The sequence below is a fragment of the Macaca mulatta genome, chromosome 1 (genome assembly GCF_049350105.2).
Source record: "Macaca mulatta isolate MMU2019108-1 chromosome 1, T2T-MMU8v2.0, whole genome shotgun sequence".
NCBI lineage: Eukaryota > Metazoa > Chordata > Mammalia > Primates > Cercopithecidae > Macaca > Macaca mulatta.
The window spans coordinates 35,272,644-35,523,200 of NC_133406.1; the positions used below are offsets into that span (position 1 = coordinate 35,272,644).

General features: G+C 42.3%; 2 protein-coding genes and 5 long non-coding RNA genes across 25 annotated transcripts; 1 reads left to right on the forward strand and 6 right to left on the reverse strand.

Moving 5' to 3' along the window:
• Window positions 1–14,531: 14,531 nt before the first annotated feature.
• On the reverse strand, window positions 14,532–20,154 carry LOC106994714 (uncharacterized). The gene is made up of 3 exons (XR_013416654.1): window positions 20,026–20,154; window positions 19,244–19,288; window positions 14,532–14,953 (listed from the first exon to the last, which is right to left on the reverse strand). It is a non-coding gene; the product is annotated as an uncharacterized LOC106994714 (long non-coding RNA).
• A 2,112-nt stretch (window positions 20,155–22,266) lies between these two features.
• Window positions 22,267–26,352, reverse strand: LOC144340478 (uncharacterized). 2 transcript variants are annotated; one of them, XR_013416650.1, is made up of 4 exons: window positions 26,243–26,352; window positions 25,874–25,960; window positions 22,772–22,832; window positions 22,267–22,477 (listed from the first exon to the last, which is right to left on the reverse strand). It is a non-coding gene; the product is annotated as an uncharacterized LOC144340478 (long non-coding RNA). The 2 variants fall into 2 exon arrangements; XR_013416648.1 differs by lacking the exon at window positions 26,243–26,352 and having other exon boundaries at window positions 25,874–26,008.
• A 19,972-nt stretch (window positions 26,353–46,324) lies between these two features.
• Window positions 46,325–53,511, reverse strand: LOC144340477 (uncharacterized). Its single transcript, XR_013416643.1, has 2 exons — window positions 53,371–53,511; window positions 46,325–48,348 (listed from the first exon to the last, which is right to left on the reverse strand). It is a non-coding gene; the product is annotated as an uncharacterized LOC144340477 (long non-coding RNA).
• Window positions 53,512–81,406: 27,895 nt separating this feature from the next.
• On the reverse strand, window positions 81,407–83,285 carry LOC144340516 (uncharacterized). The gene is made up of 2 exons (XR_013416713.1): window positions 83,146–83,285; window positions 81,407–81,616 (listed from the first exon to the last, which is right to left on the reverse strand). It is a non-coding gene; the product is annotated as an uncharacterized LOC144340516 (long non-coding RNA).
• A 7,749-nt stretch (window positions 83,286–91,034) lies between these two features.
• On the reverse strand, window positions 91,035–152,616 carry SEC16B (SEC16 homolog B, endoplasmic reticulum export factor). 18 transcript variants are annotated; one of them, XM_078000562.1, is made up of 27 exons: window positions 138,559–138,701; window positions 137,493–137,647; window positions 135,549–135,902; window positions 133,754–133,866; window positions 132,874–132,994; window positions 131,997–132,105; window positions 129,395–129,539; window positions 128,596–128,747; window positions 128,150–128,211; window positions 126,660–126,795; window positions 125,956–126,186; window positions 122,156–122,253; window positions 119,826–119,907; window positions 115,790–115,907; window positions 114,093–114,204; window positions 112,272–112,377; window positions 109,546–109,686; window positions 108,265–108,369; window positions 107,339–107,414; window positions 104,881–105,180; window positions 103,963–104,030; window positions 95,739–95,891; window positions 95,468–95,566; window positions 94,952–95,063; window positions 94,744–94,823; window positions 92,793–92,891; window positions 91,035–92,170 (listed from the first exon to the last, which is right to left on the reverse strand). In XM_078000562.1, the coding sequence occupies exons 3-27, from the start codon at window positions 135,842–135,844 to the stop codon at window positions 92,099–92,101; spliced, it is 3,186 nt and encodes a 1,061-aa protein (XP_077856688.1). In that variant the 5' UTR covers window positions 135,845–135,902; window positions 137,493–137,647; window positions 138,559–138,701; the 3' UTR covers window positions 91,035–92,098. The 18 variants fall into 18 exon arrangements, with proteins under 18 accessions (XP_077856688.1, XP_077856746.1, XP_014978603.3 ...); XM_078000620.1 differs by having other exon boundaries at window positions 132,874–133,001; XM_015123117.3 differs by having other exon boundaries at window positions 138,413–138,701.
• A 21,438-nt stretch (window positions 152,617–174,054) lies between these two features.
• On the reverse strand, window positions 174,055–204,977 carry LOC100426576 (uncharacterized; the record flags this gene model as incomplete). Its single annotated transcript, XM_077982095.1, has 5 exons — window positions 174,055–175,306; window positions 189,660–189,917; window positions 193,123–193,306; window positions 204,479–204,583; window positions 204,679–204,977. Coding segments are annotated over 3 exons (408 nt in total), but the record flags the coding sequence as incomplete, so codon positions are not given.
• A 27,155-nt stretch (window positions 204,978–232,132) lies between these two features.
• On the forward strand, window positions 232,133–249,037 carry LOC106994474 (uncharacterized). The gene is made up of 4 exons (XR_013416744.1): window positions 232,133–232,341; window positions 247,497–247,620; window positions 248,336–248,590; window positions 248,909–249,037. It is a non-coding gene; the product is annotated as an uncharacterized LOC106994474 (long non-coding RNA).
• The last annotated feature ends 1,520 nt before the right edge of the window (window positions 249,038–250,557 follow it).

Consider the following 250,557-nt stretch of genomic DNA (forward strand, 5'->3'; position numbering starts at 1 on the left):
AGTCACACTGCTTCCCAACAAACAGAAGTTTTCCTAACAGATTTAGACCAAGCTAAAATGTAGCATGCAGTGTAGAAATACCAACCACTCTCCTGGAAAGTATATGGCTTGGAATTTCAAAGGGCCAGAGCAGGGACACCTGAGGGTTATGGGCTGTGAGGTACCACAGGCCCGTGTTCTGCCGCTTCCCACCTCCACATCAACCCAAAAGGGCTTCAGGAAGAGGTAGCCAGGAATGCAACAGGCTTGTTCTAGGTGCCTCTATCCCTGGGGCTCTTCATGGACAGCAGTTGTCAAGGCCAAAGCTCTGGTACACGTCCTTCCTTCCCTAGGCTGTTCTCAGGTATCCTGATGACATCTCTGCTTGGAAGAGTGGACTGATGAGATCACAAAGCAAGCCCATAGTTGAAGGAAGACTGAGATGAGATCTTGATTCTCTGATTCCTGGCTCAGCAGCCTGCCCCTCATATGCAGCCACTAGCTGCCTGGTGGTACTCAACATCCAGGGCATTGAACAGGGCATTGAACCACTGGGCTGGGAAACATCGCCCAGAAAGTCTATCACTTGCAATGTCCTAAAAAGTAAAGGATCTCTCCCCAGAATGAATAGAAAGAATGCCACTTATTCTCATGAGAATATGCCAATTCAGTCATGCTGGAACTTGATGCTAGATCTTTCAAATGACTTTAATATGACCCATCAATTAATCAAAGAATACGTTTTGGGAACCATTTTTCTAAACTCCTTACCAATACATATTTTTTTCTTTTTTTATATTGTGCATCCTTTATTTTACACTTACTAAAATCCTTTATAATTATTTTTTTTCATTAGCCCCAAGGGAGCTGTTAAAGGGAGGAAACAGTATAATCTTGCTTCTATAAGAAACTGGTTATTGGGTAATACCATTCTCATGATGTTGAGGACATTGAGGTTGTCTGCAAATGTTTATAACATATCCTTTTAAGACATACACTCTCCAAAACGATGTTGGTGTGAGTGCCCACTACCTGCCAGGTAGTCGACCTACCAAGGCCCATCAAGTAAGTAAATGAGAAAGTGATTCTGTCCTTCCTTCTGCTGATCCCTGGCCCTGTTGACCTGGGCTGTAAGTGAAGGGCTGCCAAAGTGTACACCTACTTTGTGAGTTTCAGGCCTGAAATTCAGCCTACAGATCAGTGGTGCACTTGAGTTTCACTAGTTACTGAACTGGAAAGAAATATGATGTGACAAGGAAAAATGCCTATGCACAAAAGCATAAAGCTAGCATATATACAAAAAAAATATTGCTTTTGAAAGAACAGTAGCAATTTCACCCTAACCAGAAAACCTCAATAAAAGGCACAGCAGACAAATGCAATAGCCACTTGGAGCCTCTGACCAGTGAAACAACCAGGATGCAAATGGAGAAGGCTCACTTTTGAAAGGGAGCTGATGTCACCTGAACCAGAGAAGGTCAGGTTTGCCTAGAGGATTTAATTCCCAGGCCCTGTAGAGCTTACCCAGTCCTTGGTTGTTCTTGCCCAAGGAGGGAAAAGGTGCTGGAACAGAGAGAACATTGGACTTAGAGAAGGAGATCTGGGTTTCATGTTCCAGATCTACCACGAAGCCACAAACTTTCCAAGCCTTAATTTATTTATCAATAAAATGGAATCCATAATATCTTTCCCACAGGCCTGAGAGGACTGTGTGAGATTCGCATTAGAATTATAATTTGCAAATTGTAAAACTTTGTAAACCCATAGGAAGTAACTTTCCTTCATTGCAACTGGAGAACAATATAATAGCTTTTAGGTTTGAGGGCAGATACAGGGCAGTTTACATAGGCATAAACCAATGCATGTCTCTGCTCTCCAGGATGTAAGTTACAGTGAGCTTGTAGAGGGCTCACCCTAATGTCTGACGACATTTATATGGAGTGTGTAAGGTACTACACTGGACAAATGCAGATCTTTGAAGGGAGGACAGAGCGTGACCTAGGAGATGGTGGGAACATGTCAATGCTTCATATGGACATAGAGTGTTGTAGATGTGGTTTTGACTATTTTAGTTTGGATTTTGTAGGAGACAGGGGAGGCAGGGATGGAAGCAGGCAAAGAGGGAGAAAATAGAAACAGGAACAACCAGGACACACTCTTAAAGTCTTCAAGGTACATTCTGTTAGGCTAGATGTCTCACGGATCCTTCCAACATAGCATGTCCTAAGCCAAACTCACCATTGTCCCCACCCCGACCTCCTCATCCTCCTATATTCCTTCTATCAGACAATGGCTCCACCAGCCACCCACTGCTTAAAATCTTGGCATCACCCTGAACTCCCCCACTGCTCCACCCAGTTCATTCAAGTCCAGTAGACAGAACATTCTTAAAACATCCTCTTTCCAGTCCTATGACTACTATTGGGGTCAAGGCCCTCATCACTGCTGGCCTGATTACTGCAATCATCTCCTATAGTCCTCCTGCCTGTCTTCCCGCTTGAATTAATTCTCCATACTGCTGATTTCTAAGCCACTTCCCTCGGCCCCTTTCTTCCTCTGCGAGCTCATTTCTTGCCTTTCTGTCACACAGTCTGGCCCTTTACTCTGTCGGAATACTTCCAGGCCTTTGTAAATGCTGTTCCCTCTTCATGTAATGCCTTTCCCAGCTTCTCTTAGGTAATTCCTTCTTATCCTGAAGATTTCCAGATTTCCCCAACCCCAAAGGTTACATTTTGTGTCCCTCTTCAGTGCTTCCTGAGCACACCTTCTTTCACATGATGATAGTATTTAGCCCACTCAATGGCAAGAATTGATCTATTGACTTATTTCAAGACTGTAATACCTCTGAAGAAAGACCTACCTTTATTTTAGCTTCGTGTGTCCAGCACTCACAACAGTGACAGGAGCCTAGGAGTTACTCAATCACTATTTGTTGATTTGAGTGATGCTGAACTAAAGGGAACCTGGCTCAGTCAGTCTGGTGAGTTTGTCTGAAGAAATTCAGCGAGGTTTAGTCCTCAATACATTCCAGTCCAGTGGACACTCCTGCGTTCCCCAGCCCAGCAAGTTGGTAACTGACAGCAGCTTTCCCAAAAGTCAGACTACTGCCAGGAGTCACCAAACTCACTCCAAAGCTGACCCAAATCTGTTGTTTGCCCCATAGTGAAGTTGGCTTCTTCTGCTACCCAGCATAACCCATCTTCAGAGGTGGATGTTCTTGAGCTTAGACCCAGCAAGGGCCTTGACAATCATCCTGAGATCATCACTTCCACCTCTTGCCAGGCACACTGAATGCAGATTTCTCAAGTTAATTAATGAATTAATGTGAGTCAAGCTTTGACACGGGCCCTGCATGTTCTGCAGCATGAAGAACAACACTGCTCACGTCCTTCCAAGCTCTATTCCTTACCACCTGACTGAGGCCTGTGGGGAGCGAGCACGCCTCTGCTATGAGTAAAGTACATGGGCTTCGTGATAGTTATTTGCTTGGATTCAAAAACCTTTTCACGCAACTAGCATTCTATATATGGTCAAGCTTGTCAGAAGTTAGACCATATGTTGTTAAATGAAGCACAATCATTAAGGTTTTTTGGGTTTTAGAAGTGTCACTTCTCTTTTCTTACCTGAGTTATCCATAAGCCTTAGGAGGTGGCATAATGTAGTAGGTTGCAAAAATGACCACAAGGCTTCATTCCTGGCTTTATATGAGCACTTTTTGATGTGACTTTCAACTCCTCCCATCAAAAGGCAGAGTCTACTCCACTCCTCTTGAATCTGGGTTGGTCGTGTTATTTGCTTTGCACAACAGAATGCAATAGAAGTAACAGTGTGCTAGTTTTGAGCCTAGGCCTCAAGAGACCTTTTGTGTTTTCACTCTCTCTTTCTCTCTCTCTCTCTCTCTCTCTCCCTCCCTCCCTCTTTCCCCATCTCCCTCTCTCCCTCTGCCGCTCAGAACCTGCTAGCTACCATGCAAACAAACCTGGTCTAGCAGGCTGAATGATATGAGACACATGGACAAACTATCCTCTATTTCAGTTCTCTATTGTTGCATAACCATCCACCTCAAATGCAGCAACTCAAGACAACAATTATTTATTCAGCCTACAAATCAGCACTTTGGGCAGGGTCTGGCACGGACAGCTCACCTCTGCTCCATGTGGCATCCACTGGGAAACCTCAAAGGCTGGGGGTGACTCAGTGTCTGGGAGTCATTCAGCCTCTTGGAGCTGGAGTCATCTGCAGGCTCGCTCACTCACTCATTCACTTACATGTCTGTTGGTTGATGCTGCTGCCCACCAGGACCTCAGCAGGGACTGGTGGTGAGACATGCATACCTGACCTCTTCATGTGGCTGCTCCACTGCCACACAGCATTGTAGGAGAGTTCCAAGAGCAACGTTGCACAAGGAAGGAAGTGGAAACTGCCAGTTTCTCAAGGCGGAAGCCTGGAAGTTGGCCTGCCATTAAACCCACCACATTCTGTTGGTCAAGGCGGTCACAAAGTTCTGCCCAGATTCAAAGGAGAGGAACACAGAGACAAAGAAACTATCAATGTCACATTGTAAAAAGAGATATATATTGTAGTGGCCATCTTTCATAGCCCCATCACTGTAGCCAACAGTCAGCCAACTGCCAAACACATGAGTAAGGCCATCCTAACAAAGTCACACATACATACACACACATACACACACACACACACACACACACACACACACACCAGCCAACCAGCCAATGCGCTGCAAGTGCCTGAGCAAGCCCAACCAAAATTAGCCAAGCCTCACCCAGATCAACAGAACATCCCAGCCAACCAGTCAACTGATGCTGGCTACAGACTGTGAGCAATAATAGATGGTTATTGTCTTAAGTGGTTACATTTGGGAGTAACCTGGCTCCACCACCCACTAATGAAGTAACCACTTGAGCTTCAGTTTCCTTGCCTATAAATATAGTAATCATAATACCCATGTCACAGGATTATAAATTATTAGGATTCAATGGCATAACAGGCCTTTGGTGCCTAGTAAAGTGTTGGCACTGAGTTGATAAATGATCCTTCCCTCCCCTTCCTCACACATTCAAAGCTGTAATGAAGGTCACATTCTCATCATTCTCTGTGCTACATAAACAAAGGTCACAGCATCTTGACTGGGTGTCAATCTCAGTTCTGCTTTGCAGAAGGTGACTTTCAAAAATAACTCTCCTTACTAATCAATTAAACTAGTGAGAATTTTCAAAATCACTCAACTATTCCAGCAGAAAGGATAAAGGGCAGGACAAGAGGTGAACTGTGTGATCCTCCTAATGAAAATTTCAAGGAGACTTGGTTTATAAACACTGCAAAAATCCATTCTAAACAAAAACATCAGCTTTTCACTGTGACTTGGATATTAGCCAGCAATGAAGGAGAGATTGACCTGATTTAGGGTTGGTTGCACAATATGAAAAGTGATTTTTTTTTTCCCTTTCCCTGGACCTAGAGCTAATAGCTTTGTTTGTGTCCCTGATGAACAGAAGAGAACACTCAGCTTGTCGCCTTTAAAATCTGTAAGTGCACAAATGAAACCTTGCTATGGTTAACTCCACAAGCACTTTGGAGCTGCTGCAGTTGACATAAGCTCCATTAAAGTAGGGGGTGCAGAATAAACACATCACACTCTGATACTCCATGCCTAAGCTCCCAAGAGGAAAGAGACCTGAGACATTTTCAAGAAGATGTAAAAGCAGAAGATGGTTGTCAGTCTATGTTTTAGTTGCCCCTGACAATAACAACATAAGCTGATGTTGGCAGAGGAATTTTCATCCGGCAAAGGGCTTTGGAGCACATGCTTTACTTTTAACCTGTGCAACAGTTCTGTGTGGCAGAGTAAAGGTTGATCGTCTCCTTGTACAGGCAGGGAAAATTCTGTGATTTGTCCAACTTCTTTAATGGTTGCCACACTTTTAGTGAGCTCTCAAACTGGGTAGTTGGTCCAATATTCAGAGTATTTAATTCTATCCTGGAAAATTGACCATAGAAATTAACCAATCATAGTCAGATTGATTGATTTCTGAGTGGGGCCCAGAAATCTGTATTTTTAACAACATCCTAAGCGGTCCTTTGATAACATTGCCCCAGTCTGATACTCTACCTTGCAAAATCAAAAGATATCTATAAAACTTGTACATACAAATAAATCCTATTTTTTCATAGTTTGTTACTCTTAAGAATTTGGAAATACCAGGAGTAGCATTATACCCTCTTAAAACATAGTATTACCTTCAGTGAAAGCCTCATGGAGCACAGTTAATGTGCTAGGTTGGTGCTCGACTGACTGCCAACACTATAGTATTTAGCTTTGGAATGCAGATTTTTTTTCCAGCAGATTTGTCTTTCTAATTACGTCTGACTTCAGATCATATTGAAATTAAATTGCTTTTCCCTTTTCTTGGGCCCACAGCAGAGAACGGGGTGGGGAAGAAGAAGAAATGGGCAGAGACATTCCTTAAGTGTGCTGGGTGGCAGAAAGAGCAAAGGACAGACTCTGAAAGCTGAAATGAATGACAGTGATCATCTGATCCAGCTTATCAATGCCGGAAATTGGGAGACAAAGGAACAGAGATGTTGAGGGTCACAGACAATCCAGCCTTGACCAAAATAGTACCAAGCCATGCATCACACAGCCCATTTGGCATTCAAAAACTCTGTGAGGGCAGACTTGAGTTCTTCCTCTCAAAGTTGATGCACGGTTTACCATATTTGCCCATTCTCTCATGGGGCTGATTACTCAAATGAGGAGCTGGCAGGCATGTAGGATAACGTTTACTTGAGAACATTGTGTTGTGCTTCTACAAATTGCTCTTATTGAACGAATTTTTCATGAGCTGAAAGTTTCTACCTTGTTGTAAAGCCATCTTACTATCTATAAATATAGCCAAAATGATTCTTATTGTAGTGTCATAAGAGAACTTCAGTAACTAATGTCTGAATCCATGCATCATGGTAGGGCAAAGGCCATTTTGATTTTCCAGACTTAGATGGGAAAATGGAAGCATGTTAAGGGAAATTATATCAGGATAACTCAAGTTAAATTAGAACAACGAGTGAAAGGGGCTTCAACGAGTGAAAGGGGCTTCAGTGTTCTCTGGGATGTATCAGGAAGAGCCCTGATGTTATGGGGATATCAAGTAAGCATAACATTACTGCCATTTCCTCAGCAACTTGACCTAAGGAAACAAAAACGTGTTCTACCTTCCCACTAGATCAGGTGCCGTTCTACTCAAATAGGTTCTCCCTACTTTGCAGATTAATGCACAGATTCACATTTTGAAGTTTAAAGTTTTTGCCTTAATCTAAGAGCCAAGGTCTGCCAACACAGCCTGCTGCAACCATTCTGTAAAGCCTTACTCAATACAAAAACTCTTCTTCAATTCAGCATCAACAACAGTCAAGCGGCAGACTAATTAAATGCTCTCCAGCCTCTCTTTCCCACCCTGGGGAGGCAAAAAACCTACGCTTCCTATCTTTCCTTGCAGCTTTTTGAGGGCCATGTGATCAGGTTCTGGCCAAAGAAATATGGGAAGGAATGATGACTGCCACCTCCAAGCTGCATATAAAACATCCCACACAATCATTTTCATTCTATACCTTTACTCATCAGCCGGAGAAAGCTAAAGATTCATGGAAGAACACCAAAGAGGCTCTAGGAAACAGGAGAGCCACAGTATAAAATGGGTCTAGGTCTCCATATCAACACTGGAGGAGAGCCCTTCAGAGGAACTGCCTGCTCTCCAGAAGGCTGTGGCATGGGTGAGAAGTAAATCTCTGTTAATAGAATCCAGTGGCCTTTAGGGTTTGTTGGTTCCTGCATGTGGTCTGTTCTAAATAACAAGGATCACATCCCCATAACCAAAGAGTGAGTCTATAATAGGTGTACCTATAAACCAATATGAAAGAACATGCTCAGATAGTGAAATAACCTTTATGGAATTGTTTTTCTCTCGTCTGGAAGTAGACTAAACACACACACACACACTCACACAAACCACAGCAAAATAACTGTCAAATTAAACACTTTTTTGGTGCACTTTTTCTCTTTTATGACTAAAACAGAGTCAACTATTTATCTTTGTGATTATGTAATCAAATTAATATCAGTATAAAATCTAAACTACTTTCTTACTGGTAACCACTTGAATTCAGTGTTTTGTCTTACAACCTCTCTTTATTTGAAAGGTTCATCTTTGTATGAGATACATGGTGTTTCTAGGGGGAAAATCAAGATTTAGTAATAGCTAATATTTATTGAGCACTTACTATGTACCAAAAACACTGCTAGCATTCTCATGACCACCTTGTAAGATAGGTACCAATTTACAGGTGAGAAAATTGAGGCCAAAAATCCTCTACATGCATCCTAAGGCCACCCAGGTCACAAATTATTTAGCCAGAATTCAATTCTCCACTGTCATTCTAAAATCTGCTTTCTTAACCACCTCACATCTCTTTTGTGACTTCTTTCCTTCTCTGACTTATCTGTGAATATCTTATAGTAACCATTTTCCTAGAGACAGAATTCCAAATTGGCTATGAGTGCAGTTACTTGACTTATTCTCTGGTCACCTTCCTAAGTGGACCTCTGAGTTTGCTCTGATTTTATTACTGTAAGGTCTACATATTTATAAATGTAACCCAAGTTCTCTGACTTATGAATTCTTCGAACTTCTAACTTTTTTTCAGAGGCTTATGGCTCCTAACACTCCTTAACGACTTAAAGGGACATTTTCTTTCCATTTCAAATTTCAAGCCTGCTTACCTTTTAAATATTCAATATTTAGGTATTATAAAAGCAATAGGATTATTTGATGTCCTAATTGACTCAGGCCTTCTTTTAAATGCTGTTGTAGCAAACAGTGATGCCAGCAGTAGCATTCATCCTTCCTACTGCTCCACTTAAAAAGCATCCAGACAGCCCATCGGATGTGAGACCCATCGGATATGAGACCCAGCACTGAACCCAGAGGACTGTTAGGGCTCAGACTAAACCACCCTCCGGGAGAATCATACTCTGCCCCCTCTCCACACCACCTCTGAGCACATGCACGCACACACACACCCCTGCTGGTAAGATGAGGTCACAATGAACATCCAGAAGAGAATTAAGAGAAAAAGAAGATATAGAAGGAAATGTGAGGTACAATCCCCCAACTTACTTTCTCCTTGTTATTGGGAGTTCCAGGGACTGATGAGATTTATAGATGAATGCAAACTCTTATGTTTACCTGTGGTGTGGGTGTGTGTGTGTGTGTGTGTGTGTGTGTGTGTACAAAATGTTAAAATGGACTTTAGGCTAAAGTCATGAAGCATAGATATCATTTGGCCATGGTGGCACAATTTCAAAGGAGGTTCAATTCTTAATCCTCTCACTCATGTCCAGGGTATAAGGTTTAGACATTAAGAGATAACTAAGAGATTTTTAGTTGGGTTTTTTGTTGTTCTCGTTTTGGGTGGCGGGGGGGTGGGGTGGGTGGTAGAGATTGTTTGATTATGGAAAGGGCCTGTGGTGAGAGTTTATATTCTGAGCTTCCTCCCACCAAGTCATGTCTAAAGGTGGGGTTCTGCCCTCACCTCACTTCTAAAGGAAAAGATGTCAAAAGAACTCCTCAGAGAGCCTAAGGCCTAATGTGTGGTTCTTGTGCACACACCTGACTCCTGCCTGCAAAATCTGAAAGGCAAGTGTATTAGTCTGTTCCCATGCTGCTAACAAAGACATAACCAAGACTGGGTAATTTATAATGGAAAGACATTTAATGGACTCACAGTTCAGCATGGCTGAGGAGGTCTCATAATCATGGCATAAGGCAAAGGAGAAGCAAAGGCACATCTTACATGGCAGCAGGCAAGGCAGCTTAGGCAGGGAACTCCCCTTTATAAAACCATCAGCTCTCATGAGACTGATTCACTACCATGAGAACAGTAGGTGGGAAACTGCCCCCATGATTCAATTATCTCCATTTGGCCCCGCCCTTGACATGTGGGGATTATTACAATTCAAGGTGAGATTTGAGTGGGGACACAGAGCCAAACCATATCAGCAAGACATGGGCTTACTGGCCAGTTTGATGGCAGAGTGAAAGAGAATTCATGACACTGAGGGTGAGTCTCTGGGCTATGAGAATAAAGATGTTTTTGCCCTGTCGCGAGCCAAAAACAGAGATCACCAGTGTCAGAGAAGGAGGTGTAAAATCTCCAGAGAATCCCCCAAAAATGCCCTTCAGAGCAAGAGTCAGGTTTAAGCATCTGCCAAGTCCCAAGAGTGTCAATTCTGTGTATCTTGAGGTATCCTTTAAGGGAGACATTTCCTGCTCTCCTCATCTTCTCTCCCTCCCTGCACCCACTTGGGAGGGGTCAGAACTAACTAGGGTGGCACATAGTTTACATACAGAAAGTCTTCTGAAAGGGAAATGGTGTGATGGTTCTTTTCATGTGTCAACTTGGCCAGGTTCTGGTGCCCAGCTGTGTGTCCAACACTAGATGTTACTGTGAATGCATTTTGTTCATGTGATTAACACTTACAATCAGTTGACTTTAAGGAGAACACTCACTGACCCAAAGGGGAACTATTAATAACTAGACCCAGGCAGAAGCAACTGAGACTACTCTGAGCTAACCAGTTAACCAGTTAGAACCCAAGAGTTAGTGGGATGTAGAAGTCAGTGGACTGTGGAGCATGGCATTGGTGGCATGTGGAAGTAGGGTTAGAAGTGCTGGGTGAGGAGAGAGGAGAGGCTGACTGCACTCTCTTTTCTGGACTGTGGCCTCCTACCTGGAATAAGCCTGAACTGAGAGAAAGAAAGAATTTGTTACTCTAGAGTTTCAACTATAACATGGGACAAGACGTACTAATTACCGTGCTAAGACTGCGTTGTGTGACTTCATGTGATGGGAGACTATTCTGTGTGGCTTGAAGTGACTGATGTGTGTGCTCCTCTGGGGTGGACAGAAAAGTCATAGGGCATGTCTGTGTTTCATTTGGAGAAAGAGGAAAAATTAGTTCTACAGAGATAGAAAGGTAGTTGGAGACAAAATACAGCTCTTATCTGACTCCACTCCATGGTTATATATGGATAGACATCCTTCTTCTTGATCGGAGGCCTGCTTGAGTTACAACCAGCTACCAGTGTCTGCAGCATGGAGGACCAGCCCTGGGCCTGGGGCAAGGGCCTCAGTTGTTCATAGGGGCAGCTCTGATGGGCCCATAAACTGGCATGAGCTCAATATTTTGGCACAGAGCACCTCTTTCTACCTCTAGTCACATTTTAGTTAACATGACTAGCCCACCAGAGCATATGGTAACTATGAAAGCTGTTTAACACAATCCATAAATAGTTTCCACATTAAGTACCTATTTACTGAGCATCTACCCTGTGCCTAATATTGCTGGATAGAAGTATAGATATAGAACCTCTGAGGCCAGGTACGGTGGTTCATGCCTGTAATCCCAGCACTTTGGGAGGTCGAGGCGGGCAGATCACCTGAGGTCAGGAGTCCGAGACCAGCCTGCCAACATGGCAAAACCCTGTCCCCACTAAAAATACAAAAATTAGCCTGGCATGGTGGCAGGCACCTGTAATCCCAGCTACTCAGGAGGCTGAGGCAGGAGAATCACTTAAACCCAGGAGGCAGAGGTTGCAATGAGCAGAGATCACGCCATTGCACTCCAACCTAGACAACAAGAACGAAACTCCATCTCAAAAAAATAAATTAATTAATAAAATAAAATAGATATAGAACCGCTAGCTTCAGGAAATTTATGATCACAGGTAAGTTTTGGTATACCAATCTTCTTGCATTCTGTTTTAATATTGTTATGTATCTATTCTGAGTCAACCTAGCTTTTAAATTCTGAGAGCTCTGAATTTGATTTACTTGTTTTTCCAAACTTACCCCTGTGAGTTGTGCTTCTGGTGATAAAAATCAAAGCAAAAATTAGTTTTGTAGATTTAGTGAGAGGCTCAAAACTAAAGATTCTGACCTTTAGACTGGGAAGAATTTTTCTCTTACTGGAAAATTAGAGTGTATGCAAAACCCTTTTATTGTGCATACAACACACAGAGACACATACACACATACGTATTATTTTTTAGATTTTTTAGATTCCATTCACCTGATCTTGTTTTTTTTTAATATATATTTTTTAATGCTGAAAGAGGGCCCACGGATTAAAATAAACAGCTCTTCCTGAGATATAGGAGGAACACAGAAGACATGCTCTTCTGCAAAGCAGAAGGCCGATTCTTTGAAAACACTTAATTGCACAAGAGATAGTTCATGAAATGGCTTCAGATTTTCTCTCAGGAAGTGAGAGTTATAAAGTCTGGTGGTCAGAACAAGATCCATTCCCTGATGACAAGAACCGACCATGTGGCCAAAGCTTTATTCTGAAGTGCAAAGTCCAGGTGTTGGTCAATAACGAAAGGATCAGAGCAGATGCGGTGGTCCCCAAGAATTGATAAAAGATCAGAATGAGACCTTGTGTGGCTAAGTTTGGCAGAAGGGTCATTGCCATAAGTGTGGTGAAGACTCTTAGCACTCACTGACTTATTTTCATGAAAAAATGATCTGCTGATGCACCTAGCTCCCAGGCCACCTGCCACCTGCCATTTCCATGAAGCTATATTTATTTCTCGTTTTTAGTCAAAGCCAGCTTGTCACTTAAGCCTCACTCTGCTCCAGTATTTCCAGAACTAAATCAGAAACCATTCAAAAAGATCCATCTCATAAAGGAGATGGGGGCGGGGGGAGTGCCATTATTTTATCTAAGACCAAATGTATTTCTTTGCTCCCACTCTGGTAGTAGATTGTTGTCCATAAAAACAAGCAAGGTTTCTGGAACAAATCTTGACTTGTTTGCTGTGAAGAGCCATGACACCTGCCTCATTTAAACTAATTTATCCTTAAGCAGCTCTAATGCCTGGAGCAGCCTCCCTTCCCCATCACCATATCTCATGAGAGTTGCCCAGCCTGGATAAGGCTTACTTCCCTTGGAATTCGGTTAATTCACCTTTTCCCCTCAAGGATACACATGGTTTCCACTTCACAGAGTATCCCTGGCACATCACTGGCCCACTCCTGCTTCGCACCACCAGAATCCCCTGAACTTTATCAGAGATGATACAGATGTAATTAAACCTGAATTCTAGTCTCTCCTTGTGACAACTCAGCGGACAATTAATGATGATAAAAGAGCCTGCCAGCTGCTGCCTGACACACCAATGTGAGCTTCCAACTTCGAGGAAGATGGAGGGTGAAGGGCAGGTCCCTCTGGCTCCATTTCAATCTGTCTTTTATCTCACACTAGCTAAAAAGTAACACTTACTTTGGGGAAATTTAGATTCTTTCTTCTCCTCTCTTAAAAGCACCAAACAGACAGTCAGGGGTAATGCAAGGTCTATGAAATAAATAAGAACGCTTCCGGGAAGAGTAATTGAAGCTTCATCACCAGGGACCACAGAGTCAGGCCTAAAGCCAGAGGAGCAGGCTGTGCTCCCAATCCTGACTTCAAGCAGGGGATATGCCCACCGCCTCTTTGCCACAGGGACCCATCAGTTGGTAGGGAGGGGCTTCGTAAGGGAGGCACTCAATGGATTTTTCCACAACAATGCTGTTCACTCCAAACTGACTTCGATCACATTTGTCCTTTTCTCTCTAAATTCTAGGTTGAGCCATGACTACAGTCCAGTGCAATAAAATGCTTGGAGGGAGTCCAAGGCTTGAGGGAGACATGGGCTGTGGAGGGATACAGCTGGAGAGAAAAGAATCAAAACAATGCAGACGAGAAGGAGTTAGAGGAACCTGTTCAATGCTCACACTTCAGAAGCTCGTGCAGAGGCTCCGTGGCAACAGTACTGCCAGCTTCCTGTGTGGCTTTCCGTTTATTAGCTTGGTGTTTGGGGGGTATGAGAATCCATTTAGATAATTCCCACAAGAAAAAAGTGCAAATGACTCATAAACATATGAAATAAATGTTCAACAACACTTGTAATCAAAGAAATGCAAATATAAAACAACAAGATAGCATTTTCACCTATCAAATTAACAAAGATTAAAAGGAATTCTAATACCCCACAGAATGGTGAGATGGCCCATGTCACACAGCCAACATGTTAATTGGGACAACCTTTCTCCTGGCAATAGGTAGCAAAAATCTTAAAAGTATGCATACTCCTTGACCTAGTCGTTCCCCTTCTAGGGATCTACCCCAAGGACAGCAATAGCAATTTCAGCAAAGACTTAGGCGCAAAGGTTTCATTGGGATATTATTTACAACAAGAAAAAGTACAAAAATAAAATATGACTCATAAATTAAATAGTATAAATATAAAACATATAAATATAAAAATAGATTATAACACATCCTCATCAATTAATAATATGCAGCAAATTCATGTATTTTAAGAGTACATATGAAGTGAAGAAATCAATATTGTATATATATATTAGGATCTCAGTTTTTTAAATTGAGAGAGGGAGACAATACATCAAAATATTAACAGAGACTATTTCTATATAAGTGATTTCAAGGGATTTTTTTAATATTTTTTGAAATTCTCCACAATGAACATATGGTAATCAGAAAATGCAAGCCATATTTTAAAGCATGTAAATAAAGGACTAATAGTATATTTGTCATGGTGGGCTGTATAACAAACTTCGAAGCTTGGAGGCTTAAAACAATAAAGGTTTGTTTCTCACTCATATTGGAAGTCAGCTAGGGACTCATACCTACATCACTTTACTCAGGAACAAAAACTAATAGAGCCTCCATCACCAATCACCACGGCAGACAGAACGAAATGTAGCAAATCATACACTGGATCCTAATGACTCGTCCAGAGGTGATACAGGCTATTTTCATCTACATTTCACTGGCCACAGCCAGTCAGATGACCCATCTTATGTAATGCAAACAGGGAAGTTCAACCCTACAATGTGCCTAGAGGAAAGAAAACAAGAAAAAAAATGTGAATAGAACCAATGTTACTACCAAAAAAGCATTGATCATCTAAATGTCAAACTGAAGGTCTTTCCTCTGTGCTTTGTAAGATGTGGCATTCATACGACCCTAAACAATTTGATTCTGCTTCTCAATTCACAGTTTCAAACCCAAGATATTCAGGAGATGCCATTAATGCTGGGAAGAGGCTACTTTAAAAGGCAAAAGGGTGTGCACATACCACAGCCACATTAAAGAAATATACTTACTTTTCAGAGTCCTGGGACTATTCAGAGAAATTCCAGCATTTCTTAGTCCCATTCTAAACATACAAAAATCCAAATAAGCAATATTGGAAATTTCTCCCACCTTTTCCCAATGTTGGAGAACAAGGCCCAATCTATACAAGGTCCTCAAACCACCTGCTAGGAACACTTTTCTAGTCAGTATAATCTGTTTTCTTTTTAATTCTGTACTCCGTATATAAAAGATTAGAATACACCAATCCCAAAATATGACTATTAGTGTTTAAAAAATAACATCGTAATCCTCTGCACATTCAAACAATTCGTCGTGCTTACTCAAGTAAATACCATTTTAAAGTATTTTTGTATTAATAAAAAAACTAATATGGCTTTATGAACGACAAAAATAGAAGGCAACATTGGGCATTAAATCAATTCACTTTTCTCCGTTAAAATATATCTTGAACAGTGTTAAAAATAAAAGCTAATTACATGGAATGTTGCCTTGTAGCTTGCACTGATAGATCTCTCTAAGGGATACAGGTAATTATAGACAATCTGACCCAAGACAGAACTCTCAGGATTATCACTGAATATTTTTCATCATCCACTATATCTAATTGGTCATCAAATCTTATTGATTCTAAACTTCCTAAATACCCATTTAATTTGATTCTTCCCTCCATTCCTAGTTGCTATGTTCAGGGCTTCATCATCTGTCACTGAGGCTATTGCAATCAGCTATTCTCTTGTCTTATTCCATCGGACTCCCCTCTCCAAGCCACTTTCCATACTGCCACCAAAATATGTAAATCCTGTTACTTCTCTTAAAATCCATCTGTGAACAGAAAACCAAAAATCGCATGTTCTCACTCATAAGTGGGAGTTGAACAATGAGAACACATGGACACAGGGAGGGGAACATCATACACCAGGGGGCCTGTTGGGGGGTGGGGGGCTAGGGGAGGGATAGCATTAGGAGAAACACCTACCACAACAGGCAATATCACCCCTCTCTTCAAAACCCTGCAATGGCTTCCCCTTTTTACTCAGATGAAATCCAGAGTTCATACCTACAACCCCAAATGATTGCTCTTCTATGACTTCTCCACCTACGTCTCCCATCTTCACCTCCCTCCCTTCCTGGGCTGAAAATACACTGGGCCTCGTGCTGTTCCTCTAAACATGGAATATTCACAGCTCCTTCTTTCCTGATTTCTCTTTAGTCAGAGATCCACCCACCTCACTCCTTCTCTTCTTTCAGGTCTTTACTCAAATGCAACCTTTTGGTGAGAACTTCCTTGACCTCTTATTCAAAATTCCCATACTCCACTCCCCAGCACTTCCAATAAAAACTTTCTGACTTCTTTCCTCCATGGCACTTAATGCCCCTCTGTAAAACACTGCCCAGTTCAAGTTCTTACTTTGTTTATGGCCTGTGTCTCACAGTAGAATGTAAGCTCCAGGAGGGCAAGAACAATGACCTATGCTGTTCACTGCCATCTTTCAGTGTTGAGAACAATGTATGGCAAATAGTAGACATTTAAAATATACTTGTTAAATAATAGGATGAGTAAATAATGAATGAATAGAAAAGAGTAAATCGCATTTCCCAAAATAATTCTAGCACAGATTCCTTTTTGTGGGACATTTCACAGGAACAGTTCTGAACAAGTGTTCCCACCCTTTCTGTCCTCCCTGTCTGTTAAAGAGGGCCGTGACTTTGCCCACTTGGCCTTTTCTCTCTCCTGGTCTCTGGGAAGCATTCTTCCTTTGACAGTTATTGAGATCTATTAATGCAGATTGAGGACAATGGGCCTATCTTACCTTATAGATACTTACAAATAAAAGATGAAAAATATTTCACTAGACCTTTCTTAACGTAGAGGTTTTCACCAAATCCACTTTATTAGAAAAGTATTCACTAAATATTAGCTATGTTCCAGATAATATGCTAATCCCCTGGGGCTAAAATGACTAATAGGACACAGTATTTGACCTCTATGGAAACAGACATATAACCATATACTTGGAGAATTGCAGTAAGCAGTAGGACAGACATATGACGTAGTGTTATGGAGATTCAGAAGATGTTTTTATAGTCTAAAAAAGCAAATAAATGCTTTCCAAAAAAAAGTGGCCTTTGAGCTAAATTTTAAAGAATAAGTAGAAACTTTAGATTAAAAACTAGACCATTCCAATTAGAGGGAAAGGCAGTGCAAAGGCATGGAAGTGTGAGAAGAAACTAATAACAGGTTGGATCAGTTGGAGGAAGGTGGAAGAGTTCTGGGAGAGGAGACAGAGATAGTAGTCAGGGCCCAGGTCAAGGAAGGCCCATAAACCCCACTCTAGACCTTGCTCAATGATAGATAAAGCTTTTCTTTGTTCAGAGACTCAGTGGAGGAGTGAATTCCTCAAGAGAGGTTACAATGGAGCAAGAACTCTAGGACAGGCGAGAGAGTGGCATTACTTATGTAAATGGCTCTTTAGCACCCACTGTCCAAGGAAGGTGGGCCGCCCTATAGGCATATTCAGGCTCAAATAGTACTCCTATGTATGGCACAACCGTCTGTTGTGTTTATTAAGTGTTTATTAATGAAAGAGGCCTTGCTGGATGCTCTGTCAGTGTATCACTCCTGATTACTCTGCTCTCCTACTGTGCTGCAAGTAAAGTCACCTACTGTGGTTCTAGGATTGCTCAGAGTATGAGCAGGAGAGGAAGATGTCAATGAGGCTCCGGCTGCATCCCTTTCTGTACAACCCTTCCAGACCCCTCCATTCTAATTATATCACCTTCTCCAAATCATGCATACCCCACATATGCAGTGTCTACCATACGCCAGGCACTGAGCTAATGACTGGTCCAGTAGTAAAGTCCTAATTCTCCTTGGCCATGCCTCTGCCCATATAGCACTTAAAATTCCTTGGAATTGCAGAACTCCATGAAGTCAGATTCCTTTCTATTTATTTGTATAAAAGTCTGTCTCCTGTACCAGGTCATAAGTTTCTTGAAATCACAAACCTTGTTTTAGACATCTCTGCATCTATCGAGTTCCTTGCACAATGTCTGGCACATCATAGGTGTTTGACAAATGTTTGCTGAGTTTTAAATAATTGTGCAAGAATGTTCAACCAGAGGAACCATTGAGAAATGACTTCACTGCAACCGTTCAATGTTATACGTGAGCCTGCTACCTGAGCTGGACTGTGATTTCAAAATGGAGCACTGAATCCAAAGGAAATTAGGATTCCCAGATTTCCAGTAGAGGGCAGTACCATTATAATATCAAGATATAATCTGATGTCTAATCACCATTCTGTGATAGTAGAAAATGTGCCCCAGCCCAATAGACAGAAGGAAAACTGCAAAGAAAGCATTTATGACTATAAACAATTTTTCTTTATTCCTCATCTGGGTCCTGAGGCCTGTGATTAGGCTCCAATTTTTCATTTGTGGTTGTTTGGTTCAGATAATAAAACTGTTCCTTTAAAATAATGGTGACTATATTGAATCTAAAAATAAATATCAAAAGATCAAAGTCCCTGAGTGGGAACAATTATTGCAAAAAGACCAGCCAAGCTCAAAGCAACTGTTAAGGGATCCTGGCCCAAGCAAGAGGAGCCTGGCCTCCTTGGCTGATCTGGAATCACATGGGCAGGCTGACAAACCAAAATTGAGAAACTTCTAAAATATGGAAAACACACATGGCAATATGAATGACCCTATGAAAATTGCTCTTATTTGATTGTTATTTGTCACTAACGACTTGCAGTATCGTTAAGACACTTCACAAAATGGACAGAAAATGAGCATTCAGTGTGTGAGGAAAAAAAACCAGAAGGAAGAGCTCCTTGTGAATTTGCAAGAGAAATAACACTAGGGTTCAGTTTTGCTGTTAGATATAATAAGCTCCAATAAGGAAGCAAATGAGAGGTAAGCCAAGATGATGTGGCTTTATTTCAATACTCTCTTTGTTTGTTCCCTAACGCATTCAGAGAAAAAAAGTGTCAAAATCATTCAGTGAATTCCAAGTACAATACTTACCGGGAGTTGCAGCTGTTTAAGAAGTGCCTTCCTCAAGATCCAGGCCTGGACAATTCACAAACACAATGTTTATTTATTTTTCAAGAAGCCTTCTGTGTAAAGACAATTGTCAGGAATCGCAGTACTGATATGCACAGATTTTCCTCTCACTGAGTATCTCAATATTTGTATCGTTTAAGGGATACATTCCAACCAGTAATTATTTGATCAAAAATTTTAAGTATAATAAATGTTCCCATCATTAAGTTATTCAATAAGCATTTCTTGAGCATGTACTATGTACCAGACACTCTACTAAATGATACAGAAATGTCAGTTTCTGTACTCAAAAAGCGCAATCTGGTGGAAGAGTGATAGGGAAATGGACAGCTGAACAAGGAATGTTCTATGATGCTGTAACACAGAGGACTGGCACTGAATCCAGCCTGGTGGGCAAGGGCTGGGGTCAGAAAGACTTTCTGGAGAGAGCTGACAGTGAGTAGTAAAGGAAGAGGCATCCCTTAGCCAGGTGAATTTGCTAGAACCTGTGAAAAAACCAAGATACTTATTGTCATCTGCTTACCAATAACAAAAATAGAAACTAATATTGATCAAGCACTTACTCTATGCCAGGCATTGAGCTAAGTACTTGGAACTTTAGTTCTTGTTGAAGAGACATTGTTAATAATATGAGAACATCAGTTATCAACATATGGTTGTGGTAGAAAAAATCATCCCACTCCACCCCACCCCCAGCCAAAGATGTTCACATTCTTATCCCCTGGAACTTGTGAAGGTGTTACCTTGGCACGATATGGTTACGTGGCTTTGCAGATGAAGTTCAGGTTAGAAAACTTAAAATAGAGCCCTGGATTATCCACATGAACACAACGTAATCATGGGGCCCGTAAAGGGGTAGAGGAGACGAAGAGTCAGCTGCAGCAGAAGAGGGAAACAAAGGAGACATTCCAATAATGAAGACAAGACCCACCATTGCTGGCTTTGAAGAAGGGTGAAGAGACCACAAGCCAAGCAGTGTGGGTGGTCTCTATAAACAGAAAACAATCACCAGCCACCAGCTGGTAGACCTCAATTCTACAATCACATGGAACTCCACTCTACCAATGCCTTGAATAAGTCTGAAAGTAGATAATCCCCTGGACCTGCCAACACCTTGATTTCAACTTTGTGAGACCTGGCCAGAGAAACCAGCCAAGCCCACTGGACTTCTGACCTATAAATACATGATGATAAATTTGTATTGTTTTAAGTGGCTAAGTGTGTGATAGTTTATGGCAATAACAGAAAACTAATACGATGGCACCCTCTGATTAAGTGACAACTAAAATTAGCGGCAAAAAAGTTACCACTGCACCTACTATGTGCCAAGAACTTTCCAAATATTATTCCCTTTGACTCTCATAATCATGCAAGGCTGGTATTATTCTCCCCATTTTACAGATGATAAAACAAATGACAAAAAAATCAAAGAGATTTATAGATAACTAAAGTCACAGCAAGGCAAGTAGAATTGGAATTTAAGCTCAGGTCTATCAGATACCAGCACTCCTGTTCCTGCCATGTTGCTCCAGGGTAATTACTCTTTACATGTGTAAATTCTGGGTCCGAAGCACTTCTCTGTGCATTAACTTAATTGAACCTTGCAATAGTAGGTGAGGCAAACAGGGCAGAAATCATTTACTCCTTCTTACAAATGGGATACCCAATCTCAACATAAATTATGAGCTGCCTGTGGGCCAAGGCAAGCACATAGGCCTTCCAACTCCCAACCTGCTTTGCTCTTACCACCTTTGCTATACCACTCAGAGAGTATCCGTGAAGTACCCACCCCACTGTGAGCTCTGTACAGTCAAGTTCGCCTTGAATACGTGGCCTGTTTCCACAAAGCAATGTGAGCAGGCCACTGTTACCAAAAAAAAAAAAAAAAAAAAAAAAGATGATGGCTCCCTGGGTAGAAAGTCAATACTTTAAGTGAAAATAAAACCTATAGCTATGCTGCAAGAGATGTATGAGGGTTATTTGCTCCACTTAGGATAATTATCAATGAATTTAGTATATGACTTTGGTACAGAGAGCCACGTCTTCAGTGGCCTCCATACCTGTGCTAGAGACCAGCTGTGATGCTTTAAGTGCCTCATTTGTACTCAGTTATTTAATGTACAAGTTCCTAGAGGCATTTTTCACCTAGGGCTTATTTTTTTTTAATGAAATCTAATTTCTGAGAAGACCCCAGAAAAATCTGCTTTATATACAGCACAATCCAATTTACCAGAAGTCTTTCTCAAATGCCTCTCTGGGCCATTGCTAGGCACTGGCAATGCAGCACTAAAAAAGACAACACAGGTCCCTGCCTTCATGGGGCTTACACTCTAGTGGTAAGCAAATGAATATGATAACTGCGTTTGAAAGATACCAGGAAGGCAACAAACAGCACCTGAAATAGAGTGAGAAGTGCCTATTTTAAGGGTGCCTGGGGACACAGGTTCTGACCATGGGGATTAGGAAGTTTGGCACAATGAGGCTTCTGCTTTGCCTAACTCAGACCGCTTTCACGCCTAATCATCCATGTAAGCTGGTCCCTGTCAGTGCCACGTTCTTAACCTATGGACAGATCCTCAATGGGGAGAGCCTGGTGTTTCAGGGAGGTAGGGGAAGACAGTGTAATTCGGTTCCTACAAAATACACCTGATCTGCCCCTCTGCCCCTTCCTATGTGCATTGGGACTGTTTACTTTACCTCTCTGTGGCTTAGCTTCTTCATAGGATTGTGTTGACACATTAAATTACTAAATGGTGTTTAGCACATAATAAGTGATCAATAAACATGAATAGTTCCTGAGACATAGTTATGACTTCATATTAGCTTTCTTGAGGATGTGTCTGCCCTGAAAAAAAAAGAAGTGTCTATTCCCTTTACTAGGTCTGCACTGTACATATACATCTCTATCATTACTGCCCCATCAAATAATGCATACTGTTATGGGTTGAACAATGTGTGTCCCCCAAAAATGATACAACCCCCAGTACCTCAGAATGTGGCTTTATTTGGAAATAGGATCAGTACAGATGTAATTCAGTAAGTTAAGGTCAGAAGTAGGCTGGGCTCCTAATCCGATATGACTGGTGTCCTTATAAAAAAGTGGGAATTTAGACACAGACAAAGAAATGCATAGAGGGCAGCTGATGTGAAGAGACATGGGGAGAAGATGGTCATCAACAAGCCCAGGAGAGGAACCTGAAACAGATTTTTATCTTTTTTTAATACAGTGGATTATATTATTAATTTATTCTATGCTTTCATTTTATATATATAATTTCAACTTCTTAGATTCAGGGAGTACGTGTACAGGTTTGTTACATGCATATACTGTGTGACACCGAGGATAACCAATAGGCAGTTTTTGAACCCTTGTCCTTGTCCTGCTCCTCCCTCCTCCCTCCCTCTAGTAGTCCCCAGTGTCTGTTGCCATCTTTATGTCCATATGCACCCATTGTTTAGCTCCCACTTATTAATGAGAACATGCCGTACTTGGTCTTCTGTTCCTTCATTAATTTGCTTAGGATAATGGTCTCCAGCTGCATCCATGTTGCTGCAAAGAACAGGATTTTACTTTTTTATGGCTGCATAGTATTCTGTGGGGTATATGTACCACATTTTCTTTAGCCAATCCCCCACTGATAGGCATCTAGGTTGATTCCATGTCTTTGCTCTTGTGAATAGTGCTGTGATTAACATATGTTGTTTTTGGTAGAACATAGGTACATCATATGTTCTATATCATATGCACATGTGTCTTTTTGGTAGAACAATTTATTTTCTTTGGGTTATATACCCAGCAATGGGATTTCTGGACTGAATGGTAGTTCTATTTTAAGTCCTTTGAGTAATCTCCAAACTGATTTCCATGGTGGTTAGCTCTAATTTATATTTCCATCAACAGTATATAAGCATTCCCTTTTCTCCAGAGCCTTGTCAGCATCTGTTTGTTTTGTTTTGTTTTGTTTTTACTTTTTAATACTAGCCATCTGACTGATGTGAGATGGTGTCTCATTGTGGTTTTGATTTGCGCTTCCCTAATGATTAGTGATGCTGAGCATTTTTTTAAGTTTGTTGGCCACTTGTATGTCTTCTTTTGAGACATGTCTGTTCATGTCTTTTGCCCACTTTTTAATGGGGTTGTTTTTTGCTTGTTGCATTAAGTTCCTTATAGATTCTGGATATTAGACCTTTGTCAGATGCATAGTTTCCAAGTATTTTCTCCCTTTCTATAGGTTGTCTGTTTACTCTGTTGATAATTTATTTTGCTATGCAGCTCTTTAGTTTAACTAGTCTGCATTTGTCAATTGTTTTTGTTGCAATCACTGTTGAAGACTTAGTCATAAATTCTTTCCTAAGACTAATGTCCAGAATGGTATTTCCTAGGTTTTCTTCTAGGATTATTATAGTTTGAGGTCTTACATTTAAATCTTTAATCCATCTTGAGTGAATTTTTATAAATGGTGAAAGGTAGTGTTCCAATCTGAAACAGATTCTTCCTCACAGACCTCAGAAGGAAGGAACCCTGTGAATACCTTGATTTTGGCTGACAATGAGAATCATCCAAATATGGGACTGGCTATCTATCTGTAATCAACATTCAGACAAGTGTTTGCCACTATGGTGAAGAGGAAGTCCTTGGAGTCCCCATTGGCAGGAGGTACAGCCATACTCAGAAGGCCTACTGGCACCCATATCTGTGACTTCTGTGTCTGGGGGCAGGTGCTCTCATCATACTGGACTAGGGTCAGACTCACTTCGTGGTGAGGGAAGCTGGCAAGAATAAGTAGTGGTCCCATAGGTGAATGGATCTGGGTAGCCAATGGGGTGTGCAAAGAGAATCTCAGAATAGCAACATGGAAGGCCAAGGGGATGTGGCTCAGGACCTCAGGCACAGGCTTTCTGAAGGTACACTGACACCTGGGAAATGATGTGAGAGTTCAGGGATCAGCATAACACAAGGTTCCCCATCTTAAGCCCATCCAATAGGGAGAGGAGGAATCCGCGGCCTCTCCCTGAAAAGGAATGAAGATGAGGGCTAGGCCGGCAGAGGAGCCAGGGCCATCCACTAGAGAGGGGTCTGGGGCCAACAGAAGCAGAAGGATGAGAAAGGAGGCCTCAACCCAGGGTGGGTGGATGAGCAAGAGTTAAGGTGATAATTCTACAGAGGAAAAGAAGAAGGGAGAAAAAAGGATTTTCATAATTGAACTATTCTAATTGACTGCTGACTCCACACTGTTCAGATCCACCAGGTAATTGCTCAAGTCTCCATTTCATTTCATCTGTGTAGCTGTAGCTATAGCAGTTAGTTGGGGGTGGGGAGGGAAGGTTTAAGAAGTGATTAGGGGAAATCACTCCTTGCAGGCCTTAGGTTATTCTTGTTAAAAATGATGCCAGGAAAATCATAATTAAAATGGGAACATGGTGAATAACAAGAGCCCCTTTCCTTGAATGTGAAATAAATTTTAACAGCTACCTTAGCTAAAGAACCCAACACATTCGACCTTCCAATAAGGGTTAGCAGAGTTTTCTATCAGAGAGAAATAGAAACTATAAATCAAATGTTTCATATCTAAAGTCCAAGCCAGCTCCCGTGAGTAAAATTCCACTCTCCAACAGTCTTGTGTTTTTTCACTGACTATCAGGCTTCCTTGACTCTGGAACTATATGGATACTGTTTCTTCATCTTAAATCTATGAAACTACCTTCAAAAGCTATAGTCTTGACTACTCATGACATACTATCCAAGATAAAGAAGCTGGTCAATAATAAATGTGCCTGTGTGTGAGATTCTATCAGGTGCATGTGGTTGAAATGGAGTTGTCAGAAGGAAAGAGAGTGGGGGTGGGGGATGGGGGCAGAGTAAAGGAAAAATTCTATAGAAAGAGGGCAGGTGGCAGGAAGCATGTTTAAATGTTGGTTTAAATGCATTTTAAAGAAGGGTTGATGTTGATCATCAGATTCTCCTGATTCAAGTACAATGAAAATTTGCCTCTCCTGAGCCTGGATTTTCCCTGGTCTCCCCAAATTTACTATGGGGCCCAACAACATCCTTCACTGAGAGACAGCTTTGGTCTCGAAGGAGACAGGCTGCTTATAGAAACTTCAGGTCTATTTTTCTGGGATGCTGTGAGCTAACTAGAAGTGTGCTCAGAGCTATTTGGCTGACTGATACCCTCTTCCTGTTGAAAATGTAAGAGAATTCTTCCTCAGCAGTTTGGTTCAAGGCAAAATAAAATATGCTCCCGTGGCCACAGTCACACTCCACAAACTCCCCAGAGACTCTTTGATTATCTTAATGGTCCTTCTGTAGACTGGCAGTGAGATCTCAGGGTGCAGTGCAGTCAGTGCCTCTGTGGGGAGCCAGATCAGATCTCTGGAGAGCACTGAGGACTCTACAGCAGGCAATTGAGTCCTGCTGACCCAGCCCAGCACCTTCCATGAGATAAGGCCTAGGGACCCCAGGATCCCTCAGTACCCTCCCCTTCTCTCACACCCTTCTGTGGGTACCTAGTTTCAGGCTATGGGAAACTTCCAAATCATAGCAATTAGGTAGATGAAAGCGCAGCATCTATTTCGGTTATTAAGGCTTACCTCCTTCCCAGGCAGCCACCCTTCCAGCTGCCATCGCTGGCCCTGTGCTGGGCTATCTTCAGTCCAAGCTCACATGACCTTGGAAATCTGAAAAGATGACTGACACATTTCCACATTCTGGCCAGACCTGAGGTTTATCTCTGGCTAAGTACACGTCAAGTCTTCTGTCAGATGCCACCAATCTCCCCATCTACAAATGCCTTACCCCAGTGATTCTCCCTCCTAGATTCCATTAGAATCACCTGGGGAGTGTTTAAAAGGATAATTACCAACACCCAGGCCCCACCCCAAAGATTCTGATTCGATTGGTCTGGAGTGAGGTCCAGCCTGGCAGCCTCATGTTTCACAAGCTCCCCAGGTGATTCTCACGTGCCGCCAAGGTAGACTATCAGGTCCTAATCCAAGTCCTCTGGGTTATTCTCCACAAGGATAGATGACGGCTCCGAGTTAACACCTTATGACGTTGGTCTCACTTATTACTTGTTTATCTGATAAATTCTCAGAGGGGTTACCTAAGTTCAGAATCTAAAGGTTATTAGAGGTTATCTTCAATGTACCAACTAGAATAAACACTGTCTATTGAGCAATTATTTGCTGAATGCCTATTACGGACCAGACACTGTGCTGGGAACTAAGACATGTACATCAAACAGTTCCTCCACGTGTTTTGTGCTCCCTTCTGCCCCTTCAGATTTGGAAACCTGGTTTTCTGTTTCAAATTCAATCTCTCTCTCTCTCCCTCTTTTTTTCCCTCTCTCTGCTCCCATCTCCTCTCAACTTTTATATATGATGCACGTACCCAAATACATTTACTTATAAATCTTACAGCTCATGTGCAGCAGTAGCTAATCTCCGACACATTCCTAAGGCTCAGTGTAATTAGAATATGAGAAAGCACCCATCCTGGGTAGGAACACACCTCATGCTGTCTTCTTTCATGACTTTTTATCTCCTGATCAAGTTGCTATTATATTTGCCTCAGGACTTAACTACCGTTAAATATTCAAGAAGCCCAAATAAAAAACTTTTTCTACTCTCTGCTCTGTCCTTTCAAGTGTTTAATTTTGACCCAACTGTCAGGAAAAACACAATCCTGAAACGCCACAACCAGATTTAATCATTCTTGTGTACGCCTGAACCCTTGAGGGAAAGGGAAGAAAATCCTGCCACAGCAAACCAGAGCCTGAAAGACCAAAGATCTAGGACCACAGGAGTGGCCCTAATTCATCATTAGTCACCCCGCCTCTGTGCTACTCCGCCTCCTGCCTGCCCTCCCCGTGGCTCCCTATTTCAATGATGTCTCCATCTGTCTTCCTGCTTGACTGCAGCTGATTACAGTCTGTGACTCATTCATTCCTGTACTCCCATCCTCCAACAGAGACGGTAATAACAGCTCACAGCTGTTGAGCACTTGCTGTATGTGCCAGGCACTGTTCTAGATGCTTTCCACGTGTTATCTCTGAATTTCACTCAACTCTGTGAGTTTAATGCCTTTATTATCCCATTATACAGATGACAAAACTGGAGTACAGAGTTTGAGCAATTTGCTCACATTTACACAAGGCTGATGAAGCAGAATCCTGATTCAAAGCCAGGCCGTCTAGCCATAGATCCTGTTCTCTTAGCCACTACTATATGATGCTGAGACTTAGACAAATAAACACATCTGTTTCCAAGGTTTTTATTCGGTAGAAGACCTACTAGCTATGTGACCTTAAAAAAATTGTTAAATGCTCTAAACCTCTTCTAGATCTAAAACTCTTCTAGAAAAAAAGAGTAAGAGCAATGATGATTACGTTAGATGATGTCTGTAAAGTGCATGGCACAGTGCCGGGCATTTACTAAATGCTTTACAAAAGTTAGATGCTGCTGCTGCTGCTATTTGGTAGGTGGGTACATTAGAAGCATCCCAAATTACTCCCCAGTCGAAGTGTCCACTGCCTCCCTGTATAAGAGCAGTGGGTAGCAGCCATGAAATTCTTTTATAATTTTATTTAGATATAATTCACATACCATAGCATTCACCCATTACAAATGTACAATGAATGTTTTTTAGTATATTCAGAGCTGTACAATCAATTTTAGAACCAATTTAGTATCAGTTTAGAACCAAACTTAGAATCAACTGTGGGAGATGTTATTATCACCCAAAAAAGAAACCCCATAGCCATTACTCCCCATTTGCCCCAAGCTGTCCTCCCATCCACGCCCCTGGCAATCACTACTCTATTTTCTGTGTGCTCTGAACATTTCATATAAGTGGAACCATACAATAAGTGGTCTTTGTGAGTGACTTATTTTACTTAGCATGATGGTTTCAAAGTTCATCCAAGCTTAGCATGTGCCAATACTTCATTTCTTGTTATTGCTGAATAATATTCCATGGTATGGATAGCCTTATTTTATTTGGCCTTTTACTCGTTGATGAATATTTGAGTTGTTTCTCCTTTTTGGCTATTATTAATAATTCTGCATGCCTACAATCCCAGTGCCTTGGGAGGCCAAGGCAGGAGGATCACATGAGGCCAAGAATTAGAGACCAGCCCGGGCAGCATAGCAACACCCCATCTCCACAAAAAAATACAAAAATCAGCTGAGCATGGTGGCAGATGTCTGTAGTCCTAGCTACTCACGAGGCTGAGGTGGCAGGATCCTGTGAGCCCAAGAGCTTGAGGCTACAGTGAGCTATGATTGCATCACTGCACTCCAGCCTGGGCAACAGAGCGAGACCTTGTCTTAAAATAAATAATGCCTCTATGAACATCTGTGTACAAATCTTTGTGTGGACCTATGTTTTTCTCTTGGGTATATATATGGGAGTAGAATTGCTAGGTCATCTTGTGACTCTGTTTCACCTTTTGAGGAGTTTTCAAATTGTTTTCCAAAGCTAATAGCTACTAATCTTGCACTTTCTTCTGAGTGACCTAGAACAAAAGTCACTTAACCTCACTGAGCCTCAGTTTCCTCATCTGCAAAATGAGGATATTACGTACCAAAGGAGATACTTTCAGTACAGTGCCATCGACTGCCTGACACCAGCGAGTGCTTAAACAAGTAGTAGGTACTCTGTTGCCCCTGGCAGATGGTGCTCTGCCCTTTCCTTCCTGTCCAGTTTGGATCAGAAATGAAAGGACGGTACCACGGAAGGCTTGAGCACAGCCTAATGCAGATGTTAGAGTGCATCACAGTGCAAACTCACACTACCCTTCTGGGCCATGGCACCAGTCTCTAAAATCAAGAAAAAATAAAATAAACTACTCTCAGCTCAGTTGTGTGTATATTCTCTTTCCTTCTCTAAACTGGACTTTTGCCCAGAAATCACAAGTAAAGAAAGAATCAATAATCCAAGTTTTATATGCTAATGTAATTTGGTAGAAAATGCACTACATCTATCAGAACTCCATTCTCTTGATTGCCAGAGTTTCTTACAGGCCACATCTCCAGAAGGGCTTGCGAAAACAAGAGTCAGCGAAACCGTCATCCCCATGAGCCTAAACAAAGTGTAGAAGTGTGAACCCCCAGTGCCACCCTGCTGAAGGCCCCGATTAGCATTTCTGTTTCTGGCAGAAACCACTGACAGTCCATCAGTCCCAAATAACAATAATAAAGCTCTGCAAATGGAAAGTGTTCCATTCTTAGGGGACTTATTATTATTGAGGGTAAAAAATATTCCTTGGGCAGATTCATTTCACTGCAAAAGCTGGTTTCAGAGTTACTTTGTTAAACCTTGGTGGGGGCAGAGGGAGACAAAGAGAACCAGAAAAAGTTGTGCATGCTGTATTTCATATCGTAAGGAATATTTTTGCTTTAGGAACAATAGGTAGGATGCTTGGAGAGACCTGTCCTAGCATATGGGAAAATATAAGAATTTCTATCTTTAGTGCAAAGATAGTAATATGACAGACCTGAAGATTCAAGCCAAGCAAGGCTGCCCTACCACCCTGGCTCAGTTCAGGTCACACGTGAGCATGAAGCCATTGTCCCAGGCCTTCTTCCATAGGCTCCAGCTTCTGCCTCCCTCTGCAGTAATGCTAATTATGGGATACAAAAACCTAATCTCTTCCTTTTCTAAAGAATTAATCCAATCTATCAAAGAAGCACAAAAAAAAAAAAAAAAAAAAGGAAGAAAAACTTTCAACTTGGGATTGCAGTGAAAGATTCCAGAGAAAAAATACACACAGAATTTGCTTACTATTAGCCACCAGAAAGTTAAGAAAAAACATGATAATTAAGTGACTAAAAGCCACTTGGGATGTTCTTTATTTGAAAAATCATATAAACTGAGACTCACAGCCTACCCCATTGTCTAAGTACCTCCTCATCACTGAGTAAAGATAGATGCCAGATAAAGACACTGGCAGTTCCCAGATATAATAGTACTTGTTTTGAGGCTGAATTCTAGATGAAGCAAATGTGGCATAGAGCTCTTCAGTTACTAAAGTACTAAAATGGCCTCATTATAGAAATCATCACCTGGGCAGTGGGGAGGAGGCTGCACCCCAGCAAACACTACCAGCAGGGGCAGGAGAGGAGATCTAATCTTAGAACCAGAGAATATGTGCAGTGGCATATGTGCAGTGATATGGTCTGGCTGTGTCCCCACCCAAATCTCATCTTGAATTATAGCTCCCATAATTCCCTCATGTTGTGGGAGGGACCCAGTGGGAGGTAATTGGATCATGGGAGCAGTTCCCCTATACTGTTCTCATGGTAGTAGTGAATAAGGCTCATGAGATCTGATGGTTTTTTTTTTTGTGTGTGAGAAAAAAGTGGTATATTGTATTTTTTCCTAACATAAAAACCATTCCTTTAAGTAGTTCTCATTTAAGTTACAATAAATATTTTTCATGTAGAATATATAGATGACAATTGTGCGGTTAATATAATGTCATTTTCAGTTAAAATATGAAATTTGGAAAATATTATTTTCCTTATATCTGAGAAGAAAAATAAATTCTAGGTTCCTTGAATTAAGATATATTCATATGGCTGGGGAGGCCTCACAATCATGGCAGGAGGCGAAAGGCATCAGATCATGATGGTTTTATAAAGGGAAACCCCTTTTGCTTGTCTCTGATTCTCTTCTCTTGTCTGCCGCCATGTGAGATATGCCTTTCGCCTCCTGCCATGATTGTGAGGCCTCCCCAGCCATATGAAACTGAATCCATTAAACTGCTTTCTTTCATAAATTGCCCAGTATCAGGTATGTCTTTATCAGGAGCATGAAAACGGACCAATACACCAGGGTATGGGGAGGGATGAAATTTTTTCTGGAATATTCCAGCTCTAAATCAGAAGAAAAAACACTAAAGTCATTCTCTACATCTAAAATGCTTTCTATAGCCTCTGAGGCTTTGTAGCCTCTGCGCTATCCTGGCTTTCTCCAGGCTAGCCTACTCCTCCTTTAGCCTCTGCACAGGCCACCTCCTTAGCCTGCGTTCCCCAGCTCCCAAGGCTGTGTTATGTGACCCTATGTGCTTATGCTGCTCCCTGTGATCACCACTTAATGAAAATTGTCTGTTTACTCCTTCATCTCTGCTGCTAGACCATAAGCTCCTGGAAGGAAAGGGAAAGGATTTTCCTGTTCTCAGGATTTTCCTGTCCTCAGCACCAGCACAATGTGGGAACCCAGTAACTGTGCTGACTTGGTTTAAGTCTCTAGCTGGATAGGGAAAAAAAATGGACCATCTGAAACCAGGAGCAGAAACCCTGAAACAGCACACCAATTAAGGTAAACCAGGTCAAGTACTGGGGGAAGAACGGGGCCTAGAAGAACAGTCCTGGAGAAAAACCTCTCAAGGACAAGATTTTACCCCTCACCAGTCAATGACCATTGGCATTTTCTTTTCAAAATCTGTAACTTCTTCTTACTCTATCTTAGAGCGAAGAAGTCTTTTGTCTGCTATATTTTAAAAGTCAAAAGTCTTTTATAATGATAAAGTATTACATGAGAAGCATAGATTCTGAATACAGATTAACAGAAAAACAGAAACAGACTGACCTGAGTTCAAATCCTGACTTTGCTACCAACTAGGCAAGAGGTCAGTCACTTAATCTCTTCTGTACCTCAGTTTTCTTATCTGCAAAATGGTGATAATAATAGCTGCCATTTTCAGAGTTTTTGTGTGATTAGATAGCAATGTAAGTCATATATCTTTGCACTCTGTGTAGTGATATTTCTTAGTGATAGATGTGTGTGCAACAATGTGTTTCAGTAACATTTAGAGTTATGATTCTCAAATATTTACTAAATTTATTCCTGTTGTGAGGAGAGGGGAAAAATAGGCTTTTTTTTTTTTTCTTGAGATGGAGTCTCTCTGTGTTGCCCAGGCTGGAGTGCAGTGGCACAATCTCAGCTCACTGCAAACTCCACCTCCCGGGTTCGAGCAATTCTCCTGCCTCAGCCTTCTGAGTAACTGGGATTACAGGCGCCCACCACCACGCCCAGCTAATTTTTGTATTTTTAGTAGAGACAGAGTTTCGCCATGTTGGCCAGGCTGGTCTTGAACTCCCGACCTCAAGTGTTCCTCCCGCCTCAGCCTCCCAAAGTGCTGGGATTACAGGCATGAGCCACCATGCCCAGCCAAAATAGGCATTTCTTTAGCTGCTATGCTCCTTCTGTAGAAAGTAAATAAACTAAAATAATAATAATAATACTGTCATCAGATGATGAATAAGGTATTTCCTACTAAGACTGCATCTAGGGTTATTACAAAAAGAAAAAAAGAGACAATAGTAAGTTCTAACAGTGTTGTCCCAGAAGTCACTCAGAGCAGAAAACTAGGACCAATGAAGACCAACAAGCTATTGTTTAGCAGGAAAAAGAAATGAAGGTGAGTTTCCATTTTTTTCCTATGCTTCAACGACTCCCCTTTCCAGAGCTGCCTGTTGCAAAATTCTTTTACTCTCTGACAGGGAAAACATTATGTGTTAAAGGAACAAAATCATTTATTGAAAATACACCTCCAGCTTCAAACTGCCAGCCACTCAAAAGACTAGATCCTGACAACGGAGGTTTCCCTGTTTAATGGGTAAAGTGGGGTGTTTAGATATGGGTTTGGGGGCAATACATTGCTCTGCATAAGAAAGGAAAAACTATGGAGAGGTACCTTAAGAAAAGATCTCAGCCTAAATTTATCTTAATAAATACATACTGAGCATCTACTCCATATTAGGCATTGACTAGATGGGATTTACATACGTTCCTTCAATGCAAGTCACAAAGTAGACATCACGGCTGGTTTTTGTTTTAAATGAGAAAGCAGCCTTGGGAAGTGAAATGATTTCCTGAAGGTGAAACGACCATCCGTAGAGGCAATAGTGGAAATTTGTTTATATGAAGTTTATGCTTTTTAGGGTGACAAAGTTTATGTATAAGAGCTGAGCAGAAACAGGAACAGAAATCGACTTGTTTTGAGGAAGAACGGGGAGGGAATGGGAGAAGGTCGTGGAGTATTCCTGAGAGGGCAAGGCCTTAGAGTTACGAATGAACTGTATAAGAGCCCAGCCAAGAGAGAGGGGAGACTGCTGGGGAGATAGAGGGCAGGAAGGACGTCTGGGCCTACAACAGAATTTTACCAAAGTGTAATTTGGGTGAGAGAGAAGTGACTGGAATCAGAGGATCTGTGCTTTAATCCCAACTCTGGTACGTGCTGGCTTTAGGCTTCGTTGGAGCGGTCTCCAAATCTCCCTGAGTTTTGCCATTTACTCACTGCAAAATGGGCAACATGTGCTTCACAGCAAGAATGAATTCATATCCTTGAAAGTGGCTCGAAAACTTCACAGGGACCTCAGGAGCTCGGTCTGCGGCAAAACTTCCCAATTGTTTCTCAACCCCCATCTCCACTTTGTCTGAAGCCCCACCCTCTTTAGAAGACATGATTGATACAGGGTTTGGTGGCCAGGGTCCGATTATTGCATCTCCGTATTTAGGATCCTTTCAAAACCAGACTTGACCATATCTATTTCCTTTCCTAGATAATAGAGACACCAGGTAAAGAGGAGACCAAGCACTCACACTGCAGAACTAATTGTCAAGTACCTTTTTCCTAGCCCTGCTTTTGTGAGTAATTGTCTCATTTTGATTGAGCTTCTTTACTCTTAATTGAGAGGGTTGGAACTGATGATCTCTACGGTCTCTTAGAAGACCCCTTGTGAGGTTGTCCCAACAGCCCATTGTTCCAGTACTTTCTATTGCCCAATTAGCAGCATTTATCCAACTTTTTTCTGTCAGGTATGTGCTTCTATTCCAGGCATTCTGAGCCAATTCTGCAAATCAAACTTCTTGGAAGACTCAAATGTTTTAACAATCTTCAAACATACGACATCAAGCATACCATTTTCCTTTATCTACCAACTTTGTACTTTTACTGCAAAAAAGAAAGGTACTGAGTCCATCTGGCGTGATTTGCTTTGAATAAAAGCCCATCTGCTTATTATTTCTAATTTCATTGTCCTCTAGAATGTTTACAGAGCTTCTTTCAATATTTATTGCGCTGTGTTTCTAATTACTGATCCAGACCGTCCACACAGACTCGGGGGGGCACTGGGCTAGGATTTAGGTGTCTGTCTTTTTTTCATCTCCACAATTCTTTACTCTGGAGGCACAATGTGGCCCTCGGCCGTCATTACAGAGCCCTGGTGTGATGCTGCAGAGGCAGATTCTGACAATCAACCTCTTTATCGTGAGTCTCCCGGGGGACTTGCAAAGCTGCCTCTGATGAATTTTTGCCTGCCTCGACACCATTATTGTCATAGAAAGGATGGAAATAATTACCTGATTTATTATCTTGAGGCTGGCTTCATCCCGGGGCCCTGTGATCACTGGGAACAGAAGGCTCATCTCTGTCTCTGGGAGTCCTGAAAAGATGGTAAAAGATTCACATTTCCTACATGATGGTGTCTCTGAAAGGCAAGGGATGGGATGGTCTCTGCAGCAAAAACAATTCCCATTTAGGCCTTTTCAAAATATGCCCCCAAAATCCAAGATGCTAAAACTGTTTAAAAAATTAAAATCTTTTTCTCCCCAAATAAGTTCCCATTTCTGATTCCCCCAGTTCTACTAGGATGCTTTATTTTCCTCCTCTTATGGCACTTTTTGTCATTCTTCACAATCAAGTAAGCCTCGTTACTCCCTTTGTAGCATCTTAATGCCTTTCCCATCTGTCCCTGGCTTCCATTCTCACTCCATTGTCTAATTTCAGCCCCATATCACATTGTCTCTATTCCTGCAATACCTCCTATCCTTCAGTCTCTCCCCCACCCCACCCACCATACACATGCCTGCAGAATAATCCACCTAAACCATCTTGATTTCATCACATCCCTCCTCAATAATGCTCCATGAGTGCCCTTTGCCTACAGGATTAGTCTGCAAACCCTCACTGAAGGGAAGGGTCTCCAGGGCCCGGCCTCACAGCCCCACAGGTGGCTGTGCACCCCGCCCTGCCCTGAATCCTCCTTCCAGCCCTGCAGGGGGCACTCTGGGCCTTGGACTCTGTTTTTGCTCACAATGACTTCCTAAGCATGTGAAAAAGTTGAAAAGGGAAGAAAGAATCTGAGATGAATTCTTAGCGCAGACACCAAGGGATTAAAATTTCATTCTACACTGCTTTTTTATGGGGAATGTCACAATCCACCTGATTCTCACACCCTCCTCAGATTCTGGAAAACTAGGCCCACTGTGTAATCCACAAGTCAGGACTCAGCTCGCCCTGAGAAATTCAGAAGGAAGTTCTATTCAAAAAAATAAAATAAAACAGAAAAGCAACAAACATTATATAGGAGGGGCAAAGGGTACAGGTTAAAAAGATAGGCTTTGGAGTAAGTAGACTGGATTCCAGAGACTTACTAATGCTGTAACTTGGGCATGCTACTTAGCCTTTCTGATACTGCTTTCTTATCAGTAAAATAGGGCAAATATCCACCTTGCATGGTTGATCTAAGAATTATAGTCAACATATGTAGAGTTTCATCACAGACCCCGGCACTTAGCCTCTCAGTCTTGCTGTATTACTCCACTACCACCTCCAGCCCCAGTAGGTTCCATTCGACTCCAAGGGTTCTCACAGGGTTGGTCCACTCTCTGCTGACTAGCAGAGTTACTCTACCAGCCTTCTGCAATACTGTTCCGACTTCTAACCTGGGCTAGAGAGTGCAAAGGGAGCCTGCTGTCTGGTCAGTGACTACAGTGATTACAGCTCTTCCTCCAAGGATCACAGGTCTGCAGGTGTTCCCCATGGCTGCCCCAGTACCCAGAGACCCCCAGGTGTGGGGCTTCACTTCTCCTCAAAGAGTAACACCTCCTTACCATTCTTAGTGACCAGGTGCCGTCTTAAGGTCCCAGAGATTGAGAAGCACTGACTCAGGACCATGTCAGTACATGAGAGGCAGGAAAGAATGATGGTTATGGCAGTTTAATCTTAACCTGGGCTCTTGAGTCAGACTGCCTGGAATTGTTCTTCCCTTTGCCATTTCTTATCTGGGTGATCTTGTGCACACTGCTTACCTTCTCTGTGTCTTGGTTTCCTCATCTATAATATGAAGACAATAACAGTACCTGCCCCTCATGGGGTTTTTGCAAAGATCAAATGGGTTAATGCACACAAAACACTTAGAATACTGCTTGGCACATAGTAGGTACTCAGTAAGTGTTTGCTGTCATCATTAATGAGTCAAGTCCTCAGTTATTTAGGTCCCAGGCACATTACAATCAGAATGATTGATTGAGACTGCTCTCTGCCCAGGGACTGTTTCAACACCCTGCTTGTTGTTACCACCACTGTGTGCACTTGTACACACATACACACACACACACACACACACATACACACACACGACCCTCAGCAGTACCTCACGTCAAGAGAAGAATCATTTCCAGGAGGCTTCAACAGCACCAATGCTCACCACCTCTTAATGAAACAAAGTCCTCAGCAGTATCCTAGACATGCTTTCCTCAGGGAATTGCCTTCAATTCTCTCTACTGAGCAGGGGGGAGATCAGAGGGCCAGTAGAATCTTTTGGTCTAATCCTCTGTTGAGAGACCATTAAAAATGTGTCTTTGGGTCTAAAATGTCTGAAATATCCATGCTAACACAAATTACCAGATATTTCTCAACCTTATGGCCTCTCTCATTCATAAAGTTTACAAGTTTTAATACAACCTTTCAGGAAACATTTATTGAGCATCAGTTTTATGTCAGGCACTGTTCTGGTGGCTGCAGGTGTAAGGATGAATCAGAGACAGGCTTTGGTTTCTAGGTCACAGGCAAGAGGGATAAACAGGCAGGTGGACAGATCACTTCAATGCAGTGTGATGAGGCTAAGTCAGAGAAATGCAAAGGGAGCTTGTAGAGAACAGAGAAGGGGCATCCATCCCAGATGGGTAGATCAGGAAAGATTGCCAGGAAGAGGTGACCTCAGAGATAGGTCTTAAAGGATGGGTAGTCATTCACAAAGGAATAGCATTGAAAAGCATACAGGCATGAAAAAATACATGAAAAAATACATGAAAAAAACATGATTTTGGAGCGATGGTCATTTGGCAGCACTAGAGGGAACAGAGTAAGGAGGAGGGATGGGAATGAGAATGGAAAGATAAGCAGGTACCAGACCTTGAAAGGACTTCACGCTTCTCCAAGTCTTTTTTATCTTACCATGGGATGAAAGGAGAAACAAAGAAGTGTTCTAAGCAAGGAAGTAACATGATAAAATTTGCGTTTCGGTAGAAGAGGGTTTTCCGGTGGAGGGGAGAACTGTCCGGAAGCAGAGATCATTTGGTGATAAACCTGGATTTGTAACAATCCAAGTAAGAGATGGTAAGAACCTACATTAAGATTAAACTAAGAACTTAAACTAAGTAGGATTAAAAGAAATGAAGACATTTCAGAACTATTTACGAGGTTAGATCATCAGAATGTGGAGACTAGTTAGGGAAAGGAGACAGAGATGAATGAATCCCAGATTTCCACCACGAATAGAAAGTCAAGCTTCAATTTACGACTTAGAAATCCTAACAGTATTTAGATTTATACATTTTCTGTGTAATATTTTAGGTGTTTTTTTCATTTTAAGACAATACTAACTAGAATTTTAATCATACCAACTGGATAACAAAGAAAGACCCTGAAATCTCTGATGGACAAATTTTTTAAGCAGCAACAGATCTTGAATTCAATTAAGAATCTACTACAGCCAGGCGCAGTGGCTCACGCCTGTAATCCCAGCACTTTGGGAGCCTGAGGTGGGTGGATCACGAGGTCAGGAGATCGAGACCATCCTGGCTAACATGGTGAAACCCCGTCTTTACTAAAAACATACAAAAAATTAGCCAGGCGTGGTGGTGGGCGCCTGTAGTCCCAGCTACTCGGGAGGCTGAGGCAGGAGAATGGCATGAACCAGGAACTTGCAGTAAGCTGAGATCATGCCACAGCACTCCAGCCTGGGTGACAGAGCAAGACTCAGTCTCAAAAGAAAGAAGAAAAAAAAAAGAATCTACTACTGCTTTCAGTCTCCTTGCATTGACAACTCATGCAAAGAAGACTAGGTGGAAGGAATAGAGAAACAGACAGAAACAAAGACTTTTAGGTACAGAACAATTAGGTACAGAATGTGGACTGCTGCTCTAGGAGTACCCCCAAGTGCCAGCATCAGAACAACAAAGACTATGCCTTGGAATTGACCTCATTTGAAACTCTTTATAGTCTTCAATTATAAATAATTCAACATTGTCTTCATTTCCAATGTTTGTCATTCTAGATCGTTGGAGGTTCTTTTATTAGTCATCATTAACTGGAACCAGAAGTCTATAGAAGAAAATGGAAGATGGAGGGGTCAGAAATGAGTTTTGGTGGGAAGATAAATGTAGTCTGCATTCGTAAGCAATGGGGAGTCATTGAAGGCTTTTGAGCAGAGCCATATAAGATGAAACAAATGTTCAAGAAGAATCTAATGACCTTGTACAAAATGAATCAATTTGGCTAAAATCTACTCAATACTAAAGTATTACAGTCATTCTAATTAGACTTTGCGCTTTCCCCTATTGTTGCATCATCATACTCACTCACTCTAAATCCCTGGCAAATTGTTTGCTAAAGGCTTCTAGCTTTCTGTCTCAGTGATTTTCAACCAGAGGAGGCACAGGGTTTGGAAATGAGTTAGCATTTCTTATTGGGGTTCTTGCTGTTTTCACAAGTTGGGGAAGAGTGGGTACTGGCATTTAGTCCCACAGGGGCCAGTGATGCCAAATAGTCTCAACACACTGGGCAGTCCTGTACAACAAAGGCTCATCCGGCCCAAAATGCCAGCAGTGCCCCTGTTAGGAAACATGGCATCTGATCTCTTTTGCTGCCCCACCTCTGTCTTCTATAAATTTTCTTCTTCTATTTATCACCAGGCATCCCGCCAGTCACCTGATTAGCAGGTTAAATGGTCATTCAACTGTCATCAAACTCCTTCTCCCTTTCAGAAGCAACTGGAAGAAAGCCAGCATTCATTATTGACCCAGTTCCATAGCACTTAAGATTTCCATAGTGCTTTGCAATGGTTTCTATTAACTAATTCTCATGTCAACATATGAATTGAGTTAGTTTTGTTATTAGTGGTTTGCAAGCGGAGAGACTCAAGTACGGAAGATTTGGCAACTTGTTCATGTCTCTTACATTTAATTCATGGAGTCACACTTTGGGAAGCTATTTTCAAACTCACAATAATTCTTTCAAATCTCTAGAAAATTCACTTAGTAGGGTACTATTTGTGGCTGAATTTCAATATAAACATTGCTTACTTTTGGAATTTAAATACTTTGGTGGCCTACTTATGAAAAGAGAATCTCCTTCTCCCCTGGTTTTCATTATATTATTGAAGATATATATATTCATATTTTCAAAAATCTTTTAAAAGAACTGAATGTTTTATTGCCATCTCTATGGGCTGCATTTTGGTGTCTGTTACATTTTATTACTTGTATCACTGGCCTTCTTTGGGGGAATATCATATCTTTCTAATAGATGGAAAGTATCTTGAAGCAAACTGTCTTATTCTTTGTATTCCTCCAGGCACGAGGACAGTGCTTGGCCTGTGGTAATTACTTAGTAAACACTTACTGATGAATTGGTGATCAAGTTGGTAGTTAGTTCCACAGTATTCAAAGTTGTACTTGTTGGAAATTGTAGTCTCCACCCAGTGGTTTACTATTTTTAAAAAAATCTTCCCAAAACATTATTGTACTTTGCAGTATTCAGCCTCTGTGATACTCCTGCTGCAATTAGCTTCCTTCCACCAATGCCCATGTCTAAGCCATGGATATTTCTTTCATGACTGAGGAGTCCCTAACTCCACACCTGCCACTCCCTTCATCTCTCTTCCATCCAGAAATTTACTATGTTAAATAGAGCTGATTACTTACACAATGGGAATGTGGTACATTGACTATAATAATTGTCATAATTCTTCACTCCTCTCTATGACCCTGACCTTTGCAGTGCAACTTTGATTCTCCTCCCAATCAAGATGTGGAGTCTATTTTCCCCTCCCCTTGAATCTAGTATTGTGAGTTACCTTGGTCAGTAGAATATATCAGATGTGACCATGTGCCTGTTCCAAAGACAGGCTTCAAGGGAAGCTGGATGTTGTTATTTATTCTCATGAAACTTGCCCAGCAGAGAAAGGGTAAAACAAGCCCATTAGCCAGCTGGATGATGAGCTTCACATGACCTAATCCTCCCTAACACCTCAGCCAACAGCAATCAACTGCCAGATATGGGAATGAGGCATACTAGACCAGGCAATCCCTCGTGAACCTGCACAAGCAGGCCCAGCCAAGATCAACCAAGTTTGCCCCAGAACAGCAGAGTCACCCAGCTGCCTACAGACTCATGAGTATTGTTTTAAGGCACTAAGTTTTGGGATGGTTTGCTACACTGCATTATTTAAGTGCTAAATGTCTTTAAAGAGGTCTTTTTAATCATAGTCAAATTTAATGGAAAACTACCTTAATTTAAACCCTTTAGACATTGTCAAGAAATCTGTTCTCTTTTTTTATTCATTTACCAAGAATAAGCTAAAATATATAACTAATTTTTCAGATAATTGATGTTTACTTCTTTACATATAAAACCTTTTATTTAATATAACCATTTTTATAGTAATTGTTCTAAACTCTATTATACATACATTTATGCTGTAACATCAACATAATATTTGGGGTTTTTTCCTCTTATTTTTCATTGACATACAATAATTGTACATACTTATGGGATACAGCATGATGTTTTTATTCATGTATAATGTGTAATGATCAAATCAAGGTAATTAGCATTCAAGCATTCACCTTCACCTCAAACATTTGTCATTTCTTTCCGTTGAAAACATTTAAAATCTTTTCTTCTAGCTTCTTAAAAATATACAGTAAATTATGGTTAACAATATTCATCTTCCAGTGCTGTGAAACAGTAGAACTTATTCCACCTATCTAGCTATAAGAGTCTAATCATTAACCAACTCTGTGTCCTCCCCTCCCCATGGCCCTTCCTGTTCTGTAAGAACCAAATTCTACACTCTGCTTCTAGGAGCTCAGCTTTTTAAATTTCCCATATATAAGGGAGAACATGTAGTATTTATCTTTCTATACCTGACTTATTTCACTTAACATAATGTCCTCCAGTTTCATCCCCTGTTACTTCAAATGACAGAATTTCATTCTACTTTATGGCTGAATAGTATGACACTGTGCACACATACATTTCCTTTATTCATTCATCTGCATCAACATAATATTTGAATTCTGTATTTAACTTTCCCTTGATGGAATTATTAATAAAAATGCTATCCTAAAGTACTATACAGTAATGACCTGAGGGAGTACCAAAAACTACTGGACAATTTACATTGGGTGGTCCCAGGCCATTTTGCTTGTTGTACTCATATCTGTTGATGCACACATTTTTGGGACCCGCCACCCTTTAAGATGTCATCTATCATTTCTTGCTACCATAGAATGTGCTTATCCCTGGCAGCTACCTCTCTTTTAATTTGTTTCTTCCTATCGACTGTGGACCATCAAGCCATATAACCATACAACCATATTGGTAAATTTTTTAAGTTCCCCAAATTAAAGAAATTCTGAGTGACTGTATCACCAGAACCATTCTACCCTGAGGCAATACATACACAAAGAGGGAATACAGATTTATTTCCTCTTTACAGAGACACATTATCACCTAAGATGAATAATCACCCCAGGAGAATATAAGTGTTAGGTAAAATTAACAAGATATCAGAAAAGTAAAACAACTATAAAAGAAATACATTGAACTGATCAACCTACGAGATATAATATGGGATTAATGGGTCGTCTAAATAGAGACAGTCCCCAACTTAATGATGTCCCGACTTGATTTTTCAACTTTACAAAGGTGTGAAAATGATATGCATTTAGTAGAAACTGTACTTTGAATTTTGAACTTTGATATTTTCCTGGGCTAAGAAGAATTGGTGATCCTGCCACTGTAGCATCACCATCACCTGGCAATTAATTGTAGTTCAATGCTTCAAACATTATTCAGGCCCAGTGTGCATTCAACTGTGTACACTAATGACACGTATCCATACAACAGTTCTGTTTTTCACTTTTAGTACAATATTTAATGAATTACATGAATAAGTTCAACACTTTATTGTAAAATACACTTTGTGTTAGATGATTTGCCCAACTGTGGGCTCAGGTAAATGAGTGTTCTGAGCACATTTAAAGTAGGTTAAGCTAAGTTATGATGTTCAGTAAGGTAGGGGTACTAAATGTATTTTCAACTTATGATATTTTCAGTTAACGCTGAGATTATCAGGCTATAACCTCACTGTAAGTCAAGAAGCATCTGTATACATATGTATATAAAAACACTATAGAGATAAAACTACATAGAGTTACAATTATAGGGCATATGTGTATGTGTCTCTCTATAGAGCCTATATTTATTTAAAAGATATGGAGGCTAGGCATAGACATTCATATCACTGGAATTTATATTACTGGACTCTCCAATGGAGAGAAAATATATGCAGAGAGGTGAATGTATTTAGCAAAATAATGACTATAATTTTCCAAGAATTAAAGATATAAGCCATGAAATTAAAGGTTTTATATATTAACAAATGAATTAGATTTTAAAAATCTAAACCTATTATAGTAAATTGTGATTCATAAAGTCAAAAAGAAAATTTCAAAGGCTTTCAGAGAGAAACAAAAGGAAAACACCTACAAGGAAACAAAGACAAAATTGGCATCTAACTTCTGAACATCAATACTGAAGACAAGAATTCAATAGATAACTATTTTTTTAGTGTTGTAGAAAAATTAATTCAAACCTGGATTTTCATAGCTAACTAAACTGTTATTTAAATGAGAAAATAAAATAAAGATACTCTTGCTTGTATACGGCCTCAGAACGCTTCCTATGCTATTAAAAACATTCCCTAACTCCCGAAGAAAAGATATTAGTCAACATGGATACCATGAAATATGCAAAAAGTGATTAAAGGTCTTAGTAAGTATCCAGTGAAAAGTAGAAAGTATGGGGGGCGGGGGGGGAACAAAAATATGATACATGGAAAACAAAAATTAAGTTGGTAAAAATAATTCCTAATGTATCAGTAATTTTAAAATGTAAATGAACTGAATTCACTGATTAAAGGAAGAGACTCTTAGATTGGATGAGAACATAATCACCACAAAATAAGATACTTCTAAGAACCACATTTTAAACACAAGTTTTCTGAAAGTTGAAAGGATGTAAAAAACATATTTATGCTAGTCAATTATAAACCAAAGAGAACTGGAGTAGCAATCTACATTTCAGACAAATTAGAAATCAAAGTGCAAGAAACAACAAGGAACAGAGACATTATATATTGATAAAAGAAGTAATGGATCCAAAATATATATTATTTTAAAAAGTAGTATTAACATTTATTGAGGACTAAGCACCATTCTGAATCCTAATCTAAGATCTTTTCGGGTATTAGCTCATTTAATCTTCACAATAAGCCCATGACATAAGTTATATTGTCATCTCCATTTTACACATGAGGCAACTGAGGTACAAATATAAGTAATAACCAAAAATACAAATGCATCTAACAATAAAGTTCTGAAATACAAGGCAATAACTAACAAAAATAAAGGGAGAAAAAAACAATAATTATAGTTAAAATTTTTAGATGCATCTTCTAAAATCTATTAAATCAAGCACACATGAAAGAAATCCTTGAATCTACAGTCATATCCAAAAAAGAGGGAAAGAGTGCTCATTTACAGAGCAACTAATAAATGTAGAGGACACAGTAGCAGAAGAAAATCACCAACTGTAACTAACAATGTAAATCTTGATTCAGGCAAGAATCATTAATGTATGATAAAGCCATTGGGCAAAAGATTATTGAAAACACAATATTTACACAATCTTAATATATCATCCCATGGACTACTTATTGATTCCACAGAGAAAAAAATATATATACATTTACAACAAAGAGATCTAATACACACCACCTAAACCAAGTTACCAATAACGGAACAAGCTGACATTATGTGCCTCTTCATGTAATACAATGGGAACAACATAACTTTGCGTCAAAGAACAAAAAAAAAAAATCAGAAAAATCCATATTGTAAAACATTAGGACAATTGGATTGGACTTGTAAAAAACAAGTCGAAGACAACCAAATGCAAAATATGATCCCTGATATCCAACTGACCCTGGATCAAAATTTAAAATAAGATGAAAAATTAGCAACTTCAATTACATCAAAATTAAGGATTTATTCTTCCTAGAGAAATTCCAAATAATATATATAAAAATATATTTTTTAATATTATATTAAATATATATAAATGCTTCTTCATCAAAAAGGTGAAGCTTAATTCCCCTCCTTTTGACTGTGGGCTGAACCTAGCGACTCATATCCAAAAAACAGAATATGAAAAAGAAAAAAATGTAACTTCTCAGTGGAGAAACTAGCAGACACCACCTTAACCAAGCATTCAAAGTTAGTATCACCAGAGATAAGTTATATTAATATTATGTACCCTTTGATGTGGTGTGATAAAAAGAGCACTTTACTTCTGTGATCTTCAAAAAAATTCATAAGCCCAGTTTAATCCTAAGAAAACATCACACACTTATTTTTTTCCCAAGATGGTGGATTAGAGGCTTTTAACATTGCTTGGCCACTTGGAAATAGCAACCTAGTGCATAAAGACCAACTCTGTGGCTGGGTACGGTGGCTCATCACGCCTGTAATCCCAATGCTTTGGGAGGCTGAGGCGGTGGATCACATGAGGTCAGGAGTTAGAGAGACCAGCCTAGCCAATATGGTGAAACCTCATTTCTATTAAAAACACAAAAATTAGCCAGGCATGGTTGTAGGCACCTGTAATCCCAGCTACTCAGAAGGCTGAGGCAGGAGAATCACTTGAACCCAGGAGGCAGAGGTTGCAGTGAGCCAAGATCATGCCACTGCACTCCAACCTGGGTGACAGAGTGAGACCCTGTCTCAAAAAAAAAAAAAAAAAAGAAAAAGAAAAATAGATCAACTCTGTGAGCTTTAATTCAAGAAGGAAAATGGGAATCGACTATAATCATGAAGGACACCCCAGATCCTAAGGAGGAGAACACAGGCAAACAGCTCCCGTGAAGGTGACCGGCTGATAAAAGCGAGTGAAGCCCCAGTACGTGAGAGGACAAGGCAGCCTTCCTTGTAACTCACCTAGTAACCCAGGACAGGGGAGAGCACTTTGTTTTTCCCAACCTCTGGAGCTAACTTGAGGAAAAGCTTGGAGGCACCGAGAGAAAGACACTGGGAAAAGCTGCAGGCATTTTCCCAGACTGGTATTGAGAGCAGGACGCCATTTTTAATCCAGTCACAAACAAAGTCAGTCATTCTTTGGCAGCCTAGCAGTGTGACCACACAGGTATTTTAATCTTGGGCCAGATATTGGAGCACTTGCTCTGGAGCAGGGTAGGGGCCTCCACAGTCAGAACTATGGAAAGCACCTCAGTAGTAAGTGCTGGAACTGTGCTCTCCCACGTCACAGGCCTGGAGCAGGAAGAGAGCTGCTACAGCTGCAGTTTCTCCTGAACAATAAGACTTGCAGCCCAGAGCCCGCTTGGCAACCTGGAATCACTTTGCTTGTGTTGTTTCTGGGTGCCCCAGCCTGCTCCCCTGAGATCATAGTGAAGCGGAGCCCTCTCCACTCCACCCCCAGGCAGAACTTCAAGAATTCAGAGTACACGCTTGCCTAGACCAGCAGCCTGAGCCACCTAGACCTCCCTAAGCATAGATCATGGTGCGGTAGGGCCCTCTCCATTCCACACCAGGCAGATCACCAGGCATCCAGTGTTGGGGTCCATGCCGGGGGTGGTGGAGAATGAAAGAACACACAAAAGACAAAGACACACAGAGAACATGGCGGCCGCACTCAGAGCCTCCGCCTCACTTTATTTATACTCCATAAACCCCACGTCAGCAGAAAGAATGCAATGCAAAACAAACTTTCTTTTCCCACATGTAACCTTCTACTCGGTTCCTTGTTTCTATGCTCTTCCTTATCTGCCCGCCTTCTTGGCACCTACGGGAGTTCATTAAAAGTTCAATTGGAGATACTGTCCTTGAGCCCTATCTATTCTCAGCATACTGTTTTCAAAGGCCCCTGCATTTCCCCCTTTTTGTTTTGTTTTGCCTCAATCCTAAAAAGGTAGCCTATATTTGTTCCTGTGTTTTCTTTTGTTTTGGAGGCGACGGAGGGAGCATCGGATCACCAAAAGAAGTAGACCCAATTCGAGTGCCCAAAACAATATACTTCCGGAGATTGTAGAAATCCATGTTTTCATCTGGGTCCATGGGTTAAAGGCAGCAAGGCGCTGACCCATCTCTTGCAGGGTTACGGTTCCGGACAACACATGTAATTGTTGTCGAAATGCTTCGGAAATGTTCTGAGTGAGCTTTTGGATGTCCAAACTAATATTTTTATGGCCTACTAATAATTTTCAGATTACGGTCCAATTTTGAGAGATGTTAAAAGGCACAGGTGTTACAAAAAATTGAGTGGAGTTCCAACCACATTGTAATGTTATCCGAGTACTGAGTACAGTGAGCTGATCTCCAAGCCGTGTCAATGCTTGCTCCATGTTGTCCAATCTTTCAGCAAGTTGAGAATAAATGTTTCGTTGTTGAAGCCATAACTGGTGAGATTGCTCGTGCCATTGCTGCATAAATTCAGCATTTTGTATGCTTTGATGAAGAGCGAGTCCTGCTACGGTCGCAGTGGAGGCGATGGCAACAAGACTCATCACCGAGGCAATTATAAGTCCAAGGGCATGGCAGGTTCACTGGAGAGAAGTCCAAATATAAGTTTCAAGAGGTGATGCCCCCCATGGTCGCGTAAGGGTAACAGGTAGCCAAATTTCCTTACGAGCCCTGAGGATATAAATATCCCCAGTAAAGTTGTGCCACCAGGAATGATTGAGGCAAGACAAAAATGTACACATATCTGTACAATTAACAATCCCCGTATCATTATCCCATGTCAAATTCCCTGCTAATAATAGGTAGGGCTTACGGACACAAGCAATAATATATCAGGAGGTATTTCGATATAACTGAATATGAAAGGAGTTAGTTGGGTTAGAAAGATTAAGGGACATATTCCCCACAAAAGTGCTAATGGCATTGCCTGCAGCTAACAACTTCCAAAGATGACTCTGTACTTCAGGCCTCCTTCATGCCATACCAAGGTTTCATTACTGTTAGCAGCAATACTTTTATTTACCCAGTGTCATTTCAAAGGTATGTGACTAAATTTTATTTGAAAATCACCGTGCACACTCCAATCAGTTATTTACATTCCATTGTATTCTAATAAAATCCGGGGTTTAGTTCCCCGACATTGTTGTCACTCCAGCACCTCAATATTAGGAGAAACCTCTAGAATAGGACAAAAAAGTAAAGAACTAGGAATAGTTTCATTACTATATACAGTATGATTATATTAAAAACTTCTAGTTACAATAATAACAGTATTAGCAGCCACATGACTATGATTATAACGAACAGCCCAGGCTTCATGCGATTTTCGGAGACAATGAGAACTATTTCCCATACATATTGGAACTCCTTCCACTCCAAATTGATATGTGTTGTTTATAATTCCCGTTTCCCGTTCTATATTGTCCTTGTCTATATAGGGGGACGGCATCCAAGTAGTGTCATTGGTGAAAACCTTAATTTCCGCCTCCTCCCAGGCGACTCCCTGATACAAGGGTGGAAAGGGAATATAAGTCCAATATTCATACAAAGCCTCACTAAGAGAAATAAGTCCCCCGCCGAGGCACATCCAACAAAGGAAGAAATGCATGCTGAATCCAGTTTTCTTTTCAACAGGGTTTCAATCATCTTGTAGGAAACCACTCAGGTCCGCTCCCTGTAAGGACAAGAGCATAGCCCCGTCCCTGTTTTAGAACTTGCCCTTGAACATACTTACCTTCTTCATTAGGATACCAAACCTTTAAACTGTCAGCGGGGACTATCACCGAGGGAGGTGAGGAAAGATGGGTTACGGCAGCGGAATCTTGCAATCGTCTCCATTGATTCAAAAAAATTAAGGTAAAAAGAACCTTCAAAATCTGGTTTCAAAATCTGGTTTCTGGGGGGCTCATTTCCCCCTTTTTGTTTTGTTTTAATAGTTAAGTTTTTAAAGTTAAATTTGCATGCTCAATGATGGCTTGACCTTGACTGTTGCCCGGGATACCGATGATATGTTGAATATTGTATTGCTGTAAGAAAACTTGAAATTTACGAGAGACATAGGCAGGGGCATGATTAGTTTTAATTATAAGAGGAATGCCCATGATGGCGAAACAAGTTAAGAGATGAGTAATAACAGAAATGAGAAAAGGTATCAATGGTATGATGAACATACTTTAATCATCCAAAAGAAGGGACACCTTGTGGATTAACCCCAGGATGGAAGGATGGAATGCTCAAAGGAGCACAGGAAGGACAAGCTCAAATAAGAGAACAAGCTTGTTTATAAGTTAAATGAAACCGTCGTTGAAGGCCAGAACTATTAGTGTGATGTAGAGTATATTTTTGTTCTGCAGCATGTAGGTGGCCTATTAAAAGTGAATCAATCTGAGTATTACCATGAACTAATGGTCCAGGAAGTTGAGAATGAGAACAAAGATGAGTGATGAATAAAGGAGCTCGACGTTGGCTCAAAGTAGAAGATAACAAGGAAAAGAGTTTTTGAAGAGAAGAAGTAGCACAAAGAGGTAAAGTGGCCTGAGAAATGTAAGAAGTAGCATAAACGGCGTATTGAGAATCACTAACAATGTTACAACCAGTAGTAGGGAAATCAAGTAAGACCATGAGAATAGCAAACAGTTCTCCCTGTTGCACTGAGGGATAAGGATAAACTGTAACTCGAGATTGATGAACACTCCAATATCCAGCCTTATCATTGCTACTAGCATCAGTAAAAAAGGTAGGACCTTGAACAGGAAATACAGAAATTGGTGAGAAAGGCAACACAGAATGTTGCCTAAAAAATGAAAAGATCGGAGACTTAGGATATTGGGTAGAAAATTGTCCAACAAAAGAAGTGCAAGCAACTTGCCAAGAATCAGAAGTTGCAAGAAGATAAGTGATCTGATTATGAGTGAATTGAGAGATAATTAAGGAAGGATCTCCTCCCCAAAGTTGTCGACAGTGATGCCGTCCTTTGATGATCAGTTCAGCTAAACAATCGATATAAGTAGCCAAGCGTTTAGATATTTTATTGGACAAAAAGATCCATTTTAGTGGTCGACTAGTTTGATGAATCATTCCTGTGGGAGAAGGTAAAGTATGAAATAAACAAAAGGAAGGGCCTTTTGAAGTTGCTCTTCAACAAGCTGGAGTTCCTGTAAAGCCAAAGGAGTTAAATGGCGTGAGTTGTCCAAGTGACTGTCTCCTTCTAGAATAGAAAAAAGATGTTATAACTGATATGTTGGTATTCCTAAAACAGGACACATCCAATTAATGTCTCCTAGAAGCTTTTGAAAATCATTTAATGTTTTTAAATGATCATGTCGAATTTGAATTTTTTGGGGTCGAATATTTTGTGCCCCCAAGGTATAACCTAAATATTGAATAAGAAAATCCAGTTAAATTTTTTCTGTGGCAATATTAAGTGAGTAGAAAGAAAGCTGAGTTTGTAATGATACAAAAGCATCTTGCTGCTTTTCTCTGGTTTTAACTTTGTGGGATAAGGGCAGGATTAGGATGACCGGGCTGTAAACTTTCCCTAGGTTGAATGTAAACATTTATAGTTTTAAGAACAAGACAAAGACGGGAATTCCATGCAGAAGTACGTGGCTTTAGATTCCTCTCGGCCATTTGTTTTTTGACTTACTCTTTTAAAATCCTAAGTATTTCTTTAGATAATGGCCACTGTTTCACCTAAAGAGGAGTGGTCGTTTTACACTTTAATTATAAAACTTGAGGCTGGTGAACAGTGGCTATGAGTTTAAAGGATTGTAGCCCATTTTGAACATCATATTTTTGACAGCTGAGGAAATATGAAGAATGTTTAAAAAAGCACCAAATTGTTATGAAAGATTTTGTCCCCAAAGATTAATATTGATAGGAATAATATAAAAAAACACTTGACCTTGTTGACCTTTAGGACCGACACAGGTTAAAGGTTCTACGTTTTGATAAACCACAGAAGCAGCACCCAAGCCAGTGAGTATAACTGAAACTTGTCTTTTTTCCCATTGTATAGGCCAATAATTTAAACAAATGATAGACATATTTACCCCCGTATCAATTAACTCTTTTAAAACTATTCCATTAATGTGCAATGAACATAAGGGCTTTTGATTAGAAACTAAAGTTTCCCAAAAAACAGTTTTTTCTGTGCTACCAAACCCTCTCTATTGAGAATACGTTCCCCTGCCTCTAGGCGTATAAATTGTGAAACTTGTACCAAAATAAGAATTTTATTAGTAATATCATGTCCTTTTGGCAAAGGGCCACACACTCTAATAGCTAATTTATATACTCCTCTATTAGGAGACAAAGTATAAGGCTGAGTAATAGCTAAGTCAGCAGCGGCGCTCTGCTTAGTTGCCGCATAAAGCGAGAAACTGGGGTAAGGTGTGGGATCCTTAAGGAGGACTTGAATTTATTCCTTAATGTTGTAGGCCATTGCTCACTGAATATTGTAGTAGACTTGTATTGTAATTGTTGGGGCCCCAAGCCTGTGGGCCCTGGCTCCCGTTTCCCAGGAGAGGAGACAGTAAATTTCCACTTTTATCAGTTTTGGAATGACATTTATTTGTCCAATGTCGACCTTTACCACAACATTTGTACACCTCTGAAGGCAGCTTTCTGCCTTGAGGGATAAAAGTGTTCAATTTTTATGACATTCTTTTTTGAAATGTCTAGGTTTACCACACTGAAAGCAAACACCTTGTTTGTTATTTCCTTTTAAGGCTTTAGACAAAGCTCCAGCAAATAATTGAGCATTATAAATAGCCCCTCCAACACTAACACAAGTTTTAATATATTTATCTAAATTGGCCTCATTGGCCTTTAACAATTTTAACAATTTTTAACAGTCAGCATAAGCATTTTTAAAAGACAATGTTTGTAACAAAATTTTTGAAGCAAGGCCAGCACCCACAATTTTGAAGACAGCATCCTGAAGACGGGCTACGAAATCTGGATATAGTTCATTTGTGCCCTGTAAAATCTTCACAGAGGAAAGGGAACATTTTCCTGTTATCTCTACCTTATTTCAGGCCCTTAAAAACGAAGTCTTGATTTGAGTAAGGGCAACATCATCTAAACCAGCCTGAGCATTAAGAGTAGCATATTGGCCCGTGCCTGTGAGTTGTTCCTCAGTGGGTTCAGGGGGATAACACATAACATTTTTCCTAGCCTGTACATGTGCCTTGTTCATTTACCAGCTGTGCAATTGTAACCACTGAGAATGATCAAGAAAAGCCTTCCCCAAAGTCTTCCAGTCTATAGGAATTATCAAATTTTCTGATGAAAAAATATCAAGAAGACCAAGGATAAAAGGAGATTGAGGTCCATAGTTAGAAATGGCAGCTTTCATTTCTTTTTAAAAATTTAATTTGTAAGGCATTAAATTGGACATTATTGCCACCATTTGAAAACTGAGCATTAGGAGCAAAAGAAGCACAAATAATTGGAAACAGATCCAGCTCCTTAAATTTTTTTTTAATTAAAAGTATATATAATATATAATAATACTCATATCCCCAAATATAAAGAATCTCAACATATTAATAAGAAAAGGTAAATAACCCAACCAAAAGTAGCAGAACAAAGAAATGACAATAAACCTATATGTCTAACATCATTACTCACTAGGAAATATGTATTAATACCAAATTGAGAATCATTACATACACAATACAATGGTTAAAATTTAAAAACACAGAAAATATCAAGAGGTAGTTAATGTGTTAAGCAGCTCGAATACTCAACTTCTGTTTGGAGTGTAAATTGGTGGAACCTATGCACCCCTATAACATAATAATTTCCTAGCTGGGGTTATTAATACTATATTAATATTAATAGTTAATATTAATGTGCTTATTTATTGACTATTGAAATACTCATATTTTAACAAACAACAAGATATACATATACACTGGTTTTGACATATTAAACAGGTGTTTAGTATAAATTTAAAGTATGTCTGATGTGAACAGGGCTTCAACTTTGCCAAACAAAGGTAAAGATAAGGAAGCCGGGGGGTTGGAGGCTCTGGAAAATCCTCTTTTAACAGGGCAGAAGGAAAAGAAACAGGGAAAGCTCGCAAAGGTGAATTAGAAGAATATATCTGTAATATTTGTTGAAGCATTTCCATAATACACTGCATGTCAGAATTTCCCTTAGAAGAAGGAAGAGCTGGCTTTTTCTCTTCTCCCCCTTTTGCTACCCCCCCCCCCATCCTCTGTTATCCTGGCACAAATGGGCTCCATTTCAGATTTTTTTTTTTTCCCAAATCCTCAGATACCTTTCCTCCTGTGGCTACATTACCACACTCTGAATCAGTCTCAAGTAACTCTAATGTCTGAGTGATAGAGTCACACAAGGTCCACAATTTTAGAGGCATAATATCCCCTAACTGGAGATCTCTAAGCAGAGTTTTTACTACCTGTAACCATTCTCTGCGATTCAGCTGCACTTTAGTCTGATACTGAAACCAGTAACAATGTTGTTCAACATGGGCAAACAATCACTTCAAAGTCTTTTTCTTTCACTTCTACTCCTATAGACAGCAACAGTCCTTGAAACAGCCATAAATACTCTGAGGCCAGAGAGATGGAATTCCCCATAATGAAAGCTTAAGAAGGTTCCCCTTAACAATATCTGGGCCTTACCCGCCCCTAGGGGGTTCCCCTTCTTGTTCTCCCCTACTCACCCGTGCTGACCCTGCTCGCTGCGCCACTTGTTGGGGTCCGTGCCGGGGGTGGTGGAGAATGAAAGAACACACAAAAGACAAAGACACACAGAGAACATGGCGGCCGCACTCAGAGCCTCCGCCTCACTTTATTTATACTCCATAAACTCCACGTCAGCAGAAAGAATGCAATGCAAAACAAACTTTCTTTTCCCACATGTAACCTTCTACTCAGTTCCTTGTTTCTATGCTCTTCCTTATCTGCCCGCCTTCTTGGTGCCTACGGGAGTTCATTAAAAGTTCAATTGGAGATACTGTCCTTGAGCCCTATCTATTCTCAGCATACTGTTTTCAAAGGCCCCTGCAATCCAGAGTTCTCCCTCACCTAGATGAGCAGCCTGAGCTGCCCCACTCTTCCTGTGCAGAGATCTTGTTGCAGGGGAGCCCTTTCCACTTCACTCCCAGGCAGATCTCCAGGCACCTGGAGCACTGGCTCACCTGATTCAGCAGCCTGAGCCACCCAACCCTTCCCAGGCATAGATTGTGGTTCTATGGGGCCCTCTTTGCTCCATGCCCAGGCAGATCTCCAGGTATGTAAAGCACCTGCTCACATAGATTGGCAGCCTGAACCATGCCCCTCTTCCTATGCAGAGTTTGTGGTTCAGCAGGGCCTTCTCTGCTTATGCCCAGGCAGATCTTCTGACATCTGAAGCACCCACTCTTCTGCAACAGGAGTTTAGAAATTGTGCACCTAAAGATTAAATGCTATTCCTACTAATGTCATAAACTACTGTCATTTTTCAAAGAATTAGAAAAAACTATTATAAAATGCATATTGAACCAATATGAGTTGGTTCAATACAGAGCCTGAATAGCCAAAGCAACCGTAAGCAAAAGGAAAAAAGCCAGAGGCAGTATATTACCCAATTGCAAACTATACTACAAGGCTACGGTAACCTAAACAGCATGGTACTGGTACAAAAACAGATACATACACCAACCGAACAGAATAGAGAATCCAGAAAAAAGGCTGTATACTCACAGTCATCTAATTTAAAGTCAACAAAAATGAGCAATGGGGAAAGACTCCTTAGTCAATAAATGGTGCTGGGAATAGCTGGCTAACTGTATGCAGAAGAATGAAACTGGACCCCAACCTTTCACCATATATAAAACAATTCACTCAAGATGGATTAAATATTTAAATGTAAGACCTCAAACCATAAGAATCCTAGAAGAAAACCTAGGAAATACCATTCTGGACATCAGCCTTGAGAAAGAATTTATAACTAAGTCCTCAAAAGCAATGGCAACAAAAACAAAAATTGATAAGTGGGACCTAATTAAACTAAACAGCTTCTGCACAGCAAAAGAAAATATCAACAGAGAGAACAGGCAACCTACAAGATGAAAGAAAACTATGCATCAGACAGGGTCTAATATCCAGAATCTATAAGAAATTTAAACAATTCAACAAGCAAAAGCAAAATAACCCCATTAAAAAGTGGACAAATTCGTGACTATCCTGGCCAACATGGCAAACCTCCATCTCTATTAAAAATACAAAAATTAGCCAGGCATGGTGACATGTGCCTGTAATCCCAGCTATTTGGGAGCCTGAGGCAGGAGAATTGCTGGAATCTAGGAGGCAGAAGTTGCAGTGAGCCAATATCACACCACTGCACTCCAGCCTGGGCAACAGAGTGAGACTCTGTCTCAAAAAAATAAGTGGGCAAAAGACATGAACAGACACTTCTCAGAAGAAGACATACAAGTAGCCAACAAACATTTAAAAATGCTCAACATCACTAATCATCAGAGAAACGCAAATCAAGGCCACGATGAGACAACATCTCACACCAGTTAGAATGGCTGTTACTGAAAAGTCAAAAAACAGATGCTGGCAAGGCTGTGGAGAAAAGGGAATGCTTACACACTGTTGGGAACGTAAATTAGTTCAGCCACTGTGGAAAGCAGTTTGGAGATTTCTCAAATAACTTAAAATTGAGCTACCATTTGACCCAGCAATCCCATTGCTAGGTATATATTTAAAAGAAAATAAATAGCTCTACCCAAAAGACACTTGTACTCATATGTTCATCATGGCACTACTCACTACAGCAAAGACATGGAATCAACCTAGGTGCCCATCAGTTACAGACTGGATAAAGACAATGTGGTACATATGCACCGTGGAATACTACACAGCCATAAAAAAGAATAAAATCACATCATTTGCAGCAACATGGCTGGAGCTGGAGGCCATTATCCTAAGCAAATTAATGTAAAAACAGAAAACCAAATACCACATTTTCACTTATAAGTGGGAGCTAAACATTGGGTATTCATGGACATAAAGATGGCAACAACAGACATTGGGGACTACTTGAAGGGGGAGGGAGGGAAGGGACAAGGGTTGAAAAACTACCTCTTGGGCACTACGCTCACTACCTGGGTGGTGGAATCATTCATATCCCAAACCTCAGCATCACACAATACACCCATTTAACAAACCTACACACGTGCCCCTAGAATCTAAAATAAAAATTGAAATTATTTTGTTAAAAAAAGAAAATATCAGACAAACCCAAATTGAGGGACATTCCACAAAATGCTTGACCAGTACTCCTCAAACTGAGACCATCATAAAAACTAAGGAAAAAAGAGAGTAACTTTCACAGCTCAAAAGACTAAAGAGATACAGCAACCAAATGCAATGTAGCATCCTGGATTGGATCTTGGAACAGTAAAAGGATATCAATGTGAAAACTGGTAAAATCTGAATAATCTGTGGTTTGGTTAATAGTATTAAACCAATGTTAATTTGTTAGTTTTTAAAAATGTGCCAAGTTAAATCAGACATTAACATTAAGGGAACCTTGGTGAAGAGAAAACTCTCTGTAGTATCTTTACAACTTTTCTGTAAATCTAAAATTATTTCAAAATAAAACATTTGCCATATATAAAAGAATTTCTCTTTAACAAAAAAATACAGGAAGAAACTTGCACCAACAAAAATTGTGAAAAATAAATGTCTGAAATATACATGGAATTCCAATAAATTAATGAGAAAGACAAGAAAGTCAACTGTAAAATGGACAAGGCAATGAATAGGCAATTCCCAGGAAGAGAAATCCAAAAGACTAATAAATATATAAAGAGATGTTCTACCTCACAAATAACAGTAAAAATGTGCTAAGTAAAATCAAGAAGTATATTTCCATGACTCAGTCTGAGGAAAAAAAAATATGATGAAATAGAAAACCTGTATCACTCCTGATAGGAGAGGAAAGTGGAACAGGCACTCTGGAGAGTACCTTGGCAGTACTACCCATTAAGCATGGGATCACCCCCCAACCTGTAATCCTACTCTAGAGCTAACACTCCAGAAACACTCGCCCATGATGGTACAGGGGCATGGATAAAATGGTCCTCACAGCGTTGTTTGTAGCAGCAAAGCCTTGAGCCAACAATGGTGTCTGTAACTGGCGTTGTAAGCATCACATGGTGGATACACTCTGGACACGATACAACAGAAGAATTAGCCAGATGCACATTCACCACATGGATAAATCCTAGAAAATTAGGCCAAATGGAAATAGTAAAAAGCAAATATATATGCACATATATATTTATATATTTTTTTACTGAAATACCATTTATATAAATTTAAATGTCATACATTTTAATGGCATATTCTCAACACATTAGTATGCCTGTTTATAATATATCAAGGGAGAGAATAGGCATTGGGATGGGGCATGAAAAGGGAAAATGTGAAAATGAACTAACACATGGGCAAGACCATGAGCAGGTAGATGCCAAGAGCTCCTTAGGATGATGACTTCAATTTGCACCTGAGATCCACACTAAAGGAAAAAGGGAGAGAGTGGCTCTGGATGAAAGTTTGAGGAGATCACCTTGGAGTTAAGAGCTTGAATTTTCGTGTGGATAAATGTGGAAACATCTATATTGTCTGTTCAGCAGCCCTTTTTCTTTACATACTGATTACAAAATAAGTAATCTCTTAATGGCCAGTAAGTCATGCTCACACAAGCAAAGCAATGCTGTACTGAGTTTCATTATAATAAGATATACCTACAGTACAGCCTGACACTCAAGAGTAATTTTTTCCAAGACCTTTATGAATCCCTCCAATTCACAAATTACCACTATGGCACATAATTTCCCCCATAATATGCATATACAATGAATGAAAACAACATTTTTTCTTTGGGTGCCTGGGGGCAAGATGCCTGACTCATTTACTAGCTGTGCAATACCACTACACTTGCATCCCAGCCGGCAAGTGAAATTCTAATTCATGCTTCAGCAAAAATACAAATTATAATATATTTTAAACATGGAGGGTCATTTGCAAATAATGAGAAATGCAAATTCTAAATCAATGAAAGTCCAGAGAGTACTGTACCCTGATGACCACTCTGCTGCCCTGGAAGAGTTACTGCAGCTTTTGAAGTGTTTAATATAATCTCTGAAACAACGGAGGTCATGAGCAAACCCCGCTCATTTTGATTGACAATTTGGCCTGTGGCTCAGACCACTGACTCTAAGCAAATCATAGAAGATTGAAATTCTAAAAGAAGATGTTGATTTCAAAGCTTTTAATGATTCAAATTTTCAATCAGCAGTTTTTAGTTTTCTTTTTTCCAGCTCATTACCCACAGACTCTGTGGATCAACCAATGTGTGCAGCCTATCTCCTCCTAATTCCTCTAGTAATACAATCCTGTCCATCATTTTACCTAGCCTTGGAAAACAAAGCCAAAGTATACATGTTCATTTCACCTTCATTTACCTTGTCAGGATTCCAAAAGCTCGGGAAACAACATTAAAAAAAAAAAAAAAAAAAAAAAAAAAAAACCGCATATCAGAAAGCTTCTAAAATGAAGCTGATCAAGCCAATGATTTCTTTACACAACTGAACTGATGGGACATTGAATGCAGGCTGGCAGCTCTGGCTATGACAAAAAAGAGTTGCTTGTGAAAACGGGGAGGAAGAGGAGAGTGTTCAGCCTCACATCGGAGTTGTGTCCCTCTCAGTGTCATTCCACCTCGGAGTCTGGAGATGAAAATAACGTGACTTTGAAACATATGCCTGCTATTCAGAAAAGCAGCCGATAGTTACAAGTATGAAGTGGGATATGGGAATAGCTTCCTACTGTGTAAAATTGCATGTTATTGAATTGATTGACTTGTCATTCAGAAAAGGTGATTTTCGAAATGAAGCTGGTGGGGAAATAGAGCAGAAATTCAGATCAAATTCATTCAAGTATTGCGACAGATACCTGTGAAACTAAAGGATTGCAGCTTGGGAAGGTAATGTCATTAAACAACAACACTGAAGGTCATTCTTTGTTACCCTTTTATATAAATGATCCCACCTCTTCTTTGGCTCATTGACTGTCACTCAGCAGAGTCACTTGCTCACTGACTCACCTGGAGCCAGGGCCAGTCAGGCCTTGGTAACATTCAGAAATCCCCGGCCGGGCGCGGTGGCTCAAGCCTGTAATCCCAGCACTTTGGGAGGCCGAGACGGGCGGATCACGAGGTCAGGAGATCGAGACCATCCTGGCTAACACGGTGAAACCCCGTCTCTACTAAAAAATACAAAAAAACTAGCCGGGCAAGGTGGTGGGCGCCTGTAGTCCCAGCTACTCGGGAGGCTGAGGCAGGAGAATGGCGTGAACCCAGGAGGCGGAGCTTGCAGTGAGCCGAGATCAGGCCACTGCACTCCAGCATGGGCAAGAGTGCCAGACTCCGCCTCAAAAAAAAAAAAAAAAAAGAAATCCCCATGTTGTCTTAAAAGTCTCCTAGAACCCATTTCCCATGTTCTATTCCCAACCGTGACCCACCCTTACCTCTGGTGTCTCCCCTAAGCTACCATTTACTGTGTGTTTACCAGCTGTGGGACACGTAGAGAACCAAAGCCCAACTTTAAAGCCTCCTGTGAGATAGACCACAGTAACACAAAGTAGAACTTCTATAGGTGTGTGGCAAACTGGTTCCATTAGGGTGACCTTGAGAGCCAAGGGGGTCAATCCTGGATTGTGTCTTATATATAGTAGATGTTCAATAAAAATGCATATAATGATAGAAATAAAAATGAACAAACGGCAGTTCTCTGAAATAGCAGGAGACCAAGGAAAAAAAAAAACAGCAATCAGCATTCAGTTCTGGCAGGTCTGTCCACAGGAACAAAACCCCAGCTGGGAAAGGGAGCATGGGGGACAGAGCTCAGCTTCCTGGAGGACAGGGCTGGCAAGGAAGTAGCAGGTTTCCAGGACTTCAGCCAAGGAGGCTGGGGATCGGAATGGGGTTTCAATCACAGCAGGGAATGCAAGTGTCGAATGGGGCCAACTACGTAAGCTTAGAGGAAACATGTGCAGGCTCATCAGAACAACACAGCCCTGGGCAGGATCAACCAGGAGTGAGTAGGGAGCACTGCAGAGAAGGAGCCCTCAGGGCCTGCCCCAACTGGGGAGTGCTGATGCCCCTCTCCAGTTCGCATCTACTGCCTTTCAAAACTGGCTCCTGTATGGCAGTTAATGCAAGCCCCCACCCTTGTGGAAAGATCACTGACAAGGAGGCCTCAGCAGAAGCACCAGACTCCAGTCCCAGCCCTGCTATGCCCAGAATGCACCCTCAGGCAAGGCATTTAACTCCTTCAAGTCACAGATCCCTCCTCATAATTGGGAGCAATAGTTAAATTTATTGGAGCATTTGAGGATAAAGAAGATTACACATATGGAAGCACTCTGTAAAGAATGTAACCCTGTAAATGTTGACTATTTGTGCATTAAGCAGTATTCCATGTTGAATCCAATGTTGAAATTGTCAAATTGAATTTTCTGGAATTATGGAAATAAAGCTTTAGTTTCTCATTCAAAAAATTTTAGGCATCAGGCAGGCAAACTGAGCTTTGCACAGAGCAAGAGAAGCCTTCCCTGGGCCCCTGAAAGCACGCTGCAGTTGGCATCTAACCGATGCATTGCCACTTTGCTGAGCTCTGCTTACAGCTGGGTTCGGCAGCCTCCGTATGAAGCACATCTAAGTATCTACTTCAGGGCATGTAAATAAAACTTCACTAAGGTAAACAGTTGTTCAGTTTTACAGCCTATTCACACATAACTTTTATGCTCCATTATGATATATGGCTTCTATATGTTTGGAAGTCCTAGAACATCATTCTGTGCAGTGTCCTCTAAGTGACTGGTTGATAAACGGTTATTTACTCACTAGCTTTCACGGCCCATGAAAGTCTTTAAACTGGAACGCTGTCCCTAACTACCCATTAGTGATCATGGTAATTCTTCCTAATGGGATGCGAGCCAGTTATCTTGACAGGCTTAGTGGTGTGGGGAGGCAGGTTGGGCAGGATAAGAAGGAGCCCATGCCCAACCCAGAGTGTTCTACTGCACTGTCTGAATCAAAGGCCATGCGTACCATTGGGACATAACATGGCATGCACTCTCAGCACATAGTCCGTGTCACACATACCAAGAGGATCCAGGGAAGTACTTGTGTGCTATAAACAGCATCTGTTACTTAATCAAGTGATTGAGCTTCCAGCGCCTGCCTTCTGCTGGTTTCACACCAACATGACTGTGCTCACCTGCTTGACACACTCTTACGGCACAGATAAGGGAATCAAGTATGTTTGCTCCATTTCCTGGTGGCACCTGTGAACTCTTCTGTAATGTAAGGCAAATCACTTTTCCACTCTGGGAAGGAAAAGCAGTCCACAGCTTGCTAACAGAATGGGTTCAGATTTTGCTTATAAGATTGTTGGTTGGCATTCACAAAGCATTTTTAATAGAAATTATAAATAGTAGTCTGAAAATGTTTAATGGTTATTATAATAACAATAGTATTAAGTATTAATAGTATGAAGTATTGAGTGCTTATTTCTTGCCAGAAACAGTAGTAAGCATTTTATAGGTAATTTTCATGATATTTATAGTAAGCCCATGAGATGGGGTTTATCTTTTCCATTTCACAGATGAGAATACTGAGGCTCAGAGAGGGTAAGTAACCTGCCCAAGGTTACAAGGCAACAAAGCTGAGGTTCGAAGCCTGTGCTCTTGACCACTCCTCCATAGTCAGCAGTGACCCTTGTGTCCTTTATACTTTCCATATTTCCCAAATTTGAAAATGAATTGTTTTAATTGTACAATCAGGAGGACATTTTTGGTTAGCTTTCTAAGTTAGCCATCAAAAATTGTTAGCTATACACAGTTGATGTATGAGAACATGAGTCTGATCAGGGCGCCAGGCGAAAGACGAGAAAGAACACAGAAAATGAGGAGCCAGGAATAGAGGAAGAAGTCAGAGATGGAGGAGGAAGAGTGAAAGCAAGCAGAAATGGAGAAAAAGACATCTTCATGAAAGAGAATATGAAAAGGAACAGTGCAAGGAGGTTGGGGTAAGATGGTGAAAGTCTTTGAATACGTCAAAGAACTTTGAACTCTATTCCATCTCTGAAACCAGTGCCACTTTTTACCTCATGTGGATTTCATAACACAAAGATGTAATGAATGTAAAACAGCTGTCAACTGGAAAAAGGAGGAAGTAAGTGTTGGCACCTACAAAGACCAATTTTTTTTTAAGCATAAGATTACTTAAGTGTCATATTTGTAGTCAGAATCACCTTATCCTTCGAAGTGATGAAACAAGATGATTTTCACTTTTCGAAATACTAATGAAAACCCATCACACTTAATTATTGCAAATGCTTAGATGCATGTGATCAGGGCTCATGTCTTCTAGTGTATTTTTTTTAATAGCAAATGCTGTTGTATACCATCCTCAATAGCATCTGACACTGTGTCTACACTCAGCAGGTACTCCATAAACATCAGTGGCTAGGGTTTCCAGGCACAACTCCAGCCTTATCAGGTCACTGAAATATTAAGCAGAGAAACTGAGGCAGAAGTCCAACTGTGAACCAGCCCAATGGCTGTAATCCTAGTACTTTGGGAGGCCAAAGTGGGCGGATCACGAGGTCAGGAGATTGAGACCATCCTGGCTAACACGGTGAAACCCCGTCTCTACTAAAAATACAAAAAATTAGCCGGGCACGGTGGCGGGCGCCTATAGTCCCAGCTACTCAGGAGGCTGAGGCAGGAGAATGGCGTGAACCCAGGAGGCGGAGCTTGCAGTGAGCCAAGATCGTGCCACTCCACTCCAGCCTGGGTGACAGAGCAAGACTCTGTCTCAAAAAAAAAAAAAAGAATACCTTTTGGAGCCTCCTCAGGTATTTAGGGCTCAGCCCATCACAAGAAAAAATTGAATACCAGGTACTTCCCCTGGCACAGTGGAGTTGTGCACTCACTGAGCACCCTGGGTGCCAGGCACTGTGTTGATGCTACAGAAACAGAGACAAAGAAGGCAGACTCCTGTCCTCAAGGACTTGCAGGGACTGGTGGGACAGAGCTTGTAGATGCAGGGTGTCCATGGGTCCTGCGCTGAAGGCTGATTGCATAGAGGTGAGATGACAGGTACAGGGAGCAGGGCAGGGCCCTCTTAGTAAGGATGCACATGGTCTACACTATCCCTGTACAACTGTGCAAGAAGGGAGCCTGCTTTCCTGCATAAAGTGGGACAGGAGAGAGGATATTTGCTTTAGCTTCGATTTGTCTTGACCATTGAGCCCAGCAGACACTTAATTACTTTTCCACTTTATGTGGAAAGTGGTCACTTTCCAGCCCAGAAGGGCCAGCCCTAGCTCTTGGACTTCAGCCCCATTCCTACTGCAGCCCTCTTGGACATGTTTTAGCTCCTCAAAGGTGTCATATTCTCTCCACTCTGGACTTTTGCACTGTGTCTTCCTTCTGATGGGTAGATTCATCTCCCCTCACTCCCCTCTCCCCCTTCACCTGGATAACTCCATTCTGCATTTCAGTGTCGGCTTAAGCATCACGTCTGAAAAGAACTCTGTCTCTCCCAGACCAGGTTGAATGCCTTGCTATCTGCCCCTTAGCACACTGTTGTTCCTTTTTCATAACTCTTGTCACACTGGTAATTATGTGTTTCTTGTCTCCTGCCCCTCTAGACCATGACCTTTATAAAGGCAGGGCTTTATCCGCCTTGTGGCCCATTGTATTCTTAGCATCAAGAGCAGGACTGGGCACAGAACAGATGTTCAATAGGTCCTTGTTGAATGAGTGAGTCACAAGGCACATCTCCATGGAAGAACAACTTTCTGGCAACTGGTATAAGTCCCTTGTGAATTCCCAGAGGCTGGGACCAAGCCTGACTCATCTTTGTAACTGTGGTGCCTTGCATTGTGCTGAAACGCTATAGTCAGTGAACTCACAGGTGGGGTGCAGAGGAAGGGAGAGCGTGAGGTGGGATTTCCCAACACCAGGCCCTCCCCACTACCCAATCCCAGAAGACCAGATAAATTTCACCTACTGCAGGACATCTTTCCTCGCCAGTGCAGCCCCAAATCTGCTTCCTCTTCTCGACTCCTACAGGCCTTAATGTGTGTGCTTTTCAGTGAGCCCTTTTCACACCCTGTCTTTTCATGTCCCTCATGAGCTCCTTGAAAACAGAAGCTGCAGCTCCTTTTCTTTATTCTCTTAGCTCCTAATTCCTTGTGCAGAGCCAGTGCTCAATCTATGTTGATTGAGGGCTGACAAGAAATTGAATTTGTTTCCAAAAAGATTTGATAAGCTCCTTCCCTGGTGGACTTTGAAATATGGGTAGATTTTCAGGTGTGCGGAAAGCAGAGTAAGAACCTTTCTGGAAACAAAAAGGTAAATCGCATGAGTCCCTGTCCAAGCCTTTGACTATATGAAAACAAGTGCCTTACTGACACTGTAAAAATGAGAAAACACTCTTTTCGGCTTCCTTCATTTGAGACAAAGCCTGGCTTTTTCGCATACGCTCCAGTTTCAGAGGGCTCTGGCGTCATAGGCAGCATTCTCCACTCTGACTTAAAGTAAACACAGACAGGCTCTCATCCCACTGAGGGCAGAATGAGCTGCTCACTCCGGAAAGCTGAGGACACATTGCCAGCATCAGCACAGAAAGGATCAGCTGCACCACAGAGGTGACCCTGTTACTTCATGCACAGAGCCGGGCTTCCATCAAGGTCCTTCCATAAGGTCCTTGTCCCCACACTTACTGGCGCATTGCCGTGACCCACAGATAATGTACAAAATCTTGCCTTGCCTTTGCATGGCATTTTGCCTTGCAGGATCTCTGCTAAGCCTCTCGCCACCTTCCCTCGTGGGCAGAGAGAGGAAAGGCCCCCTTAGAGGGACCCCTGGGTGTGTCACTAATCCATCCGCCTGCTTCTATGTCACATTTAATTACTCACTCAATACAGAATTATCTGTACCAAGACTCCAGACTAATGAGATGCTGCGAAGCCTTCAAATTGGGGATTACAAACTGCAGCATGTTGTACCAAGGTCGGTTTGAATTGTTCTAAAGCTCTGATTACTACATGATCACCTTCTTTTTAACCTGAAACCCTTTAATTTTCATTTTTCAGTAGCAAAAAATTTTAGAGTGCTTTGGAGGAGGCAAAGGGTGCTGCTTGGTTGTTTGTTTTAACTACATGAAAGCTTTAGTGATCAATATCTAAATCCTCAGCACTGCACTGAAGCCAACTCCCTCACAGTAATCTTCCCAATGGGGTATTTGACCTTTGCCTCAAGGGAATAAGAAACTACATAGATCCTCTTGGTGGCATTTTGTGGAGAAATAATGCAAAGGTTAAATAGATATTGTTTTAAATGTATCTGTATTCTTATCTAGTTTAATAATCAGAGAGTCTCCATGCAATCCTTTTATCCCGATTCCTTATCATGTGGGTCTCTCAAAGGTAAAGACTTTGTATCCATATTTGGATACAAATATTTGCTGTGGACACCATATTTGCTGTGCCCAGGAAATATGGGGGGCACAGAGAGCTTTCTGGACATTAACTATACACTCCATACTCCTGTCTAATACAGTAGCTGATAGCCACATGTGGCAATTGAACAGCTGAAATATGGCTAGCCTGAATGAAGATACATTATAAGTGTAAAATAACCATGAGACCTTAAATTTTTAAATGTAAAAAAACAGATTATCAATTTTTTCTCTATTTGATTACATATTGAAATGATGTTTTGAATGTATTGGGTTAAATCAGAGTTTCTCAACCTCAGCACTGTTGATTGACATCTGGGCCAGATATTGCTTTGTTATGGGAGGCTGTCCTCCAATGCATTGTAGGGTGTTGACCAGCATCCCATCCACTAAATGCCACTAATGCCCTCCTAGTTGTGACAATCAGAAATTGCCCAGTGACATTGCCAAGTGACATTTTTAGATATCACCAAATGATTCCTGGGGAGCAATATCTCCCCTGGTTGAGAACCACCAGGATAAAAATATATATGCTATTAAGATTAGCATTACTATTTCATTTTACTTTTTCAATGTAGTTACTGGAGAACCTAAAATTACACATGTAGCTTGTCTTTGTGGCCTGTATTGTATTTCTATCAGACAGTGCTACCCTAACCTGTGAGCATCTTGGGATTGAGGTTCATGCCTTTTCATTGTTGCATAACTAATATTGAGAAGAGAGCTCCTGGGGACCTTGTACTGGGGACAGAGTCAGTGAGTAATGCTTACAAGTGGAGTTGGTTGGCACTGGCCCATTGAAGACACTCAGGAGCATAGGAACATAGGACAAACACTAGAAAGTCACAGATCAGGCCCACGGGCGATAGAGGAACACACTTACAACAAGTCACGGAGTTTGAGTATAAGTAAATTCTTAGTAATTGTTATGAAATCACAGGCTGTCCCTAATAGCATATATACCACTGGATAGAGACCACCTCAGGACCCCATGTTGTCTTTTAACTGAGAAAAGCTTTACTGGAGTCAAATCCAGTTTTTTCTTTACTGTATCATTTGAGGGCATCACGTCTCCATCAGCACACAGGTCCCCAGGTCCCTTTGCTACTACTTTTTCTACTTTTCAGTCTGTTCTTTCCTCTTTTGGGTTTACTTTCACACCCATCATGTCCCACTCATACCATAAAATCCTCAAAAGTTTACTGTTCTTAAATCACCCAACATACCTTTCCATTCACCCAGGTGCTCCCAACCTCTTCCACTGTGGTCACGTCTCCCAGGTCGTGAACTCTTTACTCATACCCCAACCCTCCACCTCCAGCTCTTTCTAAAATTAGTCCCTTCCTGGTTCTTCTCCTGATAGACCTTAACTTAGGTGCATAGTTTACGGCTAAGGGCAATCTCTAGCACCAGGTATCTCCCATTTCCTCTATAAGGCTGAGGGCTCCTGTCACGTACCCTACCTCCATGTCCCCATGAAGGAAAAGGAATTTTTACCATGCCATTTTATCTATTAGGTTCCCTTTGACTGGAAGTAACAGAGAACTCCAACTCCAAATGCCTCATAAATAAGAGGTGGCCAGCACCACGGTTAACTTGGCAACTCAGTGACATAATCAAGAACCTAAATGCTTTTTATCCTTTTTGTCTGATCATTATTAATGCATCCACTTTGCCCTTAGGATTGCTCCCTTCATAGTCCCAAAATATCTGCAACAGTTCCAGGAGGCCCATTCAGAGATAATGTCAAGAAGCAGAAAGGGAACGCTCTTCTCCCTGGGTCTCTGTGGAAGAGTGGGACAACATTTCTCACAAGCCCTCAGCATATTGATCACATCTCAGGGGCCAGAACTGCATCATGTATCTATATCTAAACAATAACTGGCAATACAAATGGGACCACTATGATTAGCTTAGATTGGTGATGCTCAAAGCATGGTCCTCGGACCAGCAGTATCAGCATCACCTAGGAAGTTAGAAATGCAGATTCTCTGACTCCATCTCGATCTCCTAACTCAGAAATTACTGGTGGGTCCCAGTAAGTGTTGGTTGATTCCAAGGTGATTGACTCCAAGGCACATTAAAGTTGGGGAACCACTGGGTTAAACCAATCAAGACCTGCTTCTGGGTGAAAGCCTGCCTCCCTTGAAACATGTGGTCATGATAAAGGAGGGTGGATGAACAACACCAGGGTTGTTTTATGAAAGAGAAAGGAGTGATGGAAAAACAGGTGTTGAATAGATAGCCAATATTATCTATTAGAATCACCGTGTAATTTTTCCCTTTTTTAAGACCCAGCCTTCTGGTATTACAAGCTTTTGTTGAACAATTCAGTAACCAATAACTGGCAAGGATATTTTCAAAGAACATTTCTGATATGCTTAGAAAAAGTTTCTATTTCTATACAACATGCAACAAAAACAACAACTCTTCAGCAATGCACACACAGTCTTTAAAATTATTTCCCATAAAGGGTTTTATGTTATCCTTAGGGCAATTCTGCACAGTAGAAAGAGCAGTTATTATTTTTATTTTCATTTTAGTGGTGGGAACACCGAAGCTCAGAAAGGGCAGAATCATACAGCTCAAGGCCAGGATTCACTTCACAGGTCTTCCAGCTGCAGATCTGCTGGAACATCCTCCAACAGAACTCTGTGGGGGGTGACCTCCTGCAAAAAAAAAGTCTTACATGGAGAAAGCCGTGAATGTTTCAATGACTTTCATCTGCATGGCCTTCTCTAATGCAAGACATTGGAATTCCAACTACAAGAAAATCTGACAACTAGAACAAATGGCACAGATTTCCCCTCCACTGTCAATTGTACAACAGAGGGATTTTGCATGCTGCTGCCCAAGAAAATGAGCGTTTTTATTCCCCACTATAGCTTTAATGAATGAACTAAAGTTGAGCAAAAGAGATGCTACCTTGATCACATTGAAATTACCCAAGAAGATGTTTTTCTCTAGAAAATCCAAATTTTTAATTCTACTTTTGTGAGCTAGAGATATGGATGTTTTTAAAATTCTAAATAGGAAAAAAAAGTGGAAAAAGCATGTACACTACACATTTTTTAAAAATGCCAATGGCCGGGCGCGGTGGCTCAAGCCTGTAATGCCAGCACTTTGGGAGGCCGAGACGGGCGGATCACGAGGTCAGGAGATCGAGACCATCCTGGCTAACACGGTGAAACCCCGTCTCTACTAAAAAATACAAAAAACTAGCCGGGCGAGGTGGCGGGCGCCTGTAGTCCCAGCTACTAGGGAGGCTGAGGCAGGGGAATGGCGTGAACCCGGGAGGCGGAGCTTGCAGTGAGCTGAGATCGCGCCACTGCACTCCAGCCTGGGAGACAGAGCGAGACTCCATCTCAAAAAAAAAAAAAAAAAAAAAAAAAAAAAAAAAAAAAAAAAAAATGCCAACAATGACTTTTCAGCTAGAGGACCCAAGCTATTATGTTCTTAAAGAGCCATCAGACCAGGAGCTCAACCCTCAAAGATCGCCTGGGAATCCTGGAGCAACAGAACCCAAGAGACAGGGCCGACATGTTTCTCAACCTCAGAGGCTCCAATCCCCTTGTATTCTATCCATTCTGCAGGCCTGCCAGGAATGCCCTTCAGATCCTGGGAGCACTTTTTACTAGAGCAGTACTGCCTAAGATGGAAATTCTATGAGCCTCCCAACCTCTGTCCCAGCCTGGGTCTACCCTGTGAGATTCTGGGGCCCAGGAGACACAGCATGTCATATAATGGGAGATTTTCAGAAGAAAACAATTTTCAACAAGATGAATATGTCAACAGATTTCAATGGAAATCCTGAATAAAGGACAAGGGCAACATTATCCTAATGTCCTTGCCCTAGGGCTTTCTAAGATAAACAATCATTTCCAGATTCTCTACTCCTGGCCCTGCTGCTGATTTGCTACTACTTTTCTTCCTTTTACGGACTCAGTTTACCCAAAATGCTGATCTCTGAGCCCTGAGGTTGTATGGTTCTGTGCTGGACCAGCTCTCCATGTATAGGCTCCAGCATCTCTCCAATATGTTAGCCTAGATCTAATGCTGATCACCAAGATGCTGTCACCAAGGATCACTTTCTTTTTGATAAAGAGATGTCCCTACTCCCGTTCCACTGGATCCTGGCACATCTGCCAGGTCCTGTCCCTGACCAAAATCATACGTCTTCCTGCGAGAACCCAGGTGGAGGAGAGCACATTCCCATCTCAGCCCTGCAGGAGCACAAGAGTTCAAAGCCCCGGGAAGAGCTCCGCCTAAGCTGAGTTCATGAATGCTTTATTATTGTTCTGCTGAGCAGTTACCCCCATGCCAGGCAAGTCAGAACAAGACTTCTAAGCTATGGTGATGGATGTTTGCAGGGAACCCACGGGAGTTATTAATATTCATGTTCCTGTCACACTTTTGCAAGTAATGGAAGCTTGTTTTCTGTAACATATCATTAGGTGAGGAAGACAAGTGACCTCCTAGAGTTTTGAAGCACAAAGTGTGGTCACCCAAGACCCAGAAGGGACTGAGGGAGGAACAGACAAGGTGAAAGGGTTGAAGGTGTCATATTTTCTCCTTTTGGAGGCTCGCAAGAGATCCTTTCAGTGAATGCAGACCTTCATGGGCCCCTACAGAGTGAGTAGTTGTGGAGCCTGGGAGCTGTTCACTGTCTCTCCCCTCTCACTGAGGACAGCAGGACTCAACATGGGGTGTCTGAGACCACAGGTTTGAGGGAGGGAAGCGGGGAATTTGGATGCCTGAGTTGAGCCATCCTGCCTGCTATAGAACACTGGAGGGACCTGCGGACCCAGGACCAAAATGTCAAGTAGTCATGTGGTCCAGAGCGAGAGCTCACCCACTGCCACTTTGAGTTCAGAGGACACCAGGTCCAGAGCAGCAAAGGATTGGAGGGAGGGAGGGTAGACATGTGCAGTAGCTAAAACAGCTGGTCAATGGGGTGTGGGCAGGACAGCAATGAGTTCAAACAGGCCTCTCGAAGCTGCCACTTCCTCTCCCTGCTCTAAGGAATAGTACCCAGCCAAAACAGAAGCTGCTTTCATGCACTCCAACACTGCTCGCATTGTATTGCGTCTAGGTGTGTAGCCTCTCTGCCTCTGGGCGTGTTTCCTCATCTACAAAATGGGCATAAGAGTAATATCTCATTTTGTTGTGAAAGTTGAGAGTTAATATACATAAACATGCTTAGAACAGCACCTAACATGCAGTACACCCCATTAAATGTGAGCTATCGTTACAACTACTGTGAGTATTACGTGTGTCTATTTTCCTCCTTAGACTGAGTTCTCTAGAAGCAGGAACTGTGTCTCATTATATTTAGTACCCCAAAGCCCAGCACTGTGCCAGACACAATTTGGCTGCATAATAAATACCTAATAAGTTAATAACTCGATGAATAAGGGTACATCCTCTAGTCCTACCATCCTCAGGCTACACGGAGTCATCTCTTCCTAACAGCATCAGATCATTAATTACTTCGACAAATATTTCTTGATCACCTGCTCTGGGCCAGGTACTGTTTTGAGTGCTCAAGGAGCAGGGGAGGCTCAGTTACAAATAGAGTGGTGAGGGACAACCTGCCTAAGAAGGTGATATTTGCAGGAAGCCCAAAGAAGTGACAGAGCCAGCCACGTGGCTGTAGGGAGAAGAGCCTTCCAGTTAGAGGAAAGAGAAAGTGCCAGGATCAGCTTGTTTTTACTGCAGTGCCTCGGGGGCATCTGTCACAGCCATACTGAAATGGATAGCGTTTCCTTCAGCACCTGGGTGGTAGAAGTCACTTCAGGGTGCATTCTTCCACAGAATCAAAGCAGTCAAGGAGTACCAGCCCTTCATTAACTAAGCTGTGTCTGTGGGATGAAACTGGATTTCTCAGCCTGATGAGGAAGAACACTTCTGAAAATTCCAGATCTGTTTCTGTCTTACGTCACAAACCTCTTGTTTCCCTGAGTATATCAATTAAATGAGATATCTGGAAAATGCCTACCCTATTTCCTGGCACATCATAACGGTTTGTAATGGTTATTACTGTTATTTCAGTCTTCCTTCACTGTCCCTCAAACCCACCCTTCCAAAATGCTACAGAGGAGGAAAAATACTGGAGGGGCTTTTTGCTACATCACTATTTGGGGAGCGTGGGCGGAGATGGGGAGGAAAGAGACAACTGGCTGTTAATATGTATGTTCTGCACCAGACTGTGAGCAGCTTGAGAGTAGCAATCTCTAACTCTGTGACTATGCACACTGCCCAGCAGAGCACCTGGCACATAGTAGATATTCAGTAAATGGTTGATGAAGGAAGAAATGAAAAATAGAGTACAGTACCATACACTGGAGGCTGAGGCTGTGATGTTCTCGCTTCCAGGAGCCCTGCCATGCCTCTCAGCCAGCAGGAGCTGGTGACACCCAGGGAGAGAGGCTTGACCCACACTTCACATCTCAGGAGTTTAACTCTCCTACTGTTTCTTGTGCACACTCCCTCAAATGCCACCTGGTGCTTTAGGTTGCCTGTGAGTGGCAGCCCACAAAGGGGCTTTGGGTGATTTTCCTACAGTTTAGCTTTGTTGGCATTTAGATCAATCATCCCTTTCTGTAATATTAAACTTTAGTCCAGTGTTCTCAGAGAAGATATAAATTATTAAACAAAGGAAAGCAACTCTGGTTTCAGATCAGATGGTAATTAGCATCACCTAGCACTGAGACAAGTCCCTTCATGTGGTCCATGTGTCAGCATAAGGAGTTGAGGATTTGGCAACGATGCTCAAGTTCTAACTGATATTAATCTCAGTTGTGCCTGGACCCCAAAAGGACTAATTGAAAAAATTCAGGCATTCACCATCACTGCAAGAGGGAGGGAAGGGAAAAGAAGGAGAGGGGAGGGGAGGGGAGGGGAAGGGAGGAGATGGGTGGGAAAGAAAAAGTAAATTTTGATATAATAACAAAGAGAATTTACAATGACTGCCCATCTTCTATGTACCATGTATGGTACATATGATCCATGGCATTCTATGTACCATGTAGGGTACATGGTAACATATGATTTCATTTTAATTTATACATCATGAAGTATGTGCTACACTCTCTATTTTGCAAATGATGAAATCACTGTTCAAAGAAGTTAAGTGACTACCCAAACACACGCAGCAAGCAGAGGAGCTGATATTGGAACCTGGGTGATATAATTTGACTGTGTCCCCACCCAAATCTTCTGTTGACTTGTAACTCCCGCAATTCCCACATGTTGTAGCAGAAACCTGGTGGGAGGTAATTGAATCATGGGGGCAGTTCTTTCCTGTGCTGTTCGCCTGATAGTGAATAAGTCTCACAAGATCCAATGGTTTTAAAAAAAGGAGTTTCCCTGCACAAGCTCTCTCTCTCTGTTTGCCTGCTGCCATCCGTGTAAGATTTGACTTGCTCTGCCTTGCCTTCCACCATGATTGTGAGGCCTCCCCAGCCTTGTGGAACTGTGTAAGTCCATTAAACCTCTTTTTCTTCCCAGTCTTGGGTATGTCTTTATCAGCAGTGTGAAAACAGACTAATACACTGAGTCTACCTCATACTAAGCTGCCCGTTCTCAGAAGATGGCACAGGACCCTGCTGATGGCCACAGAGTCCATGCCAAAAGGCTCCATGGGCAATGAGCAACAGTGCCCTGGGAAAAGCTTAACTGTGGGCTATGCCCTTGGAATGAGAACACTGAGAGGGAAGAAGGAATCTTTACACATTTCAATGGCATCAAAATGTTCTTTACTGTGGAAAGAGGAACAAAGTCTTTCTTTATAGCAAATTGAGTGAAAGTCATGTAGTCCTAGAGCAGTTTCTCAACTTTTTCTTCACTATGGTCCCCCTAAAGCAGCCTTTTTAGATACTTTTTTCCGAATCATGAAATTTTAATACCACGTACATACTGTATAATGTATATATGTGGATATATCTGTGCTTTATATATGAAAAGAATAAGATTTTTGGCTGCCCTTCCCTCCCCCCATCCCAGAAAGCATGAACTTGGGTTCTACTGAGAACGCATGTCCTACAGCAAGTCAGGGTAGCAGTTCTTTCATTCATTCCACAGAATTTGTTGTGGGCTTCATACATGGGCTTCAGACCAGAGCACCTCACAGTCATTTTCCCTCCTGAAAAGTGGTGGGACTTAAATTGTCTCATCAAAGAGAAGGGAAAGCTCAACTGAAGTCAAGAAACACAGGAAGCCAGGAGCGAGGTAGAGTACAAATAGCCTTATTTGTGGCAGAGGTTCTGTGGGATGTGGACTCCAGCTGAAGCTGGCTCAACCCATTCAAGTCTGGCAGGACCCCACCTCCACATTAGTGTCCATAATGCCCCTACCCTAAGGTACAAGACTCCCAGGAAGGCAGGCCTCACATGCCCCTCCAAGAGCATGCTGAGGCATGGCCACGCTCACATCAAAAAACCCAGGGAATTAGGACAGGGAAGATCCTCAATTCTCCTCTAACTAACTGTCCTGTTTTACAAAGAGGGAAGTGGAGTACAGAGGGAAGTGACTCAGCCAACATCAGAGTGGCCTTGTTAATGGCAAATGGACAAGAAGGCAGGTTCTGATACCCTTTCCAGGGCATTCAGTCAAATCTAGCCCTGGCACATCTCAGCAAAAGATGCTGATCAAGATCCAGCCCAGTGCCCTGTTCAAAACAGGCTCCATAGCAGGTTAGAAACACGCAGAAGTTCCCCAACCACACGTGTGGCAATAACAAATGGCTTGGAGCAGTGGTGCCTGAAATGCCTGTGCCCAGGAAAAGTGGGGCAGAGAGACAACCATGCAAATCAACACCAACACACTCGACTCCATTCGGGAAGCTTGCACTGGTGTTACTCACAAAACAGCAAGAAGAAGCACCCGCAGTAGTCCGAGGCATTATTTGGGGAACGTTGATGTCTGAAGCAGCTCGTTTGCATTCTTAGAACCAGAGAAGCTGTAAGAAGACTTATCATTCAAGCCACAACTGTAATACCACCTCTTCCAGGAAGCCCTCACCAACCCTTCCCTTCATTCAATCAGAAGTCAACCCTCCCACCTCTCAAAACACTCTAGTTGTATCATGTTTGTGGCACTATACTGCCTTGTATCACAATCACTGTTGCATTCACTTTTGCTTATGGTGTGTCTCCCTTTCTAGATTATAATCTATATTTTAGGTGTAGATATAGAGTAGAGGCTGGGCACGGTGGCTCATACCTGTAATCCCAACACTTAGTGAGGCCAAAGTGGGTGGATTACTTGAGGTCAGGAGTTTGAGACCAGCCTGACCAACCTGGTGAAACCCCATCTTTACTAAAAACACAAAAATTAGTGTGGCATGGTGGCAGGTGCCTGTAATCCCAGCTACTCAGGTGACTGAGGCACAAGACTCACTTGAACCTGGGAGGCAGAGTGCAGTTAGCCGAGATTGTACCACTGCACTCCAGCATGGGCAACAGAGTGAAACTCTGTCAAAAAAGAATAAGAGGAAGAAGAGGAAGAGGAGGAGGAGGAGGAGGAGGAGGAGGAGGAGGAAGAAGAAGAAGAAGAAGAAGAAGAAGAAGAAGAAGAAGAAGAAGAAGAAGAAGAAGAAGAAGAAGAAGAAGAAGAAGAAGAAGAGGAGGAGGAGGAGGAGGAGGAGGAGGAGGAAGGAGAAGAAGAAGAAGAAGAAGAAGAAGAAGAAGAAGAAGAAGAAGAAGAAGAAGAAGAAGAAGAAGAAGAAGAAGAAGAAGAAGAAGAAGGAGTGAGGAGTAGGAGGAAGAGGAGGAGGAGGGGAAGAGGAGGAAGAGGAGAAGGAGGAGGAGGAGGAGAAGAGAAGAAGAAGAAGAGGAAGAAGAAGGAGGAGGTGGAGGAGGGGGAGGAGGAAACAAAAAGATACAGATCTAGAGATGTATATATTTTACATTCCCTTTCAATGTCTAGAACTGGTCCTTGCCCCCAACATATACTTAGTAAGTATTTGTTGACTGAATACTCTTATGTAAAATCTATCAGGGCAATAAAAGATTACAAATGATTCCAGAAAATAGAATTCAAAGAAGAGAAGCCTTAAAGCATTGGTATTTTTTCCTAATTCCAAAAGCAAATCCTTCTCTTGGAATTCAGAAAGCGACAAGAGTTGTTGACACAGGAATATGGGGGAAGAGGCAGTTAAATCAATCAGGGATCAAAACAAAAATCTTTATTTTCCCAAGAGTCCCTTGGCCTCTGCCATATGCTTTTTAGGACGAAGAGATTTCACTTCTCAGGGATGACCCCCATGGAAATGGGGGTGAAATTCAGTTGAAAAGGTAAATAAAAATAAAAGAGTTAAAAGAACACCATCAAAAGGCACGTAGAACTCCCAAGTCAGAGTTCTAATTGGTCAGACAAAATAGGATTGTGAATAGAGCAGAAGGCCGCACTGCAAAAGACCCTCAAACTGCCAACAGAAATCTGAAATCCTGAAAAAATGAACATCAGGCAGGTTTGGAAGAAAATGCTACTTCAAAGATTCCTAGTAAGACCTTTTTACCCATCTGGAGAGACCACGCACACACACACACACACACACACACACACTCACACTTATGCACATAACTGATGAGAATGTTCCCAGGCCTTGGTAACCTTCCAACAACCATTGTTGCCAACTGCTGTGCCCTTTGGTCCCAAACCACCTGCTTGGTGCAACACAAGCCAGAAATTCCAGCTGAGCATCCCAGGACCGTCAAAGTTCACACTAGCCAGGTGACTTTCAAGCCTGAGGGAACAGCCAGCTCAAACATTTCACTTGGGATCATGCCAAAAAGCAGCTGCCTGAATAACAGGACCATAACCAGCTCCACTAAGATTTCCCCTCTGGATAAGAAGGGCCACTGGTGCAGCCAGGATATGGGCTGCGAGGTGGGAAGAAATATTCAGGTGAAAGAAGCAGAGAATGTGATAAAGTCTATGTATTTCTTTCCAGGGAATTTCAAACCTTCTTGGACACAAAGACCTAGGCATGACCACTGACATAATAGCTTCTCTTTGCCACTCTATAACTATCCTAATTCATAAAAGAGCTAGAACTTATCCAAGATCACACAGCTCTGGAACTCTCACTCTTAAGCATATACTATACCATGTCTTGTGTTAAGATCCCAGGGAAATCCTCGTAGTGTGTACCTCACATGCTCTCACTCACAGAGTAACCCCTCAATCTCTCCATTGGGATATATGCATGTTCCTGAGTATTTATCCAATTTAGTAAATTAAATGAAGCTTTATTCAGCACATGCTAGGTGAAAATCAGGACTAGATGCAGGGCCAGCTCCATCTGGTGGCAGGAGTCAGGGCTCTCCTCATAGCAGCTCACCCCCAAGGAGAAGGTGCTTGGGACACCACTGGTCATAATGCCGGGTGGGATGTTCTGTGCAATGAGAAAGAAGTTAAATCCTGTTGCATCCTTGATCTGCTCTCTGCCTGCCTTGTTTAGTCGCTGCCTTCATTTCCAGATCATGTCCTCATATTTGGTTAGTGTGGTAAATTAAGCCTTCAGCTCCCTACCAACCCCTACATCCCCACGCCTCAGGGGTATAACTTAGGCCAATTGTGCTCTAGTCTACACTTCCCTAGACTAACTCCCTGTTAGATTCAGTTGTCGTCATCATTCCTACCACCAGAGTGATCAAGACCTGGGGACAGGCCTCAGAAAAAAAGACAAAGGAAGCCAGTTTTTAGCCCAGTTCTTGAACTCCTCAGGATGCAAAGAGGATGCTGTGACTCACACATGGTGAAGCCAGCTCGCCCAGGCTATGAGTTCTACGTGGGGCTTTTAGCCAATATTCTGTAGTAATAAATAGCTTGCAATTGTCTGACCTCGTCTTCATGCATTTTCACCTCAAAACCAGTAGTGGTAAACTGGGACTAACTGAGGAGTCTGGTTTTCAGGATCTCACCCATGTGTATCTCCGTGTTAAAGATACAAAGATCAATGAACCATGGTCCTTCCCTTCCTTTGATGAGCATACAATTTTGTGGAGACGTAGATTCTGACAAGTAGTCAGAAAAAAGGTAGTCCATGCCCTGGGAACACAAAAGAAGTCATGATGGATTTCAACGAAAACATTAGAAGAGGTTTTACAGGCCTTGAAGGATGAACTGGATTCTGATGGCAAGGAAGGGAAGTGCAGTCCAGGTCAAGGGAAAACGTGAGTAGAGACTTTGAAGCATGAAAGGGCGTGCAGTTTTGACTTGGACGGATATCAGTGGTTGACACACTGGGTGTAGGAAAGCCTCCATGTTACATGACTCGGCTTTTGTACTTTAACAAGTAAGCAGATACCATAGGTTTGCAGTATTTATTTTCTGAAAACTTTTCCCTACCTCTCCTTTGAACTCTGGACTAGTAAGTCCAGCTCATGGGCTTGGCATGCCTCTACTTGTCGTGGACACATACATATCAAACTTAATGTGTCCAAACCAAACTCTTGCTTGTCGCTCCAAATCTACTCTTCCTGAAGTCTTCCCCATCTTTCTGCTACTTGAGCCAGAAACCTAGGAGTCAGGTTATATTCTTTTCTTTCTCTCAGATTCCATAGCCAATTTATCAGCAAATTCTAATAGTTTTACCCTGAAAATATATGCAGAATTCAATCACTTTCTATAACCATCCCCATGGTTACCACCTCGATCCAATCACCATTATCTACTGGCTGATTTTGTTTATTTGTTCGTTTGTTTTTCAGATGGAGTCTCCCTCTGTCGCCAGGCTGGAGTGCAGTGGTATAATCTTGGCTCACTGCAACCTCCACCTCCTGAGTTCAAGTGATTCTTCTGCCTCAGCCTCCCAAGTAGCTGGGATTACAGGTGCCCACAACCATGCCCAGCTAATTTTTTGTATTTTTACAAATACATGTAAATTACAAATACATGTTGGCCAGGCTGATCTCAAACTCCTGACCTCGTGATTCACCCACCTCAGCCTCTCAAAGTGCTGGGATTACAGGTCTGAGTTACCCCGCCCAGCCTGAGTTATTACAAGAGCTTCGTGTCTACCACCCAGAGTCTAACCTCTACTCAGAAGCCGGAGTGATACTTGAAAAATGTAAGTTAAATCATGTCACAGTCACTTCTTTGCTCAAAACCCTTCAGTGGCTTCCCCTAACTCAAAGTAATGGCCAAAGTCCTTACTTTGGCCTCTGTGTCCAACAAGACCTGTCCCTACCATCCTCTCTGAGCTCTTCTCCTACTACTCCCTCCCTCCTGCCTCACCCCCACATGCTGGCCTCCTTGCTCTTACTCATTCACCAAGCATGCTCTGCCTCAGGGCCTTTACACGTGCTGCTCCCTTGGCCTGGCTGGTTGCTCTCAGGTACCTGCACACTTCACTCTGTCACTTCAACCAGGGCTCTACTCAATCACCTCCTTGTCAAAGAGACCATTCCCTGACCTTCACATGTGAAAAACAAACTCCTACAGCAATCACTCTCTTCCCCTTACCTTGCTTTATTTTTCTTTGTAACATTTATTGCCACCTGATGTATTATACTTTGCTTTTCATATATCTCCTTCCACTAGAATGTAAGCTCTATGACAGCAAAGACTGTTGTATTCACAGATGTATCTCTGTGACTAGCAAGGTGGCTGGCACATAGTAAGTGCTCAATAAATATGTATGGTGACTAAGCATAGAAGTACACACAGAAGTACACTATTTTGTAATGTCTAGATCAAGAAGGTACATGTCCAGAGTCAGAGACATCATCGAAGATCACCAAAGAGGTTCTTATAATGATTCAAGACAGTCAAGGATGAGGTCCAGAGCTAGGGCAGATCCGGGGCTTGCATATGTTTATATACACACTTATGTTATTGGAAGCATAAATAAATAGTGGGTCTCTGGTCATGTCTAGTAGCTTCAAGTCACAGCAAACCCAACTCAAAGGGACTAGAACATTAAAGTGGTTCTTTGTGTACACCAACAAGCATACAGAGAAAGGTTCCAGAGACAGCTAATTTAGCAGCTCACTGATAACACTGTGGACCCAGTTTTTTCTATCTTTCTGTTCAGACATTCTCAGCATTTTTTGTTTTGTCCTGAGACCTGTCCCCTTATGGTCACAAGATAGCTATGGCAGCTTCAAGCATTACCTTCTCAACTAGCAATCCCCATCATCCAGAGACTATTTAAGAGACAGCATTCCTTTCCTAGCACCACTTTAAGAGTGAGGGGAGCTCTCCAGAAATCACAGAGCAGATTTCTCCTTCCGTACCATTGGCAGAGATGAATCCCATGCCCATTCCTAACCAGTGCCTGGCAAGGGAATGGGAGAGATGTGACAACCTTGGCTTAATCAAGATTTATACGAGGGCTGGCAAGGACCACTGTCCCCTGAAACCAGTGTCTTAGGATGCCTGAACCAAATCAGGGTTCTGTTAGGAAGGAAGAAGGGAAGAAGAGCTATTGCCTGTTTGTGACAGAATGATTAACAGCCTGGGAGGCATCCAGTTCCTCATCCCTGGGGCCTACAAATGTTGCTTTATGTAGCAAAAGGACTTTACAGATGTGACTGAATCAAGGATCTTGAGATGGAGAGATAAACCTGGATTTTCCAGGCACAGCCAATGTAATCAAAAGCCTTCTTAAAAGAGGGAAACAAAGGGAAATGTGAAAGAGAAGAGAATAAGGCCATGTGATGAAGGAAGTGGAGATTAGAGTGGTGTGGCCACGAGCCACCAGAAGGTGGAGGAAGCAGGGAACGGATTCTCCCCGGGAGCCTCCAGTGGGAACCAGTACTGCAGACACCTGGATCTTACCCCTGCAAGACTCGTTTCAGACTTCTGGCCTCCAGAACTGTAAGGTAATAAATGCATGTTGCGTAAACTCAGTAAGTGTGGCAATTTGCTACAGCAGCCATAGGAAGCTTTTATAGCTGGGAAACCAATTATGTCCATCACAAGTAGAAAAGCACTTTTCTGGAAAAGGCCTGTTGGATCTTAGGAAGACTTTCACTCAACTTTTAATAAACAGGGGCTTTAATAAAAATTCATCACAGCCCCACCTGCTTCTGGCTTCTTCCATAGCAAGATGTTGGAGGCTGAGGCCAGCCCTGGGCCAGTTCTCTTCCACTTGGCTTGGTCTCTGACATAGCAGTAGCTTTAGGAAATACTATTTTCAGACCTGACATAGAGAAATCATCTTATTTTTTAAGAGCATTTGCTTCCCTAGCTTTTTCTCTCTTTACTTTTTTCCCCAGTGGGAGGAGGAGAAAGAGAAGACTTCATGCCCTGAAGTAGAGATAATTCCCTTCTGGATTTTAAGACCACATTCCCACTGCTTATGCCATTCTGATCAAAGCCAATCACTAATGAAGAACAAACTGGGGCCCTCTATTCACTATTTCTTTAAATAATCTTTCTTCCTCTCCTCTTTGAGGAAAACAAAATTTTAATCCAAAGACTGCTATTAACCATAATGATCATGTTTCACGTTTATATTCTCAAAGAACATCAGCATCATTAGGCAGTTAATGCATCTGCCACTTCTCTTGGTGAGGCAGGTCAGTACCATTCTTCTCTCTGAACAACAGTCATCCAGGTGCCGTGAGATTCAGCATTCACTCATCTACTTGTCATCCATCAGTCACAGAGTCAGGGCTGGAAACCAGGTCTGCAGAACCGCAGATCTTTCCAACATACATAGGACCAGTCCAGAGAAGATTGAGTTACAAAAGAAAAAGTTTATCAATTAATAACAGGATTTAAAAGAATTGTTCCCATTCTTTAGGAGAGATAAGATTTGTGACTAATAAACAGAGAACAGAAGACAATGTAAAATCCAAGAGCTACATTATATGGCATAGACAACAGAGCTGCAGCAATTCAGAGAAAGGAGAGGTGATTAAGGAGGTGTGTCCCCGTGGAGTTCTCTTTTTCTCATGGTTTATATCAAGTAGAATTGTCATTCTCAGAGAGGTGCTCTGTATTACACAGAGCACATATATGTTCTACCTAAAGACAAAACAGCGACTATACCCACAGCAAAAGAAAGCACATTAGATGTTGGTAAATTGGGCCTCTGTGCCCCTGTTATTGACTGACCTGGATTTAAGAAATCTCCTATGTCTTAGTTATGGCATTGCTACAAGCCTGTGACCCAGCCTGGATCCCTGCTCTGAAGAGACAACACAGAGAGGAACTTGTACGACTTGAAGCATCTTATCATTTACTGAAATGTGCTATTTCTTTTAAGGAGCCCAGTGTCTCACTTAAGGCCAACAGGAGATGTCAGCGAGTTTTTTTCAGATGAGACAGAGATGAGTTGTCAGTGGTTCCAGACTTTGGGATTTTATGGACTCATGAAACATCCTCTCCTCTCCCTCTCAAAAAAATGTGGGTGATTCAGGAATCTGCAAAACAAATTAGGAATTTGTTGTTTTACCAAATAAAGGGACTTAAGAGAGAAAAAAAGTAGCAGCTATTATCTACTATTACCTCTCTTTTTTTTTTAGAGAGGAAACTTTAACACCAAATATAGTAAAAGGACCTAATCTTAGAATTCTAACAGATAATACATTTGGCTCTATGAAAAGCTCACTCTATTGTTTTTATTTTTTCAGCTCATTGCAGACGGGTGAAAATTTTGCAGTGTTCTGGCACCAACTGCACACCTGCATTTGGAAACCACCGGGGTGGGTGCTTCCTGAGGTCTCTTACAGCCCTTATTCTATAAGATTCTATTTGCCATTTTACCTTTTCATGCAAATTCAAGGAAAGCCATGCCACATATCTATCTTGTTCCTTTAAGCCACAGTGAGTGCAGATTGTGCCTGCAGAGGACAGTTCTTGAGGGAACACTTTTATCCATCCACCTATCTACTCATTCATTCATTCATTCAACATTTAATAAGTACCTACTGACTATCAAGGACTATATTGGGAAATGGAGAAGCAAAAAGGAATTTCAAGTCCTACTGACACACAAATCATGAAACAAGGAGACAAAGTTGCAGGAAGACCTACAAAAGCAGTGCCGGAGCCCATCCAGGTATGATGGTTGGAAGGCGAGGGGGTTTGGGGCATAAGGAAGGTGGGGTAGCATGTACATGCTGCCCCCACCAAAAAGTACATCTTTCATTGTACATACCCTGGTAATGATGCTGAGCTGACAGCAGGCATATCTTCAGATAAGCAGACAATGATACATCCCACTGTTCTAATTCTGGAACTGCTATGCCACCTCATTAATATGTGAAAATGTGTTAAAAAGCTGCTGATAAACAGCTGCACAGAGGCAGAAATAGTGGCTCCCATCACATTTGCAAGTTTTATTGGCTCTCCAACATGGCGTAAGAAAGGAAGCTTTGCCTGCATGTATAAACTGGGTAATTTGCTATAATGCTCCACTTTATTGGTAGACATTTTGCCATATCACATCTCCCCAACCACAGTTTAAGGACCCTTCTGTTTTACACAGCTCTGTAAACTGCCTCTTTCTTAGGAAGAACTGTCATGTTGACTAGCAACGTTGCTTTAAAGTTCCAATTTATCAATAAAACAGAAGATTGACTAGCTTCCGTGCATTGCACAGTTTCTAACAACTGAATTTCTACTTACTCAGAGAGCATCTGATTAAGAAATTAAATACTAGTTATGTATGAATCAATGCAAGCCCTGAGTTGACTGAGGCCATGGAAAGTACAGTTCTTAGGCAAGGGGAGTAAAATTTTATCCTAATCCAAGACCAGCCCAAAAGTTAGAAAACAGCCTTATCTGAAATGTTACAGCCAGAGCAGATTTTCAAACCTCAAGAGCGCTACTTTCCAGCTCCAGGACCAAAAGTCCCAATTTACTTGACCTCAGGGATGGCTCTGCTTCATATTTCTCCAGCTACGCTTCCAGCTAGAGAAAAAGTCCCACTGAAGCACAATCCAATTACCTCCTTTCTCCCGCCACCTCTCCCCTTTCCAGTGACAGATTGATGGACTCCTCAGGTGCCTCCTGAGTGTGTCCTGAGACAGGAAACAGAAACATTGAGTTCACTGAATTGATTTCCACCTGCTACCTATTTAGACCAGGCCTATGGAGGTGATTTTCATCACTGACCTCCCCTTGACCCCTCACCCCCTGCCCCACCCAATAGAGGAATTACAGCCTGTTGGGGGAACCCTCTGCTCTGGATAAATATTATACTGTTTGCTGTTTGGTACCAGGTGGCAGTTGCTCCCTTCCTTCTGGGTTGGGGATTATGTATTTGTATAATTTTTATGTTTGTTTTCTTAGTGGATGGTTATCTCATTATTGGGGTGGCATGCTGGAGAGAGGAAGGGTGTAACTCTAGGGGTATGGTCTGCTTGATAAAAGGCAGATAATAAAAAGTGGGTTTTTTTAACACAGAGAGAGCAGAACTATATAATTTAACCAAATGCAAAGAGCCTTGCATCCTGCAATTATCCAAGCAATACTTGGAGCAGGATAACTTCGAGACTGAATTTTCTTTTTAGAAGCATTTAGATGATTCTCCTGGCACACACATCTCCTTTGGCCTAGTTCCCCTGGACCCCTATTCCCATCCTACCCCCTTAGAAGAGTGCCCAAATGGGCTTATCAGGGTGTCTCCATCTCTAAAAAAATGTGAGTGCTTCCTGGCAGTGCTGAGAGAAGGGGGCCTTAGAATTGCAAATACAGCATTAACTTAAAGCCCTTGGTATAAAATTTGACCTAATTAAGACACTAGCGGGGCAAAGCATTCCAATAGCAATTACACAGGTTGTAAAGGGGTGAATTACCTTTTAAAACCAAGAAATGCTTTTGCCAGACATAAGCGCCCCTGAGGGTCAAACGAGGAGTTGTAGATACAGGACATCACTTGCCTTGACCTCAAGTAGGGCGCTTCCCTTCCCTCAGCTGCCACAAATGTCGCTGGCCTGGGGACGAAGCACTAGACTCCCTCTTCCGTAGACCTCCATCATCTCTTTCACGGACAGTTTCTCAGAAGCTGTGATGATCCTTTCATTTTGCCCGCCCTTACTAAGCCACTCATCCCTTCACAGATTTTGTTTGAGCACTTACCACATGCCAATACCTGTATCAGCTTCTAAAGATGCAGAAAAGGATCAAACTCTAACAAGAGAATGACTTCACATGATAATCTCTAGACCAAATATAATTTGTGGACATTTTTTGCAAGTTCTCCTGAAGTTCTCACGGTGGGAAATTATTCACCCAGTTCTGTTTTGAATATTGAGCCCTTGTTAGGCATGGGTACTGTGCAAGGTGCCAGAAATACAAAAATAAGTAAGTTATAATATCATCCCAGTCCCTGAAAGTCATAAGTCTAGTGGAAAAAAATAGGCATACACATAAACGCTGGAGACAACAAATAATATCCCTTGGTTGTACTTGGGAAAGAGAGGCACACAGAATCACCCTAGCTAAGACAGCACGAGACTCGAATAAAGGTCAGTGGTCCTACTTGGTATTGCAGTACAGGTCCACCCACTTTAAATTAAGTGAACAAGAGATAAGGGTACAGGCCAGACTGCAGAAGTTCAAATACCAGGTCCTCCACTTTCTATGTGTGGTTCTGGGGTAGTTACTTACATTTTCTGCACCTCCATTTCCTGATCTATAAAGTGAGCTAATCAAACCCCCCTCTGAGTTGTTTTAAGGATTAAAGACAACATATGTAAAGTACCTGCCTCGATGCTCTCCCAGTTCCATCATTAGCTGTGTAACGTCGGATGAGTTATTTGAACTCTGTGCCTTAGCATCTTCCAAATATCTACTTCCTAGGGCCATTAAGAGAATTTAATGAATAAACACATGTAACCTCTTACATAAAATGCCTGGCACAAAATCTCAGTTATTATATTGATGTTTTTATTAACCACAAATGTACCCTCAATGTAATAATTAAAAAGCTTTACATTTTAAATTACGGTCTCCTATTTGAAGAAAAAGACCATCAGCCTGGAAATCAGAACTTTAAGAGGATTTAGGAAAATTGATTAACCTCTCTGGACCATGGTTTTTTCACTGATAGAGCCCCCTCCTTCCGAGCCTTCCTGACAACCTCCTTCCGTGGTAGGCAGAGTGGGGCAACATGACACACCAAGGGCGCCCGGAGAAACGACTATCCTGGGTTTCCCTGAATCACTTATTAGTTTCCTAATTCATCTGTGAGCCCTTTGAAGGCTAGGACTTTGATCTCACCTATGTATCCCATAGAAGATCCTAAATAAATGTTTGTTGATTGAGCAAGTGCCAAATTTTTAGCTGAGATGTTTGGGGGCACTGAGAGATTCAATGGACATACTTTTAAAGTCAACCATCTAGCTAGCAGAAAATGTGAGCCTGGAACTGAAAGTCTTCTCATTCTTAATACAATGTCTTCCCCCAATACTACAAAGTCAGCATCTACGAAGTGAGAAAATGGGAACAATTGTTTTCTTTATAAATAACTCTTTATTTCAGGGGTTTAACATCAATTACCTTTAAATTGCAAGCTACTCCAGTGCATTTAAAAATTAATTTGATTTAGAAAATGTCAATGTATCTGCAACTCATCAGGAATATACCTGTTGCTCAAAGCAAATGAGGCTGGATCCCAACTCACAGTTTTAACTGATGTGTATTATTAGGATGACTAACGCCATCTGTGGGCTTGGGGTTGGTTTGTTGTTGTTTGCAAAGAGAAGCAGCTGAAAAATTAAATAAAGAAATCATGACTGTAAGTCTCTCATTGGTTCTTACTTAATTCATGGGCATTTATCCAAATACTCAAAGAAGTGGAATGAAATCTTGACGCACAAAACTCAAATTATTTTCACTCCAGGACAGTGAGGTTTTCACATGACCCCAAATCATGATCGTAGAACATTAAAATAATGAAAAACAGTGATTATCTTTTACATTCCAAAATGAGCCCTTAAAACTCAGAGACAAGTTTTAAAAGTCAAGGTCTTGGATTTCTAAGAACCAGTTTGGGGAAACATAAAACTAGCTAAAATTTGCTAGCCAAAAGTCTGGATGTATTGACACAATCCTGTGCTGGTAAGTGGGACTTCACAGAGTCTTCGTAGTATCAGCCACTCGGAAGATGCTTTATGGAGAGGCTGTCTTCTGGGTAATCCTCCCTTGGAAATAAAGAGTAATTGCGAGGAAGGGGAAGTGAAAGAGGCTAGGAGTGGAGATTAGGTGAAAAGAGACATTCCGAAAGGAGCCTCATGGATGGCACCCACGCGTGTGCACACACATGAAACCATATACACTCCTCACCAGGGCTCTTGCCTTCAAATGTGTTCCATTGCAACATTCACAGTCCTTTCCTGCCTCCAAACCAACAGCATGGAGAAGCGGGAAGAATTTCTGCAGTAGCAATTTGGCAAGTCTAAATCAGATCATCCTCCTTTCATAGATCATGGTGGTATTTGTGATCACAGTACACTATTACCCTTGTTCATCCAGACTTTGTCTGCATCCACCACATCTTAAAGCCACTTTAAACCTGGCCAACAGATATGCTACTCTACATAGCTAGCAGTGAACTTCACCTCCATCTTAACCTATAGGGATGATATAATTTGAATATATTACATATTTCCCTCAAAATTATATAAATATGTGAAATTCATATATGATTAAGGGATTGAAGCTACAAAGTTATTTGTACATATATTTAGAACAGCTCTCACATTATGCAGAAATTTCTGTGTTTACATGTCTGTCTCTCCCACTAGACTGTAAGTATTTAAGTGTCAGAACCATTTTTGTTGGGAAAACAGCAATGCCTGACATGCTATTCAATTAATATTTGATAAATCAGTGAACGAAAGTACACATGTCCAGGGACAATGTGGCTAAAAGCCCAGATTCTGAGATCAGACCACCTGGATTCTAATTCCAGCTCCATCCTTACTAGCTGTGTATGTTTGGACAAGTTACCTTACCTCTCTATTCAGTTTTTTTGTTCCTAATATATGTTGAAATCACAATACTATATACTGCATAGAAAGTATACACACATAGAATGCAAGTGTCTGACACAAAATACTCAATAAATGTTATACTATTATTGTTGAAATTCAGGATGTCTGAACACTGGAGCTACCAAAAGACTCCTAGCATTTATCTGGTTTAATCTCCAATTCTACTGAAGAAAACCCCATTTTGTAAGACTTCATTTCATAAGCTGAGGCATGACTCAATGACCTTCCAAAATGTGAACGAGTTCCCAGGCACAGGTGGTGGTGAGCAGCTGTTTTCCATCTCTGCTGAGGACCAGTTAAGAGTCTTAAAGAGTCACAGGAGTGATTGGAGTAGAAAGTATTAGAAATAGCTTCCTAATGTTTGAGGAACCATGGGCTGAAACCTCAAAGGAAGCCATGGAATCCCACTCTGTTAAGAATTCTTTAAAAATTGGGTAGGTTAACTGGCTCTCTCTAAGATAGGTAAGGGCCAGGAAAACATCTCACAGTAAAATAACAAACAGTTGGCAAAGGTCATTTGAGTTTGACCTAAACTGCTGTTGACCCTGATTATCTGGAAACAGGAATATACAAAAAGGAAGAAAGCATAGGAAGAAGATTTCTCTACCTAGCACAATTGTAATGAAAACATTTTCATATGCTGTTAATCCTTGTTCAGAGTAACTTTAAATCTCATTAAGAAACCATTTCTAAAGGACCTGAATGAATGATGCCTGGTATAAGTATGGCCAATTAATGAAATGAAAACAGGCTGTTGTTGAGGCCACATTTTGGGACAACCTCAGTTAAGTACCTAACATTCTGTTGCTTGCAGATCATGCTTCATGCAATTTCCAGCTTAAGGCAGCAAATAGAAGAGGAGAAAAGTCACTTCCATTCCACTCTCTGGTGGAAAAAGTGAGAGAGAAACTCACGTGATTGGAGAGACCCAAATTACATATCTATTATTCTTTTCAAGCAGAAAGAGGGTTTTGCACATTCCGTCTTGGGTAGAAAGTCTTCTGATTTTAGTGAAGAAGTAGATGCAGTCTCCCGCTCCTTTTCTTGGTTACTCAGAGGAAGATACCAAAAAGAAAGAGACTTTCTAGGGTAAAACAAAGCTAGCAGAGGCTTTGATCCTGAGCAACCTGAAGCCTGTGAGAAGGCTGAACAGAGAGGACACACAGGTGACTGAGGACTCGCGGCTCATTTACAGCTCTATAGCCACATGAGGGGATTAGACAGAGGGCTGGAATGGTAACATGTGATACAGACCCTGAAATGAAATTTAGTGGTTAGTTCACTTTCAAATTATAGAACATTACACTTAAATGTTTTCATATAAATATTGAATTATGTGTGTATGGCAGAATCAAAAATTTGCCCACTACTACTCAGCTTTTCAAGGAAACTATGGTTTATTTCGTATGACTGACCTATTCTTCCTCCAAGCTTGGACTCTGTTGAGAAGCAGGTGAAAAAACAAACTTGCCAATTAATAATATCTTAGGCTCTTCCCTTTCATACCATGTCTTTTGATAACTCATTTTTTGAGAGAGAAAGAGAATTCTGTTCATTCTCTCTCCCCAAACAGCTCACGGTGACGGAAAAGAGGGCTATGACCTTCACAGTGTGACCTATTCATTGCTGGTGGCTTGTCTGGCCCACTCCTGACCTTTTGCCTTTTGGGAGACTACTTGTCCCATCTGACCTTTGGGGTCATTATGCAATTATTCCCTGCTACAGTCTACCCTACAGCAGGCTTCAGGGAGCTCAGAGCTCTGCCTCAGATCCCCAAAGCCAAGCTGCTATGGCTCCCCAGACACATTGGACACGTTGCCAAGCCAAAGCCGGCTTCTCCTCAAGTCTTGCAGCCTCCCTTCCCAAGGTTACCAGGGGAGCTAGAGGAAAGGGCCACTAGCCCAGTGTGCTCCCTTTCATAGCAGTGTATATCTGTCACAACCTACTCTATTTCCCAAGCCTCCACCTTATAAAAGGAGAAAACAATATTTTCTTCTGACAGCTGCACTTGTTTCACCAAAACAGATTTTAACCAGTTGAAGTTGTAAAATAACCATGACCTTTAGCAATACCACCACCACTACCCAAACAGCACAGATGAGCAACTAAGAACTGGGAGTGACCCCAGCTCCTCAGACCCTTACTGGACCTAACCTAACCAATGAGCAACTGGGCTTGTTTTAACCAAGCATATACAGATTAATAGACACATTCTGACTTTGCCAGAGTAAAACCTTTAAATTATGAATTACCATAAACACCAAGAACCTCCTCCCTTTCTAGTGCATAGAAACCCTTACTCTTCCTCTTCACAAAGTATATTCATTGCTCTGTATTCCTTTGGCTGGGAGGTAACTAAACTCAGTGCTTGCTTTGTTGAGCATAACAGTAGCCACTGGTATTCCATGAATTCTCTTAACAGGAGGAGGACGAGAGGACACAGGCATCCGATGCCTGCGCCTTCCTCTTTGGTCTGCACTCTCTCCTCCCTAAAGTGCTTTATTTCTTGGACAGGACCTCCCCTACACCATTGTTCCCTTGGGCACAAAGCCTCATGGCCTAACGTTGGTGTTAGAAGGGATGCAGGAAGAGAAACTGACTTGGCAATGACACATATTGAGAAGTATGTTTTAATCATCATCCCTGTCCTATACAGATATCAAGAACAAAAAATCTATAGTCAGATCTGGTAGGCCCCAAAAAACAGTCAAGATCTTATTAGATTGCAAATTAATAATAAAAGACACCATAATAAAGTCCAGTTGAGCTTTGAACAATGCGGACATGATGGGCACTGAGCCCTGCAAAGTCAAAAATCCACATATGATTTTTGACTCCCCAAAAACTCAACTACTGATAGCCCACTGTTGACTGGTAGCCTTACGGATAACATAAACAGTGTATTAACACATATTGTATATGTTATATGTATTATATACTGTATTCTTCAAGTAAGCTAGAGAAAAACACATGATTAAGAAAATCATAAGAAAGAGAAAATATATGGGCTCTCCACTGAGTGAAAGTGGATCATCATAAAGGTCTTCATCCTCATAGTCTTCACATTCAGTAGGCTAAGGAGGAGGAAGAAGAGGGGTTGGTCTTACTGTCTTGGACAGGCAGAGGCAGAATAAAATCCAAGTACAAGTGGACCCACACAGTTCAAACTCAGTTTGTTCAAGGGCCAACCGTACTTAGCATATACCAGGCCCATTTCTAAGGGCCTAACTCATTTAATTTTTGCAATGTCCCTATAAGGCAGGTACTATGATTATTATCATCTTAATTTTATAGATGAGAAAACTGAAATACAAGACAGTGAGGTAACCTTGCCCAAGGTTACAGGGTGAGCTACAGATGAGCCAGCATGCAAGACTAGGCAGTGTGGCTCCTGTGAAACTCACACACTAATGCCACAGCACCACCACTGGATGTCAGCATACCAAATTGAAGGAGTAGCAGCCTTTTAAGGAAAAAAGGGGAATAGCATTTACTGAGGGCCCTCCAGGTGCGAAACATTTATGCATACATTTTCTAATTTAATCTAAGAGGTTAAAACAACTTTTTATGGAACAAAATACACAACATTTAGTTTAGTTAGTAAAGTGACTGACTTGCATCAGAGGAGCTTTTTGTTCATATTTTTTAAATTGGAAAAAGAATAACATTAAAGTAGACTTAGAAGTTAAGAGGATCTGTCCCTAGATTCTTCATTAACAAAGGGCTCTTTCCAGCTATTCACACTTGATCACACAATAAAATCATTATTAGAAAGACTTCAGGGAAGAGACCACCAATGTACTGTCTTCCTCTGCAAAAATCAGCCAGAGACAAGCACTTGCTATAAAATTATCTGGGTTTAATTATTATCAACATCAGAACTACAGAACATTAACGTACTAAACCTGTATTTACAATTACATGTACAAAAAAAATGTTCTTTGTGAGGAGCAATTTTCAGCAAATCTGACAAACAGCAAGAGTCATTCCTATTTCGGGCTTGAAAAGAGAAATGGAAATTTCCAAGACGCCCCCCTCCTCCCTCTCACTCCAGTGACCCTCCGAACATCAATTTGCAAAGGCCTGAGGTAGAAAGGGAGGTATTAACAATACCAGGCACTCATTCTTCCCCTCTTATGAAAGGGATGAATTTTTAGGAACCGCTTTCCATCATTTATTATACTGATGTGCCATCCATCTGCATCATTAGGTTCAGTAGTTACCATGACAATAGGATGCCTAGAGCAATCTAACTTGATAGCCACATGCCAGAATGTGAAAAAATAGGACCAGCTAAGAAAGTGAGAGAAATATAATTAATCTGAACCACATTAAAAAAAAAAATGTGCACAAAACTAGGACCAAGAGGGAAACTGCTGAAGTATCATTGAAGAGGAAATTATAAAGGGCAGTAGTAATCAAGTTTCAGTATAAAAACTTTGCTAAGTAGAGCCATGTATTGGTCTATTACTAAGACAGGAAGAAGTCCAAGTTGGTCTAGAACATTGTTCTGAGCTCCTGCCCCTCCCCCGCTTCCCATTTCCTGCTACAGGGCTCTGTGGTCCCATCTTTGATTCTAGCTGTTAGGGCCCTAATTTCCCCAAGGCTCTCAAGCCACCACCATAAGTGCCACCACTATGTCACTCTGTTCATGTGCAGTCTGCTATTAGACCCAGACCTTCCACCTGATGAAATAATTTCCGGCATTCTGAAGCTAATCTTAAGAGACTGAATTGTGCTGTGTCTTGAGAGATCCTGTCCTCTTGCCTTCTCAGTGCCTGGTGGAGACATCAGGCTGACACAAACCTCTTGAGGGTCCCAGTATGGTAGAGAGGGACTGGAAGATTGAGAAAAGGAGAGCAAGCAAAGTTGCGGCGATGAACCTGGGACGCGTGTTTATTCTCAGCATGGCTGAGTGGGATAGCGACGCTGAGCTAGGCGATTTGGCCGATTCAGGCTAGTGGCCATGGGCAGCTGGAAAAGAAGAACAAATATTACACTGAGTACAGCCCCAAACATGACTCTGCCCGGGATTGATTGGATGGATGGAGCTAGGGCACCCGAGCCTCTGTGTAGAACATTTCCCAAGGTTGTGTTCTAATTATCTACCTCCACCCAACACCTTCACCCAACTATGGTGAAAAGAAATTGGATTTTATAAAAAGAGGAGGCCAAATGAGACATTAGCAGAGCTAAGTCTACCCAGTTTGCTGAGAAACAGGGAACTTAGCTTCTCTCAAAGTTTCCAGTGATCCCTTTATCCCCAGGACAGACTGACAGTGCACCCACACTACTGATGCCAACACCGACTGTGTCTCCCACATCTCAAGAGCTATTAAAATTTAAATACGATATTAAGAGTAACTACATTTATTGACCATTTTCTGGGTCCCAGGCCCTTCATATACGTATCTGTGAGCTAGCTACTACTGACCCCATTTTATAGATGCAGAAACTGAGAATTGGACAGTCTCAAGACTCTCCAATTGCTCAAGAACTCACATATCATAAATGGCAAACTGGGATGATAAACCTAGGTCTCCTTAATCCAAAACCTGTGCTCCTGGCCAGCCCCTCCCCCTGAGGGTTTCCTTACCTGAGGGACCTGAGATGGGTTGTAAAGAGGAACAGCCCCTTTTAAGGCAGGTGGAGGAAGCAGAACACCAGGGTTGGAGCAGAGCTCAAAGGAAACACTCTGTGATAGAAAAGCATGGAAAATCCCATCAGTGCCCGCCTCCCAGATTCCAGAACGTTGAGGCTTTCAAGAAGCATATCAGGATTATTTGGTTTTTTCCTCAGTGATTTCTTTGAGTTCCTTATCGACTCTCCAAAGGACATAAACAGAAATTTCTCAAAAGAAGAAATGGCCAATAAACAAATGAAAAAAATGTTCAACATCAGTAATCTTCAGGGAAATGCAAATTAAAGCCACAATGAGATACCATCTTACTCCTGCAAAAATGACCATAACTAAAATGTCAAAAAATAATAGATGTTGGCACGGATGTGGGGAAAAGGGAACACTTCTACACTTCTACACTGCTGGTGGGAATGTAAATTAGTTCAACCTCTGTGAATAACAGTATGAAGATTCCTTAAAGAGCTAAAAGTAGAACTACCATTCGATCTAGCAATCCCACTACTGGGTATCGGCCCAAAAGAAAAGAAATCATTATTTGAAAAATATGCTTGCACAAGTATGTTTATAGGAGCACAATTCACAATTACAAAATGTGGAACCAACCTAAGTACCCATCGACTAATGAGCACGTAAAGAAAATGTGGTATACATATACGATGGAATACACTCAGTCATTAAAATGAACAAAACAATGTCTTTTGCAGTAACTTGGATGGAGCCAGAGGCCATTATTCTAAGTGAAGTACACAAGAGTGGAAAGCCAGGAACCATATGTTCTCACTTATAAGTGGGGAGCTGTGAGTACGTGAAGACATACAGAGCGACATAATGGACTTCAGAGACTCAGAAGGGGAAGGGTGGGAGGAGGGTCGGGGATTAAAAAAAACTACACATTAGGTACAACCCACATCCATGCCAACACTGCTTGGGTGATGGGTGCAATAAAATGTCAGAATTCACCACTATATAATTCCTCTAGGTAACCAAAAACCACTTGGGCCCCAAAAGCTACTGAAATGTTTTAAAAGAGAACCATATCAGAAGGATTTCTTAATAGAACTCAGGGAATCTCAAGCAAGCCAACATGGTTCAAGTGGACACATCCAACCCATGGGTCTGGAGTGGCAATACTGACAAAAAGAAAAAGCCTCAATAAATTATACTGATACCATCATAAAAAGTAACATAACCTTCAAAAGGCCTAAAATTATACAAGCGTTATCTAACCAGGCTTAAAGAAATAAAAATGTTTTCCTAGCAATAGATATGAGATCCATACTAATGTGGACAACTCATCAAGAATTTACCATAGCCCTGGACAAGGTCTCCAGTGAACTCTGCCTCTTCCTGGGACAGGTAAAAAGGCAATTCCCCAGGCTTCCCCTGAGGAAGCTGTTATAGGTTGAAATGTGTTCCCAGAAAAAAAAAATCACATGTTGAAGCCCTAGCCCCCAGTACCTCAGAAAACATATGTTTGGAGAAACATGAAAATACAACATTTGGAGATGGGCTCTTTAAAGAGGCAATTAACATAAATGGGGGTCATATTGGCAGCCCAATCCAGTATGACTGATGTCCCTATAAGAGGAAGAAATCTGAACACAGACATGCTCAGAGGAAAGGCCGTGTGAAGACGTAGAAAGAAGATGGCCAGGCACAAGCCAGGTCATCTTTTCCTCAAAAGAAACCTGGACCTCAGCTTTCAGCCTGCGGAACTGTGAGAAATTAGGTTTCTGTGGTCTGAGCCTCCGTTCTGTGGTACTTTGCTATGATGACCTGAGCAAACTAACACAGCAGAGAAGCATTTCTCATGTTCCCCAGGAGTCAGCACTGTCCACACTGAAGGTTCAGTCCTCACACACAGGCATCTGCTGGGGTCCGAGGCTCCAGCCCAGGGGCTGCTCACCTCAGGTCCAGACAAGCCTCCAACCCCAGCGCCCGCAGCTGCTCCCCCACTGGATGTGGATCCTTGGCCTTCACCCCCACCTGGAAAGCAATGAGTCAGAGCTGTTTCCTCTGCTCAGGACTGGGGGTCCCCACTCCCAGAAGGCACCCCCACCCTTGGGAGCGCTGAGGGGACCACCCATGGCCCAGAGGACGCGAGGTGGCGGTACCTGTGCCCACGGAGAAGGCGCTAAGAGCTGGCAGAGGAGGGGAGTCAGGAGAAGGTGTCAGTGAGAGGCCCAGGCCAGCCTGGTGGGGAGAAGATGCTCTGGGGGTCTCCCGCTTTGTGGAGAAAGAAAGGCAGCATTGGCGACATTGGTGGTTAACAAATTCACGCCCACCCACTTGCGTTCCCACACTCAGGATGGCGGCCTTGCTGCAGACTGCTGCTGGGTACTCCCCAAAACCCCCTCTCCTCATCCCACTCTTCTGCTCAGTAATCCACACTAGCTCCCTCCTGCTGACCCTCTAAAGTTACATTTCTTCATCCTAACTTTTTAAAGCTTTTATAATCTGCCTTGCCCCCACAGGACCAATTCATTTCCCACCATCTTCTGTCACAAAACCTCTGTCTCGTGTGGCCTGGGGTGGAGTCAGGTGCCAGCTCTGAGAGCTCCTAGGTGCTAAGGCAGCTCCCTCTGAAAGACCCACAGAGAGAGGCATCCTCTCCCTTCCACAGAGCCTACCTCACAGTCAGGGCTGTCCGAGGAGTCCTCCTCTCCAGAGGGAGATGCGTTCTTGGTGGGCTTCGATCGAAACCAGCTGAACCAGCCAAACCCTGAGCTCTGGAAGGGGAAGAGGACATTTTATGACCTGCAGGTTTGCTTCTCCCCCTGACTATGAGGTTAACCCACCCCCATGTGACAGTCAGAGCCCAGACTTCCAAGTCTGCACCACCCTTAAGGGAGGGAATGGCAGGGGGAGGAAGGCCGGGGAGAGAAGAACAAGTCCCTCCACCTTTGTATGCTCCTTCCCATCTCCGAGCTTGCCTCTCCGGGCAGTATTTTGGGGAGAGTTTTTATCAGCCTCATCGGAGGACTCCTCCTCATCCTCCTTGGCTGAATTGGTGGAACTCTCAGAAATACTTGGTGCTCTGGCAGCCAGCGGTGTCTGGAATTAAAGAAATAACTCACATTTGCATGGCACTTGACAGGTTACCAAACACATGTGCACATACTCCCTCACCTGACCTGCTCAGAAGCAGTGGGATTGTCTCTCAGAATCATATTGTACTGAAGAGCAAGGAAGGCTTAGCCATGAAAAATGACTTGCTGAAGGTCACAGGATAAAGTCAGAGCGCAAGCCCATGTTGTCCCTAATCTTACAGACCTTCGTCTGTGGTGCCACCTCTCCAGAAACATACAGTTTTCAGAACTATGCCAAGGCCTGGAGCAGGGGTTATGGATTGCTACTGCTGGAGATGAAGAGGGCCAGAAAACACCCCACAGAGGCCCACAAGCCCCCCCAAAGAAAACAGAGAATGTAGCAACCACCAAACATAACTCGTCTTAGAGCTCATTTCCTAACAGACTTGCTCAAGATCAACTGCGAACATATGCACCAGAGGGGGGTAAAATATACCCACATCCCTTTACATTAACTTTTTGTTGTTGTGGTGGTAAGATAGATACAAAATAAATTTTGCCATTTTAACTATTTTTAAATGTGCAATTCAGTGGCAGTAAGTATACACACAGTGTCGTACAACCATCACCACTAGCTGTCACCAGAACTTTTTCATCATCCCCATTACATAACTCCCCATTTGCCCCTCCCCCAGGCCCTGGTCACTGCCATGCCACTTCTGTCTCTGAGTTTGCCTATTCTATGTGTCTCACATAGGTGGAGTCACACGACATATTGCCCTTTTCTGTAATATTTACATTTTTCACTCTCAATAAAACACAATTGATACAAACCTTAGGAAATACTTTGGCAAAATAAAGAAAAAACCTTTATTTTTTATTCAAATGAATATAGTGTTGACTTTGTGCCAGGCACTGTTCTAAGGGCTTTATATGTAGTGATGCATTTAATCCTTACAATAGTCCTGTGAGCTAGGTGCTATTATTATCTCATTTTATATATGAGAAAACTAAGGCACAGAAAGGTGAAGCAACCTGTCTCAGGTCACCCAGCTCGTAAATGGCACAGCAAAGGCTAAAGGTAGGCTGTCTGGCTTTCCTTCGAGGAATTTCTCCTAAGTGAATGATTCAAGACATAGACAAGGGCTTATATACTAGGATGCCCAGCACTGTGTGTTATATATGAGTGAGAAAAGGAAGGAGGAATGGAGGGAGGGAGGGGAAAGGATGCAACACTCACAATGATTAACGACAGCACGGGAATAATCAACCAGAATGCGAGCTCCTTACTGTGGTCATGGAGGCCCCCCGTAAGCTTGCCTCTGCTGCCCTCCAGCCTTTTTTCTCAGCCCTCTTCCCTACTGCTCCCACTCTCAGGGCACAGTGGCTCCCTTGATCTCCCTTAACTACACCAAGGGAGCCACTGCAGGGCCTCCAGTCCTGCTGTTTCTCTGCCTCGAACGCCTTTCTGCTAGATATTCACCTGGCTCATTTCCATGCTCCATCCTGATCTCCATTTGAAGGCCTCCTCAGTGACACCTTCCTTGGCGACTCCTCTGAAGTGAGATGCCTGGCACATATACTTGTCTATGTTTAGTCACTTCCACTAGACTTGAGCACCTGAGGGAAGGCTTGGGCTGACGTGCTGATGCCACCCCAGCCCCTGTGACAGGGCCTGGCACATTGTAGGAACTCAGTGAATATTTTGAATAAATGAATGAATAGCGCTACTTTCATAAAATGAATTTTGCCATGCCAATATTAAAAATTATATTTATAGGGGGCACCAAGATGGCCAAATAAGAACAGCTCCAGCCTCCAGCTCCCAACGTGAGCAACACAGAAGATGGGTGATTTCTGCATTTCCAGCTGAGCCTCCGCTGCTGATACTCAGGCAAACAGGGTCTGGAGTGGACCTCAAGCAAACTCCAACAGACCTGCAACTGAGGGTCCTGACTGTTAGAAGGAAAACTAACAAACAGAAAGGACATCCACAGCAAAACCCCATCTGTACGTCACCATCATCAAAGACCAAAGGTAGATAAAACCACAAAGATAGGGAAAAAGCAGTGCGGAAAAGCTGAAAATTCAAAAAATCAGAGTGCCTCACCCCCTCCAAAGGAGCATATCTCCTTGCCAGCAATGGAACAAAGCTGGACGGAGAATGACTTTGACAAGTTGAGAGAAGAAGGCTTCAGTCAATCAAACTTCTCAGAGCTAAAGGAGAAACTATGAACCCAGTGCAAAGAAACTAAAAACCTTGAAAAAAAGATTTGACAAATGGATAACTAGGATAACCAATGCAGAGAAGTCCATAAATGACCTGATAGAGATGAAAACCATGATACGAGAACTACGTGACAAATGCACAAGCTTCAGTAACTGACTCGATAAACTGGAAGAAAGAGTATCAGTGACTGAAGATCAAATGAATGAAATGAAGCAAGAAGAGAAGTTTAGAGAACAAAGAGTAAAAAGAAATGAACAAAGCCTCCAAGAAATATGGGATTATGTGAAAAGATTGTATCTACGTCTGATAGGTGTACCTGAAAGTGACGGGGAGAATACAACCAAGTTGAAAAACACTCTACAGGATATCATCCAGGAGAACTTCCCCAACCTAGCAATGCAGGCCAACATTCAAATTCAGGAAATACAGAGAACGCCACAGAGATACTCCTCGAGAAGAGCAACTCCAAGACACATAATTGTCAGATTCACCAAAGTTGAAATGAAGGAAAAAATGTTAAGGGCAGCCAGAGATACAGGTTGGGTTACCCACAAAGGGAAGTCCATCAGACTAACAGCAGATCTCTCGGCAGAAACTCTCCAAGCCAGAAGAGAGTGGGGGCCAATATTCAACATTCTTAAAGAAAAGAATTTTCAACCCAGAATTTCATATCCAGCCAAACTAAGTTTCATAAGAGAAGGAAAAATAAAATCCTTTACAGACAAGCAAATGCTAAGAGATTTTCTCATCACCAGGCCTTCCCTACAAGAGCTCCTGAAGGAAGCACTAAACATGGAAAGGAACAACCATTCCATGTTGGAATGTACCAGCCATTGCAAAAACATGTCAAAATGTAAAGACCATCGATGCTAGGAAGAAACTGCATCAACTAACGAGCAAAATAACCAGCTAACATCATAATGACAGGATCAAGTTCACACATAACAATATTAACCTTAAATGTAAAAGGGCTAAATAGTCCAATTAAAAGACACAGACTGGAAAATTGGATAAAGAGTCAAGACCCATCAGTTTGCTGTATTCAGGAGACCTATCTCACATGCAGAGACACGCATAGGCTCAAAATAAAGGGATGGAGGAAGATCTACCAAGCAAATGGAAAACAAAAGAAGGCAGGGGTTGCAATCATAGTCTCTGATAAAACAGACTTTAAACCAACAAAGATCAAAAGAGACAAAGAAGGCCATTGCATAATGGTAAAGGGATCAATTCAACAAGAGTTAACTATCCTAAACATATATACACCCAATAGGAGCACCCAGATTCATAAAGCAAGTCCTTAGAGACTTACAAAGAGGCTTAAACTCCCACACAATAACAATGGGAGACTTTAACACCCCACTGTCAACATTAGACAGATCAACAAGACAGAAAGTTAACAAGGATATCCAGGAATTGAACTCAACTCTGCACCAAGTGGACCTAATAGACATCTACAGAACTCTCCACCCCAAATCAACAGAATATACATTCTTCTCAGCACCACATCACACTTATTCAAAAATTGACCACATAGTTGGAAGTAAAGCACTCCTCAGCAAATGTAAAACAACAGAAATTATAAAAAACTGTCTCTCAGACTACAGTGCAATCAATCTAGAACTCAGGACTAAGAAACTCAATCAAAACTGCTCAATTACATGGAAACAGAACAACCTGCTCCTGAATGACTACTGGGTACATAACAAGATTAAGGCAGAAATGAAGATGTTCTTTGAAATCAGTGAGAACCAGATACAACATGCCAGAATCTCTGGGACACATTTGAAGCAGTGTGTAGAGGGAAATTTATAGCACTAAATGCCCACAAGAGAAAGGAGGAAAGATCTAAAATTGTCACCCCAACATCACAATTAAAAGAACTAGAGAAGCAAGAGCAAACAAATTCAAAAGCTAGCAGAAGGCAAGAAATAAGTAAGATCAGAGCAGAACTGAAGGCGATAGAGACACAAAAAAACCCTTCAAAAAATCAATGAATCCAGGAGCTGGTTTTTTGAAAAGATCAAAAAAATTGATAGACTGCTAGCAAACTAATAAAGAATTAAAGAGAGAAGAATCAAATAGATGCAATAAAAAATGATAAAGTGGATATCACCACTGACCCCACAGAAATACAAACTACCATCAGAGAATACTATAAACACCTCTACGCTAATAAACTAGAAAACCTAGAAGAAATGGATAATTTCCTGGACACTTACACTCTCCCAAGACTAAACCAGGAAGAAGTTGAATCCCTGAATAGACCAATAGCAGTCTCTGAAATTGAGACAATAATTAATAACCTACCAAACAAAAAAAGTCCAGGACAAGATGGATTCACAGCCGAATTCTACCAGAGGTATAAGGAGGAGCCAGTATCATTCCTTCTGAAACTATTCCAATCAATAGTAAAAGAGGCAATCCTCCCTAACTCATTTTATAAGGCCAACGTCATCCTGATACCAAAGCCTGACAGAGACACAACCAAAAAGAGAATTTTAGACCAACATCCCTGATGAACATCGATACAAAAATCCTCAATAAAATACTGGTAAACCAAATCCAGCAGCACATCAAAAAGCTCACCCACCATGATCAAGTGGGCTTCATCCCTGGGATGCAAGGCTGGTTCAACATATGCAAATCAATGAATGTAACCAGCATATAAACAGAACCAAAGACAAAAACCACCTGATTATCTCAATAGATGCAGAAAAACCTTTGACAAAATTCAACAGCCCTTCATGCTAAAAACTCTAAATAAATTCGGTATTGATGGAACGTATCTCAAAATAATAGGAGCTATTTATGACAAACCCACAGCCAATATCATACTGAATGAGGAAAAACTGGAAGCATTCCCCTTAAAAACTGGCACAAGACAGGGATGCCCTCTCTCACCACTCCTATTCCACATAGTTTTGGAAGTTCTGGCCAGGGCAATCAGGCAAGAGAAAGAAATAAAGGGTATTCAATTAGGAAAAGAAGAAGTCAAATTGTCCCTGTTTGCAGATGACATGATTGTATATTTAGAAAACCCCATCGTCTCAGCCCAAAATCTCCTTAAGCTGATTAGCAACTTCAGCAAAGCCTCAGGATATAAAATCAACGTGCAAAAATCACAAGCATTCTTATACACCAATAACAGACAAACAGAGAGCCAAATCATGAATGAACTCCCATTCACAATTGCTTCAAAGAGAATAAAATACCTAGGAATCTAACTTACAAAGGATGTGAAGGACCTCTTCAAGGAGAACTACAAACCACTGCTCAGCAAAATAAAAGAGGACAGAAACAAATGGAAGAACATTCCATGCTCATGGATAGGAAGAATCAATATCGTGAAAATGGCCATACTGCCCAAGGTAATTTATAGATTCAATGCCATCCCCATCAAGCTACCAATGACTTTCTTCACAGAAGTGGAAAAAACTACTTTAAAGTTCATTTGGAACCAAAAAAGAGCCCGCGTTGCCAAGACAATCCTAAGTCAAAAGAACAAAGCTAGAGGCATCATGCTACCTGATTTCAAACTATATTACAAGGCTACAGTAACCAAAACAGCATGATACCGGTACCAAAACAGAGATATAGACCAATGGAACAGAACAGAGGCCTCGGAAATCATATCACACATCTACAACCATCTGATCTTTGACAAACCTGACAAAAGCAAGAAATGGTGAAAGGATTCCCTATTTAATACATGATGCTGGAAAAACTAGCTCATAAGTAGAAAGCTGAAACTGGATCCCTTCCTTACTCCTTATATAAAAATTAATTCAAGATGGATTCGAGACTTAAATGTTAGACCTAAAACCATAAAAACCCTAGAAGAAAACCTAGGCAATACCATTCAGGACATACGCATAGGAAAGGACTTCATCTCTAAAACATCAAAAGCAATAGCAACAAAAGCCAAAATTGACAAATGGGATCTAATTAAACTAAAGAGCTTCTGCACAGCAAAAGAAACTACCATCAGAGTCAACAGGCAACCTACAGAATGGGAGAAAATTTTTGCAATCTACTCATCTGACAAAGGGCTAATATCCAGAATCTACAAAGAACTCAAACAAATTTACAAGAAAAAAACAACCCCATCAAAAAGTGGGCAAAGGGTATGAACAGATACTTCTTGAAAGAAGACATTTATGCAGCCAACAGACACATGAAAAAATGCTCATCATCACTCGCCATCAGAGAAATGCAAATCAAAACCACAATGAGATACCATCTCCACCAGTTAGAATGGTGATCATTAAAAAGTCAGGAAACAACAGGTGCTGGTGAGGATGCGGAGAAATAGGAACACTTTTACACTGTTAGTGGGACTGTAAACTAGTTCAATCATTGTGGAAGACAGAGTGGCGATTCCTCAAGGATCTAGAACTAGAAATACCATTTGACCCAGCCATCCCATTACTGGGTATATACCCAAAGGATTATAAATCATGCTGCTATAAAGACACATGCACACATATGTTTATTGCGGCACCATTCACAATAGCAAAGACTTGGAACCAACCTAAATGTCCATCAATGACAGACTGGATTAAGAAAATGTGGCACATATACACCATGGAATACTATGCAGCCATAAAAAAGGATGAGTTCGTGTCCTTTGTAGGGACATGGATGCAGCTGGAAACCATCATTCTCAGCAAACTATCACAAGAAGAGAAAACCAAACACTGCATGTTCACACTCATAGGTGGGAATTGAACAATGAGATCACTTGGACACAGGAAGGGGAACATCACATACTGGGGCCTGTTGTTGGAGGGGGAGAGAGGGGAGGGATAGCATTAGGAGATATACCTAATGTAAATGACGAGTTAATGGGTGCAGCACACCAATACAGCACATGTATATATATGTAACAAACCTGCATGTTGTGCACATGTACCCTACGACATAAAGTATAATTTTAAAAATCATATTTATGAATGACACAGAAAAATCTCATTATATAGTGTTAAGTAACAGGAAATAAAGCTTTGCATACATATGTTCTTAGCAACTTAAAAACATGTATATGTGTATAATGTATATACAGATATACATATATGTGTGTATACATATGCATATACAGAAAAATAGTGTAAGAAAAGAAAAGCACTTTGACTGTTGGATTGAGTGATATTTGATTCTTTATATGATACTTCACTTTTAGATTTTTCTATAACAATAATGTACCACTTTTCAGTCAGGAAAAAAAAAAAAAAACAGAAAACCATAGAAGTTTGTTAAGACCTGTACCCGTTTTTCTACTTTAAAAAGTTATAGGATGTAACCCTCCAACCAGGAGAAGCTGAAGAATGCCTTAGGTTCGGGACCAACACTGCCCATTGCTGAGGGCAGGGGTGTGTTCAATCAGAGCTAAATAGAATGATTCATCAGACATGGTCACCTCCAGGACCTTAGAGCCTAACTGAGGAGAAAAGACAGAGGCAGGCACTGTCACAGCTACCACAGATCTTTCTTTGAAATAAAGCCAGGTAAAAATTAAAACAAGGAAATATCAACAGTCTTCCATGGCAGGACAGGGTATGGCAAGTGTTTTGTGCAGCACTGAGAAGATGTCAGAGGTAACCGAGATCTGAGAGGCCAAAACAAACCAGCTCAGTTGCTCCCTCTCACCCTGTGGACACAGGTTGGTGGGGTTGAGTGTAAACAAGAACACAGCCTCCCGCCCAGCTCCCAGGAGTTGGTATAGGAAGAGGCATGGCGAGATGTGGAAGAGAAAGCTGCTGCAACGCTGAGGAGGAGCTTGCATGTGGCCAAGAAACCAGGGCAACTGGTGAAAACCAGAAGTGTTTGAGTGGGCAGTGGTATCTTTTATGCTGTGTGCTCTCACCTGTGGTTTGGAAATGACCTCTTGGCCATCAGGAGACTGGGAGGTTTCTTGAGACACTGTGTTCTCTCCTGAGTCACAAACAGAAATGGAAATAGCAATAGGAAGTTGTGCTTTTCCCATCTATCCTGAAGAAGACTAACTGGGACACAATCAGCTTTCTTAACTGCAGCAGAAGCTCCGAGTCCATAAGCCCAAGCTAATCACAGCAAATACAAAGAATGCTCACATGGCTCAGCTCAATCCCAGCCACCCCAGGACATGCTGTTCAACTCATCCTCTACTTCCACAGCCACTCTTCGGGAATCTTGGAAATCAGAGCAGCATCAAGCGAGGTCACAGGGATCCTCCACCACCTTCCTCTCCATGTGAGCCTCCATCTTGGACAGGACCTAATCCTGGAAGGTCTAAGATCTAATCATTCTAGGTGACTTCCAGCATCTCCCTGGCATCGCTCAGCATTGCTCACCCATACTTAGCCCTTGTTGTCGAAGGTCTGATGAGCCTGAAAAAACTCGGGGCCAAGACAGACACATGGGTTTCTGCTGGAGACCCTGATAATAAGCTTTTGGGTGCAGGATGGTTGGAGAAAGAGAACTTGGTCTCTATTTCTCCATCCTGTAATCTCTCTCCTAGAAACTATGTAATCATTTGGATGGCAGGTGTCGCTCCATGTGCCCTGCTGTACCCAGAGGAGAGAGGGACTGGGCTGGAAGACAGCAATCTCCTTCAGATATACGCAAAGCACCAGTATAGTGGCTGAAAACTAGCAGGCCCTCAGTAACAGGCACATACCCCCGCATCTGTGTCTTTCCCAGCTCCAGCCCAACCTCCTCTGACTGGTCCCAGCACCTCCCTTTCCTGCTTCCTCCCTACCCAGACCCTATACTCAACGTGGCCACCCTAGCTGCCAGGTCTTACCAGGGCCCAGGTGTGTCTGCAGCGTTTCCTCCCAGACTGTTCCTCCAGGGGCCTCTGTCACTGCCACGCTGCTGCCAGTTCCTGGTAGGTGGATCTCAGGAACTGAGTAAAGAGGCATCGGTGCCCCTGTCTGCCCTGCACCCCCTCCTGCTGGGTAGGAGCCCGGCTGGAGAGGGAAGGGCTGCTGTGGGCTGGGCTGGGGCAGGCAGGTCTGCTCAAGCATCAGCCACAGAGCTGAGCGGTACTCAGGGGCTTCAGAGTAGCCTTGACATCCAGAAAAGTCCTGGTAGAAAGTGTTTTCTAAGGACATAGAATGAAGGTAAAGAAGTGAGACCTGAAATGTGGCATTTGCATACTGATCACACCAGAAACGTTCCTGCTCACGTCTTCTCTGGAAAGCAGTCACAAGGACAAGCTATCTAACGTGGCTTCCAATAACATGATGACAAGTAAAACACAGAGTGATGGTAACACCCTCATTGCTGTTTATAGAATTGTTTCCTTCACTAGTGTACCCTAAAAATAAAATCCTAAGCCCCTCCATTGACTTAACAGACCCCCTCTTGGACAAGGGGACCCCAGAAAAACCTTAAAAACTGAGTTCCCAGCATGACAGGATGGGAAGTGAGACACCCCTCATTATACCCCCTCTCTTTTGTAGTTTAGACACAACTGACCAGCATTAATGTTAAAACCGAGATCTTAAGACTAACAGATCTTATGGCTTGGTGGCCATAAGATACCAAATTATACACAGAACCTAAAGCCCTGCCAGGCAACGGTTAAGTCCCGCACCTTAAAAATAAACTGTGTTCTCATGGCCACGAGGTTTTATTCTCTAGCAGCTCAGCAAGCACTGGCCTTGAGATGAGCAATGTTAAAACAATTACAACTCATTCCACTCACAAATGCTGACTAAATGAGCCTCTGTTCTATCAGCCATAACCACAGCTGTGGTTGGACAAGACTGATTTCAGTAACTTTCTCCAGATAAGAAGACCACCAACCATGAATTGGGTCTGGCCAGTTTACAGAGGGTCCCCACTTGAGTGCTTCTGTGTCCCGAAAAGACCTTTTGACAGGTAAGGCCTAATTGTAATACGCTTAAAGGATAAGTCTTCACCCCAAGGTGAACATGGGTCGTGTTTTACATGCATGTTAGCTCATTAGGCATGTGTGAGGACCTCCTTTGTGAATAGTCACAGCTCCTCCTATAACCTGTTAAATACGTATGTTTGATCAACCCATTCAACTTAAATTCTTGTCTTACCTCTCCTTCCCTCAAAGTGCCTGGCTATACTTCCCAGCCTGTGGGATGGCCACCTTGCAGGCTGGAACCCTTTGTAAGAAATAAAGTCTCCTTTCCAAATGTACACATTGTATGACCTTTTTTTTAAGTTAACACTACCTTGTATGATCTCTGAGCCTCTAGCCAGTGGGTTGGGAGGGCTGAAATTACCATCCTATCTAACTCCACATCTTTTTAATTTTTGATAAATTATTTCTTCTTTAAAGACTTCCTAATGGACTTGGGTATTTAAAACTTAGAAAGCTTCCAGCTAAAAACCTAAACCAGCTCACAGAAATCATGGCTTTGTTCTTAAAGAATCAGAGTACATTTGCCCTGGAAAAGACCTGACTGGTAACATAAACTAAGGTGTGGACCTATAACATGATTGGTCACGGGACTGGCATGAGTGGCCGACCCACCTGCTCCATTGGACACCAGGAGCCAGGGCTGTGGGGAAGCAACATCCACGGGCACCCAGCCTAGCTCTTCTCCACCCCCCACCTTTACAGATCCTGCTACACAGTGAGAAACAGAAGCCAAGGCCTGCCCTGCCCTCCCTTCCCTTTGCTCATGCCTGAGGAAGGACACAGGGCTGGGAAGAGATGAGGGCCCTTTCCTGACCCTACTGTTGGGGAACTTGGGGAAAGAGTACAGAGTTAACCAGGGATATGGTGCCTGCCAACCCACCACTGGGAAGCATCCCAAGGGAAGAGTAGAGATGCCGTGAAAACACTGAAACATCCTTATTCCACAGTCATCTGGCAATTGCCAGCTCAAAACTCTTAAGGACTTCCGACATCCCCAACACTAACATATGATACTGATGAACCACAATCTCTGGACTCAAGAAATGTATCCAGCTGGAGAGAAGTTAACATAGGAGAAAGAATTGGCTAACAATACAGTGCAACACAAAAAACACTCAGGTATTTAAAAACCTGAATCGTGAAGCAGACGCTCTCAGACTGAGGGAATTTAGAAGAGTTGGGTATGTGTGAGGCTGGCAAGAGCTGTGTGGAGGAGGCGCCTGGACAACGGGGTGGATTTACACAGGCAAGACAGGCACCCTGGGAAGGGAAGGGCGAGTGATTTTGTGAATTACTTTGTCTCGTAGAATCAGATCCTGAGCATCAGCTATGTATATGCTCAGTTCATCATTTTGGGTACCTGTTGTTGTTCCTCTGGCTCCCGAAATAGCTGAGCGAGTAAGATGAGGATCCCCAGTGTCTCCTGCTATCTTTTGCTATTTAAAATAAAGTAAAATTCCTTTTAAGCGGCACAAAGGAAAAACAAGAACAGAGAAACAAAGTGATTCAAAACTTAAGCCAAAAAGAAACTTCCAGTGGGGATGACAAGGTAAGGGAAACACTCGTATGCTTAGGGGCCTGGGGGGTCATGTGGATGGGGATTCCAACTCTGCCCAGAACAGGCAGAGATGGCTGGAGACCAGAGTCATCCACCCTCCCCTAAAGGAAGGAGCACATGGAAAGAACTAAACTGTAGGCCTCAGCACTTGCAGCAGATAGAAGGGGTAAGGCTGCGCGTGCTTCAAAAAATCCACCCTATCTTTCCTTCAGAGCAGAATGAGAAAAAGAAAATGGAGGAGGCCCTGTTCCAATTACTGTTCCAATTACTGTTCCAATTACAACCAGCAGCTTTTGCAATTGTCAGAACAAAAAAGAAAAGACTCAGAAGTCTTTTAAGCAATTGCCCCACATTACATGAAAGTGACACTGGTCCACTGTGATCCATTGTTCCTAGCAGAGATGGGGAAGCTTTGATGGTCATGAAACATACTCTCTGGGGCCTCAGGGAAGGGTGTCAAGAGTGATTGGGAAGAGCGCCCCAACGTGTCACATGTGAATATAGGAAAACGCTCCCACACAGGGACAAGCAGCGGCAAGGAAGCTGAGTCCCACCCCTTCCCCAGACACCAACTGTGCCTCATGGGTGATGGAAGAGACCACGGCGAGGCATGGGGACCAGGGACTTGCTAATGTCAGCGCCTACCTGTTCCATGTCTAGGGGAGGGAGGAGGGAAACAAAGGCCGACACCCGCCCCCCACCACTGCCCTGGCTCCAACCCCACTCACCTCCAGCTGCCTCCGAAGTTGCACTAGCCAGTCTGGCTCTAGGTCCCTGTCTCTACTGCGTCTTTCTAAAACCAGAGGGTCTGATAGCTTCAGTTTCTCTGCTAGCTGTGCCAGGTTTCCAGATGGGTTAGGGGCAGAAAGTAAGAGAGAGGAGAGGAGAGAGAGGGAAGAGAAACAGAAAGACAACAGGGAAGAGAAAACAAGGAAAAAGGAGAAAGAGAGCCTTAACTCACTTATAAATTACATTATAAAAAATAATCAAAAAATAGCTAATTCAGCAGACATCCTTCCAAAATTGCAACATAAATCACTAACCTGTCTTGGGTATTAGATTCTAAATAAAGTATGAGGAGAACAGTTACTCAGCTTCATTTCTGTGCAAAGCTGTCTGCTCTGTAACAGTGTTTCTCAAACTTAGGTGTACATACAAATTTTGTTTGAATTCTAATTGTAAACTTGTTAAAATGCTAATTCTGATTCCATACATCTAGGCAGGGGCGAAGAGTCTGCACTTTTAACCCGCTCCCAGGTGATGCTAATGTTACTTTGTATTTCAAGGATTTATTCCATAAACAAGTTTTAGTTACCAACTTTTCTAATCATTCATTCTGAGCTCCTTGCAACCATCAACCTGTTGGCAGAAACTTCAGGGTATGGGGAGGCTCACCACCAGCAATTTTTATACGTTAAAGAATCCAGCACTTGGGCCTCATCTAAGGCAAAACAAAAATTTAAGGGTAGGCTGCTTTTTTACTCTCTAGCTAATGGGTTTTTCTTCAATTAATTGAAACAACTATTTGCTTGATTGTTGTTTTCTTCCCTAGGAACTAAAGGTTGATATGTTTTTGTTTTCTATTTTAAATGTATCTCATATGTGATAAAATATTCCATGCATTTAAAAGCATTTTAATAAGGATCATTTACTCTTTTAATCACTAAAATATATTTTCTAAGCCCAGCTTTTATAATTAGAATGGTTCACCATAGCATGTAGTTTTACTGTACCAGAAAAGCAGATGCAAAAATGAATTTCCCAAGTAGCACCGACATGGTTTCCAGTCTCCAATCCCACCACCGCCCGCCCAGAGAACATCCTTCTTTGTGTAGTGTTGGGCCTCTGCTTATCGCATCTGGGCATGCATACGTGGTCAAAGGCGGCCGTGGGCTCCAATTTTACGGCAGGTTCAAAGAAGATGAAATGTAGAGTCTAAGCTGCTCTACAATGGCGTTCTTTGAATAGTGAAGATAAAACAACTGCACAGAACCCTTTGAGAGGCTCACCTTGATGAGTTCCGCTAACAGCACAGGGTGACTGCTCTCTCCCTGGCTCAAGACAGCTGCACCAATGGCTTCGCAGTAATGCAAGGCCTGGGACACGAGGCCGTAATCTGCCAGACGGGAAGCATAAAGGAGCTTATACACCTGTGAAGGGAAATGAGTCAGTGACTAGTCCATCCAGGCAGGGAGAGAGAGAGAGAGAAATGTAGATAAGACTTCTTGGAAGTCAGCTGACTGTCAGCTTCCGCTAACTCTGGCATCCAAATATCAAGAGGCTTGTGCCATTTGGAGCATTTTATCTATGCGCGGGCACAACTCCAAATCCAGCCTCCAGTTCCTGCATTACAGAGAAAAGAACAGGAGTCCCATCCGCTCAACGTTCCTAGGTCTTGGTCACCGTGCAAAGTGCACTGGAGTCCTTATTTATTGGGTAGCCCACATATCCAGAGAGCTTGATGTACAGGCACAGGACCAGGCAAAAGAGGGACATTAAAAGAAACAAAAATAGCCTGGGTGCGGTGGCTCACGCCTGTAGTCCCAGCACTTTGGGAGGCCGAGGCAGGCGGATCACTTGAGGTCCAGAGTTCGAGACTAGCCTGGCCAACATGACGAAACTCCATCTCTACTAAAAATACAAAAATTAGCTGGCATAGTGGCATGCACCTGTAGTCCCAGCTACTCGGGAGGCTGAGGCAGGAGAATTGCTTGAACCCGGGAGGCAGAGGTTCCAGTGAGCCGAGATCATGTCACTGCACTCCAGCCTGAGTGACAGAGTAACTCTGTCTCAAAAAAAAAAAAAAGAAAAAAAAATAGACCCTAGCACAAAGGGCATAAAGTTAATGGAGAAAGCTTACTGAGAAAAACAACTAAGCTCTCATGAAAGCATGAGTGGCAGGGCAGGAGCAAGTGTGAGGGCTTTGGTATCAGACAGACCCAAGTTCAAATAAAAGCTCCATGTGAGGTGTGAGACACTGGGCTAGTTACCTCATCTCTCTGTGCCTCAGTTTCCTCTCTACTACATGGGAATACTACTACTACCTACGCCCTTGGTTGTTATGGAGATTAAATGAGATAATTCAGGTGAAGTACTGAGAAGAAACAGCATGCAAGAGATGTGGGCCGATAGCATGTAACCCTTCCGGGCCTCCGTTTTCTCTTTTGTAAAAGGGAGTTAATCATGCCTACATTACAGGATTTGAAACAATACACAAGACGTATAACGCCACAATGCCGGGCACATAGAGCACATTCAAAGTAGCCAATCTCATTACTAATACCAGCCCCAAGCAGCACCAAAATAACTGAGAGTTGGGATGAATAAAGAAGAGAAAAAAAAGGAGAGCAAAGAGCCGGTCAAGGAACTGCAAACAGGAGCTCATCAGGCAGGGTTTTGCTGGAAAAGGTGAGTCTTTGGCAAAGCCCTTAAAAAAGAAGATGCTATAGGACACATGCCTAATGCATGTGGGGCTTAAAACCTAGATGACGGGTTGATAGGTACAGCAAATCACCACGGCACATGTATACCTATGTAACAAACCTGCACGTTCTGCTCATGTATCCTAGAACTTAAAAGAAAAAGAAGAGAAGATGCTAATTGGGCCATTTCTCTACGACAAAGGAATTCACTTTCAAGGCTTTGTGTTGTGTGTGCATGTTGTTGTAATTGTTGTTGTTGCTGCTGCAGTGTGTACCCTCGACACCAAGCACTGAAGGAGAAACAAGGAATTGCTGGAAAAGGTCTCTACCTAAAGAAGATAACTAAGGTAGGAAGATAAGGTACCTGTGCATGAAAGGCAAGAAAACACAAGGCAGCATGAGTTCAATGTCAGTGGGGGCCCCTGGATTCAGCTGTGGGAGCCACACTGTGCCTGCCATGGCCTCAACACTGACAGCAGTTGCTGTGTGCCAGGCACTGTTCTCATGCATTAGAGAAACTAACTCAATTTCATGCCCACTCCATTACAAAGCACCACTGTCATCCCATTTTACAGCTGAGACCACTGAAGGCTGCCATCTCAGTCACACTCATAGGCGTGGTCCGGGGAGCCTGCATGGAGGAAGGGATGGTGCTGGACGTCAGAGCTCACGGAGGATTTAGACGGAGGACGGCACGATGTCAGCACTGGTCTTAACGAATGTAAGGTGACAACGGCATCATGTAGAAACATTGCGAAGACAGGGCGGAAACCACAGCATGGTCACCAACCGCACAGCTGATGCCCTGAGAGGGACGAAGAGGAGTGAGGGCCAGGGCTGAGCACAGAGGGATGGCCAGAGGTAGAGGACAGAGGAGTTCAAAAGAGGCCCGAGAAGGAGCACGGAGCAGAGGGAGGGTGAGCAGCCACTGGGCTGGGCCTGCGTTCCCACTCCCTCCCACAGGACAGCTGCAGGGGCTCAGAAGAAGGGAGAGCTGTCTGGAGAGATGGGGAGAGGCAGCTGACAGCAGGAGTGAGGCGCAGGCCAGGGCGGCAAGCAGAACGTTCAAACGTCAGCAGTCAGGCAGGAGCCTCCAGCAGAGAGGCCTCTGCAACGTTTTACCTTTGTATTATAAAACGCAGACCTTTAGGGGACATAAAAAGAAATCCTACACCCTCCCACACTTAAGCTAATGAGGAAAAGTTCAGTGATAACTTAGCCCCAGGTACCAAGTGCCAAAAAGCAAAGCTGGAAATACAGCTGCCTGCAGCTGCCTGACAGTGACAGTGGTGGCCTCATCTGGGCTCGGTTACCTGGAAAGAAGGGATGAAGGATTTGGGGCGGCCCAGCATCTGGCAGTACTCGAAGATTTCCGTCCTCTGGATTGCCTCAGTTGTTGCAAATTTCAAAAACTCTTGACTAAAACCAGGGAATAACAATAAAAGAGATTGAGGTGTGGGGGACACGGGAGTTAAATCCTAGTGGATCGCCAAACACCAGCTGCAGCCTTTCATGGGGGAGTTTCCATCCTGGGCTGATCCCTGCGGCGGCGTCAAGAGAAGAAAGAGACTCTGGGCTCCCAGAATGAGTGTTTCACCTCCTCTCCCTCTCCCTGCTTGAGGCTGAGGAAGGAACAAAACAGAACTCTGCACCAGAGGCGCTGGGAGGCAGAGGCTGCGGAAACAGGGCGCCTCCTGCCTTCTTGCTGAAGGGTAACTCAAGGCACTGGGCCCTCCTCTTAAACCCAAGGAGAGCTGGCCCCCATGCCCATAAAGCCTGTCGTGTACCTGTAAAGAGCACCCCTAGTTTGAGCAAACTTGCACAAAAGAGGGGAGCCATGTAACACCCCAGGAGCACTGAGACCAAAAGGCATGGTAGAGCAGGCGAGGACGGCTGAGCCAGAAATCGAACAAGCGTCTGTACGTTGGATGTTCATTCCACCAGCGAGGATGGGGACTGAGTGAGTGTGATCTGGTCGGGGCAGGTGGTGGGGGGCACAAGAGTCTCATGCAACCCAAAATTTCTCCCATCAACAGCTCGCCATGGTGTTTAAAATCACAATCAGGGTAGGACTTTATTTCTAGGAATTTCCTCATTCAACATAAACCAACATAAACATAGGAGGGGAGGCATATTAGCCCATACACACTTATTGTACATTTGGCACAGGAGGGATTCTTTGACAAGCTAGCCGTGTGCTATCAGAGACCTGGACCTGGAAGGAACAGGCATGAGCTGGGTAGTTGCCTCAGTGGGAGGCAGTGTGGTGCAACAGTTAAAAGGGCTTTGCCGCCTGACTGCCTGGATTCCGAGTCCAACCCACCCACACCCTCGCTGTACCATCTGAGACAAGTTATTTCATCTCCCTGTGCCTCGGTTTCCCTCCTCCCTGAGTACGATTAAAATCTTTGCTTGACTTCACTTCTTCATAGGGTAAATGTGTAATAATTAAAGGAAATAGTGCAAAGAAAACGCCTGGCACAACGTAAGAGCTTAGTGACTCTTAATGCGTATGGGGAGGGGGATAGAGAGATACAGAACAGGGAAGGCCACTAGGGAGCGAATCGTTCTGTCTGTGCATTCATTCACTGGGGGCTAAGCGAGCGCCTCCTGCAGGAAAAGCCTAATGCTATGGCCAACAGAGAATGTCACCAGTGGGACTCTAAGTAGCTTGTGCACCAAGTCATTGTAGGGATGCTAGGGCCCCAAAGAGGGACTAAACATAAACTGCTTCCATTATCCAGTTTTGCCCAGGGTGGGCTCTCAGAACAGGCCCAGGGCTGCCTAAGACGGACCCACGAGCCTCCACACATAATTGGTTTTTTTAAGGAACAAAGTCAGCTTGTGGAGCCAGGGTGCCACCCAGTGGCCAAAGGACACAATACTACACAAAGGCATCAGCCCACCTCTTTGCAGAGCAAGACCCAGGGCCTGAGGCCCCGCTGATGCTGCAATGTGGGGCCCACGGGGCATCTCCTTGCACAGACATGCACAGGTAACAGTCCCAGATAAGGGAGCCAGCGGAAGCTGAAATTCACATGAGAAAATGAAGAATGGATTCATAAAACCCAACAAGAGCTAAAACAATCCCATGGAAAATGTCCTTCCTGTTTCCTTTCTCCCAGGTCACATACCTGTGGCTGCTGCCCAGCAAGACCAGATGATCTGTCTTCACGGTGTAGTGGCCGAAGGGCACATGAGCCATAAGGTAACAGAAGTGAGCTGCCTCCACAAGCCCCTTCCCAGCTGCAGGAGGAAGAGAACAAGACCCAGTCCCGGAGCACACCAGTGTGGGGGCCCATCATCCGGGTGGGATAGGAGAGAGATGGAAGAGTGGCCTCGGGGGTCAGAGGGGAGAAGCTACATGGGACTAAATGAATAAGCCTTTCATAGCATGAGTCACAGACCCCTAAACCCCACTCCTCCCACCAGCCCATTTGGCCTCAGATGTTACATTTCTCTTCAGCCAGAAGAAGGCACGATTTCACCTTCTAGCTAAAGGATTTTTTTTTTCTTTTTTCTTTTTTTTTTTTGAGACGGAGTCTTGCTCAGTCGCCCAGGCTGGAGTGCAGTGGCCGGATCTCAGCTCACTGCAAGCTCTGCCTCCCAGGTTTACGCCATTCTCCTGCCTCAGCCTCCCGAGCAGCTGGGACTACAGGCGCCCGCCACCTCGTCCGGCTAGTTTTTTTTGTTGTTGTTGTTTTTTGGTTTTTTTTTTTTTGTATTTTTTAGTAGAGACAGGGTTTCATCGTGTTAGCCAGGATGGTCTCGATCTCCCAACCTCGTGATCCACCCTCAGCCTCCCAAAGTTCTGGGATTACAGGCTTGAGCTACCGCGCCCGGCCCCTAAAGGATTTTTGATGAGGAATTCTCTGAACATTTTAGTCTTTCCTGAGGGTGAAAAAGGAGTTTGAAATGCCTGCACCTGAGCAAAGAAGGAGACTACTGGGAGTCGCCATTCTTAAACTAGGCTTCCTGGGGCACCATTGTTTTCCCTGCTAAAGTCAAACATAAAAATCACATTAATTACCAACATGTTTTGAAATGTTCTCCCATACATTTTCCACTGCCTCAAAATTGAGTTAATTCAACTAGATACAATACCTAGCACAGTGTCTGGCCCCCAAGAAGTGTTCAACAAACATTAGTTCCCTTCTACTGAGGGTGCTGCGTGGCCTCCATCTGACTTGGCACAACCTTACCATAGCTATTTAAGTCTAACAGAGCAGTATTTTAAAAAGCCCCATGGGAGCACCATGATTTCTAGATGCTCTGCTTCTTGGCTAAATTTGAGAACCACTGGTCTGGAACATTCAATAGCCCCTAAGTGTTTATAAGGCCATATTCACAGAGAGATGATAGAAAGAAAGACTACAGGGTTAACCTAGAGTGGTTCAGGCAAAAACAGAATTTCCTATCTGATTGAACTGGGTCACTGAGAAATTTACAGCAACAGGAGGCAAAGTGTCCTATGCGTTAACTCCATCCACAGGGGAATCTGACCCAGGGCTGGAAAAATCAGCTGCTGAGAGCAGACTCCTACAGCAGCAGAACACCAAGGCTCAGGGGCCTGGCCTGCATTCACTCACCACAGAAATTCTGCGAAACAGAGAGACAAGGACATGCATTTCCCTGGAGTTACTTTCCCCAAAACACGGAGGCTCCTGGGTCCAGGAAAAGCCTGGGGCATAGACTCTGGCCCTACCTAGAATCTGAGAATCTAAGAGCAGGATGTTTAAAGCTGGTCTGGACAGGGAGGAGTTGGGGAAGGTAGGGGACGGAATGGAAGGGGAGGGGAGGGGAGGGGCAGGTCAACGCTGGTATCGCTTACCCAGAGTGTCACCCATGGCAACAATCGCACGCTGATACAGCTCCGGGTCCCCAGCCTGATTTGACAGAATCACAGCCAAGTGAGGCCTCCAGTCTCCCCACTGCTTTTCTCCACAACACTGAAAAGCACCAGAAAAAAATAACTTAAATGTACAATCATTTAGGAATGGCCAGATGTATATAAAGAAGGCTGTTGTCTATTTCCTGGTTCAGAAGCTGTCAGAGAACGCCCACTCCACCACCTGCAATGCTGCCATTCATTGATTTAGAGTTCTCATCTTTAAAAAGGTAAAACTCTCAGAAGGACACAGATAGACAGATACGTATACATGCATACATACATACATTCACAGGGATATTGGAAAATGGATAAATAAAATGACATTGCTCACTTACTACTGTTCACATTTCTCCCCAGTGCCTGACCCCCAAATAGCTAGAGACAAAACTCAGAAAAACCCTGAGGCTTCAGTGGTTTTTTGGTTCAAGATCAAACATCTTTGGCTCATGAGTAGAAGAGGCCACAGCCTGTCACAGAAGTCAGGGGAACATGGGCCTGCTTAATGTCTTACCAAATACCTATGTTTTCTGACTTTACAAAGCCCATTCACACACATCCACTTATTTAATCTTTACAGCAACCCTATGAAGTCTGGTTCCTATTACCACTTTAGGAATAAGAAGTCCCAGCTAGGACAATGCAGAGGCAGCAGAATTCCACCAGGGGGCAACAGAGAGTAAGCAGCGTGGTGGAAATGTACAAAACCCCGCATAAATGGTGTTTTCCCTACCATCTCTCCCTAAGACTGTCCTACTAAACAAAGGAGAATTTCAAGGCAGAAAATATCAATAAAGAAACAATATAACATCATGGAAACAACACAGGTCCCAACTCGAGTCCTGCATCTTACTAGCTTACTTACCTTGAGCAAGTTTCTTAATGCCTCTGAACCTTTGTTTTCTCATCCCTAAAATGGAGATCATAATTTCCACCTAACAGGTTATTGTTGATAATAAAATAAGATAGTTGTGTAAAGCACATCGCATGGTACTTCACGTTTGGTTTGCACTTAATTGCATGTAGGTATAAATACATACACACATACACACACACACAGTTGGAAGCTGAGCAGAGGAAAGAGGTGATTTGCACAGCTGCCTACCTTCCGATTTGTTATATAGATAGGTAGGGCAGGAGATTGCCAATAATAACTAAGATTTGGAGGTTAAAACCATTCATAATTACTTGGTCTTTGTAATTATCCCAGGGAATAAAAGATGCTTTATTCAACTCCATTTTACACCCACTCCTTGTTGATCCAGTCAATGCAGTGTGAAGAGGATGATGACAATGATGGTGATGATAAATCATAATAATAGCAGTTCTCATGTGTCACATCGAACCATGAACCATATCCTGTGCTAAGCGTTTCCCCTACCAACAATCACATGTGCTAAGTCCTATTATGACCTTCATTTTAACATGTAAGCCAAGCTGCTTCTTGCTGATCTACAGAAATCAGCAAAAGAGAAGGAAATCCCTTGCTAAACACACACACACACAAAGAAAAACTTAGAGGTCATTATTCTGTCTCCTCGCTGGTGATTTGAAAAAGATCACTATGAATCAGATCAATGGAGAGGTGGAGGGGACACAGGAGAGAGAGAGAGAGAGAGAGAGAGAGAAAGCACCAACATTTATTAATTAACGTCAATGGGCCAAGCATGATGGTTGATATGTTCAGATGTTCTCTCTCCTTTGATTTTCACAATAACTCTACAGGTTAGGAACCAAAATCCCAATAAAGATTAAAAACAGGCTCTGTGAGATTAAGAAACAAAGCCAAGTTCACCTGGCAGAAAGGCGCACATAGAGTCTAGGTTAAACTGGTGTGAAACCCACGTCTGTGTTGTCCTGTTGCCGTGCTTTTCCACCACCCCGTTCATCACATGAAACTGAAATCCAGCCTTTTAGTACATGCTGAAGTGCTGGGAAACTCCCTAAGATCAAATAATGCATTGACACATCACCTCTGGCTCCTCCGTTCTCTCATCTAAAAATAGGGGAAATTTAGCTAACTCTACTATTACAAAAAAAAAAAAACACACACACACACACACACAATGAACCATAGCTAATTGTATCACTTCCTGCATTTAGTGCTTCGTAACATAATGCAGTTCCATTGTGGAGCACAGGCCATTCCACTGAATTGTGAGGCACACTCTGTGCTACAAAATAGCCGGTTGATTTGATGACGGGGCATGAAAATCATTTCTCTTTTCTTGGAATTAGCCACAAGCAATAGGAAGGATAAAAAAAAGAAAAAGGAAAAGCGTGAGATCAATTTTTATTAAAACTAGTGTTCACCAAAACCCAAGCCTCAAGATATGAGAAAAGGCTACCAAAAGTAATGGCGATTGGACAGAGGTCCCTCCATGGGGAAGCCGAGAGAACACAAGGGAGAGGACCCCACAGCTCTCCCCACCAGCTGGAGAGTGGCAAAGGCAACTCAGGCTCACACAGAAAACTCTGGGTCCTGCAGAAAATGCCAGATGGCCTGGAATATGGCCTGGCCCATCCTCTGCACAAACCTAATATAAATAACTGGAAATATAAACCCAGGAAAGATTCAACTCCTTTAAAGTTATGTAATATGAGAAAGCAAGCACAGAATGTATACAAATAAACCCTAAGACAGAAGGAGGAAGGTAACATGAAAAATAGAGGGGAGAGAGAACATTCACTACAAAAACGTTACCACAAAACAAATGAAAAATTGTCACCAAACATTTTGTCGTGAATTTAAGTAAAATAATGAAACAATTGCGTCTGTGAAGCAAGAGCATAATCTGAGTTATAAGAGCCCAGGAAATAGATGGTGGATAACAGGAGATGAATGTAATGTGCAGAGCTCAGGAAAAAAGTAGGGGGAAATTGAAGAAATAGACAGAAACACCAGAGCCCAAAAGCAAGAGACACTGGTGAAAACACAGTAAAGGACAGAGGAAGGAAAAAAGAAAGGAAGGAAACAGGGAAGGAGGAAGGGAGGGAGGGAGGGAGGGAGGAAGGAAGGAAGCAAGGAAGGAAGGAAGGAAGGAAGGAAGGAAGGAAGGAAGGAAGGAAGGGAGGGAGGGAGGGAGGGAAGGTGGGAGGGAGGGAAGGAAGGAAGGGCGGGCAAGAGAGGAAAGAAGAGAATAAAAAATTATAAAAGAGAAAATTATAAGTATAATTCATATATGTATATATATGAAATATGTGTACATGGAATTCCTGAAAAGGAAACCAAAATAATGGGAACAAAACAAATATTGAAGGATATAATCCAAGAAAATATTCCTGAACTCTAACATATGAATGTACATATTAAAAGGACATGCTATATATACCCCAAGGAAAAAAATGGATCCAGACAGTCAACACCAGGGCATAATCTAGTAAAGTGACTGGACATCAAAGGTAAGGAAGGAATACTTTGGGGCCAAAAGATCAAGTCTCCTATAATGGGAAAACTACCAAGCTGGCCTCAGACTCTCAGCCACATCAACTCTAGAAGACTGAAATCGAGTATGTCCAGCTTCGAAGTGCCAATGTGCAGTGGTGGGGAGCATTCCTCCAGAGAAAAAGAAGGGCAGCCCTGCCAGGGGAAGCCTGAAGAACAGGCACAGGTCCTCTTGCCATTCACACAAGAGCAGGCAGCTTTGACATTTTGGGAAGGCCAAGGTCTTCAGAGTCAGACAGACCCAGACAGATCCTGAGCCCACCACTCACTATCTCTGACCTTGGGTCATCTTACACCTTTGCAGCTCAGTTTCCACATCTGCAAAGCAGAGAGAATATTTCCTACCTCTATGCATTAAACCAAGTAATATGCATCAAAGCACTTAGCACAGGGCCCAGCACATGGTAAGTGATTAACAAACTATTAATATTATCATCACGTTTGCTCCTGAAAGCCATCACACTCCTGAGCAGTCCCCACCCCCTCAAGCCCTCGGGATGCCAGGGTGGTAAAGGAATCCTGTCACAGGGGTACCGTGGCTGCCTGTGGAATCCTCCCCGACATGAGCTGGAATAGGGTCTGCAGTGGGTCATTGAGCGCCAGCGTGCTGGTGAAGCTGCAGAGAGAAGGATAGTCAGTGAGGACCACGCCCAGGGAACCTCTTTACCCACTGCCCACAAGGCTCAGGGCCTCACCTAATCTTATCAGATTTTGGCAGCTTCCTTAGGAACGTGAACATCTCTTTACTTTCTGCCATGCCTCTGTCACATCCTCCTTTGAGGAGAGATGGCAGGGTCCTCAATCTACCGCACACCCCAGCTAGATCTCATTGTTGGGGGTATTTTCTGCACCTTGGTCTTAATGGCCTAACTCTGGAATAACCATTTCTGTGGGCCTTCTTCCATCACTGAGATGACCCATTGACATCTCAAAGGTCCCCTGGAGAGCCACAGTAGTTTATCTGGAAGCTTTTCTCCATAGGCACCCCCTTCCCAGCCACCCCGATCTCCCACTCCCTGCAGCCCTCCTCCACACCAAGCCCACAGCACTCAGTGCCGTTTTTCTGGCTCATCAAGAGCCTGGGTCTGTAGTGCTTTTGCTCACAAGCACTAAATAGCCATTTTCAGTAACCAAAGAGGCGTGGAACAGGGGCCAGAAATGATCCTGCTGATGACAAACCATGGGATATGCTTAACAAGGATATAATAAGCTCTACAGCTGATTTGAGATTTAAGCTTACTCAGTGAGAGGTATTTTTCACAATTCACTGGGCTCCATCAAAAATCAATGGCCCAAGGCAAAAATCTGTAGCAGAGATGTATGCTACAATGTGGGGCTGTGGGATGTTCGTTTTCAAAGCCCAAAGGAAAATCATCCTCAGAACACCGTCCTTTATTTAACAGCACCCTTGCCACCGGAACTCCAAGCATGTATCATAATACAACTTCTGTGTTCCTCCCCATTCCAGTCTCCAGGAAGACTGAAGGGTGGAGTCGTCATGAGAGTCAACCAAGGCCATCATCCAGAATGGGCCCACCAGTGGTGCAGTCATTAGGCCCTTGGACTGAACTTAACATGGAAGTGTTAAGTGTTTTTGTTTGTTGGTTTGTTTGTTTTTTTGAGATGCAGTTTTGCTCTTGTTGCCCAGGCTGGAGTGCAATGATGTGATCTCTGCTCACTGCAACCACCACCTCCCAGGTTCAAGCGATTCTCCTGCCTCAGCTTCCAGAGTAGCTGGAATTACAGGCGCCCGCCACCATGTTCAGCTAATATTTGTATTTTTAGTAGAGACGGGGTTTCACCATGTTGGCCAGGCTGGTCTCAGATTCCTGAACTCAGGTGATCCACCCACCTCGGCCACCCAAAGTGCTGGGATTACAGGCGTGAGCCACCGTGCCGACGGAAGTGTCATCTTCTAATTCAACCTCTGCCCAACAGGATTTACGGCCAATTCAAATGTAAGTTCAGCTGAGAGGATAGCTTCCTTCACAGCTCTAACCAGCACTAGAAGCTCAACACTTTGAGGTAGCATCTTTCTTGCTGTCTGACCCAAGTCTGCCCCTTACAGGAGGGTCCCTCACCCCACCCACCACATTTGTCCCTGCCAACCCGTGGATGCTAAGAGGAGCCTGAAGGACTTATTCAGAAAGCCTTCTCCATCCAGCACCCCTATTTGATCCTGGCTTTCTTTCACTCTGTTTCATCTCCTTATTCCAAACTCCTGGTTATGGACCCTTGCTTCCATCCCTAGCTCATCCTGGTTTGGGCATTTTTCCTGGTCCCCGCTGGCACCCAGATCACAGTGTGCTGACGTCATTTCTGACTAAGCACATCTCTTTAGTCTCAACACCTCCCACTGCCGCCGATGCAGACTTCTGGATCTCACTGCCAGTGCAAAAACTCCTTTTCCTACCACAGCTCACGACCCTGCTACCCCACACCCCTACCCTACTCTCAGTACCCAGACCTCATCACAAGTATAAACAGTAGACAACTGCTTACGTCAAAGACCCTCAGTCCCAAGGCTCTAAGGAAGTGATCACCTACCCCTCATTACCAGAACTAGCTGGAACAGCCGCTCCCAAAGAGAGAAGGCTACTGCAATGTAAAAATCTATTTAATTTTTGGAAACTCTCACCCTGGGCAATTTTACTAAAACTCTGTATTCAATTTAGCAGGTAGAAAGAATGTATCTGTGTCTAAAACAGAGAAATGCTATGTCCAGCTCAGAAAAGAGAACATGGAAAGATCCCTGGAGTGGGAGGCTCCTCAGTGCATCTGGCGTTTCTCCACACCCTCATCCTCCACCTTTGGTGAGGAGGCCTCTCTGCCCCACTGGTCTCTTTTGTTAAGTTCCAACTCACCCACTCATGACCCAGCTGTAGGTCCGTGGGTCCATCTTGCTGGACAAGAACAAAGCATGGCCCCACAAGTGGTTCTTCATGGCCCACTCCAAGGCTTCCTGAAAACCAAAACATCACATTCAAGAGTGCCTTTCCCACCTTCCACTCACAAGAAGTTCCTGTGCTTAGGCACTGCTGCATCCTAGGCAGCGGAGGCTGGGCTTCCAGAAAATTCTTAGAGCCTCATATAAGAATGTGAACAGCCAGGAAGCAGGTTGTAGCTAGCATAGTGTTTTTCTCTAGGATGTCACCTTCACCAGCCTTCACTTTATCAAAATCCACTGTGCTATTCCATCAGCTTCCCATCAGACATGGTTGCCAGTTAGCCTCATCTCTTTAGCAAAAGTTTCGTAGCACTTGAACATCAAGACTGCAGTAAATACCAATGTATAGTATACTTGAAAATCACTAAGAGAGGAGATTTTAAGTGTTCTCATTAGAAAAAACATGATAAATATGTGATGTGACACATATGTTAACTAGCTCCATTTAGCCATTCCACAGTGTGTATGTATATATACACATATATATCATGTTGTATACTATACATATATACAACTTTTGTCAATTAAAAAAATAAAAGATAGTATCATATACAAAAACAAGAAATTAAATATTTAAATGTAAAAACGAAAAGTACTTCAACTTCATTTTTATAAATTAATTTTGAAGTAGAAAAAGCCTTTCTAAATATGACCCCCAGAAACTTACAATTTTACACAGAAAGCCCTAAAAACATAAAGAGCTCCAACAAATCAATAAGTGAGGATCAGAGACTCAATAGAAAAATGCAGGAAATCAATGACAAAAAATTCACAGATTAAAAAATATTCAACTTCATTGAATTCATTTTGAATTGAATTGAATTGAACATATTCATTTCAATAAGAGAAATGCAGGCCTAGTGTGGTGGCTCACACCTGTAATCCCTACACTTTGGGAGGTTGAGGGGGAGGATCACTTGAGCCCAGGAGTTTGAGACCAGCCCTGGCAACACAGCAAGACCCCATATCTACAAAAAAAATTTAAATTAGCTGATAATTTTTTCTTTTGAGACAGTCTCTCTCTGTCACCCAGGTTGGAGTGCAGTGGCATGATCTCAGCTCACTGCAACCTCCACTTCCCAGGTTTAAGCAATTCTTATGCCTCAGCCTCCCAAGTAGCTGGGACTACAGGCCATGCCACCAGGCCTGGCTAATTTTTGTATTTTTTGTATCGATGGAGTTTCTCCATGTCACCCAGGCTGGTCTGAAACTCCTGGCCTCAAGTAATCTGCCTGCCTCCCAAAGTGCTGGGATTACAGGCGTGAGTCACCACATCCAGACTTTTTTCACTTCTCAGATTGGCACCTATCAAAGAGTTTGAAACACACTGTGGTGAGAATGTAGGAAAACAGGCACTCTCTTGCATTGCTGGTAGAGTGAATTGGCACAACCTCTAAAAGGCAATTTGTCAGTATCTATCAAAATTACAAACCATATCCTTTGACCCAACACTCTGCCTCTAGAAATTTATCTTACATATATTCTCTCACACTGGGCAAAAGGACAGTGGTTATTCATTGCAACATTGTAACTGCAGAAGACTGGAAGTACTCTTAATGTCAAGCTATATGGGGTTTAGTTAAATTAATTATAATTTATCAGTAGAAAACTTTGCCAATGTAAGAAATAATGAGAAAGGTATTTATATAGGCTATAGAGCAGAGGTCAGCAAAATATGGCCTAAAGGCCAAATCCAACACACTGCCTATTTTGGTACAGGCCATAGCCTCAGAATAGTTACTGCCTTTTTAAGTGATTGGAAAAAAAATTTTTTTAATTTCACTATGCATTATAATTATACGGTAACTCAAATTTCTATGTCTATAAATGGAGTTTACTGAAACACGGCCACACCCATTCATTTACATATTTTCTGTGACCACTTTCACACTATAAGGGCAGAGCTGAGTAGTTGTACTAGAGGCCCCATGGCCTGCCAATTATAGAAAAAGTTTGACAACTCTAATATAGAGTGTTTTCTGAGGTATTTTGTAAAATGGAAAAGGGAAGGTACAGAAATGGTATACAGTATGCTATTTTTTAACAAAGAGAAAATAACAATATAAGCATAAAATTTCTCTGGATATTTCAGAGAGAAAAATTGGGTGACTAGGGGATAGGAGCATCATTTCCCAATTAGGTCTTTTTTATATTTTAATTTTTGAATGAAATTGATTCAAATTGATTTTAATTATCTATCCAAACACTTAAATTTTTATGACTTTTGTAAAGTATAATCTCAACCTCAAAATTGAGCTAGAAATCAATCTTCATCTGTTTAAAGTACAGACAGTCCCTGCTTTATGAGTTTTTGACTTTACAATGGTGTGAAATCAATACACATTTGGTAGAAATTGTACTTCAAGTGCCCATACAACCATTCTGTTTTTCACTTTCAGTAACATATTCAATAAATTATATGAGATATTTAGCACCTTATTAAAAAACAGGCTCTGGGTTAGATGATTTTGTGGGTTAAGGTAAACATTCTGAGTACATGTGAGGTAGGCTAGGCTAAGTTATGATGTTGGGTTAGGTGTATCAAATGCATTTTCAACTTATGATATTTTCTATTTAATGATGGGTTTATTGGGATATAAACATTGTAAGTCGAGGAGCATCTGTATTCAATATTGATAGGAAGCCTTAGATATAGCAGAAGGAGTATTTGTAAACAAACTTCCTGGAAATTAATTTGGTATATATATAAAGAACCTTTTAAAAGTGCATACCATTTATATACCCAGTAATTCCACTTCTAGGAATCTGTCCTAAAAAATTTAAAAGATCAGACAAAGACTCATGTAACAAGATGTGTAAATTATATAATTTATAATGGTTGACAAAATTGTAAATAGTCTACATATTCAATAATAGTAGAATAGCTAAATAAAATATGATACATTAATATGATGGAATATTGTATAACTATTTTTTAAATGGTGCTGTTGGAGCATATTTAATGCCATGAGGGTATTTTACCATATCGTCTTAAGTTTAAAAACAGAAATAAACGATTGTATATGCAATTTTATTTTCTTTTTAATATATATGCATGGAAAAATGCTGGAAGTAAATATATCAAAATGTTAACAGGTATAATCTTTTCAATTTTTTATTTTTTTATTTTTAATTTTTATGAGTACATAGTAGGTATATATATTTATGGAGTAAAATATATGAGATATTTTGGTACAGGCTTGCAACGTTTAATAATCACATCATGATAAATGGGGTATCCGTCCCCTCAAGCATTTATCCTTTGTGTTACAAACAATCCAATTATACTCTTTTAGTTATTTTTAAAAGTATAATTAAATTATTATTGACTGTAGTTCCCCTGTTGTGCTGTAAAATACTGTCATATTCATTCTATTTTTTTTTTGCACACATTAACCCTCCCAACCTCCCTCCCACCCTCCCCTACTGCCCTTCTCAGCCTCTGGTAACCATCCTTCTACTCTCTATCTCCGTGAGTTCAATTGTTTTGATTTTTAGCTCCCACAAATAAGTGAGAACATGTGATGTTTGTCTTTCTGTACCTGGCTTATTTCATTTAATAGTTCATTGTATTTTAATGGTAGAACTGTGGGTGTTTTTATTTTCTTTCTGTTTCTTTTTGAACTTCTCGCATCCTCCCTGAAATGAGTATATACTATTCACATAATTGGAGCAGGGGTGATTGGTGGAGAGGGATTGGGCGAAGGGCATACTTGCCTTCTTCCTTCCATAGTAGAGCAGTCTAGTGAATTTCTCCACGATCTGCGCAGGTGTCTCCACACTGGGGGGGATCTCTCCGGTGAGCAGGTTCGGGGTCCCAGAGCTCAGCACTGGCCAGTCCTCATCGGTCAGGCTGATGAGGTTGGCCACAGGGGGCTGCCGTTTGTACTTCTCCAGCTTCTTGCAGTCTTGCATTAGCAGCTCAGCAATGTCAGACCCCACCATGGACTGTAAGGCAAAGAGGATCATCTGAGGAGAATCCTATGGGTCCTCAGGCTGGCCGCCCCAGCTGGAGAAGGAAGGCAGCAGGGAGCCTGCCTTCTTCGCGAGGAGTCCAATTATGCAAACATAAGGCAGTCCTTTCTTAGATTGCTATATTTCAAACTTCAGCATCACTATCATGGTTATTTTCTGCCTGTCAGGAGCCACAAAGCTTACCAGAAACATTTACAATTTCACAGGTATATTACCTGGCTGGTGCAATAACTCAGAAACTACAATATTCCCAGACCAAGGAAGATCATCAGGGAAGATTTGCATTAGCAAACTGGCATTGACATTTGAACAATTTTTCCCCTTGGGGCAATTTGTGGCTTCTTTACCATTGCTTTTCATAATCATGCCATAAACATAATCTTATCTATCCCATGAAGACTTAAATTTCAGCCTGCACCTGCTCTCCCACCAAAACAGTAACTTACCCCATTCTGGCGACAAAGGAGAATCAAGAGCTGCCACAGTAGAGCCGAGTCTCTGCTCCCCAGTGTCTCAGATTTGCAGCTCTGAGCTGCTTTCTGCTGGCAAAACGTCATAATATCCACCTTATGTATATCTTCCCTACATGGAAAAAATTTAGGGAGCGAAGAGTGAGCAGGCAGACACTTCCCTGTTTCGGACCCCAGGCTCCTCCTAAGTGTGCAAGTGCTGGCTGGGCTGTGGTTGAGATAGAAATCTGACAAGCCAGGGCTAGGGTAATGAGTCTATAGCTATAGGATAGTTATTTTCTTATAGAACAGGAAGAAATTTCAGAGATTCTCTCATGCACCCCCTCCATTTTATAGATAAAGCAACAGAGGCCCAGAGACCTGAAGTCACTGCACAGGATAGCAAGTAAAAGCAGACTTTGCAGTCAGACAACCCTGGGTCTAAATCTTGGTCTGCCACTTCTCTGTTTAGACAAGTTTCTTACCTCCTCTGAGCCTCAGCTTTGTCCCCTAAAATAGGGACAGTAAAAGAACCTACCTCCATACAAAAAGGAATTAGAAAATTGTGTGGCATGTATTAAGTGATCAATATGATTGGCATTATGATTTGCTCAAGATCATCCAATAACATCAAAGCCAAGTTAGGCTTAGTACCCCAGTCTTTGAATAACCCAATTCACTTTTTTGACCCATATCTGTATACCCGTGTGTAAGAAACAGAGAGGACACTCATTTTTACTTGAGGGAACTGTCAGATGCCATAAGAGGAATACATTTATATAGTAGTGATGATACTTTCCATGTGCATAATCTCACTTGAGACTCACAGACAAGCCTCGGGTAGGGAGAGCAGGTGTTATACCACTTCCAGGGGGAAAACTAAGGTTCAGAGAGGGCTGACCTGTCCACCATGGTATTCCTAGTACATAGGATGCCCGAGCCTGAGACCCATGTTGGCTGTCATCCAGCAAGGACTCTCTCCTCAACAAAGATGCCCTGAGTTACATTTATCAGGAATATAACTAAATATTTAAAAGCAGTCCTAGCTGAGTACTGCAGAGGGCTCACTCGCACACTGTTCCGTAACTTGAACACTGCCGATCTTATCTACCTCTCCAGGAAAAAGCCACTGTCACAAGAATTGTTTCTGCTATGATCCACTCGTCAGGGACTTCCCAGGCGATGCTCCACTTTTCTGCTAACATCTATCAAGCACACAGAACACTAAAACTTCCTACCATGCAGCCTCTGCAAAATGGAACTGGTTTTAGATTTCTAAACTGTCATGCTAATTTTGCTTTCTGTCCTTCAACTATTGAATGGCTTGTCAAAATGACTCAGGCCACATCTGGTTCTATCTTGTAGCACAGAGAATTCCACTCCAACAAGGACGGACTTTTTTTTCCAAGGAAACCAAGAACATATCTCCAAAATGCTGATCTGAGCAGGAAGATTGCCCTTACTCAGCAGCTCTTACAGCACTTTACCTAATCAAGGGTCCTGAGAAACTTCTCATCTCCTCTTGCTCTTCGGAATCATTAAGAATAACCTGCAATAAAACAATCAGATTTTACTTTAAGACTGTGTCCACCCTAGGCCCTTTTCAGTCAAGTCTAGTATCAGACCCCAGGGCCGTGGGGCTAGGATGTGGCTCAAGGCCTTGTGGAGAAAGCAGAAAGGAAAAAGTGAATCTTGTTGCTAAAGATGAGCCACTGACATCTCAGGAAAAACATAACTCTAGCATCAATTCTTTCAGAGAAGAGCCCCACCCATTCCTGCACCCCCTAATCCAGGGGGTACCTGGCCCAGTTTCCACAAGAGCATCCCATTCCCGGAGATGCCCCAGCTCAGGCACGGGAAAGCAAGGTAAGCACGTTAGGAGTAGTTAGGTAAGCAGTGTGCCGGCATTCCAGGAACACTGGGTCTTCTTTACCTCCATGCTGTGCAGTTCAACAAGGGCTGCTTGCCCGTCAGTGGGAGAGCTGGGACCTACACACACCAGCTGACCTCCTGGCCCGAAACTCACAGGAGCATGAGGAACGTAGAACTTCATGGGCGCTTTGGGACCAGCTGAGGAGACATCCTCTGACCAACAGACACAGATGGACATTGTTAGCATTACTTCCATCACTTTTCTTTAGTTCAGGAATATGCCACGGACGTATTTCTGCCCAAATTCTGCCTGAACCAAAATAAGATTCTGGGTGGGTTGTGTAATTAGAAGAAGCCCATGTTCCCTGCTCCAGTCAGATTTAAGCCTCTGAGAATGTGTCATAATACAATGCATGGGCTTGATGATTCAGTCCAAATGATAATGCACTCAGCCCAGACTCTCAGTGATGTTGAGAGGCCAAGGAGTCTCTGGCTTCCGTGGCCTCTATACTCATGACAAAGTTCCTACATCCAGACAAAGCAATGATGCTTTGTGTCTTGCTTTTGCTTTTCCTAATTCTCTCTGGTCTTCCCTTTCTTAAAAGCACCACTGAGTGCCTCCTTTCCCAACCTGATGATGGATAGGGGCAGTGTTCCCTTCCAGGAATCAGCTATGATGCAATTACTATTACAAGCAAAAAGATAGAAAATGGAACCAAAGTTGACCTCTCTGCCCCAGAGACATACATAAGCAAATGCGGTGGACAATGATCCACCATAAGGCTGACTTTCCCAGAGACTTTCCACCCAGCCTTTCCACATCAGATTCAACCAACTCTTGTGATCATTTTAGAACCCACCAGCTTGAACTGGACTCCAAGCTGCTGAAGCTGGGGGATCATCCCGCTCGGGGGCATCTGTGATGTACTGACTGAGCTCATAGCTGCTGGAGCTGAGACCAGACTCACGCTGCTGGAGAAGGTTGGACTCACTAGCCAGTGATGGCTGAAAGTTAAAAACAATACAAACACATAGGAAGAAGTTTCAGAGAGCTGGTCTTCTCAAGCGTTCTTTCAAAGAAACAAAACACATACAGTGAAAGTGGATGTATTGAAAGGAGAAAAAGAGAAAATCAAGTTGATAGGCATTTGCCAAAGGATATATTATGACCCAATGGAAAGAGCGGAGGCCTTGGGGTCAGAGGCCCTTGAATTCAAATCTCGGCTTTGTCTTATACTCAGCTGCTGTGCCCCTGGACACGTGACTTAGGCTCTCTGAGCTCAGTGCTTTCATCTGCGATATAATCATATCTGCCCTATATACTTCAAGTAATTCATGTATTCATTCATCAACTTCTTTTTTTTTTTTTTTGAGACAGAGTCTCGCTCTGTCATGAGGCTGGAGTTCAATGGCACGATCTCAGCTCACTGCAACCTCCACCTCCTGGGTTCAAGAGATTCTCCTGCCTCAGCCTCCCAAGTAGCTGTGACTACAGGTGCACCACCACTCCAACTGATGTTTGTATTTTTAGTAGAAACGGGGTTTCACCATGTTGGCCAGGATGGTCTCGATCTCTTGACATCATGATCTGCCCGCCTCAGCCTCCCAAAGCCCTGGGATTACAGGCATGAGCCACCGTGCCCGGCCCTCATTCATTGACTGTTTAATGAGCACCTATTATGCTCTAGGTGCCATGCTTTCCCCTTGGATGCAGGTGTAAAGAAATTCATGGGGCCAGGTATGATGGTTCACACCTGTAATCCCAGCACTTTGGTAGGCCAAAGCAGGAGGATCACTTGAGCCCAGGAATTTGAGACCCCAAATTGCAACATAGCAAGACCTCATCTCTACAAAAAAAATAAAATAAAATAAAAAAATTTAGCTGGGCATGGTGATGCACACCTATAGCCCCAGCGACTTGGGAGGCTGAGGTGGAAGGATCACTTGAGCCCAGGAGTTCAAGGCTGCAGTGAGCTATGACCATGCTGTTACACTCCAGCCTGGGTGACAGAGCAAAACTCTGTCTCTAAAGAAATAAAGAAAGAAATTCATTGAGTTTACATCTTGTGTGCATACAAGTAAAATAATTAATTCAAAAGCTCTTTGGGCCAGGCCAGGGACTCACACCTGTAATCCCAGCACTGTGGGAGGCCAACCCAGGAGGATCAGATCGCCTGAGGTTAGGATTTCCAGACCAACCTGGCCAGCATGGTGAAACCCCATCTCCACTAAAAACTACAAAAATTAACTGGGCATGGCGGCACACAGTTGTAGTCCCAGCTACTAGGGAGGCTGAGCCAGGAGGATCACTTGAATCAGGGAGGTGGAGGTTGCAGTGAGCCGAGATTGTGCCATTGCACTCCAGCCTGTGCAACAGAGTGAGACTCTGTCTCAAAAAAATAAAATAAAATAAAAAGTAAAGCTCTTGTACACTGTAAAGTGCTGTACATGTGTATGTGGCTGCTATCATTGTATTGTTACTATTAGTCATAATCATATGTGCCCTACCCTATTAAGCACTAAGTATACAAAAGAAATTGACCTCAAAAATCATACAAACCTAATAAGGGAGACAAGATTAATACAAGACTTTCAAAATTAAGACCCGATCTCTGGCTGAGCATGGTGGCTCAGACCTGTAATCCCAGCACTTTGGGAGGTCAAGGTGGGCAGATCACAAGGTCAGGAGTTCAAAACCAGCCTGGCCAACATGGTGAAACCCCGTCTCTACTAAAAATACAAAAATTAGCTGGGCGTGGTGGGGGGCGCCTGTAATCCTAGCTACTCAGGAGGCTGAGGCAGGAGAATCGCCTGAACCCAGGAGATGAAGGTAGCAATGAGGCGAGATTGTGCCACTGCACTCCAGCCTGGGCAACAGAGTGAAACTCTGTCTCAAAAGAAAAGAACCATCTCTGTAGTATATTTGCAAATTTTCCACAAATCTAAAATGATTCTAAAATAAAAAGTGTATTTTAAAAAAGATCTCCATTTTGTGGCCCAGCTGGTGCATATAATAAGATTTTTAGAGGAAAGGGATGAATGAAGAGTTAGAAAAGGTTTCAAGCCCTGCTTCTCAAACCTGAATTCAAAGATTCTAGCAACTTCCCTCTTCCTGGGTTAAACCAAATTGCTAGTCCCCTGGGGTCCCTAACACCTAACACCTGGATGACAGCGTCCTCTCTTTCCCAGTGTGTTGGAGTGAGCTGGGTGACCTTTCTCGATCCCCTCAATTTGCTGAAAATGCAAAGGAGTTCAGTTTAGGGCCTCGGTTGCCTAAAACTGAGGCAGTAAGGAGGGAAGAAAGGAAGGCATGGGTGGAGGTTCTGCTAAGAGGGAAGGAATGGGTCCTCCAGACGGCTGGCCGCTGGACATCCATCCCCAAGGGCCCTGTTCTGCCACTGCTGACAGTGTCAGCTTCGACACATGGACACAGTCTCCAGCCCCCACGTCACTTTAGGTTACCTTAGTTTTCTGGGCCCCAGCAAGCAGGCTCCCTGGAAACAGCTCCCCAGGCCACTCCTGTCCAGAGTTGGAAGCAGGGCTGTCTTTATAATGGTTCCTACTGTTAGATCTGCAGCAAAATGACAGGAGCAGTGAGCGGGGTCCTGAGCAAGCCAGCAAGGCTGAAGCACTCTCCGCTGGAAGCTGACCTGCTCCAAAGCATGGTCAGGTGCCATGTCAGCCTGGGTGCCATAGGAGAAAGCATTTTCCTCCCACTCGCCACCTCAATCTACTAATCCCAGGAAAAGCAGGAGTGCTTGAGTTCCACAGCTCAGTGGCTGGAAGCGGCCTCAGGTCCTGATGAGAAGGGTTGGTCTCTACAGCCTGACATTCTGGAATGACTTACATCAGAGTGTTTAGGTTGGTGAATTCCAGAGCTGCGAGCACCAGGACAGATGCTTGGGCAAAACTCTCTTCCCTGTGTTGTCTTATCACGGGGAGATGGCCCATTCTCAGGGCTCAGGCGTAGGCTGAGGAGAAGCACCCCAGCCCCAGGTAGGTTCTCATGACCTAATCATGAGAGCTTTTTCTAGGCCATATCTGTTCTGAGGCCAACACAGAATTAAAGTCCTCCTTTAGGACAGACCTCAGGGAACCTCACAGGACTCAGACTTGCCCAGCTTTGGGAACAGACTCTCAGTGATAAGAATCTCTCTTCCCAGGGTCCATATTAACAGTGGACCAGGACCATCCTTGGATACTCCCATATCCCTGTGGCTGAAACAAAGGTACGCAGGCTTCTGGAGGTAAGAGACCAGCATCAGACGCCAGAAGATTTGCCCAACATAGTCTGAGTTTGACAACATCATGTCAAACTGGCCTCTCCTTTTGCACTTACTGGAAGTGGGTCTCACTATTTGTTCCAAATGGACTGTGCTGGTTTTCATAATGATGTTCATCAAGGTACTTTTGCTCTCGGTAATCTTCATGCCAGATATAAGGACTCCTTTGCCTTGGCACTGCACCCTCAGAGAAAACAGAATCAAGACAGGTCACTTCCTGTTTCTGAAAGTTCTTAGAAAGATATTAGTGAGCTGTGAGGAGTTCCTAGAGCACAGTAGATCTAAAAACATATTTTCCAAATTGAAAAAATAGATAGGTAAGAGCTAATGATGAGAGTCCATAGGACGCCTCTCAGTCCCCTCTGAACTAATTAGCGTGGATCTATACAACCACACAAGGATGGGGATTGGTGTGTACATGTGTGGGGGGCAGGTAGGGGTGTGTGTGTGTGTGTGTGTGTGTTCAATGTTGAAACAGATTTATCTTTGCTAGCAGTTCAGACGCTGCCATTAAGACACACCCTATACTTATTAGTATAGGGGAGAACACTCCTTTGGGTGCATATCTGCTGTCCTCAGGGTGAAGTGACAGACTCCTACTATAGCCCAGCAGATGTCCTTAAGAACTGACTTCACTGTTACTTGGTCGAAGACTATAATCTTGGCTATAAGGCAAAGTAGAAGAAAAAATGTGGATGAAGTGCAAACTACCCATAGTACTAGTAACAGTACCATCATCTATGCAAACAAAGGAAAACAACTCCTTTAGTCTCTTCTCAGGACATCGAGGAGGAGTGTTTCTGCTGTGGTCTCGTCTGGCCAAGAAAAGATGCCCAAGGTGAGGGTCTGAACATGGCTCCGTCGGTCTCTCCCCTGCCTCTCAGACCAGCTGCCCCATCCCCAAATCCCAGAGGCTTCTTGGAGACTTTTCCATACCTCTTTCTTCCTGCAGCCACTGTGGGTGTCCGTGATAGTAGTAACTTCCATAAGCATATTCCTCCCTCGTTGTGGGAGAGTGATAGCCCTGATATGAATTCTCATACCCTGGCCTAAAATAGCACAAAGAAGACTGGTCAGTTGAGGACAAGGGTGGTAAAGACAGAAACCAATGGAAGACTTGACAAACTAAACAGCTTCAGAGGACAGAGTTGTGACCCAGCCTAGAATCTGCTTGAAAGCCATGGTTAATTCTAGATCCTATAAACAGAAACAGAATCAGAGCAGGAGTCAGGCCTTTGTTGCATAACAAGAGTAGAATTTTTATAGTAAAATTTTTTTACTTAAAACTCTTTTCTAAAAACCTCTTTTTTATTTAAAACTCTTTTACTTTATAGTAAAACTCTCACTCCCCAAATACATACATATTATCTTAGAACACTCTGTCCTGACATTATCTGAGAAAATCACTTCCTGAGACGACTGTGTTAAGTCTCCAATACACCACCGTAACTTCCATGCTTATTCCAGATGGAATTGAGATTAAAAAGTCAGACTGGACTATCTTAAGTCTGATTACTTTTATTGCCTCTGTCCTGAACATGCCTCTCTTTGAGAATTCAACAATCCAAAAAGATTGGGGAGAGGACCATCATAATACTAATGTTTTTATCAATTAGTAATTTTTTTTTTTTTTTTTTGAGACAGAGTCTCACTCTGTCACCCAGGTTGGAGTGCAGTGGCATGATCTCGGCTCACTGCAATCTCCATCTCCCAGGTTCAAGTGATTCTCACATCTCAGCTACCCAAGTAGCTGGGATTACAGGTGTGCACCACCACGCCCAGCTAATTTTGTTTTGTTTCGTTTTGTATTTTTAGTAGAGACAGGGTTTCACCATGTTGGACAGGCTGGTCTTGAACTCCCGACCTCAGATGATCCGCCTGCCTTGGCCTCCCAAAGTGCTGGGATTACAGGCGTGAGCCACTGCACCTAGCCCAATTAGTAATTTTTTAGTATTTCTTAGGGACAAATTTCTTTATAATAATAGTCGTAATTTCAACCCTGAATCTGTAAGCAGGTAAGTATTACCCCTAAAGTAGAACATAGATGGCTTCCAACATTCCGTGAAATATTAAGTCCAGTGCTACAGACCAGGGAAACAGGAATTCCAGATTCTCCAACCTGAATAGAATGACCTCACTGCAACCTCTTCCTTCCGAACTTGCAGCCTCCAAGTTTCTATCTGCTTTCCCTAAGGTCGATTTTTTTTAAAGTTCCCATTCATTCAATACGGATTATTGGTATGCCTGTTACATTCCGGGTACTGTGGTAGGCACTAGGACTCTTCTTGGTGCCGGTGGTGTCATGCTAATCCCAAGGCAGAGTGGTCTAATGACAATGAGGAACTCCTTATAGGGATCTCCAAGAAAAGCTTTTCCATAGTCTACATATACTACCTTTTGCAATCCCAGAGCAAGAGGGTTCCATCTGCTCTTTTGAATTTCACCACTTTTTCTTCCCTCTACACTGCCCCCCCAAACCCCCAATACTCAATTGCATTTGTGATGGCTTCTTTAAGAAGCTCCACTAGGGAATAAAGAGGAGAGAAATACTATCTTCAGTCATCAGAAACAAATTTGGGAGAGGACAGGATTTAGCTAAAGCCATGTAGTAAGGTAGAGAAGGAAAAAGAAAAAAGGGGGAGAAAAATAAAAGGAAAAGGAAGAAGGAAAAGAACAATCTATTCAGAAGCATTTAGGAGAGTTGCATTCATTCCAAGCCCTAAAGCCATACCTTGAATACAACTGACTGGGATAACCACTTTTGTAATAGTCAATTCTAGACAGAGGCTGATGCCAGTCCCCAGGCCTGGAGGCATAATGGGACTGTTGATGGTCTGTCCTGGGCTCCTGCTGTGGCTGGGGGCTCCCACGGTTGTCTTGCCATTGGTGAAACCTCTCTCCATTGTGCCGAGAGTGAGGGACAGGCCGATGATGTCCATCTCTCCGAAACCCTCGGTCTGGATCCTTTGAGGGTGTTGTGACCTTCCCTCGTGTCTGGGGCAGCCTCTGGGGAGCCCAAAGTTCCATCACTGACTCTCTGAATTTGTCTTGGGTTTTGAGTAAGTTGTGTAGTTATTTTATCTTCCTGCAGACAAAAGAAAAAGGAAAAAAATAATCATTTGAAACCTATATCCAAACATAGTGGTTGATTAGGTTTTGTGAAAAGAGCAGCTATGGTCCTCAAAATCTATCTAAAACAAACCATATGGTCATGGATACAGAGAAATCTGAAAAAAAAATCTCAGATACATGAAGCAAATAACAGACTAGACAATTATATTGATATTGCTTAAAAAATTAAAAAGTACATTTGGAACAACGACAGATGGGGGAGGCATGGGAGACAGATAACAGTAATAGGTACAGCTAAAAATGCTATCAAGGAATCCCAGTTGATGTTTCTTCACATATTCCCCCAGCAAGTGTTTATTTAACACTTACAGTGGAGGCCCTGTGGTATCATAAATAGAGTGGGTCTTGCAGAGAGCTAGATTAGAGTTCAAATCCTAACTCTGCCACTTAACTAGCTAGTTCATTTTTTCAAGCCTCAATTTCCTTACCCATGAAATAGAGACTGTAATGACTACCTCGCAAGGTTATTGACAGAGTTAAAGATAACCTCTGCAAAGTGCCTGACATGTTACCCAACATGTTAAAGTGCTCAATAAATAGTAGTGTTATCAAAGATAAAGATGAGGGTAGTATGAGTGGCTGAAGATGTTTACTAAAGAAAAAGAAGTGGCCGGGCGCGGAAAAAGAAGTGGCCGGGCGCGGTGGCTCAAGCCTGTAATCCCAGCACTTTGGGAGGCCGAGACGGGCGGATCACGAGGTCAGGAGATCGAGACCATCCTGGCTGACACGGTGAAACCCCGTCTCTACTTTAAAAAAAATACAAAAAAACCTAGCCGGGCGAGGTGGCGGCGCCTGTAGTCCCGGCTACTCGGGAGGCTGAGGCAGGAGAATGGCGTGAACCCGGGAGGCGGAGCTTGCAGTGAGCTGAGATCCGGCCACTGCACTCCAGCCTGGGCGGCAGAGCGAGACTCCGTCTCAAAAAAAAAAAAAAAAAAAAAAAAAAAGAAAAAGAAGTTTAGGCCGGGCATGGTGGCTCACGCCTGTAATCCCAGCACTTGGGGAGGCCGAGACGGGCGGATCACGAGGTCAGGAGATCGAGATCACCCTGGCTAACACGGTGAAACCCCGTCTCTACTAAAAATACAAAAATTAGCCGGGCGCAGTGGCGGGCACTTGTAGTCCCAGCTACACGGGAGGCTGAGGCAGGAGAATGGCGTGAACCCGGGAGGCGGAGCTTGCAGTGAGTGGAGATCGCGCCACTGCACTCCAGCCTGGGCGACAGAGCAAGACTCCGTCTCAAAAAAAAAAAAAGAAAGAAAAGAAAAAGGAGTTTAGACTGACCTTTTCAAGAAGCACCTTTTCTGAATCCTTACGTTAACCCCCCAAAGAACTAGAACCTATATAATATGGTCATCCCTGCTCCTCCAGAGAAGCCAACAAGAGGCAAATTTGGGATTGTTTACATAAAAAATTAGAAGGCCATGTCTCAGGATTCTTCCTGGCTGGAGATTTAAATCCTGGAAGTCTCCCTAGCATCAAACTAATTTTCCCCCAAGTCCCCACGTATTCCTGAAAAAGGAAAATTGCTCCAAGGACTGATTACCTTCCAGGTTCCTCTGCTCATAGCACGGGGTGGTGAGGGGCAGGGGTTGCACCCGCCAAAGGAAAGCACGCCTCAGATCTTACTCTTGCTCAGGATTCTCTTGTGTCAGGAGCATCCACAGGCTAGGTCGGCCTCGATTTTTTCTTCCTTAGGAACTGTTTTAGGTTGCAAGATTCTGATCAAATCAGTTAACTTGTTTCCACTACTAAAGGTCCCAGCCTCACATAAAAATTCATATCAGAACAAAAGGTCAAAAGGGTGGGTGTTGAAATCGAGACGTCACTCTGCTCAAACACCAGGGAGCCAGGGTCGACAGCTATGAGCCAAGAGCTATGAGACAGCAGAACACACAAGAAGAGCAAGGTGCAGAGGAGGCCTCCCACCTCAAGGTCACTCACAACTCAGGGGAACCTGTGGCTTCCTTCCCATGTCAGCTCACTCCCTTGAAAAAGCCAGGTGCAATGACAGCCTTTGCCAGCAAATCCCAGGAACGGCCAAATGTCCCAGACACAAGGAAGGGCACATGAGCCTTTTCTGAAGGCTGGTGGAACTCAAAACCATTTGGACCAAGTAAGCGGAATGAGAAGAAACCTGCTTTCTCCTTGTCCCCAGATAGTCTCACTAGGCAGCCCTTCCCCAAATGAAAGGTGCAACACCCAATCTTTCCACTGAAATCACATCACTTTGCTGCCAAGAGACATCAACTCCAGCAAATCAGTCCTCAGATTAAGGACACCAAATAAATAGCACCTTCGATTCTCAAAATGAAGGAATTACATCCATGATGACAAATCACACTCACACATTCACATAAATGACCTTTCCTCGCCCCGGTAAAGGCCATCTCGCCTTTCCTAATCTGACGGCACAGCACGTCCAGCTCAAAGAACGGAAAGAAGGGAGCAAGTGTTCCCACACACCTGCTCCGATGGCTTCCCACCTTCCTTCAGCGCTGCTCCAGGGACCTGGCCTAAGAGTGCCCCCTCTCCTCTTGGAGACTGTCAAAGTCCAGGTGCCACATCTACCACGACTCACCGGGCCCTCAGATCTACAGCATGTCAGTTACCTTTGCAACTGCCCAGCCTCCATGGAGCTGATTCATTAGGGCAAAGTACAGCCCAGATACTGCAGTGCGGGACCCGCCTGACTTGAAGAATTTGCTCTGAACGCTGTCAGAGACTGGCGCTTCTGTTTGCCTGAGCATGGACTGAGCCAGGTTCACTCATATGAGAAATCATTCAAATTCCCACAGCAATCACGGAAGAGAGACATCAGGAAGAGGAAGTCCAGAAGCCCCAAGGCAGCCGGGTCTGGCGCGAAAAACACCACCTTTGGGGTGTTAACCCGGGGCTCTTCCACTAGCTGGTTCTGTTACTTAACCTCTCTGAGTTTCAGTTTCTTTTTCTTTAAAATGGGAATGGCAATGCTTAGCTTATGAGGGTCATTACGAGGATGAAATGTTGGTAAAGCATCACATGATATATAGGTAAGTATGCCCTGCAGATCAATATTATCTTTTCCTTTCCAAAGAGAGGAGTTAATTCCACTGGTTGAGGTGCATGGGGAAGGGGACATGTTCGCTGGTGGGAGTAAACACCTGGTTTGCCCAGTGTGGGTTTTTCTCATGTATGTTTCTCTCCATTGGGCTCTGGTTGTGTAATACATTCTGTTATCTAGCTAGAAGGCAGATTTATATCCCCAATATTGAACTGAAGGCACTAAAAAGTTTTCCATTATAACAAGAAAGTAGTTTCTCGCACTTGAAATACACATTTCTTCTGCAATATCAAGGTAAACACGGAGAAACACATGACTACTTCTGAATTAATATTTTAAAATTCTGAATTTTAAAAAATCCCAAATGGTTTATTCTTTCTCTCAACAAATACTTACTGTGTTCCTGTTAAGGGCCAGGATTTGACACACATAAATATAAAAGACACAAATTAGTCTCTCATATCTGTCATTACTAGTCCAGGGAAAACCACCCTCTTGGGTCTCATGGTCGTATAGGGTCATGTATCTAAGCTACAGGATTTTCTCTCAGCCCCTCAGCTGACTCTAGAACCCAGCAACTGAGTGTAGAATTCTCTGACTGCAGCTAATGGTTTATTTTTTTTTTTCCAAGACAGAGTCTTCCTCTGTCACCCAGGCTGTAGTGCAGTGGCGCAATCTCGGCTCACTGCAACCTCCACCTCCCGGGTTTAAGCAATTCTCCTGCCTCAGCCTCCCAAGTAGCTGGGATTACAGGCACGTGCCACCACGCCTGGCTAATTTTTGTATTTTTAGTAAAGACGGGGTTTCATCATGTTGGCCAGGCTGGTCTCAAACTCCTGACCTTGTGATCCACCCGCCTCAGCCTCCCAAAGTGCTGGGATTACAGGCATGAGCCACCGTGCCCAGCCGTTAATGGTTTCTTACCTCACTCTTGGTCTGTGAAGTTTGGCTCTCTAATGGCTGCACTGTTGTTTTTAATCCTTCTGGGAAGAGGAACTAGAGAAGGACACACACATCGACAGCAGGAATCAGAACGTGGGTGATGATTACACTGACTTGATATCAAATTATATGTTCTGATATATCACAATAACATTCATAAAAGTTCTTGATGTCACTCTTTTGGCATATAATGTGACATTAGTCTTGCCCTATAACACCAGCTGCATTATCGGAATGTTAACTTTGAAAAGGACCTTAGAGGTTATTTTAGCAACTTTGCTTTTTTGATGATAAAACCAAGATCCAAAGAAGTGAAATGACTTACCCAAGATCACAAAGTTAACTAGAAGTCCAGTGAAAATTACACTGGTGTGCTCTAGCTGCCTTGCACAAGGTTAATAAGAGCTGATTATTAAATATTCAGGAATTATGTGAGCCAGTTGTTAAACCATGGAAAACTTGAAATCCACCATGGTGGGAGTATTTACACCACAGAAATTGGCAAATGCTACAAAGCGAGGTTGTTGGTGGGTTGTTGGTTTTTTTCAGAGAACCTGTTTAGCAGCATACTGATTTTAACCCCAAACTCTTACTTCCTGATTCAGTGTTCTTGCAATTATAGAATTGTCCTTCTGTTACTAGCCTTCAGTGCACAACGCTGGCTTAAACATCTAGTCAAATTATTCCAAATCCTTCTTTTGTGACATCCCAAAGTATCTCTAATTATCTCTAGAGTTATTATGAAACTCTTCAAACACTCACCAACCACAATTAATTCTAATTAGCTTTAATTATTCTATATAGACATATGGCATACAACAGTTACATGGGTCACAAAATTAAGTAGATTGTGGTGGGATCTCACCGCTCCAAAGGGTTTGGGATTTATCATTTCCTACCTTCCCAGCCCTACATAACTACAACTACTAAGTCTTTCAGCCCGGCAGCTCAATTATTCCTGATTTCTAAACCAAATTGACCCAGATTGACAATATACTAGGAGTTCAGTCCCCACCAGGAGGTGGACCAGAATGAGTCTTGCCACCCCAAGTCCTGGCTGCAGTGTTCTTGGATAATCCAGTAGCCTCCCTCATGCCCAAATGGCTACAGTCTTCATATTATCCTGCCCCAGGTGCTCTGTCCTCATACCTGATTCCTGCTCTGCATCCCAACTATGTACCAGGATTGGAATCCTAGAAGTTTACTAATTTATGTGAATTTCCTTTCCCAGTCTCCGTCCTCTTTTCCAAATGCCAGACAGCACTGTCTAGGGTCTAGCTTCAAACAAGAGTAACTGCCTGCTGTGAACTGAATGTTTGTTTCTTCCCAAAATTCGTATGTTGAAATCCTAACCCCCCATGTATTAGGAGGTAGGCCTCTGAAAGGCCGTGAGAGTGGAGCCCTTGTCAATGGAATTAGTTCCCTTATAAAAAAGACACAAAAGGGTTTGCTTCTCCTCTCTCTCTCTGCTCTCTGATATGTAAGAATACAAACAAAAGATAGCCACCTGCAAACCAGGAAGTGGCCCTCACCAGACACCAGATCTGCTGGAATCTTGATCTTGGACTTCCCAGCCTCCAGAAGGGTGAGAAATAAATTTATGTTGTTTAAGCCACCTAGTTTATGGTTTTCTGTTACAGTAACCCGAACTGACTAAGACACTACCCTAGTTTGACACCTGTCTAGCAAAAGTATTATCACTGTTAATGATGCTGCTAATGTCTAGCCACCGGATTAGTGCTGATGGATGTGAACACCCACCTAGATCCAGGTCAGGTTTGCCATGAATCCTTGAGCACTGTGATTTAATGACTGGTTACTCTTGCAAAGGGCAGCTCATCATTTAAGACATCCCCCAGGCTTCATCCTATTCCTTTACTGAAAGTAACAATTTAGAAAACAAGCTGAGAAGATCTGCATCAATGTGTTATCAGTAGTTATCCACTGGGTAATGGAATGATGGATGATTTTATTTTCTTCCTCTTGCTTATCCATATTTTCTAACTTTTCTACAATAAGTGTATATTATTTTAAAAGGCAAAATTAACTAACATTATTTTTAATCAATAGTATTAGTTCAACCACCAAATGTGTTATTGTCACATCAGTAACTAATTAGGCATTCAAGCTGCTAAAATGGGACAGTGCTCAAAGCTTCCAAGATTGATTAATTGTGCTCAGTCTGCTCTTCTTGATAGAGGTTGAGTCATTTATTCACTGAACAAGTGTTTATTGAACACCTACTATATGCCCATCATTATCACATGCACTGGGGATACAAAAATAAATAACATGCAATATCTGCCCCCAAAGAAGCTCTCAATTCAGTAGAGCAGTAGACATTGAATCATAATACAATCAGTCACAGTATAGTGCAATCGTAATACAATGCAATCATCATTCTAATGGATATATCACTGATTTTTCTAATAGAAGAAGCACAGGGGAAAGCAGGAGACTAGAAACAGTAAGTGTGCTATTCAAGGCTATTCCACAAATCAAGCAGGACAGATGAATGCCTGAACAAGAGCAGCTGTGAAGAGACTGGAGGAGAAGGGACATATAGAATACATATATGTTTATAAAATATAATCAACATGCATTGATGGTCTGTTGACTGTAGAAGATGAGGGAGAAGGAAAAGTCAAGAATGATCCAAGTTTTCAGGCTGTGGAGATGAGATCATGTTACCTTTTTTTAAATTTTTGGCTAATCATCTTAGAAGAGGAGCCAGTTTGGTGGGGAAGATGATATGTTCAGTTTTGCACATGCTGACTGTGAGGGGCCTGTGGGACACAGAGGTGAGTGTGGTCAGTAAGTAGTTGGCTGTAATGAGCTCAAGAGAAAGGATGGAGGAAAGACATGGTGGTTGAAGCCACAGACACAGATAGGATCACTGGAGAAAAGCTTAGAAGATAAGTCTGAGGAAGGAGCTCTGAGGTGGACACAGAAGAACTGGACATAGAAAGAGGAGCCTATGAAAGATAACATGGAGGTGCCAGAAAGATGAGCAGAGAACCAGAAGAGGATGGTATCCCAGAAGTCAGAGGTGATGGCTTTAAAAGCAGGATAGTGGTCAACAACGCCAAACTAGGAGGAATATTGAGAAAGACAACAAGTAAAAGTGTGTTCTCTGAATCACTGGATTTGACAATTAAGAGGTTTGATGATCTTAACAGGAACGATTTCAGTAGGGCCATGGTCAAGGGAGTGAGGGATTAGACATAAAAATCACATCTACAGCACATGGAAATTAAGGAAGAGGAGGCAGCAAGTAAAATGACTCTTTCCAGAACCCTAGATGTGAAGAAAAGGGCTAGGGCTACCATGAGGCACTCAGATTTGAAGAATTGGTTTAGGGTGGACTAGCCAAGAGAGAGTTTCTGCTGATTCATATGGAGAGACTGAAAAAACATTTACGGAAGGAACAAATCTCAGAGAAAATGGGTCACATGGGATCCAGAGCACAGGAGCAAAAGTTAAACCTAGCCAAGGAAGGGCACCTCTTCCTCTAAGACAGGGAAAAAGAGGTGAAGATGGGCATAGGTGGAGACAAGTTTGAACATAAGGGGACAGAAACCAAGAATTCCCTGTGGAGTAGAATGCCAAGTTCTACTGGCCATCTCTAGGGTGAGCATTTGGTAAGAGACTTGAGAAACATTACGACGGTTTGGAATGGCCACTGTGGAATACAGGAGTGGGCTTTCACTAAGAACGTGTGCTCAGAGTAACAAGTGGGCTGGAAATGCATCTGTCATTGGACACCTAGGCTGACATCAAGCTCCATGGGGATGTCAGCCTTCTGTGCTTTGTTCCGTGCTATATTTGCAGTGCCTTGCACAGTGCCTGGCATATGACAAGAGCTCAAAAACATTTTATTTATAAATGAATGGACACCTTAAATGTATACCAGCAACAGCTTATACTGTATGACTGTACCCAATAGTTTTCATAGCCTGAGTATAGAATTAAATATTGAAAGAGAGTTTCCAGAGAAAGTAAAAGAGAAGGCTGAGGCAGTCAGTGAGTCTAGGGAGCTGATCTAAGTGTGGATAAAGGGATGCTGCGTGGGATATAAATGTGACAAAAACAGACACAAATTATCTGCATACTTTATTAAAATGAGGTCCCTAGCTAATCTTAAGAGACCCACTCCAACAAGACAGTGAAAGAAAAACATTACATTACAATAATTTTTTTTAAATTCTTAACCAAGGTGGGAACGATGGGATAATGGCCACACATGTATTTCCAGCCACAATGTCGTGGCTCTTTTTAGTCAGCAAGCATCTCATATTTCTGACTCCAAGAATGAATCAGGGGGTGACGGTTTCGTGCAGAGCAGCCTCTTGACTCCAGCTAAGCTACCCCCTGGAAACAGTCTTGGGATATGGAGGTCACGGCCTCAGCCAGTGTTTGCTGCCAAGACTTCAGCCCCTTGCTTCAGGTGAGCTGAGTGGCAGACAAGATGCAGCACATCCTGTGCTGCTCAGCTGTTCTAGTTATTAGGAGGGTGTGTGCCAAGAAAAGATGGTGTCTGTGCCAGAGACAATTAGCCTGGCACAGGTACCATAAGCTACCAGTGCCAGTCCTGGGATTGTTACTCTTACCACAACCTTAGAAGTGAAGGTTTAGGCACAATGCAGACTTCCTACAGGACCAAGGCACCCTGTGGGTGCACCCGCAAAGGACTCCTTCAAATGCCACCTACGTGGCTGCCTGCAAACCTGCCCAATCTGCATCCACCTCTGCTGCCAAGAGCTGGAAAGGCAGTCTATCACTCAAGAAGAATGACTCTATGCTTCTTTATTAGCCCTAGGCTGGCAGAGGTGGCCCAACCTCCTCCTCTCTTCACCCCTCCCATTTGATTGATGCGCCCTGAATCAAGAACAGTGGGCAGCAGATGGATGCTGCTGTGACTTCTGACCCCATGTCAAGCTCCAGCAGGCAGAGGTGACGCATAAACCCACCAAATGAAGTGGGACTGGAATATTCGTGGAATGTTCTCTCAGCTGCAGGCCGATAGGATGTAAATTCCCCAAAGGAGCAAGACAACTTGGTGGTCCTGGAATAAAGCTGTCCAGCAGTGAATCCCAGCCCTACTATGCTGGCTACATGAACTTGGGCAAGCTACTCTGCATCTCCTTTTCTTCATCTGTAAAATAGGGATAATAATGGAACCTCCTACCTCACAGAGTTATTATGAGGGTAAAATTAGATTAAAACCCTACAAAGTGTTTGGCAAATCACAAAATGCACAATAAATGTTAACTGTTATTATTTCCCTGGAAATAGCATAAATTGCCAAAGAAGTATTCTGCACAAGTCATCAGTAAGGGATTGATTATTCATCACTGCTGTGAAATCTACAACTCCTTGAAACATAATCCAGTGCCCCCATTGAGCCATGAGATCAAGAAGAAACAGAGAACATGTGTCATACAATGACACAAGAAAAAAATAATGGGCTAAGGTGAAAACAACAAAATTAGAAACTTTAAGAAAATGTAGCCCAGTGCTTCTCACACTGGAGTACTTGTTGTTTCAGGAACAATGCAGGATGCCATGGGATACTCATCAATTTTCTTTTCTAAACAATTTTAATAGTATCTTCATTTAAAACAAATACAAATGGTTTTGAATGACATTCAAATTTACCTTAATTTTTAAGATGAAGCATGATACTTCAAAGAAATTTTACATGTGCAATGGGACAGATACAGATACACACACACATACCCTGTACCCCCAGAAGTCACTCCCTGCCATTTGTTGGAAAATTTTGAGAGATGCACTCCAACCAGAAGCAGACATTCAGACGCACAGAGCCAATGAGCTGGAAAGGATCTGTGGAAAGTCTCCATCCCTGCAGGTGAAGCAGCGTCTAAGCCAGAGACTCAAGCCAAGGCGCTCATGCACACACAGCTCTTTCATTTACGGTCATAGAACTTCAACTACTCTCTATTGCTGGATAAAAAATACCATATTATATAAGACACTACAGGGTACCCGGGTACCCAGGGGGCTAGTGACACTCTCAGTTTACCTGAGATGGGTAGTATTTGTCCTTCAAGGAAGGTAGGTCGTCAGGCTCCGTACAGAAACACACCCCAGTATTTTACAGTCCCATACGTGACTCAGACCCTCATTGCAGCTGTCTGAATAGCATAGACCACCCCCATACCACTCAGAAGTCTGCTCCTCTCTGGGTACAGAGCTGCGATCTTGTTTATATCTCCTTAAAACCTGTCCTTTCCTTAGTCATTTTGGGAAGTAGCAAGGTCCAAAGGAAAGAAAATAGAAAATGAAACCTGGATTTGGTTTTAACTACACCATTTGCTAGTCATGTGCCTTTGGAAGAATTGCCTAATCTCTATGAGCCCATCTTTAAAATTAAATTTTTAAATTATATTTTAAAAATGAAATCTCATTTAAAAGGGCTGTGAGGTAGATGAAATGATATATGGAAAAACACCATAGAAAGTGCCTTTTAATTACAGGAGTGGGTTTTCCATAAATTTTTGCTTTTCTCTCTTTCAGGTTCCTTACATTCTGTTAAAGGTGTGAGAAGCTAAACTATATACAAAGCTCATGACTTTGGTACACTATGGGAATTGAGAGCTCAGGCTTTGCAGTTAGAATTGGATTTGGGTTCCAATGCCTCCGCTGATTAGCTGTGAGCCTTCAGGCAAGTTATTTAACCTCTCAGCCTAAGTGTCCCCATTTGCTAAATGAGTATGTAATGATGAGTATCTTCACAAGGTTGTTATAGAATAAATGAGATAATGTACTGTGCATGGCCTGTAGGAGGTGCACAATTAGCATTTGATAAATAAATGAATGCATGATCTAGGAAAAGCACTCCGCACAGTCCCTGCACCTTGGTAAGTGTCCAACAAATGGTTGTTGTCAATGTTGTTTAAAAGAGCATAGCACTATTTCTAACTGGGCATGGTGGCTCATGCCTGCAATCCCAGGAATTTGGGAGAATGAGGCAGGAGGATTGTTGAGGCCAAGAGCTCAAGAAACCCTAGTCAACATAGTAAGACCCTGTCTCTACAAAAAAGAAAAAAAATAGTTGGACATGGTGGCTAACACCTGCAGTCTTACTTAATTGGGAAGCTTGGGTGGAAGGATCACTGAGCCCAGGAGTTCAAAGTTGCAAGAAACTATGAACATATTGCACTCCAGCCTGGGTAACAAAGTAAGACCCTGTCTCAAATAGATAAATAAATAAAGAGCATAGCAGAAGAGTTAATTTATAGGCTGTTCAGAGTATATGTTCTTATTTAGCTTTTATCATAGCAGTTCATATTTAAATTTTATATTAGCTATTCTTTATTATTGACATAATCTAATCAGAAGTTATTGTTTTTAATTTTTATTCTGCCCTGTCTGTCATCATAATAATCCACTGCAGTCATAGCTTATCTTTCCCAGAGATGCCTATCCTTAGTTCATTATTTTCCTTACCCAGTGGCATCAGTAGAACGTCCATTTTAGAGGCAATAAAAGTGATACTTTTACCAAATTCACAGAGTGTGTCAATATCAGTCATCAAGTAGAGGAAAATCAACCGCAGGTCTTCTAGTGGAATGCTTTTGCTCAAAAGAGCATATGGCTTAGTAATAGCCATGTAATATATTTAACACAAAAATGCAATTGTTTAAAATCTATTTCATGTGAATATAATAACTATAACCTTCAAAATTATCAGTCAGTGTAAATAGATTCATTCAACCTGATGACAGATAGATAGATAGTAAATAATGGGACAATTTCTCCTTGTCCCATTTGTCAGCTAATAAAGGTACATACCATTTTGCAGGTTCTACTGCTCTGCCCACTGCTCCATGTACAGAAATGGCCCATGCGTGTGTACAGTGTGGATGCATACATGTGTTTAAATGGCACTCACATCCCATGCTCTACCAGTCTGGAATGAGTGACTGCAAATATAGCAAAGCTCCCCAGCAGTGCTAATGCTAAATTTATCACAGCAGGGCAATTTCCATAGAAGTCCCTTATGATGCCAAAAAACCAAGTTCAAATTTCAGGTTCTGGAGGACACTGAAGGGCACAACAAGATGATTTTCTAAGTGTATTTGTCCATTTTCATGCTGCTGATAAAGACATACCCAAGCCTGGGCAATTTACAAAAGAAAGCAGTTTAATGGACTTACAGTCCCACATGGCAAAGGAGGCCTCACAATCATGGCAGAAGGCAAGGAGGAGCAAGTCACATCTTATGTGGATGGCAGCAGGCAAAGAGACAGCTTCAGTAGAGAAACACCTCCTAATAGAACCATCAGATCTCGTGAGACTTACTCACTATCATGAGAACAGCATGGGAAAGACCTGCCCCCGTGATTCAGTTACCTTCCACTGGGTCCCTCCCACAACATGTGGGAATTCAAGATGAGATTTGGGTGGGGACACAGCCAAAGCATATCACTAAGCATATGTGTCTGCAGTCATTACAAGGGAGATGGCTAAAGTTCACTATTTTCTGGGAGCATCCCATAAATGAATGTTGTAGATTCTCTGCATGCAACACTGTTCCTGCAATGTAGTTTCTGTACAAGCTTGCTAGACGTATTCCCTTTTACACTTAGGATGCAATATTCTGTATGCCCCATAACATTATGACACTGTGACACCATGTCCTAGTTCTGATCCAGATGTCATTCATTAAATAAATAATGTTGCTAAATGAATCCAACTGCGGTATAATTTCATCCCTGGGATAATTTTTTTTTAATTATCTCCATTCACCAAATAATATTTTAGACAATATTAATTCATTTATTTATGAAATAATAAATGAAGACCTTCATTTATTCAGTTCATATGGGAGAAAAGCCTTTTCTTAACCAAGAAACGGGTGGGAACCCAGGAGTACTTCATTATTGTGTATTTCTTATCTACTATGTGCCAATAATCATTTTAGGTGTTAAATTCAGGCCACACTAAATGGGCAAGGTGAACTTGTTCCTTCTCTTCTTGGAGTTTAGCGCCTAATGGGGACACAGCCTAGGTGACAGGCAATTCCAATGATAAGTGCTAGGAGAGGATGACAATGAGAAGCAGATGTAATGCACAACAAAGGTATCAACCCTCACCAGAGAAGGTTTCTCTGAAAAAAAAAAAAAAAAATCTGTCTCAACTGAGACCTGAAGGATGAGAGTGCATTATCCTGGAAAGAGAGAAAGGAGAGCAAGAGAGAACGTGTTCTGGGCAGAACAGACACGATAAGGGCTAGAAGGTGAAGGAAGACCTGGTACATTTGCAGCATCATAATGGGTTTTATGCTTAATGTGATTTGAGCTTAGAATGCAAAGAAAAGTTGAGAGTTGGTACGGAAGACTGTCCCTGCTTGGCACCTGGACAAGGAGAGTGGAGTGTAGAAATGGCAGGTACTCATCATAAGTATGTGCAAACCCCCAATGTTTAGCTTTTATCATAGCAGTTATATGATAAAAGCCAGGGGGTTTGCACACAGTTATGATGAATACCTGCCATTTCTGCCAGCATCCTGTACTCTGGCTTCTGGTAATAAATTATCAATTTTACTTTTATGAACTTCCCTACCCCCTCTCAGTTTATCTGTCATGTGTGAGACTGACCCCATCTCTTGCTCTAAGAATGGGCACAAAATTTAGACCTGGACAGTAAGAGTCTTGCATCTCCCTGGCCATGGTGATTAACCCAGCAGTCAGCACATGTCCAGAGACATTCCAAAAAGCATGCACCCAGAACTTATGCATGAACTACTGTGAAAGAGCAATGTTTCTCACTGACTGGGTTGACTGACACAGAATGTCAACCTACTGCAGCAAGCAGCCATCTGTCCACCATTTATTCGTTCAATAATTAATGACTGAATAACTATTATGTGCCTCATGTTGTAGGCATTAGGAATACAAAAATAAAGACATAATTCTATTTCTCAAGTTTTCACCATTAACTGGAGAGACAAATAAAGTAAACTAATCACTTTAATAAAATGTGGTAAGTGTTAGGGTAGAAGTTACATACATTATTATACACAGAGGGAAAGGCAGCCAACTAAGAGAAAGCTACGTTCAGGATGGGCCATGCTGAGTTGAGGTGCCTGCAGGAAAATGTACTGGAGGTGTCTTAGGCAGTAAATATGAGTCAAGAGCTCCCAAGAGAAATCTGCAGAGACACGCATCTGTGCTGGGCGGTGTTCATTTATTTATACTTTGCTTCTTTCCTGAAGATTTGTATGTGCTTTGATTTAGGCATTATCAGCATACAAACCGTAATTAAAATCTCAGATATGAATGAGATTGTCAAGGAAGAGCACATACTTCAAAATAAGAAAATAATACTTTAAGGTAAAAAGCAGAGGAAGAGAAGTCAATGAAGACTAAGAAGGCAAAGTCAGAACAGCATCAAAGGCAACCAAGGGAGGAGAGGCTGTCAAGAAAGGCATAAAGACCACAAACACAGTAAGACATCAAATTACATAAGAACTCGAAAGTGCCCACTGGAGGACGCCAGTGGGGTTGGTGAAAGGGTCAGAAAAGGGAGAGAACAGTAAGGAGGGATTGTGTTTGCTCATTGGCTGGTTTGGTGGGTAGTCAGTTGGTGTATTATAAAATGGGAGAGACTTAAAGATGTTTTTACTTGTGGTGGAAAGCCGGTAGAAAGCCAGTGGAAAGACTGAAGACACAGCCAGAATAAAGGAACTAAGTGATGAGTGTGGTGGTTCCAGAGGAGGCTTATGGGGATACGTAATCCAAGAGAAGGGATTTGTTCTGGGTCAGGAAGTACACCTCTGTCTTGGGGAAGGGAGGCAGGCAGCAAGGGTATGAATGCCCATGCAGATAATTTTGTGAGCTAGGCTAGCAGGGCTGATGGACAATAAGTCTACATAAAAATTGTGCTTTTAAAAAATGGATTTGATCCATCATTCTACTAACATGTTATGAATCTCCCACAACTTCCAAAGTCAAAAAGGACTGAACTGATGGTGAGGAGTTCTGGGAAGCTGAGGCTGCACTGCATGGCCGCCAATGGTGGGTATTTTCCATTGTACTTGAAACCACAGCCTGGCTGATTTTTTTTTTTTTTTTTTTTTTTTTTGACTCAGTTAAATTTATTTCAAACCTTAAGTCTATGGGTCACACTTATTTCAAGCAATTTCATTTTCTTAAGAGTCAGGCTGTTGTGTCTTTGCCTCTCAAAAGCCAGCAGCAGTTGAAAAGGTACTTGTTCCAATCAATAACCATTTAAAAACAGAAATAGATATTTAAGATGAGTCTGTGGAATTGCTCCCTTTAAGACATCTTTCTCAAAAGCAACCTTTCTACCTATCAACATTACACTGTAAATGGGCCCATCTAGGAGAATCCTTCAAGTTTCTGTTATAGAATATCTCAATCTGATGAGGCCTGGCTGGTGACATGTGAGATTCATTTTAGAAATAAAGCGCCTGTCCCTGAATTGGATGTGGAGCTAAGGTAATGCTGTGTGAGAAGCTGTTCAGCAAGGGGAAAATTCACATTAGGTGAGCAATCAATTACTGAAGAGGTTATCCATCCCAATGCATTCATTTTATAGCACATAAACTGAAGCCCAGAGTGCCATATGGTTCACTGGGATCAGTGCCAGGATCCGAATCCAGGTCCCCTGACTCCCAGCCCAAAGTTCATTTCTCCTCTTATAATATCTGTTACTCCTGCTAGGCAGCAGACTCCTCAGGGGCAGTGACCCACCTCTTCCATCTTGTTCACCCCACATAGAGAGGTGACAATCAAAAATACCTGTTTATCAATAAGTTAACCACACTCAGGTTAAGCCGCTGTTGGTCACTTAGGTTTTATGCAGAGCCGAACATCAGAGTAAAAGGTCTCAACAGAAAGAAAAAAAAAATCACCAACCCGTAAATACATGGTTTATGAACTCTGAAAATACTAGAAACTGTAAACATGACTTCCAGGGTGGAAGCCTTGGGAACAGCAGCCACAGAGCCACCTCTCGTAAAGAAATCCAAGCCAGAGTTTCATTGTCATGGGGTTGGCAGGCACCACACCCCTAGTCATCTATATAGCTTGAGAACAAAAGTTTCCACATTGCCTCTAAGTCAGTTTTAACCAACTTGAATCCTCCTTAAAATATTTAACAGGCTCTCTCCTTTCCCCAAATGCTGTAATTGCTAAGCTTCCTTTCATCTTCCCGTAATCAAACCTGCCTAAAGTTTTTTGGTAAGTTGAAATCACGTGTTCTTTTGCACATTAACAATCCATTCCAGCCCCCAGGGAACAGCCTTTGCCAGAGTATGAAGGAGCTCCAAGGAGTTAGGGTTGGAAACTGGCATTAGCCACAGCTGAAATTAGTTTTTTCAAACAGAACCCTGTGAAGTTCTTCATTTTGCTGAAAACCATGTGCTGGCTTAATGCCTTCTTATTCTGGTTGAGACCAAATGCTTCTCAAATGAGTCTGCTAGAAGGGGTCCCTAGTGAGAACTGTATCCCCTCTTAGCATTCTTCAGTTTGCATTTGGTTTGGGTTAATTGGTTAATGGTGAAAATAAGTACTTACATCGATTGCCCCTAAATCAGGAGTTGCTGCTGCTGCTTCTGCTATATCCCATCATGACAGCCTGCTGTTACTCACAGCTGGCAGATACTGTAAACTGTGTTGCCACGTCAGCTGCCCAGAACCTTTCTGCTTCAGCAGCAGTTTCCCATCGGAATGGCTTAATATGCAGCTCCTGAGGCTGGAAACATGATCTGACCACCATATTGAGAAGGTCCGAATAAAAGAGGCCACTCTCTGAAATTACAGAAAGAAACCACACACTCCCCTTTGTATTTCTGAATGAGAATTCCACAGAGAGCCTAACTATTACATTGAATTCCTAAACAATCAGGACAGCAGGTGAATAATTGGGAAAAAAATTCCATCAGGATTGGACATTGAAAAAGTGAAAATTAGGGACTCAGCATTACAGATGTTAGTTCATTATAAAAGTGTTAGTTTGGAGTAGCAAAAAACTGAAAATGTGAATGCTCATGAATAAAGAAATAGTTGGATAAATTATGAGATATTTATGTTGTGAAGCATTAGGATATCTAATAACAAATAATAAAGCTATGCCAGTTGACTTGGAAGGGTGTCTATGACATATTATTGAGTGAAAAGGTATATTATCCCACATGCCATTATATATGCATATACAGAATTATTTCAGATTATTTTTGAGTGTGTAGGTATCAAAGAAGACTATGTAATCAGAAGAAATAATAAAGCTGTCTTTATTATGTAAGAATCATTGACAAGTGGTAACTTGCCTGAACTCTTATGCTTCCAAGCCCTCTGCTGAATCTTAAATGGATCTGGGTTTTTCCTCTCTCTGTTCCAAACACACAAAAGAACCCTAAAGATGTCTCCTGCTTATTTGGAAAAGACAAGCCATGCAAAAGAGAAAATATAAAATCCTCTTCCAGCCCAGACCTCACACAGCCCTTCCCTCCTTTGAGATTGTTGTCAAAGGCAGGTCAACTTTTCACGTCCTTTCTACAGAGGGAGGGATCCCAGAGCATGTTGCTGACAGTGCTGTTCAATCCATACTGTCTCAGATAGTGCCCCCAGGGGTGACTCAGAGATTATTTTAAAAACTACCAATTGCAGAAAAGAGGAGACTTAGAATTGATCAACCAATCCCTGCATTTTAGCACCAGTCAAAAACTGGGAAATAAGCACTTATTGATCAATGACCAAATAACCAATGCATCTTACATGATTAGAACACAAGAGAGTTCACTATGTATTTCTCAGCCACTTTTTTGAATTAAAATGAAGTGAGCTGGGCAAGGTGGTTCATGCCTGTAATCCCAGCACTTTGGGAGGCCGAGCCGTGCAGATCAGTTGAGCCCAGGAGTTTGAGATCACCCTGGGCAATATGGCGAAACTCCATCTATACTAAAATTATAAAAATTAGCCCTGTGTGATGGTGTGCTCCTGTGCTCCCAGCTACCTGGGGGGCTGAGGTTGAGAGGTATGAGGTCAAGAATTCAGTGAGCCAAGATCACACCACTACACTCCAGCCTGGGTGACAGAGTGAGACCTTGTCTCAAAAAAAAAAAAAAAAAAAAAAAAAAAAATTATGTGAGGCATATGAATGTACTTGGATGTTAAATTATCTTAATTATATAGACAACATAAGCTTTTTTTTAACGGGGAAAATTATAGAAAATTCAAGTTTTCAGTCACCTTAATGGCTGTGTATGAAGTACATACAAGTATGAAGCAGAAGGCACATATGTATTAGGTATTTATTACCCTGGAATGGAGGAAGTTCTCAATGTTAAATAGGGAAAAGGCCTGATTTTTGATAAAATTTCAGAATTGTAGAACTGTTTCAAAAATAGCTTTTTAGGAACCATTCCAAGATGGCCAAATAGGAACAGCTCCAGTCTGCAGCTCCCAGCATGATCAATGCAGAAGACAGGTGATTTCTGCATTTCCAACTGAGGTACATGGTTCATCTCACTGGGACTGGTTGGACAGTGGGTGCAGCCCACGGAGGGTGAGCCAAAGCAAGGGGGGCATCACCTCACCTGGGAAGCACAAAGGGTCAGAGGATTTCCTTTTCCTAACCAAGGGAAGCCGTAAGAGACTATACCTGGAAAAACGGGACACTATTGCCCCAATATTGCACTTTTCCCAAGGTCTTAGCAACTGGCAGGCAAGGATATTCTCTCCTGTGCCTGACTCGGTGGATCCCACACCCACAGAGACTTGCTCACTGCTAGCACAGCAGTCTGAGATCAAACTGTGAGGTGGCGGCCTGGCTGCGGGAGGGGTGTCTGCCATTTCTGAGGCTTGAGTAGGTAAATAAAGCAGCCAGGAAGCTCGAACTGGGCAAAGCCTACCACAGCTCAGCAAGGCTTCTGCCTCTATAGACTCCACCTTTGTGGGCATAGCTGAACAAAAGGCAGCAGACAGCTTCTGCAGACATAAATGTCCCTGTCTGACGGCTCTGAAGAGAGCAGCAGTTCTCCCAGCATGGCATTTGAGCTCTGAGAATGGACAGACTGCCTCCTCAACTGGGTCCCTGACCCCCGTGTAGCCTAACTGGGAGACAGCTCCCAGTAGGGGCCAACAGACACCTCATATATGCAGGTGCCCTTCTGAGACAAAGCTTCCAGAGGAAGGATCAGGCAGCAATATTTGCTGTTCTGCAGCCTCCACTGGCAGGCAAACACGGTCTGGAGTGGACCTCCAGCAAACTCCAACAGACCTGCAGTTGAGGGACCTAACTGTTAGAAGGAAAACTAACAAACAGAAAGGAATAGCATCAACATCAACATCAACAAAAAGGACATCCACAGCAAAACCCCATCTGGAGGTCACCAACATCAAAGACCAAAGGTAGATAAAACCACAAAGATGGGGAGAAACCAGAACAGAAATTCAGGAAATTCTAAAAACCAGAGCGCCTCTTCTCCTCCAAAGGATCGCAGATCTTTGCCAGCGATGGAACAAAGCTGAACGGAGAATGACTTTGACGAGTTGACAGAAGTAAGCTTCAGAAGGTCAGTAATAACAAACTTTTCTGAGCTAAAGGAGCATGTTCAGACCCATCATAAGGAAGCTAAAAACCTTGAAAAAAGGCTAGACGAATGGCCAACTAGAATAAACAGTGTAGAGAAGATCTTAAATGACCTGATGGAGCTGAAAACTATGGCACGAGAACTACGTGACATATGCACAAGCTTCAACAGCCGATTCGATCAAGTAGAAGAAAGGGTATCAATGATTGAAGATCAAATGAATGAAAAAAAGCGAGAAGACGAGGTTAGAGAAAAAACAATAAAAAGAAATGAACAAAGCCTCCAAGAAATAGTAGACTATGTTAATGTGAAGAAATATGAGACTAAATACATATGCACCCAATACGGGAGCACCCACACTCATAAAGCAAGTCCTGAGAGACCTACAAAGAGACTTAGACTCCCACACAATAATAATGGGAGACTTTAACACCCCACTGTCAATATTAGACAGATCAACGAGACGGAAGGTTAAAAAGGATACCCAGGACTTTAATTCAGCTCTGCACCAAGCAGACCTAATAGACATCTACAGAACTCTCCATCCCAAGTCAACAGAATATATATTCTTCTCAGCACCACATTGCACTTATTCCAAAATTGACCACATAGTTGCAAGTAAAGCACTCCTCAGCAAATGTAAAAGAACAGAAATCACAACAAACTGCCTCGCAGACCACAGTGCAATCAAATTAAAACTCAGGATTAAGAAACTCACTCAAAACCACAATACTACATGGAAACTGAGCAACCTGCTCCTGAATAACTACTGGGTAAATAATGAAAAGAAGGCAGAAATAAAGATGTTCTTTGAAACCAGTGAGAACAAAGACACAATGTACCAGAATCTCTGGGACACATTTAAAGCAGTGTGTAGAGGGAAATTTATAGCACTAAATGACCACAAGAGAAAGCAGGAAAGATCTAAAATCAGCACCCTAACATCACAATTGAAAGAACTAGAGAAGCAAGAGCAAACAAATTCAAAAGCTAGCAGAAAGAAGAAATAACTAAGATAAGAGCAGAACTGAAGGAGATAGAGACACAAAAAACCCTTCAAAAAATTAATGATTCCAGGAACTGGTTTTTTGAAAAGATCAACAAAATTGATAGAATGCTAGCAAGACTAATAGAGAAGAAAAGAGAGAAGAATCAAATCGATGCAATAAAAAATGATACAGGGGATATCACCACTGATGCCACAGAAATACAAACTACCATCAGAGAATACTATAAAAACCTCTACACAAATAACCTAGAAAATCTAGAAGAAATGGATAAATTCCTGGACACATATACCCTCCCAAGACTAAACCAGGAAGAAGTTGAATCGCTGAATAGACCAGTAACAGGCTCTAGAATTGAGGCACTAATTAATAACCAAAAAAAGTCCAGGACCAGACAGATTCACAGCTGAATTCTACCAGAGGTACAAAGAGGAGCTGGTACCATTCCTTCTGAAACTATTCCAATCAATAGAAAAAGAGGGAATCCTACCTCATTTTATGAGACCAACATCATCCTGATACCAAAGCCAGAGACCACAACCAAAAAAAAAAAGAGAATTTTAGACCAATATCCCTCATGCAAAAATCCTCAATAAAATACTGGCAAACTGAATCCAGCAGCACATCAAAAAGCTTATCCACCATGATCAAGTGGGCTTCATCCCTGGGATGCAAGGCTGGTTCAACATACGCAAATCAAAAAATGTAATCCATCACATAAACAGAAACAACAACAAAAAACACATGATTATCTCAATGGATGCAGAAAAGACCTTTGACAAAATTCAACAGCGCTTCATGCTAAAAACTCTCAATAAACTAGGTATTGATGGAACATATCTCAAAATAATAAGAGCTATTTATGACAAACCCACAGCCAATATCATACTGAATGGGCAAAAACTGGAAGCATTCCTTTTGAAAACTGGCACAAGACAAGGATGCCCTCTCTTACCACTCCTATTCAACATAGTGTTGAATAGTTTGGTCTGGCCAGGGCATTCAAGCAAGAGAAAGAAATAAAGCAAATTCAATTAGGAAAAGAGGAAGACAAATTGTCCCTGTTTGCAGATGACATGATTGTATTTAGAAAACTCCATCATCTCAGCCCAAACTCTCCTTAAGTTGATAAACAACTTCAGCAAAGTCTCAGGATACAAAATCAATGTGCAAAAATCATAAGCATTCCTATACACCAATAATAGACAGACAGAGAGTCAAATCATGAATGAACTCCCATTCACAATTGCTACAAAGAGAATAAAATACCTAGGAATCCAACTTACAAAGGATGTGAAGGATCTCTTCAAGGAGAACTACAAACCACTGCTCAGTGAAATAAAAGAGGACACAAACAAATGGAAGAACATTCCATGCTCATGGACAGGAAGAGTTAATATCGTGAAAATGGCCATACTGTCCAAGGTAATTTATAGATTCAATGCCATCCCCATCGAGCTACCAATGACTTTCTTCACAGAATTGAAAAAAAACTACTTTAAAGTTCGTTTGGAACCAAAAAAGAGCCCATATTGCCAAGACAATCCTAAGCAAAAAGAACAAAGCTAGAAGCATCATGCTACCTGACTTCAGACTATACTACAAGGCTACAATAACCAAAACAGCATGGTACTGGTACCAAAATAGCCAATATCATAGACCAATGGAACATAACAGAGTCCTCAGAAATAACACCACGCATCTACAACCATCTGATCTTTGACAAACCTGACAAAAACAAGAAATGGGGAAAGGATTCCCTGTTTAATAAACGGTACTGGGAAAACTGGCTAGCCATGTGTAGCAAGCTGAAACTGGATCCCTTCTTTACACCTTATACAAAAATTAATTCAAGATGGATTAAAGACTTAAATGTTAGACCTAAAACCATAAAAACCCTAAAAGAAAACTTAGGCAATACCTTTCAGGAGATAGGCATGGGCAAGGACTTCATGACTAAAACCCCAAAAGTAATGGCAACATAAGCCAAAATAGACAAATGGGATCTAATTAAACCAAAGAGTTTCTGCATAGCAAAAGAAACTACCATCAGAGTGAACAGGCAACCTACAGAATGGGAGAAAATTTTTGCAATCTACCCTTCTGACAAAAGTCTAATATCCAGAATCTACAAAGAACTCAAACAAATTAACAAGAAAAAAACAACCAATACCATCAAAAGTGGGCAAAGGATATGAACAGACACTTCTCAAAAGAAGACATTTATGCAGCCAACAGACACATGAAAAAATGCTCATCATCACTGGTCATCGGAGAAATGCAAATCAAAACCACAATGAGATACTATCTCACGCCCATTAGATTGGCAATCATTAAAAAGTCAGGAAACAACAGATGCTGGAGAGGATGTGGAGAAATAGGAATGGTTTTACACTGTTTGTAGGAGTCTAAACTAGTTCAACCATTATGGAAGACAGTGTGGTAATTCCTCAAGGATCTAGAATTAGAAATACTATTTGACCCAGTAATCCCATTACTGGGTATATATCCAAAGGATTATAAATCATGCTGCTATAAAGATACATGCACACGTATGTTTATTGTGGCACTACTCACAACAGCAAAGACTTGGAACCAACCCAAATTTCCATCAAGGATAGACTGGATTAAGAAAATGTGGCACATATACACCATGGAATACTATGCAGCCATAAAAAAGGATGAGTTCATGCCCTTTGTAGGGACATGGATGAAGCTGGAAACCATCATTCTCAGCAAACTATCACAAAGACAGAAAACCAAACACCGCATGTTCTCGCTCACAGGTGAGAATTGAACAATGAGATCACTCGGACACAGGGTGGGAAACATCACATACCAGGGCCTATCAGGGGTTGGGGGTCTGGGGGAGGGATAGCATTAGGAGAAATACCTAATGTAAATGATGAGTTGATAGGTGCAGCAAACCAACATAACACATGTATACCGATGTATCAAACCTGAACGTTGTGCACGTGTGTGCTAGAACTTAAAGTATAATAACAAAAAAAAAAGAAAGAAATAACTTTTTAAAAAGAAATGTTCTTTTACTTCCACTATAAAAATAATTCAAAGTAGAGTCCTAAAAATTTTTTATAATCCTAAAGGATCTTGTCTCAGTTTGTATGGGCTGCTATAACAAAATATCATAGGTTGTGTGGCTTACAAACAGCTGTTTAGTCCTCACAGTTCTGGAGTCTCAAAAGACCAAGCTCAAGAGGATGGCAAATTGAGTCTTTCATGAAGACCTGTTCCTCATATGCAGACATCTCACTGTAACCTCACATGGTGGAAAGGATGACTGAGATCCCTCAGGCCTCTTTTGAAAGGGTATTAATCCCATTCAAAAGGGTTCCACCCAGATAACTTAATCACATCCCAAAGTCACCACCTCCTAATACCATCACCTTGGGGGTTAGGATTTCAACATATTAAATGTGGGGGGAAACAAACAATCAAACCGTAGCATTTATCTCTAATTCAACCCATAATTTTAGATAGAAATAATTAGAGATTCAGGCCAGGCACGGTGGCTTTTACCTGTAATCCTAGCACTTTGGGAGGCTGAGGCAGGCGGATCACTTGAGCTCAGGAGTTCAGCCTGGGCAACATGGCGAAACCCTCTCTCTATAAAAAATACAAAAATTAACCGGACATGGTGGTGTGCCTATTGTCCCAGCTACTTGGGAGGATGAGGTGGGAGGATCACTTGGACCCAAGAGGTTGAGGCTACAGTGAGCTGTGATCACACCAGTGCACTCCATTCTGGGCAACAAAATGAAACCCTGTCTCAAAAAATTAAATAAATTACAGATTCAGAAAGGTTAAATAACTTACCAAGGTCGCACAGTAGAACTCAAGACTTTTGGCTCTCAAAGATCCCAAAACATCGTGCTGCAAATATTAAAAACAGATCTTGTGGAAAGTGGCTTGTTATAATTAGAAAAGACACTCATAATTACCATATTCTTGCTTTGTATGCAAAGAGCACTTCCTGAGATTTATGCAAAGAATAATTAAATATGGCCTGCATTTGCCATCTTGTCTTGCAATTAGTTTATTTTCCTTTAGGTTGTTAATAATTACTCAACTAGATGAAATTAAGGATGCAAGTAGATCTCCATAAAGAGCACAATGTAAACAAATGCCAAGTGTGTGATATCAACATTAAGTGCTACGAGAGGTCAGCAGTGGGAGATGAATTCAAATTAACTTGGCGTGGTGGAGAAAAAAAGGTTAGTGAAAAAAGAAATAAGAAGGAATATTAAAAGATTTGTTATCTGTGAATGCTGCACATATTTAAGAACATGTGTACTACACAGGCTCTTGTTGATAATATTGAGCTTTAGTTTACATGGAACTTGTGACCACCAATCCTGAGAGAATATTGCAGTCTCATTTCCCAAATATTTCCCCTACTTAAAAAGAGATACATTTGGAATATGTGCAAAAAGCGTACATCCACATACTCATAAACCTGCAGGAGAATCACTTGAACCTGGGAGGCAGAGGTTGCAGTGAGTCAAGATCGTGCCATTGCACTCCAGCCTGGGCAACAGAACGAGACTTCATCTCAAAAAACAAAAAGAAAAATAAAGGCCAGGCACAGTGACTCGCACCTGTAACCCCAACACTTTGGGAGGCCAAAGCAGGAGGATTGCTTGAGGCCAGAAGTTTGAGACCAGCCTGAGGAATATAACAAGACCCCCATTTCTAAAACAAAAACAAACCAAAATCAAAGTGAAAAATGCAATAACTGGACCAGACGCGGTGGCTCACGCCTGTAATCCCAGCACTTTGGGAGGCAGAGGCGGGCTGTCAAGAGATCGAGACCATCCTGGCCAGAATGGTGAAACCCTGTCTGTACTAAAAATACAAAAATTAGCTGGGCGTGGTGACGCAGGCCTGTAGTCCCAGCTACTCGGGAGGCTGAGGCAGGAGAATTGCTCGAACCCAGGTGGCGGAGGTTGCAGTGAGCCAAGATTGTACCACTGCACTGAAGCCTAGTGACAGAGCAGACTCCATCTCAAAAACAGACAAAAAACAATGCAATAACTGATGTACTCCTAAATACATACCTTTTGGGTCTCATAGGCACATCCTTTCCCATATCACCAGCAGATTGGAAGTATTAGCTCAGACTTCACTAAACCAAAACCCTTGGCAGAAAACAATAAGTGTAATTGTTTCTTCTTGAAAGAACGGTAAGCTCCACTACTTAAGCTAAATTACTTATTTACAATAGATGAGAAATCTCAGGTTTACCCATCACAAGACTGAGTCAAGTATTGGGAAAACATCTTGAACTCCCCAGGAGTGACTATGTAAAATGTGAAAAACTCCTTTTTAGAGCGAAGGCAGTATATCACAATGGTTATGTGTGCAGGCTCTGAAGCCACACTGCCAGGCTGGGTCCTGGTTCTGCCACTCTCTAGTTCCATGTTATCAGGTAAATCATTGAAAATCTCTGGGCCTCAGCTTCCTTATCTGTGAAATGAGGTTAGTAGTAACTACCTCAAAGGTTGTTGTGAAGAGTGATTGAATCATTACCAGTAAAGCATTTAGACAATTGCTGCAGCCTATGGCCTATAGCTCTAACCTAATAGTAATTAGTAAATTGTTATGCCATTATTTAACAATTGTTGAGTGTTTACACTTTGTCAGCTTTGTGCTGTTTTTTATATGTATATAACTTTATGCAATACACACAGTAGCCTTTTGATGTAGCTATTGTCATCCAGCCCCTTCTATTACAGGTGAGAAAACTGAAGCTCAGAGAAGGTGGGTAATTTGCTCAATGGCCCACAGCTAGCAAGGATAGAACCAGACTTTGAGTCGACCAGGCGCAGTGGCTCATGCCTGTAATCCCAGCACTTTGGGAGGCTGAGGCAGGCAGATCACGAGGTCAGGAGATCGAGACCATCCTGGCTAACACGGTGAAACCCTGTCTCTACTAAAAATACAAAAAATTAGCCGGGCAAGGTGGCAGGTACCAGTAGTCCTAGCTTCTCAGGAGGCTGAGGCAGGAGAATGGGTAACCCGGGAGGCGGAGCTTGCAGTGAGCTGAGATTGCGCCACTGCACTCCAGCCTGGGTGACAGAGCAAGACTCCGTCTCAAAAAAAAAAAAAAAAAAAAAGAACCAGACTTTGAGTCCAGGTCTAGTATGGATCAAGAGCCTGAACTTTTAATCCCTGTTGATACTTCCAACCAAGTCAGAAGTTCAAAAATGTACAACATAGACCCTTCCCTGTGCTGATCCATTCACTGGTTCATTTGCTGAGAGCTGGCAGTGTGCCAGACACTGTCCCTGGCGTAGAGGTGAAACAGACCAGAAGGGCACTGCCCGCATGGAGCCTAGGCGCCAGGGAAGGAGGGAGACAAGTGAACAAAAATAAACCCATCATGTAATGCCAGCGAGGGTAAGTGCATAAGGAAGGGTCAGAGGATAGAGAGCATTAGGGCCCGGATGGGAGGCTATTTTAGGCAGAGGAGTCAGGGAATACTTCTTTGAGAAGTGGAAATGAATCCAGTGAGGGGTTTTTCATGGCAAGAATGGCAGGGGGAAATGTGGAAGACAGAGTGACTGTAAGTGCAAACGTCTGGAGGCAGAAATGAGCTGGGCCTTTTGGAAGAGTGAGGAGGCAGAGATACTAGAGGGAGTTGGTTTGGAGAGAGAAGGTATAAAATAGCCTCTCAAAGAATAGGAAAGTGAATTAACTAGGGAAATGAGGCAGCACTGCCAGGCACCACTGAGAATCCACTTGCACTCTGTGCATAAAATTAAGACCAGTAAGCCAGCTATGTATTTTTATCCAGCCACACTCTGAGATTTGGTGCCTGGATGCAGACCTGAATTGGTGAGTAGATTTTTATCAGGTCTGAGGTTTGCCAGCGGAAAGCATCAGAGAAACATGAGAGCCAGGGAGTTGAACAGGGACCACAGACTCAGGCTGGGAAAGGAAGGAAAAAAGGGGAGCCTGAGGGTCATGATGGACAATGAAAAAGTATATGGATTAGGGAACCTGGGGATGCCAGACGATGGGCAGAGTTGGGGTTCTAGAGTGGGGGAACTGGAAGTGAGGAGGTGGTGGTCAGACTGGGATGCCAGAAATCAACATTTTTGAGGTTGGAGCAAGTACTAGGAAAGCCAGTCACCACAGCATGACTGAGAGTGGGTAGCTGAGGCAGGAGGAAGGGCTGCTGGCACTAAGGAGGGTAAGAAATCAAGAGGCCAGAATACTACTTGCATCACCAGCTTCTCAAACCTGGCCACATTCTAGAATGACCTGGGAGCTCTTAAAAAATACATGTGCCATCTGGGCGTGGGGTCTCACACCTGTAATCCCAGCACTTTGGGCAGCTGAGGCAGGTGGATCACTTGAGGTCAGGAGTTTGAGACCAGCCTGGCCAACAGTGAAATCCCGTTTCTACCAAAAAATACAAAAATTAGCCGGGCATGGTGGTGTGCTCCTATAGTCCCAGCTACTCGGGAGGCTGAGGTGGTGAATTGCTTGAACCCAGGAGGCAGAGCTTGCAGTAAGCCAAGATGGTGCCACTGCACTCCAGCCTAGGTGAGAGAGTGAGACCCTGTCTCAAAAAATAAAATAAAATAAAAATACACATGCCTCCAACTCCCCAAAGATTCGGGTTTAATTGGGTAGAAACAGGGAAAGAGGAGGAGAGAAGTTTAATGGTGGGCATTTTTAACCCAGATAATTCCAGATAATTGTAAAGTGCAGCTAGGGGTGGGACTGACTGACTTGTGGACAATGCAATCACCAAGAGAAGAGGTGAAAAGAGCAAAGGAGAGCCGGCAGGGGCTCAAAGCTTCACTCAGTGGGAAGAGTGACAGCAGGCTGGTGGGAGGCCACAGCACAAGAGGCTTACACAGATTCCCATGGCCTGCGCTTCCAAGCTTGGGGGAGGGTTAGGGAGAAGCAATAGCCTGGGAGTGGCCACGAGGAGCAATGTGGATACCTACCCCACCATCGGGCCCCGGTACATTTAAGGGGTATCCCCCTGTCTCCAGGAGCTAGTCAGGCATCATTTAGAGCATAACAGTGAGGTTGAGGATATAGAGGAAGGGGCGGGGGCTCAGGCACCTGGGAGATGAAGTCAAATAAGGAACCATACAGAGCTGTGTAGGGGAAAGGCCCGGGAACCTTATACTCAGGTAATCACCAGGTAGGGCACAAAGGGACTAGGATCAAGGCCTTTCAGGGGAAGGTAGGTAACCTATTCTAATTAGAGCCTCTCTTTTGTATTTTATTTAGACTCTTGGGCAGCATATTAGTTTTCTGTGGTTGCCATAACAAATTACCACAAACTTTGTGGCTTAAAACAACAGAAATATATTCTCCCACGGTTCTGAAGCCTGGAAGTCTGGAATTGAGGTGTGGGCAGGGTCACGCTCCCTCTGCAGCCTCTAGAGGAGAACCCTTCGCTGCCTCTTCTGGCTTCGGGTGGCTCCCAGCCAGCCTTGACATTCCCTGGCTTGTAGCTGCATCAGCCCACTTTCTGCCTCCATCTTCACACGGCCATCTTCCCTCTGTGCAGCCACATCCCTCTCTCTCCTCACGAAGACGGCAGACACTGGATTTAGGCCTCGCCCCAATCCAGTATGGCCTCATCTTAACTTGATTACATTTGCAAATACTCTATTTCCAAATAAGGTCACATTCACATATGCCACAGGCTAGGACTTCAGCATATCTTTTGGGGGACACAATTCAACCCACAGCAGGCAGTTGGTGAAAGCAATGTGACATCCGGGAATGGGGTTCCCACCTGAATGACACCGGCTCTTTGGGCCACTGTGAATTCCACTGAGAACGTGTCACAACCAGAAGAGGGTCAGCCATAGGCCTCCTTTCTGGCCCTGTGTGTCAGGGCAGGGGAAAGACAGTCTCAGCAGGCACACACACAGCTCCATGGGCCTCCTCAAACCCGCTTGAGAGAGAAAACAAAGCTCCACCAGGAAAACGCATCCCCACAGTGGGTAAACAAGTCAACTCTCTGTTCATAGCAGGTCAGCAGTGTCTTTGAATACACGTATTGCATATATTTGATGAGAAACCACAATTTGACAAGAGAATGAAAGCCTAAAAAATGTCCTGCTAGCTCATCATTAGCAACAATCAGTGAAATTGAATCCATCAAGACAACAAAAATAACGTGTGTTGTATGGCAGAACCCAAATTTCGTTAAATGGGTAATGTACTCCATCCATCAGTTATCAAGAATTAAGTGCCTAATATTGCAATGTTAGCACAAGAAAAATAAAATGCACAGCGCCCTCCTGTGCTTAGCCACTAGTTGGGGATGTGAAGAAACTAGAGCCACATGTTAAAGACACGGTATAGTTAATTGTTAAATTGCATGATGTAGATAGACTCAACAACACAGAAATACAAAAATAGGAGAGATCAAAGATTGAGGATTACTCAAATTGGGCTTTCTGGAGTTTGGTAAGTATTTCCATTCTGTATATTCCAGTCACCAGGCTGGCTGGACCCTAAACCCTCTACATTCACCCTGTGAGAGTCTCAGCATTCCTGTTTTACAGGTGAAGAAACCAAGAATCACGGACATGAAGTGACTTGCCCAAGGTCAGATAGCAAAAATTTCCAAGTCGAGAATTGAGCACAAGTCTTTATCCCCAACTCCAAGGCTTTTTCTACAATGCCCTGAAGGATGAGTAGGGTCTGGATAGGTAAGGGAAAACAAGAAGAGTAGTTCATGTATGGGAAATAGGATTAATATTTTATTATTACATTTAGCTCATCAGCTCCTGAGAGCTGGCCTGAATCCCCAGATGAGAAGCGGCTGTCAGTCTCTTAAAATAACTGCTCTTAAAATATCTGGGTCAGTGAGAAGAGGATCACAAGGTCTCCTTGTGGTTATTTTTAACTTAAAAAAGATAACCTTTGAAGCAAAAGAGAGGATAAAAATGAAATTAATAAATACATCAGAATTTTTACAAGCTGAAGTCAAAAGAGAACTGTTCTATAGGAAGAGCAGGTTATTGACCCTGACTTGGAAGCTGTAGGGAGGTATCCCTGGTGGATCACAGTGGTTCCTGGCTCCATCAGATCTGTAAAGGGTGGCCTGGAATCAGAAAATGGACCTGAGACATGAGCAGAAATGCAAAGCAGGAGATGTGCAAGGGCTAGTGCCACTTCCTCACACTGCCTCCAGAAAGGCACTGCCCTTCACCCTTTCTTGAGAGAAGAAAGGGGCGAAGAAATTCAGCAAACCTGCACCTTCTACCACTAGCTCTCGCAATTTTCAGAACAAAAGGAAAGGAAGGGGAATCTTTTAAGCAAGCGTGGTATGTTACGTGAAAGTGGCACTAATTGACATGTAAATGCTGTGTTAATATTGAGAAAAATATTCTGACATGTAAATGCTGTGTTAATATTGAGAAAAATATTCTGAGCACTGTTTTATGTTTATTGTGACAAATTAGCAATAACATGAACGCCCTGCACAGCTTTTCCATCAAGTCAAAGGTTCTAGGAATGAGGAAGGAACTCTAGTTGTAAGCGCCAGAAAATATGTTTCCATCCAAGGGAGAGGTTCCTGCAAAGCCCCCCACTGTGTCACATGTCAAAGGCAGCACATGAAAACAGTAGGTTTCCCTCAGGTCTGAGGTAAGACAGGCACTTTCCTGCACTGAATCCCACGCCGGGGAAAAAGTATCAGATATAATAGAAGTCCAGCATCTAAGGAATTGACTCCTTGGTCACATCTCTAATCCAAGACGTGGATTATAGCAAGTTTCACCGTTTGCTGAGCATCATTGAAGGAAAGGACTAACACATACAATGCAGCAAGTCAAATATGCGAATCTATGGTGATCTGAGGACTGAATTGCTATGGGAGTTCTGAGGAAAGAAAGATCAATATAGGCTGGTTTCACTGAGGAAATGAGCCTTCAAATGGGCCCTGAATGGATACAACTTGCACAGAAAGGGAATGACAGAATCTTGGTACAGGGAAACTTGTTCCTCCAGGCTCTGGCATGCACCACAGACACCATGGTGGACAACATGCATCCCAGTCCCCACTTTCATAGAATTCATAGTCTAGCAGTCTCCTTAGAGAAGAGGGTACTGGTGGGTCATGACAAAAGCTGGCACTTATCTAGGGTCTATGATGTGCCAGGCATTATGCTAAGTGCTTCACAAATATAATCTTATTTGATCCTCATAGCAACCCAATGATAAGGCCATTACTATTATCATCACTTTATGCATGGGAAACTGAGCTCACAGACCTAATTAGTGGTGAAGCAAAAATTCAAATCCAAGGTTTCCTAGCTCATGAGCCATTCTCTTTCCACTACACCACATGGGAAATAAGATCAGATGAGATTGTACGAAGTAGTGCTTGAAAGTCAGGTGAAGTAATTCGTATCTGCTATGGAAGAGATAGGAAGTTATCTGTTATCAGTTCTCTCTTCCTGCGACTGTCTACCCCCTCTGTCAAAGTCATATTCCCAAGAGATACACATGGAGCTTAAAGGATCCTCCTGGTAAGACATGCTTCCCCTGCTCCCAGATCTCCATCAGCTTTGGTGAACTACAATATTTTTCTCTCTCCCTTAAATCCTAAACCAATGATAGCCATAGGAAACAAGTACCCATGGTTTTTCTCATCCAGCTCCTGTACTGGCCTTTTTCAGGGTTCCTAAGCTCCTGGAAGTTACCCAAGATCAAACACTCCCCATCTTTTAAGTGGCATCTTATCACCCAAAACATCTAAAGGACAAGAAAGATGTTTGCAAAGTTCTCCCTACCTTTAGTTCTTTAGTTTACCCACCAGATCTTCCCAGAAAGGGAAAGGGGTATCAGAAAAGGGGTGTCTGTACTTTCTCCACCTCCCTAGAGGACCAGGGATTCTTCCCTGCCCTCCATCCTCTCTATTTCTGAGTTGTGAGTACTGCTCCCTCACTAGGCTACAGTCAGGAAGGGCACAGTAAAGCTCATCCTACCTGAAGGGCATAGAACTGGAAATGATACAATAAAAGAGGAAATTCTTAAATTTAAAGGATAAACCTATTTATCAATGACAAAACACTTTCAGAAACATCACTTCATTTGAATCTCTCATAATAGTTAGTTGATACTACCTTCCCTCCTCCTTTTGTTAATAGATGAGTAAACTGAGGTACATAGAAGAGAAATGATTCTCTAAGGTCACAGAGGTAATACTTGCAGCCAGGCCCCTGAGCCCAAATTCTGTGCTCTCTGCTCTCCAGCAAGTACACTCAGGAATCTTGATTTAGATAAGGATGCCAGATAGAGGCAGGAAAGTTTAATAGTCATTCCCTATCATCATCCTAACAGATTAGCGAGATTTAACCAAATAGTTTTGGTTTCATTTTATAATCTCCTATGGATCTATCCTCTAACAATATAAATCTCTTACAATATTTGCTTTTGTTGTATATGTTCTATATGTTTACTCTCCTTCTGTTAAAAAGTGCTATTTTTGCTTTGCCCTAAAACTATTGCTTTAAAATGTTAAAGTTGTCCTTAGTTCTTATGCTCTGGGATTTAATACGTTCATATTTTTATACTAGGTTTTCATTATCTTATAAATCTCAATCATATTCCCCCCTCAGCCTGTGTCTTTCTTTCCAGAATGAAAAGTTCTAATTCTTTTATCATCGCTCACAAAGAATGCTCTCTACCCTCTTGATCAACTTACATGTCCTTCTCTAGACCTTGTCTGGCTCTGTAATTCTTTGAGGTACATCAGATCACTGGGCTCCCATCACTCTGTCTATTCTTCTGTATAAAAAAGCACAATGACTTTAGCTAAAATGTAAAAATATTTGAGGGACCATTTTAAAAATCAAACAATTCTTTTGCTCCATGTCAACCCAGCATATGCTGAAAGAAATATACGTCTTTTGCTCTAATAAAATGAAATGAACTCTGAAATGAATTTAAATACACTGGTAAAAGTCAACCTTGTAATCTATTATGAAAATAACTCGCAAAGCACTTTTACATACCTTATCTCATTTGACCCTCACATGAACCACGCAAGGTAGAGAAAACATGTGATCCTTATTTTTCACATGAAAAAAGTAGAAAAGGTAACTAGACCAAGATCAAAGAGCTGGAATTAGAGCCCCAGTCCCTGGCCCTTCATTAAGAGGATGGTGCTTTTGCAACTGTGCAATGCATCCTTCCTTGTGTTCACTTGGCACTTATTTTAAATCACCAAACTACCCCTTCTAAGACTTTTAGTGGTAAACAGCACAGTTATGAAATATTCATTCCATGGTTCTATTGAAAGGAAACATGTTCAAGGCTAGTCTATACCCTACTCTTTTCTCACTCTACACACTCTCCATGGATAATGTCAGCCACACCACAGACATCAATATTACCTTCATGCAAATGATTCCCAAAGTTGTATCTCGAGGCCACATCTCTCTTCTGAACCCCGGGCAGGTATTTAACATGTCCCATAAATCTCAGTATTTACAAAACTTAACCTTTTGCCCCATCATAGCCCCTCTCCACTGCCAAAACCCAATTTTGATGTCCCTCTTCTCAAACATCTAGGAGCTAGGAGTCATCTTGACATTTCCCTCTCCTTTCCTCCTCCTTAGCCCTATATCCAATCTAACATCAAATCCTTTCATTTTCATCTCCTGCACAGCTCTCCCTTCTGTCCATTTATCTCCTTCCCCATCACTACCACCTTAGTCCAAGATACAACATCTTTCATTTGGACTTTAATGAACTCCTAGCTGTCCTTTCCTCTCCAATCCCTTCTCCCCACTATAGTTGAAGGGATTCCAAAAGGCCATTTTAGTCATGCTGCCCCTGTTCCCCCTCTGCTTACAGCACTTCAGTGGCAGCCCTTGCTTATAGGGTAAAGTCAAAACTCCCATAACTTGTTTGCACATCCCTGCCTAACCTGGTCCCCACTGCCAGCCTCATCTCACAACAGTTGCCTTCGCTTCTCAAGCTTCAGCCCCACCAGCCTTCTTTCAGCTCCCTTTATTCACTGTGCTTTCACTACCCACAGGGTCCGGGAATATTCTTCCCTTTCTTCCATATCTAAATCGCTAGGATTAAATTCCTAGAAGCTTCCATCTTCAGATAGAGGCTCAAAGGTCTTTCCTCAGGGAATGTTTCTTGACCTTCCTGAGTTGAATTCCTCCATTAGACCTCGGATGGCACCAGTTTAGCATGATTTTATATATTTGATTAATGTCTGTCTCCCCCACTAGATTTGTAAACTTTTGCTCACATAGAGGCACATTGATAAATGCTTATGTGAATAAGTTCACTAATAAGGAAATGATTATGTATTATATATTTCCTCACTATGGAATACTAAGCAGCTGCTAAAAAGATAACTCTTTATACTAATATGAATGTCTATATTTTTAATTTATAACAGCACATTACAGAACAGTATGCATACTATTTTTAAAGCTTATATATGTATATCTTTATTTTAAAAAAAATCTCTGTTTATGGGGGGTTGTGGGGGCTGTATTTAAAAAGGTTTGCAAGACTCAAGACTAACAACAAATTGCTTGCAGTACTTTCCCTGGAGAATGGAAATGAAAAAAGAAAGAGGAAAAATAGGATAACAATTTCTACTTATAAATTTCTGGGTTGTTTGACTTTTTCCAGTGACCATATGGTATTGTTGTAATTATTTTAACAGTGCCATTTTTAAAATGATGATGTAGTTCACCAAAGTTCAAGAAAATGACCGTTTTTAAATACAGAGAGAAAGAGGTGAAAAAGTCACTTTTTACATGATTCCTCAACAAGGATACAGTTCTAGAAACAAGTTAATTTCCAAGTCAGACCTTCAATCTACCAATAAGCTCTGATGAAGAAGCAAAATGGAAGAGAACAAATGGAAATGCCAGAATTTGTTTCTTTAATTAGGTCTTCCCCTCACATCACTTTTACAAACAAAAGAGATTTGAAAAGTCATTGCTGGCCTGGCGCGGTGGCTCACACCTGTAATCCTAGCACTTTGGGAGGCTAGGATTGATCATTTGAGGTCAGGAGTTCAAGACCAGCCTGGCCAACGTGGTGAAACCCTGTCTCTACTAAAAATACAAAATTTATCCAGGCGTGGTGGTGTGCACCTGTAGTCCCAGCTACTCAGGAGGCTGAGACAGGAGAGTCTCTTGAACCTGGGAGGCGGAGGTTGAAGTGAGCTGCAATCATGCCACTGCACTCCAGCCTGGGTGACAGAGTGAGACTCCATCTCAAGAAAAGAAAAAAACAGTCATTGCTCCTTGATTCCTTTATATAAACTTGGAAAAAAAATAAGAAAATGAAATAATAGAATGAATTTTTCTTAGTTTACTCCAATTGTTTTAAATTAAATACAATTGAATACATGAAGGCACTTCACTATCCTTTGCTTCTCAAATAACAGCCCTTATTATCTTTACCATAACTCAAATAGAAAAGGTCGTTTTCTAAATTCACACAGATTACAGAGGAAGGAGCAGGGACAAATATACTGGTGATGCATAAATAGGATCATTTCACAGCTAATGGCAGAAAACCTCGTTTTGGTTTGGAGAGAAGTATGTGCAGGTGGAGAGACCCACAGTTACTGAAAAAGGGGAGGTGGGCGTGTGGGCATGATTCTTCCAGCAGCAGCCTACGAGGAAGAGCTGGGAAAAGTCTGTGAATATAGAATAAATACTGTCACTTGGAGCTGCATTGATTCTTTTTTCAGACTAACTAATGGCTCAGATGGTAGAATAACCAAACGATGACTAAAATATGACTCAAATGCTTTCAAATCAAATCACTCCAATGAAACAGGAACAGAGGCAAGCAGAGAACAGGTCATTAGGGGTTCTAACCAAAACTTGTTAAATCGGAAAAAACTCATTCTCCTAAATGACTGTCTCTTTCTATTTAAGTCATTTTGATGTTAGTGAACTGTGGACAATAGATCTTTATTATTTGTGACACCTACTGATCAGCTGTCAGCAGCGGAAAAGGCAGCTCCTGGCCGGGCTCATACACTTTTCCCAATCCTGATTTGTCTTCTCTCCCACGATCTATCCAGCGTGTCTTCAGTTATGCCAAAGGGTGTTAGGAAACTCTAAAATATGGCTCAAACTTTACTTTCTTAATATTTTTGAAAACCAACTTTCATTTAAATATAAAAGTAGTTCATATTAAGATGAAATGGGGTTGGGGGAAGGGAGGTGAGAAGAAGCCTATTATGAAATGGAATCACAGGGCATGAAGCTCCCAGAAGGCTGAAACACACCCGCTGAGATTCGGAAGAGGCGGCAGCAAGTGTGCTGGCCCTCATGGAGGCATCACGTGGCCCACAACACACACGTGGGTGATTTCCCTGACATCTTTCTCCTCCCCCTTCCTTCTGCTAATTTCTCCGTTTCAAATTCTTTCCTCAAATGTTAATCCTATTTTATCATTCTATTCTTCAAAAAACATATATTTTTTTCTAAACAAAGCGTCTTACCACATTTATTGGAAGCGGACTTCATCAAGAATAAGTGGAAGTACCCACATCTCCCTGTTGTGTCAGGTGCCCGTTTTTATCCTCATGCCACCTCCTCCTTTCTGAGAATTATCACTCATGCAGTAGGAGGAATACAGCACAATGCTTAGCACCCAGCAAAAGTACAGGACCTCTCCCAACAAACCAGGACTCCGGCAGAGACTGGAGCTGACTCCAACCTAAGCTAGGCACGCTACACACACTCCCTGTTCTCCTCCCTGAATGGATTCACTTAGAAAAGAGGATAACATGATTTTTTAAAAACTTCTTTTATTATTGTAAGACATACATGAAATTTATCATTTTTACCATTTTTAAGTGTACACAGTTGAGCAGTACTAAGTACCTTCCCACTGTTGCACAACCATAACCATCACACACCTCCAAAACTTTCCATCTTCCCAAACGGAAACATTGTACATTAAACAATAACTCTCCGTTCTCCCCTCCCACCTTGCAACCAACATTCTACATGTTGCACGTTGAGTATCCTTTATCCAAAATTCTTGAGACCAGAAGTGTTTTAGACTTCAGATTTTTTCAGAGTTTGGAATATTCACATTATGCCAGTTGAGCATCCCAAATCCAAAAATCCAAAATCTGAAATGCTCCGATGAGCATTTTCTTTGAGCATCACGTCAGCATTCAAAAAGTTTCAGATTTTGGAGCGTTTCCCATTTCAGATTTTGGATGTCAACCTGTACTTTCTGTTTCTATGAATTTCACTATTCTAGGTACTTCATATAAGTGGAATCATATAGTATTTGTCCTTTTCTGTCTGGCTTATTTCACATATAATGTCTTCCAGGTTCATCATATTGTAGTACATGTCAGAATTTCATTCCTTTTTAAGGCTGAATAATATTCCATTATGTGTATACCACATTTTGTTTATCCATTCATCCATCGATAGACATATGGGTGTTTCCAAAGCAACATATTCTTAATTTAATCCCGCATTTTAAAACTTACAGGTAATTTCAATTCAATTCAACTTACTGTTTATTAAGGGTAACTCACTATGGGAAGTACTGTGGGAAATACAAGGGTAAATCAGACATGGTGCCTGCTCTCAAGGAACTTATGATACATTGGGAAAAGAGAAGAGAAAGAAGTAGAAGTAACCAGCATTTGCTAATTGCTTGCCATATGCCAGGTGCTTTACCCAATCACTGCATGTATAGCTCCCAATGACTCTCTAAGTTAGATATTGTAATATCTACTTTATATAGGGAGAAGAATGAAGGCACTGAGACCTTAAGTAACCACCTCCAAAGCTGGGATTTAAACTCATATCTTGGATTCAGAGGCCTGTGTTCACTCCACTACACATGTCGTTCCCTATGATTCAAGGCAGAATGTGACAAATCCTAGGGAAGCTACAGGAAGGTAGAAGAGGAAGAGAAGAGACTGCTCCTTGCCTGAGGGTAAAGGCACATGACAAAGGCAGGTCTTAGAGGTCAGGAAGGCTTATGTTTGACAGAGATGGAGGGTGGAAAAAATTGCACAAGCAGGGCAAAATGAGGGAGGCAGGAAAGTTCAGTACATACTTAAGGCTGGAAAGTGGTGCGGGGAAAAATCACAGTCATAATGAAATGCTAGCTCAAGGGGTCTGAACTCCACCATCAGGCAATGGTGAGCCACTGTAGTTTTCTGAAATGGGCCATAGTCAGAGCTATGCTTCGGGAAGATCACCATGGCAACAATGCATCACAAGGATGGAGGGGGTGAGAGTAGTTTAAAGGTAGGAAAAGCAGTTAGAAGGTCACTGGTGATAGCAGTTCAGGCTTCATTAGTCAGAATGGAGAAGAGGATATGGACATGAGAGATATCTTAGTGGTGGGAATGACAGAACTCGGCAGTCACTGCATTTCATAAGGCATTGAGTAGACTGACCATACACCCTGGTTTGCCTGGGATATGTTTTCCTGATGTAATTACTAATGGCACCCTTTTACTCTCAAAAAGGTTTGGACAATAAACTATATAATCATACTAGTTAAGAGTTGATTCTGTTGTAACAGAATCAGAGGTGACGCCAAGATTTTAAACCTGGATTAGTAAGGAAAGTGGTAACACCTTTGGAAACACAGAAGGGAAATCAGGTTTTAGGGAAAGATGTGGAGTTTTGATCTGGACATGTTAACTTTGCTGCTCAGGCGAGGATTTATTTAACAGCGAGAAGCACCTTGCCCATGGATTTCCCCTGTTTCACATGAAGGAAGGCATCATTGACCTAAAACAAAATGCAAAAGAATGTGGTCAGATTTGCATATATGGATATTTCAACAAACATTTGATGCAGTATCAATTAATAAAATAACTAAAGTATTAAGATGTATCTCCAATGAACCATAAATAACTATGCAACACTAACTAGTTATCACAAATGCAAAGGAAAACAATAACATTGAAGAATAACCTCAGTATTTCTCTCTGTCTAAATGTATAATTATCAGTGTTGTCAGATAAATGCCAGATGGTAAAAAGCCCTAGGCCTGTCCATACGCCACTGTAAGAGAGCTCTGTTTTCCAGCTTTTGAAAGAATAGAGCCACTGGCAGAAGAATCCGTATCTTTATGATTAATAATTTTTGGTTTTTTATTAAAATTATCCTACTTCCTATATAACTGAAATTGTAATCTATCTTGAATCTTTTTTAAGGAAGTACAAGGTTACAAAACATATATTTAAAAGCAGCTACAGTAATCAAGGCAGTGTGATATTGGTGAAAGAATAGACAAACAGATCAATGGAATAGAATAGAGAGCCCAAAAATAGACCCATACAAATACAGTTAACTGATCTTTGACAAAAGGGCAAAGCAATTCAGTGGAGACAGAACAGTCTCTCAACCAATGGTGCTGGAAAAACTGGATAGCCACATGCAAAAATATGAATCTAGACACAGACCTTATACTCTTCACAAAAACCACCTTAAAATGGATCATAGACCTTAAATGTAAAATGCAAAACTATAAAACTTCCAGAAGAAAATATAGGGAAAAATCTAGGTCACCTTGGTTTAGCAATGTGTTTTTAGATATAGCACCAAAAAAGCACAATCCATGAAAAAAAAAAAAATGGGTAAGTAGTCTTCATTAAAGTTAAAAACTTATGCTCTGCAAAAGACACTGTTAAAAGAATAAAAAGACAAGCCATAGTCTGGGAGAAAAATCTCTGCAAACACATATCTGATAAAGGACTTGTATCTAAAATATAAAATATACACAGAATTTTTAAAACTTAACAATAAAAAGCAGGCAAAAGATCTGAACAGACACTTCACCAAAGAAGATATACAGATGGCAAATAACCATATCAAAAGATGCGCAACATCATATGTCACTAGGGAATTGCAAATTAAAACAACAATGAGATACCACTACATACCGACCAGAATGGCTAAAATCCAAAACACTAACAGCAAATGCTGGTGAGGATATGGAACAATAGAAACTCCCATTTGCTGCTAGAGGGAATACAAAATGGTATAGCCACTTTGGAAAACAGTTTAGCAGTTTCTTACACAACTAAACATATCCTTACCATACAATCCAGCAATTTCACTCCTAGGTATTTACCCAAATGATCTGAAAACTTATGTCCATATAAAAACCTGTACATAAATGTTTATAGCACCTTTATTCACAATTGCCAAAACTTGGAAGCAACCAAAATGTCCTTCAATAGGTGAATGGAAAAACAACCAGTGGTACATCTATACAGTGAAACATCATTCTGTGATAAGAAGAAATGATCTATCAAGCCAAGAAAAGACGTGGAGGAACCTCAAGTGCATATTTCTAAGTGAAAGGAGCCAGTGTGAAAAGGCTACATGCAGTCTAAATCCAACCATATGACATTCGGGAAAAAGCAAAACTGTAGAGACAGTAAAAAGATCAGTGGCTGCCAGGGATTCAGGGACTGGGGGTAAAGATGACTATGTGGAGCCCAGAGGATTTTTTTAGAGCTGTGAAGCAATTAAATCTAGACAAAAAGCAATTAAATCTAGACAAAAGTGATAGTAGCATGACAAATGTGGAAGGAGACTTTTGCAAAGTCTCAAACTAACAACTAGCACTTTGCTGCTCAAAGGGTGGTTCAAGAACCCCGGTCTTCTGCATCATCTGGGAGCTTATAAGAAATGCACAAGCTTGAGTCCCATCCTGTCTTTGTTGAATCATAATCTGAAACTTAATAAGATTCCCAGGTGGTTTGTATGCACGTCAAAGTTTGAGAGTCACAGATTACACAAGGAACGTTTGCAGCTTAGTAAGAAAAAGACAGGAAGGCCAGGCATGGTGATTCATATCCGTAACCCCGGCATTTTAGGAGGCCACGCTAGGAGGATCGCTTGAGCCCAGGAATTGGAGACCAGCCTGGGCAACACAGGGAGACCCCATCTCTATTAAAAAGTTTTTTTTTACTCAGCCAGGCAAGGTGGCACATGCCTATAGTCCCAGCTACTCAGGAGGCTGAGGTGGGAAGTCATTTGAATTTGGGAGGATTGCTTGAGGCCCAGAGGTAGGCTTCAGTGGACCATGATTGTGCCACTGCACTCCAGCCTAGGCGACAGAGCAAGACCTCATCTCAAAAAACAAGAACAAAACCCAAAGACAGGAAGCCAAATAGGAAACTACACAAAGAGCTTAAATTGCAATTCAAAGCACTGGAAACCTGAATGGATACCAAATATATAAAGAGATACTTAAATATATTAGAAATCAGGAAAATTCAAATTAAAATAGTAAAATGCCACTTTACACCTTATCAGTTTGGCAAAATTCTGAATGTTGGACATATCAACAGAGTGACAAATAAACAAGAATTCTCATGTACTGCTAATAGAGGCATAAACTGGTCGAGTCATTCTGGAGAGTAACTGGCAGTCAAATTAAGTACACATCCATCCTATGACCCAACAATCTACACCTGGGAAAATAACCCCAAAGTGACCTTTGCACAAGTCCTTAAGGTTGTGCAATAAGGCTGTTTACCACCATACTGATTATTATGACTTGACTAGGGCACCAAGTCAACCTCAAAGTTTATCAGTACAGAATGAATCTGTAAACTGTGGTGGATGCATACCACGCACCATGATGTAGCAGTGGGAAGCAATGAACTGGATCCAGGAACGGCAACACAGATGGATCTTTAAAAGACTTTAAAACTCACTGAGTGAGTTTCATGTATGAAACAGAACAAGGTCTAGTGCAAAACGCCATTTATGTAACTTAAAAAGAAATTAACACACAAATTAACTCTATTTGTTTTACAAGGAAATGTGAATCAAAAGATACATACCCAACTCATCACAGACTGGCTCAGAAGGTAGGAAAAAGTGGGGAGAGGCAGTGGGAAATGAGGGTAAAGGGAATAAGTAAATACAGACATTCATAAATATACAGACATAAAAAACAAAAGATCAGCTTTCCATGACCCAACAATGAAAATGTACTTTGAAATGAAGATTATGATTAATCAACCCTTTCCATTTGAGATTCTCCAAAAATAAATAAATAAATAAATAAAATAAAATAAAAGAAGTACAGGAACAAATCAATCATGGCAATCTCTCTGCCGCATGAGATTCCTGGTTTCAAAAACATCTGTCTTTCAGAGCCCTGTGCCTTACAGAGACCTTTCCCGTCTAAGCAAATTGAGACTCTCGACGAGGAGGTGGAAGAGGTCTAAGACAGATGTTTGAAACACTCATCCCCCCGTCAGTCATTTCCAGGTGACTCACAGCTGCATCACTCTCCCTGTCAGTTAGAAGTCACTTGTTCCCAGAGATGTGTCATAGCCCAACAATAGAAAATACATGAGAAAATAAATATTATTAAAGCTAGTGATACTTTTCACCTGGCATCCTAAGGGAGTCAAGGATCTTCTGCAAATAAATGTTAACATAAAAAGAAAGCTGTCCCTTCAAATGCTCAAGCTAATTTTAATCATTTTGCATATAAGTCTTTATTAAAATGTATCACATATTTCCGTGACTTCTGTCACAGAGAATACTGGGGGAAAGCATCATCTTCTTGTTCCATGACTTGAGCATTTCAAAATTTTGAACATCCATTATTTTACCTTCTGTTTTTCCGATATTCTGTCACCTCTCCATGTCCAGTTGCCACTTCTGTTGTAACTGTAGCTACTTCTAAAAATAACCCAACTGTGTCCCTTTCTACTTGGTGGTCTCTGTCTGGGCTGGGAACACAGACTCTCGGTGGTGTTAAGAACTGGAAATTTAATAAAAGTGATAGGGCTCTGAGTGAGAAACTAAAAAGTAAAATGCACGGCTTTAGACCAGATTCTTTTGATAGCTACTTCAGATGGCCGAGGGACGCTTTCCTCCTGGATTCTACAGGCTGTGTTACAGAGAGGAAGACTGCACAATACTGATGCCTAGGTATAATAGATACACAGGCTGTTCCCAGCACCCTGGTTTTCTGCCTTCAGGTGGATGAAGCCATAATTAAATTTGTCTCTGGAGATATGCAACCTGGAATTTGCAGCAAGATAAAAACATTGCTTTTGTTTTGGGATATGAAGTTTCTGCTGTTGGAATTTTTAACTAGTTCATCAATCAGGAATAACCAAAGTAACATAGAGTTTTCTAAATATATCATATTGATGTGTGCATTCATTAGAAACGGGCTCTCCCCCTATCACAGCACTGTCCTGAGATCTTCCCAATTAAAAAACAAACTCCTCATGGGCAAGACTAAATCTTACTTTTTATTGACTGACATACAGTAAATGTTTGGTGAATAAAATCATGAATGAATGAATATATCTGAGATGAATGGGATTGGGTTTTTTTCTAATAGTTTTTGGAGTACAGGTGGCTTTTGGTTACATGGATAAGTTACTTAGTTGTGATTTCTGAGATTTTAGTGTACCCATCACCCAGCAGTATACATGGTACCCAATATGTAGCCTTTTATCCATCCCCCAAATCTTCCCCCACACTGAGACCCCAAAGTTCATTAATATCACTCATGCCTTTGAGTCCTCATAGCTTAGCTCCCACTGATAAGTGAGAACATACGATATTTGATTTTCCATTCCTGAGTTACTTCATTTAGAATAATGACCTCCAGCTTCATCCAGGATGCTGCAAAAGGCATTTTTTTGTTTGTTTGTTTCTTTCTTTTTATGGCTGAGTAGAATTCCATGGTGTACATATACCACATTTTCTTTATCCACTCGTTGGCCATTGGGCACTTAGGTGGGTTCCATATCTTTGCAATTGCAAATTGTGCCACTATAAACGTGTGTACATGTCTTTTTCATATAATGACTTCTTTTCCTTCGTTTTCCTTTGGGTAGATACCCAGTAATGGGATTGCTGGATTGAATGATAGTTTTACTTTTAGTTCTTTAAGGAATCTCCATACTGTTTTCCATAATGGTTATGCTAATTTACATTCCCACCAGCAGTGTAGAAGCGTTCCCTTTTGACCACATCCACACCAACATCTATTGTTTTTTAACTTTTTAATTATGGCCATTCTTGCAGGACTAACATGGAATCTCACTGTGATTTTAATTTGCATTTCCCCGATTAGTGATGTTGAGCATTTTTTCAAGTTTGTTGGCTGTTTGTATATCTCCTTTTGAGAAATGTCTATTCATGTCCTTCCCCTACTTTTGATGGAATTATTTGTTTTTTGTTTTTTTTTCTTGCTGATTTGTTTTGAGATCCTTGTAGATTCTGGATACTAGTCCTTTGTCAGATGCATAGTTTGCAAATATTTTCTCCCACTCTGTGGGTTGTCTGTTTACTCTGCTGATTATTTATTTTGCTGTGCAGAAGCTTTCTAGCTTAATTAGGTCCCATCTATTTTTCGTTTTTGTTGCATTTGCTTTTGGGGTCTTAGTCATGCATTCTTTGCCTAAGGCAATGTCTAGAAGAGTTTTTCTGATGTTGTCTTCTAGAATTTTTATGGTTTCAGGTCTTAGATTTAAGTCTTTGATCCATCTTGAGTTCTTGAGTTGATTTTTGTATAAGCTAAGAGATGGGGATCCAGTTTGTTTCTTCTACATGTGCCTGACAGTTTTCCCAGCACCATTTATTGAATGGGGTGTCCTTTCCCCAATTTATGTTTTTGTGTGATTTGTTGAAGGGCAGTTGGCTGTAAGAATTGGGCTTTATTTCTGGGTTCTCTATTCTGTTCCATTGGTCTATATATCTATTTTTAAACCAGTAGCACGCTGTTTTGGTAATTATGGCCTTGTGGTATAATTTGAAGTTGGGTAATGTGATTCCTCCAGATCTGTTCTTTTTGCTTAGTATTGCTTTGGCTATGTGGGCTCTTTTTTGGCTCCCTATGAATTTTAGGATTGTTTTTTTCTAGTTATGTGAAGAATGACGCTGGTATTCGGATGGCAATTGCATTGACTCTGTACATTGCTTTGGGCAGCATGGTCATTTTCACTATATTGATTGTTCCCATCCATGAGCATGGGATGTATTTCCATTTGTTTGTGTTATCTATGATTTCTTTCAGCAGTGTTTTGCAGTTTTCCTTGTAGAGATCTTTCACCTCCTTGGTTAAGTATATTCCTAGGTTTTTGGGAGGGGTTTTTGGTTTGTTTTTTGCAGTTATTGTAAAAAGCGTTGCGTTCTTGATTTGATTCTCAGCTTAGTCGCTGTTGGTGTACAGTAGTGCTACTGATTTGTGTATAATGATTTTGCATCCAGAGACTTTACTGAATTCACTTCTTAGATCTGGGAGCTTTTTGGATGAGTCTCAGGGGGTTCTAGGTATACAATCATATCAGCAAATGGCGACAGTTTGACCTCCTCTTTTCCAATTTGGATACCTTTATTTCTTCCTTTCACCTGATTGCTCTAGGACTTCCAGTACTATGTTAAATAGAAGTGGTGAAAGTGAGCATCCTTGTCTTGTCCCAGTTCTCAAGGGGAATGCTTTCAACTTTTCCCCATTCAGTATGATGTTGGCAGTGGGTTTGTCATATATGGCTTTTATTACTTTGAGGTAAGTCCCTTCTATGCCTATTTTATTGAGGGTTTTTATCATAAAAGGATGCTGGATTTTATCAAATGCTTTCTCTGCACCTATTGAAATGATCATATAGTTTTTAATTTTTTTATGTGATGTACCATATTTATTGACTTGCATATGTTAAACCATCCCTGCATCCCTGGGATGAAACCCACTTGATCATATGTTATTTTTTTGATGGGCTGTTGGATTTGGTTATCTAGTATTTTGTTACGGATTTTTGCATCTATATTCATCAGGGAAATGGGTCTGTAGTTTTCTTTTTTTGTTATGTCCTTTCCTGGTTTGGGAATTAGGGCAACATTGGCTTCACAGAATGACTTAGGGAGCATTATCTCCTTCTCTATCTTTTGGAATGGTTTCAGTGGGATTGGTACCAATCCTTCTTTGAATGTCTGGTAGAAATCAGCTGTGAATCTATCTGGTCCTGGACCTTTTTTTTTGTTGTTGGCAATTTTTTTGTTACGGATTCAATCTCTCTGCTTGTTATTGGTCTGTTCATGGATTCTATTTCTTCCTGATTTAATCTAGGAGGGCTGTATGTTTCTAGGAATTTATCCATTTCCTCTAGATTTTCTAGTTTGTACTCGTAAAGGTGTTTGTAGTAGCCTTGTATGATCTTTTGTATTTATGTGGTATCAGTTGTAGTATCTCCAGTTTCATTTCAAATTGAGCTTATTTGGATTTTCTCTCTTCTTTCTTTGGTTAATCTCACCAATGATCTATCAACTTTGTTTATCTTTTCAAATAACCAGCTTTTGTTTCATTTGTCCTTTGTATTTTGTTGTTGTTGTTGTTGTTGTTGTTTCAATTTCATTTGGCTCTACTCTGATCTCTGTTATTTCTTTTCTTCTTCTGGGTTTTGGTTTAGTTTGTTCTTGTTTCTCTAGTTCCTTGATGTGTGACATTATGTTGTCAATTTGTGCTCTTTCATGCTTTTTCATGTAGGCATTTAATGCTATGAACTTTTCTCATAGCACTACTTTTGCTGTATCCCAGAGGTTTTGATAAGTTGTGTCACTATTATCATTCATTTCAAAGAATTTTTTAACTTCCATCTTGATTTCATTGTTAACCCAAAAATCATTCAAGAGCAGATTATTTAATTTCCATGTATTTGTATAGTTTTGAGGGTTTTTTCTGATGTTGATTTCCAGTTTTATTCCACTGTGGTCTAAGAAGATACTTGATATAATTTTGATTTTCTTAAATTTATTGAGACTTGTTTTGTGGTCTTCATATGGTTTATCTTGGAGAACGTTCCATGTGCTGATGTGAAGAATATAGAATACTACAGTTGCTGGGAAGAATTTCTGTAAGTATCTATTAAGTCCAATTGTTCTAGGGTATAATTTAAGTCCATTGTTTCCTTGTTGACTTTCTGTCCTGATGATCTGTCTAGTGCTGTCAGTGAAGTATTGAAGTCCCCCACTATTATTGTGTCACTATATCATTACTTAGGTCTAGTAGTAATTGCTTTATAACTCTGGAAGCTCCAGTTTTAGATTCATATAACTATAGGATTATAATATCTTATTGTTGGACTGATCCTTTTATCATTATATAATGTCCTTCTTTGTATTTTTTTTTAACTGTTGCTGCTTTAAAGTCTGTTTTGTCTGTAAGAACAGCTACTCCTGCACGCTTTTGGTTTCCATTTGTGTGGAACATCCTTTTCCACCCCTTTACCTTGAATTTACATGAATCCTTTTGTGTTAGGTGAGTCTCTTGAAGATAGCAAATATTTGATTGGTGGTTCTTTATCCATTCTGCCATTCTGTGTCTTTTAAGTAGAGCATTTAGGCCATTTACATTCAATGTTAATATTGAGATGTGAGGTACTGTTCTATTCATCATGTTAGTTGTTACCTAGATACTTTTTTTTTCCATTGTGCTATTGTTTTTTCAGGCCCTGTGAGACTTATGCTTTAAGGAGGTTCAACCCTGGCCTACAGAATTGGGATAGTTTCTAAAAGGCAAAAACTTGGTTAGCAGTACGTTGTTATAGGTGAATTATATTCATAACATTATTGATCTAAGTTTATCTAAATCTTAGATACCACTACAAACCTAATGAAATGGCTAACATTCAAGGTAACAACTGACAAGACTAAGTTTTGGCAGATGCAGAGCAACTGGAACTCTCATACACAGGGAATGCAAAATGGCACAAGCACTTTGGAAGACAGTTTGCCAATTTATTAAAAGCTAAATGTGTACTAGCAAACCAGTACAAGCAAAATCCCAAAATGTTAAAACACAGAGCTCACCTTTGGGCACATTTGTATGCCAGAGCACCAATTTCTAATCCAGAATACAGCCAAAGAAATGGAAAACCTGTGTGATACGGGCTTTGATAGAAATATAGTAACAACAGCCTTCTCTTCAAAATCACAGAATATAGAAACTGAAACACAATTGTTTCTGAATACCCAAGAAATAAAGAGCTGCTGATATAATCGAAGCTGCCTCTTTTTGAAGGGGTATCAACATTTGTTCTTTTTTAGAATTCTGCACAGATTTATTTTAAAGTTATCATTCAGAAGCAGCTACAATTCAGTCCTTGCCTTATATCATTCTTGCTTCATGATGTTATCTAGGCAACAATGGAGAATGAGGAGAAAAGTAAAACCAATTACACATCTGTGTAAATTGTCTTAAGTTAAACATACGTTTAGCATATAACCTAGAAATCTCAGTCCTAAAATATATAAAACCATATGTCTATACCTGTCATGAATGTTTATAGAAGATATATTCATAGTCATCAAAAACTGAAAATAATTGAATGTCTGCATACTGGTGAATGAAAAAGACTGTGGTACATCCATACAATGAAATACTACTCAGCAATAAAAAGGAATGGACTACCGACACATGCAGCAACACGGTGCACCTCAGAAGCATTACGCAAAGAGAAAGAAACCAAACTCGAAAGGCTGTATGCTGTATGATTTCATTTATATGACACTCTGGAAAAGGAAAAATTAAGTGGGAAGAAAACAGGTCAGTGACTACCAGTAGCCGTGGAGCAGGAAAAGGAGACTGATTACAAGGCACATAAGGGAACTTTTGGGGGTGACAGAAATGTTCTTACATCTTGACTGTGGTGGGCTAGCTACATGCCGTGTAGGTTTGTCAAAACTCAGAGAACTGTACACCTAAAAAGCGTGAATTTTATTATATGTAAATTATATCTCAACAAACTTAACTTTTTTAAAAAAATAGTCAGACAATGCGGTACTAAACATAAAAATAAATAAATTTTTGAAGTTGATCAGCATGAGCCCTTAGAAAATAGAACCTAATCAAAAGTTATGCCCTAATGCGTCAGAGGGTTGCAATCCCAGGGAGGCAAGGGTAACAGAAAAAGTAAAGCAAACGAAGGAAAGAAGGAGAGAAACTACAGGGCATTGTGTTACTGATTTTGAATTGGCTGTAGCTTCAGGGGGACATGTAGTTGGCTGTTTTTCACATGGGACCGCTATAGAGAAGCCATTGGATAGTGGCAATGGTTGTAAAAAAAGAAAGAAAGAAAGAAAGAAAGATAGAAAAGAAAAGAAAAGAAAAGAAAAGAAAAGAAAAAGAAAAAAAAAGAAAAAAGTCTGGGTGGAGTGGCTCATGCCTATTGTCCCAACACTTTGGGAGGCCGAAGCAGGTGGATCACCTGAGGTCAGGAGTTTGAGACCACACTGACCAACATGGTGAAACCCCAACTCTACTAAAAATACAAAATTAGCCATGAGTGGTGGCAGGTGCCTATAATCCCAGCTACTCGGGAGGCTGAGGCAGGAGAATCACTTGAACCCGGGAAGCAGAGGTTGCAGTGACCGAGATCGTGCCACTGCACTCCACCCTGAGCAGCAAGAATGAAACTCCATCTCAAATAAATAAATAAATAAATAAAGCAGCCATATGAAACAGTCAACAGGGAGGAGAAAAGGCAAACAATTTATCTCTTTTCATTCCTCCCAGGGAAAAGCTTGCCCAATGGAATGAAATACCCGTACTTCTGGACTGCATTGCCCAGACCCTGCATAGTTTCTGGGGAAGCCAGAAGCTTCAACAGGTCCATTTGGATCAAACCTCCATACCAGAGCTGCAGATGCTCCTGTATGATTAACACAATGGCGGTCTTGCCTCTAGGATCAGCTCCCAACCCAGGAAAGCACAAGGCAATCAACGATGTTAGGAGATGCATCCTAGGGATAGTGGTCTGGGCTGTATGAATTGTAGGATGAGCTATAGGAGTCATCACTGGAAAAGCATGACAAGTGGCCAAGGCCTGGGGCAGGTGGGGCCAGCAGATACGAGGAGTTCCACAAACTGGGTCTAGAACAATGGGCTATAACTAATAGACCTTCTAAACTAAAGGAGTAGTTTCATTTTTAAGAATATGCCACAGATACACTGAGAAAATTTCAAGCAATTTCTATCCATTAACAATTTCTGTCCATCTGTTCATGTGATGATCTCACCTGACCTTTAAATAATAAATAAGTTCAGATCTGTGTGGTTAAATACCATGTCAGACTGACACATTCAGGGACAGCCTCCTACAGAAAACACACTGCACATCAAAATAATGCCCTCCTCTGGACAGATCACAGGACCAATTCATGATCCACTCACCACAGCATAGACATCATCCTTCAGAAAATAATACATTCTAGGTAGAATTCAAAATCTAAAGACTGTTTTATAATCCTTCCCTCTGAGACATCAAAGCGAAAGTGTTATAGTTGAGGGGAACTGAAAAAAGTTCAACTCCATATTTTATCATGGAAATATATTATGCTTTTTAAAAGTTACCATATCCGTTATGTGCTTTTACATGTATCATGTTACTTAATCCTCATAATCACCCTAGGAGGCGGGTATATTACTGCCCCTGTTACAGCTGAGAAAACTAAGGCACAAAGATGTGTAATCTGCCCACAGCCAGCGTCCGAATGCTGTTGGTCTGAGCCCAGAGCCCCACACTCACAGTCATTTAACAGATATGTGAGCGCCTGCCAGAAGCTGGAGATAGAGAGGTGCAGACAGCACATGGCCCTGCTTGCACAGAGTTTATGCTCTATGGGAAAGACAGGCATTAAAGAAGTAATCACAGGTAAATAAAGGAGAAGCAGAGTCCTACAGAAGTTCATACCCTGTGCCTACTCAAAAATCTATGGTGCAAAGTTTGTGGTCATATTAGTATCAACTATCAAGGTTAAATCTGCAAGCACACACATTCAGGAGAAAATGCAAGCCAGTCAGAAATACTAGTGCTTTTTAGTTTGTATTTTCTCTATATACAGCACAGTGGTCATTTTCCAAACCCAAACAGGTCCTGACAAACAATTTTTTCCAGTATGTTAACTAATTTACATGTTTACTGATTTACTCATTTAATATTTTTCTTACCCAGGCTTCAGTGAAATTAATTATATATTCATTTAACCATCTTCATCTTCAAAAGAACAAAGAACAAAAGAACAAAATATATAAATTCTGGTACTGCTCAGGAAAATATAAGAGTATAACTATAACATAGTTAAAATAATGTCTTTCACACAGATAATTCTATGATAAATAGATAAAACTAAACCCTATAGAATAAGGCTTCTTGGAAGTGACTTCTTGGCTTATTTGAGGAGGGAGTTTGACACAGTCATAAGGAGCCCAGATTCTGGCATCAGATGGACCAAGACTAGATTTACTTCCTACCTATCACTGGGCAGGGCTCCTAGCCTCTATAAGTCCTGATTCTTTCATCTGTAAAATATAATCAAGTTGGCATACCTCAAAGGGTTGTTGTGAAGGTTAAAGGAGATAATGCATGTAAAGTGTTTAGCATAGTTCTTGACCCACAGTAAGCACCTAATGTATATGAGCTTTCATTCCTATTATGAATCCTCTAAATGGTTTGCATATTGAAAGAAACAGAAAAAGAAGACATGGTAAATGGATGGTATATGAATGAGATGCTCGAAATGTGTTAGGGAGCATGGCCTAGAGATCCACTCGATTACACCAAGGGCAGCAGAGTGAGAACAACTCTATAAATACCACATGCAGAGCCCTCACTGGAAAGGAGAAGGGCATATGGAAGCTGACAGGTGGTTAGTAATTACATAGTCAATTCATGTTTACAGAGGAGAGAGAATTTCAACTAGGATAATTAAAACAATAATCCACCTCTGGCTTTCCTTCCTGCCTAAACGGCACCTAAAAGACCTTGAGAGAGAAGAGACAGTTCAAGTGGATACTTGTTTCCACTTCTGTATGCCTACTTGTCCTTATCCCTTATCAACAGGTATAGCCTCAGGTTAGAAGTCAAATGATAAAAGCCACAGGATGGAAGGGGACCCAGAACTTGGGATTTTCAAGTTTTTAAGCCACAAGACCTTTTCTTAAAAGTTTGAGAAAAGTAGTTAAAATGTGCAGCTACTCAAACCCCAGCAGCGATGGGGTTCCACAGCCTAGGCAGCTCACATCAACACCTGCTGCCCTAGCCCCACATCCCTGCTGTGGCTCCTGCAGCACAGTCTAAAAACCACTCGTCACATCCTCCTGCTTATTTAGAGAGGCGGAAACTAAAGTCAGAAAAGCAAGGGGACTTCCACAAAATGACATGGCTGGAGGGATGAAGCTGTGACTGGCATCCAACCAGTTTTCTACTGGCCAGTCAGGTTCTCTTCACCATTGAACACCATCTTCCCGACGTACATACTAAACAGAGAAAGAAAATAAGCCATGTTTGAAAAGAACGTGTCTCCTCACAGGAAGAAACAACCATGGAAGGCTGGTTAGCAATGAAGTCTGGCACCAACAGCTTGGGCTCCACTAATCTGCATTTGAACAAAATATCACCTCCATCTATGGCTGACAAGAGTTACCACGACAGTTTTTTGAACATTAAAACAAATTAAGTCAAAAAAATAATAGACTTCACAGTGAATGCCTAACAGATTCACATTTACAACTATATTGCATATGCATGCTCACAAGTACACTTTGGAGGAAGTTTAAGCCACATTAATGAGATGGGGGGGAATGAAAAAAGGGAGTGAATAGCCAACAAAATTAACTACAGTGACTAATGGATGAATTATAGTCTTATGATGCCAGGCATGATTTAGTGTTCTCCTCACAGAACTCCAACTTAGATCATCTGGTTGTGCTTTAAAGCATCTATATTTTAAAACCAAAGGTCAAGCCAAGCACTTTCTTCTTAGGCTTGTATGTTGTAGAGTTCAAAGTTCATATCAACACGTGTAAATCATTTTCTAAAGAAGCATAACTTTCCTCTATCTGAGCGAGCAGTGATGCAGACAGAGCCCTCAAATTTCGGCTTCACGTGGCCTTCACGGATTCAGATTCACATTGGGCCTGAGTCTACATCCATACAACCCGAAGGCTGGGAAAAATCCTGTGACCCTGACACCTGTGCAATCCCACTATTCTGTGTTGCATTTTCATCTTTTCCTTTTATAAAAAAAAAGGATTTATAGCTTCCAGAGATAAACTGCCCAGTAGCTTGTATAAATTATTTCCTGGCCTCACCTGCATCACATCCCTTAAGTGTGTCTCACCTCCTCCAGCTTGGAAACCATTCCAACATATGGTTGGATGTGCCCTTGCTGGCAGTACTGAAGCACCGAAGATAGGCTCTTAGAGAAGACGGGAAAGTTCATTTCTTTGTATCAATCACAGTACAGGCCCATGGCAAAGACATTCTTCAGGAGCAGAAGCTTGGCTGGTACAGAAGCAATGTTTCCTCCAGCAAATCCCACCACCACAATCCTGCCCTCCCAGGCCAGGCTGAGGACAAAGAGAAGAAGAAAAAGAAATTATAAAAAAGCAGCATACATTTCACACCCATTAAGAAGGCTAGTCTCATAAAATAACAAGTGACAAATGGCGAGGATGTGAAGAAATGTAAGCCCCTGTGCACTGTTGGTGGGATTATAAAATAGTGCAACTACTACAGAAAACAGTATGAAGGTTCCTCAAAAACTTAAAAATAGGTTCAGCAATTCCACTTTTGATATATATCGAAAAGAATTAAAAGCATGGTCTCAAAGAGATGTTTGCACAGCCATATTCACAGCAGCACTATTCACAGCAGCCAAGAGGTAGAAGCAACCCAAGTGTCCATCAACAGACAAATGAGAAACAAAATGTGGTATATACATACAATGAAATACTATTCTGCCCTAAAAAGGAAGGAAATCCTGTCACATGCAATAACATAGATGATCCTTGAGAACATTATGCTAAGTGAAATAAGCCAAACACAAAAAGACAAATTACTGTATGATTCCACTTATATGAGGTATCTAAAGCAGTCAACTCATAGAAACAGAAAGTGAATGGTGGTTACCAAGGGCTAGGGAAAGGGAGGAAAGGACAGTTGTTGTTTAATGGCTATAGAGTTTCAGGTTTACAAGATGAAAAAGCTCTTGAGATCTGTCACACAACAATGTGAATATAATTAACACTACAGAACTGTACACTTGAAAATGGTTAAGATGATAAATTTTATGTTATCTGTTTTTTACCACAATACAAAAAAAGGAGAATGAAAAAAAGAGCAATGTACATTAATTCACAGAGACAGAAAGTAGGACAGAGGTTACCAGAGGTTGGGGAAGGGAAAAGAAGTAGCTAATGTTTAACAAGTATAGAGTTTTGTTGGGGATGATCATGCAACATTATGACTGTATTTAATGCCAGTGAATTGCATACTTACAAATCATTAAAATGATAAATATTAGGTTATAGTATATTTTACCAACATTTTAAAAACCAACATGTATTATATCCACAGCTGGGCACTCCTCTTGACCTTGCAAAGTGGCAGGAGTGAACCATCATTTATTACTTTGGGCTTCTCAGTAAAAAAAAAAAAAAATGCTATATATGCCATTTTATATGCCATATGTTATATATGCCATAAGCAAGGTATTAGGGAACCAAAGGAACTAGATAATTTTATAAGGGGGCCCACTTTAGAATCAAGGCTGTTGAGCCAGGTGCCGTGGCTTAAACTTATAATCCAAGCACCTTCGGAGGCCAAGGCAAGAGGATCACTTGAGCCCAGGAGGTCAAGACCAGCCTCGGCAACATAGTGAGACCTTGTCTCTACAAAATATAAAAATATTAGCCAGGCATTGTGGCACATGCCTGTAGTCCCAGTGATACGGTTTGGCTGTGTCCCCATCCAAATCTCATCTTGAATTGTAGTTCCCATAATCCCCACATGTCGTGGAAGGGACCCAGTGGGAGGTAATTTACTCATGGAGACAGTTACCCTCATGCTGTTCTCACGATAGTGAGTAGGTTCTCCAAAGATCTGATAGTTTTATAAGGGGCTTTTCCCCAGCACTTCTCCTTGCTGCTGCCACGTGAAGAAGGACATGTTTGCTTCCCCTTCCACCATGATTGTGCGTTTCCTAAGGCCTCCCCAGCCATGCTGAACTGTGAGTCAATTAAACCTTTTTCCTTTATAAATTACCCAGTCTCAGGTATGTCTTTATTAGCAGTGTAAGAACAGACTAATACACCCAGCTACTCAGGAGGCTGAGGCAGGAGGACTGCTTGAGCCCAGGATGTCAAGGCTACAGTGAGCCATGCAGCCATGATTGCACCACTGTGCTCCAGCCTGTGCAACAGAGTGAGACCCTGTCTCAGAAAAAAAAAAAAAAAAAAAGAGAGAATCAAGACTATCTATTTAACTACCTCAACCACTTTGTGGAAGAAAATTGGGCATATAAACAAATGTCATTCCATTTGTTTCCAAATGTCTGAGTTGTACTGAGACAACTCAGTTTGAAGATGATGAACTTAGGAAGCAGGAATAAGAAGACATACATTTTAATGAGGGAAGGACCATTTGCTTCATACAAAGACTTACTTTAGGATTCCTTTAACACGTGCCTCTTTAGAGAATTTTAAATAATCTACAAAAATTCATAAGTATTCTGCAGCCCAGTATGAAAAGTCCCCTACAGTACTATTGCTAAGCAATGAGTTACAGAAACAACTTTTGCAAACACCTTGTATATAAAATATGTGTATATTTGCTTGGCTTTTGTTTTTTGCTTTTCTTCTTTAGAAGGGCAATGAGAAGCTATTGCTAAAACGCAATTATCCAGAAGGCAAAGAGGAAGGTAAGAAATGAGCCAGTTTTACCAGCTCTCTATCCTGGCTTTCCACTTGGACTACACACTCCTTCCTTTGCTTCTTCTCTAAGCACAGCACCAGGCATGGTGCAGAGGTGAGCAAACATATAGACTGCCTACCACCCAGCTCAGGGGCTAGAGAACCAACTGGATCTCTTTTGTGGGTAGGCTACTGTCTCTGCTTCTGCGACTTCTACCTGAAACTGAGATAAAGAGATAAACTACAAAATTATGCTTGCCAGGATGACATAAGAAATGAAACCAACGCTATCAGAGTACTCCAGAATCCTTGGTTGAAAATGGAATGAGAATTGGTGTGATACAACACTCCTACTAAATCTCCAGTGATATTTTTTAAATAAAACAAGTCAAGGAATTACCTACGCTGCTGGCTGCTTCAGAAAGCAGTAAGATCAGAAGAGCCTGTACCTTGGTCCACAGTGACCTGGGAAAAAGGGAACTGCCACTCCAGTAATTCTAACAGCTGAACAATGCCCTCTGCAAGAATTCCCCACAGACATGGATATAAAGTTGTTAGTGGGAACTGGCATAGCTGTATTTAACACATGAATAATTTCTAAAGCATTTGGCATTGCCAACTAGAGAGTCTGCAGTCATTTTTTTGGATATTTTCCAGTTGGGTATTTTGTTTTTGCTATATATAAGCATTTCCTGATTTTCTCTGCTTCTATTCCTTTTCACCCACCCACTCACTGTTCTCGTTGATGCTGATGCCTACAGGAGAAGTGAACAGCGAAGATGAGAGAGAAGCAAGGCCAGAAGGAAGGCAGAGATCAGGAAAGGTTTCAGCTCTAGTCCACTCTAGACAGACCATCACGTACCTGAGGACAGCCTTCAGGCAGATGTCTCCTCCCACCATGTCGATGGCCACATTCACCCCGCCCTAGTCCACCAGCTTCCTCGCTGCCTCCTTCAGCCTGCTCTAACTGTAGTTCACGCTGGACTGCGCACCCCTCTGCACCGCCACCTTGCACTTCTCGTCACTTCTGGCAGCAGCTATATTACCTGCATCAAGAACACAAGATATCTGATTATCCAGAACATGTCTCAAGAAAGGGGTACCCCACCTACCCCATCTCCAGCCAAAGGGTGCTATTCAAGGAAATCATTGTGACCTTGCTGCCCTGGCATTGGTCTTGAGCCCACACATCAGGCCCAACACACAGACAATCTCACTGGCCCCTCCATGCCCTACTAGCCATGAGGTCCACATTTCTAGTAATCCTGGAACCCTAACAGGGATAGCTAGAAGGTGGTTCAAGAGACACTCAGAAAGTCTTCTCAAATGCAAATGAAAACCACCATTTATTGAGCATCTACTATGAATCAAGCAGTAAGGACACAAGATGGATCCTTTAGAGCCAAGAAAGCAAGATACATCAGAGTGATGGGGAAAATAAAGAGGGGCCCAGAAATGTAAACAAGAGGTACCCTACCTAAATCTAGAGGATCAGGAAAGACTTCCTAGAGGGTAAAACATGATTCAATAGAAAGATCTTGAGGTTAGAGAGATCTTAGTCCAAATCCTGGCTTTGCCACTCACTAGCTGTGTTAACCTAGGCGAAATACTTAGTAAGAATTAATACATTTTGTTACTATTTGCCAGTTAACATTCTAAACGTTTTACATATATGAATAACTCATTTAATTATAATAGCCCAATGAAATATACAGTATTATTATCCTTGTTTTATAGATGAAGAAACTGAGGCAGAAGAAGTTAAGTAACTTGTTGCCCAAGGAAGGTCGCACAGCAAATGGGAGACAGAGCTGGGGCGCAAACCCAAGTAATTCATCTCCAGAGTCCATGCATTTAATCTCCATACTACCTGCCAGCTTCTCAAGGTTTCAGTTACCTCATCAGTAAAGTAAGACATTTAAAAAATTATCGGAGGCCGGGCACAGTGGCTCATGCCTATAATCCCAGCACTTTGGGAGGCCCAGGTGGGCAGATCACAAGGTCGGGAGTTCAAGACGAGCCTAGACAATATGGTGAATCCTCCATCTCTACTAAAAATACAAAAATTAGCTGGGCGTGGTGGCACGCGCCTGTAGTCCCAGCTACTCAGTTACTCGGGAGGCTGAGGCAAGAGAATCGCTTGAACCTGGGAAGTAGAGGCTGCAGTGAGCCGAGATGTGCCACTGCACTCCAGCCTGGGTGACAGAGCGAGACTCTATCTCAAAAAAAAAAAAAAAAAAAATCAGGGGTTGGGCGCGGTGGCTCACGCCTGTAATCCCAGTACTTTGAGAGGCCAAGGTGGGCAGATCACAAGGTCAGGAGTTCGAGACCAGCCTGGCCAATATCGTGAAACCCCGTCTCTACTAAAAATACAAAAATTAGCTGGGTGTGGTGGCATGCACCTGTAGTCCCAGCTACTCAGGAGGCTGAGGCAGAAAAATTGCTTGAACCTGGGAGGTGGAGGTTGCAGTGAGCCAAGATCGTGCCACTGCACTCCAGCCTGGGTGACAAAGCAAGACTCTGTTTAAAAAAAAAAAAATCTCCAGGCTAAAGAGAAAGGAAAAAGAATTAAAGGGGACACTGTATATAAAGCACTTGGAAAACAAAATGTTAGATAAACTGAAGCCACTGTAACACCATGCAATCATTTATTCTATTTGAGCCTGAGAAGAACATTATTGAGGAGATATAATTACTCCCAGTTTACAGACAGAGACATAGACTCAGAGGGCTAAAGCAATCAACCAAGGTCGTTCAGGTAGCAGGTGTTAGAACAACTACTCAAGCCCACTGCTGCGTTACTCCAAAGCCCATGCTTTTCCACTCCATCACCCTAGCAGAAAGCCATACCTAAAGCCTGAAACAGACGGCATAGATGGTGGTGAGCAATACTATGGGGAAGTTTGGGGTTTGGAAGTCTCCAGAAAAGCTGCAAACACTCAAGCATTGCCTAGACATGCCTCACCACGGGGCAGCACCCACCAGCCCAAGCCCTTTAGTCTCAAAGTGAATTTGCAATGAAATACTCCAAGAACACTGGTGCCCTTAAAAGATTCCAAACTTACTCATAACTATTTGAAACTGAATGCTTCCCTCAAATATTCCCTGGTGGAACCCTGAAATAGTTGCAGTTCCCTGAGGGCTATTAGCACACAGTGCCACAGTGGGCATACACTGCTCTAGGGTCAGGCACCTGAATTGAATCCCAAGATTCTCCCTAGATCTGCATGAGACCTGCAGTGAACCATTTTCTCTCTTGGTGCCTCGCTTTCTTGATCTGTGAAATAGGGATAATAAACACTTACACTACCCATCTCTCAGGGGCTTTGTGAGGATCAAGGGTAAGATAATTGCTGTGGAGGCACTTTGGAAGCAATATGAAATGCCGTGGATTCAGGGTGTAATCAACATGACCTGTTCCACATAGGTGGCATAGTAACATTTCTATTTTTGCTTGCTTTTGTTTAAAACCATTATTGCTGTTCAAGAAAAAACAGATTAGGTTAATTTTAATATATTAATTAAAGTGAGCTTTTCTCTCTACTATTTATAACAATTTAGAACTATTTAAAACAATTTGTACAATTTTATCTTTCTCAAAATGTTAAATAACCAATAGCTCTAGACAATAAAACCAATTACAGTCTCTCCCCCAAACAGGAGCTAAAAGCCAATCCTTTTAACATGAAATGTGTTCATATTACTTGAGGAGCCTCCTGGTATCTCTGATTACTTTCAGAACTCACAAGTCCTTCCCAAATGGAACTTAATATGAGAAAGGAGAGATGTCCCCTAAAGGAATTCCAGACCAATCCAATTATCTCCAGACCTATATACCTAGCTGCCCTCTGGCTATCCGATTGCATGCTCCACAGGAACCTCACATTCAACACACAGAAAACCCAACTCACTATTCCTGCTTGTGTTCTCAATCTCAGTAAGATGGCAACTCCTCGAGTTAACTTAGTTTGCTCCTTCCCACTCAATGTCTAATAATAACAGGATTCTTTTTAAAGAGATTCTTACTGACATGCCCCGCCCTCTAATAGGCACTGCACGTGTAATCTCAGTATTCCCACAACAACTCCATGGAGAAAGCATTCTTTTACAAGTGAGAAAACTGACGATATTAAGCTGGAGGCAGAGCTGGAATCTGAACCTACGTCAGGCTAACTTTAAAGTCCTTGTTCTTTTGACTAGAGCAGGATGCTCTCCAGGTTCCAAATTCTCTCTTTTTTTCCACTTCAGTATCTCTCAATGCATTGCTTCCACTGCCTTGGTTCAGGTAGCCTATCCTAATCCTGGCTTGGATTGCTCCAAGAGCCTGTCCTGTTGCTTCCAGACTACCCTTGACCTTTCCCCTATCCCTTATTCCCATGGCTACCAGAGTGAACTTTTCCAAATGCAAAAATATCATGTCACTTCCCTACTTTAAATCCTCAACTGCTCTCAATAGCTTCCAATAAATGTTCAAATTCTTCAGCCCCACACAAGGCCCCTCGTGATCTTATCTCTGCCTTCCTCTCTAGAGTCACCTTCCACCATTTCCCCCCAAGGTCCTTGGCTCCAAAGATGCTATTTGCAATTCTCTGAATGCACCATGCTAGTTCCTAGTTCTCTATCTTCTAATAAGTCTTCCCACCACTAAAATGGCCTTCACTTCCCTTCTTCCTCTATTCAACAGCTACCAATTATTTAAAAGTCAGCTTAAATGTCCACCTTCTCTAAGAAATCCCCCTTTTCCAACACTCACAGCCTCAGAAAGATACTTCTGAAGAGACCTGAGTCTTTTTTCATTATTTTATTCATTCATTCATTCAGTTAAGAAATAGTTCTTGAGGGCCTACTATGTTCTAGGTACCATGCTAGGTGCAGGACTATAGGGATGAGCCACAGAGACACTGTCACTGCCTTTATGGGGATTACAGTCCAGTAAGAGGGAGCCAATAACCCGATAATGACACAAATAACCACACCCTGAGCTATGTATTATGAAAGAGAAGTAGAGGGTGCTGCGAAATCACATACACAGAGGAGGGAGAGGGGACTCACCTAGACTGAGGGACAGAGAATACTTCTCTGAAAAGTGACATTTGAGTTTAAATCTGAACGACAGCTCTGAGCATTACAGGCAGAGAAAATAGCATGTGCAGAAGGCATGAAGTGGGTCAGTCCTTGCCAGGGTCTAGTAGCCGGAAGGATGAGTGATTTGCTTCTAGGCCCCCTCCCTAGTCTGTAAGCGAATAGATGGCAAGACCCTGCTCTGGGTTACTTTATATCCCCAATGCCTTGCACGTGGTTTTTAATCAATGAATGAATATACTGTTTGAATAAATATGTGCTTGAAAACTGGAGTTAGGATTTTTTTAAATGGTGACTTTAACATACAAATACCTTGGCCTGAAGAACGTTTGTTGTCACATCACTGCAAGGCCTGTGGCTCCAGCTGCTGCCATCACTAAAACAATTTCAATTTCTCTGTGCCAACGAAAGATGAATGCTACTTCAGAAACCTTCAAAAGTCAACCAGTAATATGATTTCACAAATAGTTTAGGAACAGAACATTTTAAAGCAAGAATGTTAGAGGTTGTTTCATTCAAACCTTCGTATACATCTGTTCTCTACCCTGTAAGCTTACGGATGTGACTTCTAGATTAGCGTTAATTTGGTTCAGTTTTGAAGACTTGCTAGGAAAAAGATTCCTAAATCTCTCTAGGTAGCCTCTCCCTCATATCAGTGGCAACCTTTCCTTTGAGCTACCACTCCAATTTATTCTTCAGAAATTCTATCTTAAAATCCTTCTCATATTAGATACTGCCCAATGTTACAAGGTGATGAGCATGTTAGAAGATGAGTTGAGCCACAGCTCAACTAAACCCACCTCTCTGAAACAATTCTGGGTCTCAGCTCTCTAAAAAGATCAAGAAGCAGTATGGATGCTCCAGGTAAAGAGTCAAACTTCAGCACCTTTTCTTCTGAAATGTCCCATCTGGCACACTCAACAAGGCCTCACAGAAACAAATACCATGGGCCTCTAATAAACTCAGAGTGAAATGGGCTTAAATAAACCAACTCTCACACTTTAGTATTTGTTATGAGATCTCCAGAGTGGTCACATTTGAGAGAGGTATTTCTCCAATTCACACTGGCCAAGTTCACAGTCTATCATTTCCTCTCAGACAGAGGGATGTCCTCACAGTCAAAAAACCCCAATCTCAAGTGGCTACCTCCCTTTGGCCTGTCGTCAGCCAAAAGGAAGGGAAAGGAAGGGAAGAGGTGGGGCACGGCCTTGTTGGACACTTCTGAAACCAAGAGATGAGTACCTTCTAGCCTTCTGTCACCTACACAGTCCTTACCCAGGCTGGGAATGGGCCCGATGCTCAAGAGCAAAAATTGCAGTGCCATAAGTTATAGGGAGGACAGCAGCTTCTTGTAGGGAGACCTTTTTTGGAATCTGCCACAGGTCCTATAAAAGAGATAATAGTGACTTACAGATTGAGTGTATGCACCTAGTCATAAAGGCTGCTCAGTAAATATTAGGATTTGATTCAGTGACTGATTGGCAAAGGGAAACACCTGCCCATAATCAAGCCCAGTGGAAGTCAAAACTAAGCAAGCTGTAGCAGATTTCAGGACTTGAATGCATCAGACTTCACAACCCCAAGGCTAGCATCTGGCTCAGGAAGGAGCCAACAGGTAGAGAACTGAACACAGATCACGGTACTGTGATGGGTGAATGGTCTCATATGTCAGTTTTACCTCAATAAAGCTGGGGGGGACAATTGTGTACTGTCCACCACCAGGGGGCACCATTCACACCCGGCACAACCATACTAGACTACCCTGGCTGGCTCCATTCCCAGGGCTCTCTCTTTCACAAGCTTTGTGTCCGGGAGTAGCCCATTACATCCAGCTCAATGCCCAAAACCAGTTTTTCTACTAAAACTACCTAGTCCAAATGAACAGCCAGCTCAAGGACTCAGAAAACAAAATGTTGTTCTTCATTAAAACACTCAACGCAAACAAAGCTCTGTGCAAAGTGTCACGTTAATGAAGAGAAGGAGTTTAACATTTGAAAAAATGAAGTGCTTAGCTCAGAAACAAGACATGACCAAACAAACACAAAGAAAAAGAAGGAGAGGGGAAGACAGGAACGAGGGATAGGTGGAAATTAAAGAAAAACAAAGGAGAAAAAACATCTTCAACCATTAATCTTGAGTGGTACAGATACCTTCTGGTCAGTGACGCATTCTTCAACCATACAATTAAAGTTTCTTATCTTTAATTGTATCTCTATCTCCCTAAAGGAAACATACCATTAAAGATATGTGCAAATGCATGACCTTGCATTCCTTTTCCTGAGTTAATCAAAAAAGAAAAAAAATGCACATCTCTGACTCCAAAAGACACAGGTTGGTCTTAATTATCTATTCAGAGTTAATGTTTAGTAAATAAAATAGTAATTCTCTCAATACCACCACCAGATTGTCAAGCCAATTTGAGGGAGCACATTGGAGACGATGAGATAGAGTAAGGCAAAGGTTGATTTGAATTAGAAGCCCAGTCTTAACTTCACAAGAGGCTCAAGTTCTCTGTCCTCTCAGTTAAAGACTGAGGTGCCGCCTTTTATTCATAATAAAAAGTTTAATGCAGCCAGGAACTTCCAATGACTTCCTTTCCCCAATTCAGAATTTCTTTCTTACCTTTCTATTTAGGTTTCCCTTTGGTGTCTGCAGGCAAAAGCCAGTAGAAGCAAGACCCTTCGGCTACAAATGAAGTTAGCATGTTTTCATAGCTCCATGTATATTGATTCCCTAGACTTCAACTAATTTACCTCTTTAACTGTGCTGACATCTGTGCCTGTCTCCAACACTGTCCCAGAAAACTCCATTCCTGAAAACATATTGTTTAAAGATTAGGTTATCTGTAAAACACAACACCATGGAGATGAGAAAACACTGATCGACAGGCTAGTCCAACAGCTTTTGGAGCTGAGGGAGTTTAGGTGCCCTTCCCCCTCTCCATATGCAGGCAGAGAGATAAGGGTGTTATACCCAAAGCAGATGAAAGTAAACATAAGATTTCACAATCACAACCTGGGAAGCCATAGCAGTCCCAATCTTACCACGACACAAATGAAAATTTCAAGACTGTGCAAAAGCACAGAGAATCACAGGTACACAGATACTTTTGATCCTAATCACTGGGACCCCCTATAGCACCCCAATGACAATGTTCATCCTATTTATCTGTTTTCAAGTCTCTTCTGCTGGACTATAGGGCCCTCCCTCAAGGACATGAACTGTGTTTATTCAGACAGTACTTGGCTCAACTGGATGAACTGATGTCTGCCCTTTCCTCTTTCACCTCTGAAATTTCTGAAGTAATTATAATGTTTCCTACTTGAGCTGCCAGGGGAATAACTCAATTGAGTATGACATCTTCCCCCCAACCAGTATTTCAGCAAATATAAACAGAAGGAAATGGTTCCAACTGTTGAGATACAATCAAATACCCTGAGACCAAAACACGGTAACTATTTGCAATCACTCTGTCTTTAATAATATAGATCTGTATAAAATATACATGTACTATATACATGCTAAGCTATACTTATATCCCTTTAAACACATTTCAACAACTAAAATCAGTCACTTGTCCACATGTTCAGAATCTAGAAGTAGATTGGGAACAAAAATCGGACAGAGGGCTGCTAAGAAATCCACACCCTTTTCTTCTCTCTGATCCTCTGGCATTATGTTTTATTGGGAATGTGTCTGTGAGGCTGAAGTTTTAGCTGCACACAGATGTCTGTGATCCTTCAGTGAAGAAACAAAATTGGGGCAATATCAAGCAAGGAAAGGGAATGAATGACTAGGACCAACGATAATTCTGGTGAACAGAATTTTGGTGAAAATTCATTTGTTCATTTCTTCATTTTTAGAGTATTTACTGAGCACCTACTAAGAGCCACATACAATGCTAAGCTGGGGGATATAATATTGAACAAGACAGGCACAGACTTTGCCCTCATGGGGCTCACAATCTAGTGATCCCAATTCACAGTGAGATGGACACATCTAACTGAACCATCACTGATGGCAGGCAGACACCAACAGAGCACTGCTTGAGACCAAGGGCATGATTCGGAAAACTCCCTGTATCTTTTTTTGCTGAAGCAGTCACTTGGTCTCCCCATACTCACCAGGTATGAAGGGAAGATGGGGCCTTTTCTGATATTGACCATGGCAGATCAAAATATCACCAAAGTTAACTCCACAGAAATGGACATCAACTCTGACCTACAAAGGAAATAGAGCTGCAAAGCAGAACAGTACACATCCATGGAGACAATGTTCATTCAATCATACCAAAATAGTTACTGAATGACAACGACATGCCAGGTACTAAAGTAAGAGCCGGCATACACTCAGGAGGCAAAATGGGCAAGGTCTCTGCCTTCATGAAGCTAAAGTATAGTAGAGAAAACAGATATTAACCAGGTAATAATTAAGATACATATATTAAGTTATAACTCCAGTACCAAGTGTTAATGATATAAATATATGGTGCTATGAAAGCACATAATGGAAGGATTTGACCACTTGGGGAAGTCAGGAAAAGCGTTCCTAAGTAAGCAACACTTGAACTAACAAGTAAGAGTTAACTATTCAAAGTAGGAGGCAAAAGGCTTGGCACAGACAAAAGCAATGGCATCTACAAAGACCTACAAAGACACTACAGTGGGGACACAAGAGACTTTGAAGCCTTACTGAGGACTTTTTTTTTTTTTTTGAGACGGACTCTCACACTGTCGCCCCGGGTGGAGTGCAGTGGCGTGATCTTGGCTCACGGCAACCTCCGCCTCCCAGGTTCAAGCAATTCTTCTGCCTCAGCCTCCCAAGTTTTTGGGATTACAGGCATGTACCACCATGCCCAGCTAATTTTTTTTGTATTTTTAGAAGAGGTGGGGTTTCACCATATTAGCCAGGCTGGTCTCGAACTCCTGACCTCATGATCCACCTGCCTCAGGCTCCCAAAGTGCTGGAATTACAGGCATGAGCTACGCGTCTGGCCTCCTTTCTGAGGATCTTAATTTTCATGCTATAAACAATGGGAAGTCATTAATGAATTTTAAACAGAAGGGTAAAATGATCAGCTGTTTGGGGAATCTGGACTCCTTTAGTCTAGTCCCAGATCCCCAACCTCTATGTTTTGCGATAGTGCCATAGCTGAGGCAGACCAACAGCAGTGTAGCCAGCAGTGTAGCCAGGCCCTGTAAGCCGGTGGTTCTCAAAATGTGGCCCCAGACCACTAGCATCAGTATCACCTGGCATAGGCCAGGCACAATGGCTCACGCCTATAATCCTAGCACTTCCAGAGGCCAAAGCAGGAGAATCACTTGAGCCCAGGAGTTCAAGACCAGCCTGGGCAACCATCTCTACAAAAATAAAAATTAAAAAATTATCTAGGAATGGCGGCATGTACCTGTGGTCTCAGCTACTTGGGAGCCTGGGGTAGGAGAACCGCTTGAGCCTGGAAGGTCAAGGTTGCAGTGAGCCATGATCATGCCACTGCACTCCAGCCTGGGTGACAGAGTGAGACCCTATCTCAAGAACAAAAAAAAAAAAGAAAGAAATTCAAATTATCAAGCCCCAACCCAGGCTGACTGAATCAGAAACTCTGAAGATAAAGCCTAGCATTCTTTTTTAACAAACCCCAACTGATTCTGATGCATGCTAGACCAGGGGTTCCCTACCCTGGGGCCAAAGACTGGTAGCCTGTCAGGAATCTGGCTGCACAGCAGGAGGTGAGCAGACAAAGCAAGCATACTGCCCAGCTCTGTCTCCTGTCAGATCAGGGGTGGCATCAGACTCTCATAGAAGTGCAAACCCTATCGTGAAATGCACAGGCAAGGGATCTAGGTTGCGCACTACTTATGAGAATCTAATGCCTGAGGATCTGAGGTGGAACAGTTTCATTCCAAAACCATCCCCTCCAACCCCCATCGATCCATGGAAAAACTGTCTTCCACAGAACTGGTCCCTGGTGCCAAAAAGGTTGCGGACCGCTGTGCTAGACAACCACTGTCATAGACCAACACATCCCAACAGGGGTTGGAATCACTGGAAGAAATGAAAGCTGAGATGCCAAAGGGATGATATTGATTTGTTTGTACAGAGGTGGCCATATTGGTGAGAAGACATTTTTATCTACAAAATTCATTCATTCAACAATTTTTTAAGCTTCTGCCACATGCCAGGAACCATTTGAGACTTCAGGGATTTAGCAGTGAGTAAAACTACATAGTCACAGCTCTCATGGGCTAATTCCTTACAACGCAATGTCTAGACAAATAACAAAACAAAGGAGCCTAGCCCTCAGCCTGGACCCATTCCGTGCAGAACACATCGGTTATTGACAAGTATACACAGGGTACACATGTGTTCTCCAGCCACTCCACCTAGATTTAAGGATGATTTGAGGATGAATGTCATTCAGCATGTGAATCCCAGGAAGTAGTGCTCATCCAAATAATCCGTGTTAGCCATGTTAGTTAACAGGTTCCATGTTGGTAACACTTCAGGGTTACGGCTGCCTTTCTCCCTCTCCCTGGAGGTCTCCAACACTGAGACCCACTGCCTGCTTCACACTGTCTGAGGTTCTCATCTCCACACCAGATGACACTGTGTTACCAGAGTGGTCAACAGGCAGGGCCAAAGTGACTTCCACATTTCAGTGGACCAGCTGCCCACATCCCTAAAAGAATCCAATCCCAAATCTCTGCAATACACCAGAGGCGTATGTTCACATGGAAACACGGGGGTTGCCGGGCTGGTTTCAGGGAGGCAGAGGCCGAATAATTCGATTCCGGCACTGAGGTGGAACGAAGCAGAGGATGAGGTCTATGTACCTGTGTTAAACCAATAACTTGCACATACAAAGTCATGTGCAAATCAAAATTCTCTGTTTCTAAGGCAACAACTCTGAGCATTGAGAAAGAGGCCTATAAGCGTGTTTTGGGGGAACAATCTTCCTTTAGCACTTTAGACCTTGGAAAGGACTTCAACCTCCTAGACCAGGACGAAGTTGCCCTCCAGTCTCTGGGTCGCCCCCTCGCTTGGGAACTGGGAACTTGATTCAAGAAGGAAGCCAGCGGGGAGTGTGTGGTGGCGAGGAGAAAGGGAGAGTAGAAGGGGATAAGCCAGCCCCCTACCTCGTGAGCCCGACGGGGCGGGGGGCCACCTCTTCAATGGTCAGGGTCTTCAACTCTGCGCAAATCGCGGCGCGGTAGTGCCGGCCGCTGCCCTGTCCGGGTCTCCTGCAACACAAAACAAGGGCAGGGTCAGTCGGGCAACCCTGCCGGGAGCACCCCAGGGCTGCCTTGCGGGGCTCAGGGAGGAGTCGGGGTTGCACCTGCAGACCCACGCCCGAGGGAGGCACTGCGTGCAGAGCACGGCCGCCACGGCTGGGCCAAGCGACGGGCGGAGGGGGAGTGGCCGGAGCGCGGCAGGAAGAGCCAGACAGCGCCGCCCAGCCCCGGGAGAGCGGAAGGGCGGCCCAGGAGGCCTTCTGGCGACGAGCCCCGGCAGCCACGACCCAACCCTGGCGGGGCGGCTCCGGCCCAGTGCGCCCGTCTTCTTCGGCCGCCGAGCCCAAACGAGCGCGCGAGCCCCCTGTTGGGCCTCTCTGTAGGTGGAGCCGACTGGAAGAAAAAAAGAAAAAAGAAAACACCAGGAAACGGAATTAGATTACCCGAGATTAACCTTCGTTGGCATTTTTGTAACAAATTTGGGAGACTTTTTTTTTTTTATAGTTTCAACTTTTCTTTTAGATTCGGGGGCTGTGCAGATGTGATCTGGGTATACTGCATGATGCTGAGGTTCAGGGTACGAATCATCCTGTCACTTCGGTGCTGAACATAGGATCCAATAGTTTTTCAAACCTTGCCCCCCTCAGAATTGGGAGACTTTTTAAACCACGCTTGGCGACATTTAAATAGTGGTTCTTGGCTGGGTGGCTCACGCCTGTAATCCCAGCACTTTGGAAAGCCAAGGCGGTGGTGGCCAGTGTCTGTGGGCTCAGCTACTCGGGAGGCTGAGGCGGGAGGGTCGCTTGAGCGCAGGAGTTGGAGGCTGCGGTGAGCTATGATCGCACCACCCTGAGCGACAGAGTGAGACCTTCTCTATAGATTAGATAGACAGACAGATGATACATAAAGGTCCTTGGGTCCTCTGCAGTGCAAAAAAATCCTAAATGCACAGGTAAAGTCTTTATTTATTTATTTATTTATTTAGAGACAGGGTCCTGCTCTGTCAGCCAGGCTGGAGTGCAGCGGCACTATTTCGGCTCACTGCAACCTCCGCCACTCAGGGTCAAACCATCCCCCTGCCTCAGCCTCCCATGTAGCTGGTACTAATAGTTGTGCGCCACCACATCGGGCTAATTTTTGTATTTTTTTAGAAAGGGGGTTTCACCATGTTGCCCAGGCTGGTCTCGAACTCCTGGCCTCAAGCGCCCTGCCCGCCTCAGCCTTCCAAAGTGCTAGGATTACAAGTGTGAGCCACCACGCCTGCCTAGGTAAAGGCTTTAAAGTCAGCATTTGAACACCTTGTTAGAGTTCAATTCTTGTTACTAATTTTCTCACATTTACAGGACCATTTACACTAAATCTAAAGAGTTACTAATGATCCAATGTTGAATGAAACTACAGAAATCCAAATAATACTTCCAGTTAAAATCAGGCCAAAACCCACCATGGGGACAGTGGAAGGGCATTGGTTCTTATGTCCCCAATGCCTATATTATGCTTGACACATAGTAGATGCTCAATAAATGTTTGTTGATTTGAAGACCAACACAGACCATTCACATTAGGTGAATAAGCACACTCTGGAAGAATTGAAAATATACAATATAATCTGTGAAATATTATAAAATGGGGTAGATCTCTACTGCAACAGCAACCAAATATTTATAGGCTAGCTATATAAGAGAAGCACACATGTTGGAGAGAATATTTCATTTGACAGGTAACTTTTAAAGACAGCTCAATGTCTTTAAAAGATATCTGGCAGAAGGGTAGTCTCAGGTTCAGGCCCAGCTCTACCACTTATTTGTGGGTTTAACATTGACACTTGTTGGCTCTCTGCTTCAGTGAACTCCTCTGTAAAGTGAACACGTTGGGCAGAATAATCCTTAAGTTGCTAAATTCCTTCTATTTTTTTGACAAAAACAGAAATCCCAAATAGAGCATGACCTGGAAGGCATGATCAGGAATGGAATAAAGGGAAAATGGAGAGCAAAAATGAAGTAGGAATGAACTTCTGAGATTATAGCCTAAAGGCTCTGAGGGACAGAAATCCAACAGCAAGGTCCTCACCTTGGATATACAATAGAGCTTACTGTTATTTTAAGAGCACTTACAAGGAATTCGAGAAGTCGTTTTAGTCCTCTCCCCTTCCCACAAGAGGAAGACTAGAACAATGACTAGAAGCTGAGAAGATGAAAAAACTTGTGTTTCCAACGAGACAAGAAAGCACTTTGTGAACTGGAGAAATATATAATGTTATCATCAAAGTGAACATTCTGGTTGCAAATAACAGTGAGTGGCTGGGGGCACTGGCTCCTGCCTGTAATCTCAGCACTTTGAGAGGCGGAGAGAGGTGGATCGCTTGAGGCCAGGAGCTCAAGACCAACCTGGGCAAGATAATTGTCAGGCCTCTGAGCCCAAGCTAAGCCATCATATCCCCTATGACCTGCATGTATACATCCAGATGGCCTGAAGCAACTGAAGATCTACAAAAGAAGTAAAAATAGCCTTAACTGATGACATCCCACCATTGTGATTTGTTTCTGCCCCACCCTAACTGATCAATGTACTTTGCAATCTCCCCTACCCTTAAGAAGGTTCTTTGAAATCTCCCCCACCCTTAAGAAGGTTCTTTGTAATTCTCCCCACCACTGAGAATGTACTTTGTGAGATCCACCCCCTGCCGGCAAAACATTGCTCCTAACTCCACCGCCTATCCCAAAACCTGTAAGAACTAATGATAGGTGGGGCACGGTGACTCACGCCTGTAATCCCAGCACTTTGGGAGGCCGAGGCGGGCAGATCACGAGGTCAGGAGATCGACACCATCCTGGCTAATATGGTGAAACCACGTCTCTACTAAAAGTACAAAAAATTAGCCAGGCGCTGTAGTGGGCGCCTGTAGCCCAGCTGCTTGGAAGGCTGAGGCAGGAGAATGGCGTGAACCCGGGAGGCAGAGCTTGCAGTAAGCTGAGATAGTGCCACTGCACTCCAGCCTGGGCAACAGAGTGAGACTCCGTCTCAAAAAAAAAAAAAAACTAATGATAATCCCACCACCCTTTGCTGACTCTCTTTTCAGACTCAGCCCGCCTGCACCCAGGTGAAATAAACAGCCTTGTTGCTCACACTAAGCCTGTTTGGTGGTCTCTTCACATGGATGTGTGTGACATTTGGTCCTGAAACCCAGGACAGGAGGACTCCTTTGGTAGACTGCTCCCCTGTCCTCGGCCTCACTCCGTCAGAAGATCCACCTATGACCTTGGGTCCTCAGACCAACGAGCCCAAGGAACACCTCATGAATTTCTTTTTTTTTTTTTTTTTTTTTTGAGATGGAGTCTGCTCTGTCACCCAGGCTGGAGTGCGGTGGTGCGATCTCAGCTCACTGCAGGCTCGGCCTCCAGGGTTCACACCATTCTCCTGCCTCAGCCTCCCAAATAGCTGGAACTATAGGCGCCCGCCACCATGCCTAGCTAATTTTTTCTGTTTTTAGTAGAGACAGGGTTTCACCATGTTAGCCAGGGTGGTCTCGAACTCGTGACCTCGTGATCCACCCGCCTCGGCCTCCCAAAGTGCTGGGATTATAGTCGTGAGCCACCACGCCTGGCCACATCTCATGAATTTCAAATCGGATAAGCAGTCTTTTCACTCTCTTCTCCAGCCTCTCTTGCTACCCTTCAATCTCCCTCTCTCGCTACCCTTCAATCTCCTTGTTCTTCCAACTCCAGTTCTTTTTCCTCTCTACTAGAGACAGAGGAGACACATTTTATCAGTGAACCCAAAACTCCAGCACCGGTCATGGACTCAGGAAGACAGTCTTCCCTTGGTGTTTAATCACTGCAGGGACACTTGCTTGATTATTATTCACCCACAATCCATTGGTGTCTAATCACCGTGTGGACGCCTGCCTTGGTCATTCACCCACATTTCCTTGGTGGCAAGTCAATTGCGGGGATGCCTGCTTTGGCTGCTCACCCACATTGCAGCCCAGGGCTGCTCACCCACCCCCTTCTCCGTGTCTCTACCTTTCTCTTTAAACTTACCTCCTTCACTATGGGCAAACTTCCACCCTCCATTCCCCCATCTTCTCCCTTAGCCTGTGTTCTCAAAAACTTAAACCTCTTCAACTCTCGCCTGACCTAAAACCTAAGTGTCTTATTTTCTTCTGCAACACTGCTTGGCCCCAATACAAACTCAATAGTGATTGTAAATAGCTAGAAAATGACATATTTGATTTCTCCATTTTACAATACCTGCATGATTTTTGTCAAAAGATGGGCAAATGGGTCTGAGGTGCCTGACATCCAGGCACTCTTTTACACATTGGTCCCTCCCTAGTCTCTGCTCCCAATGTGACTCATCCCAAATCTTTCTCCTTTCTCTCCTGTCTGTTCCTTCAGTCTCCACCCCAAGCTCTGAGTTATTTGAATGCTCCTTTTCTCCAGACCCATCTGACCCCTCCCCTCCTCCCCAGCCTGCTCCTTACCAGGCCAAGCCAGGTACCAATTCTTCCTCAGCCTCCACTCCCCCACCCTGTAATCCTTTTATCACCTCCCCTACTCACACCCGGTCTGGCTTACAGTTTCGTTCTGCGACTAGCCCTCCCCCACCTGCCCAACAATTTCTTCTTAAAGAGGTGGCTAGAGTGAAGGCATAGCCAAGGTTAATGCTCCTTTTTCTTTGTCTGACCTCTCCCAAATCAGTTAGTGTTTAAGCTCTTTTTCATCAAATATAAAAACTCAACCCAGCTCATGGCCTGTTTGGCAACAACACTTAGACGGTTTACCACTATAGACCCAGAAGGGCCAGAAGGCCGTCTTATTCTCAATATGCATTTTATTACCCAATCTGCTTAGAAAAAGCTCCAAAAATTAGATTCCAGCCCTCAAACAGGACCACAACAGGACCTAATTAACCTTGCCTTCAAGGTATACAATAATAGAGTAGAGACAGCCAAGTAGCAACGTATTTCTGAATTGCAATTCCTTGCCTCCACTGTGAGACAAATCCCAGCCACATCTCCAGCATACAAGAACTCCAAACGCCTGAAGCGCCATGACCAGGCATTCCTCCAGGACAGCCTGCCCCAGGATCTTGCTTTAGTTCCAGGAATCTGGCCACTGGGCCAAGAAATGCCCACAGCCCGGGATTCCTCCTAAGCCATGTCCATCTGTGCAGGACCCCACTGGAAATTGGACTGTCCAACTCACCCGGCAACCACTCCCAGAGCCCCTGGAACTCTGGCCCGAGGCTCTCTGACTGACTCCTTCCCAGATCTTCTGGGCTTAGCAGCTGAAGACTGATGCAGCCCGATCACCTTGAAAGCCTCCTGGACCATCACAGACGCTTTGAGTAACTCTTACAGTGGAGGGTAAGTCTGTCCACTTCTTAATCAATATGGAGGCTACCCACTCCACATTACCTTCTTTTCAAGGGCCTGTTTCCTTTGCCTCCATAACTGTTGTGGGTATTGACAGCCAGGCTTCTAGACCCCTTAATACTCCCCAACTCTGGTGCCAACTTGGACAACATTCTATTATGCACTCCTTTTTAGTTATCCCCACCTGCCCAGCTCCCTTATTAGGTCGAGACATTTTAACTAAATTATCTCCTTCCCTGACTATTCCTAGGCTATAGTCACACCTCATTGCCACCCTTTTCCCCAGTTCAAAGCCTCCTTCACATCCTCCCCTTGTATCTCCCCACCTTAATCCACAAGTATAGGACACCTCTACTCCCTCCTTGGTGACCCATTATGCACCCCTTACCATCCTATTAAAACCTAATCACCCTTACCCCCACTCAATGCCAATATCCCATCCCACAGCACACTTTAAAAGGATTAAACCCTGTTATCAGTTGCCTGTTACAGCATGGCCTTTTAAAGTCTATAAACTCTCCTTAAAATTCCCCCATTTTACCTGTCAAAAAAACGGACAAGTCTTACAGGTTAGTTCAGCATCTGCACCTTAGCAACCAAATTGTCTTGCCTATCCACCCCGTGGTGCTAAAGCCATACACTCTCCTATCCTCAATACCTCCCTCCACAACCCCTCCATAACCCATTGTTCTGTTCTGTATCTCAAACTTGCTTTCTTTACTATTCCTTTGCACCCTTCATCACAGCCTCTCTTCGCTTTCACTTGGACTGACCCTGACATCCATTACACTCAGCAAATTACCTGGGCTGTACTGCTGCAAGGCTTCACAGACAGCTCTCATTACTTCAGTCAAGCCCAAATTTCTTCCTCATCCATTACCTATCTCGGCATAATTCTTCATGAAAACACACATGCTCCCCCTGCTGATTGTGTCCGGCTAATCTTCTAAACCCCAACCCCTTCTACAAAACAACTCCTTTCCTTCCTATGCATGGTTAGGTACTTCTGCCTTTGGATACCTAGTTTTACCATCCTGACTAAACCATTGTATAAACTCACAAAAGCAAACCTAGCTGACTGCATAGATCCTAAATCCCTTTGCCACTCCTCTTTCTATTCCTTAAAAACAGCCCTAGAAGCTGCTCCCACACTAGCTCTCCCTAACTCATCCCAACCCTTTTCATTATACACAGCCAAAGTACAGGGCTGTGTGGTCAAAATTCTTACACAAGAGCCAGGACCATGCCCTGTAGCCTTTCTGTCCAAACAAATTGATCTTACTGTTTTAGGCTAGCCCCCACATTATTCCTGATACCACATCTGACCCCCATGACTGTATCTCTCTGATTTACCTGACATTCACTCCATTTCCCCATACTTCCTTCTTTCCTCTTCCTCACCCTGATCACACTTGATTTACTGATGGCAGTTCCACCAGGCCTAATCACCACTCACCAGCAAAGGCAGGCTATGCTATAGTATCTTTCACATCTATCATTGAGATTACCACTCTGCCCCCCTCCCCTACCTCTCAGTAAGCTGAACTAATTGCCTTAACTTGAGCTGTCACTCTTACAAAGGAATTACATGTCAATATTTATATTGACTCTAAATATGCCTTCCATATCCTGCACCACCATGCTGTTATGTGGGCTAAAAGAGGTTTGCTCACTACGCAAGGGTCCTCCACCATTAATGCCTCTTTAATAAAAACTCTTCTGAAGGCTGCTTTACTTCCAAAGGAAGCTGGAGTCATACACTGCAAGGGCCACCGAAAGGCATCAGATCCCATTGCTCAGGGCAATGCTTATGCTGATAAGGTAACTAAAGGAGCAGCTAGCATTCCAACTTCTGTCCCTCATGGCCAGTTCTCCTTCTCATCGGTCACTCCCACCTACTCTCCCACTTAAACTTCCACCTATCAATCTCTTCCCACACAAGCAAATGGTTCTTGGACCAAGGAAAATATCTTCTAGCCTCACAGGCCCATTCTATTCTATCGTCATTTCATAACCTCTTCCATGTAGGTTACAAGCCACTAACCCGCCTCTTAGAACCTCTAATTTCCTTTCCATCATGGAAATTTGTCCTTAAGGAAATCACTTCTCAGTGTTCCATCTGCTATTCTACTACTACTCAGGCATTATTCAGGCCCCCTCCCTTCCCTAAACATCAAGCTCAGGGATTTGCCCCCACCCAGGACTGGTAAATTGACTTTACTCATATGCCTTGAGTCAGGAAACTAAAATACCTCTTGGTCTGGGTAGACACTTTCACTGGACGGGTAGAGGCCTTTCCCACAGGGTCTGAGAAGGTCACTGTGATCATTTCTTCCCTTTTGTCAGACATAATTCCTCAGTTTGGCCTTCTTGCCTCTATACAGTCCAATAACAGACCGGCCTTTACTAGTCAAACCACTCAAGCAGTTTCTTAGGCTCTTGGTATTCAGGGGAAACTTCATACCCCTTACCATCCTCAATCTTCAGGAAAGGTAAAATGAACTAATGGTCTTTTCCCAAAAACTTGCCAACCAAGCAAGTAATTACACTGAACCCCCTTGGGCACTCTCTAATTGGATGTCCTGGGTCCTCCCAATTCTTAGTCCTTTAATACCTATTTTTCTCCTTCTTTTATTCAGACCTTGTATCTTCCATTTAGTTTCTCAATTCATCCAAAACCATATCCAGGCCATCACCAATCATTCTATATGACAAATGCTCCTTCTAACAACCCCACAATATCACCCCTGACCACAAAACCTTCCTTCAACTTAATTTCTCCCACTTTAGGTTCCCACGCCACCCCTAATACCACTCGAAGCAGGCCTGAGAAACATCACCCATTATTTCTCCATACCACCCCCAAAATTTTTTTGCCACTCCAACACTTCACCACTATTTTGTTTTGTTTTTCTTATTAATATAAGAACACAGGAATGTCAGGCCTCTGAGCCCAAGCTAAGCCATCATATACCCTGTGACCTGCATGTATACATGCAGATGGCCTGAAGCAACTGAAGATCTACAAAAGAAGTGAAAATAGCCTTAACTGATGACATCCCACCATTGTGATTTGTTTCTGCCCCACCCTAACTGATCAATGTACTTTGTAATCTCCCCCACCCTTAAGAAGGTTCTTTGTAATTCTCCCCACCCTTGAGAATGTACTTTGTGAGATCCACCCCCTGCCGGCAAAACATTGCTCCTAACTCCACCACCTATCCCAAAACCTATAAGAACTAATGATAATCCCACCACCCTTTGCTGACTCTCTTTTCAGACTCAGCCCGCCTGCACCCAGGTGAAATAAACAGCCTTGTTGCTCACACAAAGCCCGTTTGGTGGTCTCTTCACATGAACATGTGTGACAATAATGAGACCCCATCTCTACCAAAAATACAAAAACTTAGCCAGCCGTGGTAGCACATGCCTGTAGTCCCAGCTACTTGGGAGGCTGAGGCATGAGAATTGCTTGAATCCGGGAGGTGGAGACTGCAGTGAGCCAGAATTTCCCCACTGCACTCCAGCCTGGGTATCAGAGTGAGACCTCGTCTAAAAAAAAAAAAAAGAAAAAACAGTGAGCAACAAGAAACTGCAAGTTTATTAAGTATGAAACCAGGATTTATTGTTCTGAGGATGAAATGAGTTATTACACATGGAAAGGGTTTTGTAAAATATTAACTATTTATACAAGGTAGAAAGCAAGTGACTCTTAATTGAGCTCCTTGAAAGTAGCCATCATTTCTTAATCTCCTTTATGTTTGCAGTACTTTGCATAATACCTGACACAGCCATTTAATACAGGTTTATCTAACGAATTGTTCAATAAACATTGAGTTATCTCTTATAAATTTTCTAGATAACAAAAAGTATCTTTAAGAATCAAACTTTTTGGAAAATGCTTAAGATGGCCGAATAGGAACAGCTCCAGTCTCCAACTCCCAGCGCGAGCGACACAGAAGACTGGTGATTTCTGCATTTTCAACTGAGGTACTGGGTTCATCTCACTGGGGAGTGCCGGACGATCGGTGCTGGTCAGCTGCTGCAGCCCGACCAGCGAGAGCTGAAGCAGGGCGAGGCATTGCCTCACCTGGGAAGCGCAAGGGGGAAGGGAATCCCTTTTCCTAGCCAGGGGAACTGAGACACACAACACCTGGAAAATCGGGTAACTCCCACCCCAATACTGCGCTTTAAGCAAACAGGCACACCAGGAGATCATATCCCACACCTGACCGGGAGGGTCCCACACCCACGGAGCCTCCCTCATTGCTAGCACAGCAGTCTGTGATCTACCGGCAAGGCAGCAGCGAGGCTGGGGGAGGGGCGCCCGCCATTGCTGAGGCTTAAGTAGGTAAACAAAGCTGCTGGGAAGCTCGAACTGGGTGGAGCTCACAGCAGCTCAAGGAAACCTGCCTGTCTCTGTAGACTCCACCTCTGGGGACAGGGCAATAACAAACACAGCCGAAACCTCTGCAGACGCAAACGACTCTGTCTGACAGCTTTGGAGAGAGCAGTGGATCTTCCAACACGGAGATTGAGATCTGAGAAGGGACAGACTGCCTGCTCAAGTGGGTCCCTGAACCCTGAGTAGCCTAACTGGGAGACATCCCCCACTAGGGGCAGTCTGACACCCCACACCTCACAGGGTGGAGTACACCCCTGAGAGGAAGCCTCCAAAGCAAGAATCAGACAGGTACACTCGCTGTTCAGCAATATTCTATCTTCTGCAGCCTCTGCTGCTGACACCCAGGCAAACAGGGTCTCGAGTGGACCTCAAGCAATCTCCAACAGACCTACAGCTGAGGGTCCTGACTGTTAGAAGGAAAACTATCAAACAGGAAGGACACCTACACCAAAACCCCATCAGTACATCACCATCATCAAAGACCAGAGGCAGATAAAACCACAAAGATGGGGAAAAAGCAGGGCAGAAAAGCTGGAAATTCAAAAAATAAGAGCGCATCTCCCCCGGCAAAGGAGCGCAGCTCATCGCCAGCAACGGATCAAAGCTGGACGGAGAATGACTTTGATGAGATGAGAGAAGAAGGCTTCAGTCCATCAAATTTCTCAGAGCTAAAGGAGGAATTATGTACCCAGCGCAAAGAAACTAAAAATCTTGAAAAAAAAGTGGAAGAATTGATGGCTAGAGTAATTAATGCAGAGAAGGTCATAAACGAAATGAAAGAGATGAAAACCATGATACGAGAAATACGTGACAAATGCACAAGCTTCAGTAACCGACTCGATCAACTGGAAGAAAGAGTATCTGCGATTGAGGATCAAATGAATGAAATGAAGCGAGAAGAGAAACCAAAAGAAAAAAGAAGAAAAAGAAATGAACAAAGCCTGCAAGAAGTATGGGATTATGTAAAAAGACCAAATCTACGTCTGATTGGGGTGCCTGAAAGTGAGGGGGAAAATGGAACCAAAACACCCAATCTACATCTGATTGGGGTGCCTGAAAGTCAGGGGGAAAATGGAACCAAAACACTCTTCAGGATATCATCCAGGAGAACTTCCCCAACCTAGTAGGGCAGGCCAACATTCAAATCCAGGAAATACAGAGAACGCCACAAAGATACTCCTCGAGAAGAGCAACTCCAAGACACATAATTGCCAGATTCACCAAAGTTGAAATGAAGGAAAAAATCTTAAGGGCAGGCAGAGAGAAAGGTCGGGTTGCCCACAAAGGGAAGCCCATCAGACTAACAGCAGATCTCTCGGCAGAAACTCTACAAGCCAGAAGAGAGTGGGGGCCAATATTCAACATTCTTAAAGAAAAGAATTTTCAACCCAGAATTTCATATCCAGCCAAACTAAGTTTCATAAGTGAAGGAGAAATAAAATCCTTTACAGATAAGCAAATGCTTAGAGATTTTGTCACCACTAGGCCTGCCTTACGAGAGACCCTGAAGGAAGCACTCAACATGGAAAGGAACAACCGGTACCAGCCATTGCAAAAACATGCCAAAATGTAAAGACCATTTAGGCTAGGAAGAAACTGCATCAACTAACGAGCAAAATAACCAGTTAATATCATAATGGCAGGATCAAGTTCACACATAACAATATTAACCTTAAATGTAAATGGACTAAATGCTCCAATTAAAAGACACAGACTGGCAAACTGGATAAAGAGTCAAGACCCATCAGTCTGCTGTATTCAGGAGACCCATCTCACACGCAGAGACATACATAGGCTCAAAATAAAGGGATGGAGGAAGATTTACCAAGCAAATGGAGAACAAAAAAAAGCGGGGGTTGCAATACTAGTCTCTGATAAAACAGACTTTAAACCATCAAAGATCAAAAGAGACAAAGAAGGCCATTACATAATGGTAAAGGGATCAATTCAACAGGAAGAGCTAACTATCCTAAATATATATGCACCCAATACAGGAGAACCCAGATTCATAAAGCAAGTCCTTAGAGACTTACAAAGAGACTTAGACTCCCATACAATAATAATGGGAGACTTCAACACTCCACTGTCAACATTAGACAGATCAACGAGACAGAAAGTTAACAAGGATATCCAGGAATTGAACTCATCTCTGCAGCAAGCAGACCTAATAGACATCTATAGAACTCTCCACCCCAAATCAACAGAATATACATTCTTCTCAGCACCACATCGTACTTACTCCAAAATCGACCACGTAATTGGAAGTAAAGCACTCCTCAGCAAATGTACAAGAACAGAAATTATAACAAACTGTCTCTCAGATCACAGTGCAATCAAACTAGAACTCAGGACTAAGAAACTCAATCAAAACCGCTCAACTACATGGAAACTGAACAACCTGCTCCTGAATGACTACTGGGTACACAACGAAATGAAGGCAGAAATAAAGATGTTCTTTGAAACCAATGAGAACAAAGATACAACATACCAGAATCTCTGGGACACATTTAAAGCAGTGTGTAGAGGGAAATTTATAGCACTAAATGCCCACAAGAGAAAGCAGGAAAGATCTAAAATTGACACTCTAACATCACAATTAAAAGAACTAGAGAAGCAAGAGCAAACACATTCGAAAGCTAGCAGAAGGCAAGAAATAACTAAGATCAGAGCAGAACTGAAGGAGATAGAGACACAAAAAACTCTCCAAAAAATCAATGAATCCAGGAGTTGGTTTTTTGAAAAGATCAACAAAATTGACAGACCACTAGCAAGACTAATAAAGAAGAAAAGAGAGAGGAATCAAATCGACGCAATTAAAAATGATAAAGGGGATATCACCTCCGACCCCACAGAAATACAAACTACCATCAGAGAATACTATAAACACCTCTACGCAAATAAACTGGAAAATCTAGAAGAAATGGATAATTTCCTGGACACTTACACTCTTCCAAGACTAAACCAGGAAGAAGTTGAATCCCTGAATAGACCAATAGCAGGCTCTGAAATTGAGGCAATAATTAATAGCCTACCAACCAAAAAAAGTCCAGGACCAGATGGATTCACAGCTGAATTCTACCAGAGGTACAAGGAGGAGTTGGTACCATTCCTTCTGAAACTATTCCAATCAATAGAAAAAGAGGGAATCCTCCCTAACTCATTTTATGAGGCCAACATCATCCTGATACCAAAGCCTGGCAGAGACACAACAAAAAAAGAGAATTTTAGACCAATATCCCTGATGAACATTGATGCAAAAATCCTCAATAAAATACTGGCAAACCGGATTCAGCAACACATCAAAAAGCTTATCCACCATGATCAAGTGGGCTTCATCCCTGGGATGCAAGGCTGGTTCAACATTCGCAAATCAATAAACATAATCCAGCATATAAACAGAACCAAAGACAAGAACCACATGATTATCTCAATAGATGCAGAAAAGGCTTTTGACAAAATTCAACAGCCCTTCATGCTAAAAACGCTCAATAAATTCGGTATTGATGGAACGTACCTCAAAATAATAAGAGCTATTTATGACAAACCCACAGCCAATATCATACTGAATGGGCAAAAACTGGAAAAATTCCCTTTGAAAACTGGCACAAGACAGGGATGCCCTCTCTCACCACTCCTATTCAACATAGTGTTGGAAGTTCTGGCTAGGGCAATTAGGCAAGAGAAAGAAATCAAGGGTATTCAGTTAGGAAAAGAAGAAGTCAAATTGTCCCTGTTTGCAGATGACATGATTGTATATTTAGAAAACCCCATTGTCTCAGCCCAAAATCTCCTTAAGCTGATAAGCAACTTCAGCAACGTCTCAGGATACAAATTTAATGTGCAAAAATCACAAGCATTCTTATACACCAGTAACAGACAAACAGAGAGCCAAATCAGGAATGAACTTCCATTCACAATTGCTTCAAAGAGAATAAAATACCTAGGAATCCAACTGACAAGGGATGTAAAGGACCTCTTCAAGGAGAACTACAAACCACTGCTCAGTGAAATAAAAGAGGACACAAACAAATGGAAGAATATACCATGCTCATGGATAGGAAGAATCAATATCGTGAAAATGGCCATACTGCCCAAGGTAATTTATAGATTCAATGCCATCCCCATCAAGCTACCAATGAGTTTCTTCACAGAATTGGAAAAAACTGCTTTAAAGTTCATATAGAACCAAAAAAGAGCCCGCATCTCCAAGACAATCCTAAGTCAAAAGAACAAAGCTGGAGGCATCACACTACCTGACTTCAAACTATACTACAAGGCTACAGTAACCAAAACAGCATGGTACTGGTACCAAAACAGAGATATAGACCAATGGAACAGAACAGAGTCCTCAGAAATAATACCACACATCTACAGCCATCTGATCTTTGACAAACCTGAGAGAAACAAGAAATGGGGAAAGGATTCCCTATTTAATAAATGGTGCTGGGAAAATTGGCTAGCCATAAGTAGAAAGCTGAAACTGGATCCTTTCCTTACTCCTTATACGAAAATTAATTCAAGATGGATTAGAGACTTAAATGTTAGACCTAATACCATAAAAATCCTAGAGGAAAACCTAGGTAGTACCATTCAGGACATAGGCATGGGCAAAGACTTCATGTTTAAAACACCAAAAGCAACGGCAGCAAAAGCCAAAATTGACAAATGGGATCTCATTAAACTAAAGAGCTTCTGCACAGCAAAAGAAACTACCATCAGAGTGAACAGGCAACCTACAGAATGGGAGAAAATTTTTGCAATCTACTCATCTGACAAAGGGCTAATATCCAGAACCTACAAAGAACTCAAACAAATTTACAAGAAAAAAACAAACAACCCCATCAAAAGTGGGCAAAGGATATGAACAGACATTTCTCAAAAGAAGACATTCATACAGCCAACAGACACATGAAAAAATGCTCATCATCACTGGCCATCAGAGAAATGCAAATCAAAACCACAATGAGATACCATCTCACACCAGTTAGAATGGCGATCATTAAAAAGTCAGGAAACAACAGGTGCTGGAGAGGATGTGGAGAAATAGGAACACTTTTACACTGTTGGTGGGATTGTAAACTAGTTCAACCATTATGGAAAACAGTATGGCGATTCCTCAAGGATCTAGAACTAGATGTACCATATGACCCAGCCATCCCATTACTGGGTATATACCCAAAGGATTATAAATTATGCTGCTATAAAGACACATGCACATGTATGTTTATTGCAGCACTATTCACAATAGCAAAGACTTGGAATCAACCCAAATGTCCATCAGTGACAGATTGGATTAAGAAAATGTGGCACATATACACCATGGAATACTATGCAGCCATCAAAAAGGATGAGTTTGTGTCCTTTGTAGGGACATGGATGCAGCTGGAAACCATCATTCTTAGCAAACTATCACAAGAACAGAAAACCAAACACTGCATGTTCTCACTCATAGGTGGGAACTGAACAATGAGATCACTTGGACTCAGGAAGGGGAACATCACACACCGGGGCCTATCATGGGGAGGGGGGAGGGGGGAGGGATTGCACTGGGAGTTATACCTGATGTAAGTGACGAGTTGATGGGTGCAGCACAGGAACATGGCACAAGTATACATATGTAACAAACCTGCACGTTATGCACATGTACCCTACAACTTAAAGTATAATAATAATAAATAAATTTAAAAAAAAAAAAAAGAATCAAACTTTTTAATTAAGTGTTTTTGTGGAAAATTTTTCAATTATGATTTTCATAAAATCCTTGTCATTCTCAGATAATATGAAAATATTTGGGATGAGAATATTTAGAGAAATCAAATAGTTTGGAGAAATTGGTCAAGACTGCATTCTGCATTTATAACAATATCTGAAGAAAATAGTAAAAGCCCCATTAAGAATAATCCTGGAGGGAAATGAAAGTATTTTTGGTAATTGAGGTGATTTTAATCACATATGCAAAATAACTTTCACATTTCCAAAGAGAATCAAAGGTATGTGACAATGCATTTAATGGTAGTTGCTATAGTAGCAAAAGAAATATTTGGTCTATCCATCAAAGTGCCACCACCACACCCTGCTATCTAGTTTTGGTGATTGTTTCTGATTATTTTATTTTATTTGAGGGGAAGATGGAAAGGGGACAAGAAGAATAAAATTTGAGTCATGGGAGAGAATAAGACCAAGCAGCTATATCTGAACCCATCTGTCCTCTGGAAAAAAAGAAAGAAAGGATAGATATCTGCCCTGCAAACCAGCTTGAGGGCTCATTAAGGAAGTAAAAGAGTAACAGATGACTCTTCCTTCTGGTATAGCTCACATGAAGAGATAATATTTAACATCCAGAAGCTGGTGGAGGGCTGAGGGTGGGGAAGCAAGCCAAAGCTGAATACACAAACAGCTATGTTTTCACAGAATAATAGACAAACAATATATAAACAATGTAAGCATCATGAAGGACTATGCAGAAAATGCAAAAGTATCCTCCACAGTTAAAATGCTTTACCCAATAAATTGTCAGTCCCTTGAGAATAGAGACTGTCTCAGTAGCCTCAGAGCCTACCACCACTCCGGGAACATGGCAGGTACTCAGTAAATGGTAGGAAGGTGTGAGGAGCTGCCAGCCACAACATAACTATCCAAAGCCTGAATCCAGACAATTTTAAGGGTTATTGCACCCACTTCCTTAGCTAAGTATACAGATGCTGAACATAATCTCATCTTCTTTATGACTAGTTCAGTATTGCCATTTTAGGTATAAATTCTCTTCTGCCACAATGATGTCCTCCAAAATTCCTGAGGTGGGTAGGAGTAGTTTGCTTTTTCACTGCATTCCCCTAGGAATGCTCTTTCTGATTGTTGCAGTTGGGGTTAACTTTTATCAACTTCAGAAATGTACTTTGGCCATTAATATATAATGCATATTGACCTACTCTATTCCAGGAAATGTGTAAGATTTCTACGTAAGTTATTAGCTCCAAAAGTCATGGAATCATAGAATTTTGGAGCTAGAATGGGTCTTCAAGATAATCTAATCAAACCACTTCATTTATAAGTAAAAAAAACTGAGGTGAGGGGAGAGGCTGGCCCAAGGTCACACTGCTGATTAGTGATGGGAATAGCACTGGGATCTGGCTTTCCTGACTTCCTATTCACTGCTCTTAATACCATGCTCTTTGGATCTCACTCCTCAACAGTATCCATAATAGTGATAATATTTCACATTGTTATAGTGCTTCATAGGTTTCAAATCACTGTCACCCAAATTTGTTCATCCTGCTAACCATGAGAGTAATAATAATCATCACAAGTAGCGCTGGCTAGGCATGGTGACTCACACCTATAATTCCAGCACTTTGGGAGGTCATGGCAGGAGGATCACTTGAGGCCAGGAGTTTGAGACCACCCTGGGCAACATAGTGAGATCCCCACCTCTATTTAAAAAAACAAAAAACTAGAAAAATTAGTGCCAGGCATGGTGACATGCGCCTGAAGTCCCAGCTACTAGAAAGGCTGAGGAAAGAGAATCGCTTGAGTCTAGGAGTTCAAGGTTGCAGTGAGCCATGATTGTGTCCCTGCACTCCAGCCTGAGCAACAGAGAGAGACCCTGTCTCTAAGAAAAATAAATAAGTAAATATGTAAATAAACAGTAGCACTTACCGGTTATTTCTGACAAACCAGTCACTAAGTGCTTTTGCATGATTTCATTAATCCACCCAATAGTTCTATGACTAGGATACTATTATTTTTGCTCTTTTATACATCAGGAATGTAGGCTTAAGGAGGTTAAGTAACTTGCCCAAGGCCACATAGCTCGAAAATGGAGCAGTTTAGAATCATCCTAATTGCCTGGTACCAGAGCCCCTACAACAGTATCCGGCTGCCTACTGTGCTTTCCCTGACAAACGCCCCCGAGAGCAGACAAAGAAGGTATTATACAATATATTTTAAAGCAATCCTTTGCTTTGCCATTTTAAGCCTCATTTTATAGGAATTTTACAGTCATTCAAGCCTAGAAAATAGATTAATTCCCTGGAGGAGAGAATAGAGAAAGCAGCCTCCAGGGACGCCTGTAGTTAAGGGACAAGAGCAGGAAGAGAAGCTAACGTGTAATTAGGGGTTGCTACACTATTCCATATAGCCATAAGCTTGAAAATACACTTATTTCATTTAAATGTAAAGTATATTGTGCAAGATTAAAATTGTGATTATGTAAAGTTGTTTTCATATTCACACACTCACAAACATAATTTCAATGAAACAATGTGCTGACAGGGTTGCCTGGTTACCCGTCATCACTTAAGCAGGTACCAGCAGGCATTTGGGCTGCATTCCTGGCACCAGATGGGCCAATTTGGAAGCAGTAGTGACCTGGGCAATGGCTGTCGTGGCCCTTAAAACCAACCACCAGGATTAAATGCAGGGAACTGTCTTCCACCTTGAACCATCATTATTAATTCAGTCGACAAATTCCCAAGCATTCTGGCAACCTTATGAAGCTCTTCCAGCTCCCACCTCCCACAAAGGGAACAAATTATTCCCTTCCATATGTCACTCCAAAGAACTTTGTACCAACCTGTAGTAGCTTGCTAATCTCAACGTTCAGGTGGTATTTATCTATTTACCCCCACAGCTAAGCTGTGAGCATTGTAGATAATTCCAATGGCAGCATAATGAAGTGAAAAGAATTTGGGCTTTGGAATAAGATGTACCTATGTTTAATTCCTGAGTTAGCTGCTTACTCACTGTGACCTTGTAAAAGTTATGTAGCTTCTCTGAGCCTCCATTTCCTCATCTTTAAAAGAGGCATAATAAGCCTGGCACAGTGGCTCATGCCTGTAATCCCAGCACTTTGGGAGGCCGAGGCGGGTGGATCACAAGGTCAGGAGTTCAAGACCAGCCTGACCAACATGGTAAAACCCAGTCTCTACTAAAAATACAAAAATTAGCTGGGCGTGGTGGTGTGTGCCTGTAATCCCAACCACTTAGGAGGCTGAGGCAGGAGAATTGCTCGAACCTGGGAGGCGGAAGTTGCAGTGGGCTGATATTGTGCCATTGCACTCCAGCCTGGGTGACAGTGAGACTCTGTCTCACCAAAAAAAAAAAAAAAAAAAAAAAAAAAGGCATGAGAGTCTGGGCACAGTGACTCACGCCTGTAATCCCAGTACTTTTGGAGGCCAAGGTGGGTAGATCATCTGAGGTCGGGAGTTTGAGACCACCCTGACCAACATGGAGAAATCTCATCTCTACTAAAAATACAAAATTAGCTGGGTGTGGTGGTGCATGCCTGTAATCCCAGCTACTCAGGAGGCTGAGGCAGGAGAATCACTTGAACCCAGGAGGCAGAGGTTGCAGTAAGCCGAGATCACGCTATTATACTCCAGCCTGGACAACAAGAGCGAAACTCCATCTCAAAAAAAAAAAAAAAAAAAGAAGCAGCATAATAATTCCCACCTCAGGTGGTGGCTGTGAGAATTAAACAAAGTAAGCACATCTGTGGCAACACCCAATCTACAGCAGCTTTTGTTATGAAGACACTGTTCCTGCCCTTGAGCCTCTCACTGTCTAGTGGAGCGAAGTTTGCATAAAGAGGCATCTCAAATGCCTGTGATATGTTCTGTGATGAAGGGCTGCAAGAGGGGATATGGGAGCAGAGAGGAAGGTCAGCCTACCCCAGCCAGAGAACATCATTTCAGGAAATCCTCAGAAAAGAAGAATGAAGAATTACCCAGCCAGAGGCCACAGCTAAATGTGTCCCAGGCAAAGGAGTACACATGACAGAACGTGGCATGGTCAAGGAATTGCAAGCGGTCATTTACAACTGAAGTTATGGTTCGAGCTGGAGAATGATGAGGGATGAGGCTGATGTAGAAAGAGCATAGGTTTTGGAGTTCCAGCAGTCAGGAATTCCAGCTTCTTCACTCTCCAACCACATATCCTCAACCAAGTGACTTCTTTCTCAGTCTCAGTTTCCCCATTTGTAAAATGATGGTGATTATATGAACTAATGTATGTAAAGTACTTGGCACAGAATATACATTGTTTAAATGATAACAAGCACTCTTTAACTGTGTTTATCTAGGATACATTTGGTGGTTGGTCCATAGTATACACTCATTTTTTATTGAATCAGTTGAAGGGGGAATGGGTGAATCATTCACTTACTGCATATTTTTTAGACACTCTCCGTATGCCAGTCACTGTTCTAGGCAATGGGGACACAGCAGCTAACAAAACAGACAAAAGTCTCTGCCGCGGTGGGACTTACAGTTCATGAATTGAGATGGGAAAGGGGACATAGGTGTCCGTGAGGGGACAGTGTACTTCATGGTCCCTGTGTCTTTATGATTCTGTGATGAAAAGCTAATAAACTGACAAGGCAAACTTGCCAAGAGGTCTGGATGTTAATTCCACTTCATAATAACAATGAGGAGGCTCTCATCCTCTCCCTTAATCGCTTCTCACTTATCAACCCCCAGCTTCCTGTTGTGATCCGGGGGAACTGGTGAGTTGTGTTGTTTGTCAGGAAGAAATGTCAAGGAGAGCTCAAGTCATTATTGGGCTCTAGTGTCTAAAGTGATGGCAAGAGGAAATAGGAAAGCAGCGCACACAAAAAGGCTATGGAGAGGGAGATTTGCCTATCTCAGTAGCCAAGTGATAAGTGAGCTCAAATGCCTGGTGATGATGCACGGAGGTTTCATTTCAACAGCAGGATAATCATCTTCACATGTGTGTATCTCCTTAGAGAAAGGGTTCACCAAGGGGATCTCATTTAATCCTCAGAAAGACTCTGTGAAGTAGGAATTAACCCCATTTAATCCCGTCTCTCTCCTGTAGGTTAACTCCTCCCTCTCCATTGTGGCATATAACGATGCCCGCATTTCAGTCATAAACAAAAACAACAAAAGGCTTCCTTCATTCCTTATCCCTGTCTAGCCATCATCTCCTCCTCACAGCCAAGTCCACCAAACATTAACAATATGCTTGTTAGCTCCATTGCTCCCCTTCCATTTACTCATCCTACTGTGATTAACCCCCAAAGGCCACTGAAATTGTTGTGACTTCCCATATGCCCAGTCCAAGGGATGCCCATTGGTCACAATGATAGTTGGCTTCTTTAGCATTCAAAGCCATTCTCTGCTCTTTTTCCTCCTGCTTCCGAGCCTGCTCCTTCTCGGTCTTGTCCTCAGCTTCTTCTCCTCTGCCACACCTTAATGCTGTCGATCGGGGTTCTTTCTACCACCCTTCCGTGTGTGTGTGTGTGTGTGTGTGTGTGTGTGTGTGTGTGTGTGTGTGTGTGTGTGTCTCCCTCTCTCCCAGTGAACAGGTTTTCTTTAAAATCCTGCTCAGGCTTCTGATTTGTGAAACCCTGCCTAGCGGCAGTCCGACCACCTCTCATCTTCTCACTCTGCTGCCCCACCTTGAAAACACGTGCATTCCCCTTTCTCTTGCTTTCAGTGGCTCCTTCCTAGCTTCAGTAAAGCTCACATCACACTGTGCTGTGACTGTTTGTGTATATGCCTTCCCCAGGAGATTATGAAAAACTTCAGGGTCAAGACTGTGACTTCGCTATTTCTGTATTCTCAGTGCCTGGCTAGGTACCTGGCACATGGTAGACACAGATTTAGAGGTGTTTGGTGAATTCTTAAGAGTCAACCCAAGAGCAATTGATAAAATGTCAGGGCCTAAACCCCAGTCTCTCTACCTCAACCCCGGTGAATTCTATAAATTAAGGGGCAAGATGGAGGGAAGGATTTCCTTTTCCCCACAGATACTGCCCCAGCTACCAGGTGTGGAAGGATTGTTTGGCATTTGTAGCCTTCCTTTTGCATACCCCAGGATAAGAGAAGAAAAGAAAAAAAAAAAAAAGACCCACCTCCCCTCTCTTCCTCCCAGTGGACAGCCGTCACCATCACTTCCTGTTAAGCCAGGAGGCAGGAAACATATCCTAGCTCCTGAAACTCCCGATTTCCCTCACATTTCCTCACAGACTCAGGGGTGGAGAGTGTTTTAATAAGACGCCTTGTAGCCAGGCTTGCCCTGAGTATGATCTCTACCATCCTGAAGTAATACTCCTGAAGAAACCTTCATAAAGTGGTCAAAGATGCACCTGCAAGGAAGGAAATTTTGCCTTTACCAGGAATAAACAAGCCTTCCAGGGAGAGGCTCTGAAATCAGATAATGTGTGCATTCAGCAATTACAAGTTGAAGTTCCACCCAAATACACACAATCAAAGGCTTTAACCAAGGCCATCATTACTTGTGCAGGGCCCTCCTGCTGTTTGGGCAACATTTTAGTGCTGCAGTGAAGCAAGAGAAATGTCGTCAAAGCGAAGAGGTACTGATAGACCCATTCGGCAGTGCCTTTTCTTGACCTGATGATTCACTTCACCTTGTCATTTATAATGCTGCAGCCTGGGAGGGAAAGAAGGAAATGAAGAGGAAAAGAGTGGGCCGTGTTGTGCATGTAATTTGTTTCACCATTTCAGACGGCTTTTTAATGAGCTTTCTCATTAAGGGCTCTGTGAGTCTACGCTTAAAGTTTTCTGGACAAGCAAATAAGCAAGACTGAAATCAGATGGCATCAGCCCAGCACCTCATAGTTTGTTTCAAAGCTACAGTCACGGGGAATGGGGGAGCTTAAAACAACATTATTTGTGAGAATAGAGATTTGATAACTCTTTTGTCTTTAAACCATTTGAAAATTAATGATGTGGTCTTAACCAATCCCCATGAAAATTCCAACGTTCATCAAGTATTAGAATTTTAGAGTGTGTCTGTGATAGCATTTCTCTATTCAGCTGGTTCCCATGGAGACAGGTAATTGTCCTGTGCTATCCTAGCCCTGGGTTCATATTTCTGGTAGAGTACCCATCACATTGCATCAGAAAATGTCCCTTGTAGACGCTGACCCCTGTATAGGCAGTCAGCCTTACCCAGTCCTCCTTTATACTTCTTGAGCCCAACACAGTGTCCAGACATATAGTAGACACTCAATAAATGTAGCTTTGTCATTTAAATGAATTCATTAGGTACAATTAATACATGAACAAGTACATAAAAGACTTAGACTTGAGTAGTAGACTTCACGTCAGAGTAATTTATCACCTCGAAAGGTTCAACAAACATTTTAGTTTCCGAACAACCCCTTAGTAAAGCGGCAGCCTTCATTTAAAATTATCAAGAGGGAGGCCGGGCGTGATGGCTTACCCCTGTAACCCTGGCACTTTGGGAGGCCGAGGCGGGCAGATCACCTGAGGCCAGAAGTTAGAGACCAGCATGAACAACATGGTGAAACCCCATCTCTACTAAAAATACAAAAATTAACTGGATGTGGTGGTACATGCCTATAATCCCAGCTACTCAGGAGGCTGATGCACAAAAATCGCTTGAACCCAGGAGGTGGAGGCTTCAGTGAGCTGAGATTGTGCCACTGTCTCCAGCCTGGGCGACAGAGCGAGACCCTGTCTGAAAAAAGATAAAAAATAATGATTAAAAAAAAAAGTTATCAAGAGGAAGGAAGAAAAGTACTGGTGGGGATTTGAAGTGTTTTTTGTTTTTTTTGTTTTTTGTTTTTTTGTCATTGATGAACACTGTATATTGGGTTTCTGACCATGAATCGGCCCTTTTTATGATTGAGAAAGTGATGCAGTTGTTACTGTATTTATCTTTCCAGTGAGTTTGTTAACAGAACATAAATACAGACACATGAAAGTGAATTCTTTCTGTTGCCTATGCTTGAACCAGTTGTTCGGCAAGCCTTCCCTCTGTATGGTACAAAGAATGCCTCACTCTCTATGATTCCAGGGACTTCTAGAGATAATGTACTTTAAAAGTCTGACATAGTGGTGGCCGTGGACTGTTTGCTTGATAAAAGCCAGGCACCTCCCGACCCTTGTTCCAGGAAGAGTACAAAATGAGGAAAGCAGCGCTCTTCATTAGTGCTTTATTGGATTGGAGATAGATGTCAAAAGAGGGTGACACAATCCTCCCTAAAATATTCGCTCAGTGTTTCCATCCAGTTTTTGCTACTCAACATTCTTGTGTGTACTGGACTCATACCAGAGATGTAGCCACTGTTTCTTCCCTCTCTCTCTCTCTCCCCTCTCTCTGTCTTTCTCACCCAAATGCACCCTTGAGTAGTAAGCAAGGAGTAAGTGATCCATCTCTAGGAGCAGAAGAATGGGCGTGGGTGTTCTCAGATTACATACCTGGAGAGTTTTTTTTCTGATGAGCATCACCTAGTCAGTATTTCACAAAGTGTGACCTGAGGACTGTGTGCATCGGATCCCTGAAGATGCTGATTGAAGGGCTTGATCTCCCCGCTGGCTTGGCATTCTGGGAAGGAGCACTGAAGTCTATAGTTTTGTCACGCTCCCCGAATGATCCTGCTTCCTGCTGAAATTCAAGAGCCTCCGGCCCTGACTTCTGACCTGGTGGTGCCTTGGCTCACTAGAGGGCACCATGGAACAATGTTTTTTCTGACTGTGGGCTTCCTGTTCCTGCCAACCCACCAGGGCTGCGGCGCCCACATAGTTCTGGGCTACAGCTTCCAAGCCCATCCTGGAACCACAGTTTCCTTTAAGAAACTTAGTCCAGTTGCCACATCACCAAACAGATCTAGTATTCATTTCCACAATGGCACTATAATAAATTCAATTTCTAAAGAAAAATTAGGGTTTAAGTTATCTCGTGTTTATTCATTAAACACAAATTGTGTACTACAAAAGCATTAGGTATCAACAGGATTAATAAAAGAAAACATCCTTCCTACTATCAAGAAAAACCTGGGGCCGGGCGCGGTGGCTCACGCCTGTAATCCCAGCACTTTGGGAGGCCGAGGCGGGCGGATCACAAGGTCAGGAGATCGAGACCACGGCGAAACCCCGTCTCTACTAAAAATACAAAAAATTAGCCTGGCGCGGTTGTGGGCGCCTGTAGTCCCAGCTACTCGGGAGGCTGAGGCAGGAGAATGGCGTGAACCCGGGAGGCGGAGCTTGCAGTGAGCCGAGATCGCGCCACTGCACTCCAGCCTGGGCGACAGAGCGAGACTCCGTCTCAAAAAAAAAAAAAAAAAAAAAAAGAAAAACCTGGAAAAGATAAGACAAAATTGTAAAATCATTTAAAAGTAATTATAATTAATAGTAATTTTCAAATGAACATTAAAAAAATTTTTTTAATTACAAAATCTGACACAGATATTTGCCAGTAAATGTACACATAGGGAGTAGCCCCTAAGCTGACTGGGATAACTGCAAACCAGGATCCCTGAGAAGGCATCGTGGAAAAGGTGGGATGAGAGAGGGCCTTGGAATAAAGTGAAAGGGATAAGAGGAGGTCAGGGCAGCCTAATTACAACACATGTCTAATTCAGGGCCCTTCCTGTGTCTCAGCAGTGACTTAAATAAACATGTGGAATGCAAATCTGGGAAGTACCACTGGGCTTTCAATTGTCATATTGGCACAGTACCATTTATTCAACAAATACTTGCACAGCACTACCATACAACGCTGGACAAGGCAAATGCTTAGTGCTGCCCTCATGTGTGTACAGTTCAGCTGGAGAGACAGGCATAATGATTCCAGAGCAGTGTGTTGTGTGGTAGGTAAAGCAGGAGATTTATGGGAGTTCACAGGAGAGAAGCCTAATCCAGAGCCAGGGTGGTAATGGAAGGCTTCCCTGGGGTAGAAATGTCCAATGGAAGGAAGGAAGAGTTAGGAGCAGAGGGAGAAAGAGCATGTTTGAAGGCTGGGGAAGATAGGAAACAGCATATTTGAGGAACTGAAAGAAAGGCAGTAGGGCTGGCCCAGTGGTATCGGGGGTGTGCTGAACAGCATGGAGAGCACACAGTAGACTGGGGCCAACTCATGAGGAGTCTTGTAAATCATAACTGGGCTACCTAGACATCATCCTCTGGGCACTGGGGAACCACTGAAGGATTAAGAGCATGGTGGTTCCCTAATGAGATCTGCATTTTAGGAGGACCTGCCTATGCCAGGATCAGTGCTACCTTGGAGTAGTAGTAAACAAGCAAAGTCATAGGAATCAGTCTCTCTTTAATTGGACCTTTCCGGTTTCCTTCCTCCATCCCCATTCACCAGCTTCCCTTGAAACCTTTTCAAACTGAGGTCTGTTTTTAAGGTCTGCTTCCCATGCTGGATAGCAGAGGAAGCAGGAATAGCTTAAAAATGTGACTGTCACAAGCTGGACTGCCCTTCTCTGTGTCCCTTAAGGTCCTTGAAAAAGGCCATTTCTAGTAAAGTGCAGAAGGAAGCAGAGTCACACTGGATTGTGAGGGAGAGTGGTCCAAACCCCAGTCCCCAGGTTGGACGCCCTTGGCACTTGTCACCGTTTAAAGGCAGTGCCTATTGAATGTTCCCAACACAAAGAAGTGATGAATATCTGAGATGATGGAGATGCTGATTATCCTGATCTGATCACTGTACATTATATGTATTGCAATATTCCTATGTATCCTATAAATATACACAATTATTATGTGTCTGTTTAAAAAAATTAATTAAATAAAGGCAATGCAGAGGGGAAAACTACAGACAAATGTATGGATCAGTGCACAAAATTAATGTGGAATGTACAAAGAGGGGCTTTATCTTCCTAGGTAACTGCTGTTTTATTACTGCTATGACTGACTTACGGCTTTCGCTTTGCTCACACATCAAAATGTAAAACTCTTAATCAGGCCTCACGTCCTTATCTACATGGTAGCTGAGAAGCAGGTGATGGCAGTAAACTTTAATGACCAGAGGAAGTGTAATACTAATGCGGCCATTTAAACCTCCCAATTTAATTAAAGTCTAGTTCCACGCTTGCTGCTTGCCTGGAGAATAGTCAAAGGAGAACTTTTTTTTTTTTTTTTTTTTTTTAAACCACTGACTCCACCCTCAGGCCAATCCCAAAGCAGCCTGCACTATATCCTCATTTCCTAAAATGGAAGCCGTGTGTATGGAGAACAGGCCTTGGAGGGACACAGGTTCCTCAATTCCGGCCTCTGTGACAGAGGGCTCTCCCGCCCAGTTTCCTTTCCTTCAGAGTGAGGAAGAGTCTGTGTGCAGGGGCTGGAGCCTCTGGACACAAAAATAGAATATTTGAGCGTTTGGATTTTCCTTTCCTGACAGTGAACTTACTCAGGAAGAGGCACTGAAACAAGATTTTTTTTCCTCTGTTTTTCAAAAAACACGTTTAATGGGAGGAAAAAAACTGTTGAGAGGAGACTTTTCAGCCCCGTCTTCTTTGGCCCCAAACAGGCTAAGGTGAAGCAGTCTTTTTCTTCCTTAATCGCCCTTTTTACTTGTAAACACATTGCCCCCCCCCCAAGACTCCCCCCAGCATGCTTCTAGACGCCTTTGCAAGCCCCCCACCAAGTCTTCAAAGCACCACCATGTCTTTGATTATTGGGCTCATAACTGAGACTTCCCACACAGTGGTATGAAGAGACATATGATTCAAGCATCCTCATTCCAGAAATATTATTAGTCTCAGGAAAAAAAAATAGGGGCCTGCTCTATGTCTGTCACCTGAAATAAACTCCCTGTTCCTCTCCTACTGCTTCTCAGATACTCAATTCTAAAGATTATTCCAGCTTATTTTGCCACCCCCAAGGTTTCTAACCCCAGCCCCCCAGCTAGTGACTGAAGGAGAGAGAGGAAGAAAGGGACCCTCTGAAGTTGGCCACCTCAGGGTATGTGAAGCACGTGCTTGTCACGTGGAGAAAAAATGTGCTGGGCTAACCTCTGAGACTCCCTAGAGAATCCAGAGTTTGTGTCTCTTTGCAGAGCTCAGAACAGCCTGTATGTTCTCCTCTCCCTGTTGTGTGCCTGGCGCTTCCCCAGTGAGATATCTCCTGCAAAAGCTTTTCCTGTAAGGGGTGGGGAGCTTTTGTTCTCTGGGAAATATGGTGAAGCTAATTAGGAGCATTGTCCTGTGAGGGGGGAAGGCGGAGGGCTTTCTGAGACCGTGGTTTCCACCAGGTAAGTGAGGGCTGCTGAGATCTCTCTGTCCTGCTGGGTTAACAGTTTTAGGGGGAGATTGTGATGAAGCCCGATAACATAAAAATAGATATGTGAAGTATAATCTCTCTCTCCCTTCCTCCCTCTCTCTTTCTCTCTCTCTTTTTTGGCATTTGAGTTTCCAGTACTAACTCACTTCAGAAAAGGACGCTCCGACAATTTGGCTTTTAACTCCCACTGACTTGGTAGAGACTGGAGGTCACAGGACTAATGCCTTATTCTATTTCACTCTGAACATGCGGGTGTGCTGCTAAAGTGAAATTTCCAGCAACGATATAGATTTGGTTGTGAGCTGTTCTTGTAGAAGTAGTTCAACAACTCTTAGTTCTTGACTTCCAAAACAGGAGTAGCATATTTTATGGCATTTGTAAGATATAGCACCACAAAAGTCTTAAAATATATAAGCTATGATTGTCCCCATAGCAGCAAACCCAATTAGGAGCAAACGTGTTGAGGCAGCATTCTGTAAGGTGTATCACTTACCTGGTTTGCTCTCTCTGGATTTAAAAATCTTTATGTATCGAATTCTACAAATATTTATTGAGTACATGCTAGGTAGTATTCTGGGTGATTCAGATATATTCGTGGATGAAACAAACACAGATTCCTGCCCTTGTGGGGCTTATAGTCTAGCTGAGGAAGATAAAGAACAATAAGTAGGTTATATAATATATTGAAAGCTGATAAGGGCTTTGGGGGGAAAATATAGATAAAAATAAGGGCAACTGGGAAGAGTTGTGGTGAAGGAGGCAGGTTGCAATTCAATTAGGGTGGTTAGGGTAACCATGAGGTGGTCATTGAGGTGACAGTTGAAAAAGACTTGATGGAAGTGATGGAAAGCTGGGTGCAGTGGCTTGCACCCGTAATCCCAGCAACTCAGGAGACAGAGGTGAGATGGTCACTTGAGGCTAGAAGTTCAAGACCAGTCTGGGTAACAAGACCCTGTTTCTAATGAATGAATGAATGAATGAATGAATGAATGAAGTGATGGAGTTCGCCATGTAGACATCTATGGAGAAGAACTTTTCCAAAAGAGAGAAGAGCCAATGTAGATGACTTGAGAAGAAAATGTGCCTAGAACAACAAAGAGGCTGCTATGATTGGAGTAGGAGAGCATAGGAGGAGAGTGGAGAGAGGTGACAGACTCCAGCTCAGCAGAGCCCTGTGTGCCATGGTAAGGACTTTGCCTTTGACTCTGAGCAAAAGAGGGAACCATGGGAGATTTTTGAGCAAAGGAATGAAGGGATCTCATTTAAATTTTTACAGAACCATACCGGCTGCCTTGTAGAAAATAGACTAGGACAGTGTATCAGCAAAAGTGATTAATCCTAGGTATGTAAACATATATATTTTTTTCTGGATATATTTTGAAAGTAGAGCCAACAAGATTTGCTGATAGATTAGATGTGGAATGCAAGAATAAGAGTTACATCAAGGACAACTGCAAAGCATTTGGCCTGAGCAACCGAGAGGAAGGAAAAAGCATCAGTGGAGAAAGGGAAGGGTGCACCAGGGTCACTTGGGGTGCATTTGATCCAAGTAACTTATCCATGGTTCTTATCCAAGTGTGTGGATCAGAATCACATGGGACGCCTTCACAATTATACTTGCCCAAGATCCTAAGAGATTCTTCTTTAGTAAGTCTGGAGTAGGCATCCAAAAATATATATTCAATGGAGAGCCGCTAAATTGTAAAATAATAGTTGGTAGAGTTCTGTGTTTAAAATTCTGGATTTTATAATGAAACAAGTGGAAGGAATTATAGATAACCCTCCCACTGTCTGGGATGAACTATATTTTAGGTCCTCCTTTCAAAATATCTTCCAAATAAACTATGCATAACTTACTAAACAGTTAAAGCTGAAGCATACAAAAATGAAGAATAATAGAAGAAAACTGCCAGGTTAATTTCCAGTCTTTTCCATTATGAAATTGGTAACATTCATAGCCATTTATGGGACAATTCTGTCCTGAGTATATTTAGGTTCCTTTGAAGCTAAGTTAGTGTGGGATATCTAAACATCGAGCCATTCACCATCCCTCCAGCAGTGAGCAGAGAGGGAAAGGCAAACCTTCAGTGTAAAATACACAGGAAGAGAAAAAGAGTGTCTCCAGGAACATTTGGGGGAATAGTTAAAAAGGGGAATGATGGTGTCTCCAACCCAAGCATTACTTAGAAACATTCATCTGTTGGTGAAGATTACTGATCCCAGTTTCCAGACTTAAAAACCGAGACTCAAGGCTAACCGAGTTCTCCTTCTTATACCAAGTAACAATTCAATGGTAGGACCAAGCTTCAAAGTGACTAATCACTTTGGAGACCAGCTTTGCTGGTTCCCAGGCTGTCAGCCCTTGCTTGTCAAATTGGTTCCGCCAAAAGTTGGAATCCCTCGGTGAAAGGAAGGATTGCGTAATGAAGCAGCATTCCATGGGGACTTTCTATTCTGTCTGACTCCCAACCAGATCTTTCTTTCATGCTGGATCATTTTCTCAAACTATTTATTTCTGTGCGGTGGTGGTGGAAACATTGACGACAAAATGGCACCTTCTTACTCAATTTTGCTGCTCCCTGTGTGTCTGACTCACACCTGCTGACAGGAATGAGCCTCTCCGCTTCTTCCTTCCCCGGGGAGCTGGAGGTGGATTTTAACTTGCCCTTGCCCTCCCCACCATCCTCATGAAGACTGTCAGCTTAGCTCTGATTTTAAAACAACAAAAAAGAGAAAGAAACAAAGCAACTCCACAAACCTTTATTACTCAGCAGGTCACTAGAGGCGGAGAAAGAGCAGCTCAATTTTCCAGTCTCACATGGAGGCACCAATGCTGCCTGTGAAAGGCCAGCTTTGACTTGTAAAACAGCAGCTAAATTGTCCACAGAGGCTCTTATGCAAGCAGCAACAAGGGGCTCCCCTTTCCGTGTTCAACCTTCACACAGAAAATATTTTTTGCACTGGCAGGAACGTCTGTTTGAGGACATTTATTTGGGCAACATTTAGAATACTGGTCTTTTTGAAATCAAGTATTCACTTGACTTAAAAAATAATGCTCAGGTCCAATGAGAGTGTGGGACAAAGTAATGTAATGTGCCACTCTTATTGCCAATAGGCTGTGATTGTGAGTTGGTACTTTCTTTTCCCATTACTGACAATAGGCTGGTACTCATTTTTCATTTTCCCTTTCTGCCCCAGACTCTCTGGAGCACAGCTCTTTGCAAGACAGCTGTCCTAGGAGTAAAGGTTGTGTCACTATTTACAAAGAGTAAAGGTGTCTAGTTATATGTGGATTAAATCCCTGACTTATCTTCCTTAACACCTTGTTCTATGATACCAAGACAGAAACCATTTGGCGGAGAAGCACTGCCTGTGAAATCTGTTAGGAGTTAGCCGATCTTTAAAAATCACTTTCTTTGGAGGCAGGAGTTGGGTCATTTTTGGACCGTGTTAGAATATTTTACCTGTATATGCACACTTGTTAGATGGCCAGTGATTGTGCTTTTTTTTTTTTTTTGCCTCTCTTCTGGGGTTGTTTTGGAATATTGGGAACGGGGCACAGTGAAGAGCACATTGCTCTGATTGATATTGTGTTTGTAGTTGTCTATCAAGGTCATTTCCCTAGACGCCAGCCTTTCTTTGTGGAGACAGAAATACTGTGTCGGTGTCTGTCTAACCCCTCAAGAGGTAGGAGGCCAATAAGGAAGACAAGCAGTAAAAAGAGTAGGATGCACATTTATTTATTTACATATATACATGGCAGGTTGGTGCTATAAATATGCCTGTTCCAGCTTTTCCTCCTACTCTGAAACTTCTCTTAAGTCACCTCAGTTCCCTCTTACATTGTGTCCTTGGAAACAAATCCAACGCTGTTATACAATACTATTCTGTTTCTTTCTCTCCCCTGACCAAACAAACTAAGCATCTAGAGGCACTACTTCTGTTATTAAAACTTGACTTTTTTTTGTTTGTTTGTTTTTGTTTTGTTTTGTTTTTTTTGAGACGGAGTCTCGCTCTGTCGCCCAGGCTGGAGTGCAGTGGCGCGATCTCGGCTCACTGCAAGCTCCGCCTCCTGGGTTTACGCCATTCTCCTGCCTCAGCCTCCCGAGTAGCTGGGACTACAGGCGCCCGCCACCGCGCCCGGCTAATTTTTTGTATTTTTAGTAGAGACGGGGTTTCACCGTGGTCTCGATCTCCTGACCTTGTGATCCGCCCGCCTCGGCCTCCCAAAGTGCTGGGATTACAGGCGTGAGCCAAAAACTTGACTTTTAAATCCCAAGCTTGTGAAGCTTGAACTTAAGGCCTGGCTTCTGTAACTCTGGAAGAGGAAAGCACCTGCAGAACTCAGCCCTCTCCTAAGGCAGGATGCGTGAGATTGCAGGTGTCTGTGACACTGGAAGAACCGAGGGCCCAGTCCTCTTAAATTACTGGAAAACAAGTTAAAACAGTTATCTTGATGTTTACTTGCTTTAAACAGTCACGTTTATGTAAAGAAGACATTACCTCAGTCTCAGTCATGACGCCTTCAGGAACCTTGAGGTGTCCTGTTTGATTCAGACCTCCTTCCTCAAGGGAATATAATTCCCTGAGTGCTTGGGTAGAAATAGAATGACCTCATTTTCAAAAAGCTCCGAGTGACCAGCAACCAAGGTGGTATAATTTTTATGCAAAGTGCTTAGTGTAATAGATTTAATGTTCACTTACTGGTTAATGTTAAGAATTTTGGTTTAAGACACAAATATTCATTTTATAAATAATGAGTAAATAACCGTATGGGGATAAATGATACAGTATCTGACTTTAGAAGTAATAACAGCAGGCTGGGCATGGTGGCTCAAGCCTATAATCTCAGCACTTTGGGAGACTGAGTGGTAGGATAGATTGAGCTCAGGAATTTGAGACCAGCCTGGGCAACATAGGGGGACCCTGTCTTTACTAAAAACATGCCAGTTCACCTAGCATGCACATTTTTGGGATATGGCAGGAAACTGGAGTACCTAGAGAAACTCAGGAAGACATGGGAGAGTATGCACACTCCACACAGACAGTCACCTGGTCTGAGAATCAATTATTTTTCTCATCAACATTGTAATGAATGATGTTGAATGAAACAATGTTGTTTGAGGACCAGCTATATTTGATTACCATGGCCTCACATGCCTTGAGGCAAAGAGAGAAGAAAAATATGAACTATGAGAGAAGGAGGTGTAGAAAAGCAGGAAACATTTAAAAGATATATTGACCCAAGCTACCCACCATCATGACATACATTTTTAGACAAGTTGCCTGTTTTGTGTGAGACTCAAGAGCCTGTCTGAGAAAGTACTTTAACTTCATCCACAGTAGGCAGAAACATAGACAACATGGAGATTGATAGAGAAGAGGAGGTACCCCAGAGGAAGCATTAGTAAGACTTTATCTTATTGAGACTAAGGACAGCTTTCTAGCAGAAAATCCAGAATCAGTTCATCAAGGCTGGATAGAAGGCTGGAGTGGGAAGGGAACAAAGGAGAGCTTGCTAAAAGATGACTGGGTCATGAGAGGCCACACATGCCACACCAGGAAATCAGAGCTCCATCCTGAAGGATTTACACTTTATAAAGATCATTCTGGGCCAGATGAAGTGGCTCATGCTTGTAATCCCGGCATTTTGGGAGGCCAAGGCACGAGGACCACTTGAGCCCAAGAGTTCAAGACCAGTCTGGGCAACATAACAAGACTCTGTCTCTACAAAAAAAAATTAAAAATTAGCCAAGTGTGATGTTGTGCACCTGTAGTTCCAGCTACTCGGGGGCTGACGTGGGAGGATTGTTTGAATCCGGGATGTCAAGGTTGCAGTAGGCCATGATCACACCACTGCACTTCAGCCTGGATGACAGAGCAAGACCCTATCTCAAGAAAAGATCACTCTGGCTGCAGGATGTAGAATGAATTAGGGAAGGGAAAACTGGAGGCAAGATCAGTTGGGAGATGCCTGTAGTAATTCTGGGTAGAGGAGATGGGGACTTGGTCTGGACAGTAGTAGTAAACATGGAAATAGTGGATGGATTCCAGGTATATTTAAGAGATATTGTCAAACTTGATTAGAAATGGGGTGGTGGCTCACACCTCTAATTCCAGCACTTTGGGAGGCCAAGGTGGAAGGATCACCTGAGGCCAGGAGTTTCAGACCAGCTGGGGCAACATAGCAAGAGACCTCATCTCCTAAAAAAAAAAAAAATAAGAAAAAGAAAATTAGCTGGGGGTAGTGGCATACACCCATAGTCCCAGCTACTCTGGAGGCTGAGGTGGGAGGATCATGTGAGCCCAGGAGGTCACGGCTGCCGTGAGCGATGATTGTGCCACTGCACTCCACCCTAAGTGACAGAGAGACCCTATTTCAAAAAAAAAAAAAAAAAGGAATGGGGCACATATGAGGGAGAATAATTTAGGAAGGACACCCACATTTTAGGCTTAGGCAACTGGTTGTGTGGAAACCCAAGAGAAAGAGCAGGTTAGGAGGCAAAAGCAGGTGAATTTGGAGCAATTGAGTTTGAAGTGCCTATATGACAGCCCCAGCTTTTTTGGCACCAGGGACCGGTTTCATTGGTGGGGTGGAGGGATGGTTTCAGGATGAAACTGTTCTACCTCACATCATCACGCATTAGTTAGATTCTCATAAAGAGCATACAACCCTCGCATGTGCAGTTCACAATAGGGTGGGTGCTCCTGTGAGAATCTAATTTCCACACTACTCTGACAGAAGATGGAGCTCAGGCAGTAACGGGAGCTCATGGTGCTGCTCACCTTCTGCTGTGTGGCCCGGTTCCTAACAGGCCACAAACCGCAACCAGTCCAAGGCCCAGGGGTTGGGGGCCCCTGCTGTAGGATATCTAAGTGGAAATGTCCAGGAGGCAGGTTGATATGTACATATTTTAGGTATGTACATATTTGAGGTATATAAGCTCACAAGGGAGATCTAGGCCAGAATTATAAATATGGGAGTCATAGGCAAATAGATGGTAATCTAGGCCAAAGGAATAGATAATCCCACCCAGGGAAAGTGTGTAGATTGAGAAATGAAGATGCCCCAGTACAGAACACCAAGGGGAAAAGATGGCCAGGGGAAGAGGAGCACACAAGAAAAGCAGAGCCAGAGAGGTAGAAAGAAAATCCAGCCAAGCAAAGAGAGCAGCTCAAAAGAAACAGTAGTGTCAAACATTGAGAGGCGAAGAAATAAACGGAGTAAACAGTGTCCCTGGGATTTTGCAACAGGGAGTTTATCGGTGCCCTTGGTGATAGCAGATTGAGAGAAGTGTTGATGGCATAAGCTGAAATGCGGTGGGGTGAGGAGTGAGTGGGAGGTAGGAAAGTAGTGACGCCAAGTGTAGACAATTTCTGAAAACTGGTTGAAAAGGGGAAGAAAGAAAGAGCAGAGGCCATGGGAGGGCTTTTGTTTGTTTTGCATTTACTAAGCAGAGATTTGAACATTTTAAATATTGAAATAATGTCGTAGGAGAGGGAAACGTGGAGAAGGAAGAGAGGGAGAAATCAATAGGGCAAGATTCCTGAGAAAGTAAGAGTTTGAGATCCAAAGAACAGGCAGGGGCCTTAGCTGCAGAAAAGAGGAATGTTTCCATAGTCTGGTGGGAGGCCAGGCTTTAGCATGTGGTGGGAAGTTGAAGTGGTTATCATCGGGTGGCTTGTATTTTCCCTATTAGTGGGTGTTGAGTCATGAGAGTGATGGGGACATGATTGATGTTTGTGGGTGGGAGGGATGGTTGAAGATTTCTGAAGAGTGGAGAAGATGGGAGAATGCTGCTTTGGAGAAAGAAAGGGAACATGTTACAAGGGGCCCAGCTGGGTCTGGAGTAAAGTAGGAGGACTTCCTTCACTATGACATAGACTTTTAGACAAATTCCTTGCTTTGTATGAGACCCAGAAGCTTGCCTGGGAAAGCACTTTATCCTGTTCCACGGCTAAGTTTGAAACATACGTAGACATATCAGCTCTTTGTTGGGACATAGCCTAAAAAGATTTCTTGAAATTAATATTAATTAATGATTCATTATAAGTGATATATTTACAGTAAATATGCAGACTCCACAAATCTCATTTTTTCCTTTTTTTTTTTTTTTTTTTGATGCAGAGTCTTGCTCTGTCACCCAGGCTGGAGTGTAGTGACACGACCTCAGCTCACTGCACCCTCCGCCTCCCAGGTTCAAGTGATTCTCCTGCCTCAGCCTCCTGAGTAGCTGGGACTACAGGTTCATGCCACCACGCCTGGCTAATTTTTTGTATTTTTAGTAGAGACGGGGTTTCACCGTGTTAGCCAGGATGGTCTCGATCTCCTGACCTCATGATCTGCTCGCCTCAGCCTCCCAAAGTGCTGGGATTACAGGCGGGAGCCACCGTGCCTGGCCTATCATTTTTTCTTTAGAATCTATAGTCACTATATCAGTATAACTAGTATAAGGAGGTAGAATTACTTGATAGTTAAAAGCACAGACTCTGGACGTGGTCACCCTGGGGGTTCAATCCCGGTTGGGCCACCTGCCATCCATGTAATCAAAAGCAAGGTAACTTTTTACCTGTAAAATGGTCATGATAAGAACACTTATCTCATAGGGTTGTTAAAGGAGGTAACATATTTGGTGTAATAATGTTTTTTGATATATTAACTTTTAAGTTATTAACTAATTCTCTTTCTGGAACTGTTCTTTGTGGTATATTCTTTGAAGGAAAATGGGGCAGAGCAGGGAGTGGAACTGGTGGGGGAAAAAAAACCCAAAAAGTATCTTCCTAATTTGACACCCCCTAAATCCATTAAGAAAAGGATGTCAGGGGATGTATTTTAAGCCAATAGCAAGGGAGGAATTGTCTCTGAGACAACTGATGGGCCCTGAAGAGTAGAAAAGACTCTCTCCTTTCTGGAGAGAAAAGAAAGAAGCTGAGAGAAGTGTGTGTGTGTGTGTCTGAGTCACTGGAGAGAAGTCCAGACTTAATCAGAACCAAGCCCGTAAGAATAAGGGACAGCTCAGCAAAGGGGATATTCTATTAGTTATCTATTGCTCTGTAACAATTTACCCCAAAACTTAGTAGTCAAAGAAAACAAACATTTATTATATCACAGTTTCAGGGGCAGGAGTCAAAAAGGGGCTTAACTGGGTGTTTGTGGCTCTGAGCCTCTCGTGAGATTGCAGTCAAGCCACTGGCTGGGTTGCAGTCATCTACAGGCTTGATTGGAGCTGTAGGACCTGCTTCAAGCTCATTTACATGGCTATTAGCAGGAGGCTTCAGTTTCTCACCACATGGGCCTCTCCGTAGGGACGTTCAAGACATAGTAACTGGCTTTCCTTATAGTGAGTGATCTAAGAGAGAGGAGAGGAAAGACAAGGAGAGAAAAGAGAAAGAGACCAAGATGAAAGCAACAGTATCTTTTATTACTTAATCTTAGATGTCATACCATCATTTCTGCCACATTCTTCTGTCTTATTATATAACCATCTCTGGTACAATATGGAAGGGGTTTGCATGAGAATGAGAATACTAGGAGATGGTGATCATTGGGAATTATTTCAGAGGCTGGCTATCACAGATATCATGATGGGTATTGTTGGAGCAGCCAGGCACAAGTGGGAGCAGTCTGCCTCACTTCCCTGAGCTTTGTTCGGCACCTGTGGCTCTCAACTTGCCTTTGGCATTAGTGGAGGGTGTCTCTTCTACAACAGACATCCTCTCATCACACAAGGACCTTCCAGCAGGAGTGATGGCAACCATGCTCTGAGACTTTGCTTGGTCCTGCTTACCCTATGTGCAGAGAGCCCCAAAGAAGAAAGCCTGGACTTATTGATGGGCCAGTGTACTAAGAAAACTCCCTTTCCAACTGGTGCAGTAGTTAAACATATCCCACCTGCGTAATCGCTAACTTTTACCAGGTGTTTATTTATCACATCCTCACTTTTTAGATGAAGGAATTGAGGCCCAGAGAGGTTGAGTAACTTGTAGCGGGTAATAACTAACATGCGGTGAAAACAAGATTTGAACCTGCTGAATCTTGTTGTAAATCTTAATCTCTATTCTACATCTATGTAGGGCACATGTATTTAGCATGAAGCCCAGCATTGGTAAGCGTTCAATAGATGTTATTATTATTATTAATTTTTCTCATTGGAACAAAAGGTAACCTTCCATTATAGATTCAAGAAGCTAAAGGATGGGTACAGTCATTTTGAAAGGTAAACATTATGTTTTTATTACTCTCTTTTGTTACTTTCATCAACAACTTGGACACTTTATTCATGTGTACAAATTGTCATTTTGATCCCTGTGATCACGTGCCCACCAATTGCCCAGCGGTGGATCTAGATTGATTATGACTACTATTTGTTTTACTCCTTTTCATAAAGTTTTATTAACCCAAAGTCTTTCTTTCAGACATTACAGTCTGGTCTAAATCAGAAGCTGCCAGTTGTCCTCTTAACTCAACTGTAACCCATACCACTACCTTCCTTGAGGTGACTGAAAAGAGTATGGCTTCTGCTAGGTTTGAATTTGGTCTTCATACCAAACAAGCTGTGTGACTTAGGAAAGTTACCTAATGTTACTGAGCTGTTCTTTCATCCTTTGTAAAACTGGGTTGTTGGGAGGACTAAATGAGATAATTTACATAAAATATTTAGCACAGTGCTTATGACAGAGTAGGCTCATAGAGTTAAATGTCATTTTCCTTTTCTTCCTTCAGACAGGGTTTAATTGCTCCAGTCATTGTGGTCCCAATAACTTTGATTGTGCTAGCTTACCACACCTGAAATGTATCAGATGATATTTAAATGCATAAGAAAAGTGCCCAATGATATCTTTATTTATTTTGTATTTTGCGAAAAGTCAAACCTGTCTCCCTCAATATATTCCCTGAAGGCAGGGAATATTTCTGATTCATATATATATATTTTTTTCCTCTATAGTACCTAATAAAGTGACTGGTAATAGTAGTATTTAATATGTATTTGCTGACCTAAATTAAAATCAGAGTATTTAGAACAGACTGAAATGAAAAGAAAACAGAAAATCCTTGCAGTGGAAGATGAAGTAAATGGCATTGGAGATAGGAGAAATTAATATTTCCACAAAACAAATCACATGCACCGTATAGATTTTCCTATTACATATCATTCAATACTCTCCATGAACATTTAAAAATTCAATTAAATGACATTTCAAATATTTAAAGAGATAATGATGACAGAAATAGACAGATTCATCTTTTTAAAAATATTTAATATTTTATTTCATGAGCTTAAGTGATATGAATACCTGGTACTGGATAAATTATACCATTAATCATATTAATGATTTAATTGGCTTCCCAGAGTAAATATTTCAGTTCTATTGTTGCTTAAAGAGAGAATTATTAGAGAGGAAAAGGATTTACTTTAGAGGAAGGCAATTTATATTCTCTTTTCAACTACTAGAGGCAACAAGATAGGACACTTTAGATCCCTAATGGTGTGAGTGGGACAACAAGCCTGAGGCATTTTGCTTCCCTCGCTCTAGTGTCTAGTTACACCCAAATGACAAAATGTCAACCCTAGATCAACCCCAAACTCAATCATCTGATTTCTCCATGCGCCCCCCGCCAACTCTGTCACTTGGCAGTCTGTGGTTGCTGCCTACTGTTTGGGTGTGCAGTGCTGTGGCTTTTTAAATCTTTCTGCTCAGTGGTGCTGTTTTTCATTCAATGGTACATGTCTTGTCAGAGAAATGCCTAGTCCTGCACAGCTCCTGTGAGCTCTTGAATGGGAGTGAGGTTTGTCTTACAGCAGAGCCCCTTGATCCCCTTTCGGTGTTGTATGAATGTGTTGGATGACTTCTTCAAGGAGCTGTGTCAGGATGGGTTTGAAAACGGTTAGGCTTTACCAGAACCATCTTTCTTTTCCTTCAGGTTGTGTTGCTGGGTCAGGTCCCCTGTTCCAGTCTCTTCTCTCCCCTACAGTGATGATTTTTTTTCCTTTCAAGGGTCCTACTGTTTACCTCTGCAGTCTGGCTTCTATTCGTGGGGGCTGAAGGGTGAGAGGGGCTCAGGGAGTGGATAAAGATATTTCTCAGGCGCATTACTTAAACATACTTTTTTTCTAAGCGAAAGTTTATTCATTTGTTTTTAGGCAGAGTCAAAATGTTCCCATATCAAAACAACCACATCAAGGCAGCCACATCAAGATGTTCTTGGCATCAAAATGGCTGTGCCAAAGCTGTGTGTCAGCAAACTTGACTATGATAAAACAGCCTTTATCAAAATGGCTGTATCCTACATTGGCACAGGACTTGAAATGACAGGAATGGTTTCTAGAATGTCATTACTGTTTATAGTAACGTAAAAATGAAAAGTTGTGTTTCTTTCCACCACCAATGCTTCTGCTTTCAATTGGGAGCTAGATTTACCCACAGGGACCCCACAAAGATGATAAAGAGGTACCCACTCCTTACTCCTAATGATCAATGTCTTCTGCAAAAAAGAATTGGATACAATTTGACAAAGACAATCCTGCTTTCACCATGAAAATTGTGAAACTTCCATACTAATTTTATAATCATGTCTTTACACTTTGTTCTCATCACAGAGATCTTTTGGAATTATCTACTAACAATCAGCCAACACATTTATGTCAGCATTGAGGCAGCTCAGAGTCACATGTTCACTGACTACCACTGCATGTTCAATCACAAGCCTGGAAAAACCCATAATACACGATCATGCCCTGACCTGATGCCTCTTCAGGCACCCAATTAGGATGCAAAATCTTTCCTGAAAGGGTTGATGTGATAAACCCTTTCTAACCTGTATTTTCAGGCTAAGAAAGCTTATAGACTAGGGAGATTCTTGCTCTGGGTATACAATACGTAGTGGACATGCCTCTCTGTTCTAACTTAATTGCTGACCAACTCTTCCTTGACTTTCAAGGCACCACACTCTCTTGGCTTTATCCTGCCTCACTGTCTACTCCTTCTCAGTCCTTTTCTGTCTCCTATTTTTCTACCTGACCTCTATATGTTGGAGTGCCTCTGTGCTCAGTCTTGGGCCTTCTTCTCTAAGTATATCTCTCTCTTTAAGACAGCACATTCAATTCTGACACTTTAAATAGCATCTGTGTGCTGACTACTCCAAACATGTATTTCCAGCCCACATTAGTCCATTTGCACGCTGCTGATAAAGACATACCCGAGACTGGGCAATTTACAAAAGAAAGAGGTTTATTGGACTTACAGTTCCACATGGCTAGGGAGGCCTCACCATCATGGCAGAATGCAAGGAGGAACAAATTGCATCTTACGTGGATGGTAGCAGGCAAAGAGAGAGAGCTTGTGAAGAGAAACTCCCATTTTAAAAACCATCAGATCTCATGAGATCCATTCACTATCACAACAACAGTATGGGAAAGACCCAGCTCCGTGATTCAGTCATCTCCCACTGGGTCCCTCCCACAAAACGTGAGAATTATGAGAGCTACAAGATGAGATTTGGGTGGGGACACAGAGCCAAACCATATCACACACACTAACCATTCCCCATAAAACCAATATTTCTATTTGAAAGTCCAAGAGACATTTCAAACCTATAGGTTCATAATGGAACACTGACTCAAACCTGTTCTTCTTTTTTTTTTTTTTTTTTTTTGAGACGGAGTCTCGCTGTGTCTCCCAGGCTGGAGTGCAGTGGCGTGATCTCGGCTCACTGCAAGCTCCGCCTCCCGGGTTCACGGCATTCCCCCGCCTCAGCCTCCCAAGTAGCTGAGACTACAGGCGCCCGCCACCACGCCCGGCTAGTTTTTTGTATTTTTTAGTAGAGACGGGGTTTCACCATGTTAGCCAGGATAGTCTCGATCTCTTGACCTCGTGATCCACCCGCCTCGGCCTCCCAAAGTGCTGGGATTACAGGCTTGAGCCACCGCGCCCGGCCACCTGTTCTTCTTCTAGTCTTCTTCATCTTAGTGTCAAAATGAACTATATAGTCTCCCAGGCCACATACATAGAAGTTATCCCTGATTTTGTTTTTCACATCCCACATATATAATCCACCAGCAAATATTACTATGGATCTACCTCCCAAATATATCTTGACTATATCTTTTTTCTTCTCTTTCAAATGCCACAACCCTAGTCCAAGCCACCATCTTTTTCCAGGACTATTGCCTCTTTTCTTTTTTCAGTCAATTCAATGAATGCGTATGCAATCTTAACTGATTTCCCCCTCTCTTTTTGTTTTTTAGTTCTCAGCAGATCAAGCAAAGCTCAAGGAAGACATCTGAAACTACCCTATCAAGAGTACCTCCCTCCACCCACTACTTGTTTTTTTTTTTTTTTTTGTTTTTTTTTTTTGAGACAGAGTCTCACTCTGTCGCCCAGGCTGGAGGTGCCCTGGCACAATCTCAGCTCACTTAATCTCTGCCTCCCAGGTTCAAGTGATTCTCCTGCCTCGGTCTCCCAAGCAGCTGGGACTACAGGCGCATGCCACTACGCCCGGCTAACTTTATTGTATTTTTACAATAAAGTTATATTGTAAGCTGAGGCGGGCCTGCCTCAGCCTCCCAAAGTGTTGGGATTACAGGCATGAGCTACCGCCCCCGACCTGTTCTTTATTAACTCACCATGTTGACTTTCTTCATAGAACTTACCACTATATGTAACTTCCTATTTCCTTCCTATTGACCATGTTTCCCTCTAGAATATAAGCTCCACAAGAGCAGAGAGTTCAACTCTTTTCTTCTCCATTAGTCCTCAGGGTTTACCATAGTGCCTGACCCACAGTAGGCTCTTAACAAATATTTGCCGGAAGGAATGAATTCAGGTATTTGCAAAAGAGGGTATTTCTGGGATTCTAAAAGTTTAGGCACCATCAATATTTGCTGTTGTTCAGAAGTATTCCATTCAGATTGGCCACATATACACGTATAAAATACATGTATTATTTAAAAGGAATGAGCTGAGAATATTTTGAGGCCCAGTTCAGACATAATTCTTAAAAACTACTATTTTGATTGTCCCAACCTGAACACTGGGGTGACAATCTATGTTGCTTAGTATCACCTCATTTGGGCACCAATCATTAGCTATAACTAAAAGTGTTTTGTTTTGGTTTGTTTTGTTTAGAGATGGAGTCTTGCTCTGTCACCCAGGCTGCAGTGCAGCAGTGCCATCATAGCTTACTGCAGCCTCAACCTCCTGGGCTCAAGTGATCCTCCTGCCTCAGCCTCCCAAGTAGCTAGGACTACAGGTATGTGCCACCATGCTCAGCTGATTTTTATTTTTGTAGAGACAGGAGTCTCAACATGTTGCACAGGCTAGTTTCAAACTCCTGGGTTTAAGCAATTCTCCCACTTTGGCTTCCCAAAGTGCTAAGATTACAAGTATATGCCACTGTGCCTGGACTTAAAGTGTTAAGATCTTATGACAAAACAAAATATTTAGATGAGAAGAAATAATCACATGGATTAAAATGATCAATGTTGATTTTATTAAATAGTTAGCTGAAACATAAATATATACACACTCTAAATAGAAATGTAGTGGGAAATAGAAATTATGATTTTGCAAACTGGTACATGAGTTCTTTTTAGGTAAGTAATTGTCTTTATTTAGAATAATATATTGAGAGATGCCTAAGGGGTAGTAGGTAAGGCTCTGTATAGGTTGGGGGAAAAAACAATAGAAAGATCACAAAATCATATTCTGCAGAGCCAAGAGCAGAAAAAAAATCACAAAATCATTCTGTATAAGCAATTATTGGGAGGTATGGGAAGAAGAGAGAAGTGGTAAGGCAGGAGGCAGAGTGGGAGAGGAGGCTGAGCAAAATGTCAGGAAGCTTACATTTGGGTTGGTGGAAATAGAACAAGGAAATCAAGTTTTCAGTTTTAAATTGGCTGCTAAAGAGTATTGCATATTTGCCATGTAGCCTCCCTATATGGCAAACATTATCTTTGAATTGCCAGGAACAGTCTACCACACACAGCTGCCTCTCATGAATTTGGGATGGGAAATCAAAGAGGAGGAGCTGTAACCCATTCTTGGGTCAGTGCCAAAAGAAGATAAAGGAACAGCTGCAAGATACTGCAGAGTGAAGAATGGTAATTCAGCAGAAGCCAGAAATCAAACCCAGAGGTACCAAGAGAATGGGAAGCCCAGAAAAATCTCAGGGAGTTTGGGAGAGAATCGACTTCCCGTAAGACCTGGGATGAGGTTTCCAGGTGAGTTTATTAAACTGCAAGGTGGTATTTGACTTCACAAATAATCTAAGAGCCACTGACAATAGGATTCTGCTGACAAATATTAATCACTCCTCACCATAGTATCAGTGAAAACTCTCGTTAGAGATGATAGGTGCAACAGACAATGTCTATGTCCTCTCCCTGACAAATTTGTATGTCATCCCCCAATGCGATGGTATTAGATGGTAGTGTCTTTGGGAGTTAATTAGGTCATGAGGGTGGTGCCCTAATGAGTGGAATTAGTGCCCCTATAAAAAGAACCCCAGAAGCTTCCTTGCCCTCTTTCTGCCATGTGAGGATTCAATGAGAAGACAGTAGTCTGCAATCCAGAAGAGGACCCTCACCAGAATGCAACCTTGCCAGCATGCTGATGTAGGATTTCCAGCCTTCCAAACTGTGAGAAATAAATTTCTCATTTGTGTATAAGCCATCGAGTCTGTGGTGCTTTGTCATACCAGCCCCAAATGACTAAAACAATAGGTGGTGTGTGTTTTGATTTTGATCCTCTCCTTTGATCATTCTATCCTGCTTCATTTGTTTCTGTTTTCCCCTGTGGTTCCATACTCCAACGTAGACCATACTGGCCACAGTGATAGATCACTGTTTTTTATTATTTTTAGAGTTGGTTAGCCAGAACAATAAAAATTAAATTTATCAAATCTATGTAGTATGAGCAGGCTAGTGAAAACCAAAATTTAAATAATAGAAAAACCAAAAGTTTTCTGCAAAGAGCATATCCAATTCAGCTAAATCACTTATTCATTGAATTCAACAAATACTCTGCCAAATACTCTGCTAGGTTCTGGAACTTTGACTATGAAAAAACCCAGTTGTTCCTCTCCATGAGTTCACAGTTCAGTGGGGATACAAAAGCAAATACTTATGATACAATGTAGGAATACAATGTAGGAAGTGCAAAATATAAAAAGAATCATGGCTTTTATGAGATCACTGAAGAGAGAGGCACTTAGTGAAGTCTTTGGAAGAGATCAGAGTTAGGAGTGACTTTTTTTGTTTTTGTTTTTGTTTTTTCTTGAGACAGGGTCTTGCTCTATTGCCCAGGCTGAAGTCCAGGCTGAAATAAAGTGGTGCAATCATAGCTCACTGTAACCCTGAACTCTCGGGTTCAAGCGATCCTCCTGTCTCATTCCTCGCAAAGCACTGGGATTACAGATGTGAGCCACTGTGCCCATCCAGGAATGGCCTTTTTAATAAGCTGACAGCTGAGTTGGATCTTTAAGGATATGAAGAATTAGTCAAGACAGATTCTTGATGGGAAGGAAACTGGATTGAGGTTAGATGTAGGAGAGGGAAATAGAAGCAGATGTGGCTTCCAGAAGGAACAGCATAGGCAAAGACATAGAAGGGGAAAAGTGCAAAGACTACATAGGAAACTACAAGTTTTGATTTGCTGGAAACAGTTATAAATGTGCTACAGAAAGGGGTAAAAGGTAGATGGTGGTGACTCTGAGTATTATCTCTAAAAAGTGTAGACCATCTTGTCTGTGATGTGGAAAGGCTAACGGGTTTTGAGGCAGAAAAGTGGAAGGGCAAGAGTAGAGTTTTAACTAAATTGCTTCAGTGTTTAGAGAGAGAACAGTTAGAAAGGGGTTGTAGTTGCACCTGTTGTTATATCTGTATTTAAGGTAGACAAAACAAAGGAAATTTGTTAGCAAATTGTTCTAGACCAGGTGAAAGACGAAGAGAGGCCTTTCTGAGGTGTGGATGGTGAAGATGGAGAAGTGGGAACAGGTCAAGCAATGTTTAGGAAGTTAAACTCTCAGGGCATGGTAACCGATTAGATTTCAGAGATGAAGGAGAGACACTACCAAACAACTCTCTTTCAGATGACAAGTATGGATAATGGGGTCATGAGCTAAGATTGTGTCAACAGGAGGTAAAACTTTTTTAATGGAGAAGATGATAAATTTCATTCTAAACGTGAA

Bases quoted from the DNA above. Each gene is read 5' to 3' on its own strand.
- SEC16B (XM_078000589.1), bottom strand. From the start codon at position 135,844: ATGGAACTTTGGGCTCCCCAGAGGCTGCCCCAGACACGAGGGAAGGTC. The intron at 107,415-108,264 runs GTGAGTGGGGTT...TATTTTAAATAG, and splicing joins AACTTCGGAGGCAGCTGGAG to CAAAAGATAGCAGGAGACAC. The intron at 92,892-94,743 runs GTGAGCAGCCCC...TTTCTATCACAG, and splicing joins GAGGCTTGTCTGGACCTGAG to AGTGTTTCCTTTGAGCTCTG.